At 39.7% G+C, this 288,358-nt stretch overlaps 13 protein-coding genes across 20 annotated transcripts; 10 read left to right on the forward strand and 3 right to left on the reverse strand.

Moving 5' to 3' along the window:
• Window positions 1-2,585: 2,585 nt before the first annotated feature.
• On the forward strand, window positions 2,586-53,914 carry itga1 (integrin, alpha 1). Its single transcript, XM_072371601.1, has 30 exons — window positions 2,586-2,775; window positions 23,796-23,916; window positions 27,058-27,167; window positions 29,843-29,931; window positions 31,846-31,960; window positions 32,979-33,106; window positions 33,737-33,885; window positions 34,120-34,270; window positions 34,978-35,152; window positions 35,620-35,693; window positions 36,870-37,017; window positions 37,810-37,955; window positions 39,284-39,427; window positions 39,551-39,802; window positions 41,167-41,297; window positions 42,131-42,306; window positions 42,396-42,547; window positions 44,704-44,814; window positions 46,899-46,975; window positions 47,365-47,494; window positions 47,577-47,654; window positions 47,757-47,833; window positions 48,342-48,431; window positions 48,892-48,994; window positions 49,153-49,266; window positions 49,906-50,004; window positions 50,081-50,185; window positions 50,330-50,419; window positions 50,728-50,841; window positions 52,952-53,914. Exons 1-30 carry the CDS (start codon window positions 2,739-2,741, stop codon window positions 53,009-53,011), a joined length of 3,546 nt encoding a protein of 1,181 aa, XP_072227702.1. The 5' UTR covers window positions 2,586-2,738; the 3' UTR covers window positions 53,012-53,914.
• Window positions 53,915-56,291: 2,377 nt separating this feature from the next.
• kcmf1 (potassium channel modulatory factor 1) lies at window positions 56,292-64,177 on the forward strand. Of its 2 annotated transcripts, none has more exons than XM_072371925.1 (7): window positions 56,292-56,495; window positions 58,065-58,232; window positions 58,402-58,541; window positions 60,316-60,417; window positions 60,542-60,725; window positions 61,950-62,244; window positions 62,521-64,177. In XM_072371925.1, exons 1-7 carry the CDS (start codon window positions 56,480-56,482, stop codon window positions 62,783-62,785), a joined length of 1,170 nt encoding a protein of 389 aa, XP_072228026.1. In that variant the 5' UTR covers window positions 56,292-56,479; the 3' UTR covers window positions 62,786-64,177. The 2 variants fall into 2 exon arrangements, with proteins under 2 accessions (XP_072228026.1, XP_072228025.1); XM_072371924.1 differs by lacking the exon at window positions 56,292-56,495 and adding an exon at window positions 57,518-57,913.
• A 3,551-nt stretch (window positions 64,178-67,728) lies between these two features.
• Window positions 67,729-84,104, reverse strand: ntrk2b (neurotrophic tyrosine kinase, receptor, type 2b). The gene is made up of 16 exons (XM_072372440.1): window positions 83,314-84,104; window positions 81,617-81,691; window positions 81,464-81,535; window positions 81,305-81,373; window positions 81,078-81,229; window positions 80,760-80,896; window positions 78,474-78,606; window positions 77,692-78,004; window positions 77,279-77,342; window positions 76,933-77,032; window positions 75,050-75,238; window positions 74,412-74,542; window positions 74,098-74,270; window positions 72,543-72,783; window positions 70,170-70,328; window positions 67,729-69,129 (listed from the first exon to the last, which is right to left on the reverse strand). The coding sequence occupies exons 1-16, from the start codon at window positions 83,508-83,510 to the stop codon at window positions 68,944-68,946; spliced, it is 2,391 nt and encodes a 796-aa protein (XP_072228541.1). The 5' UTR covers window positions 83,511-84,104; the 3' UTR covers window positions 67,729-68,943.
• prune2 (prune homolog 2 with BCH domain) lies at window positions 79,175-141,113 on the forward strand. Of its 2 annotated transcripts, XM_072372437.1 has the most exons (13): window positions 79,175-79,186; window positions 127,596-128,208; window positions 128,449-128,825; window positions 131,190-131,256; window positions 131,335-131,535; window positions 131,763-131,939; window positions 133,541-133,643; window positions 137,567-137,698; window positions 137,861-137,947; window positions 139,247-139,345; window positions 139,452-139,490; window positions 139,933-139,983; window positions 140,100-141,113. In XM_072372437.1, the coding sequence occupies exons 4-13, from the start codon at window positions 131,226-131,228 to the stop codon at window positions 140,131-140,133; spliced, it is 954 nt and encodes a 317-aa protein (XP_072228538.1). In that variant the 5' UTR covers window positions 79,175-79,186; window positions 127,596-128,208; window positions 128,449-128,825; window positions 131,190-131,225; the 3' UTR covers window positions 140,134-141,113. The 2 variants fall into 2 exon arrangements, with proteins under 2 accessions (XP_072228538.1, XP_072228537.1); XM_072372436.1 differs by having other exon boundaries at window positions 127,596-128,825.
• Window positions 87,220-102,958, forward strand: hnrpkl (heterogeneous nuclear ribonucleoprotein K, like). 5 transcript variants are annotated; one of them, XM_072372428.1, is made up of 16 exons: window positions 87,220-87,331; window positions 88,750-88,859; window positions 89,467-89,564; window positions 89,664-89,720; window positions 90,611-90,654; window positions 91,906-91,978; window positions 93,735-93,848; window positions 94,148-94,276; window positions 94,470-94,774; window positions 94,892-94,945; window positions 95,110-95,146; window positions 96,463-96,478; window positions 100,096-100,128; window positions 100,252-100,319; window positions 100,417-100,586; window positions 101,212-102,958. In XM_072372428.1, the coding sequence occupies exons 2-16, from the start codon at window positions 88,793-88,795 to the stop codon at window positions 101,240-101,242; spliced, it is 1,296 nt and encodes a 431-aa protein (XP_072228529.1). In that variant the 5' UTR covers window positions 87,220-87,331; window positions 88,750-88,792; the 3' UTR covers window positions 101,243-102,958. The 5 variants fall into 5 exon arrangements, with proteins under 5 accessions (XP_072228529.1, XP_072228531.1, XP_072228528.1 ...); XM_072372430.1 differs by having other exon boundaries at window positions 88,753-88,859; XM_072372427.1 differs by lacking the exon at window positions 87,220-87,331 and adding an exon at window positions 87,339-87,595.
• Window positions 103,137-118,018, forward strand: LOC140277423 (guanine nucleotide-binding protein G(q) subunit alpha-like). The gene is made up of 8 exons (XM_072372432.1): window positions 103,137-103,430; window positions 103,675-103,829; window positions 110,156-110,340; window positions 113,552-113,706; window positions 113,906-114,034; window positions 115,644-115,773; window positions 116,215-116,368; window positions 116,520-118,018. Exons 2-8 carry the CDS (start codon window positions 103,694-103,696, stop codon window positions 116,708-116,710), a joined length of 1,080 nt encoding a protein of 359 aa, XP_072228533.1. The 5' UTR covers window positions 103,137-103,430; window positions 103,675-103,693; the 3' UTR covers window positions 116,711-118,018.
• On the forward strand, window positions 119,853-127,387 carry LOC140277424 (guanine nucleotide-binding protein subunit alpha-14-like). The gene is made up of 7 exons (XM_072372433.1): window positions 119,853-120,140; window positions 122,251-122,435; window positions 124,180-124,334; window positions 124,504-124,632; window positions 124,920-125,049; window positions 125,167-125,320; window positions 127,102-127,387. Exons 1-7 carry the CDS (start codon window positions 120,020-120,022, stop codon window positions 127,290-127,292), a joined length of 1,065 nt encoding a protein of 354 aa, XP_072228534.1. The 5' UTR covers window positions 119,853-120,019; the 3' UTR covers window positions 127,293-127,387.
• On the reverse strand, window positions 140,715-170,306 carry pcsk5a (proprotein convertase subtilisin/kexin type 5a). The gene is made up of 37 exons (XM_072372591.1): window positions 170,157-170,306; window positions 168,933-169,037; window positions 165,002-165,175; window positions 164,742-164,885; window positions 164,371-164,447; window positions 164,040-164,128; window positions 163,751-163,923; window positions 163,376-163,582; window positions 161,265-161,365; window positions 161,065-161,168; window positions 160,679-160,799; window positions 160,218-160,406; window positions 158,129-158,265; window positions 157,872-157,994; window positions 157,602-157,704; window positions 157,130-157,320; window positions 156,841-156,925; window positions 156,302-156,405; window positions 156,047-156,185; window positions 155,682-155,797; window positions 155,199-155,301; window positions 154,243-154,379; window positions 152,998-153,198; window positions 152,775-152,843; window positions 152,566-152,608; window positions 152,256-152,398; window positions 151,674-151,874; window positions 149,788-149,871; window positions 149,473-149,671; window positions 148,600-148,814; window positions 147,619-147,861; window positions 146,741-146,977; window positions 146,449-146,626; window positions 145,722-145,939; window positions 144,933-145,033; window positions 144,329-144,527; window positions 140,715-143,140 (listed from the first exon to the last, which is right to left on the reverse strand). The coding sequence occupies exons 1-37, from the start codon at window positions 170,304-170,306 to the stop codon at window positions 142,656-142,658; spliced, it is 5,688 nt and encodes a 1,895-aa protein (XP_072228692.1). The 3' UTR covers window positions 140,715-142,655.
• Window positions 170,307-183,766: 13,460 nt separating this feature from the next.
• On the reverse strand, window positions 183,767-223,169 carry LOC140277385 (uncharacterized). 2 transcript variants are annotated; one of them, XM_072372385.1, is made up of 4 exons: window positions 222,634-223,169; window positions 212,709-216,443; window positions 210,727-210,798; window positions 183,767-184,716 (listed from the first exon to the last, which is right to left on the reverse strand). In XM_072372385.1, exons 2-4 carry the CDS (start codon window positions 215,654-215,656, stop codon window positions 184,527-184,529), a joined length of 3,210 nt encoding a protein of 1,069 aa, XP_072228486.1. In that variant the 5' UTR covers window positions 215,657-216,443; window positions 222,634-223,169; the 3' UTR covers window positions 183,767-184,526. The 2 variants fall into 2 exon arrangements, with proteins under 2 accessions (XP_072228486.1, XP_072228485.1); XM_072372384.1 differs by having other exon boundaries at window positions 210,727-210,801.
• A 9,902-nt stretch (window positions 223,170-233,071) lies between these two features.
• On the forward strand, window positions 233,072-242,063 carry LOC140277247 (BCL2/adenovirus E1B 19 kDa protein-interacting protein 3). Its single transcript, XM_072372203.1, has 6 exons — window positions 233,072-233,269; window positions 238,154-238,304; window positions 238,543-238,624; window positions 239,498-239,571; window positions 240,141-240,287; window positions 241,339-242,063. Exons 1-6 carry the CDS (start codon window positions 233,227-233,229, stop codon window positions 241,385-241,387), a joined length of 546 nt encoding a protein of 181 aa, XP_072228304.1. The 5' UTR covers window positions 233,072-233,226; the 3' UTR covers window positions 241,388-242,063.
• Window positions 242,064-250,220: 8,157 nt separating this feature from the next.
• thbs4b (thrombospondin 4b) lies at window positions 250,221-268,619 on the forward strand. The gene is made up of 22 exons (XM_072371696.1): window positions 250,221-250,524; window positions 256,079-256,276; window positions 257,825-258,075; window positions 258,188-258,290; window positions 258,457-258,539; window positions 258,654-258,705; window positions 258,816-258,967; window positions 259,745-259,882; window positions 261,527-261,604; window positions 261,701-261,853; window positions 261,959-262,063; window positions 262,150-262,257; window positions 262,508-262,667; window positions 263,542-263,660; window positions 263,953-264,005; window positions 264,111-264,304; window positions 264,961-265,139; window positions 265,680-265,728; window positions 265,830-266,026; window positions 266,148-266,320; window positions 267,762-267,901; window positions 268,206-268,619. The coding sequence occupies exons 1-22, from the start codon at window positions 250,452-250,454 to the stop codon at window positions 268,262-268,264; spliced, it is 2,817 nt and encodes a 938-aa protein (XP_072227797.1). The 5' UTR covers window positions 250,221-250,451; the 3' UTR covers window positions 268,265-268,619.
• A 6,447-nt stretch (window positions 268,620-275,066) lies between these two features.
• LOC140277525 (urea transporter 1-like) lies at window positions 275,067-278,919 on the forward strand. Its single transcript, XM_072372592.1, has 9 exons — window positions 275,067-275,175; window positions 275,252-275,441; window positions 275,644-275,772; window positions 276,006-276,135; window positions 276,215-276,274; window positions 276,374-276,521; window positions 276,686-276,820; window positions 276,908-276,957; window positions 277,052-278,919. The coding sequence occupies exons 1-9, from the start codon at window positions 275,067-275,069 to the stop codon at window positions 277,301-277,303; spliced, it is 1,203 nt and encodes a 400-aa protein (XP_072228693.1). The 3' UTR covers window positions 277,304-278,919.
• Window positions 278,920-283,699: 4,780 nt separating this feature from the next.
• On the forward strand, window positions 283,700-287,340 carry LOC140277394 (dnaJ homolog subfamily B member 5). The gene is made up of 4 exons (XM_072372394.1): window positions 283,700-283,936; window positions 284,507-284,765; window positions 285,075-285,619; window positions 286,465-287,340. Exons 1-4 carry the CDS (start codon window positions 283,829-283,831, stop codon window positions 286,696-286,698), a joined length of 1,146 nt encoding a protein of 381 aa, XP_072228495.1. The 5' UTR covers window positions 283,700-283,828; the 3' UTR covers window positions 286,699-287,340.
• Window positions 287,341-288,358: the final 1,018 nt, after the last annotated feature.

Genomic DNA, 288,358 nt, shown 5'->3' on the forward strand with positions numbered 1-288,358 from the left:
CGATGATGTCATTCCAGTAGACGAGTGTGTAGAAAGCCCTCTATAAGCCCCCCGATAGCCGCAAATAACAACACTGCAGCTATGAACTAACAGTGCAATAGTACGCGTTCATTCATTCATTCATCTTAAAGTATTGGTGAAATAAAGACAGATAATGCCTTATTTAGAGGCTGTATCATCTAAGCCCCGTTGTTTCCCATTATGTAGATATAGTCTTAAGGAATCCAAATATCTTCCGAAGGATGCCGACTTTCACCAAACTGTTCTCGGTGAGTAGATTAACTATTTTGTGCCAGAAATAAGGTCTAGGTTTAAAAATACCGGAGTTCCCCTTTAAACATCTGGCGACCCTAAGAAGTCATCTTGTGACCTCTCTGGGGAGCCCGACCCACAGGATGACAATCCCGTTCTTCAGTGGCATCGTCCATCTTGGAAGGAGGTTGGGGTGGATCAGCAGCTAGTTTTTGTGCCCTTGTTTTTTTCCCCCCACATTGTTTTATTAAGCATAACCATGATCATGCCTGACCTTCTAGCCAAGTGGTGATTAGCGTTACCATGGCAACAAAGAGGCCCTGACCCAAATTAGGTGCTTAATTTAACACAAACTATTTATTTGAATATTTACTGGCAAGCACAGACAAATTATGATGTTCTTCCATTTAAAGTGTCAGATTTAAAGAAAACGTTCGGAGAACCAAACTGAAAAGCTACTGGATAGCAACCAAAGCAGCATTCAGACATATTCAGAAAAGTAGTGGCTAAACTGGTGACGGACGGAACTCAAGACATGATCAAATATTTGAAGCAACCTCACGGAGGAAACAAATAGAGCAAATGAATGAAATTCATAAAAACTGTGTATCCACTACTTTGATGTGTGCACTTTATTCCCTCTGCTTGCTGACAGCAAACTTCATTGGGCATAAATCTTGTGCCTGAAAACTCATCGAATCGAATGATTACCTGTTGATGAGCAGTTAAGTATAAGTAGGCATTTGAAAGGTCAGAACTGGCCACTTACAAGATCTAATGATGAGAATAACATACGAAAACAGAACAAAATTATCCATAATTTGTCAATGCCTCTTCTATGAATTTAGGATAAGGGACCTTCTTTACAGGATTAGGCAGAAAACTGAGAGTTATGTAAGGGAACCGGCTCACTCAATGGGAAAACTGTTTTTTAGATTAAGTGGTAACACTACCCTTGTATGTTTGATTGTAATCAAGGATCTCAGCCCAGGTGCAGTGAATGAATACTATCCACCACCTTCCCTGTAATGATCCAATTATAATCTCCCTGGGGTTTTTGTTAGCGCTCTCCAGCTGTTGACCTCTGGGTCTGACTTTACATTTCATACTGTTTGAAACACTGTGACTGGTCTGAATGCTTTGATGAACTAAATGAGTAACTCTTTTAGTGCATGTTAAGTACTGCACTCCTACAGATGTGCTTTCATCATTATTATAATGTTTATTTAGGTCTCAGGTGAAGATGCCAGGCGCTGACTCAGCAATATTTCAGAATAGGCCAGTCGCACCTGTGTGTAGTCGTTTTAGTACCATTGAACTGAACCAGTCACCCCTGAAATCTAATGTTGCATTTATTGGCTGCAGGATGTCAGAGAGGTCATGAGCAGAAAGAACGAATCAGAGCTTTTTTCTATTTTATTTTATACTGTATTTCTATTAAAAGGACATGAGCAATGACCTTGTTCTTGTCTTTCAAAGTCAAAGCCCAAGTTTGACATTGTAATGATTTCTTTGTTTTATCATCATAGCTGTTTGATTAAGGCAGAAAAAAAATCAGAACTAGTTTTGCATGACAAACTGCTGTTTATACTCCGACTTATATGCATGGTAACAATTTTTCTTTAACTGACAGAGGAGAAACACCACCCAAAGGCTACCAACTCAGATGTTGAGTTTTCAGACCTATTTTTTGATATATTACAGTGCCTGACCCCAACTCTCAACACCAAACCACAGCTGGTGAGTGAACATGGACCCCTGGGACAAACTTCCCGGGGTTGAGTGCCAAAGGGTAATTTTACTAATTTTATCAGGGAGCATGAACAGCACTGTTGATGTTTACACAAAAAACTCAAAATTTATTTCCTCTGTGTTTTACTTTCTGTGTTCACAAGCAATTCACCCACACTGGCGCTCTGAGCCTCAATGTTTTCTCAATTTTGCTATAATTCACTTTGAATTGAAATATTTGTAGCTATAAGCTCAAATTTCTTTCTACCTATAGCTTGTTTTTTTAATAAAAAAAAATTCACATAAATAGATATGTGAGGCAATTCCACCCAGTAGCACTGTTGACTGACTGTTGAAGACAGCTCCAGCGAGCTGTCACAAACTTTCAGTATGTTCAAATGCGTCTGTCCCGTGTGACTGCCCTGTTGTACGCTTGTTTCATCTCTGGATTTCACTGCGCTGCTGTTATTGGACAAAGTTTTTCCCAAGCAGGCCAACCCCAGAAATTCAGCTTAGGTTATAAGGTCCTGTGAATGACTACTACAACTACCCGCCCTCGCCCTCCTCTCTGCATCTGTCTGCCTCTCTGAGCCGGGCGGAAACACAGGGAGCTGCGCTAAAACACGAGAAAAGACTCGTGGACTGTATTTGATCATTTCACCAATTTTGCTTCGCAGCGGATCCCTCTTTAAACAAAGCGGTAAAAAAAAAGACAGTGGAATAACGAAGCGGCAGGACACCCACCGTGCGTCAGGATGCCCGTGTTGAGTTTGACAGCCTTGACAGCCGTTGGTAAGTAACGACTCAGACTCGGATATTTGTGCTGATAAATGGATGAAATAATCTGATAGGCCGAAATCATGCCAAGTGCTCAGTTTGCTTAGATCAAAACCCCTTTTACCCCTGGAACTGGAAGATCCTGTTTATAACTATAAAAGGTGCCTGCTGCTGAAAACGCTGTAACACATGCCCATGAGCGCACACGCAGGAACATTTTTTTTTTATTGGCCTGCCTTTTCCACAGCAATACCATCTTTTCGTTCATAATCAAACTAATGTCTGACTTGAAATTGCATACATCTGGCCAGGGATGAGGTGTCAGGTGTTTGTGACAGCCTGTTACATACATATGTCTGTTACAAGGAGCTGGAGAGTTATGTGGTCCAAAAGGGGGACTAACCAGAAACTACGCGTTTGATCAGACTGGGTGCAAGTCTCTCTCTTGGCAATCTCACGTGCGTCTGTGTGCGTTTTGTTAGAGTAAGTTTTTAAGGCTTGACATGAAGTCCACCATCCAACATCATGCAGTAAAAAGTAGATTCTGTGCCTCGTATCTGCTTGTTGGCCTTATTGTGCAAGGTGTGCCTTTATTAATCGAAAAAGCAACTGTTGCAGCTAAGCTCTTTGAAGAAATATTTTATATTCCGTTAATTATATTAAACGCACAAGCACTTATCCACGCGACAACCAACGGACCTCTTTGTAACAGACTTTTGATTGTCCAGTAAATTGTTTTTGGTTTCTTTACATGCTATCTGCAAATGTAGTTTTGATAACCCCTGCACAGTGAAAAACCTGTGATATTTGTCAGGGACCCAGAGCTGGGAACCACTGGTCTCAACTCTTTATAGCATCTTTTGGCATGTGCTACAGGAGTTGCCAATGAAAAAGTAGTGGCACCACAGTGTGCTTGTAAATCTACCCTAAAGACTTTCCGTCCAAATCGTGCAGTATTTTATTCTGAGGGAGACCGCAACTCTTAATTGTTTCTGAATGCAGCAGCTTGGTCTCACAAGCATTGCCTCATATAACAGCGATTACAGTCAGTCAAATTACTGTATGGAGCTCTAATTAGATGTCCATGTTTACACTGTGAACTGTGAGTCATCATCCTTTTCTTGATGAGAAATTGTGTGACGTCCTGTCTCTAAACACACCATTGTAAGATCACTCAGTAGCAGTAATTTGATGGGATTCTTGAGAATGAAAAATGAAATTCTACTTGTTTTTACAGCAGCCCAGCAGTGGGGCACTACATCAGTAATGGGTATCCGTTTTGGTGTTGGTGAGTCCCTCTGGTGCTGCACCCTTGGGTTGAGCACCAGAGGAGAAGTAGTTATTTAACTTCTAGGTCAGTCATGTCCAAGTAATTCAAACATGACGGAAAGTACCGGCAAAGCTGGCTTAAAAACTCCTCAGTGATTTGAGGTTGGAGGAAGAGAGAGGGAAAAAAAGCAAGAGTGAATGCCTCTTTAATTCTCAGATTCCTTTGCTTACATGTGATACTGGCTTGTGATGGTCATTAGAGAATTGAGTTACGGATAAATAGAGATAGTCGTGTGTCTGTGTGACTGTAAGGGCATCAGTTGAGGATCTCAAAGCAAATCATTACCACCACATCAAGAATGAAGTCAGGTTAATTATGTACCTTCAACCAGACTGGTGCAGGTCATTGAATATTGATCTTAGTTCTATCAGTGCACTTTTAGGTCAAATTCTGGAAACTGCTCATTTAGCAATGACAACAACACTTTGAAGCAGATTAATGGGGAAAAATGGGGCATGATTATGTTTGACAGCATAATGAGAAGGGGTGTAATGATTCTTCAAATCTACAGCTCAATTCAGACCTCAGTTTTGAGCTGTCGAATTTAGTTGAAGGTTGATGGTTTGGTTTTTATTTACCACAGATGTGATCTCTCTATAGCTTTTCCAGCCTTTAGTTTCAACCTTTTTTGCTCAACTATAACTGTCAGTTATTCCTCCATTCCACCACCATGGCTGTCACTTTATCCCTCTATTGTGTCTGTTTGTCGGCTATTTAAAGGTACCTTAACACCTAACCCTATCTACTTAGAAGAAAAGAAACTGCATATTCGGCTATTGCTTCCTTTCTCCCTAAGAGCATTTGCAGCAAAGTTAACACTAATGAGGAGAAAGTTGGAACATCAATGACGACGTAGGACCTGCTGTTGAATGAGTGAATGAAAACTTAAGCTATATTTATAAGGAAAATACTGTGAAAAATGGGGTGATTGTACATTATTGTGTCTTTATTATTACCATGCAGTGCTTTGCACGGGGGATCAATTTATGTATTTCACATTCTGTCATGAAATTTGGCTGTGTGACATACATGGATAGTGGTGGAAGGCATATTGCTTTGAACATAATTCCCTCTGGGCTGGGTCCTTTTTACACTATTACACTTACACTTGGGGGCAGTATCAGAAATATGTGGAGCAATCTGAGCTGGACGCTGCTCTTAGTTGTATTAGTACTGTTGGTTCCTTAGTCTTGCTACACTGGAGAAAAGATTGAATTGAAATTCAATGGTTCAATGAAAAAAAAGAGTTAAATTGTGAAGAGTGTCCAGTGCAGCTGTCATCTGAGGTTTTCCCAAGTGCTTCTTAACTAATTATCATTTTGGTGTTGTGTCCTCATTGTTATGATAGCGGTTGGTTGTGGTACCTCAAGCTAGCTCTCATTCAGTCAGCATACAATAAATCTCTGAAGCCTACACACATTTTTTACTTTCTGGAGGACTGCATGTTTGTCCGTGGACAACTTACCCATCTGCGGGGGACGGATACCTTGGTGCTAGTATCAACATGTGAAATCAAGACAGCAAAGCAAGACTGTAGACGTTTATATCTTGTATATGGTTTCAGTCTCAGCTTCAGATTCTTCCACCCAAATTACCACATTGCCGGTGAACGGCTTATATGATTATCAAACTGAAAAGTCTTCAGAAAAAATTACAGATATATCAAATAAAACTCTGAGCTCATCCTTTGTACGTCCTTTGATGTAATGTCACAAGCCTGCCTTGGCTTTCTCTGTCCCTGCCATATGTCTGAATGAAGCTGTGAGGAACATGACCTACATCGGAAAGACAGTCATGTCTCAGTCTTACCTAGCCACCAATAAAATGATCCTCACTCTCATATGTTCCATCCTACACAGAGCTGCTGGAATATGAACACAGTTGCTCTATATGGAGCTAAAGCAGTCTGGTTTGAGATCATGTTCAAGGAGTTCCTGTGTTGTGCTATTGGAGCGAGCCGGCCTGCCTCAGAGGCCCACATGTGGTTATTGTAGTGACAGCATTTAATCTCTGTAAATTCCTAACGGAGATGGGGCTACAGGTGGTTTGAGTTTGGTGCTGTAGGGAAGACAAGGGCATCTGGATCCAATCAGTATGTGTTGGACTGAAGTGACCAAGCTGAGTACTTAAACAGCAGTGAACACCTGAGACTAATGCTGCAACTAACGATCATTTAACATTGCCACTTTTAACATTTAACATTGTTTTATATTATAAAACATAGGGAAAAGGAGTCTTTTTCACAACTTTTGAACAATAAAAAACTCCAAAGTGTTCATTTAAAAGTGGTATAAAAAAGAGGAAGTCACATATCCTTCAAGTAGTCGGAACCTAGAAAATAACCAAATAACTGTTAGAATATCTGATTTTGGCTCCTACTTACCATCATCTATACTGTTTTCTATTGATTGTTTTCTTAGTGAGATGATTGAATATTGTTTAAAAATGATCATCACGATTTCTAAATAACTCAAAATGACTCGGACTAATGGCAGTTTACCATTCCTGCTCTAAACACAGCTTAAAACAGTCATTTTGATGAGTTGTTTAAAGTACTGTGTGTGTTGCAGTGCAATTTTACAATTTTTTTAATATAAAGTTAAGTATTTTGATTTAATAAGAAATTTATTTGATGCAGTAACGTCAGTTCTTTCTCATGGTTGCTGCCATATTGCTATTATATAATTGCTGACTTAACATGGTGTGTTTATTGGAAAGTTAGACCATTAGAACAGCAGTCGCTTCGTACTTCTTTCACTCCACAGCAGTGTGAAATTTAACAATGTAGTTGCTTAAATAACTGAATAATTTTGTCACTGTTGGAGTCTTTGTGCTTTTCTTCTCTCTTTCTGACCTTGTGACTTATAGAAGCTGTTAGATGTTTTAGTGAGCTAGAGATCACGCATAATGACATGTTTGTTTCGGAGATGTGAGAGGCAGCCGTGGGACATTTTGGAGCTCTTAAAAAATGTGGACTTTTATTATTAGGGTTATTATTTGATAACAAGGTAGTAAATAAAATGAAAGCTCCTTTGGGACCTCAGCTTGACCTGCGCTTTACTGTACTGCAGATGTCACAAGGTGTTTTCTGAAAAGATGTGAATTTCTTTGCTACAGTTAGTCTTCCGCAAAGTTGGAGCAACAGGGTGATGGGGTTAGTAGAACACGGCCTGATTTAGAACAAGCAACATTCCTTGGAGGACTGGGAAGCTTCTTTCCTGCAGTTTCTCACATCTCAGATCATGGAATTGGTCTTTTCTCTGTATTTTTTCTGAGCACATGAACTGCTGCAGAAGATGACTGATTGAGAGAGGATGGATAATTCATTGAAAGCTGTAAGGTCAGGGGATGGACGTCTTCAGACATTAAAGCCCTGAATTTAATTTATAAGCTTGGCAAGACTTTTTACTGAACCAAAACCATCTCCGTCTTTTCATTTGAGTCAGCTCACTTCCTAGTTTTCTAGCTCTTTGGCATTTATCTGACACAATCTGTCTACTGGCGCCTGGAGTGCTGAGTAATCGGGTTATTCCATGCCAACTCACCCAACCCTCCCACTTCATGTCACGGACTTTCTTGGAAAAAAATTATGTGAAAACTTAAGTTGACAAGACATTGCCAAAACCAGCAGCTCAGCTCTACTTTTTTAGTTGCACATTTTTGAAGTGAGATCCCCAGAGACACATGTGATCATTTTTGTGATTATTACTAAGTCCAACCAGTTGCATGAACTACATATTTGTTTCCAAAAATGTTTGGACAAATGAGTAAAATATAATTCAAATCAGAGTAAAGTTTTCAAGTCATTTAAACCATATTTGTAATTAAAAATAATGTGATCCAAACATGAAAACTTTTTTTTAAACCGACCTTTTGTTCATTTTGATGCTGATGCGAGGATCTACATAAAAAACATTCACCAGAAGACGTTATGTATGTGTGTGGGTTCAAGAAAACCATCATCAGTGAGCTCATCTCATCACTTAGCCCACTTAAGTCAAGTTAAAACTTTTTATTCGAAACAAAAAAAACATAGAAACCCAATCCAGACAATTTGACCAAACCTCATTTAAAATGCAGTGGGTGGAAATGTTCTGAAGACTGAAGAATCCAAATTCTCTTTTTTTTTTCAAAGAAAGTGTTACGAGCACTGGGTTTTAGGAATGGAAATGAAACATCCAGCTTGTTATGTGCATACAGTCAGAAGCCAGTTGTGATGGTATAAAATGGGCATTCATTCATTGTAGTTTAGTGAGGACCTGAATGGGAACAAGAGAACTAACACAGCAAGAACAAAAGGCACAAAGAAAACAACAAAAAACAGTCCATGATAACAAAGTTAAAGTATGAACTAAGATACAAAACCACAAACTATGACAATCTTTAATCAAGATAGCATCTATTTCAGGGAAGGATTAGCTTATTCTGTGAATTAAGCAAGTTGTAAGAATCTTTCCAACATTTTGGGAAATTCTCTCTACCAGTCTGATAAATGAAGAAAAATCAGAAGAACACAAGAATCAGAAAGAGGTGGGAAACTTTTAAGACAAAGAGGAGTACAAAGAGGGTCCGGCAGGGAATCCAGCCAGTCACAAACTACAGGATAAACACAACCGGCATTCAGACTTGAGACACTGCCCTTCCAGACAGCCTCAACACAATTCATGTCAGGTTTGACAGGCTGAACACTGACAACCTCTCAAAATCCCTCTAAAACCCCGGAAACACTGTGTTCAAGGTGATACACACAGGTCCCAAAGGCTCGTAACCCCTGCAAGGCTGCAGAACCAGATAGTATATCTCCCAGAGTCCTGAAGACTTGTGCTGGACAGCTGGCACGTGAGTACCTGGACATCTTCTCCCTGTATTTTCAAAACGTTCATCATTACACCAGTCCCTAAAAACACACCCATACACCCTCTCTGAATGGCTTTAGACCAGTGGCGCTTACAGCAGTTTCATGAAGTGTCTTGAAAGGCTGGTCTGAGCATATGTCAGGATGCTCCTCCTGGATTACAGTTCTGCCTTAAACACCATTCAACCGGCCAAGCTGATTGGGAAGCTGACGGACCTCTGCGTCATCACTGCATCCTGACTGTAATTGGATCCTGGACTTCCTGGCTGAATTCTTATCTATGGGGAGGAGAATGACCTCATCCTCAATATAGACAAGGCAAAGAAAATTACAATGGACTTCAGTAAGAAACCTTTGAAGTCCCTTGTCATCAAACGGACTGAGCCGACAGCCACGAGTTTGTGGCGTACAGAGGACCGATAGACAGCTTCCTCACTGCAGACGTCACTGTTTGGTTTGGAAACACCACACTGGCAGAAAAGTGAGGTCTCCAAAGAGTCATAAAGACTGCAAATTGGATTATTAGGGCAGTGCTTCCCTCTGTGGACACGCACAGCGATTCAGGAAAAGAGCCAAGAATTTCACCAGAGACCCGCTTCATCCAGCTCATCTCTGCTCAGACACACTCAACACACAACCTAAGACAGTATCATCACATAGAAAACAGGCTTTCTCAAGCCCATATTCTTTTATAATGTGTAGATGTTTTGTATTTTTTTTGTACACTGTATGAAGTGTAAATATTTCTTATGAACACAACAGAAGCTTCACAGATTTATGACAGGAACTGGGTAGCTTATGGATTCCTTATTACTCTAAACATCTGCAGTTGTTTTCTCAAGGCAAGCCATTGTTTCTGAACATTTCAAAGGCGTGAGAGGAAGTCCCAGTTTAAAATCTGACCTGTCTTTCTCCATAAGTTTTCCTTTTTCTCAGACATACCAAACACTGGCACCATGTTTGATCCATGGCATGCATTATCTCAGGCAATAAGAGAGTATCAAGTCATATTTTGTGGATGACAAACGCACTGCTGCCTTTTGTCAGAGGGAGGACATGTGATCTGTTGCATGACAGCAGCAGCAACACTGACAGAAGTCATTTATGGACATAAAAAAAAGTTTTTTGGAGAGATTTTGCAGACATATGAGCAGGTGAGGGGTGTGCTTTCGTAGCAGTTTGCGGTTAAAGTGTTCTGCTGTATCTGAATCGGTTGAGGTGCAATTTTTCACACCAAGATGGCGGTGTACTAACACTTACCTCATGGTTTACATTTCCAGTCCACTCTGTGACAGTCTGTATCATCTAACTCGACAGTGGTGGGTTCTTATGCATAACATGGTATCTATCAGTTAAATAGTGATTTCTCACAGTCAGCATATTTTTATTTTTACATGTATTGACGCACTTTGATATTTAGTTTGGGGCCAGTGTAACTCCGACTGGAGAACTTTTTACAGTCATCACTGTATGTGCTTCTGTTCATGGGAGGAAAGAAATCACTGGCTGGATAGGTGTTGGATTTTACCTTTTTAGGACCTTTTTCCTTCTTCAAGTATCCTGTTCTCCACATCAGCAATTACTTTCATGTTATTATTTTCAGCTCCAAGAAGTGACTTCTTCATTGTAACTTTTTATGCATTTCTTTTTTTTAAAATTTTTTTTAAAAGAGGAAGTTGCTGACTCGGGACATTTAGATGTCGTCAGACAGGATGCTGAAAGTTGGCACTGTACCAAAAGTTGAAGCGCACAATTGACTTTTAACAAATGTCAGATTGTTAGCCGACAGCTAAATTGATTGATTCAGTCTTCATTTCAAAAGTCAAAAGTTTACGTGTTGATGAAATCTTTGGATTTTAAGTGCCACTGCAATATTGCCAAAGACAATGTTGATTCAATTACATTTTTTCAATATTTATTGTCTAAACAGAGGAAATAAAGGATGGAATGACAAACAAATATTACACAAGAACTATTTGGTGTTTTGTATAATGAAACATTGTGACTGAATATCTCTCACTTATACTGATCTTGAAGGTCGAACATGTGCCACTGTATTGCTTGCACTGCCAGAGACGCGCATGCTTAAACAGCTTTGCATCATAAATCATAACAGAGGAACTGAAAGCGTGAGATTTGCCAAGATCAAATATGTTTGGCTATTTTGGGGTCAGGTTGTGCAAAAATGAAATCTGATTGTATGAACATCAGAAACAGGGAGTGATGCAGCAAATCACTGAAGGATACAGACCTTTGTACCTTTGAATCTCTTTTTAAAGGCATTGTTAGTGTTGATTGTGCTGATGTTCTGATTGTGCTCTTTCTTTCAAATAGACATTTACTGTGTGTTTGACTTTGAGGAGGAAGCTGCAGATACATCAAAGATGGGAAGAATCTGTAATAGTTTAGATCAGTGGCATCACGGCAACCCAGGGGATGTGTGACACTCAACCCACCAAAGGTGTGAAACATCTCCACGGTTTTCTTTTGCAGCTATATGAACGCTGCTGTGTTGATGCACATGTTTGTTCGGAGGTGTGAATTTGAAAAAACACACAGAAAACCCCTAAAGTACCCTTTGACCACAGCAAGGCTGTTGTGGAGTTGTGTGGAGCTTTAGTTTTGAAGCTTCCTTTTGACTGAAGCTGAATATGTTTAGTGTGGATAAGAGAAAATGTAAACGATGGACAATGAACAGTTTATATGTTCTTATCAGGGTGTATCTAATACATTTCTTTCAGATAATCATATGCTTGTGCATCTTGGATGGACTTGGAGTTGACTGATGTCAGAAGATAGCCTACTCAAAGAAAGTTGCTCTCCTTGGATAAACAGAGCGATGATCAGATATTTACTTGATGAACTGTGTTTGTCAGAGGAAGTTTCAAAAGGATGCAACCCAAAGCTTTTGAAACCGCAAAGGCCACCCACATGACTTGGTTTCACGCCTTGACTGCTTGAATCCGCAGATGTGAAACTGCAACGCTGGCGAATCTCTTATCTGGATCTGTGCAGCATGTGGCAACCATGACATTATCACAGCTGATGTACTGTTTGACAGCACCAATAAAAGATGATGGCAATGTTGCTTGATTAAAATAAGCTGTTGCTAGGGAAGTAAAAATATAAAAGCCACCGCAGCACTCTTTAATTTAAAGAGAAAAAAAGAAGAAGAATCTATGATCTGTATGGAAAAAAAAAGATGGTAGAATGGGTGCCACTCTACTTACACCGTAACCATCTGTTGTACCACACCTATCCTCAAACTTCACTCTCATATTGTTGCACACTTAAGTTTTGTGACTGTTTCTTGCGTGGTTGCAGGGTGGTGTCGACAAAATCAAGCTACAGCCAGACAGAGAGAGGCAACACACATAAACACTTGCTTTGATGACACAGAATTTGATGCCATGATGATATGCACAGACAGACTTGAGGTTACCAGCCATGCTGTGGCTGATAACAATACTTTCACTCTCGATATTGCTCACTGGAAATGAGAAGCAACGCATTTTCCAGAACAAAAAACTGTCTACCTTGAAGCTACATCATGTTTCCCAAAAGACAGCGCTGACTGAAAAGTTAGCCGGGTATAGGCTGACAGTTTCAGCTTGGTCAGACTGCAAAATGTCGCGGAACAGAAAACTTTGTATTCTTTGTAATGAACATGAAATCTTTCATGCCACACAGCGTGATGAAGTAACGTAGGAATCTGTGTTTTTTGTGTCCAGCACATTTTGTGTGTTCAGCAGAAGAACTAATCTAGGTAAATTATGTTTTAAAGCAAGCCATGATGGTTTCCACACCTTAACCAGCTTGGTTTTTTTTATACTTAACTAATTATTTTGTGTAAGAAACAGCAAGTGAAAGCAAAAAAAAGACATTTCACTGTAAAGTTGCTTTGAGAGAATAAGTGGTCAGGACGAGACTTGGACTTGGGTCTTCAGCTTGGTTGCTCAGTTGTGTGTGTAGTACCATTGTTTACCTGCTCCTCTCTCAAAATGTGGAATTTATAGCCTGTTAAATGAGATAGATCAATTTGGGACTATTTGATGACATACTGTGACATTATTTCTATTTGGAATTATTTTTGTGTGCAGTATTATCAACGAAAAACACCCACAGTGCAAACCCACACCCACAGACCCTGCAAAAATCAACAGAAAAAGTGTTCAAGTTTTGCTGTGAAACTGGTTGGACTCCTTTCAAACTATCACATCCTTTAAATTATTTCATTTGATTCGTATGTGTGGCCTGTTAGTCGGTTGGTCAGTCCAGTCCACCTCTTCAATCCAGACTGAAATGACAGGATTGTTTCGTTGTTTCGTCACTTGTACAATTTATGTTTAACGCTGTCATCTGGTCAAAAATATTCAGTTTTTAATCTAAAAATGAGCTTCACAGCCTCATGGGTGAGGCTACCTGATGGGTTATCTGATGGGTAACAAACTCAGGTATACCTAACCTGGACCTAGCTCTGCTTCTCTGAAACAGACTTGGGTACTAAATACGTGTACAATACACACATATGCACTTTTGAAATGTGCAGCACTTTGCATTCAGACATGCTTTAGTGTGGAGTTGCCCTGACACGTACCCTGGCAGAAAATAATGTGTTATGTATATCATATAAGTGGTGATTTGAAGTAACACACACTGGGGTTGGGTTCTGCCAGAGTTGAGTCATCACTGTCATTATGTCATGTCTCTGCTGTCTCCGCAGAGGGGAAATAAAAGGAAATTCAGGGTTGCCAGGACAATGATTGTGCCAAACTTATATCTGCTGCGTTACTGAAAATAATCGGCTTTACATCGTCAGCAGCAAGCAGACGTGCTCTCATTCTTAAGAGCCCGTTGCACAAGTTGACCTTGTGTAAGTTAACAGCTCATTTTTGTGTCAGATGTGACTGAGCGAGAGTTGCTGATTGTGTCTGAAATATTGGGATGATCTTCTCTAAATGTTTGAAAACCTCATCTTCCTACGAGCTCAAAGGTAAACGGAGACTTGCATGGTCACGATACAAGAGCAGAATTAGTCCACACATGCTTTGGAGAGACGCTGGTATCTGTGATAAATGGGCAAAGCACCCGTTCAAGTGTGACATGACGTGTCGTGTTAGCATACAAAGGTCTAAACCTCCACAGAAGGTCAAGTCGCACACATGTGACACATACTGAAAACTAAAGGGCGTTCTGCATGTTTTTTCACACTTCATCACTCATCAGCACTTTTCCTTCTGATGTTACAATTTCAGCAGTTTTGGAAACATCCTCTTAAGCCCACTAAGCACTGGTTTAATTGTCTCCATACTGAATAAATTAATAGCAAATGCAAAAAAAAAAAAAAAAAAAAAGAAAGGAAGATTTTATAAAGATTTTTGAAGATTTTATAAACCGCATCACAAGTTTTATCCAAGCTTTATCCAAGCAGCAGTTATTTCCAGGAATTTAGGTCTATCTCCCCGGTCTTGCCCACAGATAGCTTGTGCACGCTGAGGTATTTTTTGGTCATGTGACCTTTGGCACTGCACAGTTGTTGAGAAACATCAGGAGGAAAAGGGGTGGGTGGTGGAAACAGCAGGGCAGACAGTGAGGCAAAGGGGAAAAGAGATTCTTTGGAGAGAAAAGTTGCTTCAGACAAGATGATAAGGGGTCATAGGGGAGGTCTATTAAAGAGAATTAGTGGTGGGAAGAGACAATTATCTTCAGTGTTAACACAAACAAGCATGTGAAGGAAGTTCAGGAGAGAGATGGACAACCCAAAGAGGCGGTTTGCTCATCTTCTGCATCTTTTTATTTGATATCAGTGATGAGTTCTCTTGACTGAAATGTAGTGTATATTGGTCAGTGCCCTCCAAAATGTGCATTTATATGGTTATAAGGAACAGTTTGATTCATCAGAAGAAACGGATGCAGGGAGCTGATAAGACTTGTTGACAGAAGGGGTTTGCCCTCTGGTGAACATTTCTCTTTTCCCAGTATTGAGTGCAATTTAAAAATCTGTTTTGTTTTGGGTGTAGCTTGAGTTAAAATGTTTTTTTTTCTTATACAACAGGATTTATGTCTTTGTGGAGTCACTTACTGTTTGTCAGTCTTTCTAGAAGAAACTCATAAGGAGTGACTGCCCACGTACACATACTTTTAATCCGCAGAGGTTCTCAGTACCTGCTTAGTGCTGATAGCCTTAGATCTTAGATATATGTGTGCAGTGCTGCATCTGTGCACCAGGCCTTCCCAACCCTCCACCCCCTTGTTTCTATCCTAAGCCAGCAGTGGCTCAGAGCCATCCATCAAACTGGCATTGTGCAAGGAGCTGTGGAGCTGCAGAGTACCACGCTCACATTAACCCCTCCAACAAGAGGCCAACACAAGCGGACGCGTTAGTCACAGTGGTCTTCCACAGATGGAAGTTTAACGCGAAAAACAACAGCAATCACCTGAGAGGTTTCAGTCTTATGCTTAGCTTATATTCTAGAAAATGAGTGGTTTGTCTGTTGGTTTGTCATTCTCACTCTGTTGCAGATTTGTTATATAGAATTTGAAAAAACTTACCGAAGCACGCTTTCGTACATACACGCATATATTATCTGTACATATTTACAGCCAATAATCAATTGATAAATTGTTGTGTTTTAGCCCTGAATGGCTTTGGCACCATCATCACAATCCTGCCCCTCCTCTTTCCTATCTTATCTGTGAAAACCCCTCCCCCGTCTGTGCTCGGTCTCCACCAAGTTTATCAGCATCAGAGACACTCCGTAACACAAACAGTTGTTTCGTACTAATCCCATCAGTCAACACAACTTTTAATTACACTAAATTACAAGCACAGTCATTGTTTTGGAAAAACAGACATCGTTCCATCTCAGAGTACTTGAGTCAGCCATGAATGAATAGTAAAATAGTTTCTGTGCTGTATGTTTGATATGTGCTTCCGCATGTTTATAAAATTTTATGATGGGTTTTATTGTCTTGCTTGAAATCAAGTCATCATGAGGCACAGATCTCAAACAGTATGAACTTTGTGTTAAAAATCACACAAATTGTATAGAAGAGCTTCACTTAGACCCCTGACATGATGAGTATCATGTTGGCGTTTTTCACTCCTTTAAACGTCACTTTTTCAAAAGCTTAATTCCTGTGAAAAGATCATGTCTGCTTGCTCACTTCTGTGTGTGCAAACAATGCCTGGTAGCATATACAAGGAAATGTATTTGAAAGCAAGTAGGAGGAGGGTGTTCTCTGAGGGATCTGTTATTGTCATCAAATCCTCACATTCTGTAGTATCTTTGTACTTTTTGGGCTTTACGTTTTGCTTTTGTGGTTTTACATTTTTTTCTATTCTTCTTTAGTTTTGCCTTTACTGTTGAGTACTTATTGAAGCGTGAAGGTCAACCTGCACCCCATATTTTCCATCTTACAGCTAAACTGAGCAAATCCCCTTCTTGCTCCAAACACATTTCCTCTAGTCATTTATAGAAAAAAAAAGGTCGTTTTCTGGAAATGACGTCCAGATCTGCTTAATAAAAACAAATTAAACGGTGTTCAAAGTTATTACTAGAGTCATTCTTTCTTGTTTTTCCTCTGAATGAACTCCATCAGTCCTTTGAGACAGCTGGTAGGGAGGTATAGGCACTTTGCTGTTTCTGCACCACTAATGAAAATTTAAGCAACATAAGTGGTTTGTGATCAATGTGTTGGTCTGGTAAGTGGGGGTCTGGATCATTTCATTATTAAAAACACACTAAAGATAGCATAAATATAAAAGCAATGTAATGTAAAGCCAGATTTTTACAGATAACTGTTCCCTGATTGCACACTCCTTTGTCCGTGCTCATTCATGTCTCTCTTTTCTTTTCAGGCTTTATTTGCTTTGACTGACTTTATAAAATAAACTGCAGTCATGTTTTAAAAATCGTTGATTTGCAGTTTAACCAAAAGCTTGAAGTTCGATTATTTCCTCTCACTGTTTCTCTCATAACATGCTTAATTATTGTTGCATGTTGCTTATTGATTCTGGAAGGAGGTCACCCTTTGGCCTTTAGCATTGTGTATTTTTAGTTTGATGTAACTCAGAAGTGCCTCTCCATCCAGCTGCTCCATCTACATCAGAACTGTTGTATCAGCAGATTTACCAGACAGTATACGATCGCTGAAGGGATATGGTTAGAAGACTGTCAGCCACCCCTGCATTATAGAAAGAGATTTCTGGGGGGATGGAAGCTCTGACGACCGTCTGGGGGCGATGATGTCATGTGTGGGTCTCAGCTTGTAAGTCTGAATGTTTTCTGCACCAGTGAGAAAACAGAGCTCCAGAGGATACATCTGGAAGTTTCACAGAATGGAATCTGACACCGTCAGGCCAAAATGTTCAATCAATGAAGGAAGGGATGCAAGCACAGAGAAGCTGGGATGGACGATGAGAAGGAGAGAGGGATGGAGATGAATGGACAAGAAAAAAATGTAGAGAGATGGATGATGTTGTTGAGGAACAGAAGGCTGGTTGAATTGAATAACAAAAGGATGGAGGAGAGGAAGCTGATTAAATAGAAAGCAAGATTGAAGTAGATGTTTTAATACATGCGACCAGAGTGGCTCTAGGGATGTAAGTTGGTCTATGATTTTTGTTCCACAATGAAACATTTCAGCTATCAATTGGATTGCTATAAAATGCTGCTCAGGCATTCACGGCAAATGATTAACTGATCAAATGTCAAACTGAAGCAAACGTTGACATTTTAACATGCAAAAGTGTGACTTGAACAATTATATAATAATCTCTAATAGTAAAAATTAGCTGGGATAGACAAACTAACAATATATCATGTCCTTATGGGTTCCTTATGCCCTTAGATACAAACCATAGGGGCGTCTTCTAAAATAGATACTCTAAGGCAGCAGTAGGTATTGTACATCTTAAAACTAAACAACCAGATGGGTCATTTATTATTTCCTCCATCCAGAACAACTCATATGAGTTTTTTCCACACTGGAGCTAATGTCATTCTCAAGAGTTTTCTTCAATAAGCAACATAATCCTTTTAAGGATCGACATGGGATAGATGGCACCATATGTGCATTGTTTTCAATTATGTGACTCCAGTTTGAGGCCAAGATCTAACAACTGTTTCTTGAAACATGATTATAGATGTTTATGCCCTTCATGAACAAATGACCCATTGCTCGCTTCTGGGAGGAGGAGGAAGTCTTGGGAGAACCCCACACCTTCCTAGCAAAGTGCAAACTGAGATTGTAGAGCACTTATTTTTAGTTCAGTAACATAAAAAAGACTGACTGGGTCAAATCAATGTAATATAGTATACCTCATAACTGTTGCTCGCCTTTGTTCATTCACACTGACCACACAGAGGTTTTTCAAACATGTAAGAACAACTGTGTTGGCGTCAATCATGGCATGCCTGCCTCTTGCCCTGCCATAGGCTCTACAGTTCACACCAGTTCAGCTCTGGAACTGTTGGACTGTTGGAGGATCAGAGGAGCAACAACAACGTCCTTTCTTGTGTCTCCATACCTTATATAGAGACCCAACAACAGGCGCAACACTCCTGCCTTGTATAGGCTATTTGCAAGGGCCAGGGACTGTGGATTGGGGTCTGGCTGCATTCTAAATGTAGGCAACTGACAGTGCTATTCCTGAATGTCTATTGTGTAAACACACAAGCAGCACCTAGTTTTCACTTCTCCGTGAGAGTTGCTTCTGTGTCGGAACATGTACAGTCTTACAGAGAGCCTGGCATGTAATTCCGCTGTTGTTTCCAATCATGCCGTTGGGTTGGGTTATTTATCCAGTCCTTCTTTGTTTCCAGACATTATCTCTAAAACTCAAAGGAATTCAGCCCCTTGTTTTCCTGCACATAATAAGACACAAACACCCCTACATTCATGACCTGTTGTATCCACTGCACACCCACGCACTGTGCTGTGCATTTGCCAAAAATGAAGCAGCCTCTGAGCAGACAGCCAAATGAGAAAATTAAGTCAAAGTAAGCAGAGCTAAAACCTTTCCGAAGTTCAGCTTGTGATAAACATTCCTAGACCGATTAGAGAGGAAAGTGTGGATAATGTTAAAGAGCAAAGCCAGTAGACATCTTAGACAACAGGCTGAAGTCAGCAGAGGACGACGGATAAAAAAAGAGGGAAAAGATGAGAGAGAAGATCAGCAGAGAAAAAAAGAGGGAGAAATATAAAAGAACAAAGGAGGAAATCTGGAGATATTTCATTTTCATAAGTTTTTCATGGCTCAAAGCTGCCCGCGGCCATGCCAGAGTATGAAGCCTCTCTCTTGCCAGGACTGTCTGCTGTGAAATGCCAGCATATGCTGCAGAAAGGCCACACCCAAAGTCCTTCTGATCAATCCTGTGTGACAGAAATGTATTAATTCAATCAGTCTTAACTCCATCATCAACTCTGTTCAGTTCCTTAGTTAAAATAGAAGTTTGTTTTTCTTTCATTTCAGGAGATCTTTCTGTCTTGTATCAAGTTTACATTTGACAGGTTTCTTACCACAGCTAATTAAAGTTGAGTTTTTGACTTTGTTGCCCACAGGTGCTGAGTTGTGTTTAGTTTTAAAGCTGTTTATAGCTGTCTGGATATGTCACAGATGAGCAGGTGCCAGTTGGGTATGTGTTTTTACTGTTGCTGAACCAGGCTTTGAAGCCTACAGGTGCTGAGTTGGGCAATTTTTATAGCTGGTTTGATGTCTAACAGGCCAACAGGTGCTGATCTCTGCTGCTCGCTGCCCTGGCTGCGTCGACCACTTTTGCTTCATGGCTTGATGTCTTGCAGAATTGTTAAAACTGAAACGGAGCAGTTTTGGTTGTGAAAAAAACTCAGCTGGGTTTTCATGGTGGTTAGTGTGGCTGACAGACTGCCAGGATCAATCAGAACTGCGTGGAGCCTGACTGAAAGCAGAACCCTTGTAGTCTTAGGGCTGTTTTATTTTAACCAATTTAGATTAGAAATTTCTGTTGAGCAGAAATTAGGTTTCTCTCTTTGTGAAACACAAGGATGGGCATGGAATTTTGCATCGCACATTAGCAGAGCAGCAGCCTCAGTCCTGTGTGTATTGACAGGATGCTTTCGGGCACAATACTAAGTGGGGTCCCTGATGTTTATTATGCAGATGAAACAGAAAAAATATTACTTGAAGTTGAAGTATTCTTTAGGACCTATTTATGCCAGTTGAGTATGAGTGATCTGCTAATTATGCACCCTGTGTAGGCTGCTGGGTTGATTACTGTGTGTTTAAGTCTACCTGTGAAGTGCTTGAAATATATAGCAGCTGCAGACCTAACCACCAGAGAATACTGAGGAACAGAGCTGGTTTTTACTAAATGTTAACATCAATACATCATTAGTCTCTGATATTTAGCAGGTTTTCATAGTTTTGGTTGTTAGCATACTAACAGTTAGTGCTAAACCTAAGTTTAGCCATGATGGTAATGTAATTAGTTTGGTGAATTTTGGACAGAAACTAAAGGGAATTTTGGAATTTGTCTGTGAGGAAATGAACTAATATATGAAAATAGATTTTACGTCAAACCAAAAATGTCAGCCTCACTGAAGTGCTGCTATTATTAGTAGTTATCCTCTGAGCATCATCTGCACCTGCTCACACTGTTGAGCTACCTGGCACCACATCACTCATCTTTGCAAGCTTGGATCAACTTCATCACATCGCATATATCACATATAATCCTTGTTTTTCCTAATCAAATTATACCTTGCAGCTGGACGAAGCAGTAAGGAAGTACATATGATTTCAACCCATAATCACACTTAAAGCTTGCAGGCTTTGAAGATGCATTGCTGTGAATTAAGCCTATTCAGAAGAAAACATGGATGATGACACAGCCATGTTCCAGTACTGCTTTATCTCCACTCACAATGTGATCATGTGGCATTCGCTGTTTATCTGTTTATCATCCTTGACAAAAAACCCTTTTATTCCATGTCATTCTTTAAATTAGTTAATTTAATTTAATTTCTGATTTCTTCCCCTCCATCAAATGTATGACTTAATTCACAGTGGAGATATTTCCTAGTGATGATATAACACCTGCTAGAGCATAAGGCCATTAACTGAATAACAGCTGATAAGAATTTGCTGAATAATAATTGCAAAATAAAAAGCACAAAAGTGTTCATTCAGAGGTTTAGTGAATGCGGCATAAATTCAAGTTGAAGTTTCACTGAAACAAAGATGAAGAGGATGGAGTTGGAGCTTGGAGTTTTTTTTCTCTTGTAAATAAACTGCTCACTCGATGAGAAGTTTTCAAACCTAAGGAGGCCCAAACAAAGTGCCAGGATTCTGTTTTTTTCCTTTTGTTTTAGTCATTGAGTTGTCACTTACTTCAGACAGCCAAATATACCCTCAGAAGAAGTGAGTTTGTCATATACATTGACCTGTATGAAGAAAAGCCACTCTTCATACGGGTCAGTCACACACTCAGGTAAGCAGTACTTAGTTGAGTACACTGATTACAAGTCTGTATGACTAAGTACAATATGAATTCTCCAGACAGTGATGGACAGCTGTGTATGTCAATACCTCAGAGTATCTTGATCCTTTCCATCTGCAAAGAGACCTGCCCTCTTACTGGTTTCCCAAGACAGACGTTAGTCCTGCTCATGATAATAGCCAGTTACGTAACTGGCTGGCTTTGATATGAGTGGAGCAGAGTCAGGAGACAACAAGGACAGCAAGATGAGATTGATAGACACACTTTTTGTCTTTCAGTCGACAGAGGACATTTGTGTATAATTTACAGCTCAAGCCAGGATGACTCTGAGCTGCACTTGAGCTCAGCCTGTTATAAATGGAAAAGGCTCAACTGGCCCGAAGCCATCTTAAATTAGCTAAATTAACTGTGTGTGTGTGTTTGTGTCTGTGAGAGTGTGTGTACCTGTGGATTTTAGGGGGGTGTATAATGAAGTTAATAGGAACAGGAAATGGAGCTTCTCTGGGAGAGGGAAAGGGGGTCACAGAGGAAGTACAGAAACGATGAAGGGAGAAAAAGAGGAGATGATATAACTTGGCAGTGGTTCCTTTATATGACTCTGCAAGTCTGATCCTCACTGTTTGGGAATTTAGAAAATGTTCTGTTATATGAAATCTACTGATCAACATCACATGGCAGTAGAATGTTTTTTATAACTTCTCTGTTTATAAGATAGTAGCGAGAAGCACAATAATTGCATATAACTCAAGCCTTTGAGCCTCTTTGAGTTATGGACTACGAACACGCACCCTGTTTGTAATCCTTTTCCTTCTTGTCTGCACAGCAGTTCTGACTGCATGATGCCCGACTGTATGAAGATTTGTTGACATTTAAATGACAATGTAAAAAAAAAAGATGTTTAAAGACCTGCAAACACATGGCAGCTGTCCAATCAGAGCTCCTGTCAAACTGATGGAATTAAGCACCAATGACACTGGGCATTTAGTCATAAATAAGATATAAATTAATATTTTATTTCACTCCATGAAAAGTTAATGAATCAGTTTTACAGTTTCATATGACAGTCTGTATATGAAATATCATTTGTATCCGTCATCCAGAAACAGTGAATATATGTATTCAAATGAATTCAGATCTTTTGCAGATGTTCACCTCAATCAACAAATACACAGCTGCTTGTGCTAGGCTTTTAAAGCCTATGTGCTTAAAAGGAAACTCGGATGAAATGATTAATCAACACATTGAGGAGTTACAAGCGTTAAAGAACATGTGGCATTACTGAAATACATTTATAAATAAGTGTAAGTATGTAACGGAACGAGGCTCCACAAGCATGAGAAGAATTTATGAAAACCTCCCTGGGGAGAATTTAACTGAAATGTCAGACATTTCACTCTGCAGATAGTCTTTTGAATTGATCCTCTGGGGATTGCAGATGTTCTTGTAGACGCTGAGATATTTCACTCTGGAGCAAAGTGGTGGACTCGACTGACCAAACATCATCATCTCTCAGGTTTCCAAACTTTGCTGCTAAAAGGTCTATAAATATTTCAGTCCACACTTCACATAGTAGTTCTCCATAATGTTTGGCCCACACGCATTAACAACAAAGCATCCAAATCAAAGTACAAATAGCTGCTTGTATTCGTGTCTCCATGCATGTGGCCTGTATTCGCACGTTCTTCAGTTAATCTCACTCTTCTCCCACTTCTCCGCTCTCCCTCACAAGTCCAGGAATTTAATCAATTATACTAGAGGAATTCACTGGCACAGTAAACATAAAGAGTCTCATTGTGGTGCAGGCACAATGAGACGCGGATGGATTTATATAGAGCCTCTATGATATATTCAGCACAGTGACAGACGGAGCCAGACTGGTCAGAGAGCAGAGAAGACACCATTGTCTGGCAGGTCAGACTGAACTCTGACCAATGTGCTCCACGCTGATGTTCGAAATTCCTCCAACATCCTCCAGAATGATTGTGTGTGTGTGTGAGAGTGCGAGAGAGTGTGTAATACATATATCTTTTAGAGTTTGTGTCTTATTTTAGTGTACTATTTCTGTATTGCCAAATTTTATTGACATAATTAGACACAGTTTAGGGCCAAATTATCCGAATGTCCACTTTAATTTATTACTTCAGGATATTATTTAACTCAGTCTGTTTATTTTTCATTTGTGGGTTCTATCTTGATTAGTGATAAATATTGCCTGAGAATGTTTATGGGTTTTTGAAATGAAGAAATTCATAAACGCATCCCTCCGGGATCAGTTTATTTAATATAAACTCAATAAAGAACTGATAATGCCATTTAGCTCTCAACAATCTTATTATATGCAACCTTTTCTCTTCCTTTGTCCTTGCAGGGCTGCTGGCTTGTGTGTTGTCCTTCAACGTCGACCAGAAGAATGGTGTGTCATTTAGCGGGCCGCTGGAGGACATGTTCGGCTACACTGTCCAGCAGTTTAAGAACAGCGAGGGAAAATGGTGAGTCTGAGCTTATGCAGGAGCTCCGGCAGCTTAAATTTAACCGAGCAGAGAGAAATAAATCACTTGTCTTTTTCGCCTTATTAAGCACGGTGCAAACATTTTCTCACCACTACAACCACCAAAAAAAATATATTTTTCATGAATCTAAACTAAATGTTTTATCTTCACCTCTGAGTGAGTTCATCCGGTTGTGTTAATTGGTTCGTACACATAAGCAGGATGGGTCCTCTTAATTTGGTATAAGATCTGATTTTCAGGGAAATCCAGCAGGTCGTTGTCATTAGAGAAGAGTAAAACATCCTGCTCCGTGGTTTACGACATTATTTTTGGATGCGGAGGGTTGTTTTTGTTTAAAAAGTTTTGAAAAACATCCTGTTGCTCAGATTGCCACCAAACAATAAGTGAAAGATAGTGAAACGGTGGCGCATTTAGCAGTTAAAAAGAGATAGTTCCCTCCGATGCTGATGGGATGAAAAAACAATCTAAAGGAGAGTCAGTGATCCAGTTATTGGGACACATAACGCCAGATTAACACTAATGTTGCTAAAGTTTAGTTGAATGTGTAAGTATGTCTAACTTTTCTTTACAAGAGTCAACATAGCCTACATCTACAATCACATTTTCTTCCCTTGAATTCCATACTAAAAGGCAACTTAGTGTGCTAAAATAGTTAATAATTTTTTTTCTTACCGTGTCCAAAGTCTTAATCTAATCCCAGCAGTACACCAACCTCATAGTATTTCTGGTATGTTGTAGTATGCAAGCAATGAACGCTAAATCAGCATAAATATTCCTCAGTGCAATCCAGAAATGAAGTGGATTGAAAAATTCTGATGTCACCCAGAAGTAATATAACTTTCAAATATAAATGTGTAACATTTTATGTTGCTTGTATTATATAATATACTGATCTGTAATGTAATTTACATTAGTTAATCTTTTTTTTATTACTTCAATTTATGTAGACACATTGTCAGTGGAATACCATGGTAACCTGTCTCCAGGTGACAGCGATCTTCTCAGGAACCCTAGTGCTGCCCCACATATACATATCACTCTGTACTGATTGAGTCTGCAGTGCCAACCCAGTCTCACAGTCTCAGGTGTGATCTGTATTGAATCAGAGTTACGCAATGTGGCAGCTAATGTGAACATAGCCCAGTGAATTCATGTTGAAATTAGGAGTTCAGGATACAGGACTCATGCCGTGCTCTTTCACTTGCTGTTTTTATCCCTATTTCACAAAACCATTTGGTTAAAGTTGTGTAAATTCTGAAGGTAAAAACCTGTGCGATTCAAAACTGACTTTGTGAGAAAAGCACTTATTGTTTAAGAGAGATCTGTGCAAAAAAGTTCAGACTTCAGAACATTTTATTTCACCATGACAGGCCCTCAGTTGAGTTTAATTCAACTCTAGAATACAAGATAAATTTCCTTATAAAAGTAAGTGAAGGGGAGCACACCAGCTGCTGGGGTAATGAGGATCCTTGTCTTTATTACTAGCTGTTAACTGTAACTGCCCACCAGAGTATCCACATACCCAGCCTGTAAATACACTGAAACCAAGCATCCCCGCTAAAACAACCTGGGAGCACGTTTTAAAACCTTGTTAAATGTCATTAGAATGTTGTAAGTAGCTCTTTGTCTCAAGTTCTTTCTACTTTTCTTCTGTACTTACAGGAGTTTTACTTTTTACTCGTTCGGTTTGCTTCTCTCCAACCTGCTGCACAATAGATTGGTCTCAACGTGTTTGTACCTGGTGGTGTTCTGCAGTAAAGATCTTCTCAAGCTCACATGAGATCGGTTACAGTAATTCAGTCATTGCTAATCAGGGGAGCCAGCTGTGACTGCACCTTCTCAATTTTGTTCCGGTTTAGAGAAAAAAGTCAGCCAAAAAGGTCTGCATGATAACAACTTGAACCTGAGAGAGACGACATGCAGACAGCGTGGGGACGTGAGACGGGCTAATTGTGGGCGAATATTTCACAAAAAGATACAGCAATCACATAGCGATGTCACATTCAGGTTGGCGTGACTGGGAGGTGACTTATTAGTCGCAGATGTCTCCACCAGGCCTCCACCCTCGGCAGTGTTGAGAGGTGAATCAGCTGCTACATGTGGCACTTATTCTTCATAATTTCATAGTTTAAATCGTCGTAGCTGTCGGCGCCATAAGTTTTGCAACAGATGGAAGAATAAATTGTCATTTTCTTGCTGAGTCAACCAACAAGTCTGCAACAAATTTCTTCCTATAAGCAAACAAAATACTGCTTGTTTGTGTTGAGAAACCTAGAGAAACCAAATAAACTGCATCTGCCAATGGAGAATCCAAAAAAAAAAAAAACTGAAACTAGCACAAAACTATCTCTATCTGATCCGAGAAATGCTTTGACACATTGGAGCATACCAGTTATGATTTGATAGCTATTTATTGAATATATATTAAAATCTGAAGAAAAGGAATACCTGCAGTGTGTCATAAAAGATGATAATGTTGTGGGGTTTCTCACAGGCAGCTGACAGCGAACTGAGCTGAGCCTGTTGTTGTTGCACTCTCCATCTCTTTTGAAATGACCAGGCCCCATTAGAGCTGAGGAATGTTAATAGGCCTGAGTGTTCACAGGAAGGCAGATGACTGGCTGTTTTTAGCATCAGTTTACTGATGGAGTGACATAGTGTCATGAAACAAGGACATTGAAATGGATATGTGACCCAGTTGTTTATGCTGACCCTTTGTGGCCAGAACAAACCTACAGACACAGTAACGCTGCACTGCAACATATCCAAAGGAATGTGTTGAGGTGAGAATAAAATGTTAATTGAACACTTTTTAATGTCAGCCATGTTAGGTTAGGGTGATAATAAGGTCATGATAAGCTTAACAGTTTTTTTTCCCCGGACAATCTGCATCTGTGGTTTATGTTTTATTCAGCTACATAAGTATAATTAAGCCAGTTTTGAATTAATGTGGACCTCAGTGGTGGTCCTCACAGTCACTGCTTTCCCCCTGCCAACGCTTCATTTCTCTAATATGTGTATTGCGCTTGTTATTATAGTTGTAAAGTTGTGATGCTGTTCTGTGGTTTTTGGCTGCGTTTCCAATGCATTACCAGCATCAGCTATTCTTTATTTCTTCAGGGTTCTGATTGGATCACCGCTATCAGGCCAGCCAGCTAAGCGCACTGGAGACGTCTACAAATGTCGTGCGGACAAAGGGAACAACACGTGTGTCAAACTGGAGCTGCCCAGTAAGAATACTATACGAGTGTGTGTGTGCTAACTGGATACAGTATACAGTTTAATTAATCACTTGAATTGATACAAAGTTCAAATATTATCATAGTTGTATAACGTAAGGGAACTTTGTGCTTCAATGGTTGGTTGATGCACATAGCTCTAATGGAGCAGCTCCCACAGAACTGAAAATAACTTGAAACTCATCAGTCATCAGGTTTGTGGAGAGCTGTTTCTGGAGACCACAAGCAGACGAACATCAGGATCATCAGTGTAGATGGTGGATGGTGGTTCCATAGTTAACATATTGATGAACAGCATGCTTCGTGTTGATCTCAATTACCCAGAAATAAATAGTATATGTATTAAAATAAGCAGATTACTGAACACAAAATAGAAACCAGTGTGTGTTTCAGGCCTTTTTCCCTTTGCAGTTTGCTGATCTTCTGCCTCTTGCTTTAAAATCTTGTGTGCCAACTTGGGTCTCGACTTAAAGCTGAAAGCTTAACAGAACTATAATGTGTTTATCTTAGCTGATGAAAGATGAAAAGTGCATTCATTTACTCAACGCTCAGTCTTAGAGCTGTTTGGTGCACATTAAGTCTGATACTGTGTGTTTAAGTTAACAGGACAGTTTGACATTTGACTCCATCTGAACAGGAAACTATGTTTTAATGTTTCTTCTTTCCAATTTATCTTAATTAAGAAGATAAACAAAACTCAGCTCCCGGTCAGGGGGCTGCTAAGCCCCTGTTTGTGTTCCTCTATGCGTGTCAACACGGGACAACTGGGTGGTAGCGTGTCCAGCAGATCTGCAGCTTACACCTCTGAGATTAAAACTGAAATATTTCAACTTGGCTCTTCATACCTCAGACATATCAAACAATTGAAGTAAAGGTATCCAGCTGCTAGTAAATGATTGGATAGTGCTGTATTTGTTTTTTCTTGAATCAGTCAAACAAGCAAAGGCTTAGACATTCACAGGCTTGAGTTCAGTCTGGACAATATCCCAGAAAATTGATTTAGAGATGCAGCTGGAGCCAGACTACTCAGTAGTTTACATTACAACAACAGCAACAATGCTGTATTTTGAATTTACAATGAAGCTAAGCATGACTCAGCAGCTGCATGACTTATTTCTTACCTTGAATTCAGAAGGTGGATATTACTTGAGCATGCCTGAAAATGAGGCAGGTAACCCATCTTGATAGGTTCATGTTGATGTTTCAATGAAGGAGAAGTCTTTTTAGACATCTGAGTCCTGTCATGTCTATTCCAGCTGACAACTGTCTCGCATTGCCGGCTCTGTCTCCATACTGTTCTGACACTTTCCCAGCACAGACGAGCAAGTCCAAACCATAATGAGCGTGGTAAAAGTGTGTGGTTGCTGTGTTGTAATCTGTAACCACGCTTCCACCCGAACAGTAAAGCCGAAAGGCAGTTATGCCAAGATCATTACCCATGTTGAAATACAAGCAGGAAAGTCGAACACCCAAGATTATTGGGTTACCTGCTAAATGGAAAATTGATTCCATGTTGCAGACAATAGTGTAATCAGTTGGCTGCACAAATGCAATCTGTGGCTGTAGGCTTACAAACTGTAACCTCCCAGCTTACAGCAGTGAATATACTAATTTGACAAAAAAATGAAAATATCAATCACAAATTATTTATTCTGCAAGTAGTGACAGTTTAATTGCTTATAGGTATGTGTACAGTATATTTCTAATTAGTGTGCTTTGGTTACAAGTACAATAAAAAAGTATCTTCAATTCATGATAATGTTTGTTTGAAAAATTTTTCAAACTGGTATTTTAGTTTCCATCTATTTCACCTTCAATTTTCAAGAGATCATTGCGGACAAAGAGGATTTATGTGTGAGTTGCTCTGATAGTTATGAGGTGTCACTGAGAACAAAGCTTGTTTCTGGTCCCATGTGGACATGTCATGGGCCACAAGATCTCCATCCGTGTCACCCCATTTTATTAGATTAGATTAAGAAAAAAGGAACAGTCATACAAGCCAATTTATTTTTACTTCACCTTTTACTGTAGTATCAAATACAGCTGTAAGCTGGGGTATCTTTTTAATGCTGTGGTCAGCAGGGAGTCTTAAACATCCCCATGTGCTCCGTGCTTTGATATATTTGGAATATTTGATGTGCTAGCAGCCAGTAAATGTACAAAGATAAGGGATCTGTGCAAAAATAGAGATGAATAGTAGAGCAAAGCTGCTAATAGTTGTGTTTCACAGGAAAATGTCCTCATGAGGAGCTTGATTCAATCCTGACATGGCGTGTGAATGTTTATGCAAGAATATGTCGTACCCCTCCAAACGAATATCCAAATCACATCCAAAGCATTCTCATGTTGAGGTATTAGTTGCTAATTTTAGCCACATGTTGTGATTGCTTAATGATTCGATTCCCCCATATTGTCTTCACTTCAATGATTGTTAACAGCCATAAGCTACACACAGAGGGACAGCATGGTAAAGTAATAAAACGCACTATATTTAACCACATGTCAGTGATTATTACATGTTCTGGACAGACGGAAGTATGAAAGAAGGGTGAGCAGCACTCACCCTGTGGGAAAATGAGAGGAAGGAATTTGTTCAGCTGTTTGTCTTCCGTGCTGCTTTCTGTTTGTCTCACTCTGTTTATTCATCCTAATTTTTTCTCTTTCAGCAAACACAACTGTTCCCAACTTGCGTGAAGTCAAGGAGAACATGACCATGGGAACCACACTGGTGACCAATCCCAGTGGAGGATTTCTGGTAAGGAGGAAGTGTTCTATATTTTCTATAACGAAGAGAAAAACAGACTGATCTTTGCTTATTTTCTGCATGAAGCTGGGCTGCCAAGTATATGTTCACTAGACCTTTCAACCCTGTGGAAACATAGAGTTTGACATTCTGAGTTCCCCAATCAGGCTTCATGTCCTGGGAGTGAAATGGGATAATGTGAATCTACTGTACAGATGAAGAAATGTATGAATGTGTATAATGGTGAAGAACTCCTGTAAGCAGTTTTATTTAAGCTTGATGATCACTTTGACAGGGGCTGAAAATCACAGAGCCATTAAATGTGTATTTGTGCAACTTGTTAAGTGGTCCAAGAATATTTGGAAAAAGAAGAAATAAGGTTTAACTGAAGCCCAACAGCATGCCAAGTTATCTACATAACTTTACACATTTTTCATTTAAAAGCCTATGTAAAACCGTCCATTTGTTTTGTGTTCATTGTGAAGGGTGTTGAATTCCAGCAAATGAACACGGAGTGTTGAACAGATCAATTTTATGTGTCCTTACTGGCTATTTGCTATTGTAAATATTATCCATTTGTCATAATTGCTCACCTTGCATAGCCACTTATTTTTGTTCCATTTTCTTCAAGGATACATTTTTGTAATCATTCAGTTGTTCAATTTATTTTTAAGTTGTGAGGTGTGGAGGTGCCCATTAATTCTTTTCAAAACTTGAGAGTTAGGCTACTTGATATAAATCATCTAAATCATCAAGGAGAGCACCTACGAATTATCTTTCATGACATCTGCATCAAGTGCACTTGGAAACAGAGTGATGATCCACTTGAGAGAAAAAAAAAAAACTCCCCTGAGGATCACTTCTGTAACATAACTTCTAGCACCTTGTCTGCAACAGCTTTTGAGCTTGGCAGCTTCCAGTTGAATGATCATGGTCCTTGTTGACCTCACATCTTTGATCTCAGCTGCAACGTAGACGTCTCTCGGTACCTTGCGATGCAGTGAAGCCTGGGTTTTACGTATTCCTACATTCTGTCCCCCTCCCTGCCCCCCACTCCCCCTCTGTGTTTACTGTCAGTCAGTGAATGAACGATTAGGCTCCTAACTCACTGATAGACTATTCATTGGCATCTTGCTAATTCATAATACCAATTAATGAGCTCATAATAGAGCGGAATACTATACAGCTGAGCACTCTAAAAAGATAAAAAGATCCTTAACACACTTTTAAACAATGGCTCATTCAATCATGACAGTAATAAGAAATAGATGTAGCCACCGTGATCTCACAGGCTACTCTATGAACTATTGTTTTAAGCCTTTAGTTTGACATTTGGCCGTCGCACCTTGAATTTTTAAAACTTTTACTATTTTCTGTTTATTGGCAAATATTAGCATGCAAGTTTGGATGCCAGTAATATGGTGAACAAAACAAACGTAGTGAGAAGGGTAAATATTAAACCATTATCATGGTAAATATGTTAACATACTGACATGAGCAGTTAGCTCAGAGCAGCCCTTTACAGCCTCACCGAGTCATGAACAGCTCTCTCCTAAAATTAGAGGACCCCTGAGGTCCAGGAACATTTAGGGAAATGGAGCCAGAAAATTAATAACTGTTATTTAATTTTCCAGCTGTTGTTGGTCCTTTTTAAGCCCTATATCCCCACAGGCTCCGTCTCTCTGCTTCTTTCTCCTCTGTCTCTCTATAGAGACATCACCTCTGGTGACTTTAAATAGTCTCTCTTTAATCCATCGTTTGAGTAGTTCTTTCCTCTTGGGTTCTCTGCTATTCATCTCCAGTAGCCCTGAACCTCCTCTCACCCATGACTTCATGCTAGTGGAAAGCTAACCAGTCTCAGCCTGTGAGTTTCCCTCTCTCACAGTCTCAGTTTGTTTGTATGTGTGTTGTGTCTTGTTTCCACAGGCGTGTGGTCCTCAGTATGGCTACATGTGCGGCCAGCAGCAGTTCATCTCAGGTGTTTGTGCGAACGTCAGCTCCTCCTTCCAGATCCTCAACTCCATAGCACCATCAGTGCAAGGTATGCAGCCCATCGAAGCTAGGACCCACCAGCTCCATAGAGGATGTGACGCCTGTACAAATTATCTGTCCAGGATAAGAGATTATAATCTACTCCTGACAGCAGTCCCACCCAAGACCCCGACATCAAACTCGCCCTCCCTCATAGAAAAGGGAGATTAGAGCATTCTTCTTAATGTAAACTAGTCTGCCACCCCCATTCCCCTCAGGTCCGGCCCAGCTCAGCCCTTCTGCTGCTTTGTATGCCCAAGTTAGGAGACAGTTTACTGGGACTGCACTCAGTTTCCCTGGAAGGAAACAGTCAAGAAAGAAGCAGTGTAAACAGTCTACGATCATTGTCTCTTTCTGTTTGTCTTATTCCTCCAGAATCACTCTCTCTGCTATTCCTTTACCAAAGACAAACACACAGAGTGATCATATTGTGCTGTAAAAACCCATTAAAACTATTTAGAGCAGTGAAATATCCAAAGTTATCATGAACTGATTATATCAATACTGCAAGAGGGTAAATTTTAGAACTGACAGATCAAGAGATAACAATTTTAACACGGCTGAACTTATTCTGCCTTTTTGCCTCAAGTGAAAAAACATCCTGTTGGCCTTTTTATATCTTTGTATGCATTTGGAGGGCTTTAAATCCGATTTAAAACCAATATCCATCAGACCAGATCTCAAGACTGTTAATTCCTAAATGCTCCTCAAGTACACACTGAACTCAGGGAGTGTGTATTTGCACTACTTTTACAGGACATTTAACTTCATTTGTATTTTACAGGACATTTAATTTAATTTGTATCTTATATTACAGATTTTATCCTTGTTTCTTTAGAATATCATCTGTGTGTGTAATGGTCTGCTAAAAACAGCAGCTTTAAACTGACATTAAAAGTCTATGAATTATGCATATATTTAGTTGAATACATTTTTTTTCTTTCCTGGACTGGGCATGTTACTGCATACTCAGAAACTCAACTAGATATCCACTAATGATAATATATCATTTCTGTCTTTTGTTGCAGAGTGTTCAAAGAATCTGGACATTGTGATGGTCTTGGACGGATCTAACAGCATCTACCCCTGGGAAAGCATTGTTAATTTTGTGTTGGGCTTCCTCAATAAAACTGACGTCGGACCTGAGCTCTCACAAGTCAGTGTCAAGACTAAATTCACACTTTTTTTTCTAATGTGCCGATTCCTAGTGGAAATTACTCTCTTGATCTTAAACACATGGATGTTTGTCGTATTAAGGTTGTGAACTCAAACATGGATAAATAAATGAACTGGTTATTCTGTTTAACAACCTGAATGAGAAAAAAATGACAAAGGAATCCATTATTTGCTGCCAACTCACTTTTTAATTCTATATCTGATCACTTCAGCCTCCTCCATTGAGATATTTTCAACATAGTGGCAACTGTAGGACAAGCCTCTGTCTTATTAAGTTACACAAATGGTGTATTTTTGTCCACTTGTCTTGGATCGCACAGAGATGGAGTGATTAGTTTTTGCTATGGTTAAGTCAATCTGGCCTGAAGCTTGCAGAGTTTCCACAGGGAAGCACTGGAAAGTCTTCCACTGTGGTTGAAAGTCACATCTTCCATGGCTGCTAAAGTCTTCTGTTTAAAGAACATTGTGTCATATCAACCTCAGCAGACCTTGCCACATCCTCTCTAGACTGCCTGGGAGGGGCAGGTCAGAAGAAATAAGCCTTGAAAAGTAAATTGTATGTAGGATAACATTTAAAAGACAAATGTGTGTATATGTGTGTGTTTTCCAGGTGGGCATAGTGTCCTATGGCGCAACCGTAAAACACCTTGTTAACCTGAGCCAGTTTGACAACACTCTTGAGCTGCAGAAGTATGTTAGTGGCCTTCCTCAACACACCGGCATGAAGACTCAGACGTTCCTGGCCATTGAAACAGCCAGGTACATCATCAGCCTGCTTAGAAATAACTTGACCAGAATTCCCCAATAATTTACAGTTAAGACTTGGTTTAATGGAACCCTAAACAGCAGAGTGATATTCTAAACTTGCTGCACACATGTCTGTTAATTTGTCCTCCTCATTTACATCAACAAGTGCTAACTGATCGGAAATTAATGACTTTCAACTGACCAGAAGCTGCAATACACTGATTTTTTCCACTCCCTAACAATCAGGAAGGAAGCCTTCATGCCAGAGCGGGGTGCACGACCTGGGGCGAAGAAAGTCATGGTGATTGTGACTGACGGAGAGTCACATGACTATTATGATCGAGACAGGGTCATCAGCGAGTGTGAAAGTCATGGCATCGAGAGGTTTGGCATTGCTGTGCGTACAAACTGTCTTTGAGTTATTAGCAGTGTGTTCACTGTTTTATTATGCATCAAGTTTTGACTAAGCTGTTAGCAAAAGGTCCAAAAACTACACTTACTCTTCTTGATTGGGGTATCTGAAGCATAGCAATACAAATCATAGTGACATGCAGTGATTTAGTGGCTACTGGAGCTGTAGCTGGGTTTCTATTGCTGTTTTAGTTTTGCATGTCGAAAATGTAAATAAGAACGGTAAAGATTGAAGGAAAAAATACCCTTCTTCTCCTAATACTCAAAATGGTTTATATTCTCACTTGAAGCATCTTTTCTAGCAAAGATAAAATTATGTGACTCATCTGTTTCCACTCTGAGCCAGCAAACGATGAACAGCTAAATAAAAAGAGTTACCTACATTTTCCTCTTTTGGATGTCCACTCAATTGTCATTTTGCCTCCTTGAGGTTTCTATCCTGTTGGAATAACTACTTATACTGAGTCACAACCACTAGTAACCAAGATTATACCGCGACCTTCTCGTGACACTACGCAGCCTAGTTTGTATCTTCAAACCAGTGGAAAAGTGTCTGATTTGCATGTTTTCCACTTCAGATTTGCTTTGCTAGTGAATGGAAACCTAGTTAGTGTTATGAATAAAAACATTTCATCAAGAAATAATGCATCATAATTCATCACAATTGTTGTACCGTGATGTTGCTGTTTCCAGGTTTTGGGAGACTACAACCGTCAGAACAAAACTGCTGAGGAAGTACAGAAGTTTATCAAAGAGATCGAGTCAATATCCAGTCCACCACTACGTGACCATTTCTTTAACGTGTCTGATGAGTTTGCTTTGTTGAATATTGTGGATACCCTGGGGAGTAGGATATTTGCTTTGGAAGGTAAACATCGAAGCACGTATTTACTTGTTTCTACACGCTCACCCACTGTAGTCATACACCATACAGCTTTAAAGCTGGAGTTTGGCATTTTGGGAAATGCTCATATTCACTTTTTGTCCCAGAGACAGATGAAGCTACTGCCAGCAAACTGCTTCCTTAGTAGCACAAAGAATGCAAATGGAGTTAACAGCTGACCTGGTTCATGGCTGTTCTCTGTTATTTTTGTACTGACTGATTAAAGATAAAATTGTAAACAATGTAATATGATGATCCAACTGCCTCACAAGAGCTAAGAGGCTTCATTTTTGTCTATGTTTCCCTGCAAGAAAGGGTTGCATATATTCAAAAGTCAAACTATGTCTTTAACATTCTAAACACATATTTTGATTCAACAATTAATCTGTAATGTGACAAAAAGACACTAACACAATTTACTGTGCAACTAAACTGAACTTTTCCCTCTCCAGCTACATCGAGCAACTTCACGTCCTCCTTTGAGATGGAGATGTCCCAAACTGGGTTTAGTGCTCATGCTTCTAAAGTAAGTTCAGATCCAAATATTTATATCTGATAAATAAACCAAAGCCACACTGGCAAAGTACAAATCGGTGACTGATTGATAATTCATAGAGCCAATACAGTAAGTAGATCATATCTTTGGTCAATAAGAAAGGGTTCATGTATGTGAGCAACTTTTGAATTCATACAGAGATAAGGCTGATAAGGCTGTGGTGGATCTTCAGCCCTGTGGCGATTCACCTCTGTCAGTGGAAGAGCGCAGTCAGAGACGCTCTCTGTCCTCTGAGTCACTCTGCTGCAGACTGGTGCTGTTTTGTCTGATTGCATTAGAGACCGAAAGGCAAACACGAGACATGAACAGCACAAGCGACGGTTTAGGAAGTTGAATCAGACGGTTGTTGATTTTACCCCCTTTGCGTGCCTCTTAAATTCATTCAATAGGTATTTCCTGCATCTATTTAAAAACAAACAGGATCCTTTCCTACGCTTCTCTTCCTTCTCCAGACTCGTGTTTATCACCTCCTCTATCATTGTGAGCTCTCTCTCAACGTAACATAATCAAACACAATGAGTGTGTCACTGAGTGCTGAACATGTGATTTAAAGGTCATTGTGGTCAAGATCTCATTTGACACATTTTGTTGTGATTAAATATCCATATCATATCCTGCATGATTAGTTTGGTAAGTGAAACAACTAATCACTTGTAAAAAGTGAGTCATATTAACTCTTGTAGAATTCAGTAGGAATAACACAGTTCCACAAATATCCAACAACTTTTATGATGTCCCAAAATATTTTTGAATATTCACTCAAAATATATTGTGACTGGCAGTGGTTTGTTCTTGATAGATGTCAAAGAGATAGTTTTGGTGTCTTTTTATAACTTCTTTGTCGGTATTAGCATCACATGGACCACGTCTGCCTGTGATGTTCCACTCAGGATACTACAACAACTGCTGCTGTCCATTGGTGTTTAGTGTTATCATTATTTAGATATTATTCACTCTGAGAAAGTGAAATCGTGTACTTCTGATGCTAATTTTTTTGGCCATTTATTCTGTGTAGATTTTTTTTTCACTCCTTAGATTTAACCTCTGCCACATTTTCTTAAGACACAACTGAATCATTGTCCAACAGAAATGGTCCTCGTCTATTGTGTCCAATTGTACTGACGTCCGCTGTGTTTTCTCCTGTAGGAAGGTGTGTTACTGGGAGCGGTGGGAGCGTACGACTGGAACGGAACAGTGGTAATGCAAACTGCCCAAAGACCAATTGTTCCAGGAAAAAGTCAGTTTTATGACCCAAAGACTGAGGCCGGGTATGAAGGACTGGCTAGTTACCATGGTGAGTGGACCCTTGTTCTGAATCAATCCCCATCTTGCGTCACGCACCGAAAATCTGCTCTCTAGGCAAGAATTTTACTCTTCATGGATTAATGATTTATACTGTAATAACTGAGTATGTCTGCAGTTTGAGGTTTCCTGTCAACAGAGATAACAGTAACTTAATATATATATGTTGTCTTTTAGTCATTAGTATTATGTGTCGTCGAGAAACTCTTTAGATGTGAACCTGAGGCTGAGTGAAGTAACACATCAATCTGAACTGATAAAGCTGAGATAGATCTTTTAAGCACTGAGTGAAATTTTTCTGCTTTGTGGAGGAGGAAGATATGTAATTTGTCTAACTCCGACAGCAGATGCCTCTCTGTCTTTCTCTGCGTCCCATCAATAATGTATACAGGCTCTTCTTCCAGTCCTGCTGCCTTTTATGGCTTGTAAAGTGACCACAGCATCTTAATATCGAGTTATTTAATCAACATGTCATTAAATGGAGCACTGGAGGGTCCAGGCTCGCTTACTGTAAACTCAGCTGTTGGCATGTGCTCGAATCTTAAGGGCAGACTGCAGCTTGTCGAGTGGGCTTTTCTGAGAGGGTGTGTGCTCCTGCCAGTTTCCACTGGTGTTTTACAGTTTCCTTCACACAGTCAGACATAAACAGAAGCCTGAAGAAGCTTTGCAAATATCTCACAAAGAGCGCAAGTGTGTTTTTTTTCTTTTTCCAGGTGACATCACAAATATCATTTCTGCCCGTTTTTGCTGACTGTAACAGAGCATGTGAATGCATTTTCTGTAGGTTATGATGTTCAGTCAGCATCCTCTCATAAAGGAGAGCTGTACATCACAGGGGCACCGCGGTTCAACCACACAGGCCGCGTCGTTATCTACCGAATGAACGAGAAGGACGAAATTATCATCTTACAGATACTGAAAGGAGAACAGGTGAGTGTTTTGTCAGTTTGCCATCTCAGCTACCCTCTGCCCTCCCATTATCTTTTTTCTGAAAAGATGGAGTGTCAGTTGTTTCACCCAGTAATACATTTAAGATGATATATCTCCAACGTGCAGAAGGCTTTGTATGTTTTTCTATGTTATGCGCAACTCTCTACATTTATTTAGTCATACATGTGTATATTAGTGTGTAAGCATCTATTCAAATTCATAGCACAATTCTAGCAACCAGACACACATACTCAATGATAAGAACAAAATACATAATGATACATGCTGTTATAATATATATGTTATCTTATTTACAACCCCAAATCTAAAGAAAACGCTGAGATGCTATAAAATAAGTAAATCTCATAAACCAAAATTCTTCTTTCACAAGAAAACATATAAAACATAACAAAAGTTGAAAGTGAGACATTTTACTATTTTATTAAAAACATGAGGTCATCGTGAATTTTGATGGCAGCACCACGTCTAAATAAAACGTTGGGTTGCAGCTACATGTATTTTTACCACTCTGCAGCCTCCCCTCTTCTTAAAACAGTCTGGAAACATCTTTGAATTGAGGAGACCAGTCACTGGACCTCTGGACAGGGAGTGTTGTTCCATTCTGAGTTTAGCAGCTCATCTGTCCTGGGTCTTCTCTGTCATATTTTCCAATTCCCGTTGTGCCAATTTCTTTCAGCTGGAGAAATGTCTGAACGAGCTCTGATCCAGAGAAGAGCCTCCCTGTCTTGCATGGCAGAGCTTTAACCTGCATTTGTTAATCTGTGTTCACAGACAGTGATTTCTGGTAGTGTTCCTCAGCCAATGACAGAATCACGCCTGTTTTGAATGTAGTGCTTTGAAATTGGGTGTGTCATGTGCAATATATGTACTATACATAAACCGTTCAATGTGATATGTGTAATATGTAATCAGGGATAAGGTTCAGGTGTAAAGGCCCCATCAGTTTAATAAAGATGCAGTGTTGAGCATTTAGATACAACTTCTTTGAGTCTGTCTCATGAACTGGTCACTCATAATATAATAATGATTTTTGCTTCTCTATCATATAGAGAAGCAGTAAAATTCAGCAAAATGAAGAAATACCTGCATAGTTACTAGGTGACACAAAGATTATTTATTTGTTGAATGTGTTATTTGTGTTATATGTGTTATTTGCTTAGATCCCAGTTGGATCTTTTTCCCACTTTTTCCTGGTCAACAGAGGATTTGCCCATATTTCTACCTCCTGCCAGAATAACATGCTCGCCATATGAGCAGAGAATTATGTCACCCGATGATGACCGATGATTCTGTGCTCTTCTGTGTAGATTGGTTCATACTTTGGCAGTGTCCTGCAGACAGTCGATGTCAACGGTGATTCCATTACGGACCTACTTTTGGTTGGAGCTCCAATGTACATGGGCTCGGAAAGAAACGAGCAGGGACAAGTCTACGTGTATAAGCTCAGTCAGGTACACCTCACTGAAAATAGCTAACATTTCTGTTTGGTAGATTTTTGCAGAATATCCCAGTTAGAGAGGTAGGATGTTGACACATATAATAATCCTGTTTTTTTTTTTGGGCTTTATTACCAGGAGGGTCTGTTTGAGCACGAGTTTACTTTAAAGCCCATAAATCAGTCCTGTTGTAGTGCCAGCTCAGCCAGCTGTACCAATAAAAATGAACCTTGTGGTGCCCGGTTTGGTACAGCCATAGCAGCAATCTCAGATCTCAACCTTGATGGGCTCAATGATGTGGCGATCGGTGCACCGTTTGAGAATGACCACAGAGGAGCTGTTTACATCTATCATGGAGAGAAGACATCACTGAAAGAGAAGTTTGTTCAGGTGAGAATCCCCAAACTGCCAATACCTGAATATCTCTTATTGTTCATTTCGATTAAAGAGAAGCAAAAATGCCATTGGATGTGACTTTTTCTTTGCTGGTTAGCTTTCTTTTCAATAAATGTGTTAGGTATTGGAAAAAAGGGGCCTGCGCAGGACAAGCTGCTCAGGGGCTCTATGAAATGTCTAAATAGAAAACTGTGCAGCTTGTGTAAATTTTTTTAGGTTTTACTTGAGCTGTTAGGTCCATTTAGACCAAACAGGGATTATCTAAGCGTTATGGATACTGGGGAGATCCCAGTATCCCAGTATCCATGGAGTTTTTCTCTTGTTGCACTTTACAATTAGAAAGTGACTTAACAACCAGAAGGTGCTTGGTAGAATAAAAAAAAAACCACATTATAATGTCTTGCGTATTGGCTCGAAAAACCCTGGGCTTCGCTGTCTGCCCAATCCTTTGTTATGTTATGTTTTTAGAGGTTAATATTAAGGACTGTTTGTTTATATGGGCAACATTTTACCAATGTTTAGAAGTCTTGTTTTTTTTGGGGGGGGGGGGTTTGTTGTTTTGTATTTGGGAAGGTTCCATTTGTTGTTGAGGTCATCTGTACCAATCACTGCACAGTTTAATCACAGATGGTTTCGCTCGTGTTTGGAAATACTCCCTTTCCTTCTCTGAAATAGAGAAGAATAAAAAAACAGACAATCAGCTATAATCAGTTCCTGTTGTGCAGACGCGACAAAGGAGACGGGCTGTCCCCAAGAGTTATGAGATCTTTGAAAAGGTTCCCGTGGTCCAAAAACTCTGTTTTGGGCTTTTGTCACAGAAGTCTGGTGGATTAAAGACGAGCAATAAATGACCAGTGGTCATTTTGCTTTCCAAAAGTTGGAATAAACTATCAGATTAGGCCTTGAAGAGCTAAAGTAAGTGAAGGTTCAGCAGCTCAAATGCTGAATCCTCAACTCAGATTTGATCAGAAACAACACTTTAACGTGCAGCTTAAGGTTAAATAAGTGAACGTTAATAGAGCCTGAGAGATTCACAGACTCACAGAACTAGGAGCCTAACGACACATGTCCACAGCTGGACCACTTCAGCTAACCTCCAAGCAGCATTTCTAAGATGTATTACATGGTAGATAAGTAAAGTAGGAAAGGCCTGCACTACAAACGGGGCATTTCAGGCTGGGGCAGTGGCCTCTGTGAGAGAAGTAACTATCTTTTTTATGGGCTTCGGTCTTTGCAATTGTACAGACGTGGTACATGGACAAAAATGCTCGATAGTACACAGACAGAAGTGGAAAAAAAACTGATGCATAATATGACCTCTTTAATGTACTTTGATTTATTCCCTGGTGTCTCCACAGCGTATCCCTGCGGGCGGCGATGGAGATAAGGTGAAATTCTTCGGTCAGTCGATACATGGAGTCATGGATCTAAATGACGATGGGATCATTGATCTTACCATAGGAGGTCTAGGAGGGGCTTCTCTGTTCTGGTGAGAAATGGCCCATCCTCACATGTAAACAGTCACTCCTTATGCTACACATTCCACTTCAATCATTACCAGCAGCAGCACTCCTATCCTGGAGACATCATCTTACATGTCTGCTTTGCATTGTCTTATTCGGATTTAGACAGCTGTGCATGTCCCACTGGGCTTGTAGGCTGGAGACCAACGACTTCCTCATGATCTCTCTGTCAAAACCCCCGCCTACACACAGCACTTCACTGTTGGACAACACTATACAGAAATCAGCCCACAAAATTCTGAAACATCAGCCCCCACCATAATTTAACTTCCCAGGCAGATCTTCTCCCACAGCTTTTGCTGGCTGGAGCTCAACCAAGCTGTGTGAAAACTCCATCTCCCAGGTGGCTCAGAGTTTAAATAGGAATTGGCTGTGGCTGCTCTTCCTGGACTGCTGGCTGTGTTTTAGAAGGCTTAACAGTAGGATGGAGAGAGTTGAGGCCAAGTATTTTGCTGAGGATACAGAACATCCGCTTCTTGTTCCTTGCTTTGAGAAAATGGAAGCACACACACATGCATGCATGCATACATCAAAAGAAAAGTAGGCAGAAATATTATATCAATTCAGCAGAAATATGGACCTTGATAGATGTGTGTATATGGCATAATGCATCTTACTACTTTACCTGCAGTTTGGTAATACAGCTTAGTGCACTGGCTCCAGACTTAAGTTTTATCCAGCCACCAAAGCATCAAAGGATAAATGTAAGGGGACTGAGAAATATAGGTGGAGTGAAAGTACAACAAATTTGTACTTTATCTATCTTTTCAAGAAATGTTTGCCTTTCTTTCAACAACAGGTCCAGAGATGTTGCAGAGCTGCATGCCAACATGACTTTCAACCCTGCAAAAATCAAACTGCAGCAGTCTTATTATCAGTGTCAACATGGAGAACGCATGTCAACATGTGTGAAAACCAAAGTGTGTTTCCACTACCATGTCAAATCTGAGAAGAACTCCTCAAGCTCTGCCGCAGGTGGGCCCCACCCAACCCCACTGTGATCTTACTGTGACATTAATAACCTTTTTTTTACCACATATATTTCTATATGTTGTGCCCTGCAGAGGTCCGCTATACTATGACTCTGGATGCTTTACGTTCCAGTTCAAGGGCTACTTTTATTGACAAGGAGAAAAATGATCGTAAAGTGATTAGCAAGACCTTCAAAATCCAAGACGGAGAGGCAAAATGCATGGAGGTGACCTTCATGATGTCGGTGAGTACTCTGATCTTTAAATTGTGGGGCCAGTTTTGGTCTCCTACCTGCACAAAACCAACTCCAATTTTAATTTCTAATTCTGTATCCCTTAGAGACTATATTCAAATAAACTGGATGCCTTAAATCTTTGTGCTGTTCATTTAGGGAAGTTTTTGTCTTGACCAGTGGGAGATGCAACTGGGGTGTGAGAGAAGACAGAATCAAGCTGTGAGAGGGCTTAGGCTAAGCAGGAAGACCTTGGTTTTAACATGAAACAGACCAGTCCTGATCAAAGCGTGCAGAGTTCACCCCTTACTCCTCAGAGTGATAAATTATCTGGAGACGTTAGGGGAAAAAAGGAGCAAAGAAAGTGAATGTGGAGGGAAACTAGGTGTTTTATGTAAGTGACCAAATCACATCTCCGGTTGAGACAGTTTCATACATGTGCTCCTACGATAACATCACACATGGTTGGTTGGTTGGTGCTGAAAGATTTCAATGTTACAGTTGCACCGCCTACTGTAATCCTTAGAACACTGGTAGTTTTCTCTTTCCAGGCCTACACTGCAGCCTCTGATTAGCTGTCTTTGGGCAAGAAAAGAGGAACTAATCAGGAACTAAACAGCTGGTGTTGTTGTGTATGCTGAGTATGAATACCTGCTCTGTTCGAGTGTGCCAGTCTGTCCAGAAACTTCCCACATATTCCAAGGCAGAGGTCTTTGAGGGTCAGATGATTGGTCCAGGGCGCAAAGAACCTTGTCTGTCCTTTAGTTCTACTTCCTTCTTTGTGCAGAGTCGCAATGCTCTATCCCAGCTGATATCAGTCTAGTACAGGGGTACATGCTGATAAGATTGTTAGTCCATTACAGGGCTAACACAAAGGTAGATTTTCAACCATGTGTGTGTTAATTAACTTAATATATATGTGTTTGGACTGTGAGAGGAAGCTGGAACACAAGTAGAGACATCCATACAGACAAAACATACAAACGCCACACAGCAAGGCCCCAGCCAGCCAGCAGGTTTGAACGCAGAGCCTAATCTCCTTACTATGAGTCGACAGCATCAACCACTAAATTACCCTGTCTCCCTCAAATGTGTCTCCTCTCCTCTCCTTGACAGCAACTGTAAAGCAAAAAAGAGTAATTCACAAAAAAAACTAATACGTAGTGTCTTTGCTGATCCAATGATTCCAAAGAAATGGGGTTTCAATCTCATATTAACATGAGATAGCTAAATATTCAGACCTTTTGTGTTGGCACCAGCTGATTTTTTTCACTTAAAGGTTCTAATTGTTTTTCTGGCATCCACCTTCAGAAAATCCAATAAGCTAATGCCCAATTCCACAGTTTTTCTTATCAATAATTAGCAATCACAGGGAAAGAAACTAAAAGGAAAGAAGGATCCAAGTTTAATTTTAGTGAAATGAAGGCCAGTACTAGCGCCTTGTGTATTTGCTTTTCCACTAGTTAACCCTCTGCCCCAGTTGTAGCTGTTTGCACCCCACTGTCTCAACCAGTAAATACATCATCTCACATCTGCTAAATGGACTGGCACATAAATTTGTGCAGACATTCATGGCTCCCAGAGGATGAATCCGACTAGCTGTTGATTATCTGACCTTTGCTCTGCCATCAGGTTGATGTTTTTTGTTTGGAGTAAAGTGTTGGGTGATGTGCCAATAAAGTTTTGTATATGCACTAATCTAAAATACCATATCAACATAAACCAGGACCACTGGCTCTCCAAACAACCTCAAATCTTTGTGTCATGGACTTCACAAGGTGCTTAACACGTTCTTCTGAGATTTTTATTAATATTGGCATGATTGCAATATTTCTCTCCCACGATATTCCACTGGGATGCACACGTACAATTGTAAATTTCAGATAAGGGTGTGATCTTTAAACCGTGACTGATTGGTGTTAAGGGCTTAAAGATTTCCGGTTAAACATTCTGCAGGGTGTTACCCTACCACCACCGATCTGGAGTGTCAGGTTGGATCCATGAACTCAAATTGTGCAAAAATTAGATAATCATCAGTCAAATTATCAGTCAGAAAGCTTTCGGTCAGTCATGTGTGAATCAAGTGGGCTGCAAGTTTGTTGCATCCTTTTTCTCTCTTAAAACTTAATTGTCTTCCTTTCTTCCTCTCGCCTTCTTCTCTGTCTCAGTCCCAGCTGGACTTCCGAGGCCCTTTCTTGGTGTCTTTGGAGTTTGGACTAACTGATGAGGACCAAGGGCCCGTCCTGGATGAAAGCCTTCCCAAATCCATTAATAAGACAGTAAGACCACTTTATGTCATTTTTAAAATCTCCCTTTCCTTCAGCTATCTATTAACTAACAGAGAGTAAAAGATTCATGTCCCGGACAGGAAGGATTTTGAATTCATCTTAAATAGATTCTGTCTGTCAGTTTATGGATATCAGGAGTTAGAAGTGGGGTTTTATTTTCTGGCTTTAAACACGCTGCTGTTACAGTACATTAATATCTGCAACAGCTGACTGCTGTCTTTCAGTGTTTCCCCAACCAAGTCCGCATTAGTGTTACAACACCAACAGCCAGGACAAATTTTCCCACACTCCCACATGCATAGTTGCTCTAACAAGAGTGTTTCCAGATAATTATTGCAGTGAGTGATGTTTCCAGATAAAGTGTCTAACTATCACAATGGAAGTCTATGTCATTAGAGTGCAATTAAATCTTGTGCACGTGTGGTAGATACACATTGTAGCACTCACTTCAAAATACTGTGTCTGAAAGCCTCGACACTTTGTGACTCCCCTAAGTGTTAAGACAGGACCTCTTCTCCTGTTATTGTTATTGAAAGGAAGAGACGGACGCGCACAGAAAGGGGAAGTCATCAAACGGAAGCTTTTTCTTTTGACATTGTGATACATATCATAGTCTAGTTTCTCATCCTGTCTTGGGAGAATTGAGAATGTTGATCTTATTATGGTCCGATGGGACACTAATGCAAATGGGAACAACTGTGACTGTGCCCATGAAACCCTCAGGGGTAAAAGGAGAGAAAATTAAGTTAATCTGAATGCACCCTTTTACTCAGGGGACCAAACAGACATACAAGATGCTCGACTTTGAAAAACAACATGGCCGATGTGATTTACATATAAAGTTTGACATTTCACTTAAAAATTAAAATGGTCATCTCATATTAATTACCTAGTGTTAATGAAGATGCATCACTTCAAAAAACTAAAACTGCACTGTCAACTGACTGTCAACCTACCCTCAGTGATAAAAATAAACAGCATTAAACAGATTCAACAAAATCAGAACTTTATAACATCTGTGAAGGCAGGACTCAGTTTGGACCCCAGCATGAAGTGGCCTAGTTGTAGCTCACGGATCCTTATGAGCATTATCCTTATTGATGAATTAAATACTCAATCATTTAGCAGCGGCTGCATGTGACTATAAGTTTACCACCGACAAGCATGTTTACTTTGAAGGTCTTTTGTAAAACTCTTCCTATGTTAATTGAAGTCTGTTTAAATATGTAAATGATCAATTTCATGCAGAAGTTTGTGAGTGCATAATAAATTAAATACAGTTACACTCAACAGCATTTTTTGCAGAGACTTTCAGAAGACACAGCATGCCCCTACTTCAGTGTAAATCTCACGGTCAGTTTATTTGTGCTAATGTCACCTTGCAAGTTGCAGGCTGCACCGCTAAGAATAGTTGTTATGCCACAAAATCATCTTGCATTAGGACTGTTGTGATATACCGGTATTGATGATAATTGTGATACTAAAAGAAGGAAATATCAATACTGTATTGATAATACAGATTGGAGAATGCCCTGATATGATCTCAGCTGAAAAAAATCCGAACATCCTTGAATGCAGATTGGTTTTTAGTTTGCAAAACAAAGGAAACTAATCCATAGATAAAGATAAACGAGTCAGATCTGCTTGCTTTCAAATTATTGGGATAATGCTGCAATTTGTATTTGCTATGTGAGGATATTGTGGTTTATTCACGCTCTCACCAAAAGTGCTAACTCTCTGTGTTATAAATCAAGCTACTATATTCTGTCTTGGGTGTTGTGTTTTCTTTCACTGATAGAACTTGATTTTTGGGGGGTAAAAAAGCCTGCCATAAAGAGGGGGATCAGAGTCCACTTAGCTCTAGTTTTCCTGAGATAGAAAAAGATATACAAGCTGCTCGGAGGACTGAGAATCTGCTGCTTATGTGACAGCCAGTATTTTTCATGGCCAAGCTCAGCAGCTACACTTAACTTGGTTTTGACCACGTTTGACTTGGTTTTTGCACAGTTATGGTAAAACATCTAAACGATAACAAGCTCATTTTGAAGGTCTCACCCGTTTTTCTTGCCTTGTAGATTGCTTTAGTGGACTGTGGAGATGATGAGAAGTGCATCACTGATCTCTCCATTAAAGCAGTGCCCAGTGTCAAAAGGTAAGAAAATTGGCATTAAAAGATACTTTTACATGTTCTCTGTCAGTTCGCTACTAGCATACCAAAACATTGTGTGCATCGAAAGAGGTGCTTGTTGCTGGAGTTCTTCCTCTGAACTAAGACAATAATTTGTTAATTGAGTGTAATTTGGTCAACTCTGATTTTTCACTTAATCTGAGATTGTATCATAACCAGAACAAGAGGAACAATTACATCTATCGATAGCTATTTCATTATATTTATATTAATCCTTACGTTTTAAAAAAACATTATTTTTCAGATGCAATATATGCTGTAGTTTTAAATCCTTGCAGAGCATGACTGCGCCCTTGTGGGGAGACATATTCATCACAAGTAGGCATGCTGACAGTTTTCATTTATTTCTCCAGTACAGTGATTGAAGCTAGCAGAAAAGGCAAGTTTGACATAAACATCAGTGTCATAAACAAAAAAGACAATGCCTACAACACCAGAGTTATCATCAGCTTCACACCGAACATCAATTACGTTAAAGTAGAGGTGAGATTTCGGCTTCTTCTTCTTCTGCTGCTGCATCAGTTTAGTGGAAACGGTGTGATGATGTTTTATTTTACATCTACAGCCAGAGATGGCATGCACTCTGAATCACACAGGAGTGGAGTGCGCTGTTGGATATCCTTTCTTGGGAAACAATGTAGAGGTTAGTTTCAATCTTGTCCTGTGCAGGATCTAGAATACGTATCTCCTGTACCTGGCTTTACGACTGCTAATTGAAATGATTGTGTGATCTTTTTATCCACAGGAACATTTCAAAGTGATATATGAGACAAACCCCAGACATATTCAGGAGGAAATTCGTGTCAATGTGACAGCTACAAGGTGGGTGAATCGGAGCAGTATTTCAGTCTGAAGCTGAGGATTCAGACAAATGGTTTTGTGATGAACTAATTGGAGAAAAATCAGTAAAGGGTTTTATTAGATAACATTTCATTTATGTATGTGGATTATACAACCATATATGGGCCATACGGACTGCAAATAAACCCTGACATGTCCCCCCTCACCCACACACCCACATAGTTTTTTATTTTTCTCCACACTTTTAATGTAAATATGTAAACATAAGTGTGTGTACAGATCTGTATATCGGTGCATATGTATGTATATCTAGGTGTATATATATTTATGTACATATGCATGTTTGCACATAGTAAATGTATATGTGACTGCACATCTGTATAATTTGTATAATTCTTTATACCTTTTTATTCTATTTCGTTTTGGTTTTTCAGTGCACAAGCCTTTGTGGAGCACCCACAATTTTGTTGTACCCTGGTGTGCAATGACAATAAAGTCTATTCTATTTTCTATTTTTCATTTCCCACAGTGACAGTGAGGAGCAACTGTCTACTCTGAATGACAACTATGTGCAAATCTCCATCCCTGTGAAGTATAAACCTGAAGTCACATTAGAAGCGTGAGTATCGTGAAAAAAGCTAACAAACTGACGTTGTTACAAGATAATCATGTTTGATATGTCAAAACATCCAACATGCCTATTTTTACAACTATAGAAATAATAAAAAACCCTCTGTTTTGCCTCTGTTTTGTTAGAATAAAGATAAATAAAACCCACCAAGCACCCTAAAGTTAGGAGCTAATTGTTGTATTTAATGGAGCGATTAGCTGCAAAAAAAAAGTGGTCAATTCCTTAGAAATACCAGGCCATAAGAATTATCTGAAAAGAGAGTAAATCCTGCAATTACCTTTATTAAGTCACCAGACACACGATGTTTCTGTGACACAAACATCTACATGATGTGATGACATGTTAATCTCGTTGGGCTCGTCTCTCGTGGCTAAAAAATATGCTTAGATTGGTTTGAATAGTTATGTGCATATTAACACGTGTCCTCTTAAAAATATGCATCTTCTAGGTATCATAAAAATGTACACATTGAAATAAAAGACGGTGAACAATATGCCTCGGAATTCAATGACACCAAGATGATTGGAGAGGAGGTCAACATTAGCTACGTGGTAAAGTCTGCACACAACGATCATGAATGTCAATTTACCTATATAACCAATGAATATAGCTGCATGCAGATGTGGGATATTTGGTGTTCCAGATGTCAGGAAAGACATCGGGAAAATTGACTGCACTCTATAACCCTCTCCATCTCACGCATCTTCAGGTGGAAAGGTTAGGTGATATAACTCCACTCCTTCAGCTTACAGTGACATACCCTAAGCTGTCTCCTCTGAAGAACAAGTTACTGTACCTGACACATGTCACCACCAGTCCACAGGTGTCTACACACACACAAACACACACGCATACACCTAACCTTACCTAACCTAACCTGTCTTTTTCTACCGCGTTGGAAAACGTAAAGTACGAAAAAGTATAATAAGATATAATCGAAGATATAGATGTATAAAAATGGATAGAAAATGGCACGAAAGGGAAAGACGCTGCAGTCACTTTGAAAGATGTGGTTGCAAGGAACTGTGGGACGGAATTATATCCTTTCTTTCATAAAGGATGCATTTTTTTTATGCCAAATGGGAAAACAAAGGCACTGAAGCCTCTTCCCTTTGCATTTAGAACATAAGCCTAGCTCTTATTATGGCTGCTGCTTAGATATCTCAAGGTCATTTCTTCAAGTGATGTAGTGAAGTAGGACAGTGCAGTGACATACATCGTGTACAGCCTAACCCCTTACAATAACCTAACCTCAATTCACATTTTAGTCCTAATCCTAACCAGGGCCTCACAAAATCGCATTCTGCCTCAAGAAGACTAGGCTTTGGTACCCATACAGGCACCGTGTCCTGACAAAATAAGTCATTATATCAGAAAAATTCAAGAAAAAAAACAAGAACACATAGACAGACTTGCAATGTGTCTAAACAAACAGAACTCATTCTTGTGTCTTCTTCTGCAGGTGAAATGTGAGGCAGCACATTTGATCAACCCCGATAAAATCAACCCAGGTGTTGTAATACCCAAAGTAAAAAAAGAAACTCTTGGTTTCTATGTATTGGTGAGTGATACGATTTACCTTACAAAGACTGACGACTTGTTCCTGCTCCTATCTTACTAATTGGTTTTCTCCTCAGCAATGTGGAGGAACAGAATGTGCATCCTTTAACTGCATCATTCCTGAAGCCAAGACGAGTCAGGTCAACGTGACATTCAGAGTGTGGAAACCTACGTTTATCAAGGTAGGTTTAAGAGACATTTGAACGCATATTTTTGACTTATCGGTGTAGTTAAATTGAAGTATAATACATTATAAAGTACACTGACAGCTGTCTGACTGATAGATAGAAGGGAGATCAAACATTTAAAGGCATTTTATCCGACAGAGTGAGTTTTCCAGTCTGTCCATGATGGTGAATGCTACATTGAAGATAGAAAACACGAACCTGTTTGAACTGGGCAGCGTTGGCAAAAGTGTGAGTTATAAAGTTTTGGTAATATTCTTCATTCATCTTATATTCATTGAACGTATGAGCATGTTGATATGTATGGGTGGCCATGGCTCAGTGGTAAGAGTGGGTCGTCCAATAACCTGAAGGTTGGCGGTTGGTGCTTGGAGATAGAAGAACTGACAGCAGGCGACTGATGACCTCCTTGCCACGGCCGAGGTGCCCTTGAGCAAGGCACCGTATTTTCCGTAATTTCATGTATCTCTACATGATAATAAAACTTAACTTAATGTTTATATTTACTGTATATATGTGCATGTGTGTGTGCTCCGTAGGTGATCATCCAAGTTTCAAAAGAGACAGTCGGTGGAATCCCCATTTGGATCCTCATCCTCAGCATCCTGATAGGACTGTTGATCTTAGCACTTGTCATCTTCATTCTCTGGAGGGTAAGGGTTAGGATTGGGGTTATCTTCAAATATCTACTAGTCTGTGGCACGGCAAACCAGATCTTGGAGAGTTAAGTCATCAGTGTTTATGAGATTTTTTTTCTAGGTGTTCGGTATGGAGCCTTAAGCAGAAGATGGTGAGCTTAGCTCGGCATAGAGTGAAGGCAGAGAAAAAGAAGCATGCTCAGTTGTATCAGTAATTACTTTTTTACATCTTTGCAGCACAAATTGTCTGGAGTCACAACCTATATGTTGATGACAAGATTCCTCCAATCAAATATTTCTGAATGTGTTTGCATGGGGATTTTAATCTGAACTCTTGTGAGACTAAAAGTGCATTCAGATCAACAGCACCTAGGACTTAAATGACTGAGAAATTTATATATATATATATATGTTAGGCAAATTAAGTTTTGCTGAAGTGTGTAGCATCTCCTCAGGAATCCTGGTGCTGCCACTGCCACGCTGATCAGATCAGCCTACAAACTCTGTTCCATTCCTTTAGAATCTGTTTTTGTTAGTATCTTAGACCATAACTTTTGTGAAACTGAGAGTCAGGTTTTATTGCTCTGATTGCACTGCTTTGTTGTCACAATCTGGGCTACAGTATTTCTCCTTATTATTATGGAGTGTACTCGACCGCCACAGCTTCTCTGCTGATTGAAGTTGTACGAGTATCCGAGCTTTAAAGTTGTGTTACCGTAGTAACAAATATTTCAGCTTTCAAGCTTTGCTTTAATTGTGTGCAGCTGATCTAGCTACCTAAAGATTTCACTCTAGGTTACACTAAAATGACTAAACAGCTGTTCCTTCACTTTCTTTTATTGGAACAGATTTAGCAGTTACAATTGCAGGTAGAAAATGTCATTTGTCCATCTTTCAGTAATCATGAAGCCCTTTAGTGCTGGTTAGAAACCTTTAAACAAAGCAAAGAAAGCAAAAAAAGTTCAACATTTTCAAACAAATACAATCATTATGTGTGCATATGTATTCACTGCGACCAAGTATATGTTATTTAAAATGTTTAATATAATTTGATATATTACCATTTAAGTGACTTAAGCAAATCATATTTGAAATTCAACTCTTTTTGCCTGTAGAGTCAATATTCTAGCTATGTCCTCTTCAGGGCTCCAAGCTAATTCATTTTAGCCTCCTGTGGTCTTGCACTTCCCATGATAATCAATGGAAAAAACTGTTCAAACCTACTCCACCCTTTTCTTCGTTTTGTTCCTGCTCTGCATCCTCAACAGCTCCTCCTTAACTCATCTGGACTTGGGGTCCTCGTCCAGACATTACTTTGGCTTTGGAAAGCTCAGTCAGTTGCTCCCACATGTGAACAAATTTCCTGTCGGCATGGTTATACATAATACCAGATGTAAAAATGAAAAAAAAAGAGCCAGAATTACTAGCAGAAATCATTGCAGCAGCATAGCAACCAAACCAACAGGGAATTTTGTTGAAGTAAATATTTGTATCTATATTTTACCTTAAAATATCTGCCACATTTCTACTTCTTAACGACCATCAAATGTACAAATACATTCAACAATTTAACACAGAAGAGCAACAAAGGTTTCTCAACCCACAAGTTTAACTCCTCTGTGCTGTAACTTCTCCGTGGGGGACAGACAAAATTATCCTTTCTGTTTATGACGAGATAGGAACGAGTATAAGCAATAAACATTAATGTCTGATTGTTTCACAATGGTTTTGCTCTCAGGGACTGATAATAACACCCACAGCCCTTAGAAATGTGTAAAATTAACTGTTGTGTGTTAATGAACCTGAAGGGCACTTCCTGGAGTGACCCAGCTTTGCAGCTTTTGACACTCCAGGGAGCATATGGGAGTAGTGACATACTTCACCAGTCTTAATTTCCCTAATCTACCCTGTGCCTTAGATCTCAGTGGAAACGCAACACACCCAGGGCTGAAACAATCTTTTATCTCCTTGAAAAAAAAGGCCAGGGCTGTTTATGTTCCAGGAGCTGCTGGTTGAAATGTGCCTTATGAAAACCTTAAAGAGGCCTCCTGTCCAATGACAGCTGGAATATTTCCCCAAATGTGAAACTATGGTTTTGTAACGATTTTTTTTTCTACTCTTCCAGTTTGGCTTCTTCAAGAGAAAATCCCCAAACTATGCAGAAAAGGAGGATATGATGGACTGAGGCATCCTGAATGCTACCTCCAGGTCACCCTGAATGACAGTTAGCGGAACAGATGGAGGAGACGCCATAAGACCCACAGACACCTCAGTGCTTTGACTGACTACCTGGAACATGCAGTTAGCATCACTGTTTCCTGCACTGGCATGTGTGAAAGAATCTTTGCAAATACTTCCAAACTCATTTTGTGCCGCTTTAGGCAGCAGGTTACAAGACTGGGGTTGCTCCCATGTACAAAGCTAAGAAGTGTTTCCTTATTCTTCAGTTTGTTTTTCTAACCAGATACTGCAGATAAACAACATTCAAAGCTACAATACCTCCATTCCAGCTATAGAGCAAAAAAGGTCTCAGGTTTTTCACTATGAGGATCCAAAGTTGCCTAAACCACCTTACGTACTTAATGTTAGTGTCATTCCAGCGTTAACATCCAAAAGATATGAAAAGACAATATGTGAATTTTACATGCGCTGGAGCACTGAGTCTCATAGCTTTGACTCTTGTATAAAAACAAGTTTGCTTGATAGATTTTATGAAACACTGTATCTTTGAGCATTTTTTAGCGTTTGGTTGTTGTCGCTGAATGTTAAGTATACACCGTGGCACATGTTTTTGTTCAAAGTGTTGGCCAAATATGGAAAAATTGAATGCAAGATTTGCCTTGAGCGAGGGTGCAGTGTGTGTGCTTGCTTCCCCCCCCCCTGTTAGTTCTGATGTTAAACGAGAGTAATAACTGTCCCTTCGGTTATTAAGAGACAGAAAGCAGCGCTTTCACAATCCAAAACTTTGATTGTACTGTAAATACAAGTGCTCACAGTTGTAAAGCTTTAAAATGTACAGAATTTTGTTTGCATTTAATTTAATTTTGTACTCTTTTTGTTTGTCTTTTTTTTTTTTTGCGAGGTTGGGGGGTGGGGGGTGTCGTCGAATGTTATTTTCGTTGATTTTGCTCAGGTGCTAAAAGTATAATGAATGATGACATTCACATTCGACACAGAAATTTCTTCTGGCTTTTGTCACAAATTTAGACTTATGCAAATATGTAAATAGTGTTATATTTTCATGAAAAATTAAAAGTATAACTGTTATGTACTGAAATATACACAAAAAAGAGGGGGTGTGTCCACTATTTTGGTTTTATTGGATTGAAAAAGAGGTCAAACCTGTTGAATGGTGTATTTTGAATGATGCTGATTGAGACGAGATATAATATCTTGACTTCAGTATTTTATAAAATAGAAGAGAGGGGTTGCTCTAATTTAGAAGTAAATGTCTGCTTATTCACCAGTTTTCTCTATTAGTAAAGATTTTGCGTGTTGGCTTCAACATGCACACAAAACATTCACACACTGTTCGCTCACTGTCACCCCATAACCGATACATAGTACCTTATTCATTCAGGTTCTCTGCCTTGTTTTTGTTTCCAGCAGTTGCACAGCTACATAGTGTGTTCAAAGAGATGCTGCGGAGGACATTTTCCTCTTCTTTTTCCCTCATTGGTGGGTTGAAAAGGCAAGAAGAGGAGACAGTTCTTGGAACATTTAATTTCTCCTCAGCTCTCGCCCCTTCACTGTTAACATGAAGCACATGTGATAAATTGTATGTACAGAATTTATAAGCCTTAGCTGTTTTAGGATTGTATTGCCACATTAGATTTATGCTCGAGGAGGAGTGAAAGGCACAAAGTGAGAGTTGTGAGCTCCAGGCCAGCCCTCTACACTGCTGTGAAGTCTTCATTGTAATGCACTGGTTTGTCAGACCTTTTATGTCTTCATCAGCACAGAAATGAACTAAATCCTATGTCCAAAAATAAAGACTTTCTATGAAAAAAGAAATTCTTGATCAATGTTTTTTTGTTTTTTTTACGGTAATGGTGGAGGGTTTTTTTTCTTTAGAGGGGAATAATGTGCTGTTTTCAATTCATAGATTTATATATAATAATATATATATATAATAATACATATATATACAGGATATATACATACATTTTGCTGAAGAAGCAAAGCTAATAAGACTATTGACAATGATGGTATCTATCAATAAATCAAGTAAAAATGCAAGACATTCTCTGGTTTCAGCCTCTGCAATGTGAGAATGTGATATTTCAGACTGTAGGTTGGAAAAAATGGAAAACAAATTGTGGGAGAGGGGAGCAGGCGGGGGGATAAAACACCGACATTTTTTCTTTCTGTTTACATAACATTTTATCTGAGACAGAATGAAAATAAATGAAAAACAGAATATTAAATATATTTTTTACGAGAGAATACACTAGAGTTTACTTACACTTTGTAACTGAAACTTAGAGAGAAACTGAAAAGACAGGGCAAAAAAAAAAGATGGGCTTTTTAATGCTTATTTTGTAGCTTTGTGGATATTTATAGATAAAGCTAGATAAAGTAAAAATAAATTAAGCTATTAGTAGTAGAAACAAACCCAACCGGCTTACATTTGAAAAAAATTATGCAATCAGGACGAAGTTGTGTTGTCAAGGATTACTTGACTATGCTTTCTTTGAAATGAGGAACCAACATTTTAAAGTGAGGAAGCAGTACAGTGCATCTGTAGACTTATTGCTGCTATGTCTTTATAAGGATAATTTGCTCTGACTACTTTGCTCTCAATGGCAAATACATTGAACAGCATAAATAGTGTATAAATAGTGACTTTCTCCTTTTAAGTTGCCAGATTTTGCTAGCTATGGATAAGATTCTGGTTTTTTTTTTTTTGTTTTGTTTTTTTAAATCCAGGAGTAGTGCTTTTTATGATTCCTATCTACATGTATAATGGGAAACTATCACATGAGCAACTGCTCTTCCTGCCTTTTGAGGGCAAAGTTCTCCACATTTCCTTTTAGTGCTGGCCATGCAAAATGCATGCTACTTACACTGAAAATGTTTTAAGAGCATTGAAGAGTAGAGAAGAAAATTTAGTACAAAACTTTATGTCTGCATCCATTATTTTAGTGTAAGGTATAAAAAGTTTGATTTTGATGTAATCTCTGCTTGTAAAGATTTGATCACTTTTTTAGATAATGCAATGGATTGCATAGCTAATTACAAAGTTTATATTGTAATTGTTTTTTTTTACTATATTTCAAAAGTGGCGACCATATAAACACAATGGAGCACATTTATTAAATGATAACAGTGGCGTCAGTGTTTTCCACTATGACTGAGGTAAAGGCGTCAGTAAAGTCCTGCAAGTCAAGTTTCTGGGCCAACAAGCATCTCAAAACCAGCCCGAGTGGTTTCATTTCGGAGAGCGCCGCCTGGTGTACACTCACAACACTCGGACATAAGTGACACTCCGGGAGGGGAAGCAGAACAAACTGTAAGCTGCTGCTAGGGATCCATCTTGCCCGAAAAAGAAACGAGGGAGAAGGATTTTTTCCATTTAGAGTCACAAAAACTGTACTATTCCCCTTTGAGTGCACTGGGGAGCCCGAGGAGGGGCTGTGTCGCTGTTTGTAGGATGTCCCGACATGAGGGTGAGTTGATAAACGGATCCACAGCGCCTGGGAATGTGGCTACTATACCTGATCAGCTAGCTCCCCTGTTAGCTTTGCTAAGTGCTTATTGAAGTCAGGAGGGGTTGTTGCGCTTTTAGTGGCGGGTTTCCTGACTTGTCCCTTGAAGTATATATTTGCTGTCAGCGGCTCAGATGTACATATGTGTCTTATGTTCTGTAATTCAAAGAAAGCGGTCGCAGCCTCACTCAACCTGGTTGCAATAATACGGTAGCAGAGCGGAGCTTAGCAGTTAGCCGTTGCTAGGTGCTACGTTACCTTACGTTAGCCGGGCTAGCAAGAAAGCTAAAGTATGCTAAAATAAGAAGTCGGTTCGAGTAGTTATGAGTTCTTGACGTCCATAATGGCCCCCGTCACCATATTTGTTATACATTGTTTATACTTTAAAAATGTTATCATCTTTCGCTTACACGTATGCCATCTGTTAATTTAAGACTCTGTAGCAGTTAAATTAGCACGATACTGTCCCGTGTAGTCACATACTGTTGTTAGCGACTGCACTGTCATCAAGACAGAAAGTCTGAGGCCTCTGACCATAAATCAGTCACTAAGTTAGCTAGCTCCCAGGTAACTGGCTAATCAAGGTTAAGTTAGTATGTTTGACTGTAATATTTAATTTCAGCCAGCCAAATGTTAGTCTTATTGAATCACCTCAGAAGTTATTAAGTAGGACAAAAATCAAGCATAGCCACAGTAGAATTAGTTGGCCTCTAAACGACCGGGAAGCATACTGAAATAACTTGATTTTCCCTCTTCAAAAGACAACATAGGTACTTGGCAACTTGTTTAACTGTCCTTTAGCAGACAGTCGAGTTCTTAATATGATACTTGGGTTGTCCAGCTAATGTCCTATGTATATGACCAAATAGAGACAGCTTTCTATACCACTAATATCTGTCTTTCTGTGAGCCTCTAAATGTTGCTGTGGAGCTAAAAAAAACAAAAAAAAACAAGTTGATTTGTTTGTTCAGGTCAGTGTTTGGTTGAGATTTTCCTATCTTTCAAGGTTTGTCATAATTTATGCCATCAGAGGAACTTCCCTTAATGTTTGTTTCGGTAGTGTTTGCCAAATAAGGTAATTTTACATTCAAATAAGATGTCTATGTGATGAATCACAAGAATTGGTTAACCAGTGTTTGAATAGGCTTCTCTCTCTCTCTCGTGATGAATTTGGCTTGTGTGTGTGTGTATATAACAATTAGAAGCATGCTACCTGAAAATGTGTCCTGTTGTGTAAATGAGTGGCGAAGGCTGTAATGAAAGCAGCTCAGCTCTCGGATGTTTGTGTCGTGCCTCCGAGTTGTTTGTGAAGGTAACCGGAATGCCAGGCTTCTTCATTGCTGGCACTAGCTCGCTGGTGCCACTCCAAAACACATGCTGTAAGTGAGACTGGCATTGAGATAAAGACTGCTTTCTCGCAGTCTGTGGCGCAGGCACTGTTCTATGGAATTTTTTATTTTTTTGTTACTTCATCGCCAGGTCCACGAGTTTGATTTAACAGCTTTATTTCTATCGTTTTTCTTTTTGCAGGTGTGAGCTGTGACGCATGTTTGAAAGGCAACTTTAGAGGAAGACGGTTTAAGTGTTTAATTTGCTACGACTACGACCTGTGTGCATCGTGCTACGAGAGCGGAGCTACGACGACGCGCCACACCACAGAGCACCCCATGCAGTGTATATTAACCAGGGTAGACTATGGTAAGGACCCGGATGGAAACGCAGACGGAAACTTGTGTGGCTTATTGATCAAACGCAGCCGTCATGCACTTTATTGCATTACTGTATGGCTATCAATCGTCCACCGTGATGCATGTACTAACCTTAAATTATTCACTAATAGAAGCTGTGTTTTATTGTTGTCTCGCAGACTTGTACTATGGAGGAGACACTTTTTCAGTAGAGCAACCCCAGTCGTTCACATGTCCTTACTGTGGCAAGATGGGCTTCACAGAAACATCCCTACAGGAGCATGTCACCTCGGAGCATTCAGAAACTTCCACAGAGGTGGTGAGTACGCTGTGCATATGAAATTCTATAAGCAGCTCCAGCATCCCAATCAACTTCTGCTTTCCACTGCTGTGCTGTTTACTGCTGCTACTTGCAGCAGTAACACCTGGTGAGCTGGCTGGAGGACGTTCTGTCTGACACTTAGCTGTGATGGAGGAAAAGAAAACAAATCCAGCCAAATAGTATCATTTGGTCCACACCTGACCCAGCAGTACTAATCAAAACACAGAGTTAAACTCTGTGTCTGTTTAATTAACATTGGATGCCACATATATGTGTAAGATTTTCAGCAGACAGTGAAACTATCGTTCATCCTTCAGGTTTCAGGATGCTGTTTTCAGACAGTTTTTGGATTTTAAAATGCTTTTTCTAACAAAGTCTTTGGTCCCGATCTAATCTAAATAAAAGCCGAAACTTATCATATTTGATTATATTGAATGAAACTCTTCAGAAGTTTAAAATTTTTCGAGAACCAAAGGTGTTTGTTTTTTCCTTTTTTTTTTAATGTTTATTACATTTTGCCCTGAAAATAACTTTCTTACCCAATAATTGAAACAATTGTGTGTTTATATTGCTGTTTGATATGAATCGTTTCAGATCCCTTAAAAGGACTGAAACAAACTTCCTCATCGACCGCGCTCTTCCTCTGGGAGACATTCTCAAGCTCATTTGTTACTGCGGAGGATGTAAATCTTTCCAGTGGCTCACAGACGTATCATTTCACTTCTCAGTACAGCCAAGTGTTTCTATGAAAAAGGCCTGGTCCTGTAGTTTTGACCAAGTATTACTCCAACAGATTGTACAATTGTTTGGGGCGATATAAAAGCTGTGGATTGATTCATATTCTGTGTTTTGTCTAGATATCCGTTTTAGATATTTTCTGAAAGATAAAGCAAACGAATAACATTTGCCAACATATGTTTGTGTTTGACTGACATAGATTATGATATGGTGACGGATTCTTGCTCAGCAAGTGAATGTTGAGTTTTTAAATGATTAATACTCGCCATTTCTCTGTGGACTTACTAATGACTCCCTGTTACTGGGGTGCCATTTGTTGTTGTTTTAGATCATTCATTCATATGCCCCGTTTCAATAAATTTGTTTTTGCCTGGAAATGTAAAGTTTTTTTTCCCTAAATTGCACACAGCACACTTACATTTTCAGTGATTGTTCCGTAAATGTCCAAAATCCAAACGTCTTCAGCTCAGTTGCACAAAGGAAAGCATCAAAGCAGCAGAAATCTGGGAATATTTTGAGCTGTCAGAACTGCAAATTTGAAGAGATGTTCCCATTTTCTTAGCTACAGTGAAAGGAAGCTGCTCGGTCAAATTCTTCATTCAAAATTGCTTTGTAATTTGCAAATCCACTGATATTCATATGTTACAGCCCTCTGTATCGGGCGAACCCACAGCTTATAATTTGTTTACAGCCGTGTGATTAATTAACTCAGGTGATCTCATTGGTTGTCACTCTGTTTGAGGCATTTAAACTGCATTAGCTGAAACAAACTAATATACCTCAATCTCCAGCTGTTTGCTGTCAGATTGCATTGTGGGTAAACATAATAGCAGTTTTTTTTTCCATGGAAAAAGAATCTCTGTTTCTGCTGCATCTACTTTGATTGTTTTCTTTTAACTGTCCATTGTGAGTTGAACTTTTCTGGGGTTTTTTTTATTAGTTTTGTGAGCAGGTACGTCAGCGTTATGTCTCGCGCAGAATAAGTTTTGCTGATATGTCTCAAACCGAAGCCTCCGTCTCGCTCTCGTTCCAGATCTGTCCAATATGTGCCGCCTTGCCAGGAGGGGACCCCAACCACGTCACAGATGACTTCACAGCTCACCTCACTCTCGAACACAGAGCGCCAAGAGATTTAATATCCTTTCTGTCTCCACTATTGTCTAAAAATAAACGTGTTTTTGCATATACTGGTTTAAATTTCCGAGTTGCATTGATGTCATACGCTGTGACTGCATTTAGCCTTAACAGTGTCTGCTTACGATGAGTCCAGCAGCGTCCGGCATGTACGCAGGATGTTCCACCCTGGACGAGGACTGGGCGGCCCCAGAGCACGGCGGACAAATATGCACTTTACTAGCGGTTCAGCGGGGGGACTTTCATCCTCCTCATCACAGAGCTCCACTTACACCCCAAGTAACAGAGAAGCAATGGACCCAATCGCAGGTGAGAGGCCGGGTTGTGTTTGGAGTAACGCCCCACAAAGTGTTTATCAGAACTAAAGAAGAGTTGGATCTTCCACCAGTACCATCAGCTGCTTTAAAAACCCAAGTACAATCCAAATAAGATTGGAATTAAAGTGTTTTTCTCCCACAGACGGCATGTATATACTTTAGCAGACAGTATTAGAACACTAAGGGGGTAATGATAATGTATATTGTAAAATAGTCGCCACTTTCTTCTTCTCTCCACGTAAGTGTGCGGTGCTTCATGTTTTCATGGTTTCTGTCAGTGTGAGTGGAATAATGTCCGTCTGAAACAGGAAGAGACTAACTTGAACCTAAATTTGTTCACTGATTGACCCTCTACGGCTTGAAAAACGAAACGTCAGCTTTAACCTTTGAAACCCGATTGCCGCAGAAGCGCGTATTAAATTCAAAAGCTTGAAGCACAAACATTAGGAATTATGTGATCCAGAAGCACAAAAGCTAAACATTCTGCCTGCAAAAGTGAAGAAAGAGAACAACCAATGCACTTTTTCACTCGCCATGAAGCAAATCAAATATGTTCACTGATGTTCAATGATTGACATTTTCTTGATTGATTGCACTTTCAAAAGTACCTTCTATTAGAAGGACTGTCTTGCAGTCTTGGATAATAGTTTAATGGGTCACTTTCTTGGGCTTTGTAGTGACCTGTTGACTCGGTCTTATACACTTTTGTTTTCAGTGGGAAAGACCACATTCATTCACGTGTCCGATGACTCTGCTCACTTGTGTTGAACCCTCTGAGATGAATCCCTCTCAGCAGAGCTACCCCTGCACCGGAAAGCCCAGTGAAACACTGAATGTTAATTTGTCTCTCAGCGGGAGAGATTTCTGCTGTGTTCTTTTGTTAATTTGGGTTTTATTCTTTAGTACATCCTCATTAGGTAAAACTCCTTTTGTGTCTTTGGCTGTATTGTTTTATATACAGAGAAACACATTTTATTTTGTCCCCTGGGTTTTTCATTTTTGTCTTGAAAAATAAGAAATGTATGTTCTTGTTTTGTGAACAAAGTGGTGTTAATAGAACAGCATTATTTGAAGCTACTTTTATGACCGTTTCCTAAATATTTCCTCTGTCTTTAGTGAACTAAAGTCAAGAAATGTGCCATTCAAAGCTGCAGTGATCAGTTTATCTCCTCACATTTCCCATCAAACTGGAGCTCATCTTTGTTTTCTCCTGCAGAGTTGTTGTCTCAGCTGTCGGGCGTCCGACGAGCCGCTGGGGGGCAAATAAACTCGTCGGGGCCTTCGGCCTCCCAGCTCCAGCAGCTCCAGATGCAGCTGCAGCTGGAGCGGCAGCAGGCGCAGGCAGCGCGGCAGCAGGTAGAGACGGGCCGCCACGCGACGAGACGCGGCAACAACCCGGGCAACACTGGCACCACCATACCTCCACCCAGCACAGCAACTGCCAACACCGCCTCCGTGGGCGAAAGTAATCCCTCATCCTCGTCTCACAGCTCCCAGTTCCTATTAGCACGGTGAGTGACGCTACTTGGTGCGTTTTTACACTTTGGGTGCAAATCTTTGCATTACATTAATTGTACAGACTAGTTTATTATTTTAATAAATGATAATCATGACGTTAATACATGATGAGCGCTGTTGCAGGCTTTACCTGTAGGGGTTTTTAATGTTGTCTATCTTCTGACACATCAGAATGTTCTCCAGTCTATTTTAAGCAGTTGTTAAGGCTACTGAGCTGGCACATCTGTGCAGATCCCTTGGATTAAACTAACTTTGATGTTGTTTGTCAGGTTGAATGAACCTAAGATGTCAGAAGCAGAGCGGCAGTTTCTTGAAGGGGAGCGCGCCGACCGCAGCCTGTTCGTCCAGGAGCTGCTTTTGTCTACACTGATGCACGAAGAGAGCTCATCCTCCGACGAGGAGGAGCGCCGAGACTTCGCCGACTTCGGAGCCATGGGCTGCGTGGATATCATGCCTTTAGATGTGGCGCTGGAGAACCTCCAGCTTAGAGAGAGCAGCTCTTCGGGGAAAGAGCCTCCGCCGCCTCCTCTTTGATGTCCGAGCATCAAGCAGACTGTGTCCTCTGTGCTGCAACTGTCAGTGAGGGGCAGCAGACAGCAGCAGTCCTCCCTGGCCTCGCCCTCCTTTCTCCCTCCTATTTTCTGAGTTTGTTTTTTGGTGATTGTAATTTCAGGCCTGTCACCATATTTGTTACATTGTAAACAAAACTAAATGAGAGCAAGTGGGATTAAATGTGCGAGTGAGCGAGCAAGAAAGAGAAGAGAAAGATTAAAAAAAAATATATATATAAATATATATTTAAAATATATATGAAGTCGATAATCAATCAACTTAACTTTTCTTTATCAGGTTAATGTTACAGGCAGCTGTTGCTATCCTGTGACATCAAAACGGCTCTCCATATAAATACTCCACATTCAAAAGTCAAGAGGGCACAGGCTCCTCTGGTGAAGCTGCTGTGTGTGTTAATGAATATTAATAAATAAAAAGTGCTTGGATGGGTTACCATAACTACTGCATGCAGTTATTTGCAGCGTGCATGAATTTTAATGACCCTGTCACTGAAACTTTTTTTTTAAGGACATCCCAAAGCTTTCAACTGTTTTTTTTAACGGTTTACGGCAGACAAGGTTAAGTTGCTCAATGCAGAAAATTTCACTAAAAAAAAAAGAAGAAAAAAAAAGGATTTTGTTAGATTTTCCTCGAGTATTTGAAACAAAGAGAAGTTCTTGGAGCCCGCGGCGGCTCCTGAAGATGCGCCGCGATGTCAGTCGGCTCCAGTTCGCCTTTTCCTCTGATGACCGCGCAGCTGCAGATTCACACATCAGATTTGGGGTTGGGGGGGGGGCTAAACGTAAGGAAGGAGCTCGCCTCTCTTGATGTTCTTGTTTAGTTGTAAGTCGTTGAAGCACAGTTTCCTTAATAATTCACAGACAACTTGATCCAGTGCTCGTCCACACTCTGCTCATGTCAGACCACCTGCTTTCAATGGCTTGTTTGAATTTCTTTGCCGGACATCCGGAGCTTGAGACTTTCTTCACTGCAGTTTTTTTTTTTGTTTGTTTGTTTGTTTGTTTGAACAAAAAAAAAAAAAGGCTTTCACTTTTTTTTTCTTTTTTTTTCTGCTAAAGCTAGCACTTTCTATTTATTCATGTTTGTTTTCTGATTATTATTATTTTTTTTTTTTAGCCTTGATATGGATGATTCCACCTTCATGCCTATACTTTTACCCTATATGTACAAAGAAAAAAAAAAAAAACAGAAAAAAAAAAACTTTGAGATGTATCTTGAATTTGTGCGTTAACTTTCATAATGGTTCTAAGACATGGGGAGGATTTTTTTCTCTTTTTTTTTTTTAATAATGTAATTTTAGAATACAATAAATATAAACTGCGCACAGCTTTTGATGAAAGCGAGAGACCACCACACCCTTTGCACCTTGTGTCATTGTTCCATAGTAACCTGTTAAAAGTAAAGATCTTTGGGGTGCAGCTCTGCCACCTTCAGCCACTTTGAAACGTGAGCACTTCCTTATTTAGAGCGTAAAGCTGTAAACTAGTGAATTGTTAACTATTATAAGCATTCAATTTGTAGTTTATAGCACTTAAATGGCTAAAGCCTGCTGTCTGAATCGAATTAGTACAATACAGCTGATGTCCTCATTTCTGCCCACTACTATTCTGTAGGGTAACAAATGTTTATTTATCTTACTTTTAATTTGTGAGCCAAATTGACTAGATTGAATGTCTACAAACCAAAGGGCAGGGCAGAGAGGAAGATCTGGGACTGGGAAAGCCTGCAGATATGAAACCAGAAAGCCTGAAACACAAAGCATCAATCTGCTGAGTATTGTTTACTTTAGCACCTTTTTACGTTCTGGTTATTTGAGTGAAAGTAAAAGATGGGCCCTTTGAGCGTTTCCTGCAGCTCCACTCATGTAAGACGCCGCTGTGTTTGATGCTTGCGTCGACCTAACAGCCCACATTGTGAGTCCCTCGCAGATTAAATAGACCACGGTACGCTCTGCAGCTCAGCATTAATCAGTGTAAACCAACGCGTCGCACCTCGGAAACACGTGTGTAACTGAACAATATGCTGCTGCTGCTTTGCCCTTGTGTGTGTGTGTGTGTGTGTGTGAGGGCCTGTGGGCCAGTTGTCCTTGTCACTCCTCAGTAGTTATTGTTAGAAACAAATGGTGCCCACGGGATACTTTCCATGGCACGTGTATGGCTGCCGGTTGTTCTTTAAAGGGGCCCATCGCAGAAAAGCAACACAGACTGGATTTTGATTCTACACCGAGGAAACAATCTGTCGGTGTGTGTGGTGTTGTACTTCGCCTTAAGCTGCTGGGTCGAAGTTAACCGGAATCACTTACAGCGACTGTGGAATATCAGCCCTCAGTTTAGGTGTTCCACCAAAAGAAGTTGAGTAGAAGTTAAATGAAAATACGATTAATCTCAAATTTACACACAGGTTTGAACCTACCCGCTCACTTAGATGCTAACCACTGGTTCCCTGTGATGTCTGACACCAGAAGCTTGACAATAGATCCTTTGGGTTCTGAGGGTCAGACTTGTTCTGGTGCTCTGACTCACAAATAATTTCCCCTTCACCATCTTTGATCATCTAGTCGCTTTAGAGCACAGTGAGGAGGGAGGAGGCTTCTGGAGGAGCTTTGAGCAATGACACAAAAGTGCAAATGCAGAAATCTCGACTGATGCAACTAAATGCAGCAAATGGCCCTAAAATATGAAGCACCTGTCAACCAACTTGGTCTAGGTTCTACAAAGCACTTCCTTTTTCACCCTTTCACGCAGACACTCAAAAAAAGCACTTCTTATTGAATATATATACACTTTCTGAACAGTATGCTGTGCTTTTTTTCCCTCTATAATTGCACACCAGTGAATGCATCAGGGGCAATATGGGCGGAAGTGTCTTGTCCAATTCGATATGCTGGGGATGGAACCACCAACCTTCCATATACACCTCAGAGTGACAAGAAAATGTTTTGTTACACATAACATACGGCCCATGGCTATATTAGGGGGAAAAAACTTTTTTTGGTTTTAAGTTTGGGATGAAAACTCCACCAGCAATCTGCATGTATTTAGTCAGCAGAGGAGCACTGGCATTAAGCTCTGCAACATAACAAATTTAATCTCAGGCTGTTCCTTCTCTTTCACATTAATTACATAACAAAGCTTCCTGAAATATTACAGTAAATGGCACTCAGGTGAATCTGAATCTTGTTCACGACTGCACCTAAATAATATCGTCCATTTTACTGAATTTAATGTGGCATTTTGCAGAAACGTTTGTGCCTACTTTGCTGCGCGTTCCTTTGCATGTAGAGCAGGGAAGTGACGGCCAAAAACTCCGGACACATGTTAATACCACGTGTAAACTAACTCTTTGTCTTCTGTTGTTGGTGCGGCCGTTTTTGATTCGGTTCGATCGCAGCGTTTCATTCTTTTCGCCGCCACATTTAAGGAAACTTTCACAGTTAAAATGCTTGAATTTTCCATACTTCGCCGACTTTCACGTGGTTCTTTGCCATACGATGGATTAAGAAACTAAAAAAAGCTTGTTTCTTGAGATGTGCATCTTGTAAATGTGCGTATCCACCTTTTCTTGAATTATAATTCATCAAAAATCCTGCGAGAGCACAGAGTATTGTAAGACATACCACCTTTATTAAATGCACAGTATCACAAGAAACATTTCCATTAATTGTGGATAAGCTACTCACATGATGCACAAAGCATTGAATTGATTGATAGAACTGGCTGATTAAAGCAGGATTAAATCTGCCAGGCGAGTACACACACACACACACACACACGCACACACAAACTCTTGCATTCAGATGTATGTGCAAATGCACACACACACACATACACACTCTCTTTGTATTCACATAGTAAGTAAAATTTGTTATCTGCACAGGAATGAAAATCTTTTTTCGTCTTTTACCTCATATTTACAAAAAAAAATATCATTAACACCCCCCTCAAGATAGATTACATTCAAAAAAGGTCCCCACCCTTCTAGATTACATTCAAAATAATATACTATTCATGATGCAAAGTCACAGTTATTCATCTGAAAGAGGATCAAAATAGGCTACAGTCAGTCAGAGTGGTGGGGTTTGGCTTGGAGGAGACCTTTAACATCCTCGCCATCAGCCACGCATCTGCTGGGAGAGATTCTGATGTTTAGAGTCTGCGGTCCTCCCACAGACAGGCAGCGTCTCAGCCTCTGTGTGAGCTCTCCATCACAGTGGAGAGGAAAGAAATGATTTTCTTTTTTTCTTTTTTCTTTTTATGTCTTCAGAGAAAAACACACTTGGTTCAAAGTCCTCTGCAGATCAAAGGTTGCCAAAAGAGGATTGTATTCTCACTGGTATTATGAACGAGCACAAAGAAATCATACAACGTATCACAAATAAAATCGTATTTACATTTCGTATGTATTGCCAGTGGCCCATAACACGTTGTCTTCAATAGATGTCACACAGTTTTGACATGATACCTGCTTTAAACGGATTATACTATTAAACATAGCCTACTATTCATATAGACAAATATCAGAACTGTACAGAATGGACAGCAGTTTATGTACAGCAGACACGTGACTATTATACAGAACACTGTATGAAAACATAGAGGGACACAAAAACAGCTGTTTTCATCGGGGGCGCTGTGTATACGTTCGGACTTGCCAGGATGATGTTATCAGATACAGCTGGGGTCAAGATGGAGGGTGTGCAATACTGAGCACAGCTGCTCAGGTTGTGCATTCGGGGGTTACGAAACGCTACAAAGTGCACTCGACAAACATAACCATTGTCTCACTGCTGTACACCTTCATATAAAAAAAAACATGACGATTCGTATGACAGAGTGATCGCTGCTGCTTTTGCAAAGATTAATACACAAGTTTGTACTGGACACTTGCACCACAGTTGTTTAATACTTTTTACTCTTTTTTTTTTTTATATATATATATACCTCAGAAAAACATTATAAGAGCGCATCTTGAAACCATTTACTGCCCGGGCAAACGCGCTTCACCGCTGCTGTATTTCTCACCACCTGGCCGGCAGGGACAGCAAGCTGAGATAAAAGCACCCCTGCGTCACCTTAAGAGCAGTCAGACTCTTAATGTGTCTTTTTGCTGCAGTCCGACAGCCCACAACTACACTCTTATAATTCAAAATATTCAAAACCCGAAGTGCTGAGATCACTTAAATCCCACGATGTGTTTAACCCACAGGAGTGCACAGTAAAGTGCATCAAAATGTCTTATCAGTCCATACCATGAACTCAGTCTCATCGGCACCCACTAAGTCTGATATTACCTCTGAAGACACATACAAAACCACGTCACTTACAGACATGAGCCACCGAACAATGTAGATTTTCTCAACAAAAAAAAATTGAAAAACAACAGTGATGCAGAGTCCCTTTTTTCTGTGCTTTAGATACATCCACTGAATGAAATGAGTTTTGCAACAACTTTTGAAACATTTGCACATACTGTATTGAGGACTTTTCATAATTATTAAACACGTACTCAATCTAACCAATATCGATGGCATTGTTGAAAGAAATCATGTAAATCGCTGTGTATGTTGGGTTTTAGCACTTCAGCATGATCCCTTTCATTTCTTTTTATGCTCATACATATGTTTAAAAAGTGTTTAAAGATTCAAATGAACTGGTATGAAAAAGCTCTATCTACATAGGTGTGTTCATATACTGCCTTTCAAGGAGTGACACGATTATTTCCCTTTATTTAATCCCAGCAAATATGGAATACAAGACGGTGAGGATTTAATGAGTTGAATGTCATCAGAATGATCCATTCGTTTTCTATGTCCAGTGTTAAAGGTTTGGGTAAAGTTACATAACAATGAATTTTGGTTTCCATTTATGAAACATGCTTCAGAAAATCTGCAAATGAACGAGAAAAAAAAAAAGCAAAACTCCAAAGTTAAGGCTTCTCTCGATGTAATGAGGACACGGACGGTTAGCATTTACAGTCACATTTCAGCCAAGTTCTGTACACAGACGCAGTCACACAGCCGTCGCTTCCTCCACCCCCCCTCTGTCTCAGAATGTACTGTAAAACACACGTCCACATACAAACACACATGCACCCAAACTACATACATGGACACTGCTGCATCAGCCCAGGATGTCCAGGTACACAGGTGAGGCCTTGGCCAGGCTCTGGAGCATGCTGTGAATCTCCTTGATGTTCAGCCTCATGTAGGGCTCCCTCTGCCAGCAGCCCAGCATCAGGTCATACACCTCTTTAGGACATGTGCGAGGCCGCTGCAGCACTCGGCCCTGCGTGATGCACTCGATCACCTGCAGGAGACGGCGGGACAATGCACAGTGTCTGATTTATTCATTCTCTCTCAAAAAAAAAATGTCATAGAAACCACTGCTTTTACGTCATCATCAGTAAAAATCCTTTTTTTCGTCATTGGTGTTATGCAGGTTTTCATTTTCAGGAGGAAAACTGATTTGACTTGTTGTCGTCATTGAGCTTAAGCAAGATATAAAATGTTCACAAAAGGCTGTTGCTTTGTTTGTGTACAGAAGAACAGATACAGGAAAAGTCGTTGAGAGTTGAACATAGAACACAGTACGATATGTGGAAAAATACAGAATTTGTAAACTTGTTCACTTAATTCCCCAAACGTCAGCCTTTTTTAACACTAGAGAAAAATGTAAAAGCTTTTGCCATTTTGTTAGCTGGACTGTTTATATATGCTTATATAGAGAAGCAGAAATGCAAGAAACTACCCTCCTATCTATTTGAATCGTGAGGCTTTTACTTTCAGGCAATGTAGACTAATTTAATGTTTAATCAGATAATGTTGAAACTGTCCGAAATATGGTGACAGAGTTGTTACTTCGCTCATATTGGGAGGGTTTCAGTTTCTTCTAAAAAGTTACCAATTATTCTCATCACGGTTGGACAAAAATGTAGCAACCTCTGTCCATCTGCTCGGTGCTGGATTGTAAAGCGTGAAAGCCGACTTGAAGGCGCTTGAGCTCAGGTCTCCTTTATCAGTAACATTTTCAGAAAGGTGTTCAGGTGTATAAAGTATGGATCTAGTTACACAATTCTACATAACGAACATCGGCATAAATATTACATTGTTACACACTGGTATTTTAAATAAAGTTTTAAATCAAATTTTAGACTTTTAAAAGCATAATGGAAGTAGAAATTGAGGGGACTTTACAAATGTATTTTTAATTTATAACTTATATTTGTCAAATTCCAACAACAATGAAATTCCAACAACTGCATTGCAGTTGTGTTCATCCCATATTAAGTGTCAACATCTAAGTCAAAATCCCAACCAAGACGTGAGCTAAAACCGTGTGCGACTGACCTCATTGTTGGAGAGCTGGTACCAGGGCTGCTTGCCATAGGTAAAAATCTCCCACAGCACCACACCAAGGCTCCACACGTCACTCTCTGTGGTGAACCGCCGGTACATGATGCTCTCCGGGGGCATCCAGCGGATCGGCAGCATCGTGTGGCCACCCACCTGCAGAAACAGAGGGAACAACCTCCATGAGCAACCAACATCAGCTGAGGGGTTTACAGTTGCTGGTTAGACTCTCTCTATTTATTGCCGTTTCAAGTGAGTTGCTCCTAAAATCACTAGATGTGCTGCCATGAAATTTTGTGCTGACACTGATGACCCAGAAAGGACAGTTCCCACTGATGTCACCTGACTGCTCCTTCTCTTCTACGAATGGTGTCTAATAAAGCTGAAACTGTGTTACTCAAGGAAGAAGGAATCTTGTATTTAGGAGGAATGGACACCGATTTCCTTGCAAAAACTGTAACAATTAGTTCAGCCTCAGTTTCCAAATCATCAAAAAGTGTCATCAAAAGAAAAGGTGATGTAAGACAATGGTAAACATTTTTTTTTCTCTAAATTCAAGGAGTAAGTCAGTGAACACACTGAAAATCACTTCCTTTTTACACGTGTCTGTTAAGTTAACGTTTAAATCAAATAAGCAATATACTGATTCAAATCTTCATGGGGTTTGAAATTTTGAATATTTCAAAATATCCATTCGATTCAAATCAGTTCAGTTGTATTTAAAGCCAAAAAAACAGGAAAAAAAAACATCCCGAGGCACCTTACGTAAAGAGTCTCAATCGAAATGATGTTTGATCATCTTAAAGACAGAATGATGGAAGCCTAAAACACACAGTATCAGTTTACTGAATCAACATATTTTTCTGACTTCATTTATACCTCCATCCATGTTGTGCTGCTCAAGGTCAAGCAAAACAAAACTAAGTTTAAGTCACATTCCAAACTTATGTCATCTCTTGTGTGTGTCAAACCAAGAGTCAAAATGACAAAGAATTGCCGAGCCGTGGCGTGATTTATTACGACATTGAATATATATGACAGAACATGTGGACACATTGTTTTGTGCTCTGATGTGATTACCATCGTCACCTATAGACTTTCCACTGTACGATTATGAAACTGGTATCGAATCAGATTTTATTTGTCATTACAAAAGTTCTTTAAATATTTTGTGGTGAGCACATATTCAGGTGTTCAAATGCAGTTTTGCAGTTTTGAATGATGGGTTTTTAATAGTGCAGAGAGATGCTTCTCCTTATTAAGGCTGCTCTCTTTAATGTAAATGCTGTGCACAAAACAACTTACAGCTTTCCCACTTTCCACTGAGGCATTCATAACACGTCATCCCTTAATGGACTTTATCTCTGGCAGATCAATAATACTGAGCAAATTTAGAATTCTGGTGTAATAAACTGTTCCACCACATCTAAGTGTGAGTCTAAAACTCCTTTATTTGTTTTCCCGATTGATCTGATTGAACATAATTTGATTTGCAAAATGAGAGGAGCATGACAGCACACGAGACGAGAGTCTCCTGTTGTCTGCTTTGATCTTGCATTTGCTTTCCATTTGACAAAAATGTATGATATCAGAGGTTGATGAGTTGTTTAAGATGATCTCAGATTAAGACAAAAGCTTCCTAGAAATGTTCTCCATGTACATGTGTGTATGTATGTATGTGTGTGTGTGTGTGTGTGTGTGTGTGTGTGTGTGTGTGTGTGTGTGTGTGTGTGTGTGTGTGTGTGTGTGTGTGTGTGTGTGGGTGGGTGTGTTTAAATTGCTGACTCCAGCAGAGGGCACTGTGGGATTCAAGCTGGGATCTGAGATACAAAGAGAGATGAAGGATGGTGAATCCATCTGCTCCACATAAATGTTATTCTTTTGTTTTGTGATATTAGGTCCTTATGTTACTGTAATCGTGTCATGTCACTGGGTCGTTACATACAATTATGCATTACTCCTTCGTGGGTTTTTATGATGCCATCCGCTATCCGTTAAATGAGGGTAAAAAAATATCTCCTTGCTCAGAACAAAAATGCAAAGCTGCCCATGCATTTTCTTTTTGCACTGTTAGTTCTCATTACCATGGAAACAGTAACTTTACAGAGATTATAGTATTTGCATTTAAATGGTTTTAAAAATAGATGAAATACCCCTGCTTAAAATGGACATTTCTGCTGCTACACACTTATTTGAGAGCAGAAATTGGAGAAGAAAATTCGAATTACAAATGCGTATGGAAAGGGTGCATTTCCATACTGCTGTGTATAAATCAAAATGTTTTTGAGTATGCACGAATGTGGTTTCTGGGAATGAGCGACTGGGGGCAAGAGGAAGATGAGGAAGGGGAAACTAATCGAAAATACTCACTCTGTAGTAGTCGGTGCTGTAAACATCTCTGGACATGCCAAAGTCTCCTATCTTGACCAGCAGGTTTTCTCCTACCAGGCAGTTCCTCGTTGCCAAGTCTCTGTGGACAAAGTGCTGGGAGGCCAGGTAGACCATGCCAGCAGCAATCTGTTGGGCAATGTGCAGCATCTGGGACTGAGTGAGCTCCACCAGGATACTGTGCTGACCGTCTGCCATGAGAACTGCATCAGGACCGTGGGACCTGCGCCCGGAAAACCAATGCTTACGTTAAAGAATAATGCATTACATGACAAGTTTCCAAAGCAGTTATTCATTGATGATTAATCATTTTGATTCAAATAGAATTCATTCAGCTGGTGAGTGAAGTCTGCCAGTTGATACGATCGCATAGGTTGTTTGATCATATCCCGAAATATAACCCAAAATGGCGTTCTGTGAAGTAATGGCCATGCGAGCGACAGAAAAGAGATACGACTGACATGGGAGCAGACATCAGTCTGAAGTCTTTTTGTAAAGACACAAGTCACAAAACAAGTTCAAGGCCAAAATATGACAAGGGCTTTTTTCACGTCTGAGTTATAGGTTAACAACACAACAAGACTTTACCAAAACACCGTCGTCATTACCTGGTTGGGTTTTGGTAATAACCTGGCTTGAGTTGTCTTTGTCTGGGCTAAAACGCCTTCTTTTTACAATACGACCACAACCATCACCCTCATAGATGCCATGAGGGCCATAATTCTATCTTTATAATTCACATGCAGTTACTCTCATGACCACTAGAAGTTACATAATCTACAATCGTAATTATTGGCTGTTTGGGCCTTGTATGAGCAAACACCACACAATACACCGATAGGACATGACCTTCCTCAGAAAAATTAGACCATGCATTTCTACAGTTTCACATCATTTTACAGATCAATTTTCGATTGCCCAAATTACAGATAACAGTTTCGGCTGTACAATAACTGAAATGGTTTGTATTTTACATATTCAGATGTGAATGCTTAAAGCTGCCTAAAAACCTCGTAGTCCGACCATTATTGATATCAACAGGCCTTCTCACTCATTTGCAGTGCTGCTTCGATGTTTAACAGAAGAAAGCTGTCTCAGGAGGAACATCTCTAAAGCAAAGGTGTTAAATATGTGTACAGGCAATTAGTTGTGGCTACATGGTGACTGTTTCTTCTCTGAGAGGAGTGGCCTTCCAGAATCTCTGCTGGTTGCCCAGCAACTTCATAATGATGACATGAGTCGAGCAGGTCATTGCCTTCAGCCAAGACATATTTTAGCACCTAAGCCCTCTTAAACCATAACTTTTCAAAACTAAAATTTCACACTAAACTCAACAAATTAAAACTTAAATTGAGTGATTAATGGTCCTTAAAGATGCTAGCCTCTATGCTTCATTCCAAAGTGACTAATTGCATCTTGTTAAACAAACAAAGTGTAAGAGGTAGCAATTTTCTAATCAAAACTTAGTTTCAAACAGAGTTACTGTGAAACTATTCCTTTAACACATGTCTATATTTTCATGTTAAAATGATCCCACCTGAGAAACTTGTTCAGGTCACCATGTTTCATGTATTCAAACACCATGATGAGCGGGTCACTCTCTACACACACTCCATAGAAGGTAACAATGTGTTCGTGTTGCAGATTGGTGAGAAGCTCGGCCTCTCTGTAGAAGTCCGCTCGGCCGCTCTCACTGGCCTCCTTCAGAGTCTGACAGAAGGCGAAGACACAAAGACAAAGAAGCGCACGGTGAGAAGCCTTATCTACAAGAACGTACATCTAATCAATAGAATTCCCTAACTGTGAGACGGGCGTATTGATTGTTTGAGCGAGCAGCTTCCTGATCTGTACCTTGACTGCCACGTGGATCTTCTCCTGGTCTGGTACCAAGTTATAGCACTCAGCGAGAAACACCTTCCCAAAAGCTCCTTCTCCCAGCTCCCGCTTCAGCACAATGTTGTGCCTCTTGATGTGCTGGACAACTTTAATGCAGGACAAATCAAATCACTCTCAAAGTCAAGTGTGGACATTGATTAATTAGTTGATATTTTGGAGTGAATGTTAATTGTGTCCACAGGAATCAGATCAGAAAAGGTCACTTATACTAATGTGGGTCATTAATTTGCAATTGAATGATACTTTTATCGTTGATTTAAATAAGACATCTCCAAGAATACAAGGTGATATCTTCACAAGAAATCTACACTGATTAAAGTGGATGTAAAAGCAAATATATACATTTAAAAGACTAGAACCAGAAAATATTTGAGATTTAATTTGATTAAGAACTTAAGAACACTTATGAGAGTTGTTAATTGTTGAAAAACATCTTCTATAAGTCAGCTGTCCTTTTGGCCCCTTGGTTGGAGTCAGTATTACAATGCAGCAGGATGCTGACATTAAATATGGCGCCTAGCAGTGATCTCTGCATGGATTTATTAGAAAAGGTGCAGGTTACCCGGCGTTTGTCGAGCAATGCGGTAACTCACACGTGTCAGATTTCAGCATGCTGCCGGAGTTACGGAAGTACTGTGGGTTCTCAATGACAGGAATCTTTGTCATTCCAATGATCACTGCGTCTGGACCCATCTCCGAGGATGACGGGGTGTTGTTGCCATTGGAGACGTGATGAAGAGGGCTGGCAGAGTCATCGTCATTACTGATGACTGAGGAGGAGCCTAGGGAGCCACAGAGGACGAGGAGGATGTGGTCGGGAAAGGGAAGGAGGAGAAATGAGCACAGAAGGAGAAATGTAAGGTGTTGGTCATAAAACTGTAGGAGAAGGAGGAGCAATGAGGAGAGAAACGTGATAATAGAGTGATTCAAGGTTGAATGAGTCTTGATAATACTTAGTAGGTGTGTTTATATGTGTAATTAAACACTGTGGTACACGGTATAAAGCTTTCATGAAACGCATCAGTTATGGATGCCCAAAAAAAGAGAAGTTGAAATTACTGACTAATGTGCCAGTTAACACTTAACGTATAGGAGATACTGTTATCAGCACATATCACATCATACTGTGTTAAAAACCCATTAATAATTGTTCATATACTGCTGATTAAATATTAAGTGAGATAGGCATTGGGGAGCAATCAAAGTATTATGAGGACAAGACATCTGTTTTTTAACAATAGGAACAGTTTCACATTCTTACTTAGAGTCAGATGAGAGAGTTCAATTCCATGTTTGTGATGTTTTAAATATAATGAACAAAAGATTTGTTTGCACATTTTATATCTGAGATTTTTCTGTATTATTCTGAAACAGTTACATTCATCGTTTGATGACAATATTTTTTATAATCCCAGTGAATTTAAAGCTTTCTTTAAGGTAAGGAGCACAGGAATTTTAGTTTACTTTTAAACATTACAGGAAGCCCCCAACTACTTTCTATTGCTTTATCATTTGCAAAAGAAACTGAACAAACACCACTTCATTCCTCCAGACTGAATAGGTAGCCAGTAATCATGGTTACATGCACAGTTGAGCTGATTACACCACAATTACAGCTCAACTTGGCTATTTAACTGGACCACCTTGTCCCAGAATACCTGCACTGGAGCAGAATCGAGTTATTGATTGAGGTATGCCTGACACCATGACGCTGTGGACTGTGTCAAAATACGTGCGAGACATTCTGCTGCCTATAACTTCCTCTGTGGGAGATAATCGGACATGTAGGTATAGCTGAATTCATTGCACAGTGTTGTCTTTAATCGGTAATTTTGTCAGAAGATGGCGCACTTATAAAATCAGGAATTTATTAGAAGCAGATCAATAGTCTGGAAATACTTTGAGCAACTGTGAGTTGACATATAGGATTAATGGACTGATTGTCAATCACAATTTCAGACACGTTTATCCGTCTGACAAAAATAACTGAAAGAAAAACATGTGAATCAGAGTAGCTTTATTTGAAAATGGCTGTATGAATGTACACTTAAACCCTACTTTATTAAAAAAGATGTAACTTTGTAGCATATGCAGAAGGCCTCGGCCTATTTGACTCCAGTTGAGCATCCATAAAGAAGTGATACGTGATCCCTAACCGTATTATTTGAGTTTGTTAGGCTGGTTTTAAGAAGCTAATATCTGTATTATTTGTGTCAGGTTAACATGTTTGAATTCTTTTCAATGTCTGGTTGTGGTAAATGTAAATGTACTTAATGATGCAATATTTCAAATTTGTGTTGGTGCAAACGCCTTTCTTACACCAAAATAGAAATACGCATTTATATTACTACTTGGCATCAACCTTTTTATCTTCTCTGTGCTAGGAGGCACATTTTATAACATTCTTTTCTTTTCCTCTACATCTTTACTACATTACCTAATATGACAATTGAATGATTTAAGAAAAGCATTTCACCTTTGATACCAAACTTTGAGTTTCTTCCATATTTCAAAATGATCACCATCAGAACACAGCCGGTCAAGGCAACACCAGCAATTCCCACAACTACGTACACCTGCGAGGGAAAAAGAAAAGGGAAACAAAATATAGAGACTGTGATCCCAATGAGGAGCCGTAAAAAAAAAAAAAAGATAGATAGATAGATAGATAGATAGATAGATAGATAGATAGATAGATAGATAGATAGATAGATAGATAGATAGATAGATAGATAGATAGATAGATAGATAGATAGATAGATAGATAGATAGATAGATAGATAGATAGATAGATAGATAGATAGATAGATAGGATGACTTACTGCAACACTGTCATCCAGAGGAGGTGGTGCATCTGAAAATAATGCATAATAATACTCGTCAAAACATTTAAAAGTAATAATCTATTGAGTATAAACACTTTGTTATTGCACCTCATGGTTGTCATGGTATGGAGTTTGAAACTCTGAGTCCTGTAAGAGTTTAAACACCTACCGGTGTCTGGATAGACATTGCAGGCACAGGCCAAGGGAGGTAGAGGATAGATGGACAGAATCACAGTTAATTTCAATTCTATGCAATTATTGCAGCACAAACAGAACCAGTGTTGTTGTTTTAAAGCACAAAAATTACTTACAGTAGTCAATGTCATCTATAAAAAAGAAAAGAAAGCAAAGAAAGGTATGATAGTGGTCATTGTCAGAGATAAACTTTGCAGTAAATGAACGCTAATAATGATGTGTACTGACCTGTTTTGGGCGGATCAATGAACTGGGCAGAGACTGTCTTCTCGACTTGGCCATACTCATTTTTTGCCACCAGTTTGTACTTGCCATTATGAATGTGCGTGGGGTTGACCAGCTGCAGGCAACCATGATCCTCATTCTCAGTGGACATGTGGATCATGGTGCGAATGTAGTCTTGTTCCTGAAGCAGCTCATCCTTGTGATACCAATGCAGCTCAGGCTTGGGGTTCCCTGTCACGGTAAATGGGATGCACCAGTGGTGGTCCCGCTCTGGAGCCAGCAGCTGCTGGATGGTGGGGGCAACTGACACGAAGGCAACAGTAGAGGAAGAGTAATCACAGGATGATAGGAAATAAACACAAGGAGTAAAGCGAGTAGGAAAAGCAACAATTACGGGTTTAGAGCATCAAGATGCAGGTGGGAAGGAAAGTATGGAGAGGAGAGGAAAGACTGATAGCACAACATTTAAAGTCTGACAATAGGAAAATGTGTAAGAGGAGAAGTGGAGAAGGGTGGCATTAAACAAGCAGAGATGTATGGTAAGGCATGAGGACCTTTACAGGAGGAAGAGTTATGGACAGGAAACATGGAAAGTCAATAAGATTTGCCAAGAGACACTAATGATAACAAACTGAGGAGCCTTCTGCTTCCACAGGAAAAGCATGGTCTAGAAGAAGGCATTTAAAAGCTCATCACAGAGGAAATTAGACAAATTAGACTTAGCAATGTAAGTGTAATTTCTAGGGATCTATGCCATAATTGAAGTCCTTACAGAGAATGTTGAGCTGAAGGGTGGCCTCAGTCTGACCGACCGTGTTCTCGGCGCTGCAAACAATCACCCTGCCATTATCATCCCGAGACAGGCCTGACAGCGTGAGGCTGCTCTTTGTATCGGAAGGCTCAATCTGCAAACACATGATTCATTGCATTATAATTTATGTACATTTCCATTTGGTGTTATGGCCATGTTCAGTAAGATTCAATGAGATTCGGAGCACATCATAAACCAGCTGAATGTACAGTGCAGCTTAGAGGTCTCATGAAACAGTATGTACAGTGCTACATGCTTCTGCATATTGAAATCTCTCCTGTCAAAACAAATGCTGAGGAGGCTGCCTCTCTTCCCTAAAATGCTCACTCTTTTCTGATTGGTCAACTCAAGTGGCCTGATGAGGGCCCACCCACTGTTCCACACCAGCTCTGCTGGAATAAAAAAAAAAAAAAATTCAAGAAAGCATTTAATCCCAAAGTTAGTGTGTGTAGGAATTTAGAAACTTTCAAACATTGTGACAAATACAAAATTCGTTTTGTGCCATTGTTGAGGCTGACACAGATGTATAGATGACATATAGAGCACGACAGATCATATAAAAACACTTACAATCGAATTCGATTGTAATTGTTCTGTGTGAAGAGCAATAAGCAAAGTGAACAGAAAATGGCAAAAGTTTAATCAACGAAAGGAAACAATAGGTTAAATAAAAGGTCAGATATCTGAAATGTTTAACTAAATGTAATGCTTTAAATCTGAAATATACTTATAATTTATGTAATATATGTTTAATATATAAGCAACAGAGAACTAGAAATAGTTAGCTATGAGATAACTAAGATAAATCATTCAAATACTTTATTCAAAGTGATGCATGAAATTGTTTCATAAAAGTAGTAGATTAACAATTAAAAGATAATGGTAAATAGGTAAGCAGCTGTAAAACATGACCAAAAGTAAAGGACTGAAAATGGTTGAAACAGTTTAAGCTGCAAGTAACACTTCAAATAGCTGGCTAAAATGACTGGATTATTGGTGAAATCATTTTAAGCCGTGAAAAAATTCTCTAAACTCTTCTAATACTACTAAAAGTAACGACAGAATCAGTTAGATAAAAGTATTGTATAAATTCCAAACAGTTTAGCGTGAATTATTGTCAAAATTGTTTGCTAAAAGCACTGGATAAGCAGTTGAAAAAATTAGCCAAAAGCAGCAAAACCGTTTCAATCCATTGCTCAATTTCATGGATTAGCAAAGGACTTGCCAGCTAAACATGATGGATATTGATGGTTGAAACAGAAGCTCCAAGTCATGGATATGAAAGTGATGGAAGCTCGCTGAACACAGACAGTTCAGCAGTGTGACACCATTCTGCAACAATGTTCATTTATGTACCATTAAATATACTAAATGAAACAAATGTATTTTAAAACATATTTAGGTCAAACTCACCTCGATGTCCATGTAAAAATCTATTTGTCACAAGCCTTTGAGTTTATATCGAGTTACAGGCCTACATTAACAAATTCAAAGTAAACAGCGAGCAGGATTTTGAATGCTTAACCATTTAAACGTTTTGAGCCATTTTCTTTCAAGGCCGTATTAATGCCACCATGTCTGATCAATGCAACGGCCTATTAGTGCCTCATAGTGCTTTTTGTGGCTTACCACAAAATCATATTCTTCAGTTTTCTTATTGTCAGCAGATCTCATAAGAACAACATTAAGACAAAGAACAACCACCGTGAGAGCTGCTGTAAACTTTTATATCTCACTGTGGCAACTTCTAAAGAAATGAAATGACCAATCACTACAGCTAGGTGTTTTTTTATAAAACGTTACTCAAATGTAAGATGGACTATGTTCACCTGTGAAATGAATATGCAAACGGATGTTGAAAGATATTTAACATCTCAATATTCTATTCCTGTTGCTGCAGTAATAATTGAACCTAATGTTTTTGGAACCCGTGGAGGCTGGTAGAGTGGTTGTCCTTCATTCAGAAGGTTTTCCGGTTCAATTCCTAAATTCATGTGCTAAAGGGACTTTTAGTAAGATACTGAACCTCAGTAAGCAGCCCCCAATGAGTTCCTCAAATCTAAACCGCTTTGGATAAAAACATCTGCTAAATGAATGCAATATAACTGTATTCGGGATTTGGATAAACAGACTTGTTAGACATATCGGTTTGGTTTCTGCCTTTATATTTAGCTTTACGTAACTTAGTAGCTTTAGCGTTAGAGCCGTTCTGAGATATAAAGAGAGCTGCGAGGTAAACTGCCTCACCTCATAGTGGGTTGAGACCATATCAAGGTTCCACAGGATCACAGGAACAGGGGAGCCAGAGGCGCTGCACACAGCGGTGACATTAGCCCCTTCCATTTCGGTCACACTTTTGGGGGTGACCTCTACTTTGGGAACCACTGCAATTAACACGCAAACAGTAAAACTAAACATTTGATTGTATACAGCATATGACATATATAGATAGTTTCCAAGTTTCTTTCTGTCATTGTTTCAACCTATCTTTATATGTCTCAATGAAACAATCACGTTCAGTATGAGAAACCCAGCTATTCTTATCATAACATGGTTTCAGATTACGGCAGTCTGGTGGAGTGAGTGTGGCAAAGTCCCTTGTCACTCCTCTGTCATCAGTGCATGTCAGCTCTGGACTGTCAATATCTTCTTGGAGCCTCAGTTTGATCCACAAGTTCTCACAAACACAATCCAGGGGGTTTCCAGACAGAAGGAGCCTTGAAATGAAAAACACAGCACGTAAGAAATTGCACAAGAAGTGGAAGGTGTACTGACTTTTATGTGTCACTTACGGATATGTGACGTTAAAGTTCTGAAATGTTCTCCACGACAGCGTTGACAGGTTGTTGTCTCTGAGATTTCTGATAAAGGGGACAGCAAAATGTAAGAGTCCAATCAAGACAAGTCACGCGATGAAACGGCTAAGGTGAGATTCGAAAGAGGCTGCTTACACATATTGAAGTCTTGTATTGTTAAAAAATGTATCTGATGATATGGACGTCAACCTTGTCCTTGTCACCGTTCTGTTGGGGTTTAAAATGCAGAATTACTTTGAATCACTTTAATTCCACGCAAACTGTAAGCAAATTTCGAGTGATACTCACAGGTTTCTGAGGTTTATGTAGTGCCTCAGACTGCTGTCGCTGATGTCAAACAATCTGTTTTGATTGGCAATGTATCTGCGGAAAGAAACGGAATTGGGAAACTTGTCATGATGCTTATTCTTCAGAATGTCATTTGTGTCACTTATAAACCTGCGTGAGTTGTTTGACTTTTTTGACACTGTCAGTTCAATCTAGAACTGACCTCTTATAGTTCTCATAGTTTGATCTGCAGCACACTTAAAGTTTTTAACAAGGACGATATAGAACACCAACATTTTATAATTCAATAACAACATAACTGCCATTATTTCATTCTTGCGATTTAATAATAGGACACGGCTAAAGGTAAATAATGATTTAGTATCTAATCAGTTCTACATCTTGACAGACAACCAGTGGCTTTGTTTTATTTCTGATAACAGTCAAAACTTGAAATCCATTTTTTAAGGCTGTGATTGAGCAAAGTTGCAACTTCATTAATTATCTTAATAGGAATTATTTTGGGATATCAATTCGAATTTCTCATATTCTGCCTAGTTTTGAATGAAAATATAGGGAAGACTCTGAAATCTTCACCCTCTTTAAAAAACTATGAGAGTGGCTGTGGCTTGCTGTTGTTGAATATTTGTGTTTTATGTGGTAATACTTTTGTTTACATGTGGATTGTGCCAAAAGTGCAATAGAGTTATGACTTTCAGCTTTATCAGCAGTTTTGTCTGGCACAAGATTTTGCAAATTCATGGTTTGATTTTCAATGAGGGCAGTTTGGCAATCCTAATATCCTTTAGTGAAATATTCTATAAGGGTTTGAAGACAATGTGGAACCTCTTTGTCAAAACTGCACATTTCATAGACAAACTGTGGACATTTCACAAATTGTTGGCTGCTACATGACTTTCTCAGATTTGCTAAATGAATATGTCAAGTTGCCACATATGTCTGTTAAGTAACACTGAGGATGGCTCCAGCCTGTCTGCCTCAAAAAAAAAAAAAAACTTACCAGTCTCCCCTACATTTTCAACTCGGTGTCATACAGTTGTGCTGTGTGCAAGGTTGTAACAGGCACACTCCAACATAGGCCTACAGACTGACGCAGATAAGGGTACCTAACTGTCAGTAGCCTATTGCTGGCTGTACACAACTGGTGTGATATCGTGTGTAATCAGCCAACACTGTGCTCGTTTTGAAATATTGTGGGTATCTCACACCGCCGCCCAAAAACCGAATTAACACTCCGGAGGCTGCGCTGGGCCTGGGCATTTACTCCACCACTACCTGTTTTGTAAAAGAAAACACACTAATCCAAATAAGCCTGACGCGCACTCTCGCCAACGTTTTGCGCACGTGCGTGCACGCGCTTCCACTATCTCCTCCACACTACACATTCACACGCACGCACACATATACGAGGCTGCATGAGCTGGCAAACCCACTGATTATGAGAATTTAAAAAAAAACATTTTCTTTGACACAATGCGCAGAAGACATATCTGTAGGCTACTGCTGTTCAGTGCACATGTAGATAATTATATCAGGCCAATGGTTATTAACATTGCTCTTTATACTGGTATCATTTTAATTATTACCATGAATATAATCCAAACTGTTTTGTATCAAACGACCCTCACGATCGAATGGAGCTCTTTGCATCCTGATAAGTTAATAAGCTGTCTGCACGATCGTTTCCATACACTTACATCTCGGTGATGTTTTCCATGTCATCTAACGTGAGGACAGGGAAATCCTCGATCCCTGGTTCAGAATCAATACAAACAATCCTTGAGATGCTGCAAGTGCAGGATTCGGGGCAAGCATCGCTAAATCTCCACAGCCCCATAAAAACCAAAAACAATCCAAAACGAGCCATGCCATATTCCCCCGCGCTGGAGTCCATCGCAGGTCCAATGATATCCCACGAATCCCCCGAACAGAATCTGGTCAAACTGAAATATTGTTGAGATTTCCTCACGCGCCGCTTCTATCTTGGCCAACTTAATCCTTTCGACTCCGCCAGAAGAAGAAGAAAAAGAAAAGAAAAGAAAAAAAGACTACGCTGTTGGTGAAGAATGCGCAGAGCCCACGGTTTTAATATCAACATGCCACGGACTGGCCTTCTCGTCTCCGCAGAGCTGGTATCACACTACTGCATATCGATGCCGTGAAGCAAGGTGTCAAGTGGTCCGTCCTGCTGCTGCTGCTGCTGCCGTCTCACTCCCCTATCGCGGCCACTTACCGCTCGCCTCTGCCTTGTAAAACAAATATGAGGCGTTCCAGATGTTTAGAGATCAATAGACAGGGCCCCCACGAGCGATTTCTCATATGTGTGGTGATGGGGACGAAAGCTGCTCAGCAGAGTAAGGATGCGTGGTGATGCTGCGTGTGTAAGGAGGAAGGCTACCTGCATCCGTCTATCGATTATCACCGAGGACGAGCGCATCTCCCAGCCTTCACTGAGGCTACACAAGAAAGATGGTTGCGATGGTGATTTTTATGTCTGACAGGATATTTTCGTAGCAATTTGTTTGGGACATTTGCATTTTGGAATGAAACAAAAAACTTAACACGAGTTGCTGCAGTTTAATTAGTAGGTTGCCCACAAAGTGGCCAACTGTGGGTGAAATACATGCAAACTCTTGTGTTGTGGTTACTCTGAGGCCATGCATTGGATGAAAGCTGAGCTTTTTTTTTTTTCCTCCCCACAACAACGCTGTTGTACGGTTGCCCATTAGGCCTAGCGTGACGTATGGGTGACGCACAAGACGGGGTGCATCTATGAAAAATAATTACCTATACTATGTCTGTAAACTTCAAATAGGTCTCACTCCTTCCACCAAGCAGTGCCAGATATAGGAGCAACAGCTGAGTAAGAACTGTGTTTGCTACGTTGACAACAGTCCGTAGTATTTTTCTTTTGTACTTTTGGAACAGATCAGAAACAGAAAAATAAAGCACTGCAAAGTAAACACACTGAGGAACGTTTAGGTTAAACGTTAATAAATGTCAGGATGAACCTTAACTTGCCAAATACATTCAAATGAGTGGGATACGATTTAAAGAGGCATCAACAACATTTAAGGGCTGGCCAGTATGACCTCATAAATGTGTACATAAATCTCTCATAGCTTTCAATTTAATAGCATTATGCCTTTTTTTTTAAATATATATTTTTAAATACATCTAAATGTCCAGAACTGAGAAAATTAAATGCCACAACTCCTCTGTTTTTATCAGTCCTGAATATCAAGGTGATAGTATGTTCACAATGACCAAATGAATCCTGTTTACAAGTGGATTTCTTACATTTCCCTCATGATGAGGAGGCAGATAGGACACATGATCTATGACACAGTCTGGATAGTTAGTGTCGCTATGGTGACTTGCTTTTTACAAATAGCACGGACAATGTCAAGTGTCGCTATGGCTGCAGATGAAAATATGTACGCAGGCTTTTTTTTTTTATGAGAAACATCAAGAACTGAATTATATCTGTCTCCATGGTAACCTCAGAGTATAGGAGAGGGAAGAGAGAGCTCTTTATTTTGCAATAGATCCCTGACTAAATCTGAGGTAGCATGCATGACATAACACTACAAGAAAAGGGATGTTTAATAGGTCAAATGTGGGCATAATTTGGCCTCCTGACTTGCAATAGATGGGCAGTGAGGTGCTGGTCTGGATTAAGAAGTCTGAGCTCATGGCCTTGACATGTTATCACATTTATACTGCAGAAAAGCTACAGAAAAGGTAACTGCATTTCACATGGGTTGGGCATGTTTTGTTCCAGGGAATAAGATGTGACAGAATATATAATTATCTGAGGAAAAAAAAACTGGAATTCTTTTAAGATTTGCCATAGCTATGATAACTTTCTCATTGCACAGTGTTGTTCATAGGTGGAAGAATCCCTACTTTGAGCACCCCTTCCTTTGGAACGTACAACTAAGCTTGCACCAGCTGAAGGAGGAAATATGAGCTGTGGGAAAATGTAGTTTGGTGGCACTCCTGCAACATCCATCGAAGCTTCTACTTCTGACTGAAGCAGCTGGTGGCAGACTTGTCTTGAACCTCGCATGCAGCTGTGATCCACTTATATCAAATCTGAACTATCATCTTTCAGCTCTGTCCTATGGATTACACAGACAAACTTTCGTGTTGTTTAAGACAACCGTTTGAATTAATTTCAGACCGGTCAAATCAGCCATGTAAATTCAGACAACAATCCCTGCACAAGAGTAAGTGTAAAACCGTGCTTCGTGAATTCATATCATCACTATCACTGTCAAAAATACATCTGTGAATGCTACTGTGCTTGGACATTTTGCACATGAAGATGCTGACTTTGAAACCTTTTACATTATCCAGTCAGTATTTGTTCCAGCATTCTCTGCTCTTTGCAGTCATGCCAATAAATGCACAGAAACAACTTTACTGTACAGTCTGTGTTTTTTTCCCTCTTGTTTTTTGAGATGTAGTAATGATTTAATTATTGATTTGGAAATTCAAATGTGGAGTTTCAGGGGACTTGTATTTAAAATCAAATGTTTTAATGCAATCTGTTAAGTGGGGAGGTTCCATGGTGAAATGTTATAATGTTTACCAGCTGGATCTTTTCAAAAACAACTTCCATACATATACAAGCAATCATTTTATGGTGGAAGTTGGCTATTGCATATTTATGGTTAACCACAAAAAAATTAATATTTTCATTCGCCTATAAAACCAAAAATGTATTTACAATATTCACTGTGGTCTTTAAGAGGATCCATCTGAATCATTTATTTATCATTTCTGTTTGTCCGACATGTGTTTGCTTTATTCTCTAACTCTGGAACAAAGGGTACATTTTTAGACCGGTTTAAGTCATATTTATATGATAAATTTAAACATTTCCATGTAAATAATGTCTCCTCTGCAGTTACCATTGTTTGTTGTGATGTTACACATGACTCAGGATTTAGACCAGTTCTGTAAGACAGACGTTTCCTTTGCTGCCGATAACAGCCAGATCTTTTTGTCAAGAAAACCTGCGGAAATCAATCAGTTGCTGAAGTTGGAAACTTTACTTTGAGACATTAAGGCTTAGATAACCTGTCATTTTCTACTTTTGAATACAGACAAAACTGTTTTTGGACCAAAAATCAAAGATTCCCTATCTACAGTTACTCTGGATGGTATCGCCTTGTCTTCTCATGCTATTGTGAGAGACCTTTGTGAGTAATTTTTCTATTCTATCATAACATATTAACTCACAATAGTTTGTGAATTAAACAATCATCCTCCTAATTGATATATTAAACAGGTTTCTAGTGCAGCCCTCTTTCTTAGTCTTGGTTGACTGATTGCTTCAGCTCTAACTGGATGTTTTGTACTGAACAAGAAAGTGCTAAGACACGTTAGTATCTAATTCAAATTACAGACTACATTTATGAGGGGGCTTCATTAGGTTACTATTCCATTCAATCATGCTGTGCTGATAATTAGGTAACTTGTGTAGGAGTGTCTAAAAAGGAAGTAGACTTAACTGACAGTCTAAATTCAGGACAAAAAAACCCAAATTTGCCCCGCAGTGATTGTTGTAGGTTGGACTGCGCGGAGATAGGAGGCGGGGCTTTTCTGCAGGCTGACATTAAGAATTGCCTGCGAGCCTTGACTGAGGAAAAACTCCCTAAAATAATCAGGGAGAGTGAGATCAATTGCTCTGCATGGGCATTACAGGTATATCAATCCGTTTCGACGAATTTAGCGCGTGTGAGCCCCGCCCGCGCTAACTTGCCAAGCGTGTATTAGAAACGACCGGGAGAAGGTCGACGAATCGAGCTCATCCACAGCGTCCGTTGCCCGCGTGCAAACGTCGAGGGCGAGGCGACCGTTGAAGACCGCAGTGAAAGTGGTTTCGCTGCGGGTCTGTTTTTGTAACCGTCATATTTTGATACATCGGGCTCGTATCGTCACGTCAGTTAGCCTGTTTGCTAGCTGTGGGTGAGTAAACAAGACATCGACGCTGACACGAGTAGCATAGCTTGTTTGCTCCGCCGATATTTGTCGGTGCCGAACGTTATGCGGTCGCAACGTGGACAGTGCAGCTTGTAGACACGCCTCGTAAAACATACTGAAACGAACTGGCTAGCTTAGCAGAGGTTTTAGCATTTTAAAAGTGGTGTCAACACTAACTAACTTCTGTGTCAGCGGGAGACACCTCAGGAGAGAAACACTTCCCCCTTCCACCCACCTGGAACTGCGCTGTTTCTCTACTCAACAGTCACTTTCTTACAGCAAATGCATTGAAATTGTGTACGTGGTGAGCTACACGCTCAAATGGCTTATTATTTGTTCCGGGTGGTGCCAGTGTTGTGCCTCTCTGTAGGACCTCATGTAAACAAGGGCTGCCTCTGGCCGGACTTGTGAAGAAGACGCTGTAGTTAAAATTGGTGCTGTTAATTCCTTAGCTATGAAGGCGTTGACCAGCACCACCCCGTTGAAGTCCAACAAGGCCTTGGTTTTCAGGAGTGATGGTCGCCTAAGTCCAGGCGGCTTGTTGTGTTCAGCTTGCATCAGTGGGCCGTGCATGCAGGAGGGCATCGTGTGTACTGTGAGGAGGTGGTGCAGGCCCCTTGAGGCTTTAGTCCAAGCCTTGAGTCCTAGATCAGGATTGTGGTGGACCTTTTTCACAGGTGACATGTCAGAGCAGAAAATGCACAGGTCTACTAATGATCCCCGCATGAGGGGGGTGCATACTGCTTTTATAAGTCATTAAAATGAACGTAGTTACAGTAAATGTCATTAATTACACATGTGCCATATGTGCCACAGGTTACAATTATGACTGATAATTAAACTTCTTTGATTTCATGCCTCTACAAAAATCCAGATAACAGTTTAATGATATACACTTATTAAGAGGAATAGTGATTATCTGCCTCGAACAAATCACCGATATTTACCTGATAATTTTGTAAAGAATAATTCCCTAGGGCTGGGGAAAAATAACTTTGACTGCAGTAATTGACTGCTTGAGAAAATGTTTATAAGAGAAAAACAATTATTGCCACCCTACTTGTTGTAGTTGTGCTTTTGTGTATTTAGAATTTGGTGTGACTGATTGCTTTTTTTTTTGCCCCCCCCCAACCCTTTAGCAGAGCCAGGGAGAGGAACCGGTTTGTTTTCCACTGCAGGTGCATGACAATGGAGATGAAAGTCGAAGAGCAAGACGAAGATATTACATTCAGCAACTCTGACGCTAATGGTAAGCTCATACGAATCTTTGTTTTTATTTTACAGTTATTACAGTAAAAGCCATTCATGAGCTTAACGCCAGCTGTGCAAATGAACTGAGCATTGAGGTGATAATGAACTTGTCCAGTCTTACGCCTAGCATGAATTACAGGTTTTAGATGCAGCCTAATTAGTGTGCTCAACAGAAAAAGAATTAAAACAAAAAAAGAAAACATTTCTGGCTGGCTTTACATAGCATGTGGACATGTCAGATGGTTAAGGGATTCTCCCATCCGGGATACGGTTCCTCTGTGGGCCCTGAGCAGATTTGCCTATGTTTTAATCCAGGAAGTGTACATGTGGGTGCTGGACATGGACCAGGTTGCAGTTAGCTGCCTAATGAAACCAGTTCTTTTGGTAGAATTTGCTATAGACTTAGCACTTCCTGTGTATTTATTCTCCAGTTAAACTTGTCATCTTGATTTGATTCCCTTTCATATATTTCATGTGATAGCACAGTGATGCAGTTGTAGTTTTTGGCTAGTTTTTAGAGAAATGCGATTTTGCTTTTGTCTTCAAATGCCTCATTTCCAGTTGCTGTCTGGTTCAGATTTGACACGCCTTGTCTCCTCTCCCAGGTAAACGCCCCGCTGAGGACCTGGATGAGGAGCAAGCCTTCAAACGTTCACGCAACACAGATGAGATGGTGGAGCTGCGTGTACTGCTTCAGAGCAAAGTAAGGGGTGGTTGCACAGTGTGTTGGTTGTTGGGCCAAATTGCTCCTTTTCTTTTTTCCTTTTAGCTATTGATCAAAGCTGTCTCCATTTCTTCACAGAATGCCGGTGCTGTTATTGGAAAAGGTGGAAAGAACATAAAAGCTCTGCGCACAGATGTGAGTAAACAGATGAAAATATGGGGAAAGTTTAGCTGGATAATGCCTCCTTTATTGCTGATCCTGCGTAGGTTTTGTTGGATATAGCTGCTGAGCTGTATTTATAGTTTTTTGAGAGGCATTTTAATTGAATGAGATTCACACCTCAATCCCTTCTTAATTTCAACCCCTTTTCCCCGGATTCCCTCAGAAACAGGCCCAGGTTTCCTGCCTGTTGGTTCAAAGTATTTGACATCATGAGCTGCTGTGCTCTGGTACTACAGTGAAACAGAGAGGAAGGCCTTGTTAGACAGTTTTGTTGGATTTTGTTTTGACTTTGAACCTGATTCCAGTTCCCCTCACATTGCTGAAGGCATGTTTGACTGTGAAGCAACTACAGGTTCCTGAAAGCCTAAATGGAAAGTTTTTTTTTTTCTTTCCTTCCTTTTAAGAGATGTAAATCTGTGTAGAGCTCCAGGAAACATATTAACTTATCTTTGTCCAGGTGACGCTTCCTGTTCTTCACTCTCAATAGTTTCTCTCATTTCACTTTTTGGGACAAAGTGTAGCTTGTATTCAATTAAAACTGTATTCCTTCTCCCCCTCTTCCTTTCTCCTTTTACTTTTTTTTTTATTTTTTATTTTAATTTTTTTACTTTTGGCCACCTTCCTCTGTTGCCCATGTACTGGATCGACATGCCCCTCCTGCGTTGCCCACCTTGACGTTGGCCCAACCTCCGCCCGCCCCTGAACGCCCGCCCACCTGACACTCCCGGTTGGCCCTGCCCATAAACTGTGCCCCTCCTTATTCGGGCATCTAACTTGACATGATGTGATTGAATGCCCCTGCCCAATGCCAACCTCCTCCACCACAACCATCACCACCACCACCACCACTTGGGCCCATGCAGTACAATGCCAGTGTATCAGTCCCAGACAGCAGTGGCCCAGAGCGGTATGTCCCACCAGTTATTGCCTCACTGCCTGATTAGAACAGTGAAACACATGTCTTTGATAACCTGCCTTCTGTTTCATTTTAACATGTTATATACATGACAGTATACCCCCCCCCCTTTCCCTCCAAGCACTCCTTCCTCCACTTGTACGAAACATGTATTGTTCCTTTTGATTTTTTTTTTCTGTCCATTTCAGCATCTCCATTAAGTTGGACTTCCTGTCATTACAGTTAACTTATCCATGCAGAGAATCACTGACAGCCCACTAAGTAGCTGGTATTTTATACCTGGTGACACAGCAGTCGGATGTTGTTTTTCCTCGCTGTGATGTTTAATTTTACCATAAAACTTGTGGGAAGCAAACACAACTTTTTCTTGCTCTGTCCTCTGTGACCCCCCCCCGGCTCCCCCTTTACCTCCCATCCCTACTCCTCCTCCACCTCCCACCCACCCTGTCTTCAGCATCCCTGTCCATGATCTCTGAGAGATTGCTGGCTCTTGTCTGGAAGCTCAGTCCCCCCCCCCCACCTCCCTCTGTCACTTCATTAATGTCGTCTTTTGATTTCATTGTGCTGCATCTCCTCTGTTGAATTTCTCTCTGGCCACATCAGATCAGATCTGCCTACCAAACCTTTCATAACCCTCCCAACTTGCTGTTCTGTGCCACAAAGCAGTTGGTAACCACTCACATTTCCTTCCCCACCCCAACCCCTCTGCTCTGTTGCTGTTTTCTACTGCCCACCCCGTCTCCTCTCACCTCAGAGCCCTCGCCCTCCTCTCTCCGCCTCCCTCACCCTCCCCAACTCCCTGGTCACAATAAGAAGGAATGATGGTGGCGCAATTGTCATGGAAAGCTATAGTTTTAGATTGTTACTGTCCTTTTCCCCAACTTGCTGGTGGTGGGATGGATATAGAAGATTTCTCCCTCTCTTACACCCTCCCCCAACTCTGTGTGGCCTCACACGCTGATTTGAGCCGTTCTGAAACCGCCCATCCTCCCAAGGCTTCTCATTTTGAAAATAATATTAGACTCAGTGCATGTCTGCTGCTTATTTAATTAGTGACGTGTTGGGGAAAAGTATTAATTTTGCATAGTCTGCAGCAGTCTTAATTTCTCCTTTTTGTTCCCCCTTTAGTTTGAAACCTTTCATGAGTCTGTCTTTGACTGTTTCTCATTAAATTTTGATCAGGTTTTGTTTTCTCTTCCACTTTATGTCCTTTTTGTAATGCCTTGAATTGGTTCCTGACAGGATCCTCAGTGTGAATGCCAGCATCGACACTATTGGAGAGATTCTGCTAAAAATTATACCAACTCTTGAGGAGGTAAGCTGCCGTATTAATTGTGTGTGTAAGCAGTCAGCAGCTGGGGATAATTTTTACCTTTTGGTGATGCAACCAGTAATAATTTAGTATTTGAACAGAAAACATAATTTGGCCATTAATAAGTAGCATTTAAAATGCCCTTTGTACATGATCTTTAAAGACTGCCTGGTTAAGTTTTTATCTATGTACTGATATTGGTGTTAATCTGCCAACAAACAAGGACACATTGTGTTTTTTGGTGGGAAAAAAAAACAACTGTCTTTATTTACAGGAAAATGCACACACCACTTTTAAGCTGAGACCCAAACAGGGATCATACCTGCTTATTTAAGAAGTGATCAGACTTGAACCAACATGTATATCTGACCTTTTTTTTTTTCTTTAAGACGTATAATGACACATAATGCTGTTGACCAATGCAAAGCAACAACTGATGATTTACGTATGATATGCAAAGGCAAAATAACCAAAAAAAAAAAGTATTTTATTTATTTTTTTATTTTTAGATTTATCACAACAAACCTGTTGAAAGACTTGCTTAGTCAGGGATCATAAATAGTTTTACAAGCTTTTGCTGGTTAACTGTAAGTGTCCCTGAATATCTCTCCGGATTGCTTTTTACAACCCTTTAGGTTAGTCTGTGAGCACAGCTTTATTATTTGATTTGCAAGACCATAATAAAAGTAAGCATGATTACCTGATACTTGGAAAATACTAATTATTTGTGTTAGTTTGACCAAAACAGAACTTTTGAAATACATGTAAGTGTGTTAGGCCAACTGAAATCGTACAAAATTGAGCTTAACACACCCAGATAATACAGTTACTGACTTCTACTTTATTCTTTATTGTTATGGTTGTTCTAAACCACAACAGTTAAAAGACTAATGTAAGAATTCTTGATTTGAGTTCCAGTTATTTTATCTTTATAGATTTGTCATTGAATATATTATTATGTTATTCTATTTTTAGGATGAGCTTTTAATGTGGTTCCAAACTCCAGATTCCAATCCTAGATCCTAGTAATATCTCTCCTTTACAGGCTTTTACAAGTCAGTGTATGGATATTTTAATGATATTTTTAGTCATTGTGCTTTTTCACATTGGCAAAATAAGGCTTTCCAGTCCACCGTGCACAGGAACAATACTCACTACTTCCTGCTCAGGGCTTGTCATTGAAGGGGAACTTTATTTAAAAGTTCCTCTATTCTGAACACTTTGCAACGTCACCAATGCAGCCATTACTCTCTCCACGCATTAAGCTGATAACACAATCGCCTGAGATGTCTGCAGTGATACTGTAGGGATTTTGGCACCAAAAGCTAACGTGAACTGGCGCAGCTAAGTTAGCCAAAGCAACATTACTTTAGCCTACTAAAAGGCTCTTTTTGACATCAATGATATTTAAGAATTTTATAGTAAACATTGTTGTCTTGTGGTAACTCAACCTCTGAAATCACATCAGTAATGAGAACATTGACTTCTATTACTATGCAAATGTAAACTGTTCAGCAAGCGCTCCCTTTTTGTTTTTAGTTTGCAGCTTAATTAAGCAGCAGTGACTGGTTCAGTTCTTCCCTCCGTAGTTCATAGTTCTGCTCCCTGCAGTTTGAAATGGTAACATGGCTGAATACCCTGTGCAGTCCCCTTCACAGTCCGTGCATTCGCAGGGAGAATCGTCATATTGCTAAAAAAGTTTGCTTATCAACCATGGAAAGGCTGTACTGACATGACTGATGTTGCATTGTCGCTATAGTACCAACATTACAGCGGGATTGATTTTGACTGTGAGCTTCGCCTGCTGATCCATCAGAGCTTGGCAGGTGGCATCATTGGGGTGAAAGGTGCCAAGATAAAGGAGCTGAGAGAGGTAGGACAGAGTCCGGATCAGCGCTGATCCTCTGCATTAACAGTTAACATGTTAACGAATTGTTGGTAACAACTCTCTGAACTATTACATTGTTTTCTACCTGGTTTAAGCCTTTTTCCTTCTGCTACTCCGCTCAAGTTCCTCATTGCAGGTTCTTGTTTCTTTTTCACACTGCGGATCTAACAAGCTGTAGCAGCAATGATTATAATGTCTACATTTCCTTTTACTGGTGCTGTTGGCCAGCCCAGAATCAGAGGGATTCAAGTTTTGAGTTCATTATTCATCTTTCTGCTCTCTAGAACACCCAGACCACCATCAAGTTGTTCCAGGAGTGCTGTCCACATTCCACCGACCGAGTCGTCTTGGTGGGAGGAAAGCCAGAGCGTGTCATTGAATGTATAAAAGTTATCCTGGAACTGGTATCGGAGGTGAGTTTACCCCTCTGAGATCTGTTGAAAGCTACTTTTTATGCATGTCTCATGCAGTAATTAAGCTCCGTAACTTGAAGCTGAATGAATGTTCCACAGAAATAACAATAGGTCAGCACGACTGAATGCTGCACGCGTTATTTCAGCAAGTATTTGTTAAAAAATGCCTTTTTTTTCCCTCCCTAATTTGCAGGCTCCTATCAAAGGTCGTGCCCAGCCGTACGACCCCAACTTCTACGATGAGACGTACGACTACGGCGGCTTCACCATGTTGTTCGAGGATAGGGGCAGACGGCCAATGGGTGGTTTCCCCATCCGAGTGCGTGGCAATTTTGAGCGCATGCCCCCTGTGCGAGGCAGCAGACCCCTGCCTCCCTCCCGAAGGGATTACGAAGACATGAGCCCTCGCCGGGGTCCTCCGCCACCACTCAGTAGAGGGGTGAGAGGAGGGAGCCGAGCACGTAACCTCCCTCTTCCCCCACCACCCCCGCCAAGAGGGTAAGAAGGGGCCCGAGGAACTCTGGCTGCTTTCACAGCTAAGCACCCAGTTGTTGACATGTATTTGATTTTAATTTCCTACTTCACAACCTTTTTCCTCCTTGTCTATGTCTGCAGCGGAGACAGGTTCTCACATGGCAGTTATCATGGAAGCATGGACGACAGACCAAGGTGAGAAGTAGTCTCCCTTCTGATTTCTTCTTCTGTGTTGACTTTTTTTGGAACTAAATAAATTCAACACAAAATCTCTGATTTGCAGTTTTTAATCGCAGGTCATCTTTTACTCCAATAGCCCTCTAAAGAGACTGTATTAACGCCTGCACTTTTGTTTGTAGTGACAGAAGAGGCAGAGGAGACCGTTATGACAGCATGGTGAGTGTCATCAGGTGTGATTGTTGCTTCCTGAGTCTGTGTAGTGTTTGTTTGTGAATTATGCTTCAAATGAGATTACAGCTTTCCCTTTTTCTGAGTGTAGTACAAGTGCAGAGCCTTGGACATTGCTGCTGTTTCTACTGTGTATGCACACTCATGTAGGCCTGTTGTTGCCTGGCAACAGTTGTCTCCTTGGTTACTGCAGAGCAACTGAGTACGTAGTCTAGAGATGCACCAGGCTAGCAAATGAACTTGAGCTGAAACCAAAGCAATTCCTGAAGTGGTTCCCTGCAGGTTTTAGCTGCAAGCAACTTGTTTTTGTTCAAGGAATACTAAAGAACACTTTTTGATTTTTTCTTAAGAAAGGAGGGGGGGAAAACATTCTCACTGATATTTAAAAAAAAAACAAAAAAAAAACTTTAAATTTAAACATAATGTCCCTGAAATGAGCTCATAAATCCCATCAGGATCATAGATTTATTTTGAACAAAATGCAGATGGATTTTAGCATTGAGAGCCTTAAGACTCATCTAAATGTTTTAGTACAAACAAAAAAAAATCAGTGTTACTGCTGCATGTTGTCAATCTCGCAAATGGGCCAATGAGTCTGCATAGTTTAATATTTTTGTTTTGGAATTAATTTATTTAATTATATTGTTTTATGCCTCATGTGATGCGTTCAGGGCATCGACTTCAGGTCACTCACAATTTAGCAGTTACAGCTGCTATGCAAAGCGGGAAAAAAATCTGCGTTTTTAAACGTGCATAAAGTAAATAAAGCGAACATTTTTTACACAGTGTGCAGAGGACTTATTCAAAGTAGAAGTGGATGCCTGTTGGCTTGCCCACAACTTTTGAAGCTGTTTTTGCAAAATGGATCATGTACACGATGAGCAGGTGTAGCTTCTGATGCTCACAGGTGTTTCACATGGAGGACTGTGTGTGTACCTGTGAAGATTTAGCACTGAGAGCTTTAAAGGTGTCTTTAAGCTATTTATAAATCAATCTTTCCATTTCTTTACTATGCAAGTATCTTCTCATTTCCTCTAACCTGGTCCATGTAACATACTCATCTTAAAAGGATGCTGCCACAGTTGATAGCTATAAAAATAATTACGTTCTTTTCAGAAAAATATTTCAGTGTCATATTTGAAGCAACAGTGCCTCTAATAAATGTTGGGATCGTACAGGCAGTTTTGGATACAGCCACATTGTTTTTAATGTAATGCAGAATGAGTACTCAATTAATAGTTTGTTATAAAAAAAACTATTTTATCTTCTTTTCTTTCTCCTGTTCAATCGATCCTGAAATGCAGAGTGGAGGGGGATATGGTGAGTACTGATATTCATATAAATCCTGCCCAGATTATTAACATTGTGTCTTTTTTAAAAGTCTTTGTGAAGCTGCTAATACGCTGCTATTTGCCGCTTCATATTTGCATATTTCCAATGAAAACATACGTTATTTAGGCCGCCTCTCTCCCCAAAAAGCCTCGTCTGCTCTGAGCGATCAGTTCCAGTGGTCTGATCAGACTTCCCAACCATTCGGCCTCAGCTCTGCTGAAATTTGAAATTCAAAGGAAGCGTTTCACTGGATGCAAAACTGGTATACGCCGTAAAGTGCCAAACAAGCCTAGGGCATTGTGAAATTGTTTACCAGGGATGAAAAACTCAATTTATTTATGATATATTGAAGTCAATTAAGCATGGGGCAACCACATACAGTGTGCTCAGGATGTAGGAACCTATCCCCAGGACTAGGAACCTTTTCAAGTCCCCAGTTTCAGACCTGACCTGACCAATGACTACTTAATGTCAGGAAATGACTGCTTTTTACATTCCTAACCAGCATCCTACAGGATGTAGTACTTTTGACAGTATCAGGTGCTCTGGTGGGGTTTGCAGAGCTGAACATTGTTAATAGATCATGAATTCCCAGCCTCTTATTTCTATCTTTCTTTCTCTCTCAGCCTTTTCACTGTCAACCTCTGCATCAGCGTTACAGCTCATTTAAGGTTTACTGTAGGAATAGCTGCGACTATTTGTAACTCGACATTCAAATTCAGCTGCAGTCGAATGAACGTGAAACTAAAAATAGCCACGCCACGGCACGACCCTGTAGAAAGGTGCCACATTGGGGATTTGCTACCTTTTATTTAACCAACCTGAACCAGGTGTGCTGGAGGCACACCATGTTATCACAGTAAATTAATAATAAACGGTGATTTCATTGAACAACCACATTGCAGAGATTGTTCATTTTCCACAGAACATAATGTTTGCCATATAGAACACACGTAGTGATAATTAGAGTTATCCCTACTATCCCTTTGATGCAGTTGGCCTTTCATATGGCCTTTTATGCATCTGTGAGACACAAACTCAACTGTTTTCATTATTTTCTTCTCTCCTCTTTCTGTGCCCAGTTATCAGTAAAGCCTTTCTTGTATCTATTCTTTATTTTTTACTGAAGATGATAAGAAATTCATGTTCAGGGCCAGTGTTGTCTGATTAAGATCCAGATGTTGTTGAATTAGAATCACCATCAAATTAAGTTTAAAAACAAAAGTCTGCGCTGTGTATTTATGTTTATGTATTTAGCAGACGCTTTTATCCAAAGCGACTTACAAATGAAGATTTAACAAGCTATATAAAGCTAACAATAAACTACATAGAAGGAACCCACTAGTCTGACTATGTCAGAGGTGACAGAGTAGAGATAGGGTGTAGGCATAGAAAGAAGTGCAGAAAGATAAAGTGCAGAGATAGAGGGGGTAGGGAATATTTGGCCATATATTATGATGTTAAGATAATAACTGTGAGAGAACGTTAGAAGCAGCTGATTGCCTCATGCACGTCTGTGATTGCTCTTCTCGGTCAGTCGCTGAACTCTTCCTCAAAGGGATGAGATCAGCAGAAGCTTCCCTAAAAGTTGGGAGTTGACACACTGAAAACAACCTGTAAAAACAGGACTGAAAAAGTAGGGTATGCTGGGAGAAAAGGCCTGAATAATGGTGCTACATTCGAGCCGTCGCTTAAACACCACATGCCTGGGCTAACGTAAAACTTGCACTCATTTGCTGAAAAGGGGCTTGATGTGGGAAGTCCAAAACATTTAACAGCCTGAAATGAAGATGTACATTAAGCCCTCATGGGCTTAATCTTCTGCTCTGACTTCACATCCATGTTTAAGCTCAGTTTTTAACTTCTGTCCTTATTGAATAGAAAACTAGCTGCTTGGCTGGACTTTTTTACATGGTGGTCTTAAAAGTTTTAGTTGGTCTGATTGGTTCTTTAATTCTGCCCATGACAGAAGCAGCTCCATAGGTTAGAATCTGTTCTGATGTCATCAAAATGCAAAGAGGTTCAGGATCTGGTTCTAACTGTGAATCCACACAGGAATCAGATCAGTAGAAGCTGTTTGTTTTATTTATTTATTCATTTTTCTTTACCATACCTTTTCATTTCTTCAGAACCCTAGAGTTATACTAAATTTGGATGTATGGCTGCGTTACTTTTTAGCTTCCCAGTTCAGTTTTTCCATCGTAGTCTCACTATCCATAAGGACCACATGACGTCATTGTATTTTCGCGCCGCCATATTTGTGTCCGCCCGCAGCACTCGGATCACAGCGTTGTCACGTTAACAGGACAAGTGGAGTAGGAGGAAAATCAGCAACAGACCGAAAGATGCCAGGAATATGTTGGGCTGTGATAGCAGTAGACAAAGAAACCCCTAAATGCAGTTTTTGTCCGTCCCAAAGGACGTAGACCGGTGGAATAAGTGGTTGGCTGCAATAAGAAGAGACCACTGGCAGCCAACAGCTAACTCCAGGTTGTGCAATCAACACTTCGTGTCCCATAAGTCCTCAACTCTATCTAATTTTTATTTTAGTCATTGGAAACCCCTTACAAAACACACCAAAAACATGATTGACTTCAGATGCCATATGATTAACGCTGACACTACGTTACCTAACGGGATGTTAGCCATTTCATTGGAGATTCACATTGTGTCTTATGCTAATGTTAGCCAACTTTATCTGATTACGGTACACTCAAAAGCTGTGGTTTGAGCTGATGTCAGTCACTAATTAACTATTATTCATACCTACTTTTGTCATGTGGGTCCTTAAATACAATTAAATACCGTATTTACTCACCTGCCACTTCATAAGTGGCCACAGTCTAATGTAAAAACTGAGGAGAACTGTCAAATTGGACACAAATATGGCGGCGGTCTGGTCGACATGACGTCAGTGGTACCCATGGATATGATGGACGATGGTAACATGTTGTATCGCATGTTACCATTCTTTTCTAATAGCTGTTTGGGAAATGGGGTTAAAATGAAAATATTAGCCTCGGATTAAAAAAAGAATAGTAACTATGATGCATTATTGCTTGCAACCTGTCTTGCTGCCTGATCCCTCCCTGCTTGCCTCACCAAACTTCAGGTTTAAATGTGGCTAATACTAAATTTGTTGTTTGAACTCAGAGTATGGGGAAGCTGAGGTCTGGAACCAAAGATTACTTCCACATTTGAATCCATTGCTTACTTCTCGAAATTAGTAGAAAAAAAAAAAGAAAAGAAAAGGTCCATCATAATTTTCCTCAGGGCAGAGATTTCATTAAATGTCTAATTTTGTCCAACCAACAGTCCCTAAACTCAAATTTATCCAATTTACAGAGCCATAAAAATCTGGAGCAGTTTTTTTTTTTATTTTTTTTTTTTTAGAATTGATAATTGAGTTTTTTTTTTTTTAATTAAGAAAAAGCAAAAAAAAAAAAAACTTTATACGTGTATCACTAATGTGACAAAATGTCTTACACGAGTAGAGTGTGTGTGTGTATGTATTTATATATATATATATATATCTACACCACACACTCTACATTATCTCTTTTCTGTTCCTCTGGTGTATTTTCATTCTTCATTTTCTTGTTTAGACAACAATTCTTCCTGGGAGCGCTTTCAGTCTGGTGAGTCGGGATGGATCGTTACTGTCCCAGAGTCTTGTTCCTGACCTGAAGGAATTGTTTCTTCTTCTTGCTTGCTTCACTCAAAGACGAATGGCCCTCAAATGTTGTTTACTCACTGTCTAGGTGGTAGAGGGTCATACAGCGATATCGGAGGCCCGGTCATCACTACGCAAGTCACCATCCCAAAAGATGTAAGTAATGCATTGATGTATGTGGCAGTAGATGAGGAAGAGCTGAAAAAACACTCCTAAATCTGTTTTCCTTTGGCCCGTGTGGTCGACCCTGCAGCTGGCAGGTTCCATCATCGGTAAGGGCGGTCAGAGGATCAAGCAGATACGCCACGAGTCTGGAGCATCCATCAAGATCGATGAACCACTAGAGGGCTCTGAGGACCGCATCATCACCATCACAGGGACTCAAGACCAGATCCAGAACGCCCAGTACTTGCTGCAAAACAGGCATGTGCTTTCCCATAAACTACATTATCACCATCATCATCATCACGCTGAAGCAGAGACATCTCCTCTGCCGTGCTCATCCTCCACTGGATGCAGGCAACCTTCTTTCTTTTTATTAGCAGTGGACTTTATCTTTATTCCAACATATTTGAGAAGAAAATACAGAAAACAGTTTGTTCTTACAGTTGCTGAAGTGGCGATTAGTTCAGAAGTGGAAGAAAATCAGAAGCAGCAGTACAGGGCAGCACTTATTTTTTGTAGAGTTGAAATAGTTCATCGAGTGTCCACCTCCTTAAATGTCTGGAAAAGTTTACTTATTTGATACGAATTTAAGTTGAGTATCTTCCGGTTTTTGGCCGTTAGTCTGATAAAACTCAAAACCCCGAAGACATCCTGTTGTGCACCTGGAAAGGATCCACACGTTGCTTACAAAATGTGTCGGTTGAGACGGTAATTGGCAGATTAGGAGATGACGGAAATGGGGAAATCCAACCAAATCCTCGTCATTAAAGGACCGAGCAGCTCTTGGCAGTCATACAGCATTCACCCTGATCACCTGTGTCATGCTCCTGCTCACATTGACAGTCTTAATGCCATCATTACTTTTATCTTTCTCTTATTTCAGTGTGAGGCAGTACTCTGGTCGGTTCTTCTAGGAAGGAGGAAGTGAAGAAGAGCGAAGCCATGCTGCCATACCGTTTGCCCTTTGTATTCAGAGCCAACATTCCTCTGCTTTGGGTAGATTCTCCCCTCGTCTTCTCCGTCACGTACTACACCGCCAATGTATCCATCAGTTTTTATTTAGTGGTCTGAAAAAATCAGCCATTCTGCGCTGGTGTAATTCTATTCTTTATTTTTGGAGGAGACCTTCATTCTATCACAGGAGTTAAACCCATCTGTGTGATGACTTTCGATGTTGTGAGCTGGCCCCGGGCCCTTTCTCCCTCATTTCAGTACAGCATGCAGAATGTAATTGCTTTGTTCAGAAGGTGATGTAGGGATTTTTTTTTTTTTTTCGTTTTGTTCTTCTTCTTCTTTTATTAGAATTTTAAGCACACTCTCCAAATGAAGATGCATGGTTTTCAATGGTTAAACAAGTATTAAATACAACCATTAGGTTGTTTTTGTTTTGTTTTTTCTCTCTCTTTTGGGTAAGATGGGCTTAAAGTTGTTTGTTTGATCGGTGACTTAATTTTGTAGCTGAGAAATTCAAAATGAATCTCACTGGCCAGTTTCACAGTGAATAAAACCGTTTATATTTTATAGTTTTCAGTACTGACTGTTACCATAGAAACATGGCCTTTGTCACGAGTTAGTCTGACTACAAGGGGGCTAACTCTTAAAGTAGGTTGGTCTTTTACCTCCGTAACATACGTTAGATTTGTAGTCGCATTTAAAACCAGAGACCAACCGGAAACATCTTTTGTGAAACTGAACTCGTTTTTGGATGCGAAATATGAAGCTTTAGACAGCAGCTTAGTTTAGAAAAAAGAGCTGTAACGGTGCCTTAAAGGCTCACAAGTTAGCGTCTGATTCGGTTAATATGCTCCCAAAAAATAAGTCAAGTCCTGGATGAATAAAGAAATGCTGTGGGATTTACAGTGCAGAACCAGTGCAGAACCAGCCCACCTGTTTCCAGGGTTTGTGGTAATCTCGGCTAGAAAGCAAATAAATTGTCTACCCATTGCTTTAAGTTGTGAGACGTGTGCCAGACTCTGGGGCAAAAGGCAAAATATAAGATGGTTTTTTTTTTGTTTTTTTTTAATTTTCATAGAAAGAAAAATATGTATAAAGTGTGTATATATTTGCATAAAAACAGTTGTTTGATGTGTGGTTGGATTGTCCCAGGCTGTTTAATACTTCCAAAACACATTTGGTACTCTGCTTGTCTTTTGTACGGTGGCCCTGAGGTGTCAGACAATAACGAAAGCAGAAATATTTTTGTCAACAAAACTGAACAAATCGGGATTGAACAGAATTGAATTAAAAACAAAAGCGGAACAACAAAACCCAAAGTTTGGATCTTTGTTTTGTACATTTTGAACTCATTTAAAAAAAAATATTCAGGATTTCTTTTTAAACACGACAGCTTTTGCAGGTTCTGTTGTGTCCTCGGGGCCACCGTGCACCACTCACAGGGACGGACTTTTCTTTATTGCAGCCTCTGTTGGATCCACTTCTTCTTCTTCTTTTTAACATTTCGACCGTTAAAAAAGGCCTTTTTAAAGTTTTTGAAATGATCTCTCAACATGCAGTTTGATATGAGGAGTGTGCAGCTTTGTGAGTCCATGAGTGGTGATTTGTGTACTCAGTGTCTGATACATGTAGCAGCTGCAGGTGTTTAGTAAATAAAGTCTGTCACAGCTCAGAAAGTGTGTGTTATTATTATTATTTTTTAATATAAACCGAGGAATACGGTGTGCGTTTTGCGTTTGCAGTTGTTACCAGTGAAGGTAAACTGTTGTTGAACCTGTGGCCCTGTCTCACACATCCGTGTTTTGCTTGTTAATACCGGAAATATGTCCCCATAATGTAATAAGGAATGCCCACACGGTTTCCCATCACAGCACAGCCCTCAGTCACATGGTGCACAGTTGCTTTTCATCCAGGACAGAGGAGGTCGGAAACTAGACTCGGGGAGAGGGATAACGTCAGTTTCACGCTCAGAGGAGACAGAAAGTGAAGCAGGAGAAGCCCTTTCTTTGTCCAGGAGACTTCGTATGATCGTTTTTGTGTTTTTTATTTTTTTTTAAAAACGTTTTGAAGCAAAAAAAAAAAAAAAGAAGCAAAAAACAAAAAACTCCGCCATATCCAGCCCACCACGCCCGGAGCTCTGCCATCAGGGTTAGTAAAGACTCGCTACACAAAAGTTGTTGCACAAAGTTGATTTCCTCTTCACGGCTGGGAAGCAATGTCATGCAAACAGCTTTAGGAGTACTGTACTTCCTTATATTGACCAAAATCTCATTTCCAGCTCAGAATGAAAGGTTTTTGGTTTGAGCAGCAGTTCGGTTCAATCATAGCGTTGATATAGGAGGACGCGGGGCTTTCTTGTCTTACTGTGTATTATGTGTGTCTGCCTTGGAAGGTGAAGGTATCGAGGAGTAATGACTCTGAGCGCCGTTGGGGCTTGCTGCCTCAGCCCGGAGGCCAAAGAGGCTCGCAGGATCAACGATGAGATTGAGAGGCAGCTCCGCCGGGACAAAAAGGATTCCCGACAGGAACATAAGCTCCTTCTGCTGGGTGAGGGACGAAACGTCTGTAATGCATCTGTGATAGGCTGTGAACTAAGCTGGAAGAAGTATCCGGCTTTTCTGTTCGCGTAAAGTGCCAGTTTTTTTTGCCCGTTTGTGTCCATTCATCAAGTGAAAGTATTAACCACTTAAAGTTACTTGTAAACCAAAAGTAACAGCAAGGCCGAGCTCGAATCGGCAGCGGCAGCTACCAGTGGCACATCCGGTGGCAGCCTGAGCTGCCACATCTTCGCAGACAACCTTGACAGCATATGGCGTTATGATGATGCCAAATTCCTGAGCAAGGAGTGAGGCCATCTGAGTGCAGACCAATATGTATATATATATATATATATATACATATTTTTTTTACTGTAATATTGGTTTTATTTTGAGCAGAAAATATTCTCGTGCAACAAATTAATTTAATTTCAGTGAACAAAAATAAATGTGTCTTTCCGTGTCTAACTGTGTAGATAGTTTGCACAATGGTAAAACTTTTCCTGCGGTTTAATTAATCTGCTCGCTCACTCTCCCCTGCGCACTGCGCAGTGTACGGTTCGTGCTCCTTTCTGCATGCGCTCGCTCAGCTTGGTACAGCAGTTGGCATCTCAAGAAAACGCAGTTTGGGTCACGGGTCTAAAAATGTTTTCCTTTTTTTTTTTTTTTTTTTTTTTTTTTTTTTAAAAACAACCGACTACAACTCCGTCATTATTTGAAAGCAATGACTGTTCTGAATGAGTAACTTGTTGTAACAGGCTATGGCTATTGGCAGCGGCTGTGGCAGAGGCTGACATGCTTTGACAGCTGCCCTGGCAGCCTGCGGCAGTGGTAACTGCTTCTGCAGAACTGTGACAGCCCAGGCTGTCTTGTGATGTGGAATCCCCTCTCCAAAGGCAGAGATAAACATATTTATATATTTGCAATTTGCATCGCCCAATCACGGCCCATGTTACTGCACTGTTTATCTGGCTGTGTTTGGCCTGTGCAAATGGCTGTATAGCGTGAGGTCGTTGGCTAAAGGTGTCGGTAAAAGCTTTTCTGTATGCAACCACAGCATCCTCTGCCGATCTTTGTGCTTTAATTTCACTGATTAATCGTGGTTTAAAGTACAACCGGACGTTTATGATTTTATATCTTTTCAGGCTTTGCTTCAGGCTTTTTCCTGGCATTGAGATGAGGTACATATATATCAGGAAACCAGATGTTCATCTCCGCAGTCCACTGATTACTCAGCCTGTCTCTAAGAGCTCAATCGATACTTACAGCCGGTAATTCAAGAGGATATTCACTTGTTGAACCAATCCCATTATTAGCAGGAGCAGAATGTTCAATGTTTGAGTGGCAGGTCAGTTACCCAACAGATGTGCAGATTGTCATCAGTTTCTTGCACATTAGGTCAAGTTGCAAAAGCTCAAGATTGTGACAGACAAAGGCTGTCATCCTATCGTCTTCTTTTGTTGCAACTCGTACACAAAATACATATTTATCTTAAAGATTATTGGAAGCTTGATAGATGAAAATATATGTCGGTTACATTCCTAATTAACCCTGTAATATTGCTACTTTTTTGTATGATTGAGTTCTGGTCGGCTCATCAAACCAAGAATAAAGAAATGGAGGAACAAAATCCAAATAATCCTGCAGTACACAGGTGTCACCAGCTAAATGTTCTTAGTGTTGAATGTAAAGACATGTATAGAAATATATTTATACAGTTGCTATTGAATATGCATTTAAATTCAGTACCTATTGCAGGTACATAATGTTTCATTGCAGCATAATTTTGGGAGGCCACAGTTCATTTGTCATGTTAGTCATTCTGCTTTTGAGAAAGACTAACTCATTCAGAATCTGAATCTCTTTTCTTTTAGGTTCAGTGGTCAGCTTACTTTTGAAGAAGCCCTAATTTGACTATACGTCATACATAACTGCAAAAATTCCTAGATTGCACACTAAGGTGTCTTACTTATACTGTCATGCTACCTTTGTGTGTGTGTGTGTGTGTGTGTCAGCTTCTTTTTGAGGCAATACAGGCAGTCACTCATGAGATATCAAAATGCTATTCCTTACGCTTGATGTCAAAAATAAACGCAACGTGAAGAACCAGGCACACCCCAGACTTGGATAATAAAGATAAAGTCAGGATTACATCAGAGCGATTACTGTCAAAGCTTTCGCTTTCATTGCTTTAAACCACAGACAGTGTTGAGAAATAAAAGTTGGTGACGTTCTGTATTTTTCCTATTTCTAAAAAGCATCATAACTAACAAAGAATTGATTCCACTACCAGGTATTGTCTGTGTCATAAACAAGCAATTCTTAGGGTCCTTGTAAAAATGTAGCATGAGCACCATCTGTAAGCATTGAGCTTTGGCAGCTTTATCACTCAGTGTCGCATGTGTCTTCTGCCTATCCATTTATTTTTTTCACCTTAAATGTGAAATAACACATTTTCAAACAGCATTGAGGCGTTTTTCTTTATCCACTAAATGGTTAGTTTCACAGAACCAAACACAGCATTCAGAACTCAGTTTGTTATCTTACTTTAAAAAAGTAATTAGTTACAGTTACAAAAAAGTAATTGAGTTAGTAACAGCATGTTCTATACGTTATTAACCTGTTGCTGACCCAAAAAATGGAGCGTTGCTTGTTTTAATAGAGTGGCTCCATCTCCCTCTGAGTGCATTTGGGCTTAGGGTTGGGATAGCAGCAGCAGCAGCAACAACTGTCATGTTAGCATGTGTTGATGTGAGGTGCTTCATAAGATTAGAGTTGCTTGAGGCAGAGGTGGATAAAGTATTTTTCCTTGGCATAGCGTGCATGTTACATAAGCATTTTTGCTTTTAACAAAACGAGCGAGAAGCATTGCCAGACACTTCCAGTTTGAGGACGCTACCTTTGAATTCCCCTGGCTCGTCGCCATTGTCGCTGTCTTGTTGTTTTTGGCGCTCAGAGCGTGCAGTGAGACAGCGTGAGCAGGGCACGATCCGCCCACCCAGCCAATCATCATCGCATTTGCAACGGCGTCATCATCCCCACCCATGCTCTCTCCAGGCAGGTGATGTGTGGCCAAAACCTGACACTTTGCGCTTCATTCAACCAGTAAATAATGCAGTTAGTAACACCGTTATACTCTAATGCCGTTATTACCAACACTGTCAGAACTAGTAAATTAGTAGGAGCTGCCATAGTTGATTCTTGTCAAACCTAAAATGCAATTACAGCTACTGCTATTGGATGCTTAACCTTCATGTAGTGGCCACTCATAATTATGATTTCTGCCACATAAGGTCACAAAATTTAAGCAAATTCCACAGTAGCAATGCACACTTCACTCAGTGTGGATCGGATGATGAATTAGAAGACAGCTCTATTAATGACAGTTGGTATCGGTGTAGTGATTCTGGAGAAAAAGAGTACTGCAACCATTTGCAATATATTTCAAATCAAAATAAAATTAAGGTCTAAAACTTGAAGCTGATTTGGAATAGCATGTTCCATTCACGGGCAAATCTAGGAGTGATGTCAGAAGAGCCCCCTGCTGAGGTATAATTTGCCCTGAAGTGTACGTGTTCAGTCACTGGTGGCTTGACTTTAAGTAGATGAATGAAACAGTGAATGGTGTTGCTATCGTGGCAGCCTGCTGCAGTAGATTTGGATCTTCCTGAGATGATCTGATGAGCTGTTTTTTCTGTGAAAACACAGATTCGAAAACACTTTTCTGCACTGGTTTGGATGATTTGCTGCCGTAGTTATTTCCGCTGGTAATTCTGGCACTTTTTTTTTTTTCACATCTGTAATGATGTGTAGCCATGGTAACAGAAAGTTGTTTGAATTTCGGAGCAGTTGAGTAAGCTGTAATGCCCAAATAATATCTGGAATAAGCTGAAGATGTGACTTCTGGTATGCAGTTAATCAACTCTTTTTTTATTGTATTTTTTTAGTTATTTTATTTTATAATATTTTTGTTATCTATGAAAATAACATATTTCTAACAATAGTTTACTACAGAAATATAAAAATCTTCTTTTGTCAGTTGAATTAAGATTAACTGAAAAAAAGACAATTAATATCATAGTTCATTAACCCTTTAATAAAATATGCAACTTGTTGCAACAAACAATTATTTAACTGTGTAGCAAACACGCAAAAATAAATACTTAAGGTTTTGGGGTTTTTCTTTCCTTCATTTGTCTCTGGCATCAAACATAGCTGCATTTAAATCAAATGAGGTAGGCACCTGAAATTAAGGAATTATTCACAAAAAGTTTTGGTCTCACTGACTCATAACACCAACATGTTCGGTATGGACTCAGTCAGGACATTTGCTTGCTGAGGTGTGCATGTAGCTTTGTAACAAAGCCGTCCATTGAAGATGAACGTACTTTTTTAGCACTGAAACGTAACGTTAGAAAACATTAGCGTTCCTATTCAAACACATCACTGTTAAAATGTTACAAAAAACACATGAAATATGTGTGCTAAGGCTAATTAATCAAATCGTCATTGCTAATGTTAACGTTTACAGCTATCAATATGAGTAAGTAGCAAGTTAACTCTCTGTTTACGCTAATTTTAGCAGCTAACTAGCCAGTTAGCTTACCAAAATGACGGTCCCTCTTCTCAATCAGCCACAACAACATGCTTCCTTTTCAGGTGCTCGTGCATCGTCGTTGTGCTGCCGGGGAAGGCAAGTTCTGCCTTGCAGATATTGCATTGCACACATTTGTCTTTAGTTTTCTTAAAATGTTCCCACACTTTTGAGCTCCGTTGCCGGGTAGCCATGATACCAGAGCCCGTCTGGTTTAACTTCCTGTGACATCACGGCTGACCCCCGGTTACCACTACTGCGCATGTGTGTCAAGGAATAGAAACGCAGACGCAGCAGTGGAAGGTGCCGCAGCAGCTTTGAGAGAAAAACAAATTTTGAAAAAGGGAAAAAAAAACTAAAAACGACGCATCGACTATTAAATTAGTTGTCGACGATTTTAACGTGACTAGTCGACTAAACGTGGCAGTCCCAGTAGGGATGCTGTTTTATATCTTAGAAATCCAGCTCGGATGTTGATAAATCAGTATATATAAGAGATTGGTAATTGTTTCCCCTTTTTTTTTTCAAATACAAGTACACAAAGGCATTGAACAAAAAAGAATTTGCAAATTATATTCAAATGTAAACGTTTGCCTAAATCTCAATTGAAGCCAACTGGCTGATAAAATGTATGTTCACCTCTGTGAAAACAAAAATGGGCGTAGAAGTTGGACTCTCTTTTTAGTTTGGCCCATATACGGCCCCACGACTTGGTGAAAACCTTGATTTGATACTTGTTCCATTTGAACTGGGAAGTCAGAAATTCCAAGTTCCCCGTGAGAAGTTTCACATGCAACGGCCCTCCAAGTTTGACTTCCCACTTGCAATGGTGGATGATCCACACCAGCCCTGACATTATAATCCAATATGGGTGCATTGTTCAGTAACAGTGGTAGTAGCTACTGTCAGTTTGTTTTCTTAAAATTAGTGGCGCATGCAATACTTTCCAGCCTGTATTTGTAAAGTTTACACCATGGTGCTTATCGGCTCTAAACGCTGCATGAAGTGCAATTACCAACAGGTACGGCAAACTGGGCCAGTGATCAAAACCAGTGGTTTTCTGATTTGTTAACTGGAACGCAGCCATTCATACCTCTGACATCTGACTGACAGAGGGAAATGAAATGCTACAAAAGTGCCTAAAAGCGCAGCACAACTTACAGCCTTCAGAGTAGGGATCCATTGAAACTTCACTTCTTTGGACACCCGTTCACAAATGTCATTTTCTATTTTTGACAATAATTTCAGAATTAAATCAAAAATCCCTCTCCGGCTCCATCCTCTTATCCAAATATGGTCACTTCCAGCTCCAGTTAAACTAATGCTGAACTAAAGGTTTAAGAATAGTAGTCCCCAAACCAGTCTGTGATGTTTTAATGTCATGGTGGGTTCGTCCATCTTTTAGAAACAGTCAGTGGCTGATCTCACATGCTCAATTGTGCACCAAATTAAACTGCTACTGAAAATAGTTCCCAACAAACCTATGGTTTAGTCATTTTTTAGATGAAATCTGTAGTGCCCTGCTGCTTTAGATCATTGCTGAGTTTTCAAGAAGGGTTTGGTTTTGCCAAGATCTACATATTCATAAGGGACCAATGAGACTTGGGACTCAAATGAGGTAGCTAGTTCCAAAGTTTTCAAAATCTGCATAGATTCTGTGTTTATTTAATGCTGGTCTCATTCTTTAAGCCTATGTACTGTACATGTGCGGTGATCGTATATATCTATCTGTTGGTGACCAGGTACTGGTGAAAGCGGAAAGAGCACTTTCATCAAACAGATGAGAATCATCCACGGCTGTGGATACTCTGACGAGGACAAGAGGGGCTTCTCCAAACTGGTCTACCAGAACATCTTTACAGCCATGCAGGCCATGATCCAGGCTATGAACACATTGCAGATCCCCTACAAGTATGAGCACAACAAGGTAGGCCAGACAGTTGTCTCTGTTTCCCTTCTTTGGCTCAGTCAAATTGAGGAAGAGATTTCACCACAAACTGTTCTACAGAGTCCTATGCAAGATTCACCTACACCGCCTGCAGCATGTATGTACTCAGGGCGAAGCATTTCTGGTAATTTACAACAGTGTTTAGTTTTGCAATCCAGCTACCAAGAGAGTTTTGTCTACTTAAGGAGGGGGTTGTCTGTTTGATGGTACACTGCGGACTTTTAAAGACAGAGAATTCCCTACTAATCGAACAGGAATCTGCAACTGTCACACCAAAGGCAAGAGTTCATTAATCACTCAAACTTGCTGGCACGAGTATGTAACAGTTTAACAGTCAAAGCTGTAAGTTAGGAAAAGACCCAGACAAGGGGTGTCTGACTCAGCATGTGAGTTGCATTTTCTTTCCCAGAGACGGTGCTTCGTGAAAGCTTGTAGAAGTGAGGATCAGTTTCCAACTCAGCATACGGATATCGGTGTGGAAGGCGAAGGCCTGTCGGTCACAGAGATCAATAAGCCAATGGCTTTGTTTGAAATGAGCTTGTAAATATATGAGGCGTATAGTCTTGTCAAACATACTGCACTGTGCATTTGCACTGCTCTCTCGTAACAGTCGAACAATACAGCTTTACCAAATATCAAGCACATTTAGCTTTGATTACAGCACGCTTTTTCTGCAGCATCACTTTCATAAGCGTGTGCAATGTTGCAAGACTCGTATCCATCCAAGGTTGCATTAATTATTTACAAAGATCTTATAATGATGATGGGAGAGTAGGACCACTGCATAAAGTCTCCACCAGCACATCTCAAACATTCTCAGTGGGATTACATTGTGGTGGCCAATCCATGTGTATGTTTCTTATGCTCCTCTTTCACAATTTGGCCAGGAAGTGTATTTATCTCATATCCAGGTCTTTAGTCCCCTCTCATTTCTTTATATTTTGCACCTAAATCAAAGGATGAACCAGTGCTGTGTCTACACATAACAGACCACTTACCTTTGAACCCATTTTAAATTGTAATATTGGGATTGTTGTATTCCATTTTTCCCTTTTCAGATTGTTGCATCTCTGAAAAAATTCCAAGATAACACAGATTGGAGAGACATAAAATAATATCCCTGGCCCTTCAGTTAATCCATTTACAAGCCTCATTAGAAGTGGTCTTTTTAGAAGCCATTTTTTAAGGAAGTGAAACAAGGAGAAAAGGCTGAGGTATGCACAATCGCATGAGAACCGAAATAGGCTCTTACCCTATTCCTCATTCACCTACTGTCAATGGGTCCTATGGGATGATTAAGTTTTTGGTTGAAATTGTTTATCAATATGTATTGGAAAGGATCTGAATGGTATCTGTTACAATTTTCAACATGACAGTGATCCCAGACACACTAACAATGCAATAAAAGCATATCTGGATGGAAAAGTGCTAGATGGAGCTCTGTCTGTCATTGATTGACCTCTCAAAAGCCCAGATCTCAATGTTTTCGAAGCAATGTGGGATCGTCTTGACAGAAAACCAAAGAAAAAGCAGCCAACATCCAAAGAAGAGCTTTTGAAATGTCCTTTAAGAAGTTTGAAAAACTATTCCTGAAGACTACTTAAAGACATGACAAGAGAGCTTGTCTAAGAGGGTTCTGGGTGTGTTGAAGAATAAAGGTGCTCATTCCAAATACTGAATTTCAAGCTTGTTAAAATGATACAAATTCAGTTATTGCCTTATTTACTGCATTTCCATTTATATTTGCACATTTCGGTGTATCACTGCACTTGTTTCTCTGCTATACATTAAGAAATAAGGGCTTGGTCAGGTCTTTGCGCTGTACTGTGCATAGATTTTTGAGGCGTAACATCTATGTTTTTGTCCAGTCTGATATTTTAGCTGCGTTACACATTAAAATGCCAAACTCGAGGCTTCAAAACAAAGGACTGACACAGTGGCTACGGCTACTTGTTCATAGTTTATGTTCCCAGTGTGGATGTTTGTTTTTTTTTTGTTTGTTTTGCTTTCGACTCCTAGCTTTAGCTTCTTTTAGCATATTGTGTATATTAGGAAGCCATTACAGGGTTTTCATTATAAAATCTGCATGGAATATTTAAAGTCTGCTTGTGTTTGTCTGTCTGGATCTTAAGGCATATGAAAATGCTTTGCAAATGACTAAACACTTGGAAGGGCAAATGCTACCACTATTATTATAAACACTGCTCACGTGTTTTGTCAAAGAACTTTTTCACAGTGACAACTGGACTGGGAAGAGTCAACTATATAGATTAAATATTTATGTGGAGCTGAAGGTATAGCATCTTTTAAATCATTTTACGACGTCAAGGAATAAAGAGAAAAGAGGTCTGAAAGGGAAAATGTTTGTATGGATCCATTTAAATGTGTCCCATAATTTCTCCAAAGAGAGGAGTGGGGACACGAAAATAATGAAGTGGGAGCTGTGTTTATATACAGACTCTTTTACTAAACAATCATGCAGTAAACAGGAAATAGCTTCTCACTACTTCTACATTTTTGGGCAAATGTATGACTCAACAAACAGCCCTGTTATAGTAATGGCTTCATGGGAGTTAACAGTGGTGTAATCAGCTGGTTCAGCCCGTTTACGGTGTGTAAAGACACATTTCATAACACTGGAATCTCCCACAGTGAAGCACCTTGTGTACACTGGCATAATGACGGGTTCAAATTCGTCTCCACATCGGTGCAAAGGTGGAGGAGAACATATGAGCATCAAAGGCAACTGCCCATCCACAAAAAGTCTGCAGTGCCACGTTGTAGCTTAAGGCTGCTGGAAAACTTCCAGGCAACAGCAACTGAGAGTGAACAGACCGCAATAGTTTACCCATAAATGATCATGACTTTGCTCCAAACTTTCAGGATGTTTGGCTGAGCGATTGCACTGCAGGTAAGCAGATGAAGAACTTCAAGTAGATGTGGACAGTCAGATTGCAAACCCAGAATCACAGATTAGCTTTCCCTTTTGATCTCTCAAGTTCCAAGTCATCGAAGTTTGAAAGTGAGAAACAGACCAAAGTAAATGCTGCATCTGGGTTAGTCGGAAAAAAAAAAAACATCAAACGTCAAAAAAAATGTGTGTAAAAATGTGTGTACCTCTGTCTCGGGGGAATGTGGTTGGAAATAAGCTCTGGTGACATTAATTTCACCGTCTCTTTCTGTTGTTCAGGCCCACGCCAGTCTGGTCAGTAGCGTTGATGTGGAAAGGGTCACAACGTTACCGAACCCGTTTGTGGACGCCTTGACGAGCCTGTGGAGCGACCCGGGGATTCAGGAATGTTACAGTCGGAAGAGGGAATACCAGCTCTCTGACTCAGCCAAATAGTGAGTGTAAACAGACTAATAACTTCTCAGACATTGTCAAATAGTTTACAGTGTTGCATTTGCCAGCCGTCTCTTTAATGCACTTAGAACACTGGAGTTCAATAGCTTTTCCATTTAAGGTTGTTAACAAAAGGCTTAAAAGCACAGACATTAAATCTAGATCTTGAGAAATAATTACATTGTCTTCCTGGGCCATTAGCTATCTGAATGACTTGGACCGAATTGCTGAAACTGCTTATCTGCCAACCCAGCAAGACATCCTGAGGGTCAGGGTGCCCACGACCGGCATTATAGAGTACCCCTTTCACCTGGAAAGTGTGGTGTTCAGGTGAGTGTTTTTGTTGATTTAATGGCTGCATTGCAGCTGCACAGATGCAGAGCACTTGACTCCGGAAAGCTATGGGATCTTAACCTCCCCTGTGGGAGATTATCATACATGTAAATCTAGTCCAGTTCACTGCACAGATGTGGTCTTAAGGGCACCTGAATGGCGGCTTTTCTCAGATGACGCTGCAGTTATGAAATCAGGATTTTATTAGAGCAGAGCGACAATCTGGAAACGCTTTATGCAACTGCATGTTGTCACGTAGTCTTAATGGGAGGATTTTTAATGATTATTGGGAATTTGATTCTCCACCTCGTCATCTGGGTGTGTTAGTCCACTTTCAAGAAATTTAGTTTTGTATGATTTTGCCTAAGACAGTGTTTCCGTGCATTTTAAAAGTCCATTTTTGGTCTGACTAACACAATACAGTTTTCTACTGAGGGGATGTTGTAAGCAGTCTGGAGCTCATGCTGTTACCAAATACAGAGGGGAAGGTGGGGCTGCTCCACCGGTGAGGAGAAATACACACACTGCCATGAGTTTACAGGGGAAATAGATAGCGTCAGATTATATCTGTATAAACAGTGTTGTCTGAATTTATATCTTAATTGACAAAATACGGCTATAATTTCAAAACGATGGTGTACTGTCTGGCTCTCCAGCACAGAGAGTCAGACTGTATTAACACTCTGCTGCGGTGTGGGTCTGCTGTGGTGAATCTACGAAGGTTCAAAACACGGACCGCAGAAACCAGATTAGACACCCCGTACATTCCTGCCACATTCTTTCATACAGGTTTTATAAACGTTAGTGATTTGGTGAAGATATTGCTTCATTACTGAGGCTGAGAATCTAAAAAAAAAAAAAGCCATACAATACACTACTAATGATTGCTCACGCATCTTATTGCCACCATATTTACACGCACCCTAGTTAGTCAGAATGTACGAAACTGGTTGGAAGTGGCTTTGAATATGATGGCCACAAGAATTCTGATAACGTGACGGCCCAAATTCACTTGAACACGGAAGGTTTTCCAATGCTACAGGAGATGAGAAAGAAATCATTGAAGCTCCGTTCCTTAGCGTTTCGGGAATTCGACTGGCTTTTATAATGGCCGTCACTCTGATATTTTTGGGTCACTTCACTCATTTATGAAGCTTCCTAAACAATGAGGACTATTCTGTGCCTGATTAGTCATAATTTCCATATTACTTGTAATCAGTTCTCTAAAATCTCTTGTCACATTGAGTAATGAAATGATTTATGTTGTTGATTTATCACAGCTTTACAGGGGAATGTGGCATTTTGAGTGGGTGTAATCAAGACAGCAAATTCTGACAGTATCAAATATGTAGTTTTGATTATATTGATCTATTTTGTGTTCATTGTTACAGTTGTGCTAATACAGTGTGACACCTGCAAACCTCAGAGTATTATATAAGAATGTATAGTATGATCCCTTTCGATTAACATATTTTTTTTATTTCCTCCATTTATTTCTCAATTTTTATCTATGTATCTACTATTGCACTAACATGCAGTTATAGTCTACGGATGGTGTTATATTGATGGTTTTTCTTTCAATGACGGCTCAAACTTGTGGCTACAGGATGGTAGACGTGGGTGGCCAGCGTTCTGAGAGGAGGAAGTGGATCCACTGCTTTGAGAAAGTGACGTCCATCATGTTCTTAGTGGCGCTTAGCGAGTACGACCAGGTCCTTGCCGAGGATTCCCATGAGGTGAGAACCAGACTGCAGCCTTTGAAATAAACTAATCTTTTCCCATATACGGTGCAATATCTTATTTGGTGCATGGAATGAGAAAGAGGCTCAGTTGAGGGACACAAAGAGACATTGTTTCCTTTGTTTAAAGCCACACGTGTTAGGTGGAAATGATGACCCAGATTTCTACAGTCCAGCACCATGACATCTCTCTCTCTCTTTCTCTCTTGTCACACTTGTAAGCCTCATCTCCACCAGTCTCTCTGGCAGTGCCGATAGTTCACCTGCAGGGGGAGCTCTTTAGTTGCTCTGTTCAGCAAAGGGCACCTCTCAGCAAGGCTTGTTCCCTTGATGAGATTATAGTGAATTGAATTTGCTCGCACAGGCAATCACTGCTGAAGTACTGCTCTTGATGTCTTATTTAATATTTTTGCTCATGGGAACGTTTTTTTTTCAAAGAATCGAATGGAAGAAAGCATGGCCCTGTTCAAGACCATCATAACCTACAAATGGTTCAAAGATTCCTCAATCATGTTGTTCCTCAACAAGATAGATCTCCTGGAGGAAAAAATCATGTACTCTCATTTGGTTGACTACTTTCCCGAATATGAGGGTAAGGGAAACTTACCTGGCATGTCTTAAATTTTTGATCAAATCTGATGTTAGTGCTTGTAAATTCATATTATGCCATTTTAAATTAGATGTAACAACTGAAAATGCTACAGTAACTTCCATGTTCTCGCCCCTTTGTTTCCATTTCCCAGGTCCCCAGCGGGATGTCCAGGCAGGAAAAGAATTCATCTTGGACATGTTTGTCAGTCTCAATCCCAACGAGGACAAAATCATCTACTCCCACTTCACGTGTGCCACAGACACAGACAACATTCGATTTGTCTTTTGTGCGGTGAAACACCACATCTTGCAGAGCAACCTGGAGGACCACAACCTGGTGTAAAGCGCTGGTGTTGCTGTTGTAATTTAATCGGCTCTGTACAGCTGGCAGTCAGGCGGGCTCTGCAGTGGCTTGGTTTGCTGCTGCTCAACACTATAATCCAAAACAGGAAATTGAGAGGATTCAGAGCTTGTCATCAAATGACTGTACTACTGATGCATTTCAAATGTTCTTGTTAGACTCTTTGAAAATGGATGTCTCTGGCTATTATGAAGTGTGACCCGCCAATTAAAGCACTGCCTTGCTGAGGAGTTTAATATAGCGCTCATTCTGAAATTTATGAAGCGCTTTGTGGACTTTCTGAGCAGTACCAGTGTAAATGCACGCAGACTGATTAAGAAAGAAGAAAGTATTTTAGTGGCCTCAAACGCCTCTGAGGAATTGTGATGTACTAGATCTCTCCTTCAGGGAAACTGTGGAAGTGAATGTAGATAACTGCACTGCAGCACCTCACATCACTAACGCAACTTGGTCAGTTCATTCTTTGAAGTTAAAAACAGTTTGAAATGCTTACTTTGTTTTTGACTTAAAGGGAACAAGTCACACTTAACACTAATGACACATTTACATAATTGATGGTATTACTTGCACACTGATTTGTAGCGTTGCTACTTGTGCTTTGCTTAGAGAGAGTCCGATCATTTCTACAGCCTCGTTTCATTGACTGTACGCCGTTGCATTTCTCTGTGGTGGGATTGCTAGGAACTTTACATGACTGTGGTATTAATATATTTTGGCACATTTTTTTTTTTTTTTAAAGGGATAGTCACATTTTGTTTTCTCTTTTTAAGATCTTGTCTCAAAGCTGTACTGTTGGATTGTATGTCCCCTCAGTTCAGGAACCGTTCGATTGGATTTTTAAGTCATTATCTTGCAAAATAGTCATTGCTTAAAAAGACCTCAGAGCTTGCACCATTATTTAACCCGAATGCATATTGTATATATTTTCTGGTACAGTAATCTCCTGCTGTGGTTACTTTTCCTTTTCTTTTCCTAAGGTCAGTGTTGAAAGGTTAACTGCTGAAAAGTGAACTGTTAAACAGGAAACACTGTTGAATATTCTCTGAGGGATTAAACTAGTGCATTCTTGATGCTAAATGATGCTGATCAAACGTATCACAGGCACAAAGAACAAGCTAATGAGAGCACAGCCACAGAGTTATTGTTTACACAACACTTTACTTGTTAAAATTAATTACACTCTAATTTGTACTATTTAATTTATGGGTACTTTTAGTGTCGCCGCAGTCCCTTATTAATGCTGTTTTAATGTTTATGAATGTGATTGGATAAATAAACCGTTTGCTCATTTGCTGCTCAGGTTCTCTTTCTACATTTCTTTTTTTCCTTTTTTTTTTTCTGTTAATCTGTTCAACTGCTCTGGTGCGTTGCCATTTAAGTGTTTGTCTTCCTGACCGTTTCCTTATTTCATGGGGAGCCGTGTTTGTCCTGAAAATCTCCTCTGTGATCTATCCATCAGGATGGAGCCCGCAGCAGTAGGTCCATATTTTTAGTCTGGTACACAAGAATATAAAGTGTGGCAAAGAACCATTATTTTTGGAGGAGACTAAAGGTAATGTGATAGTTACACATGCTACTTGCAAGGATGGATTAAAGGGTGCCCTGAATGATACTGTTATACTTCTTCCCAGCCAAAAAAAAATCACCTTTTAGATTTAATAAAACATCAGCGTCGCAGCTAACTGTTGCTTGCTGAATAAAATGTGACAAAACGTTCCAGAAAAATAGCTTTGAATTGTGTTTTAATTGTCAACCTCTAATTCACTGTTCCATCTGTAATAAACTATGGAAACTTACAGTATCTTAGACGTGAGAGATGCAATGCAGCATTGACCAGGTGCATACCAGAGAGCTGAGAGGTGCATTTCAACAAACGGCAACCAGAACTGAAACAGCTCAGGGCTCTTTTGGTGTTGTTCTAGGAACCTAAAGATCATATCAGCCCTGGGTCCGTCGTGTTTCCACTGAGGTCTGAGATTCAAGGTTGATTACGCAAATTAAGACCGTTTGAAGTGTGCCGGAGTCTTGACACTGTCCCAGTGAGCATAAAAGAACCCTAGAAACCAGGAAGTCCACTTCAGTTTATCTGTCCATGTTACTTTTATGTAGTTTGGGGGTGTTTTTACTTAGAGCACGGCTGCTGTGAAAGAAATTCTGAGATGAACATGTTATTGGTCTCATCATTGTTATTATGACTGTTTCTGCAGGGCATTGTCAGCTGTAAAGGCAACGTTCTGCCCTTAAGCAGTTTCTTGCAAACAAGAAAGTCTGCTTCAGCTACGCTGACTTCAAATTTGTACATAAAATATATGAAAAGATCAGAGATGAACATTTTATTGCTCTGATTAACTGCTTTCTCATCATAATCTGAGCTCTGTCTCCTCGTTCATATTGCAATACAACTTAATGTTAACATCCCAAGGAAACAGCTCAAAGGCATGAGTCTGAGCTCTCTGTCCCCTGATTCCCCATTAAATTGGTAACTCCCTCGATCCCAGTCTGGTAGGATCTGATGACATCTGGGGAAAGAAAACCCAATCCACAAAGAACCTACCCTGCAACCAACAGGGCCCAAAGGATCTGTTGCAAATCTCTGAAGGCAGACACTCCGAGACATCCCGCCATCTCTGATTCATGTGATAAACTTGCTACCAGAGTCATAAATAGAGTTAACCTGTCATAAGTACACAGTCTATGGAAACAGGTGTGTAATGATGGAGTCAGCAGGGTAATCGCAGACCGAGTCTGACTTGAAATTCCTCAAGAAAGTCTGTGAATGTATCACTAGCAGTCATACCTTGGCTTCTGCTGACTGATACTGGGTTGTTCAAAAGTCTTCTGCGGCTTCTCATCTTTATGGATCAGTAGTAAACCCTCTACCCCCTTTAAATGTGACAGTTGTTTTGTTGATACCTGTTGATTTTGTGCTACTCTGAAGTTAATACTGCAGGTAGAAACAGACATTTTGTGCGCTACATTAAATTGCACCTGGCTGGCTTCCAAAGGAAAAAGAAAGAGGTTTCAATTTCAGCTGCCCAAGAGAGTATGGACCTGAAAGCAGATACATGACATTGCCTCTTAGTCAGAGCCCGCCTCCTGCACAGCAGGAATGTGAAATGCACCTGAACTGGATCCCGCACAAGGAAGAATGACTGCAGAAATTCACCAACAATCCACCTGTTCCGGGACGCAAGTTCTCCTGGCAGGCCTGACAAAAATCCCAATCTGTTCATTTCACTTCTCCCCGTCTGCCGTGGCGTAGTTTACAGAAGCTGGTAAACTTGAGCAAGAATGGGCGAGTGCTGCATGTCTGCGGAGGAAGAGGAGAGAATGAGGATACACAGAGAAATAGAGAGACAACTCCGCCGTGATAAAAAAGATTTCCACCGGGAACTCAAGTTGCTGCTTTTAGGTGAGAGTTTACTAGTTGACCTACACATGTTCACCCTCTGGGAATAATAGAAGATCATTAATAGTTTGTAGGCACAGACAGTACAATCTGGAAATCAGACACGTGCAGACACAAACAAATTTTTAAAATTAAATCAAATGTGTGAATTGCCCTTGTTTACAGTATACCGCAGAAAACTATTTATAAAATGTTACAACTCAACAGAAAATGCATTTCAAGTAAGAGGCGACACACAGTCTGTGACTAAAACGTGTTAAAAAATAATCTGATATTACATAAAATTCTGCTTTTAAATTGTGACTTCGGCTACGGATGCCTGCGTGGTACATCTATCGTCAATGCGAAATGCTAACGTTTGCGCAAAGCCTATGCTAATGTTTTCGACTGTTGACATGTCGATAACTGAAATTTCTGCTTGATGAATAGCTATAAAACACTCCTGAACTTGTTTTGACGAGCCAGAGTTTAATTTTTGTTTCCACGAGTATAAATTGCTCAACAGTTTATTTACAGCCAGCCTGATTATTCTTTAATATTTGATCTAGTCAGTCATGGATTAAGAAAAATTATCCCGGATCTGTCATTAATGATCACTACTTAGACGACTGTTGTGTTACAGACTAAACTCATTGTTGCTGTGTTTCAATAGTAATCAAACCTGTTTTGATGTAAATATTCTCTAATTTAGATTCCCAACAAAATCTTTACCTGTGATTATGTGGCCTGCAAGCTGTTGAATACATGGATGCATTTAACCATCACACAAAGTCTCTTGAGTCTCACAAGTTTTGATCATTTCCCCTGAAATATAGTTATTTTTGGAGTTTAATTTTCATAGATCAGATTATATGTTCAATGTTAAACCATTGAAGTTTTAATGAATATTTTTGCTGCTCTGAATCCATGTGTCACTCAGCTCTGATGGATTGGTTAAGTTGACAAGTTTAACAACTAACTAAAGTATGTGGATCAATAGATAAGATAGCTTTGGTATCTGTTCTGGCTCATCTTTCCTTTTTACACACCAACAGGTTACCCATTGCATTCTTCACATAGTTGAAGCTCTGATGAGTCAGCTTGATAATAGTTTTTCCTCATTGAAACGAACCTACAACAGAGTGGGAAAGCCTCATATTTGAAGACTGGATATTATGGATTAACATAATACATTTTCTTCTTATTTTGTTACTTTTGAGCTGTCAACATCCACATGCAGAACAGATGTCCAGAGAGTTCAAAGTCACGTGCAGCCCATATAAAGAGAGCAACATTTTGACAACTGATTATGAGTTAACACCTAATGAATTGAGACAAGGCAAGTTTTTCTTTCTAGACTTATCAAAACAGACCACCTATGACAGTTTGACTGGTGGTTGTGTAGGAAACGATACATTCCACCTGAAGGAATCTGTTTAAAGGTCAGCTCTACCTTAAACTTCAGCTTGAGTTGTTTGGAGAACTACACACTCCTGTAAAGGTCAGAGTAATGGTTAACATTTTTAGGCATTGCAGGTGCTTAGCTGACACTTTTATCAAAAGTCATTTGTAACCAAGGAACAGGAAACAGTAAAATGCTTCAAGGACACATGTTGATAGACACATTGACCTGCATGAATACAACACCAGCTTTCAGTGTGAGGATACACATCTTTTATTGGTATTGTTCAAATGATTTTTTTTTTTAGTTTTCGATTTAGTGTTTTTACTTTTTAGAATTGCATCTGTTTTCGTGCTTTTTGTTGTGCAAGTACGTAGAAGATAAAAGCACACGAATAAGCACAATGTCAGTCTTGTATGCCCTTTGTGCTGCTCTGTGTGCGAGTTATTCCATTCCTCATGAGGTTAAGCAAATGATCCAATTTGTGAACACCTGAAAAAGAAAAAAAAGCTTACATACACACCCACATGCACATATCGGTGGCTTGTGAAAGAAACTATCATAACATTCTTATCTTTTGTCCCCATTTTTGTTGCCAAAATCCACTTTAGCTGCAGCTAATTGATGTGGATGTTTTTTTGTTTTTTTTTTGTCACAGACTTCCTGTTTCTGGCAGTGCTTTGATCTTAATCCAGTTTTCATATTTTGGTCTTATTCATATAATTTGCCTAGGGACTGGTGAAAGTGGGAAGAGCACTTTTATCAAACAGATGAGGATCATCCATGGCAAAGGATACAGTGACGCTGACAAGAAAAGTTTCATTCGGCTGGTGTTTCAGAACATCGTCACAGCCATCCAGGTGCTGATTGAAGCTATGAAGAGTCTACAGATTGACTACGTTGATGACCAGAACATTGTAAGAAATTATACACTCTCCTAAAAGCCTACTCTGATGTCTTTCTGTCTCATGTTGTATTTGACGAAGCTTAGTGTTTTGATGAAGGGAATAAAACTCTACGCAGGAGGCTGCAGCCTTTTTAGCAGCTATGTGAGGCTGCTCAGCACAGATGTGAACAAATGTTATCAACAACGTGCGAGCATCCTCATGGCAATTTTTAAAACATAATGTCTTAATTCGCCAATTTCCTCTAAATAAACCTGCAGTTAGAGTCATAAGAGGGTGCTCATTGGGGAACTATAGAGAGAAACCACATATTTCCCCCTTGAGCAACACTTTGCCACAGTTGGGAGGAAAAACTCAATTTTAACAGGGAAAAAAATCCTCTGATAGAGGAAGGGCTCAAGGTGAGCAGCTTTATGCCTCTACTGGTAGGGGTGAGAGGACAGAGACGAGATCAGCACTGAGGTTCAATAAACAATGAGTAGGTTGGACGGGCAGCAATAGAGGATCCGAAGTATGCTGCTCTGGAGCCAAGGATGCCTGCAGGAGGGAAAAGGGAAAGAGGTCTGTGCATTTATTGGTGATAAAATGCAGTGCTGTCCTGTCCGCAGTCTTTTTAATGCTTACTTGCTAAGTTGCTGCCGCTGGTGTTTTCCAGCATAGCCCATATTTGGATGTTATTTTCACAGTAATGGCAGAGGGGAAAGTGCTCACAACAGGACTGTACTTAGCAGGGAGCTGAGGGTTAGCCTCACCCAGTTAGCATCACAGGTAAAGGGACTTGTGACTGGCGAAGATTTTCTCTCTGGCCAATCAACTTGCCAACCCTGGGACCATCAGGGCAAAGTCTGATGTCAAATCCTGATGAGCACGGTGGTCCATTAAAAGAGCATATTTATACATTTTTATTCTGGCCTACTGAGTCTGTAAATCTTACCATCTCACACCAAGGGGTGTTTAGGAGAGGTGCACCCTACATCTTTGAACTATAGTAGTACAAATATAGAGATGTTAATGGGGAAATCCTACAAAAGGATTGGACAAAGACATCACACTTGTGACCAGATGAAAGGGCTAAATAGATAAGTTCAAATTTCCATGAAACATTTACTTTTCTGTAAAAACAGAAGCAAGAGAGGCTGGTCATTCATACTGCCCAGGCTGCTTTGATTTGTCAGCCCCAGTGGACTGATCAGGCACCGCCGTACATTTCATGTTTCAAATTTGTTGTCCACCTCTGAGTGCTGACTGAGTCATCAACATTTTTCGATTCCTCACAATGAAGCAGGAAATGGCAAACTCTAAAACACCCCTAAGAATGCAAATGGACTTCTCTGTTATTGTTAACGCCAGACACTGGCGTATAGGTGATGTAAAGTGCAATACCTATGATACAGAAATACTTCAACTGGGAATTTGGTTTTATGGGGACATTTAAGGATCATAACCCCTGGGGCATGAGAGTATGTAAACCTACCTCAGCTCTCTACAAAGTTTCGTGAAATTTTGCCTAACAGTGATACAGCAATGAGAAATGCAGCAGAAGGCAGAAAGAAACAGTGAGTGAACTGCCAAACTACACAGTATTGATCGTCTTGGGACAATGATTGTGTGTACAAAATATAGAGTCACCAATACACAGCCGCACTATCCATCTTGTCTAAAAATAAGCATCTGTTAAATGTGGCTACTAACTAATCCTCTCTTCAGAGGGCACATTTCTACTTGGTTGAGTCTCTTGTGGATGCTTTTGTGTCAGAGCCATGCGGAGAGGCTAAGCCAAATGGATTCAGCCCAGGTGTCCTTTTTGGAGTCCTGGCAGGTGGATGCCATTAGCAGAGTGTGGAATGACCACGGCGTTCAAAAGTGCTACGACCGCAGGAGGGAGTTCCAGTTGTCAGACTCTGCCAAATAGTAAGCCTTTTATATGTTTCATACTAGATGTTCACAGTGCTTTATTCTGCATTCGTGAACTCGGTTTTAAAAATGTGATTTATGCGGATAAAAACTTGTGCAATTTCTGTATGATATTCCCCTTTTATTTGGTTCAGTTTGTGTCAGGATGGATTGCTTAATTTTTCAGCTACCTAAGCGACATGGACAGGATCTCTGCCCCAGAGTACATCCCCACCCTGCAAGACATCTTGAGGGTCAGGGTTCCCACCACAGGCATCATAGAGTACCCATTTGACCTGACAAAAGTCATCTTCAGGTACTGTATGATACTAAACTTTATTGCCTGGCCGGCACAAATAGTAAAAAAGAAAAGATTTTCAGACTATGATTGGATTAAAGAAAAGTAGTAAAATTAGATGTGTAAAGTTAATTAGTGGATATTAGATGTGCTGATTGCTATGTTAGGTGTTTTCCCTGATTCTGTAATAGCTAATGTTAAGTTCAGCTTTGGTTGTAAAGACATGACAGTGGTATCAATCATCTTGTCTAACTCCACAATAAAGAAAACGAGTATAGCTAAGTATAATAATCGTGTGTCTGTAGGATGGTGGATGTGGGTGGCCAGCGTTCAGAGAGGAAGAAATGGATCCACTGTTTTGAGAACGTCACTTCCATCATATTCCTGGCAGCCCTCAGCGAGTACGATCAGGTCCTTTACGAGAATGAGATCGATGTATGTTTAAAAATAATGCAGTCACTATGAGTAACCCTTCGTTTTTAATTGTTCTCCATCTGTAAAAAGGATTGATGCTTAGTCTTTTGCTGAGAATGCTCCCATGTGCTTTCTCAGAATCGACTGGTTGAGAGCCTTGCCCTGTTCAAGACCATTCATTCCTACCAGTGGTTTCAGGAGTCCTCCACCATCCTCTTTCTGAACAAAAAAGACCTGCTGGAGGAGAAAATCATAGAGTCACATCTGGCAACTTACTTCTCAGACTACACTGGTAAATCATGCTTTCAGAGCTCTCTATATTTCCCTTTCTTTTGAGAGCTCAATAACAAATTGACTGCTGTTTTCATATTACTTTACTTGTTTGAGATTCATTTAAGGAAAATCAGCAAACATTCACTCATTGCTGCCCTTCCATCGTAAAAAGGACCTTTTCTTTGTTTTCCATCATTGTAAACTGAACTAATCATTTCTGAAAGAAAATATTTAGCATTTGATTTAATGTTGTGTGTTGAAATCTCAAGTCTTTAACATTTGCTATCAAATATCAGGATATGACATATTTAATGCCGGTAAACAGGAGGTTTTGCAAACCTCCACAAAAAGACTAACTCTGTAAATGTCGCATCTTCCTACTGCACAATGCTGGAGACAACTACCATATGTGCTGTAATACCAGGCATCTCCCTTTGCTAATGATACAAATCTGAAGTGATCTTTTGAAAATCAGTAAAAATGAAACGTCAGTCTCACATATTTCCATTGACTGATTTAAAGCGCATAAGCGAGGGTGTGCAGTATCACCAGAGGATAGCCGTATAGGTTAGGTTGACAGTGGTTGCAATTCAGTTGGAAGAAGTAGTTGTCCTGACTGGAAACAAACCTCAAGGAGGCAAAAACAGCTGCGGTGGACTTTCTCGAGAGGAAAATGGAGAGAGCTCTTTTTCAGGAATTACTTCCATCTCTGGAAATAGTTTGAATTTTATATATTATCTGAAAAGATACTGTTAGATCATGTGAGTTTATTCGCAAAGTTGATCTTCAGAAAAGGCATAAATACCCTCAAACAAGCACAGACATTTTTTTATTGCGCATTTGTGGGAGTTCTTTAAAAACGGTTTCCATCGCCATCTTTTCATTCACATTCTAAATGCAATCTAAAACTGCAAAGGAAACTTGGCTTTTTTTCTGTTTTTTTCCCAATTTACCGCTCTTAAAACATAAATTGAAGAACAAAAGAAAAAAACACTTGAAAAACCTACTGGCAGAGCAAAAGTAAATGTGTTGCAGGGCAGGAATAAATATATCCAACAACTCTTCGAACACAACTAAGCAGATTTGAAGTGAAATGGACAGATAATACACAGGAGGTGAGACTATTATTTGGCTGAGAACAAAGAAAACTGGGTAGTATGTACACTTTACAAACGGAGGAAATTGCAAATGAGCAGCAAGTGAGACTGCTCAGTAACTAAAATGTGAGCTAAAACACAAACAGGAAACAAAACTAAGCCAATTGCCCATTGGGGATAAAAGCTTGATAAAATAAAGCAGGATGTAAAGTTAACTACTTCCAAAAGAAGACAGATAAAGCTGACTATTGTACATCACAAGCAAATACTAAAAACAGAATGAGAAACTTACAAAAGCAATTAACACAAGTAAACCAAGACTAACCTAACTAAATCAAAATATCTAAACTAAACATAACTTCAGAACTCATAAATAATGACATATGCGAATTTCCTTTTTCTGATCTCTAAGAGCATAATTTCTTTAAACTAAAAACTGAAGCTTTTAATTTTGCCAACTTAACTATCCTCTTCCTTTCAATTGCTGCGTTTCCTTGTGATAAAAATGTGATGCGGAGTTATGGAGGAGGAACCGACACTGGCAATGAGAAATCGGCCTAAAGTGACATCAAAATATGTATTAAAAGAGAGCCGAGTTGTTTCCTGACTCTGAGTCCAACCAGAAGCCTCCTGTGTTCAGAATGATCCCGTTAACAAGCGTTGCTTGACTCTCACCTAGTTTGATCATTTTTCCCTCCTGCAGGACCTCGAGGTGACGCTGAGTCGGCTAAACGGTTCATCCTGAAAATGTACGTGGATCGGCACAGCGAGCACCCCAAACCCCTCTACTCGCACTACACCTGTGCCACGGACACGGAAAACATCCGCGTCGTCTTCAAAGCAGTCAAAGACACACTCCTCAGAGATAACCTTGAAAAGTTCAACCTCGAATAAGTCAGGACAGAACGACGGTGTCACCCATACACATACAAAAGCTGGTTACAGTTGCATGTTGTAACCCTTTCACAGACATTTTGTCGGTTAAGTGCTGTCTGTTTCCTCTTGTTCAAAAATGTCAGAGGGACAATCAGACAGCTGAGTCAGGTAAGGCACATTTATTTCTACCGTACCAGACAATAAGTGCCATTCTATTGCAACATCTGTTTATCATAATTGGTAAATAAGCACATTTTCATTAGTTGTAGAAGTTAAATAGACGGCTGCATATTTGGTGATCTGTTGGAATGAATGGTTCAGATCACCTTTGGTTTAAACAATTGCTTTAAGTCGCAGATACTATCAGACCTGTTTAACAAAGTCTTATCAAGCAAAAATGCAACTCAGCCTGCCTTACAGCTCTGAGAAGAGGAAGCAACAAGACGCCCTGCGGGCAACTACAGTACCTTGGCTTATTTTTTGCTATTGAAAATGTTTTCCACGCTAACAAATTACTTGCCAATTAAAATATTTCTACCCTCTGGCTTTAAAAAAAAAACCAGATGTGTCTTTTTGAATCTGAATACTTCATTTTGTGTCACTTTACACAAAGCTTGGCATAAGTTGGCATTAAAAATGATGTGTGAATATGTAAGAATGGGATTTCTTTACAACTGTGTATGATCCATCTGATGGTGTGACTGCTGCAGGATAATGATTAGCTCAAGTGTGTGAGGGAGTGATTTTATACACCTCCACTTCACTGATTGGCATACTGTGGTATCGACCTTTGTACTAAACAATGGTAAACAGTGAGGGCCGACTGGCTGGTCTCTGTCTTACTCAGTAACTGTCGGGAAGTGGTATGTGAAAAGAGGCTTTCAGCGAAGTTACACCTGTAGACAGTACACACACGGGAGGACAGACTGTCAAGGTATTATTGATTTTTATCTGCTTTGTGGTTGTAGTTTGTTTTGTAAAGGATTGAAAAGTTAAATGCAGACTATAGAAGATATTAGAAGAAGCTGTATAAACAGTGGAAAGATAAGGCGCAGATGTTTGCTTAGGATCAGTCACTTTTTTCTTGCACCATGTGGTAAAGCATGTGAATATTATCTGCACACGAAGCTGACAGTATTTTCATTTGGGTGTTATTGCTTTTTTCCTCCCTGAGGGATAATAAAATGTTGTAGCTGCACAGCCAGGCGTAAAAGTCAGGCATTAACAGCCCCCTCCCCACACACACATACACTCTTCTCACAGGTAATAACACAACACTCAGAGATTATCCCCTCCAGTCAAAGATAATGACACACAAATGCACCCTCCTATATATACCCTTTCATTAGCACTGCCTGAGAAAGCTGCTGTGTGGCAAGCAGCTATAGCAGGTGATTGCCCTTATTTGGTAGCAGCCCAGATCATGTGACCACAAAATGGTGGAAGCTGTGAGCTGTTTGTAAGCTGAGCATCTCTATCGAGAGGTTGGAAGCAGGAAACGCGCTCTATATCCATGCTCTGAGACTCAGGAGGACAGAGATTCCAGCAGTGGTGAGTAAACAGCTTTCGTACAGTAAAGATAAAAAACTGAGAAGGAGGTATACGTTCTGTTCCGCCCGCCCCCCCCTCATAGCCAGCAGACAGGAAGCAAGAGTGAGGGAGGGGCTGTTGTCATCAGCACTGTGGTCCAGTGCTGTGATGTGGAAATAGATTTTAAGCGGCTCAGCATCCTCCATGAAAGATTCACACTACATGATGCTATTTTTTTATTATCCTGCTGTATAGATCCATATGTCAGTGGTGTCAGATATATTGTGCGCGTGGGTGTGTATGTGCACATACTGTAGGAACACTGACACATCAGAAAAACAGTCATCTCCACTGCACAGGAATCAAATATTCAGCATTTTGCTGTTTCAGTTGCTAATGTAATCACATTTCCACTGTTCCACAGAAATTCTACCGAGGGAGAAGTAGGATGTTTCTTTTTCATGCGAGTGAGCAAACGTCACGTGACTCACTGTGAATTTGCATCTCTGCCCAATCTGCGCTCAGGCAAGCGTGCAGTCATTGGATTTGAATCAGCACTAGGCAGCAAGGAAGGAAGCCTGTCATGATGTAACAAGCCCCCCCCCCGCCACTTTGAATAGAGGGATTATTCACATGGGAAGATGACCTTTCAACCCCAATCTTACTTATTTCCCTCCTCCCACTTCCTCCTCCTAAAACTCTTGTCTTTAGCCCCCCTGCTCTCTTTTCATTATGGAAATCCATTTGCCTTGACTAGTAGAATCATTCCATGAAGACATGACAAAAAACACTTGAAATCAAAAAAATATCTCAATCTTGATCCAATAGATTTGCTGTTCAACCAATAGGAAGGTGCATCTATTCTATACTGAAACTCAAAACATGAAGCATATTAAGCAAAACGTTTTTTCTTTTCTCCCATTCCATATTGTTCATCTATTGTAGATATTCTTTTTTTTAATCTTGCCACCTCTTTTGTCCTCCCCTGGTCCATTTTCCTCAGTTTTGCACACATGCTCAGACGTGCCAACTTTTCAGCTAATATCTTTTCTTAGTATCACCTGGTTGGTACAAAAATACAACTTTGTCTGTCAAACTTATTATAACTTATGGCATTTTAATTGTTTTTTTTTTGTTTGTTTTTTTTTGCAGCATGCTGTTAGCAACAAGTGCCTAAGATACCATTAAAAACTGGTTAAAAAGATTTTTATACAGTAGCTTAATTTTTTTTTTGCCGTACTGCCAAAATGGAGATGTAGTATCACATTTCACCTTGTGTAGGTGCACACAAAATTGTGAGATAATATCAAGTTGGCTGCATCACAAAGCATGCACCTTCTTTACCCAAGCAGATGTAGTAGTTCTGTAATTTAAAACACATTACATTCTACATTACAAGCCAAAGTCATGCATTTGTATTGTAAACCTAAGCAAGTATTATCTGCAAAATGGACCAATTACGTATCAAGAGTTCAAATGTTGCTCCATTTTATTTTTTACAGCATTGCATGTATTTCAGCTCTTGCCAAGGCAGATGTGTGTGATTATCACTGTCAGCAACACTGAATAAAACCTATTGGGCCCAGTTTCTTGTGATTTTTGATGTGCAAATGAGCCAATAAATTCTGGATCACTTTAAAGTTTAATTTCAGAGCCTTGGTCTTACTTGAGGATGCGCTCTCAATACTCTCCTAGTGTTATCTTTAGGAAATTGAACATAATGTTATTAACTATCAAATGTATATTCATACAGTTAATATGTGGTATTTCACTGTGGCTCATTGAAGTTCACCTTATAGTTTCTTTTGAAGATCATCTGCCAGTCCTGCTTTGCAATTTTAAAGAAAGTGGTTTAGGTCTTCCTTTAGCCCTTCATCATTGCTCCAGCTTTCATAAAATTTGACTGCAAAGCTCCATTTTACCTCTTTCCTTTCCCTAGCAGTCAAAGCTGGAGAAACATGTGGTGGAAAAAAAACAACCTGTTTTCCTGTAAACTCTGGTGTCAAGCTATGATGGAGGATGGAATAGAAATATATAAGTTATATATATATATATATATATATATATATATATATATATAAATATAGCACTTGAGTAGTTTCAGTTTGTCCTGCCTGAATCTCCCGTAAATCCCTGATGAATTATTGCATATAGAAGAATTCAGGACATCGTGGTCTGGGCACTGTCAAGTTGTGGTATATTTAGTTAGGTCGAGCCAACTTTATTTTTATTGCATCTTTCAAACACAAGTGTAACTCAAAGTGCTTTCCAGAGCAAAAGCAAAATTTAGACAAAGACAGCAAAGGCCAAAAGATGAGAATTAAAAAAAAATAAGCACTTAAAATCACAATCATCTGTTCAATAAGTGTAATTATCCCTTCATAGGTCCTCCTGTGGCTGGACCTGGCATCAGAAATTAAAATGAGCTCAGACGGGACTGACGGCAGACCAGGTGAGTGTGAATCAAATCTTCTAAAAATCCACAGGCACATCACAGACCAAAATCTAAATGTGTATTTATTTTTGTCAGTCCCTCCTACCTCTCTGCCCCTGCAAGGAGGTCCCACTCAGCGAAAAAAGCTCTCTGCCCCTCGAATCAGCCTGTCACTGGACCAGAGTGAGGATGACTTGGGGGAGACGCCAGATGATCTCGACATAAACGTCGACGACCTTGACACTCCAGATGAGGGAGATTACCTCGACTACACAGACCATGAAATGGACTGGGAAGGTGGGTCAGACCAAAAGCATAATGTTTGGTCGTCAACACCATAAGGATACTTAAAGACACTTAATGTAGATGGGTAGTAATTCCCTGATTGATAAAATGAATTCAGTGTAGATTAAGAGTTCTATCTATGGTGCTTCTATTCATGGTTTTGGTGTTGTGTATGATCACTCACTGTCACGGTGAGACATGTATAGCCTGACGTTATTAGTATTTGGTCTTTTTCTCAGATCCCACTGCAGCCAATAGGAGTGGGACAAGTGAATCCTACAACACAATTCCAACATACAGCGCTGAGGAGGAGCGCCAGGACGGCAAGTTATGGAGAACGGTCGTCATTGGAGAGCAGGAGCATCGCATCAATATGAAGATCATTGAGCCATACATGAGAGTCATCTCCCATGGAGGTGACCTTTCACAAACACAAACAGACTATTCACTATAGCTGTATTCACAAAGACAAATTCCTTTCAAATATACTCTGTACTCCTTAAGAAAAATGTCCATTTTTCTAACAAGCAAGACCGAATTCTCTTTGAGGCAGGTTAAACAGGCTTTTTGAAACACAGACCTGGAGACATTTTCCTGAGCTGTTTTTGGTTTAAAGATGTTCATTTAAGGAAATAATAAAGTATCAAAGTAAATAATACTCCTCTCAGTACAAAGTTATGTTAACATCCCTGTTGTTTGATGTGCACTGAGTCTTCAAATAATCAAAAAATTAAATAGAAAGCTAGAATTGAACAGCATTGAACATAGAAATGCATGCATTTTTTCTGCTGACAACACTGGCTGTGTAAATAAACATAACAAAGAAAATATAATACATGATCCTCAAACTGAAACCTAAGTTTGTCATCGGGTTAAACAAATCTCATGGCCTCTGTTCAACAGTGGAATAACTAAAGGACTATGACTCATGCAATCGAAACAAACGTCCAGATGGCAAGTGTGATTAAAAGAGATAAACATAAACAGACAACTTCAAAGCACATTTTCTGCAGAGGTAATATTAAGCTTCCAACCGGCCTGCTCACGTGATTACAAAAATATGTCAAAAAGTAATCATCTCTCATCGACTTTATCACAGTCACCCATAGTTTTTGGACCAGCAGAAATACGTCTTGTATGTCTCTTCATTTCTTGGCAGCAGACCAACCGAAAACGAGGAAGTGCAGGTCGTAGATGAAGCCAGCTGATGAGAATTTAGAGTTTCCTTGGCACATTAGAACAATAGGATTCAGGATACACACTCGCAAATATGCCCGTGTCAGTAAAAAAACCCGGCATGTTTTAATGAAGGTTGGCTTCTCGAGCCCATGTTTTTTATACAAGGTGAAAGAGGTTCAAGTGACATCAGGTGATTTCAGATGGATTTTCTCTTCTAAATTTTGTCCTAAATCTAAAACCCAGAAGTACACAGTTTATTGTCGTTTAAGAACTCAAAGCCACTAATCTTGAATCTTGAATCTTCAAGTTGTGTGTGACAGTCTATATGCATATAGGGTTAAGACTATTATTTTCACAAGTTTGGCCCCTCTTTTTGGGCCCCTCATGGTCATTGACAGCACCTTGGTCATCTTGTTGGTCATATAGATACTTATCATATACCATTTTGAAGAGAAATCTGAACCATGCTGTGGCATGCTGAGGATTCTTCATTCTGCTCCGTGCTGCAGGCTTAAGTGAAACACAGACATGCCGTATAAACTGAGACGTCTGTCACTGAAAAATCAATATTAGAAGCTCTGCCATCTAGAGAAAAGACCCTCTGTCTGAGTGACGCTAAATCTGCTGTTGAATGGGATGGTGAATAAAAGGAAATTACATTAATCTGAAAAGTAGTGAGAGGAAACGGGGCAAGGTGACGGACAGACAAAAGAAACCGAGACTGGCGGATAAACAGAACAAAAGATGGAAATAAGAGAGCAATCAAGTTTTCACCAACAAAGGAGCACAATCATGTTGGCTCTTACAACTTTCATTTTTGTGTGTTTTTTTTATCAAGGCTACTATAGCAACGGAGCGAATGCCATCATAGTGTTTGCTGCCTGTTTCCTGCCAGATAGTGATCGTGAAGACTATCATGAAATAATGGAGAACCTCTTCCTGTGAGTATTTATTTTTTCAGTGTGCTTCCTAATGGGTTTTTTTGCACCAATAAATCCTTATAAAAGTTCCAAGCACTTAGCAAATGTTAAGTATGCAAACACACTCACAGTGATGATAGTCCCCATCTTAGCTCTGAGTGCTAGCATACTGAAGTTTAGCAATGAGCACTAAACACAAACCTGCTTAGGAGAGTTTAATAATGTAATATTACCAAAGTCAGGTATGCACCATAGCTGTGCTGGAAAAACTGGTCCATGCACTTATCACACCTACAGTATGCTTGACTGTTGTGATTCTATTTTATCTGGGTGTCAAAACAATTTCTCGGAAAGCAAAAAATTGAGAACAGAATTTAAAATCCTCCTCATGATGCACGCAGCCTGAAATGGCCAAGCTCCATCTAACCTGAAATATGTTGTTGTTCCTCATCACCCCTCACGAACTCTTTGCTCTCAGAATGGGAGGCAGAGCTTCTTGTTCCCAGACTCCTCCTCTGTGGAACCACCTGTCAGTTTGGGTCAGGATCACTAACACCTGCTCGCTTTTAAGACTTTAAGCTTAAAATGTATCTCTTTGGAAGAGCCTTTATTTAACACTTTTTTTTTTGTTGCTATTTTTTGCTATTCATATTAAGATTTTACAGCCATTTGTGCTGTTAACCTTTTGAATCTTTTACATTCTCTTTTATAGCCTTTCATGTCTTGCTTTTGCTCGGTAAAGCCCTTTGTGTTGCATTTTTGTTTGAGAAGTGCTTGATAAAGAATCTAAGCTGATTAGTCTTTGTAGTGTCCTTATTCAGGATTGATTCAGGAGGTTTATTGCTCTGGAGTAAAAGTTGTCTGGTTGTGTGGGTGCCGGTGCAGCTGGTGTACAGAGGGCTTTTGGAAAAGACACTGACACTGCGACCCAATATATTTTTTACTAGAGATTCAGTATTATGCAGGACTTAGATTACCATAATGAAAAATATTTTAATGAATATATGCTGAAATAAATTAGGAAATATATCAATGAATTATATATTTTCATGTTTATCAATATATTTCAACTTTTATTTATGTATTTATAAATGTATCAATTAATTTCACTGGGTGAAAAGCTGATTTTCCCTCTAGTAAGGCAATCCATGGCCAACAATTTGGTTGGAAACCTTTCTAGATTATGAAAGGTGAACAAATTCTTGATTTTGGGATTAAAAAGACTTTCGAAATGTCCACAATAAAACCGAAACTATAACAGTAAAGATACATTTAGTGCAGATAAAATTTGGATTCAAATTAAGATCCCAAACAGGAGACTTCTCTCAGTTAAATGTACAGAGCATAAAATGGAAGGATTGTCATGACAGCCAATACAAAACTGTGCTGTTTGCAGCCCACATCAGCCACCCAAGTAGATGATGTCTTATTGGCTTTTGCAAAACACAAAGCTTTACTTTGCTCTTTTCTAATCAGTGGTTGCTGCTGGTATGAACATCAAAAAGTATTTCATCAAAGCAGTTAGAATGAATTCAGTAATTTGAGGATGTTGCATTGTGGTTCAAATCAGCCACGGCGCTCCTGCAAAAGTAAATCTTTCTTAATAGAATTATAGAACTCAAGCTTGGTTGCTCAGACTTGCCGTTTTATAGCTCTACTCTGCTGGCAGACTTGTGTTTCATGCCTGGACAGTGTGGTTGGGATCCCACAGGCTGTTCCATGACAGATATTGAGTAAGCTGGCATGTCTGAGAGTTTTGGATAGAAATGAGAGAAGGTAAACCATAGTGTCTGCAGTGTCTGATGCCAGATGGCTTAAAGACTGATTCCTTGCAAGGAGGAGTAACTATGGCTTTGCAGAGAACGATGCACAGTTTGTCAGTGGGAGATGATCATAGTTATCATGAAACAGACTGGATAAGCAGTGTTGGACTGTAAGATTTGATTAAAAGGACAGGCGAGTAAGACTGAAATCAAAGTCAGTGAAGTTAAAGAAGTTATTGAGGAAACTAGCCGAGGATATTTTCAACTTTATTTTCAAAGGAGGCGAAAAAGTTCCCTGCTGACTGTGAGGACAGAGAAGAGGTAGGTGGGAGAATGAGGAAAGGAATGAGAAAGAGATAACAGTTTCTTGTGGTTTGAATCAGAGAATTGGATTGTAGAAATGCAGTGGTCTGATTGAGTTTCTGAGATTGATGTAAAGAAGGAAGGACGAAGAAATTCAAAACAGCTCGCTCGTGAGGCAACTCTTGTACAAATTTCCTGTAACTGACATCAGAGGAGTAAAATTTCAAACATGCTGCTTGTTGAGTTGTTCAGATCTACATTAAACCTTGCTATCATCGTGCTAGCATTTCCTCATATCTTTTGCATTCAGGCTCAAAACAGATGCTGCTTTTCCGCATCACCATTGTGAAACATACAATTACATGCACGAAAAATAGTTTGTTGTATTCTCTTACTGGAACACATAGTTATGATTTCATCATTTTTTTTACTTATTTGTCTTTGTAAAATAATCACATTCTTCTATATTGATGCACACACAAGATAAAGACGTTGTCATATTGATGTTTGCATTTTCTGTTGCAGTAACCATTGCTAATGCTGAATGCCATATTAACCAATCGCAACCTTTCAAGCCTGTAATGACACAGAAGTTGCCTTAACATTTTCAAGACACTGTTATAGTTTAAGCCAAGCATAATAGGTCAGATATTCATCATAAAAGTAGAATGATTAACCTCTCAAATTGCTCTCTTTTCACATTTCTTGTTACGTCGAAGGGCTGAGAACTAAAAGGATTTAGTGGATAGTTTTATCATTTCTAGAATACTTCTCAGGTTTTCAAAATACTTTTTAAAATGAGGCCTGGGGTCATAGTCGGTTAAAAGCTGTTGACCTGTGTAGTATTTTGATCCAGACCAAAATGTCCCAACAGTTAGATGAATTTTCATTAAATTAGGTTTAGATATTCTGCTTCTAAATGGATGAATCTTATGACTTCAGGGATCTTCATAGTTTCCTCAAGTACCATTAGAAGAATGAACTTTACGTTTTTATTAATAAAAAAAAAGTATAAAAGGGATTACCATGAAATTACTATAATTTCAGAGATTCATCTTCCCCAAAGGACGATTTGTGTAAATTTAATTTGATTCTCATGCAATGCTGTAATTTGCATTTAGTCGAGTGCTAATTAATAAAATCCCTTTCAACCAAAGCAGGGGTTTCAGACCGCTCTGAGAACTGGATTTTAAGCATTTTTTTTTAACTTCTGCCCCTTTATAGGCCTGCAGAAGTTGTCTGATCAGATCAAAATGAGGCTGTCGGAGTCTTTCATAGACTGAAACTAAAACATCTTGTTCCAAACAGATGATGGGCTGAGGAGCGAAAGGGCCCAAAACGATAGAAACAAGGAGTGTTCCCAACTGTGACTAATGCAAAGCTACTCAAGTGAAATGGGAAATAAAGGCCTCACAATTAAATTAATATGTCCTCTTTAAATATTCCTGCTAAATATCAGGATTATGTCTTTGTGCTCATTAGCATGGTAATGTTAGCATTTAGCTAAAAGTACCCCTGTGCATTAGTACCCAACAAGTTTTTAAGTTTTATGTGGAGAGTTTAAAAATGTGTACTTTGACCCATGCTTTGTAAACTGTACTATAATCCCAGGTTGTCATGACTTTAAATCTAAAGGGAAATGGGCTAATTTTGCCCAAGATGGCAGTCCCTCAGCTTACAGGTATTTCATGGTGTATGTTTGCGTGTAAGTTACTCATGTTGCTCAGATACAAATCAAATAAGGAAGACCTCGTAAAGTAAGACACTGAATTTTGGCATGGTGGCTTCGTTTACTGTCAGGATAAGACTCCAGGAACTGAATGTTTGTCAGTGTCCTTAAACTGATTAAATAGTTACTGTGTGTGTGTATGACTTCAGCTATGTGATCAGCACACTGGAGCTGATGGTGGCTGAGGACTACATGATTGTGTATCTGAATGGAGCAACACCCCACAGAAGAATGCCCGGCCTTGGTTGGCTGAAGAAGTGCTATCAGATGATTGACCGAAGGTGTGTCCTTTAATCTACATTCTGCCATGTGATACATTTTTTTTTTAAAGAGATATAAATGGCGTTGCATGAATGTATGCGTTAATGTGTAGCTTTCAAGTGTTACCGTAAAAATGAACACCATTTCATGAACATGCCTAACATACGACAAATTGTGTTCAGGCTCAGGAAGAATTTGAAATCCTTCATAATTCTCCATCCATCATGGTTTATAAGGACCATTCTAGCAATTACCAGGCCGTTCATCAGGTAAAAAAATATCACCTCTCGAAAATTTTATTTTGTTGGTCAATTTTGTTGTTCCAGACTGATTTATTGACAAATATTGTTATGAAATTGTGCAGAGAGAAATTATGAAATGTGTTGAATAAACACTACTGAGCAAATTTTGCTATGATAGAATTTTGAACAGGGTAAAGATTATACATTATACTTTCTAGACAAAGAATATGTGTAATATTAATGGCTTCATCGGTTTAATAAATCAAAGGCATTCAAACATACAGCTGAATTCAATTATTTACGTCAGTGATCTATAGGGAATTTTTACAAGACAAATAGGGTTTTTTTCTGACCGTTTTTTTCTGACAGAAGTTGATTAAACATCACATAGTTAAATTAATACATTTTATTTGCCACATCAGCAAAAAACTAACTTTCTGTATGTCTCCACTGGGATTCCCCAAAAGGAAGCCTTTTGACTCGTTCGACCACAGAATTAATCACCAAAAGCTTTAACTGTCCACATCTGCAGTCTTTTATCTGTCTTTCTTGATGGAGTGAGGTTCTTTTTGATCTGCGTCCATGACGATCACCCTTGTGCTGTGTCGGCTGGAGTGTCTGCCTTGACACGTCGATACCATTATTACTCAGATTCGTCTGGATGGCCTTGGTTGGATGTTCCTTGGACTTGAACAACCCTTGGAGAAGAGGACTACATTAAGATTGTGGAGGGACACTTGGAGAATCTGGTGTTATAATAATAAAATGATCTGAAACATGAGGCCAGAGTGGTGAAGAAATGGTTTACAGTGAACAACAGAAACATTTTGGAGTGACTCAGTCCAGACTTGAACTAGTCCAGAATCTGGTGAGGAAACCTCAAAGACCTGGATATCATTGCAGAAGAAGATTTTGAAGAAGACGAAGACTGAAAATCCAGTGGAGACATGCAAAAAACTCATTAGCAGCTATAAGAAATGTTTGCTTAATGCAATGGTGCCTAAAGTCTTTTGACATGAATCATTTTTAGCAATAAATAAACCAGAAAATGTTCAAATTTACCATTTACACAAACACAAAGTCATACTGCTGTTAGTCATTTGTCATTTTCAGTTAGAAAAACTCACTGAATTAAAATGCACTATGAGTCCAAATTTGGCATGAATAGTAATAATTTAGGGCTGCATATGTGTGTTCATAAGCAAAACTGCCATAATGAGTTGAAAAGCATAATCATATCTGGTATTGGCATCCCTGCAGAGCTATGCCAGCATATGTCATTGCACTTGAACCTTTCTAAATGTGTACATGTTTCTGTTGGTGCAGCGCCAAGTTCAGCAGTAAGATTAAGTATGTGAACAGTTTGGACGAGCTGCATGAACTCATCCCAATGGATTGCATCCAGATCCCAGAATGCATCATTAAGTGAGTGCCACCAAGCCCCCAAACACAATATCCCCCTGACCTCCTCCAAGCCTGACTTGTCTTAATGACTTTATACTCATCTTACTTTTTGAACTCTCACCTCTAGACTCGACAAGGAACTGAAGGAAGCAGCAGAGAACTCAAAGTAAGCATCAACTCTCTTGCCTCTCGTTACCTCCTCTGTGGAGGTACTGGTCCCTGCCTCAGTTTTATCATTGGCTGGAGAGCTCATTTATCAGATGGCTCACTTTAAGATCAGTCTTTTCTGTTGGATGAGGACCAGTTGGATCTGGTTATGGTTCCAATTACACTGGAGAGACACAAGAAATTTGCTTAAGATGCTAAATGCATTACATATATATAATTTATTATCTCAGTAAAATAAATGAGCCCTCTCCCTATTGTATGGTGATCTATTACACTGATAATAAATGTAGGAACGAAGCTGGAGCCTTCACACTAATCGCTGGCTGGCTAATTGTGCTCTGAATCATAAATTGCATGTGCCTTCAAGTTCGCTGCATGAAAGCATATTACAACAGTAAATCCTCCTGTAACAACCTCTCCATTTGTTTCCTCTGTTCAAGAATGAATAGTTTTCTGCAGGGGACTGAACCAGTAGCAGCAAGCAGAACAGAGTAAGTCCTCAGAGGCGTTAAAGTTCACACATGGAAGACAAATGAGCTTGTGTCCACAGTTTGTCGCCAATACATAAACACCCATCCTTAAAGTCTCTCTACTTTAATTTTCACAGCAGACATGGCGAAGCTGGTGCCAGCGGCTCGTAAACCCACACATACCGAATGGATGGGACACCTCTACGTTCAAAAGTCACTATAATGAATTTGAATAAATGGGTAAAGGTGGAGAGTGGAGCTTGTGTGTGTGTGTGTGTCAGTGTTTGTCACTGGAATTTAATATGAACACAACTTGCCGTAGTTCCTGTTAACACTCAGATCTGTTTTTATTGCTGCTGTAGCATCTGCTGTACTGTACACTTGCAGTCCTGAGAACTATATAGTTAAGTGTGATGCTTGCCAGCATCAACAGAGTAGCATCAGTGTTCACTTCAGGGTAGAAAATGCAATTACACACCAGACAGTGCACTGCACAAATCCATTTGTGGAGACTTTAGTGTATTTGTGTGCATGAAAAGCAGTGAAGCAATAATATCACCCCTTTTAGGTTACTCAGTATTTTTGATGAGGAGGCAACTTGTGCGTCAGCAGTTTGCACAAAAAAGGACAAGGTGTTGCCAAAAACCTTGTGCCATAGTTGATGACCGACTTGCATATAAGCGGTCCAATCCTCTATCTTGTCCTGCAACTATAGAATAAACCTACATAGATACTTTAACTTTTTAGCCAAATCTTAAGCCAGAAAGTGGCAAATTAAATTTGAAATCAAGCTGTCAGTGCAGTGTGACAGCATATGATTCTAGCCTTTGTTTGTGTGTGTGTGTGTTTGTGTGTGTGTGTGTGTGTTCACGTGTGTCTTTGGCAAAAAACAAAAATGGGAATCATCCCTTCAGATTTTGTTGGATCATTAAGACGAAACCTCAGATCAACATAATGACGGGATCTCGATAAAGCACAGCATCTTATGTGTGTGTCCACAAGCATGTGTGTATATTTGTACATCAGTGCATGTCCCCTCATTAGATAACTGATGGTCCTCTTAGCCATGAGTCTTTTATGGAGTCCTGAGGATGTGCAAAGAAATTAAGGATTGCTGTCTATTAATTAAATAAAAACACATTTACGCCTAACTGTTGTTGTCAGTTATGTCTGATTTATTTGACATAATTTGAGTGCTTTGCTGCCAAACGATGAGGCAGTTTCTGCCCCGTGAAGCGTGACAACCGGAAAAAAAAAAAACAGAACACTTGTCACTTGTCAAAGCCCTCGGTAACACCCCCATCCACACCCACCTCCACATCGCACTCGCGGTCACGGCTTGTTCTTTGAAAAAGCTTTTTTTAAAATTTTAACAGAATAACACATTAATTAGGATTTCGTGACAAATACACAAAAAGACACAGCAGAAGGCAAAAACAAAATCTACTCCGTTTTAAAATGCTAGTCCAACACTGCAACAGATAAAAGAAAAGAACATTTCCATATAAAGTTAAACAAGGTTTCCCAGATGAAACTTGTTATTTGACTGAATTTTTGCGAAGTCCAAAACATATCCAGAAAGGAATTATTCATCAAGTTACAGACAATATAATGGAGGACAAATCATATTACTTTTTCTTTTACTCTGTAACTGAAAGTATGTTTTGATTTCTCTTTGGGTGGCTGTAAATTACTACAATATAGCAGAAATGGGCCAGATTGACCAGCGTCATGTTGATTAAGTTTGTATTTGCCCCAATGAGCAAAGTTGTTTGAATCAATATTGCTAACTAGCCTTCCTGAACCCCTAAACAAGTGAGATAATTCAAGTGTAATGGAAAATCTGATCCACTATCCCCGTCTCTATAAAAGCTTTTTTAATTTAACTTGAATATATACAAATCTTAGGGTAACCTCCAGCACATAGATTCACTTTTTAACAGAAAAAAAGGACAAAATCAAAAAATTTGAGTAGGATTTTGTCCAAATAAAAAAAACAGAAGAAAGAGCTAAGTTTCTACAGTCCATCTGCTCCTGTTCAGCCTGTACCAGGAGCAGATTATGAGAGTAAAATTGGAGGCATTACCTGCTCAATGTGCAACCTGCTGGTTGATTTAGATTTTAAACACGAATTGAAATAAAAAGTGTGTCTGTGTTAACAGCTGCATGTGTGGTGGAGTCAACCTAACAACTGATGGATTGTATCTGAAGTGAGCAGAATATACCAAAGGTAATGCAGTACCTATATGTTATTCTGCTGATGCTGTTTAGTATCCGCATTCACGGCTGTATGCTGGATATGTCAAATGACTTTAAAACCACTTAAATAGACTTTTAGGAAAATGTGTGTACACACTGCCTCATCATTTGAAACTTTAGGCATGTAGAACACGAACATCTGACTTTGTTACATAACATGTATGACATAAAATCAGGAGAAAGCAATGCTAGGTCCCCTTCAAGCTAAACATGGGTTTATTTCTGCATTACATTTAATTTTGCAAATAGATAACAGCTCATTATAAATAGCTTCTCACATCTCATTTGGTTGAGCTCATTCAGTGAAGGATAAATAGGCCTAACCCTCAGGGCAGGAGGAGATAAACAGCACAGAGGAGGTAATCGGAGAGAGACAGAAGGAGATTGAAGAAAATAGATTTTTTTTTTTTCTGTTTCTTATTACTTTTCATGCCTCATCGAAATGTATAGCTCTCATCATCGTATTCCAGCTCATTGTCGTTGTCCTCCCCCAGTTGGCCATATCGAAACTTCCTGTATACTGTGCCATCGTGGCCCATATAAACAATGTCCTCATCATCCTCGTCATCCTCGTCATCATCATCCTTGTTCCCTGAGCGACGGCCACTGATGTCAACCAACTGAGTCTCCTGAAATTGACCTCCAGCGGAGATGCCTTTGCCACCGTAAGATGCAGAAGAGCTGTAGCCACTGTATCTGCCTCCACCTCCAAATCCACCGCCAGAGCCCAGCTTCTCGTACCCACGGGGAGGGAGGTCTGGGGGGGTGCTTTTGGACCGAGAGTGTCTGATGAGGAAGACGACCGCTATGATTCCCAGCACCAGCAGGATGCAGGTGATTATGAAGATTGCCAGGTTACCTCTAGCCTCCTCCTCCTCATCATTCCTGAATGCCAAGTTAGTGCTAAGGATGCACTCTCCTGGACAGAAATAAAGCACGTTCAGACACATATGCAAATATGTCTAAATGGGAAGATAATGAGGCGCTTACACAATGACAAAATTCAAAGGGCACTTTGCCAATTTTGCAGATGAAGTTCAACTTTTTGAGAATCAAAAGAGGCTTCTGAGGCTGCTGAACAACTTAAAGACGTCTTTAGGCTTTGGAAGGAACTTTTAAAAGTCTAAAAAAAAACAGTTGTGCAGTAGGAGTTATTTCAGATGCTCCTTTGAGAAGTGAAAAACATATTAATTTCAAGCTCTTTTATGGCTTGGATCAACATGAGACTGACTGACTCATCAGTTCAAGAGATTAACAAATGCATTATATAACACTGGGTTCTTTGATAAAAAGTCAAAGAGAAAAGCTTGTGCATATAAATAGTTAATTACATCTCTCAGTGTTTCATTTGGCAGGAAAATTTCAATCACAGACCTTAAAATGATTAAGTTTTTCTGAGAAAAAACTGGCTTCACAACTGAGTTCACTTTTAGTTTTGGGGCAAATCTTGGGGGAAATCAGCAGCTATGGTATTGTGTTTTCTGCATAACCCCAACAATAGAGCTTTTGAAAATTGCTGCTTCGGGCACTTTAATTCAAGCAGGGTTAATCTGCTGATCATTGTATTGGAATTAAATTATGAGTGGCATTTCCTTTGTTTCTGACATTTTACAGACCAAGTGATCAATTACTGTTGTAATTATAGACATGTTGTTTTTATAATTAAAAGATTAATCAATAATGATAAATCCAATTTGTTGTAGCTTTAGCTCTTTTTTCATACCTCTGCTAAACTTTTAAACAAATCTGTACGAGGCTGAAGGGATTGTGTAATATTTTCATGGTGTCTTACTATTTGGGGTGCACAGCCTATGTCATCTTTAATGTCTGTGCAAGACTATATGAACACTGGGAACAATGTGCACATTTTTATCATGATTATCTTTGGCTGTAACTATGAGGGCATTTATGTGTGCAGCTTTTGAGTCCAAGACAAATGTCCCTAAGGGGACAACAGAGTATATCGCCTCGTATCACATCGTATTGTATGGTTTACTTAGGAGATGAGATTGAAAGAAAAGTTTATCATCCCTGCCAACCTCACAAACTTCCCCTTTTCCACCCAACCAAGTCATGACCCAATAAGCATGACATTAGTACAGCCGACCTCGAGTTTCAGTGCAGTTACAACAATCCTGCTGTGGTGTTGCGACATCCTCTCCGTCCTCTTGATGGTGACAACAGAGCAGACAACGCCCACCAGCTTCTAAGATGGCCTGAGCCGGACACACTGTGCAGTTGAACGGACCGAGCCCCCGGCACTCCAGACAGGAGCTGTCACATTCTTCACAAGTGTGGCCTGAACCCTGCTGAGTTAAAGCAAAAACGACTGTTACACAGTTAGAGTTTTTTTTAAAAAACATAACTATTTATTCTTTACCTCCGAAACTTTTTAACAGATTGCAGAAAAGGGATGAACAGTCCCTCAGCAAAGTCAATTAACATTCATATCCACCTGTCAGACAGTCTCAATCAACTGCCTCACAGCAGGAGGAGGAAGATTTATTCATTAAACAAGACGGTGTAATAATTTTCACTCTGTTGTTTGTGACTGCCTCTGGTGCAGTAATAAGACTGTCTGAATTATATTATATGATACCTGAGGCCATAACATTAACAGCTATTAGTTGGTTTGGTGAAGGACTAGCTAAATGGATTTTTAATCAAAAAGTTGATGTTTGTGAAATTAAAACCTTGAAAAGTCTTGTTACCTTCATAACAGGATGCTGGCCTATATCGCACATAGACTCACACCTGCCATTTGAAAGCAGGTATCCAGGGTAGCATGAGTCACAGGACTGGGAAAATTTCCCTGCAAAAACATGCACAACTTAAAGGGTAAGTATGGTAATACTATCTATATTTTTCTAGTGCTTTAAAACATCAGCTCATCAACTAAGGACTGGAGCTACTGATAAGTATTATCAGTATAGCTAAAAAGTGATCTATTCTTATGTGCTGTGCACACAAAGTTAAATGTTCTTCAAAACATTCCTAAACAGTTCTTGCATTATCCTACTGGAGAAGGCAACAGCCATTGGTTTGCAAAGAAAGTTGCATTTGGTAACATCCACATGAATGCGAGGATCAAAAGTTTTCCAAGAGCTTCCACTGGCTCGCATTTTTTCCATATAACATCGTACTGCCACCTCTTCCACAAGTTAGAACAGAAGCTGGAGTAACAACTCAACAGTAGTTTGAGTAAATTTGCGCTAATGATTTTAAGTCACTGCTTACCAGTTTCATTGTATGGGATACACTGAAACTGGTTTAAATTACTGTGGGTTTGGAGGAAACACAGCACATTTATGTAATGTATATAATATTGCTGAAGGGTACAAGAACAGTTCGAGATCTCCACCACTCTCACATCTGCAGTCCGTGAAGAAAAGACCATCATCAATATCTCATAACCCACATGTGATCTCTGCGTGAGTGTGTGTGTGTGTGTGTGTGTGTAGCTACAATACATTAAATTACTGCTGAATGGATATTTGTACCTGAGCACATTCTGCAGCTGGTGTGGCAGGGCTCACAGGTCCTGTGCGCAGGATCGTGGTAGTATCCCTGAGGGCAGGATGGAAGGCAATGGCCCTCTTTCCGCAAGTAGATGAGTCCCGGAGCGCAGCTCAGGCAGCCATCCTCCCCACCCTCCATGCACTCACCGCAACTTGGGTCGCACTTTTCACACATTCTTGAGACAGTGTTTCCATAGTGACTGGCGGACAGATGGTGAAAGTTATGATAGATTAGATTCAATTACATGAAATTAGATCAGAGCTTTGTCCGTGCTCAAAGAAAATTCCTTTTCACAGCCTCACATACAGCCAAACACGTCCAAAAGTACTTAGATATGAGACAGACCAACATAACAGAAAAGATGCAGTTGCAACAAAACCTTCTATTCATTACTGAGGAAGGTTGCACTGTTAAAAACGTCTGAAAGGTACTTATGTAGCCTTTGTATCTTGCTGGTTTATCTTGAGTATTTAACTGCACATCAATTTAACGGCACATTAATTTAACTCTCTCAATTACTGGACCAGGCCACATGAAGGGCTATTTAAATCTCAAGCTAAATTAGCTCACATCTCCAAACCTGTCCTGGTTTAGTGTTCACAATGACATTATGTTGCCAGGCTGATCTTTTATTAATCACAATTCTGTGCCACCGCATTTAATGTGATGGATGAGTAGCATAGTTGGATTGTGAGCAGGTTAAACTACCCATGCTGGCACGTCTCCACACACTCTTTGGCCTCTCGGAATAGGTGGGCTTTGCAGGTGAGACACTGGTGGCTCTGCTTTCCAACACACGAATGACAGGAAGCGTGGCAGGGTTGACATTTCTGCTCTGTCTCTTCTTCATAGTAGCCTGTTGGGCACTCATCCACACAGGTGCCATCTGGACCAGCAAACAAACATAATTACGCAGCTTATCAAACATGTCATAGAAGCACAAGGAGCTTCCCTGGACACACTACCCTCAGAAAATGCACTGAAACTAAATTTGACTCACTGAGCAGGAGATGTCTCTGGTTGCAGCTCAGGCAATGGGTTTTGCCTGGGCCTGAACACCTGTGGCAGTATTTGTGGCAAGGATGGCACTCTCCCTCCTGGTCTGCATACTGATGAGGTGAGCACTGATTGGCTAATGGCACACAGCGGTTGTGGTTGTCTAGCCTCTGATCCTCTCTGCAGCTGGTGCAGGAGCCCGCGTGGGGCCCAAAGCATGTGAGGCACGATGCATCACAATCTGGAAATACAGGAATGTAGTGACTGAAAAAAATGGTGTCATCATGACAACAGTAAATAGTTGTAACTGAGGAACTAGAACTATACTGTACATTTTACCCACTGAGTGCACGAAAATATGGTCTATAAATCATTTTCTGTAGCAGAATAATGCATCATTTTGCAGCACAGCATTGTACGTCCTTTTAAAATATCTTTCTACTGGCAGCTACTTTCAATTGTAACAAAAGCAGGCACTGCCTACAACATTTTCCTGAGAAACACGGCATCCTCTGTTTTTTGGGAAAACAAAACCAGAGCGGTGTGGTTCTCTCTAGGGAACTGTTGTTGGCATCTCTGCGCAGTTCCCAGTGTTTGACAGCTGCCTGTTAACTGTCTGAAAAGCTTTGCTATTTTAGTCTGAGCCGAAGTCAAGAAATACTCTCAGGCATAGTAGAGAATATAATTGAGAAAATGCATGAAGGGCGCTCTGCGGGACAGAAAACACTGCATCTGTTTTAGGAGAGATGGAGCTGACTTAGTCATACTTTTATATATGGCTGTATTTTAATTTAGATGAGTGCATTTTATGGCAAACGAGATGCAATGAAAAGATGGTTAAGCTGCTACTGTACATCTTGCACTGTGTGAACAATGTTATACCTTTACACTCTCCTGTTATAGCATCTCTGTATGTATGGGAGGGGCAGGCAGACAGACAGGCCCCATTGTGCAGGGTGGCCTCGGGGGCCAAGCAGGCATCGCAGTCATTGCTGTTCGGCCCATCACACAAAGCGCAGTCGGGGTGGCAATGCAAACACTCTCCTTGCTCAGTGTCCTCAAAGAACCTCTCAGGGCACTTTTGCACGCAGAGGCCCTCATGAAGGAAATGATACTTCTCACAGCCTGCAGAAGGGACAGCTTTTGAACTACACAGAGTCGAAAAATCATTACAACTCAGTGAAATTAAACTAAGAGCTCTTAGTTCTTGGAGAGGGCTGTAAAAGAAGAATAATGCTTTAAAGAATTTGTTCGAAAAATACAATAAATAAATTAAAAAAAAGCAGGCAAGGTGAGACAAAAACTGTGCAATATGTCAAGCCCACTTATTTCTCTTGTATCCAAAAGAGTGCTGTAACACAGAATGCTCAGAATAAGTGAAAAAAAACACTGAACCTATCACCGTTCGATTTACTCTTCATATCAGCTTATCAGGTCCTTCAGCTGGTGTCAAAGCAATGTCTGCATTGGAAACCACTGTCAACAAACATAGTTTGTTGCTGCATCCAGAATTGCGGTTTATAAAATCTACCCACCTGAAAACAGTTCTAAAATAAAAGATAAAACAAAAGAGGCACTGAACTGTTGGGTACCCGAAATGCTGTGTCAAACTGAAATGGTAAACACTTGACTGTTAAATGGAGAGGTGACATAACATGTTTTTCTAAAAAAGGCAATATCATTTTCTCAGTTTCAACACATGTTGTCTTTGCACCGTCTTAAATGAAACATATGGTTCAAAGCATTTGCAAACTATTACATTCAGTTTTGATTTGCAGCGCCGCAAAAGCACACATTGTGAATGAGTTTAACCAGCTGACTTTGTCCTTGTTTGTGACCTTGGTTTGCATTGTGTTTCGGTACCTGTGCACTGCCCGAGTGGGTTGCACTCTCGGCAGGCCGCAGGGCAGTGATGGCACTCGCCTTCCCGGACAATGTGCGCTGGAGGACACTTCTCCACACACTGGTGCTTGTGTAGGAGGAGAGGCTCTTCACAGGTGAGACAGTGAGATGCGTTCCTCTCACAGGACGCACAGCCGGGCGTGCAGCTGCGACACTGCTGGCCAGCAGGATAACCCCTGTTGGGATCCAGAGATCAGTAGATGCATAGACAAACAAAGCATTAATGTGTCTTATTAATCTGCTGAAAAGGCAGCACATTGCACACAAATAGCATCTCTCTCATATTCCTGCTTAAATTGACATTGTAGTAATAAGTAAGAATTTACTTCTGTAAACAGATTTGCTTGTCTCATATTAAGATGGACAGGTTTCATGTAAAAAATACCAAATAAGCTGTCAGAAATGCTGCTGGGGTAAACAAGCAAACTGACATCTTGTTCTGTTCTCTGCTGCATTATAAACGGGACAAGTAACAATTTATCAAGACAAATGTGTTGAGCATAAGCAATGCTGAAAAGCTTTTTGGTCAATTAAATCAGTAATGAAAATGAGATTATCATCACAGCAAACAGCATATGTCCCAGTTTAACTGCTCATGAACACAGAGAAGGAAATAGTATAACCATGACAATAAATATGTCCTCTGACATTTATTTTTGGCATTTCAGAGCATGTGCTTCAAACATCTGGCCTGATGTTCAAGAGATGTGATTATAACAAGATTTTGCCTGCAAGGTTAAATCTCATCAAACTGAGAATATTCACAGAGCTGAAAAGAAGCATGCACGCACAATTAAAGGAGTCAAACCAGCGGTGATAGCGCTGAACCCTGACCTGACACACTCTTGAACACACTGTCCATCCTGCAGGAACAACTGAGCTTTCCGACTGCTCTGACAGCGGCTGCAGCTCTGAGCGTCCACACACTGCAAGCAGCCCGGAGGGCATGCCTCACACACACCGCTCAGTCGACTGGCAAAGAAGCCCACGGGGCACTTCGACACACATGTCTGCTGCATGGTCAAAAATCGCCCTGGAGGACAAACAGCGAGCAATAAACATCATCGCTATAAAGATAGATGCTGGACAGAATTTAGTCTAACCTTGAAAATATGAAACTGCTTTTGGAGGTATGAGGGACTGACGGACCTTTTGCACATTTTGTGCACTGGTTTTTCTCCTCTCCAGAACAGGACTCACAGGACGGGTGGCAGTCCTCACATGCCCCGTCATCTGAAGGAAAAACAAAACCTTGATTATCACAAAGCCCCAGCTTTGACACAACAAAGGAAAACTGAGCCCTGATCAAGGACCTTTATAATATCAATCAATGGCTTAGAATTGGCTACAGACAAAGATTGTAAACAGACTGGAAAATCAAGTGTTTTGATTCAAAGTTGTGTCCTGTCATAGCCTTCAAACAGCCATCGAGATTTCTGGCTACATTAAGAGCCAGAAAGTCGTTTAAATCTGTCTTGAATTTTATGTAGCCTGTCACCACCTGACGCGAGTTGCTGCCCTACATGAGATGTACATACTTAGATCCAACCCATACATGCATCACAGCAAATTAAACTTCCCCGTTTCATTTACCCTGCATAGAAATAGAAGACAAATATGCTTCTTTGGGTGCTCATTAATTGCTGTGATGCTCTAAACTCTTCACCAAACTTGATAACATTCTGATGTTATAAACATCGTAAATGTGACACACTGCTGATTACTGTTTAGAATTAAATTCAGGGACTGTCTTATCTAAAGTACCTACTACAAACCTGTAGATTCGTGTGAACACGGATATCTATTGAGTTTTCCTTTCTTCTTAGTATTTGAGCGTCTGAGTTTCTACAAATGTTGTATGTGGATTCTGTAGCACTCACTTTTTGTCATAGTGCATCAATAGGCTATTTCAACTTTGGTAAAGAGGGGTACATTGGGTCACTTTGGCTAAAGACCCCAAGGCACATATAAGACCACTTCTGACATTAGCGAACACAACTTTAACGGTTCTTTTGTTTAAGTTCAATAAGTATGATACTTTTCAAGCCAATTTAACCCTTTGAAATGATCTTCTCCTTGCAATGTGACTACAGCGCAACCCGTCTCTCTATTTCCACCTTTTCTTGATGCCCAAGGAAACCTAAACCAAAATCTCTGCCACCTTGTAACTCTGTCCTGTCCTACCCATTCTTCATTTCACTTCTCCACCGAGATGATACATTGGAGTCTAATTACGACCAATGTTTTAAATTCATTCTTTGTAATAAGTTAAATTTTGTTCCATTCTATAATTCGATCTCTCATTTTTAAAGTGTGTTTTTCGCATAGAGAGAATTAGAAACACCTTAGTAACAGAATTTAATACCAATACATAATCAGTATCTAGGATTATAAATCTATGTACCATTACAGTAATTGTGCATGAGCTTCTCACATTTGGCAGCGCATCAAATCAGGTACAAAATATGTATCCTTGAAGCTTAATATTTACTTATATGGAATCATTTCAGAAGTACCCCCAGAAGACTAGTGGGAAATATATTGATCTAGTATTTCCAGAGGAACCCAGAAACTGTCAGTGGTACAACAATTCCATTTTGCTTTTCTTCTAAAACCACATAACAACAACTATCTTTCTGAAAGCTGAAGTTTTGCTGTTGCTGAGATTTAAAGTTTTAAAAAGAACTTTACTTTTGTGTGTTCGTTTTCAACCTCTGTGTTAACCCATGCACTTCTGTTAGAATTATTTTAGCTCCTATAATTAAGATGTCTGGCCTCACACTAATTGCAATGTTGTTTAAAAGTCTGTTCATGGAGGGAACAAAATGTTCAGGATATACAGTCAATTATTTAAAAGTCTGTATCTGTCTGACATTCATTCTGCTTTGAGTGCGTAAGTTGGTACAGGTTCAGAGATGGTGGCACACAGACCAATTACCCTCAAAGATTTCTTCTCTGCCCCTGTGAAAGTGTCCAAATCCCTGCCTCATTAAATGCAGACAGTTGGATTAGTGGAATATAAGTATTAGTCTCACCGTTGAGAAAGGTCTTAATAGGACAGACCTCATGGTCAGACACACACTCCCCGTTTTCAAGCATCTTCCCCTTCTCACACGACAGACAGTCATTGTCCTCCGGGCCACTACATGTCTCACAGTCTGAGTGACACTCCTCACAGTCGTTGGAGTCTTCATCACCGTAGAAACCATCAGGGCATACGTAAACACACTTTCCCTCTGCGGAAAAAGAAGATTCTGTTTTAAGTTCACCATTTTGGGTGGGTGTACTTTACTTAAAGGGGAACTCCATTGATAAAGAGGGTATACAGTAATACTGTGTATGTAAAAAAAATAAAAAATGGATATATATTTACATATACAGCAAATATATAACAATATAGAGAATAATTTTCCAATTAGAATGATGAAAATAAAACATGAACTGCTGCAGACAGAGTGGTGTAACAATGTGCATTATGATTTGCAAGTAAAAGACAACAGACAGTGTCAAAAAATACATATACACATATCAAGACTAACAAAGGTATTAATATGTTATGCATAAAGATGTATAATGAGCACTTTTGGTGCTTGGATAGGGGACCTCTACCACTCTACCTGATAAGAAGAGGTCAGTCTCACACCAATAGCACTCATGTTCGTCACAGCTGACACAGTTGTCATCACATGGAACGCAAGTCATCTCTTCTTCCACGCTGTACGTCTTTGCTGGGCAGTTTTTGTAGCAACCATCCTGAAAGCTGACAATAAAAGCAGAAGTCTACATCCGCAGTCACACATGCACAGAAATCCACTCTGTTCCAACAGCAAAAAGAAGCCTTTTCATTCATGTATAGCGGTGAAATGAAAGGCAGAGCGAGTGCAGAGGTGAGATCACACATGGTGACAGCGAGGCACACAGCCTTACTTGTAAAAGCCCTCGGTGCAGGACAGGCAGTGCCTGGGGTTATCTGTTGAAAGCAGGCAAAAAAACTCAACTCTCCTTTTGAACAGGAACTGCCTGAAAAAAGCTTTGAATGTGTCTCGCGCCACACTGATATGAGAACTCAGTCACCTGGAGGCACCGCTCATTTGGAGAGAACGATATTATAGCAACTATAACAAACACTGACTTACACAAGACACACTTCTTGCAGCCTTCCTCACACGCCATGCAGTCATCGTAATCTGGATCCTCCACCTCCCCTAAGAACACAGAAAGGAGGCAAAGTAGAGGGGAAAGACAACAGTCAGAATAAGAGCGTGAGTATAAGATGAAGGTGGACATGCATCAAACAATACTCCACAAGATCACCAAAGAGCTACACTAAAACCATTACACAAACAACGCTGTGTTTACCTTCTCCACACTCCAGCTTCACACACACTCCATCAGAGACATAGTAGGAGGAGTTACACTTCAGGCAGTGGTTGGGGTTTGTGCAGATCTGACAGTGCTTGGAACAGGGCTCACAGGTCTTCACATTGGTGTGGTAAAAGGCCTCAGGGCAGCTGTCCAGACACAGGCCTTTATGCAGGTAACGCTCCATTCCAAACTTATCTGGAGAATAAAAGGTGGACCTTACTCACTGAACGTCATGGTTGTCAATACTTTTACTAAGTTAAAGCAATGTACAAAGCTTTCCATCTTAATTTACTTATATAGTCAATAAAATGATCGGGCAAAATGTAAGTGACAAAATGATTACATGCACTGGGTCACTTGTAGAGACAAACCGGGAAAAAAAAATCTATCGATTCACTGTCACCACTCTCATGAGCGTCATCTTCACCTGCAGCAGGCAGCTTATTGTAGGAGAAAAGCCATAAAACCAGATTAAATTATCACCAAACAGCTGCTGACAGACACAGCTAGTGACTAATACAGGATGAAATTCATTCTACTCACTCAGTTGTTTGTTGTCCATTGTGTGGTGAAAAAGCGTAACACCAGTCAAATGTTTTGACTGTGACTGAATGTTTTATCTATGCAACTATGAAGATAGAGGATGAAAAATACCCTAACCTGCTTAACACTTTACACCCACATAACACACAAAGAAGGGACCAATTAAAGTAAAACAAATTAAAATGTCTCACTGAGGTTTTGGGCCATCATGCACTGCCAGAACAGTTTCAGCTCACCTTGGCATTGATTCTAAAAGTCACTCTACTGAAGCTTCATTTGGTGTTATGATGATTATGATGAGAGCGCTGTCTAGAGCATCTGTCTAAATTCTCTCACACATGTTCACTTGGGTTGAGATGGGGTGAATGAAAAGGCTATGGCAAATGATTCACATCATTTTCACATTTATAAAACCATTCAGTGATCCATTATGTCCTCCAGGTGGGTGAATTGTCATCCTGGAAAATGCCGCTCCCAGCAGGATGAAAATGTTTTGTCACAGGATAAAGATGATACCGCTCAACTACTGTTTATACATTTTTCAGTGACACTTCCATCTATAGAGACAAGTGGACCGAAACCATGCCAGTAATTTGCCCCAGCATTATAACAGAGCCATGGCATATTTTTCTTTTAATATGTCAGCCATCTGTTCAATATGCTTACCCACACCGCGGCTGACCGTTTGTTCCTTACCAGTATCACAGCTGGTACAGTTGGCAGGCCCTGCATCTACACATGTGGCACATGTGTGGTCACACAGGTGACATTGTCCACCTGACTGGTGCTTGCCCTTGGCACACGCCTCCACACAGCGGCCTTCATCTAGAACTCTGCAGCCAAAATAAAACTCATCAAAACCAGAAAAAAAATCAACATATTCAAATGATGTCTTTGTAAATGAGCCGAGCTGATTTACATTCCAGCATGCACCATATGGCACATTTACACAAGTGCAACTGAGTGAGTTAACAAAGGGAGAGGAGAACGAGGCGTGGGGATGGAAGTTAAAATAGTAGGCAAATCAGAAGATTTTAAATAGTAAACTAAATCTTTCTAAAATCAACCAATATGCTGGTATGAAATACTGTGCAAAAGTCTTAGGAAGGTCCTTATCCATCAGGTCCCAATGACATTTAGCTGTATGACAAACATAGTGTTAGAGCCATAACAGAGTACTTAAACAGGTGGTATGACTAAGGATCACTAATTTCAGAAATCATAAAAAACGCATCAGATTAAATGATGAAATACAAGACAGAAAGACATTTTTCTTTTGAGTGAATTTTCATTGAAGTGCACTGATAGAAACTAATCATCTTCTTTACTTTTGAAAGAATCCTTAAAGCTGGGGGTAGTATATTGCATCAACAAATGTACCGCAGCGTGTAACATGAGAGTTTAATGCTCTCATGTTACACGAGAGCATTAAACATCCTCACACAGGCTTTTGATGATACAGAAAATGTGTAATGTTATCAAACATGGACATCTAATCTTTCATTTATATAGGCTTTGATAGCACTAATACTTATGCATCTGAACTATTATTATTTGGTACAATGAACAATACTGAAATAACATTTAATACTCAGATAAAGTGTGATGCGTTCATTTCCCTTCAGATTTTTACTCGAAAAGGTCTAACTCACTTTGAAGAAACGCAGCTGATGCAGTCTTGGCTTCGCGGCCCTGTGCATTTCAGACACGTTGCATCACACGCGTGGCACACCCCGTCACTGTCATGGTACTCTCCTGATAGACAGCAAGAGAACCGTGCTGACTCAGAGACGAATAACTGTCTGAGGCATGGATGTGGGCTTAATGTAAAATACCAAAGAGTGGAAGGCACATAAAACCAAACAGTTCCACAGGATTTGTTTTTAAAAATCTACACAGCTGACTTAGTGTGGATTCAGGTGATTCTGAGAAAAGAGACAATGATGTCACTATAAACATATATAAGAAGCAGACTATTCGAACCTTTAATATCAGCACACATTGGAAGCTTTTTTGAATATACTATATCAGCTGTTTTTTTGCATTAAATATATTGGTGAGGTGCCAGGTTTGCATTATAATTGTCCAGCAGTAGTGAACAAACATGAAATAGAAGAGGGAGACGGTTGACTGACCGTCTGTGCACACAGTGTTAACAACACACACTCCCTCCTGCAGGCTGTGACCATTGGAACAGCTGCTGCAGTTCCCCTGGCTCGGGCCCACACAGGTGAGACAGCTGGCGTCACACCTGAGGAGAACAGCAGAGAAGCTAAACACAAGCATGCACAAACACACATGATGAAAAATAAGAAATTTGTAAAAAATAAACAAGAGAGAGAAAACAAGTCACCCCCCCCCCCACTACATACAGGCACACAACCACGAACACAAGCGCCAAAATAAGCACAAACACACATTGAAGCCAACCACCAGAATAAGTCCTGCCGTCAGCCGATAAACAAACCACCCACACCTGAACACACACCAGAGAGCTCACCTCCTACATATCCTGTGCCCATCAGCTATCTCTGGGCTTGGCACTGTGGCGTAGAAGCCAGCACTGCAGAAAGACACACACCTCCACTCCTCCGTCAAGTAGCCTTCTGCACAATGGCTGCACGCCTCAACACCTGCACCTGAAGCCGCACAAAGTGCAAACACTTTTTAAACGGAGTCATGTTGTAAGTTTTAAAGAATTTTAAAGAAGTTTCATACAGATTATGCATGAAGACCCTTGACCTCGCTCTCTCACCTGCACAGGTAGCACAGGCCTCGTGACAGGGCTTGCACACGCCCTCCTGCGTGTCATGGTAAAATCCGGCTGCACAGCTCCGCTGGCACCGGTTCCCCTGCAGACTGGAGAGGGCGGAGAGAGCATGTGGCACCGTGACACACTCAGTCAATCATGTGACACTGTAAAGATGAGTCATTGCCTTCAGACTGTGGGCTTGCTTTTCCAGCCCACAGTACACCACCACAAGCACTTGGTGAACTGAGTCAGTCAACACTGTATTCTGGAAACTTCCAACTTAACATCATGGTTAATTTGTCATTTGTTTTGAACTCTGTAAAATGATTCTGCAAAATGCAATTCAAGATACACTTTCCCTCCTGAGTTGAGAGTGAGAAGGGAAGGATGGGAGAGAATTGAAAATATTGTGTTTTTTTCTAATTGCAGCAATGCTGCCAAGGGTGTGTGTACAGGGAGCATCAGTATTCTCAGCGGCTGCAAAAGAGGGAGCAGTGTTTACTGAGCAGTTAATTCAAGCATCATCAGAGAAATTGTCTCACCTTGTGTCTGGTTTGCATTCAGTGCAGATGCTGTAGGAGGTGCACTTTAAGCAGTTTTCACTGCACTTTTTACACATATTCGTATCTGTGGGGAAAACAAACAATACACACATCAGTGCCACAACCGCAGTTACAACAATTGACTGGTTATCAGCAATTTCAAAGGCAGCTTTATTCAGTCTGTGCAAACTATGGATCCCTTAACCCAATGATATTTCTTCTGAATACTTTTTTAAAGAAATGTGATTAAATGTTTAAAAGAAGACAAGTGGAAAGACAAGAGTCCAACCGTGATCAAGGTAGTAGTTATCCCCGCAGGTGGCTGTGCAAGTATTGGTCCCCTCTGTAAGGTGATGACCTGGCAGACAGGAAGTGCACTGATCACTACGACTCCCAGTGCAGCTCTCACAGGAGGAGAAGCACCTCTTACAACGCCGACGGTCTCCCCAGAACCCTCTGGGACACTCTGATACACACAACCTATTGGACAAGCATGACATAAACCATAAAGAGGGCAACAAGGGAAACTATGAAAATGAGTGGGTAGGAAGAAAATTAAATTTTCTGATCTATCTTTGTCACCTTAATGCAACTATTTTTTTAAAACACCCAAGCTTGTGGAATTTAGCATATGAGGTAAAAATGTCTACTTATTTACTGCTGATTATTTTCAAATGTAGAACATATCAATCACAATAACAGAGTCAACATGTGCTTTCTGGATCTACAAATTGTACTCTATGCTATATAATCAGACTGACCTTGAGTTGTTCTTGAACTTGACAAAAAAGTGTAGGCATGTGACACACTGCTGCGGGCCTGGCCCCTCACAGCCATCGCCACTACATTCTGGGTCGCAGGGTCCTGCAAGGGCAAACACTCGCAAAATCACAGCACCATCACAGCAGTGACAGAGAAGATATGCTGTTTTAATTCCATGTCTATGTAGGAATAATCATATACTGTAAATTTGCAACAGAGTGCATTCCCTGAGAGGTCTGAGCTACGAAAGATCAGGGTATTAGTCTCACCATTGTAATCCTCAGTGAGATCTTCATCAGTAGGAATCTCAGCTGATCGGGCTCGCTGATGATGCGCGGGATACGGCCCCTCTGCAGTGCCATAAATCACCAGGGACCACTTTTTTAGCATCCCTATGAAACAACAAAAAGAAGAAAGAAAACAGGTTTGTCCCATGAGGCGCGCACTCTATAACAGCTTTTTCTACTTGAAGTTCGGTGTATTTAGGTCTCATATTGTTGAGACGCTACAAAGAGGAAAAGCAAACCTAGTTGAGTGTTGTCTCTTTTTTGAGAGGGAGTATCTTTGATTTTCAAAGTCCATTCCCCTGCTGCCAGCTCCCCCCAGCAATGAGTCGTCATGAACTCCCAGTTCTGAAATCCCTCAGTGGAGTTGTCAAGAGGCCTAAACCAAAATATTGTACAATCTTTAGCACAGAACAATATCTACTACTACTGCTCACTGTGTGAATACGCTGTTTAATTAATAATGGTCCCTAATTACTAATGAATCATTCTGGATGGAGTATTACAAGAAACTTGAGCCCTGGACATAAAACAAACCTTTTTGTCATGTATTCTAATAGATTCCATTCTTCTGTATGTTTGACAATTTTAATGCAGATGCAGCTAAATACTTACATCCAATGAAAAAAATGTCTCTTTCAACAAATTACATAGCAAACAATGTTCAAACAAGGACAACAGATACAAAAATGTGTTATGCAAAAACAAACTAATTTAAATCAATGAAATCTAAAAAGCATCAAAAAATGAAATCTGATAGATACATGAAAAAAGTAAGTACCCTCAAACCCATGACATTCTAGAGCAGAAGATTAAATAAATCTATGAAATCCTTTGAAGAGGGGTTGTCGATGCCTATGAGTCTGCTTTGGGAATAGAAAGAAAATCTGTAAATCCTCATAGGTTTCAAACGCCAAGGACTTCAACAAATTCAGCCCAAGAGTTGAATGTTCACCAGAAGTCTGCTGTGATATCTGACATGCATGGGGAAGATGTCAGGCAATGTTTAAGTGTGCTTGAAGACAACAGTCTTGCTTCCATCAGCGGTTGTCCCACACATTTTGAAGCCACGTATTACAAGCATTTGATGGAAACTGTGAAAGTATTTTCAGGCACGCTTCATGTGATTTTTTGTATTTAAAAAAAAAAAAAGACTTCCAAAAGAAATTCATTTGTTTGAAAAGATATATTTAAGATATATTTCTTAGGTATAATTTAATGTGAACTGGGTGAGAAGGAAATGCATATATTTTCTAAATAACTTTGGATTCAACAAATATGTCACTCACATGACTGATCACAAATAGCTGTTAATGCCTCTAGATAATAAACATGGCCAACGCCCACTGACTTGAAAGAAAAAACACAAAAGTATTGATATGAAACAAATTCCTAAAGACCTCTCTTGTTTTTTCTCTTGAACATGGCTAAAGTCTCTTTTCTTTGATGACCACCACTTGACAACAACATCAAGAGTAGTGTATTTGCTCCAAACGCATTGATAATGATGTCCAATATGAATTTAATGTGAAGCCACATATCACAACTTTGTGTTCAATTTGCTTTTCAAAAAGTTTGAACTGAACTAGAAATTGTGCTTTCAACAGGGCAATGATCCTTAGCACTCGAGTAAATCCACCAAGAAATTGTTCAGAAATTAGGAACTGACAGTTATGGAATGGCTAAGCCAAAGCCCTGATTTGAATCCCATCACTTGCTTTTTCATAAAGCTTAATATTGCACAGATTTTTTTCTTTGCGCATGTTTGTCCCACTTTTGTTGAAAGAAGGATTTAAAAGAGGCAGCTTGCAACTCAAGAAGCAAGAAAGCTGCAGGTCTGTTGTGCAAACACCTACCAAAGTTCTACTGTTACAGAGGAAGTACGAGCCTCTGATGCTAGGGGTGTACTTACTTACTTTCACAGAAGAGCATTATTACATTATCATATTTTTTTTGTTGAGTTTTATGTTAAGAGTATTTCTTAAATCACACATTGCTGCAGATGTTTTTTGTTGCTTATTTGTGGTGTATTTTTGGAAAGGCATTGTTAATCAAGTAATACACTGCATGCTAAAAACTTGCCAGACATTAATTTTGCCAGGAACTCGCCCAAACGTTAGTTCCCTTGAAGCACCATATGAGCATTAATCCTGTGATTTTTCCAGAAGTGTTTGCCAAAATCTATTCATCTCCCCTAGCTGCTAGACTGAAGACTTTGGCTTCGAGGAGTAGATGTCGAACTCTTAAAGAATATCATGCTCACGGATGATTATGTACAGAAACCACCATAAGTTGAGGATGTGGGTGTGGCATTGCATTCATCTTGGTTACCTGTTATCTAGCAGCTCTGACACAGTGCCTGAAGGTGATGTGAGCTTAATGGAAAGGTTGCCACGACGACTGTGAGTGATGGTTACACGGACGATGACATGCTCCACATAAACAACATGCTGCAAGGCCTTGTTGGAGCAGCCTGTAGTCTCATACGCAGATGTCAGCTCTGAGCCTGGATGAATAATCCTGTCATGAGACACAGAGGGGAGAAGAAAAAAGAATAAAGACACATCAAGCAGTAGAGATAAGAGGAGAGACAGAAAACAAGAGGCACAAGAGAGAGTTACAAGAAGAGCAACACTAAAGAAAACGACACCCATTAAAGTATGTGAGCATCAGTGTGAGAGAAATCCAAGGGAGAACTGAGACAAGAATAGATGACGTGTGATAGAAGAGAAGAAATCAAGGCAAGCCCTGACTCGAGGTGAAGATCTCTTGTAGTTATGTTAGTGTGATACCTGCTCAGCTGGATGTCAGCCTCCTCCACACACTCATGCTGTGGGGGGACTTGTTTCCAGCGCTCAGCCTCCTTCACCATGCTCTCAGCATCCAGCAGGCCAAAGCCAAAAAGATGGCTCACTAACAGACAAACATACACAACACAGACATACACACTGCATTAGTTGGGGCATAGAGGGCACAGACGCTTCTAAAAGGCTTCTCATCCTCCAGAGACTATGCATTTATCACTGTATCTCATTAGTTTATATTAAACTCACTGCTTCATGGTTTCCCTCGAAAAGCTTAGAGAACAAAATAGCTTTTTTTTTCAGAGGATTTCAGCCTGATGATGTGTAAGTTAAACGTCTAACAAATGCTGAAAACATATGAGATCTGATGGCACCTTTATATCCAGCTCCATTAACATGCCAGTCAGGAGCAGTAAGATAATGAGCTTTCGATGATCGGACAATAATGTGCTGCACATCCCTCCACGTTAGATCAGGACTGTAAAAAGGTCAAACAGAGGGAAACAAAATGGTTGCTTCACAGAGTTCAACCTGGCCTGAATGTATGGATTTTGTGTGGAAGTGAGTAGCTCACTTGGCCTCCAAAGTGAGAGCAATGACACCGGCTGCCACGGAGGAGGAGAGGGAAGTCCCCGACTGAGCCCTTCTGCAGCTCCGCTGTGGTCCCAGAGTCACCTGTCGAGGGCACTAGATCTTGTTAGTTTCTCAGTATTAAACACTAGTCATTTTCTGTATCTCTATATAGATTTATAGTCACAAATGTATCCAATTGTTATGGGAAAATGATCAAAACAATGACAGTATTGGACTTAGAGATCACGATTTCAGTTGAAAATATTTAATGTTCCACACATGCCATCAAATGAGTCTGCATGGCTACTTCATGAGTAAGCAGTTTTGCAATGAACCTCTACATTCTGAAAATGGTTCATCCTAATGTCTCATTCCCATATTTCTTTCCCACAGTTACTGTCCATAATCTCATTCACAACCGATTGTATCTTAAGGAATAATATAAGCCAGCATCTTTTGTATATTATATGGTCTTTCAAAATGGCCAAGCTAAAATTGCCAAGCTAAAATTGAAATTTGTTGTAAGATGGCTCAAATGTTCAGATATGTACCCAAAGGACAAAAAACAAATAATGTGTTGTATGTAGCCTGAGGTTTACTGATTATCTTTACAGGTAGGTCTAACTAAAGCCTGTTCAGAGGGGCTTTTGGGTAAAAAATATATACTCTGGTTTTGCTATTTATGTTATTATTTTCTGCTTGTAATTTATATTCACATTTCTTTTAACTCTAACTTTATTCAATCTGCAACTTTCTATTTTTCAAGTGCTTTTAATTTAGCTGTATAAGTCTAAATACTTTTAAAAGGAAGCCAAAGTTTCACATGGCAGATCCTCTCATGCCTTTTACTGTTAGATAAACAAACAACAGGTCCTCAACTGGAAAATACAGAATCATTGTCCACAGAAGGTCCATTGGTTTCAACTATCATTCTTGGTTTTGTTAGGAAAATTATTGTTCTACCAGCAAAGAGGTTTATAGAGGGTATGTCTGGGGCGTATTTGCTTGACTGACAGGTGTCTCAGACTATCACACTCAAGTGCAGAAGTTGTCGTTTGATACACCCCAACACACATATACAAACCTCATTTCCTAAATGTGTATTTTCTGGCTTTGAGCAGCTGGCAAGGAGGAGCAGATGTTAAATCAAGCTACAGGCTCTAAGCCAAAGTTACAAGTCGCATAATAAAAAACGATAGAAAATTGATTTTCAGAATTTGTATTAATATAATTTTATTGTAAGCAGAACATCCCCTTGAATCATGCTGTCAGCCTTAAAGGTAATTATTAAATATAATAACACTACAGACCTCACATAGATTGGATCATTTTTGCTGTGGGACCCATAGTACTCTCATTTTACAATCAAGTTTCATGTAGTTTTGGATTGGATGAGGTCACATGTGGTATCAAAAGGTAGATGTTTGAAGACAAATATCCTATTTTTTTCAAATATTGCCAGCTATTATAAAGTAAACTATTTCATTATTTAACTACTCTCAAGAGTCTTCTTATTAATTTTCTTCTAATCATTCCTCATGATAATCAAAACCAAATCAGATGATTTTTTCCACTGTATGTGCATGAATTACAGTTCTATTACCAGGCACCCATGAATTACATTAAAAGCGCCATTAAATCAATGTTTCTGTGTCCTCAAACGTAATAAAAATTATATAAAGATATCTTCAATTCATCCCTGGGAATATTTAGTTGTTTAGATAAGTTGTTCAGGCATGCTTACTTGACAATAGGAAAAAAAATATATAGTCTGGACATTTGAAATGCAGATAAATATGTCAGTCTGACAGAAATCATATAAAATTGAGCTTTTCAAACTGGACTAACACACCCAGATAAAGCAGTCGGGGGCTGAATCCACCCTGCATGTATACACTTAATGTGGCTAAAATGAGCCGAGGCCCTCTGTACATGCTCTAAAGTTTAATGTTTTCCGTCTTATTTCAAAAACAAGGGCATGTCATATCTATTTGATCGAATACTCTTTGATTTGGAAAGTGACAACAAAGATCTAAATGGTATCTAAAGGCTTATGCATATCTTCCGTCACTTAACAGTCACACAGGAGATAGTCCTAATCTTTCAGCTCACCATCTCCTCTGTCTCCCCACCACTGTAAGCTGCTGCCAGTGTGGAGGAACATCTCTCCACGTAATCTGGCCGGCTTCCATGGCGACTGCTGCTGCTGATAGAGATGGTGTAGATGCTGTTGCTGTAGCCATCACAGGAGCAGTGGTCACCTTCTCGCCCTCCATTCCCCGATGCCCAAACAAAAACAGATCCCCTCTCCCGCCGGCCCTGAAATTAATTTGAAGCAGAAAAAGATGAATAACATATTGATATTTACACACACAAGGATAACAAAAAAAAAAGAAAAGAAATGAAGAAAATGTATGACTGGAGGTAAGACGCAGACAAAAACAAACACGACCAACAAGGCTTCTCATCTCCCTGTCCCAATCTCACTGTCTGAATGCCGCTCTTCAGAGCAAGGCGAGTTAGAGGTCCAGGTCCCTCCAAAGTGGCTCCGTCATCTTCTGGACCCCAGCCGGCTAAATAAATATCAATATACTGATGCCTGAAGCTCAATGATTGGGCTTCTACAATGTCTGTAACATCTCCACCCAGCATGCGAATGCCTAAAGGTAACAGTGAGAGAGGAGCTATGTTTAAAAAAAGTTTAAATCCACCGCAAAACTCCAACCTCCAGAAGTCCTTCAGCATGATACTTCAGCATGCCATCACATGGACTCACCTCCTATCCGTGCATGGAACGAGACTCCAACAGTGCAGTGAGAGTTATTTGCAGCTGCGGCAACCATTCCTGCACACTGAGTCCCATGGCTTCAGAGAAAGGAGGAGAACATCAGAACAAGAGGTGAGATGCATATGCATGAGGAAAAGACTATTTCTGCTACATCAAACCAGTGAGGAGACATAATTCAAACTGGAAAATTTGCATATCCATACGTGCATGAAATTACTGAAAAATGGAGAAGAAAAGCATGCATTAATTACAGTTTGAATTATGATTGGGAAGCTGCAGAGCAGCTGCAAACAGAAATCTAGTGACAAGAAGTACTCACAAGTTAGCAGCATTGTTGGAATAATTTGGAGAGGGATCATGGTCTTGTTCGTTCACATCACAGCTGGCAAGCGGATCCTAAATCAAGTGGATAGTAAGTAGCAGTACATAACTGCTGCCAGCAGCTATCTGTCTCTATTTCATCAGAGAAATCAGACAAAGAGCATTATTCACCAGTCCAGTCCACAGTTAAGTGGATCAGACGTTTAATGTCCATTCCAATACTCTTAGCTGGCCTTTCTAAACCTTTGGCCCAAAAGCTCTACTTGCAATATCTGTCTCAGCTCCACGCTCTTTCACTAAAAGCTCTGCCAAACTGCTTATGATTAATGTCCCCCTCCCAAGAAGAACGTCCCATCCCAGTGCACTTACATAATTTGGCTTCAGATCTGGATGCTCTCTCTCAAGGCCATCGTCTAGGACAGACACCACCACACCCTTCCCAGTATACCCTCTTTTCCAGGCCTCTGCAATGTTCATATTAGAGTGGCAGCCTGTGGAGTCATCACTGCACTGCTGTGGAGCAAATAGTGGGAAATTTAGGCTTTCGGAGAAAAGATTAATCTATTCTAGACTTTGTCTGGGTTTATGTTTCTGTCTTTCAAAATTTAGTCAGGGAAAAATTGACTCACAATGTACCACAGACTGTTCCACACTGGGTCACTGAGGTGTAGGGTCTGGGTGTGGTTAAACTGATGATGGATAACAGGAGGGTGTTTGGTCCTAATGCCAGTGGGATGGATGTGATGGGCTCTGGAGGTCCTCTTCACTCTTCTCTGGACCACCTGCTGCTGAAGCCATACCACCTTAGAGGGAACACACATGGTATCTGTATAGATGTGGATGTGTGATTTTAGGCATGCTAGCAGCAAGGCTTTAGCCTGCTCTGTCAGTTTCTTTGTTTGAAATATTAATACACACGTTGTTTTGGGTCAGAGTGTTCTCTGGTAAGGTCAACAACAGAAGATGTTTGTGGGAAATCCAAGACACAGTGGTGTCAGATAGAGAATGGGTTTTGGCCAAGTACTCAGAAAGTTATCAGAAAATATAAGAGAATACCACAATCTGCCGTCTTTGGGAATTCCCTTTTTGCTGCCGTGAAATATGGTTACGTGCTGTTTAACCAACTCAATGACTTTCTGAATGAAAGTGGAATTCTCTGTAACTTTCAATTAGGCTTCCGACGTCATCACAGCACTGAACCAGCTCTGGTCAAAGTCGTTAAACGACATTAGGTTGAATACTGATTGATTCTGGTTATGTTTCAGTCCTGGTTCTGTTGGATCGCTGCATTTGATACTGTAGATCACAGAATCCGGTTGCACAGGCTGGAAAACTGGGTTGGACTTTCTGGAGCGGTCCTCAACTGGTTCAGGTCCTATTTAGAAGGCCAGAGTTATTTTGTTACAATTGGCAGCTATGAATCCGAGCGAGTGGCCATGATTTGTGGAGTTCCCCAGGGGTCAATTCTTGGACCTCATCTGTTTAACTTGTATAGGCTACCTTTGGGTCAGATATTACAGAACTTTAACATCAATTATCACAGTTATGCAGACGATACGCAACTTTATGTGTCTCTGTCACCAGATGACTGCAGCCCAGCAGGTGTACTGTGTCAGTGTCTGGAGGAAATACATTTCTACAGTTAAATGAAGACAAAACTGAGATCATTCTGTTTGGTAGCAAAGAGAAGAGGGTCAGCATTGGTAAATACCTTGAGACTCGAGCCCTTACAATCACTGACCAAGTTCGTAACCTTGGAGTGTTGATAGACTCAAATCTGACTTTCAGCAGCCACATCAAAGCTGTCACCAAGGCAGCTTTTAAAAACTCAGAAACATCAACAGAATTAAAGGTTTTCTCTCCCAAGAAGAGCAGGAGAAACTCATCCATGCATTCATCTCCAGTAGACTCGATTACTGTAATGGTCTTTTAACTGGACTTCTCAAAAAGAGCATTAAACATCTGCAGCTCATCCAGAACGTTGCTGGTAGAGTTTTAACCAGGACGAAGCGATCTGAACACATCCCACCAGCTCAGGTTTAACTCAGTTTTAAAATCTTTACACTGACTTCCAATCAGTCACAGAATAAATTTTAAAAGCCTACTGATGGTTTAAAAATCCCAGAAAGGTTTAGGCCCAAAATACATCTGTGATATGTTCAGAGAATATAAATATAGCAGAGATCTTAGATCCAAGGACTCAGGTCAGCTGGTCCAGTCCAGTGTCCAGACTAAACATGGAGAAGCAGCATTTAAGGAAGCAACATTTGTTTGCTGCAAACAAGTGGAACAAACTGCCAGTGGAGATTAAACTGTCACCAAATGTAGACATTTTTAAATCCAGGTTAAAAACATTTATTTTCTCATGTCTATGCATTAAAACTGCATAGTAGTCTTTTAACTTATCTAGACTGTTGCTTGTTTTTATTCATTTTAATTATTTTATTTATTTCTATTTCTATTCTTTTACATATTTTAATGCTTTTTCCGCTCCCTGGTGCAATGTAAATGTAAATGTAAATCACTTTGAATTGTTTTGTACATGAAATGTGCTATACAAATATATTTGACTTGACTTTGTTCCTATTAATAAATTCTCCTAAGACTCTGACTAATCTGGCCTTTTCTCCAAAAACTGTTTTTTGGAATTTTGGTGGAATATTCCTGAGCCACAGAAGATGACCCAAATAACTTCGGTAATGCCCTGACTTTTCAAATAACACTATAATCAGTTATCTCGTGAAAACAATCTATGATTCTACATTTAGAATTGGCTGAAATTTTGTTAGAGAAAATCAGAAACCCTCAGGATTCATTTTGATAGTTATGTTAAGATTCATCTCGCACAGTAAAGATATCTGACTGTCCAAAAATTGGTTTAGATTACTGAACACCATTAATTCTAATGACTTTATCACTAAATGCGTTTTCTGATATGTAGTGATAGTAAAGTTAAGTAGTAAAATTTAGTTCACCAGGTACTATTTGATGGCTGCCAGTTTTGAATGTACATTACCATTCAAGTCAAAAGAACACGACACAAAAAACTCCTCACAGACACAAACTGTCAACTTTCAGCTTTCTGAATTCTAACATTTTGCTTGTGTCACATGAATTCCCCCCACTGACATGCCCCTTTAGGATGCTAGTCACAAGTCCTGAGTCAATTCATTGCGATGGGAGAAATGTGCCCATCTTACACAAGCCTCACATCCTCTGAAGGATTTGACACCGAATTGTTTTTGTTTTTTTCACACTGACAGCTCACTTTGTTCAATACCAATCTATGTCTTAGCATTACACTCCTTATGACCTTGCAACACAGATCAGAAATGGTTAAAAAAATGATGGAACAAATGTTTAAACTTTTTTTTTTAGACTGAGTGGAAAGCTATATATAAACGGCAGTTTTAGACAAGCAAAATAACTAGAAAAAAATGTTTTCAGTCACTAGTTATGGTTTGGTTATGCAAAAATCAATGAGTGTACCAACTATGTAGAAGTGATATGTTTTGAAATGTAGAGAGACATTGAGATGTAAAACTAAGGATTAATTAAATCAAATCAGCCTGATTTCTCCAGCTCCGCATCCATTCCTGTATTCTCTGATGTCTTAGGCACATCGTTTTAAATCTGTAGTCCATTATAAATGTATATGTATACCTTTCAAAATGACATCAGGAACTTGACTGCTGTTACAAAACTGTTACAAAAATAACTATCAAGTTCTTATCAAGTTCTTGACCCGTGAACTTTTCTGCCTTTGTTTTCTGTTCAGAGTGAACTTCAGGGCTCATATTATGCTGTTCAGGTTTTATAGCTTTTTGTTCATGTTAAAGCTTTCTTTCCTTATACTTGGATTTGGTGTGTTTGGTCCATAATCGTGTTTGATATACTATAAATGTTTAATTTTAATTTATTTTCCCTTTGACTGGATGAGCTTCACTTCAGCAATTGGGGAGGTTAAAGTTAACGGTTTTCCATCTAGTTTTATGGAATATTAGCATGGAATTACTGCAACATAACAACAATAATATAAGTTAAAGAAGGTTGGTCTGCCTGGTACTTTTTTTTGTGAAAGACACTGTTATAAAACATATGAAGCTCTGTGCATGCACTCCTAATGCAACACAACCTGGAAAAGAACCCACATATGCACAGGTTTAACATGCAAATTTCACACCAAAGGGCCTGGAAAAAGAACCAGGAACCCTGTTACTGTAAGGCGGCAGTGAACCAGCACACCACGGAGCAACTTCATTTTTCAGACTTCTTGGCACATAGAATTGTTTCTTTCCAAAAAAAGTTTGAATCTTTCAATGTACTTGAAGCACATCTCAGAGGAAATAGCTGCAACTATCTTCTAAATGTTGTGTGCTCTTGATGTTGCTCTGTATTGACTCTTGTCATCTTTATGCCTTGTGGGTATGAATAAAGACATTGCAAAGGCAGGCAGCACACATGTGAGTCCTTATGTGTATCTGGAGCGAGGGAGCAGACATGCTGCTCATTAATAATCCAGCAGAGTCCTCCATCTCTCCTCATATCACATTACTATACCTCGGTCTCCTTGGTGATGCGACAAGTCACTTCTTTGTTGCCCACAGTGGAACGATTTGCTGTCTCGTGGTGACGGAAACTATAGTAGCTCCTTAGGCCTCCGATCTGGTGAAACAGACATCAAATCCTCTGAATAACTTTTTTTTTTTTTAGTTGAAGGTGTGGTTCCTCTCGCTCGGTCACTGTTATAAACAGCTGTTAAATTATGAAATAGCTGCTGGTGTCTTTCATTCGGGCAGCTACCTTACACCTGTGATAGTTTTTCAGGTAAGGGCAACCTGAGCCACAAGACTTCAGTCACACTGCTTATGTGTGCGCTTGTGAGAGTGTGCCTTCAACATGCATGTGTGCATTTGGGACTATTATGTCATGCAGATTTGATGAAACTGAGAGATTTATGTTTGATTTAAAAAAAAAAAAGTCATTCTCTTTTACATAAAACAATAAATTAAGGCCTTGATCTATTCGCTGGTGACTCTGCAGATTTCTTACCTTCGCAGCATAGTCTATTTAACTTAAATTGCTCTTTCTAGTTCATTTTACTTGCAGTGGATCCAAGATTTGAAAGTTTCATTACAGCACCTACCCGAGGGAGTATGCGTGAAGTTTTATAGGCCAGGGCTCTATAACTTGGTTTATTTAGTTGCTTTATTAAATTATTTATGTCACCATTCTCTGGGTCCTGCAACCTTGAAATAAACTGTAATAAGGTTCAAAATCTTTGTTCTGTAGGGTTTAACTGTCAGCCAGTAATCTTACAAGGTAAATTATGTGAAATGACAATAAATTAAGAAGCATCAGAACAAATTTTACATGCATAAATATGGTGATTTATGATTTTTTTTTCTTTCTTTCTGGACACCACAAAAGTAAAACTGGAGACAGTTTCGGGAAAACTTGAGTTTACAATTAAATTGTATAGCTCAACTTTGCTATAGTTTACTTTTCCTTAAGTGCTACAAATAACAGCTGGGCTATTTATCTTTTCATCATCCCCTACTGCAGCTTTATCTTTAATCTGTTTTCTTGGAACTTGAACAGAAATTAATCAGTGATCCAGATCACTGATTCATTCAAATAAATGCCAAAGTTAATGATTAATTCTAATATAAAATATTACCATTTTAACTCTTAACTCTTAAATCTTACTGGCCTATTGAAACGAGAAGTGAAAATGCTTGATGAGTTAATTTCTGACTGCTACTTGTATTTGAATACACTCACCTGACCCATATTGGTAAATCCATATTTCTCCGCAATCCTGTTTACAGACTCAAGGTTCCCTCTTACTTTAATCGCCCAGTCGTTGGTGTACATCGTTGCATGACAAAACTGAAGCAAAGCTCCCATCCACAGCGTGAAAAAACACACCATTACTGCTCACATCAATTAACAGGCTTTCTCTGATTAAACTTTGACCAGAAGTTTCATGAGATGATCCTGCTGCCAGTAATGCTTAAGGTGCTTCTCATCGTGCACAGTTTTAGATTAAAGTTCAAATACAAAAATCATTAAAGTCTAGTCTACTGTCGTCAGAAGGGTGTTCTGCAGGAACCAAATGATGTTTGCCAGGTGAAGTTGTTAAGACTTGACTCTGTTTCACTCGAACCAATCACCTATCAAATTACTTCCAACATGGGAGCCGCAGATCAACTTGTCTGTCCCTTTCAAGGATCCAACATGTGTGTTGTAGTCCACACTTTGTCTGCAAGTCCCATTTTAATTAAACAAACCCTCTTTAACTGCATTATTTACACCTAGTTTCTGAAAAAGGGTAAGAGTGTATAAGTTTCAATTCTTTGTAAATAGAATAGAATAAGAAAAAAAACTTTATTCATCCAGATGTATTGACAAGATCAGCAATATGAAAGTTTTAAAAGACGTAGGCGAGATTGTTTGCTCACATGACATATGCTGTCCAGAGTTATGCTATGCACACACATATAAGTAATTCATAAATGCATCTCCCCCATTTGTATAAAATACATGTTAAAAAAACAACTCAACTTTACAGGCATCTTTATGATAACCACTAATGATTGTAAAATGGCAATATTTTCTCACTCGGTTACAATTTCAAAGTCCTTTCAGTATTTCCATATCATAATTTACCCAAATGCAGTTACAGATATTTAACTTTATTATTACTATCGTATGACGTAGGAAGTTTACACAAAGTGAAAAAGAATTGGCAATTGGGAAAGAGCAGGATAATAATGAGTACTGTTACATGCACAGTTGAGTTCTCCAATTACGGGTCAACTTGAACATTTTTTAACCAAAATTCCAATTTACATGAATGGCAGAAGAATAGAGTTATTGACATAAGTGTGTCCGATGCTGCAATTGTTGAAGAGGCGACAAAGATGCTATCAATAGCCCACAAAAATGTTAAGTGACTACGAAGCAAAATGATGTCATGCAGGGCTGGAAACCAAAGCTGTGAACTACTGTATCTCAGCCACTAGGTGCTCCAGCTCAGTTTCAGGTTCAGGAATATGTATAACAAAGATCGGTGTGCTTTAAAATGAGTCAGAAGCACAAAGTTTTAAGGTTCACAAACTGGAAGAGTGATTTTGTCAGATGATACTGTAGGTAAATCAGGATTGTATTACAGCAAGGTGAAAGAATGGAAATGCTTTAAGAGACAGTAAGTTGATACATGATCTTAATGGGCAGATTTTTTTGTTACAATTTCTGACGTTTCTGATGTTTGCCATCTGACAAAAGAACAGAAAAATATGTGAATGAGAGCAGTTTTATCTTTAATTTGGCAGTATCAATATACACTTACACTTTGCTGTGTGGTTGTGTTAGTCTGACTTGGAGAAGCTTGATATCAGTCAGACTAGTTTCGGTCAGACGAACACAATAATTTTTTTGGTGTAAACAAAGTCGATGACAACACATCCACAGGAGCAGAAAGACAACAGTATCTTACAGTCAACAAATTAAACTAATGAAAATAAATAAGGTGAGTAATGAGAATGAAATACGTTTCAATCGACAGAGACCATGAGTGAAAGAAGGCAGAGTGCACACAAACTCCCAAATAAAGTTCAGATCGATGAAAGTAATGAGCAAAAAAAACAAAAAAAAAACAAAAAAAAACACAGGCCATGGCAAAAAGGGGCCTGACAAGGCTTGGAACCACAAACAGAGCAAACTCTAAATACTCTAAGATGTTACCAGATGTTACTAAGATGTTGTCATCAGATGTATATATATACAATAAGAATATGTTAATGTTTTGTATAACATGGAACCAATCAATGAGCAAGTATTTTCTGCAGAATAAGTTCTTTCATCATTTTGAGTCACAAGTTTTAGTTTTGAAGATCATATTTACAAAATGAATAAGAGACTTTCATTGACTTCAAGAAATTATCTGACTTGTTAAAGTCAAAAAGTTAATATTGAATAAGAAAAACTAATAACCAATAAAATATGCATAAAAGTTGTACAGCTAATTCTCAAGATATAACATAAATAATTCAAAAAAGGACTTTATAATACCCTTTTATAATTCCTTTGCTTCTTGATGAACAATTTATTTTCATTTTCATTTTTTTTATTCTCAGAAACTTTGAGAAACAGTCAAACTAATAAAAAACACTCAGAAATAGGAAAAAAATCAATCCAAACAAGACAAGGAAAACACAACATATGCCATATAACTTCTACCTTTCACCTCCTCCTTTCCACACCTGCTGCTCCCTACTCATCCATATTTGTTTCCTTTAATTACTCCAAAACATTTCTTTTCAGACACTCTTTCTATTTTTATTTCAAAATCAATAATCATTATTGTTTACTTACACTGGAATAGTTTAATGTTTGTGCAGCAAAGAATCTTAAACAGTGTAGCGTAAAGTTTTGGACATTTGAACGCAAAGAATTTGATTTCATTCATAAACCACTGCACAGTCATGCTATCCTCCCTTTATTAGTAACATGTAATGGTTATTTCAGACACTTTCCCTTTGTGCTCTCAGACAGAACACCGTCGTTTTGGGATCAAGAACACCAAATAGAGAAAAGCTGCATTAAGTGTATGTGAATGGCTTGTTTAGCCTCTGTGACCACTCTGCCACAATTGGTACTGACATTCTCAATCAAATAGCTGTCACTGCCTACACTGATCTGTGTATAGCCTGTGTGTTAGCTGTAAAAAGCCTGGACCCAAAGGATGTGCGGGGGATATGATATCTGCCTGGAAGCAGTGGATTTTCAAACTACATTTCTTTTAATTTTTTGGCTAAATGCCTCTACTCTTGGCTTCACAGCAGTCTGCATTGTAAAATGATATCCATGCTTTTATAAATGCGCCGCTTAAAGTGGGTCACTCTGAAGCAATCACAGGGAAACCATTCAGGGTGTAAAAGAAGACCACATTTTAATGTTTCAATTCCCCATTGAGTGGAAGACATGAAACTTGAGTGGTGATTAATGACAGTTACTTAAATGTGGAATCCTCCACATTATTACTGCATTAGATCTCAAGTTAAAAAAATTGCAAGTTCAGTTAAAGGTGAATAGTTCTAGACCACGTGTAACACTTTCTTGGTCAGCTATCATGTAGCTGCTTACACCACTTGGTTAGCTTATCCTAGCTCAGTAGTAAAAACAGGAAACAGTAGCCTTAAAATGAAAAGAAAAAGCAATATTATGCCCTGCCTGTCGAAGAATTAACTTCATAACAAATTGGTTGAGAAGTTGTCATGTGTCAGACTTTTTCTTGTGCTGGTTAAATAACTTTCTCTCTTCTGGTTGCCTGGCAACTAATCCGATGTTAAACTTGTTGAAATGACAACTCACAATTTTCATGACAGATAGGAGAACCAGCCTTAATACGTTTGCACATCAGAGTCGACTCATGATCACGGCGCCACCTAATGCCTGCTTCGTGGAAGCAATATCGACATCTTTCGATCGAGGTCCCTGACAAGTCCGGCTTGAATGCCTCAACTCAGCCACGGTCCCTCCATCCCAACAAAGGCTGGAGCTAAAGGGCGAGGGCCATTAATTGCCACTTGCAGCATTAATTGAAATATTTTGATTATATTAAATGACCTTAAAATCCTCAAAACTGATCACATATTTTAAACTGCAGGGACCATCATTACATTGTGTGTGCAGTTCTAAGCTGATGACATTATATGTTTTCACTCGACAGTTTGTGTTTCATTAATGCTTCTTCACAGCTTTTCTTGCAAACGATAGCACAAAGGGATAGTGGGCAAGGACAGCTTACTAAAGGGCGGTGACTTGGTGCTTGCCACTTCACACTTGATGCATTTGGAACATTTAATCAATTAAAGGAGCACATGGTTGCTGCTTCTAATAAAAGATGGCTAAAACCAAATCCTATGCACTGTCTCTACAAGGAGGGATGAAAACTTTGTTCTTTTTTAAAGAATCGCCTTTCTCTAGCAGATTTGTGTTAGGGGGGTGTTAGGGTAACAAAAAGATTAGCCTATATATCTGGTATTTAGAGGACAGTTTTGCAAAGGATGGAAAAAAATGCCATTGTTGTATAGCTTCGTCATGCTAGTGATACAATTTTAGAGGATAGATCCATTATTGAGGGTTTAAAGATATGATATTTAAACAATAGTAATAAGGAAATCCTTCCTGATTTGGCTCCACATTTTCAGTAAGGAAGGCACAATTGTAACAGTACCCTCAACCTACATGAATACAAATATTTGGGCTCCTTGCAGTTTGTCACAGAGGAACCTAGCGGACCATTGCAAACTGGTGAGGATGATATAATTTATGTCACGCAAGACTTGTGGCCAGGCGGTTGCCAAAACATAAAATTTCCTTTAACTCTCTGCTAGGACTGTTCCTTTAATTTGAATATGGTGACAACATGAGCCTGATTTTTCCTCTCTGATCAGGCATGTTTTACCTGCCAATCTACCTTCTTTCTCATGCGCTACAGAAGATGAAAGCACATTACTTCCACTTTGCTTAGTCTTACCCGTCTTTCACTGCTCCTGTGATAAGTTCAACTTGAGGATTAATTTTCCTCCTCAGTAACAGCAAGCTGTCCAGGCCTGGAAGCAGAAAGCAGTAGGCAGGCCCTTGTCCTGCTGTTTCCATTGGCCACTTAACATTTTCACAGTAGAGTTGTAGAGTCTTAATGTGATCCGTACTTTCTGCTTGGACTCATCTTGTGAACACAATGCCCCATGATACCTTGCACCATGATTAACTTATATTGTCTACAAAACTAAAGTACTTGATTCACAAATATAATATAAACAGGCAGTTGATGTTTGACTTAACATTACGACTCTCTTAGGTCACTTTATCTTCTAGCTATTTGATAAGTAAGTCTTCTTGGAAATTTTGTCTTGCTCACTTATTCACATAATACTTGTTTGAATGTTATTACTAACAAAAGTAGTCTCAAAGACTGAACTACAGGTTTCCCCACTTAGCTTTAGTTGATGTCTTTTGCCTTCTTACATACAAGGACAGTACTTTTCATAGATAGTAGAAACAAGTTCAAGCCATATTGTAAGATTATTTGGATATGCCCGATAGCTCTTTTTCATTGTTTTACATTGCAGCATTTACCAAAGAAACAGAAAATCCTTGTCATCCAGAGCCAAAACAAGTTATTGCTAAAATTATACTCTATAATACTTTATTACGTGAAAACTTGCAAACAGTGGCCATTGGTGACAACTGGAAAAAGATCACTAGAATAAGTGATGCAACACATCTCAGTATCTCAGTTCTAATTGTATCTTAATGAAATCTTTTGGGATTATTGCAGAAGATTTCAGATTATTGAAAATGTTTTGCAAGTCTCTGCCTTGCTGTGTAATTGTACCAACATAAAGGAAATCATCCATATTAATTCCTCTTATGTATCTCAAAAAAGAGGGATGCAAAGTACTTAATGACAGACTTAAAATAAATCCAAGACCATAATAGGCTTGGCAGGTTCTGATAGATTGGATTGATCACGGTTTCTATTTTCTCAAATGAAATCAAGCATTATCTGATTCATACTATGCATCGATTGAACACTCTGACTATGTTGCCTGAATGGGCTGCAGGCCAATATCACAGAGATTGTTCTAAAATATACACAGACACTGATCTTTAGAGATAGCAGTTCTAATTATTGCAGCAGCATCACTCCTATAATTAGGTCCCCAGTATATGTGCAGCAGGTAAACGAAGTTCATAATACGATGTATACTGCCTGCTGGTTACTAATTAAGGAGACTTGTAGGCATCAGCCATGTGTTTCTGCTTTGATGCCGAGGGAAATGAAGGCAGCACAACAGCTGATCATTTCTGATGAGGCAGCAGCTGGTCTTTCTATCAGACTGTGTATACCTACGTATTTCCAGATGGCTATTAATATGAAATATTTCATTATACCAGCAGCAGTCACTTAGCATTGGATCAAGACTGCTGGGAAAAAGAGAAACAGCTAACAAGATACAACATCATATATATTGCACAAGCCAAGCTCTTTGTTGTCTGTAAATGAGCAACCTTTAGGACGAAAAGTAATAGGGAGGAATAAATGTACTTGGCATTTAGTCAATTCAAAGACAATTGAAGATTGAAATTCCACAATAATGAAATTTCGTCATGAACACATCTCTGTTCTAGACAATAATGAAACAAGGGGAAATGATTGCTTTGAGGGAAGGGTCTCTTGCTGTGACACCCACCTGTCAGAATACTTTTAATGTCTGAAGACGTGCTCAATGTCCATTGTGTTCTTGAATGGTAAATTACATAGAACAGGTCCATGATGCAACTTGCCCTCATAGTCAGTATCAGCTTCTCCACAATGGAAAGCAAAACAAGCTAGCAGAACAAAACAAAGGAAAAGCACCTCTTGGCAAAGCAGTCACAACACTTTGAAGTTATCTAACGTGTCTTCAGAGAGGCTGACTTTGATGTTCAGAAAACTCTTCTCAAACAGTGACATATTCCCCTGAAAATAATTGTCAAACGTATGCGTGAGCACACCAACTGCCCTGCAGGCAGTAGAGACTTGAACTCCTGTTATTCTTTGCCTAAAATGTTCTGCAGTTATATAAGCGCTGTTGTTTTGCATCATTAGTGTTTTAGCATGACATGCAAGTGAGAAGTTTCCATTTCTTAGACCTGAATAATGTCATTTTGGAACAGTTTTGTTGAGTTATTTATTTTGTTGTCAGACAACACAGAAATAAGCTGTGTTTTGCTTCAAATATCAAGCAAATTTGAAGCAAGCTTCTTAAATGTTGGTGATAAGAATGGTTTCCAGTTGCCGGCAGGTTTGAAACAAATACACTAAACCATGTAGTGTTGTCACAAGGTGGCACTATAGCTAATTCACACATGAAAACTTTAAGAAACAAGACACAAACAATTTAAAAAAAAAAGAGAGATACTGGAAGGAAACATTCTCCCTACAAGAGAGCTGTCAAGCAAAGAAATAATGAACGCCTTCAAGGAGGTTAATTCAACTCAGAATGTGGCAAAAGATGCTATTTGTTCCGACTGAGTTGAGTCTAAAATCAGCTGCTAAAGAGCGAGTGGTGGGGTACACTCTGGACAGGCCACCAGTCTGTCACAGGGCTGCAGAGAGACAAACAACCATACACGTTCACTCTCAATTTATGTCAACTTAGGATCACCAATTAACACACGTTTCTAAAGTAAATCCAATAATACAAACACCATCCCCTCCTGGGACAGTCACTTCACAGGACAGGACTGAGTTACTATTTTGCGGCTTCAAAATATTGGAACTGAGGGCAGCTTAATTTGCTCCATTTTGACACACCTGGGATGTGTCTTGTAAGGAACTCGGAATTTCTGCCTTTGTATTGTGGCACAGAAAGAGGTTATAAATGAATTGTATAGTACATGATTATCATAATGAATAATTCATATTATGAGAGTTAATATACACTAAAAGAAAAAAAAGGCTGTTTTTTTTTTTTTTTTTTAATTAACCAAAGATTGGGTTCAGTCTTTTGGTAGAATGGGTTTGATTAAACATTGGGTCAAAACTTTGGCTGTGAACGGACCTCTCTGGACCTCTGCTTCTGGAAAGAAGTGATAGAAGATGTGATAAAGCCAAATTGCATGATGATACTGGAGTAGTTTGGCTGTGTTATGAAATTTTCATATGATTTCAAACATTTTGCCATTTCATACTTTGTGTACATCTTACCCTGGTGATAGAGCTCTCATTGTCTTTTCATACATTTTGGGGATTCATGCCATATGGCGTGTCAGATACATTTTTTTTCTCAATCTGGGAACGTCTCACAGCAAAAGTTACAGCAGGATGAACAGAAATGATAAAATAATGACAATAGATATAAAAACGTATAAATAAATAACACTATAAATAGCTCACAACAAAATAAAAACCTTGAAAATGGTAATATAGTTCAAAATATTTGTGCAAAAGAGTTATGTCAGAGCTAAGATCATAATTGTAAACAATGTTTTTAACAATGTTAAAGCACACTTGTCATGTCCAAATCTTGGTTAAATCTGAGAACATAGAATAAACATATAAACAAGACGTGTCTTCAGGATTTAAAGGGGACATATGGAAAAAACACTGTTAAGGTCTGCAGCTTCCTCCCTCCCCTTTTGTGTCTCTTCCTATTTTCCCTTGCTTGTCCCTGTCTCTCTGCAGGCGTGGCTATAGGCGGCACAGTAATTGCTGACCATCTCCACCTGTGGCTCCTTCATCAGCTGCTGCTAAAAAAAACAAAACGCTGATCTGCCAGTTCTCAGTTGATTCCTTCTGGTATTGTTCAGGTCACCTTAGAGAAGTCTGGCACTCAGTGAAGAGATTTTTCCAAGTTGTCATGTGGATAATCTTCTGTTTCAGTAAAAGGAATTCACAACTCCCTGGACCAGCGGCCTTGTGTCATACTCACCTGAATGTTGCAGCAACTGCTACTCACCGCCACAGCCCCAAGCCTGGAGAAGACAGAAAATCTCACACTTTAAAAATACCAACTGGTCAGTTACTCACCTCCACTTTTGAAACCTAAGAAAGAAACCCCAATGCTAACAAGCTTTCTTCTTAGAAACCCGAGCCACTGAATTACGGCTTCCAGCAATCATCGGTCAAAGAATAATTTGGGAAACTAACTGTAATAAAACTTGTTGAACCCTTGTGTCAGTCTCTGCTTAAAGGTCCTAACTTGCCTTAAACCATAACATATACTGTATTTGAGTGTCACTACCACCTCAAAACCAAAGTATTTTGTATTAGGTCTCCTATATCTGAAAAGGTCTATCAAAGCCCTTCAGATTTTCATGGAAAACGTTTGTCAAGTTTATGTCCTTCAAGCTTCAGCCTCAGATTATGTCAGATTCACTGTACCTCAGAAGTGGAAACTTGCTCTTGCTTTGATATTGACTCCAATTCTCATTTGTTGTATAGTTTAGTTCACTGAATGTGCTACCAATATTGTACGTTCAAACAAAGAAATCTGACTTCTAATTGGTGTTCATTCTCCCCCCAACTTAAAGTTAGGAATTCACATCTGTCCTTGAATGCATCCTTAGGCCATCCTGGGCCCAAAACATCTATGAGATTTGGCCAATAAAAATTTAAAACGAAGTGGAACAGAGTGACGGCCAGAGCCCAGAGTTTATGGAGTTTATAGTTTCAGTTTATATGAAAGAGTTAATGTGTGAAACTTTTTTTTCCTAATAAATTTGTTGTAAATAAGTTGTGTCAATCGTCAAAGCTTCTACTGTTCCAGAATGTATAGCAAATCACAATGCAGTGAAAGCTTGTAAAATAAAATAAGATAATAATTTCATTAATTCATTCTATTTTTTAATTCTAAGTTTGCTTCTTATATGCATCCTTCGTTTGCTTATTAGATTTTGGGAAAAAGCAGAAAGCACTTTCTAAATTAGCACATTCTTGAGATTGGGATTTCTAAAGTTTATTTGATGTAAAAAGAACCATGGTAATTGAATTTGATCATTTTAAAGCACAGAAGCAAAAGGATTAAACTAAATATTAAATATAATTATCTTGCCCGTGAGATTAAGTGATGAATGACTGATAGAATTTGTGATGTAGCTTGCATATTATTGCAGTTCACAGAACAAAAACTGTATAAATTCATTACAAGTTACACAATGAGAACAATGTAAAAAAACTCCCCACAACCCAGCAACATTGTAGAAGTTCCTCCGAAGCCCCAATCATGTACATTTTGGAAGTTTGCCTGATTGTCCTGAACTTCAACCAACATGAATTTAAGCAGGCCCCTTGTCATAAACCACCCTGTTTTTGTAAATGTGTGATGTGTGTCCCTGCTTTGAGGTTTTCTGTGAAAGGAAAGTGTTTTTAATACATTCAGATCATTGTCTTCGTCTTCTTATCATCACATATTACACGAATATCTGATTGTATTCCTTTGCACTGTTTGTGTCGCAGTTCTAATTTTTCTGTGTCCTCCTCAGCCCAGCCATGGCGTATTTACATTCCATTGCCCTTTTTTGCATCAGTGACAGCAGTGGCAGGGGAGAATTTAGCTCATATTTTATTAAACCAATCTGCAACTATTGGAGTTGACTCAGAAACTTGGCAGGTTGTCTTGAAATGGGTACTTTTTAATTCATTATTTACCATTTCCCACTGATGCTTGTGTTTGATGCCTCTGAAAACTAAAAAGCTAAGTCTAAGGATGTACCCAGGCGTTTTATCACCCTGTGTGAGTATGTTTTTTTTTGGATACCCTGGTCCACATGTAGCCCATTTTTTTTTTCTTTTTTTAATTATTTGGTCACTAGTGAAGCTCCTATCTGCATCAAAGAAACTAAAATATTTTAAAGTACTGCTGCACCTTTAGGGATTGTTCGTCCAAATCATTATTAGGTCATTGAGAAAAAAACAGTTTGTATTTCATCATTTATTGTGTTAGCCTTCAAATGATATTGTTTTGCTGGTGGACTGGAGTACTGACTGCAGCACTTCTGACTTCAGAGTCTGATTGACTGTAAAATGACCTCTTTGGTTGTAATGTGGTGAAGTGAAACATAATACCTCTACAGCAGCCTAAGATCAATGACTCATGCAATATTAGCTTTGCGGCTTCCTCTCAGCATGCAGTGGCAGTTAGTTGTTTTCACATTGCTATTATGCATGCTTGTTGATGCCGCAAGACATGGTTATTTTATTTCTGTTTCATATTCAGCTGAGCCTTTGACTGGTGTTGCACTGTATTGCGTGAGCCAACTTTGACCCTCTGTTTCTTTGAAGAGCCCTCGAAATGAGCTTGTTCTTTATCTTTCTCTGCAGACTTCTGTGTCTTTCCAGAGCGCCGTAATGACCAGCGTGGACCAGAGCTGGTTGATCTGATGTGCCAGTGTCCCACCCCTGCAGCCTACTTTCCATGTAAAGCTTTTCTCCCCTTTGTGTGTGCCAGCATTCTGAAACAGCATTGCAGCAATGCTGACAAAATAGTTACCTGCCTCACCCCAGAATCCCCACCCGCACACAAACACACACACATACTTCCTTTCTCTTTGTAGATTCAAAGCCAGTCTTCTCTGGCTCCTTTGTTCCCTACTCCAAGCTGGGCTCAGATCCTCTCTGCTCTCTGTAAGCCCGCTCTGCTCTGTCATCAGGATTACAGACTGTGCTGTTGCAGATTAATGACTGACAACTCTACACTCCTCTCAGCATTGCACGGCACACACAGAGGTACCAGGACAGAGCGTGCGCCTGGTTGTGATTGAGAGAAAGAACTGCGGGGGAGATAATGCATTGTGCATTGTGTCGGTCTGAGAACAATATGTTAGCAGTGAGATTGTGTGTGCAGCTGTGTGTGAAAGGGTTTGTGTGTGAACGCGTTGCTTATTTTGAAGTTGTTGTTCGTGCAGTCAAAGCTTTTCAAATTGCACACCTCAGTGCAGCACAGCGGGTCAGAGTTAAGTCAGTAAACATGGGGCCTGTGTTGAGAAAGCTTATGCCGATGCAGTTGTGTGCACTTATGTCTTGAGAACCCCCCCCCCCAACAAAAAAAAAAGAAGAGAAAGAAAGCCCCAAGATCAGCACACGAGGGACTGTGGACTGCTGCCTGACACCTATGCCTGCAACATCTTTTCTCTTCAATAGCTATTCTCAACAAAAGCAAAACAATCTGTTTCTAACTGCTTTCTTTGATGCAAAGAGGAAACTGGCAGTAGTTGAACAAATCCGAACAAGCAGGCAAACAAACTGAGAGCTAACACTTTTGCAAACTTTGGAATTAAATTAGGCCAGGATCTCATACCACCTCAGAGCCTCCTAGAAGCAGCTTATGTGTGTCATGAATTACTAAGTAGTAATATTTGGGGCTTCTCACAGCCATCCAACAGCTGAGGCTTAATTTCCTGAGACTTGCCCTGGAGTGTCCACGAAAGTGGGCTGTTTGAGCTGCCATCAGATAACTGAAAAGCCTCTATTACTTGCATTCAGTTGCAAAATCCCCCCCAAAAACTTTCTGAAATTAACAATCAGTTTTCAGGTGATTACAGGTTAAAGATGATTAACTTTGATGTTATATATCTAAATAGCTTTACACAGTGACTGACTTATTGAACGATAGAATAGATGGAGTACAAATATTCCCGAATAAACCCAGGTGCAGAAAAAAACACATATTAGCATTTGCAAATATGAATTCGTTAGTTGTAAGAATACAGACTGTATAAGCTGTAATGGAAAATGCCAATCCGATTGGCTAAGGTGCTGCAGCATTGGCAAATCAAACATAAAACTGCTTAATACAATATGAAAAATTAAGATATAATGTTAAAAATGCACATACTTCCGTAGTAACAGCAACTAGATTTTAACACCAACATACTGGGATAATATTTTTTCACAAAAAAGAACTAAATGAAGTGAATTATCAAATATTTGACATGGAGAGAGTTTCCAAAGTCTGTAAGTTTCCTTTAACTTAAAAATGCACAAAACTTGGTATTTTTTCAATGAGCTAGTTTCCTCCTGCGTGGCAAAGTTACATGTAGCTTATTGGAGAGACGACCTTGACTTTTGAACATCTTGACTTTAGTCCAGATTTAGTGAATGAAGTTAAAATAGATACTTCCCTAACATGTTAGATTGAAAACTTCTATCATATGTGAAATGCTTCTCTTTATACTGACTTACCATGGTAACAAAGTCCACCAACAGCACTGGCACAGTCTTTCTGTCTGCAACCAGTGTTTGCCTTAACCTACGTAAACAATTGACTAGTATTACTGTTGTTCTTGTTAGACAGTGGAGTATGTCTCAGGTTCATTTGTGATGGTTTCCTTTGACTGCAGAGAAGAATATGACAGACAATGTGATGTCACATTTGGTTTGGCAACTGCTGTTATGAAGCCTCAAGTTAAACACTCGGCCATCTTAGTCTTTATAGAGCAAAAATGTGGGGGCGTTTGAGAGCGATGCTTGAAAAATACCTTCACAACAGAAGTTGATGTATTTTTAATGAAAGTCTGTTGGAGTGAAATATTCTGGAGCCAGCCACGCCTTGTGGCTTTGTCTGTCTTACTTTGAGTTGGTTCCAGTTCTACAGAGAGGTCACGTATCCTCCAACATATATTTATTGGACTATTTTTCAAAGCCTAAAAAAAGTGAGCATGATTCATTTAAAAAAAAGATTTAGCTGATAACAATAATAACAATGATGATGATGAGCTTTTAATGAAGTTGATTTTTTGAAAAATGTTGCTTTCCATTGCTAGTATCTCAAAACATGTTGAGACATAATGACAACACACACCCGGCAGCTGTGGTAAAATACTTTTATAGAGCAGTAATTCATATCTGAAATAAAGCATCCAAGCAGAACAGCTCTGACATGTACAGAACTCAATTCACCATCTTCCCTTACGCTTCCTATGTAAATGTCAGTTTATTTGTTTGTGTGTGTGCTGTGTGTGCGTGTGAACACATGTAGTGTTTTTTTTTTCCAATTATAATATATTAAAAGTTTTAAGTACGGGTCATGATCATTTTTTTTCTTTTAAATGTCTCTTAATATAAAAGCTGGTGTTCTGACCCTCATTAGTCCATTAATGGAGATTTATCCTTCTGTTCTGTGTCTTTGTCTTTTCACCCATAAATGCAGTTGATCTAATCCTTTATAAATACGCTGCATCCTATCTGCCGTATTGCCTTTTGTTCGGTGCCCCTTGACAGTACATATTCTCTTTGTTTCTCTTAATTGCCTCCTCACAGTGAGTCATATTATGGACTGAACTTTTACTTTCATTTGACTTCAGCACTTTTACAACCCCGCACAAGTATCAAATCTGTAAGTGCTGAAGAGGCAACTTAAAAACAACAGAAACAACATGCGCAGTCCAGCCCAGCCATTCTCATCAACTCCAACAGAAACAACAGAGATAAACTCATAACCTTTGCCGCTTTTTCTCCTCCCATTGCCAAGTTTTCATTTTAATCCTCCAGTTCATTTCACTTTTTTCAAACAAATCCCCACCGTCAAGTGATGTCTTTTTGAAGAAGTGTGCAGTGCAATACAGTATCAAAATGTCTCTTGCGCTTTCCTCTGGCACTCAAAGGAACCAGAAGCATTTTTTACGATTCTTCTTGGTGGTGGCAGGAGGTCGCACTGGTTGCGGGGAGTCCTGTTGGTGAGGTGTTGTGGACTGGGGAGAGCTCGTCTGTGGTGAGCCCTCTGGGGGGTCTCCAACCTTCCATGTGCGTACCACCTGCCCTTCCTGCAGACGAAAATCGTGTTCTACACTAAAAAAGAGAAAGAGACAATTCAGAAAAGCGTTAGTGACGTGCATTTTAACTCACCTGAAGGCAGCAGAAACAAACCAGTTAAAGCTGCTCTATTGGTATGAACAAAATTACCCAAAAGTCATTTCTGTTCTTCAAAATTACATTTAAAACTTTTTTCATGATAATAATCACCTCATTTCTTAAAATGGCTTATTTAGAGTGCACAATACTTTGGTGTAATACACAACAGCAAGTTGTTATGATAGATAAGGGCAGCCATGCTTGGCCTGGAAACTAAATCTATGGCTCAGGAAGAGCAAATTGTGCTGGATTGCCTTCAAGTCAATGCATGGGTGACAGTTTATCTAAGGTATTGCTTTCCACACCATTAGAAATGTGACCACAATGGGTAACATGTTTGTGACACTGTCATAATGTTTTCTGATTTGTGTTCTAAGACAGAAATGTCTCTTTTTGGGTGCACACGAACAAAGAATAACTGCATATAAGTTAAACTTTCTCTGAAAGAGGGACATTTTTCCAGGGTGGACAGATCATCAGCGCATCATAGGGGCCCCCATCTGACCAAGTACATTTCATTATATTTTTGTTGTCAGTTGCCTTGTACTTCCCCTTTCAGTCACAGCTTGGTTAGGTTTAGGAGCTCCATTCTCTGCAGTGGTAAGGACACCTTAGCCATTGTGCTCTTTCTGGCACATTCTGTTTGTCATTTATAGCATTTTTTTTTGTACATCCTTTTATGTTGTTAAAATGAAATTCCTACATCAAATTGTTTGGGTTTAGAATAAAAAAAAAACAGGGCAGGTCATCCCTTCACAAAATGTCTGCACATACTCACAATAAAACTTAACCATAACAATACATGGTCAGAAGTTGTAAGATGCAGATGAATGTGCAGATAAGGTCGTGGCAACAGTCCAGGAATAGAAATACATTTTAGCCCTGATCATGTAAAGTAAAGTTGAAAGTGAAACAATCATGGAAACATTGTATAGAATTGGTGTGTTTTTCTTGGAGTTGGTGGAGTAATCATATCCTTCAGCCCTCTTATTCTGATTAAATTCCAGTATCAAAAGTGTACATTGTCACCTGGAAAGACTTGTATGAATGGAAATGTTGCTCATGAAGGTCATATAGGTCTTATGACATGATAACACGCGATAACCCTTGTAACAGCAGTCACGTTACATGAAAAACATAACTTCTTCTTTACAAAGTGAGAAAAAAGCAGAAATATTTATCCATTTATGTTTTTCCAAAATCAATTTTGAGTCTTTGTTGTGAAACTGCTGCATTTTCTGCTGTGGACTAATGCAGTTATTAAACATTGTGTCTTGCGAGTGGGTTGAGTAGATGGCCTGAAATGATGTGACATGACTTTGCATGATATTAATACACTATTTCACAAGGCCAGCCTGTACCTAAAAGAGCAACAAAAGAGCAACTAAAATAAAAGTATCGAAAACCTAACAAGCACTTAAGAAAAGAGAAACAAAGCTCATGACCAGATTTTCCAAGCTAAATGTCTCACACAAGTTCTCTTCTGTCAAAGTCCGCCATTTGTTCTTTTTCATAAAATGCATTCCTCTTGGGTCTTTATACTTTCTCAATTGACTGAAAAGCCAAAACAAGACCCCCGAAAAACCCTCAGCTGATATTTATTAAAGATGAAGGAAGCTGCAAATTTTGGTTATAATTCTCAGTATGGAAAGGGTCCCTTTCACATTGTCATTTGAGAAATTAAAGTATCAGTAATAACACCCTGCATTAAATATTGTTGAAATACAAAGAAATCAAAAGGGTTTGTGCAGTGTGTTATATCAGACAGAACTAGTGTGAATGGCATCAGTGAGAAGCAATGATGAATCCCACATCCGACACCTTCTAGTGGACCGTAATGAAGCCTTTCAAAAAGAAAATCAAATTCTGAAATGCTGAGTATCACAGAAATGTCGCAGCACCAGCATGGATTCTAGGGCTGCAGTTGACACACACACCAAAAGAAAAGTCAGCAAGGTGCGTTGTCAGTCACATGACAGCATAGCTCGAAGGCTTCACTGCCAAAATGAGAAGTGAACTCTGATGCACCTCTGCGGGAGCTATAAGTAAAGGTAAGCCATAATAAATGAATGCATCCGCAATAGAAGAATAAGGAAAAAAGGAAATTTAAAAAAAATATTTGCTTGCTGATTTACTTTTGTCAGCAGTTACGTGTTGGGTAAGCATTCCTCCCATGAACTGATTCTTCTCCTTTTTTTATTCCCTTTACTTGCTCCTATTCTTGCTTATTATGCAGTGGCCTAGTTAGCTGGCGTTTCTCATCACAGCACAGATGCTGGAAATAAAGAGGACTTCCTCAGTTGAGGATACAAGGAGAGAAATATTGCAGGGGAGGCAACGAGGACTGAGCTCAGCAGCACCAGGACCTGGAGTTTTCAGGCAAGAACAATGAGGACTCTCACATTCATATACATCTGGCTTCACGACTCCCCCAATCACTCCACCACTTAATTCTAACCCACTAGTATTCTAATGCACAAAAAAAAATCTAAAATAAAACATCAAACTCAAGCGTAATGCAGGTAGTGGATGTGGACAGAGTGAACAGCAAAAAAGTGAGTGGTTCCAAAGAGCAGTGGTGAGAATTTCTTCCCTCTGCAATATTTACAGCAAAAAGGTACTTCAACTAAACCTCTTTGAGGGACCTGGGACTGCATCAGTTTGAAAAAAAATCTCTAGCTGTGTAAAATGAGGCACCAGTCAGATGACATGGAGGTTGTCTTGTATGTTCTACTACAATGAAATGAATAGAGCAAATAAAACTTGCCATTCCCTAGTCTTCTCGGCCTTATTTGTGCCACCATATAGCTCAGCTCCCTGAGGAGCTCCTCCTGACTCTTGCCTTGCCTCTGCTGTGTTCACTCCTTGTGAAAATGAATAGCCCCGGCCCACAGTTCTGCGTGATCAAGGCACAGTGGCACTATAGGGAGCTGCCCACCCTCAGCCTTAATTATCTGCACACTGAGTCCACAAACTGTGGCAGGCAGGAAGCTGTGAACCTAACACAGTTCTTCCCGCTGCTCCTCTTCAGTTCTCTACTCACATCACTGTGAGTGTGTTTGGCTTCGGGCTGACTAACTCAGGTCCTGCCGGTGGGCAAATCACCGGTAGGTGTGTTTCGCTTATAATGCTGCACATTTTTCAAAGGAAGAGGCAAAATTACCTTGCTGTGTTTACCTGAAACTGAATAAAGCGGCAGCTGGAAACCAGTAAACTAGCTTTATCTTTTTCAGAGAACAGCTATTTGAGCATGTTCTGAGCAAGCTTCAAATATGGGAATGATAATGAGACTTTATGTCATAGAATGTTGTTCATAATTCCCAGTGACTGAAAGAAAGTCTTAAATTGAGGGCTGGGAAAAAAATTGACAGTAATACTACCATCTTTTGGGTTTTTCCCAAAGTGTCTACATTAGCTTTAAGATGATTTGAGATGTCTGTAAAGTCAAAAAAGCTTTAGAAATACTGTCACAAAAACATGCCATTTCAAACAGAAGGTAGCATGAGGTGCTTTGACAATATAGCGTATAGAAACAATAAAATAGTTTTGTTTTAGATTGTGTTTTAGATATTAAAGCACTTAAACCTGTTCTCAAATAAAATCAAATTCTGAACCTATAAAAAACACAATAGGGGCTCTTTAAGAAACTTGTATTGTTACAAGCACTCACTGAATGACTGGTGGATGTTCCATATGATGTACATGTAAATATAATAAAATGTGCATGAAAATAAAATATGAATTAGACAAGCTTGTGAGACTATTTCTATACACAAAGAACAGACATAGACTACTTGGACAATTAAAAATGTTTTGCTCTTTAGGCTCCAACTAATTTAATTTGTAATAGAATAACAAATACAACATTTATAGTACACAGTTTCAGCATTAATACAAGTATGTTTTTGTTACTCTTGACTAAACTACGTAGGAAATAAAGTAATACTATGTTCCATAACTCTTTTTGCATCTTATAGTGAATTCTTTGAAGTTCTGCTCCGGAAGTCATTTCTTGACTGTTAACAAGGAAACACGTTCACCCACATCCTGGATCACTCACGATGAGCTGTACAATCACTAAGGGGGGTTTTCTTCAACCAGCCAAAGATTTTCTGATCCTCCTGAAGGCTTGTGCTCCTACGTCTACCAGCTCATTTGCCATTTTTTTTCAGGATGTGCACACCCCCAGTCAAGCTGTTGAATTTAGCAGACCGACTGCATCTCAACATTTGTTTGTACCACTTTGAATTAAAGCTGTAATTTAGCACCGAAATGTTGTACATATTGGTTTAATTTAAAATAAAATGCAATTGAACAGAGAGATTGAACACAAAAAATGTGTAGCTGACCAGACACTCACAGTCTCGACTGTATGCGATGAAGAGAGGTGTCTCCTAACTCAGCTCAAACTAGCTGATGATGTCACAGACTGTGTAATACCACCTGGTTATGTGTATATACATACTGTTTTATGTATAAAGCACAACACATAATACACAAATACTAGTCACATAAACATTTAAAACCACAAGCCAAGCAGGTTTAGACAGCATTTTTAACCATCCCACACACACAAATCTAACCGCACGACGAGTCCTGGTCACTGTGACAACTATGGAAACAGATTGAGTGGGAGGATAAAAGACACTCTAAAGTCATTTCACATTAGCGGTAAAAGTTGAGCTCTCCCACTGTTAGAATGGGTGTGTATTATCTGTTCCTACTGAGTGACCTCACCCCATGCACATTATTCCATCATAAGAGATTCACAGTGCAAATCTCCAGTTACAGTCATTCAGTTTGAGAGACACCGACCTTGCCCAGCATCACGTCACCAGCACATCTCTAGAGGGGACTGAATCAGCAAATTTGTTTTGACCACATAATAGATTTCAAGGATGTTCTCTTACTGTGGGCTCAAATAATTAATAGTGAAATATTAAGAAAGTTAATGTAAATATTTTAAATGAGCAACTATACAAAATCACTATCAACTCCTATATCTGTGTCTTAAAGGGCTTTTATTTTCACCAGAGTAAGATGTTACATAATGAAGTGAGCTGTTAAAAAGTAAGATAATTGCACTGTATTGCACTTCTGTAACTGAAGATGCTAGGTACAGTCAGGCAGGATATGTGCTTAAATTTGAGAAGCTGAAAACAATTTTTTAAAACTTTATTATATAACAGAGACCAGGCGGGGCCTCATTTCTTTTTCATCCTTCCATCTATAAAACATTCATTCAGCTGCACCGGCAAGAGATCATCATTTCTCCTCTGTAGAGAGACTTTCAGCAGAAATATAGTATGGCAAAGGCAATCAACTCAAAATATCTTTGCAATTTTCTCTCCTGGTATAACGGTTGAATATCTTCAGGGGAAAAAAACAGCTTTTCATCGGGATAAGAGCAACATGAGCCTTCAATCTCTGTCAAGATTGAAGATCTGTCAAGCCACCACACCTACAAATGTTTGGATACGCTAATATACAACATAGTGGCACTGTACAGACTGTAATCCCAGATCCCTTGACAGTGACATACACAAACACGCAGTAACTTTTCTGTTGCTATTCAGAGGAACAGGCCATCATCTGCTCCTACATTTGCTCTGAAATAGTCCCACCAGCTGCTTAGTTGTCACAAAATGTCCACAGTTCTGGTCCTTTGCCTTGTATAAATACGATAAGAGTCACAGTGTCCAAACCTGCCATGTTTATATCTAAGTTTTGATGCTTTCGTGAGGTGGTTAAACTATCCAGTCAGATGGGATTTGTTGAGCTTGTTGTCATTGTCACGTGTTTAATTAAAAAACCCACAAAGTCCTCATTAATAGCAAGGAGGGGGCAAGGATGGTGGCTTTACTAAAAGAGCTTTTCTCACTTACTGGTTGGTTTAATCAATACCATTACTTGGTTCAGACTATAATCTGAATGTACTTATTTGTGTTAGAAAATAATTATAGTTAGAGCTAAAATATATTCTTTTTACAATGTGACTGACACCATCATAGATACCAGTTGTGTCAATAGAGAACACATATCCTTTGATGGTTATTTTAGACTGTATCTGCATCCATGAAAATATGCCACATTTTGGCACGTTTTGGCACGTTCTGAAGTTCTAATCACTGTGTAAGCTGTTTTCTTTTCCTTTTTCAGTAGAAGGTAAAATGCTTTGCTACACTGCCCAAAAAACAGGATACTTAGAAGTGTATGAAGGATAGAATGTGAAGCATTAATCAATAGAAGTCATTTAAGAAAAATGAGTAACAAGTACAAGCTCTCTGAGCAACACTTAGAAATCCTGCACTGTCTGGGCAGCTGAATTTTTCAAGCTAAAAATGTGGCCAAGCAATTAAACCACCACATTCACTAAGAACAACAAATGTCTCTCATATAATAAATCACAAAAATGCAAACATAAAATGTGCCACAAGTATTGGCCGCCAGTGGCATTTATTTGCCAAGCAACAAGTTACAACTGCCTGTAAAGTCTTGTTGCAGTCATCTAGACACCTCTTTCATGTCTACTGCCACTCTTACAATGGGTTCAAGCTCTTGAAACCTTGTAGGATCCATCCATTTTCTATACCGACAGTCCGTTAATCGGGTAGCGGGTGGGCTGGAGCCTATCCCAGCAGTCATCGGGCGAAATTTGAAAAATTTGCTTTAAAGGTTTTCAGAGAAAATTAAGTCAAGACAAATTTCTGGCCAGTTTAAAACAACCCATCAAACAATCCTTTTCAGGCATTTTTTCATCGTGTTGGATGTGTGTTTCTGATTAGTGTCCTCATTTTTTTTTCTGATTTAATTATTCCTTTAATACCTTCAGTGCCTCCAGTAACAGAAGCAACAAAGTAAAACCTCAACATGATAGGTCTATACTTTGGGATCCCCTTCCATTTTGAGACTGTCCCTTTCCTCAGAATGTGCTCAGTGGTCTTGTGTTCGTGCAGGCAGATATAACCTATAATCACATTTAAAGCCAACCAACATGCAAACTCTGTTGGTTGAGAGAGAAATTGCAACTAAAGTGGAAAGTGACATCCATGAGACTGACAGTTATGTTATACTATATTAAGAGTGTATTTTAGCTCCAACACTTATTGTTTTCAGACCCTACCCAAGTAGTTTGGATTTGGAATACTAACCAAGTGATGTCATTGCCCAAAGTCAACAACGAAGTGACAAATGTATGATTACAATTAAAAAAGGCTACTTTAATGGTATGAACAAAAAACCGATATGCTCAATATGTTTGGAGGAGTTGTTAACGTTAACATATTCAGATGTACGTTATCTCAGGGAGATTGTGGCCAGCAAGCTTTTTTATAAACATTGGTCTTGCCCTTTTGTTAAGTCTTCCTTTAAATCAGGGTGTCTTCATGTATGCATATGAAGACAAACTGAAAATCTCAGGGAAACGTTACTCAGGAGCTCGAAAGGATAACACATGAAGTGAACCAACAATGGCCAACTGAAAACCAGGAGTATATACGCACAGAACTAATAATAATAAGGCAGGTGTGGAAACCAGCAAAGCAACTCAGGTGTAACAAGGAGAGGAAGTAAAACTGAACAGAGTAGACATGGAGGAGACTACAGCATAGAACAGGAAGCACTAAAGACCCATAGGAAACGAAAAAAACACGAAAGCCCAGAACACACAAAACACATGGATCATGACAACATCCTTAAAGGTTGTCTGACAGTGTTACTTAATGTGTCTCATCACAAGTCAGTTACAATAAGATTTTTCTTTTATCTGGAACCAGTAGATCTATATCTCGGGACGACAACCTTATCAATTGAAAATGAGTTTTAGATAGGTTGTGATCACAAGGAATAACATTACATCTAAAGATCAGGAGATAATTAGGGTGTGATCTCAAGCATGCTACTCAGCCAGGGTACAATCAAGTTTTGCTGAACTGGCATCAGTCCCAGTGTAGCCACATAGATATCAGAGGAGTTTTGATACTGGAAAGGAACTCAGAAACCAGTAATTGCCAAACCTTAATTCATCAAACTCGAAGAGATCTGAAAGAAATCTAATTAAACCTCTGAAGATACGGGAGGTTTCACTAACAAGATAATGGCCTCAGGCAAAAAGTAACAGAGATAAATGTCAACAATATATTGAGAACAGCTGGCTCAAAAGACACTGTGTGACTGAGCAAGAAAGGAAAACACTTAAACCTCAGGGACATATCATTGTATGATTTATGCCATCCTCAAATAGGGTTTGACACAAGAATATAATTTATGCTAATTGTTGGATGCTAAAAGTCTAAATGCAGATCATCAGCAGACAGATCACATTACAGCACAACAGCTCTTAGCATAAGACAGAAAAATATAATGTATGGAAACAATCTGTGCTTAGATACAATGCGACTTTTCAAGGTCAGTACATTTGGCTTCATAACAGAGAGTTGAAGTTCCTGGCAGCAATTCAGAATAAACAAAAGAAAACCTGTTGTGGATGAATATAACCTTGTGTGGCCTCAATCTTATCGTCTCTCCCTATTAATCTGCCCTCTCTCACATTTATTTTCAAACTGTTCTTTTATAATGAATGCCTAATCTTTAAATTTTTATAACTATTACCCACATAGACTTTACCAGTGCAACCTTATTAGCGACCTCTGGCAATTTGTGCAGTGTTTTGTTTTCCAAAAACCAATAAACAGGCATTGCCCATGAGATAAAGAGCTGAGTCTAATTTTGTATTTTCTCTCAACACAGAGAAATAAATAATGCAAACTGTTGTTTGTAAAAGAGACCAAATTAGGGAACCTGAAGACTTTAGGATCAAAGAAAATCCTCTGCATCAAATACTTTTGTAAATAAAGAGCAATCAAGGTTGAGATTGATTACTGAGGTGGTATAAACCAGGGATGAGGAAATGAAAGCAAATGTAGGCCAGGAGCTTACAGTCCCATCAGAGATAGCCTGTAACAGCTTAGAACTTGACCTGCTCCTGAATTCTAACTCTCAGTGCTTTGAATGCTCTGGAGAGCACATTGCACCATGGGAAGATGCTGTACAAAGTGTATAAATGAGACAAGATTACGTACACTGAACCTGCAGCCAGAAGGGAGCCTGCCAGTCTCGAGCATTCTGGGTTTGTTTTGTGAGGGGAAAAAAAAAGTTGTTTGCTGTGAATTCACACTCATTACTTGTTTACTTTGGAAGGAGGCTGTGCACGCATGCTGATATAATCTTCAGGAGCTGTTGCAAGAAACTTAATTATCAAATACACCATAACAGAGGAACAGGTAGGTGAAATGAAGACATAAGATGGCACAACTACCTCTTTTATGGCTGTTTTCAGGTACATGGTACAGTTGTACTTGACTTTATTAACAAGTACAAAATGGCGTAGAGACACCCCCATCACAGGATTTGGTGAAACCATTTAAAAGGGATCACTTTTAATAATCCAAAACATTCATACTAGGATGCTGGAGGGTGTGGTGGTTACGTTACATAGGATTCTTTTTTAGATTAATTTAAACTGTAAATAAATCCATGTCAAGGCATTTTCACAAAAGAACTCTGAAGGATGTGAAGGTAGTTTTGTCTAAACTCAATTCAACTTTGTATTCACAGATGTGTTTGACAGCAGAAGACCTTCTGCTAGAGGTGCGTGCTCATGGAAATGCAAGGGAGGAAATGTGGGGCAATGAGAATATATGCTGCTATGTTCCTACATGGTCTCACCTGCTGATAACCTAGACTTTATTTGGAGACGTTGTGGAAAATCTCATCAACACATCTGCAGCAAACTTTGAGGACATCTTTGTTCACTCACTCTACTGCTCAAGAACATCTCTACAATATTGCAGACCCCCAGTGCATGTGTGAAAATGGCTTTAGACATCTTTTTTTTAATAAACATAAGAATTCTGCGATGCATAGGTCACCTTGGGTCAGTCGGAGAGACAAAAAAAATCTTTAAATCTGCAATTGCAATTAAAAAAAAATGCATCCCATCTTGGTGGGCTGCAGCACTTTCATGTGATTGTTTAGTCTAAAATCAACCTGCTTGACCCAGACTAAATAAAGTCAGATCTTCTTAATGTAAAGGAAATGATAATGATAATAATGATAATTCATTCTTCATAGAAATGAGACCTAGGTTAACCTCTCCAGGTAATTTGACACCTAATGAAACTACAGTGAGCAGCATAAACTCAGAGCAAAGTCACTTTGGTGTCTGTCTGCCGTTTGATCACATGGAAGTGGTGCAGAGTTGTTTTTTATATGTTGCCTCATGCATATTCAGATCAGGTGACTGAATTGAAGAAAGCCTGGCAACCTTTTTTTATTGGCATTGTATGAACTGAACTAATTTGCATTTTATTTAATTTTATTTGAATGGATTATGATTGGATTACAGTGATTTGGATTAAAATTGGCTTGAATTGGACTTTATCTTTGAAGTCCCTTGACATTACATTTGTTGTGATTTGAACTGAATTGAAATGAACTGAATTCAATATGTCTTGGAGCAACATTAATGAGAGCAGCGTTAGATAATGGCTCAGGCTAGGTTCAACATAACACAAATAGTTATTCAAGTCTAAATTTATTGATTCTCCACAGCTAGATGAACCGCAAAACCTTGAAAATCCATCATTTACTCATCAGAGGATACTGGAGGAAGGAGGGTTTGAATAGTAAATCTTTCACAACCTCAGTTTGCCTACACAGCTCTGTTTCTAGACCGCTGAGCAGGAAACTTTGTGCAAGGGTGGTTAACTGTCCCTGTTACTGTGGGCCATGAACTGCTGAACATGTCATTTCAGTTCAGTCCAACTGTAAGCGTGTGTATTAGCACAGCTTTAGTGTCTAAGTGTAGCTGAACACAAATGAGTGTTGATTTGTGTTGAGCCGAGTGCTTTTAATAGGAGACTTGGATCAAAATGTACTGTTCGGCCTCCCTGGGCTGTTGCAGGCCAAATTTAGTGCAGCATATGTGATGAGGTGTGCTTAACCAGTCTGTCCCAACACCCAAGCCAGGATTCTCCCTCAGCACACGCCCACAATCGATATTCATCCAGAGCTCAGCAATGATGCTCACAAATGCACCCCAGAGTCTTCTTGTAACTGCAACTTTATCCACTCTTCGCCTGAATATTACAATAACAAAGCAACTGTACAATAAGTCAGCTGAGGTGAAATAAAAGGCAAAAGGGGATGGCTGGTTGCACACCTTACCAGTTTGTCCTCAGCACCACTGAGGTATTGAGTGATAGCTGCTGGAGCGGAAGGCTCTGATGGATGAGAGGCTTTAAAGATGTGAGAGAAACAGATGTGTGACGGCATGATGGCAGTTTGCCAACTAAAAAAAAAAATACAAGTAGGGATCAATTTTTGTCTATTTCTGTCACACTCATTCATAAGCACAGAGTGACGTCTTGAGGCTTTCCTCATAGTTTTCTCCATATGAAGGGTTTTGCTTCATCTCTTTAGTATTTTGTTAAAAAAAACAGTCTGTATGTAGGTTCCCTGTTTGTCACACTGTACGCAGGTTATTAAAGTCTTGGTTTGCAGATCACATAATATACAGTATTGATTTGAGTTATGTCACGCAGCATAATTAAAACATGAGGAAATGCAGTTATTGCATAAAAACAGCTAACATAATTCATCATTCCTTCTTTGGGATACAGATGCTGCAAAACATGCAAGCTTCACAATTGAGCTGACCATTCTATGTTTCAAGGTGCTACAATAGAAGAGATGGTTTGTATTAGTTAGCTGTGTGTGAATATGTTTTTTCTTTCTTAATTAAACTTAGTTTAAGAATGCAGTCTGCCTGTAGGTTCTCTCCAGGTTCTTCAGCTTCCTCCCACAATCCAAAAACATGCATGTTAGGTTAACTGGTCACTCTAAATTGGCCCTCAGAGTTAGTACGAGCATGCATCAATGTCTCTCTTGTTTCTTTCTGAATTGGCTCTGAAAAGGACTGGTGACCGATGAACATGATAAATAAATGAATAATTGGATGAATGTACCATACCAACCACAGACGGTGTAATAGATGGATGTCGTCACTAGGTCTGAAAACCGAGACCAATGCAAAAGTGCTTTAACCCGCTTTGGGCTAGCTTTAATAGACTCCTTCCTGCTCTTTTATGACACACCAAAGCCCCTTTAAGACATGCATTGCTTTTCATTATTCGGATGGCAACTGAACATGTCGATGTTATGCTTGAATGAGCACCCAATTGCTTTTCTGTAAAATTTTGCCACAGCAGTGTCATTAAGCCAGACCTCGTAACATACATATCACACTCAATGTAGCACAAGTCTTAACTGCTGCAGTTACGTTGACAGACAGGCTCCTACACAGCAGTGGGTTAAATGGGCTTAAGATCAGCTGCTCCAAGGAATCTGACAAATCATGTTAAAAGATAGCTAATGAAAACCACTGTCCAAGCTTTTGAGATGTTTAAAGAAGACAAGCCAGGATAGATTTGAGGTACATGAACATTGTTTTGATTCAGAATTACACAAAACGATGAGTGATGTCTTGGTACCCTTTGTTAACCTCTTATATACTGTGTATGTTAGTTCCATATGATGATAACAATAGTAATAGTTACATTTCACAGTAAACTGCGGTTATTATGACAGGTGTAAAATAGCAAATAGCTGGTTGGCATGGATGGATGGGTCAGCATACTCAGGGTTTTATCCTCTCTGTCACATTGCAGAAACATCACTCACTCAAAGTTCTCTGCTCATATAAAGCCTAATTGTTAGCCTCATTTTAATTTAACACATCAGGGGGCAATGTGGGGTTCAGTATCTTTACACTTTAGGCAGGAAATTCTGGGCACAAACCACTACCATTTTCACTTTTCAAGCCACAGCCACCCCATGATTGTTTTCAGAATCTCAATGCGTATCATTGTAACAATGCCTTAGCTCTTCTTCAAGGTCAAGAAAATACCTGCTCTCAAGTACATGCTCGTGTGTTGTTGATGGCTACCTCACAGTATGTATCTTGCCTTCTTTTGTAGCACTGCTTGTGCACATTCTCTGACGTTAATACTATGCGTACGTCAGGTGCAATATGCAGGTAGTGTAAGGGCAAATGTAACCAGTAAGCCAATGTCCTTAATTCAGGGGCCTTAAATACCATATATAATTCCAATCATTTTTGGGTTCATTTCTGATTCAAAAAGCAGTGCTTACAAAAATGGATGTATTCTGCATCAGTAAAAGTAGCAGTCACACCGGCACATTTTACACAGAGACTGATGCTATAATGCTACACAAAGTTTGCCTTTGTTTTGCCACCCATGAAGCATTCAAGGGGTTGAAAAGTTTAATTTTGTCACATACCATTAAGTTAATGTTGAAGGTGAAAGCCAAAGGGAATTCCCACTCTCTGGTAACTTCAAACAGTTTAATAACTGACCCACAAACTATTAGTGACTGATGTATTTATCCTTCATAGAGATGGACCTCTTTTATAGATTGATACCCATGATAAGTGGAGAATAAAATCTCAGGTTAGCATTTAATATCTCATCTATTGATCATCTGTGATAATGACGGAGGCGCACTGCCAAGCAGGGAGATGATTGAGAGTGGGTGCTAGTGGATGAGTTTTGGGGATCAAATTTAGCTGTGGGTGGGATTGCTCTGTGATTAGTATTTATATGACACATCATCCACATTAGGCTGAACTTCCCTGTTCCACATGCCACTCTTGATATGTCCCTCTCCTCCCTGTTGAAAAGACAAGGCACAATGGGTGATGGGCACCATCTGGCTCTCACTGCTGGCACGAGTTCGGCTCGGTGGTTATTGCCAAACAGTATGAACAAGGGTTTTCACTTTCCTTCATTCCTTAGTGTGTCTCCCTCTCCCTCCATTTTCACACTAGGCATTCCTTGCATAAACAAACTCATGAGTGGATGGATACACATTTGTCAGAACATAACAATTTTATGGTTTCACGTCTCCAGTGAATGGCCTGAGACAAACATGTTTTTTCAAATGTATGCACAGCTAACATGTTACAAACCCCTCAGTCTGTTTTTTTTTTTTTTTTTTTTGTCAATGTTTCCAATGCAACAAAAAGTGTGTATGGAATAAATAATCCTCTTCATTTCTTTTTTTCTTGTTTTCTCGCTGAGAAAATCTGATGGTCCTGCTAGCTGAGCATAGCATCTGTGTAGTTTCATATGAATAAGAGTGATGTCGACAGTGTATTTCCTCCCTTTCCCCTGTGAGATGCCTGTTGCTCCACTGCTTAGCCTTGAAGTAAAGATGGATTACTGCAGAAGAACTATGTGCCCTGCCCTTTACACATTTCACACACACCACTTCTCCATTATCAGCTTCATCCACGGGGGAGGCTGTGAGCGTGCACACACACACACACACAAATACTCAAACACTTAAATCCATACAGGTCTGAAAGCTCGGACAGGGTTGTTAGCAAAAGGTCAGAGTCACAAATCTGACAAATCTTTCTTTTGAGAGATGAAAATCTTTCATATCCAGATAAACTGAGAACAGAACAGCAATTAATCTTTCTTTTTGTCTTTCCATCAGTTTCTATTCATCTCTGTCTCTCTCGGTTTCTCTGTCTGTGACGATGAACAATAAAAAAGAGAGCTGGTTATGGTCAGATCAATTTCCTGTCAGTTATGGACAACCTGGCAATTTAAACATCAGGCTAAAAGCAAACCAGGCTCTATAGTGAGAGCATCATGTCTTACCAGTGACTAACTGAAGGGATTTAAGGACTGACCGGTACCTTGATTGTTTTTGAAAGCTTGAGGTCTAAGATTTGTGCCGCTTATCTTCTTTCTTTTAAGCGTAGATAAACCATATGTCATTCTTTTCCCGAGACTCTGAATTAATTTTATTTTTTTGTTGTTGTTTGTTTCCAGCAGAAGCTGTCTCTTGAACATCTTATGGCTCTGTTTTTGTCCCCACCAGCTTGCAAAGGAAATATTTGGGGGCGGCAGCGTCAGAGTCAGTGACTCAAAGAAACAGAGTTAAAGCAAGCTGGCTCTTTGCTGGGGACTGCTGTGGAGACCCTGGAGTTGATCATGCAAAGAATAATGCTGCACAAGTTGATGAACACAATGGGCAATACTGCCCAGCAGCAGTAACATACGCAATGACAATTTAAGATAATTAATGGGGAAAATTAATTTTTTTCAAATACGTTTTGCAGATTACGATGCATTCAGTTTGCATACAATAGAAACTTTTGAAAAAACTGCAGACATGGCACTGTGGGAGTGGGATGAACTCCCTCACTCCTGTTTATAACTCAGTCTTATGTTTTGGAGAATAATAAACATCCTCTCCAACAGCATCCTGGCAGGACAGAGGAGCAGCTGCAGTGAGAGGCTCATCTCTCTGCGCTGCAGGACTGAGAGGTTCAGGAGGTCCTTTGTCCCCACAGCCATAAGGCTTTTTAACAGTGACTGCTGACATGTTCTTCTCAAATGTATGAATTAATTGATTAAATTATTATTATTATTATTATTATTATTATTATTATTATTATTATTATTATTATTATTATTATTATTGTTGTTGTTGTTGTTGTTGTTGCTGTTGTAGTTGTTGTCTAATATACAATCATTGTAAATTTCTAAAAAAAATTGAACTACTTGACTAATTTGAATTCATTTGAATAAGTGTTTGACTAATTATATAGTTAAACACGTAATAGTCAAGTAGGGGGATGACTAAAGTATTTTTCTGTTCTATTCTATTCTGGAAAGACATGAAAAACATTTCAGATCAAAATAATTGTACTGCATTTTAGCAAAAGCACACTAAGTAGGTAAAATCATAAATTCTCAAACTACACTGAACTGAATGATCCTTCTCACTGACAGTTCCTGAACATGTTGAATTGGTGTGTTACACCCCAAAAAAGACAAGAGAATCTGACGGGCAGTTGTCATATTGGTGTGTCATGGCCTTAAGGGGACACACTAGAAGGTGGTACACACCACAGACATGACATGACATTGACCTTTTGCAACATAGTTGGGGTCTGTCCAGTCACAAGGAAGAACTGTTGTCCCTACCTTTTCAGTAAAGAGAAAATTTAGTAGCATTTTCAACTTTTGTTGTTGTGTTTTTCATTTCAGCGCTGACATAGTTATTATGAAGTGACATACAAAGCATAGACCTGACTGAGAACTCAAGAACACATCCTTCAGTTAACAGTCACAGCACTCTCTTACCACTCAAAGTGACCACATCTTTAATAACTTTGAGCCTTAATACACTCTGAACAAGTTGGTTAAACTGAGCGTCCACGGTTTTTACAACTTCGACAAACAAAAACCTCTGTACTGAGACTGAACTTAAACAGTGCATGTACATCTATAAATGCAGAAAAGTCTAATTAGGGAATATCTCACCAAGATCCGGGGCTCTCAGAATTTTTCTAAAGCTTTTTTTCTTTCGTCATCTCTTGCCTTCTCTCCCTGTTTTACACAAACACACACATACAGGTTCTTTTGTCACTGTAATAAATCACCTTGCGTTTCATTGCTCTGTCTGCTTTACTTCACTACCTCTTCACACACAAATGTACCTCTCTCCCTTCCTTTCACGTAACCCCTGTATATTCTCGAGAATTCATTTTGTATTCTCTTCACTCATGTCTTTTTTCTCACTGTTATGATAATGGCAGAGAAGTGTCAATGTTTAATGAAAGACTGGAGGCAAGATACAGGTTCAGAAATATCCTGACTGTGAACATGAGGAGTTCATCTATAATTTGCTCACACATCACTGTGTTTCAGAGGAGCTCAGCTGAATGTGTGCACACAAAGGCACTGATTTATTTTGGACATATTTCTGCTCATTTCCTTACTGTAGTGCAGATTTTGGTTGCCCAGAGTAAACTGCTCACAGAAAACTTCAGGTTCTTGCTCATTAAACTGTGGAAAGGAAACCAAAGCTGTAAGTAGCTGCCTTGGCAATCTTTTCTACTCACCTCCTCTTTCACGATGCTCCTCTCACCCTTTTTTTCCTCCTGCTCCTGTACCCAGCCCAGAGCTGCCAGTTTGCACCACTTCTTCTCATCCCCATTTAGGTGTGAAATGTATTTCTATTCACAGCAGTGAAAAAACGTCAAAGAAGGGGGAGGGGCTGTGGAAGTGACTCAAGAAATCTAATGGAAAAGCTGCCTCTTTCTGATGTCTGAAAAATGGCATATTCCTCAGGATAAAGCCAGGACAATGAGAAGCTGTCAGTGGCTAAGGGATCGTGTTAGGACCATGTGGAGAGAACTTGAATTGGACTGCTACACCCTTCTGGACCACATGAGAGATTTGATTCAAAGCTGGTGAAAGGAAACGTGACCCCAAGCTGAGAGGTAGTGCTCTGGAGATGAGGAGACAGAGGCATATTATAAAGGGCAGGAATAGTATGAATTAGGGCTCCACGTACCACTGCCCAAATACCTCTTAACACTGACTTGAGTGACGGGCAAAGACACTTTACATTATTCTTACAAGGTTTTCCACTTAAGAATATTCCCCCTTTTCCACAGTTTCTTGTTTAGCCATTCACAGTTTGACAGATGTACAGAAGGTCACACACAAAATGTTTAACTGCTCAAGAATACAGATTAATGCTTTACACATATGCTATTGACTAAATTAAATGGAATAAGTAGAAAAAGTTACACCATTGTCTGCATAATGCCATCCACATTTGTTGGAAAAAAATAACTTAAATGAGTTCCTAAAAGTATGAAATGTAAGAAGCAGGAAAATAATAAATTCTTAATATAAAATATAAAAAATAGGAATATAAATATGTATGAATATGTAGTATCCACTTTGACTGAATTAAACTGTAATGATGCTTCCAAACATAATACAATCCTTGATTTTCATGATGATGATATAATCAAAGAAAGGACAGAAAGCGGGATTTAATTAAGCAAATTGCGTGCTCTCACGGACGAGAAGGATTTGTTTTTATCAGATTCAAGGTTGTATAGGTTATAAGTGGCTGGGTTTGAAAAAATATTTCAACCTGATGGAAAATAGACTGAATGGAGGACACAAAGATGAGGTTATGTTCACCGTTTGATTTATATAAAAACTTGTTTCACACAAGCAACACAATAAATATGTTTCTTATTCACTCCTGAAGGTTTGGATCATGATACACCAACCGTAATCAATGTTATATGTTTATCTCTCAGTATGGCACAATCTCGCTGTATGTATTGGTAAAACATCTATATTCACATCTTATAAATTGCTTTTAGAGAGGAGGGTAAAAGTTGATTTTGCAGATGAAGTTGATTTTTGCTATGACATTCAACTTTTTTATCTAATCAAGTATGATGACCATTTGTTGCTAACAGCAAAGCAATAAACCAGGACGCAAATGTGTTATTTTCCCCACTTTGAACATTAAAAATAACCTAATGTTTATTTCCAGCATCCCACTTCCACAGTAAATCGAATGCAGCATCATAACCTGTCAGGCAGTTCAAACCAAATCATTGGCACAAATACTTTCACTGCATATTATTTAAAATCATGTTGTTAAATATTTTACAATGAAAGGTTTAGGGTGAAAAGTGTCTTTGTCCTGAAGAAGAGTTTCAGGACCTCCTTTATTTCCCTTTATTTGATTTTTTATACATGTCTTCTGGCATTAGTGCTCTGACAGACATCCTGCAGCAAAATTGACACCGACAGCAAACTCACAGATGTAATTCTGCCATGTTTTCCTATGAACAGATGAAAAAGCCATCATAAGAAGCACAAGAAAAGGAAAAGAAGAAAAACATATTTCTGAGGGTTGCGCTATCATCGGTTTGAACCTGGAGACGTGTCAGCGAGGAACACGAGGTCATTCAACGAACTGCTCTCCATCATAGACAATCCCTCCCACCTCCTCCATGACACACTACAGAGACAATGGAGCTCATTTTCCATCAGACTCATAAAGAACGCTTTAGAAAATAATGCTTCACTGCAACACCGTACACCAGCTCAAAGAGCTGCCACAGCACTGCATTTCTGTGCATACTATTTTCCTTATCATTAAGATCATTATATATCTTTCTACCACAATAGAATAGAACAGAATAGAATAAAATAAAATAAAATAGAACAGAATAATACTTTATTCATCCCCCAGTGGGGGAAATTCAAAAATATGTCCCATAAAGCCCACCAAAATCTTGAAATGATATAGATGAAAAAAAAATTGTATATCTTAATATAATAATATAATATAATATCTTGGGATGTAAATTTCCTTTGCAGCTTTGAGACCTTACGACACACTTGGTTTAGTAGATATTTTGTCAGACTGAGAGCTCGTGTACACACACACACTTCAGAATAAAACCTATGGACAATATAAGTTGAAAGTGTAAAAAAGTGCAGAACTTGGACATTTTTTTGTGAAAACATCCTGAATGGATCGAAAGGTTCATTTCCTGTTAATATGGATTGATTTATTACAAATATTTATTTATTTATTCAAACACTGGAAAGGGATTTAAATGGTCACGATAAAATGACTGTTCAGACAGGTTCAGTCACATGAGTTCATGTTTGATAAACTTAAATGACAACATGAAAATATGCGCTGCCTCCTAGTTTTTCATTTTCTGTTTATTTTTTTGGCTCTATTTTGGACTTGTGCAATGACAAAAGACTGAAGGGGAACCTGTCTGGATTCGGGGGATCTCTGGGAGTCATTTATGTTTGTGGCACAATTGCTTTAGTTGCAAACTGAATTTTCCTCTTTTTTGTGTCAGTTGTCTTTGTTTGTCTGTTTAACTTTTAGTCCGCTTTAGTTTTTAAGGGTTTTTATGCTTCACATTTTCAAACACAAACAATTAACACCAAAGGCATCTTGTATTACACTGTATGTTTAATCATCCAAGCAGTGCTGCTCAATATATCTACTATACTTTTGAGAGCCATCCTTCACCAATGCTGAACCAACGAGGAGATGTCTCCAGGTCTCCTTTAACACTATTATTACTTTTTGAAATCTTTTTCAGTGGGATTAATTTTTCATGCGAATAAATATTTCACTGCACAGTGGAGTTACAAAAGAAGGGGGCATGAGACTCAGCGGACAAAATGAGAAATAGATGGTGGGGGAAAAAAAGATACTGGAGATGAAGGAAAAGTCAGTCCAGTTTCTTTTCCTAGTCCCAGTCTCCAGAGTCTCTTATGCGCCACCAACTCACTCTGAGGTCTGTCATGCAATGTTGTGTCAGTAGGGATGTGCATCAGGAAGCGCTGATTCATGATTGGTGTGTAAAGAATGGGGAGTGATGAGCTGTTACTGTAGGCGCTGTCACAAAATGTTTGTCTCAAGCCCTTCCCAATGGATCCATCTATAGACTTCATCCTACCAGTCTTGGAGACTCAGAGAAAGAATCCTCCACCCTACATTGCCACCACTGCGCTTGGCATACATATGCATATCACTGATGGGAAGAGGCAAAATGACTGTAAATGAAAGAAATAGAAGAAAAACAATAGACATGTAGAATGAGGCAACAGATAGCAGTCAGCTAACCGTAAAGAGAGCTAGAGCAAGAATGCTTTCTCAGCAGTCTTCTTTTTCTCAATTATCTGCTGTTCAGTGAAGGCGATGACGGATCGTGTTTAAAGGAAAAGAAAAAAACCTTAGTGGACTTAAGTTGAGCTGCAAACGTATGGTCAAGAGAGTCATTAATCCATCGTAGAGTGGCGGTCCATTGAACTCCTCCAGCGAAATGCGTGATCGAGCAATAGACAGAGCAGTTGCCGAGATAAAGCAGCCGAATACAGATCTGATTAGGCTGCTGTCTCTGCACACTCCGCAGGGATTAAGCACAACAGCTCCTTGTTAGACCGCCCTTTGTTGTTACATACAGCACGCTTGTTATTAGTGAAAAGAATAACAAAAATCACAATTCCACTCACTAATTAACACTCCTGCCCATCCACACAGTCAGATTCACATATTAATATGTAGTTAATGAATGAAAATCAGATACATTGTGCATTGTTCATCCTGTAATATCAGAACTTAAGAAGCAGAACAAATGAAGCACTTATTTAGGAGTCTTGGATGGGTACTAAATGTTCAAAATGTTCGACTCTGTAGTCACAAGTATCTGCATTTGCATGCTCAAAGTGTCATTTGCATTTTTATACAAGCTTTGCCCTGAAAGATTTTCTGAGTAGCTGGAGAACAAAGCGATGTGTGCAAACACACAGTGACATGCTGAATGCATATGTATTATCATTTCTCTGTATTTCATGTCATGTTATTGTCATTATCATGTTTGGGTGTGTTCCTGTTTCTTTTAATGAATAAACATTATAAACATTTCTTGCCACGTACGTACTCAAAAGTAAATGTCTAGTTCTCTATTCAAATTTCTTCTGATGTTTTTCAATAAAACATACTATTCATCATTTAATTCCACAAACATTTGGGTCACATGCACTCAAACTGAAAGTGGCATGTTATTTTGTCATTTTTGGATTTATTATTGTCTTCATTACAGGTGTGCAGAGCATGCGGTATTCATATTTGCTGTGTTTGTGTTAAAACAAATTTAAAAATTACTATAAATTTACTACATTTCAGATTTAGGGTATGTAACAGTAATTTTGAACACTTGATTGTAAAATCAGTTGATATTTTCCATCAACTCAGCTATGAAGGTGTTCAAATAGGATTCAAACTGCTTATATAATTTCACTCATATGTACAGCTGTTAACAGACAGTAGTGAGCTCAGTGATTGAATCTACATGAAGACCACAGGCGAAGTGAGGGAAAACAAATTGCCCCAGAATTTGTTCCTGGACAGCCCACTCGTTATTAAAAGGTCTTTGTTGGGGGCTGCAACCGAGTCTAACAGCAAAACTTGAAATAGCCATGTAAAATTAATCTAAATTTTGGAGTTTACAGAAGCAATTTTTTCTGTTTTTCAGGCAACGTAAAAAAAAACTACAATAACTAGATGCTAGAGTAGCACAGTGCCAGAGCATTTTGTGAAATTGTTTGAGTTGCATCGTACTAAATAGGCTCAAAACTCTCTGTACAGAGGTTGAATGTGGTGGAAGATGGCACCAACTGCCAAGTGGTTTACCTCACATGCCCAAGGTGGTGTTAAAAGCGTTATCAACAGAGTGATGGTATGATAGCCAAGGGTTTAATCAAAAATTTTGAAAGGGGCTTGCTTGGGTCCTAATGTAGTGTGAATGCTCTTGGCCAAGATAAGAGCCACATTTGAAGTTGTAAATACAAATGACTTGAGCCATTAGACCAACAGAAATGTAAACTCAGGGCTTGTAATGCCTCTCTGGCTAGAGTCGAGTGCCATCTGGTAATCTTTGCTATTCAGTATTCCCCTAGCCCTATAGATAGGAAAATGGAGAGGAAAAAGGAGGTAAAGAAGAGCAAATAATTTGACAGTGCAAATTATGAGAGTGCTTGTTTGGAGACTTGGAAAGTAAATGCCAGCAAGTAGCCTAAGTGCCTGCTGTTTTATTTGAAGACAGTTCATTTTTCTACAGAGGATCTGGTTCGGTTCACAGAAACAAATGAGGGATAGATGTGATATTATGATCGCAGCTTTGCACTAAAAGATTGCCTCCGCTCTCCTGAAATAGAGCAGACAAGGACTCAATCTTGCCTTCAAGTAACTTCACTTTGAAATGTCATTTTTGCATTTAGTCACTCTTTCAGGTTTCAAGTTTAGGTATTAAAAACAGATGGGTAAGGTTCAGAAAATATCAGGGTTTGCATTCAAACTGACCCTAAAATAAACTGTAGCATCAAAATATCCTCTTTCCACCCCATTGGTGTGTGAAAACATAATTTCTGTTACATGACTATGCCATGTTTTTCATTGAATCTAGGCTAGCGAGTTTGGGTTGTAAAGCTATCCATTAAGACACATTTGCAAAATTCAAATCACTTGTTTAACTTGTTTTCACCTCACTAGGGCCCTTGTGTAGAGTCACTTGCAGAACAAACAGAAGCCAGAGCATAGATGCTGTAAGGATAATGCATCTATGATTTAGATTTAATGGAACATTGATTTCACAAACTATGTCACTGCTGTCAAGGCAGATGTAGCAGCACCTTTACCTTTTCTCCACCTTTCTCACCATTTTGGCATTTTCCTAACGCTTTCCATGGCTGTTTATCTCTATTATTTTTTCAGTGCTGCAGCTGCTGATATAATGATTTTATATATATATATATATATATATAGAGAGAGAGAGAGAGAGAGAGAAAGAGGTGGAGACAGAGCAACACTTCCTAGTACATTGTGATATGAAGAAATTAGAACTAAATTCTTTTCAAAAATGAAAGATGAACAACCAGATTTTGATACCCTTTCTGATCAGGAGAAAATTAAACATCTGCATCAGCAAAATATGTCAGTACATGTCACAGCCTGAGAGAGACACAACAACAAAACATCTCCTAAATAGTCTGCCTGTTTGGCGTAGAACGTGCATGGTATAAAATAGTTCACTAAATGTATCTAATGTAAATAATATGTAATTGTATTAATATATAATGTAAAATTGTATCATAATTTAATTGTATGTCTTAGTATATGTTTCAGCTTTAGGCAACAATGGTTACCATTCATGCCAGTAAAGCAAATTTGAATTTGAATTTGAATTTGAGAGAGAGAGAGAGAGAGAGAGAGAGACAGAGAGAGACAGAGAGACAGAGAGAGAAAGAGACAGATAAATTCATTTATTTGTAGGCGGTGTGCAGAAGAATAAAAGTGCAGAAGAATAAAAGATCTCTTCTTGGGGATTATTTTGGTTTTGAAGCGGTGGAAGCAGACAAGCCAAAGAACTGAAAGGAAGCAGTTTTTCATCCTTGCTAAGACACAATGACCGCAAACAAGTCTGATTGGGTGATGCTGCATGTTGCTGCTTACAGCCTCTTTGAACAGTCTGGTTGGGACAACATATGCTATGAGTGTGCCAGCTTTCACACGCTGAACCCAACCCCACTGGAAAACCAGAACAAAAAGCTAGAAGATAGCTGAAGGAAACTGTCTTTTTATAAAAAGTTTCAGTTGAGACTTGTTTCTGTCTTTTAGCTGTTATCCACAGTGTTTACTGCACTATAGCTAATTTGACCTCAGTAAATATCTGGGGCATTAGTTTGGCTCAGGTCAAATCTCTTTGAAGCCTACTGGTCAAAGATGAGTATGTTTGCAAAGAAATATGAAATTATATTTTCTGGATATATTCCTCACTGGGCTTCCCAAGTAGATTGACAGTGTGTGGTATGCTGAGCTGTGCTTTTTCTTTGAGGACTAAGATTTCAAGCAGCATTTTAATTGATGGAATCTGCTTTGTCAGATAGCCTCAGAATCTGTTACTCATTCATTTTCAGACTCCACTTTCTCTTCACATGTTTTTCTATTGCTGCCAGATTCTCTTATAAAATAAAAGAGAATCTCCTCCCCTCTCGAAGCAGGAAAATCCTCCTGTCACACATTAAAGAGACCCGTCGACTTGACAGATGATTGAGTGATAAGTCCCCTTTTGACCATAAATCTGTGACTTGTGATGTCAACTGTGCACTGTAATGTTCAGTGAAATGTGTTAGACCTGCCTCCTGGGAGAAAAACATGATGATATAGTAAAACGTACGAGAATAACATCTCCTATTCTCTTACCTCAAGATGAGGAACTATTGCTGCTTCACAGTGACATTCCTGAGCAGTAATATTCTAATCTCTCAAGATGAAGCAGTATTTAGTTTCTGAATGAATCATCTTCTTTGTGGGCTTCTTCTCCCCCTGCTTTCTCTTTCTCTTGTTCCATTTCTGAATCTCAAATATTTTCTCTCAGATCCCTTTAATCTATTTTTGAAAAAAATTTATTTCCTCTTTTTTCCCCCTCTCTTATCCTCAACTGCTTTTCTTCTTGTCCTCACCCACTGTCTTTCTGCTTTTCCTTGTGTCTTGACTCAGGAGGTTTGCATATACAGCATAAATAAATGAATTAATGAAATAAATAAACAGATTAATATGGTACTTTGACGGAATCATTTATGTGGTTTAGAGTGACTGAACTTCAGCTATAATATTGTTTGTTTGTAATGGGGTTGAGGATATGTTGCAGCGGCAAGAAACACCTTATTAGCGATCCAATATAATGAATAATAAATGACTGAGTAGGTTAGCAATGAGTCTGAAGTGTGGACATGCCACATTTCTCAGCTCCAGTCCATATTTAAAAGATGGATGATGGATCTTGGCTTGTTAATTGAGTCATGGTTTCTTAGATTTATGACACAATAGGAGTAATATAATGCCTCCAAGGTGTTTACATAAAAGTTTTAATCACCAGAGTAGTGCTTTAATGGTAAGCACTCATCGTATCCCTCCTATTCCTATACTGTTTTGTATCTCTTCATCATTTGCCAGAATATCTTTTAAGTTTAAACATTTACAACTAAGAGAATGGAGTTTCAGAGCAATACACACTTTTCTTATGTTTAATGACAGATCTCAATTTGAATCTTAGAGCAGAATGACTTATGCAGTTGTGTGTGTATGTGTGTGGAATCTGTGCTGTTGTTCACCTCATTAAATTTGAGAGCAAGAGGATGTGCGTGATAAGTCTTAATACATCTTTAATAACTGTGTTCAGCAATCAAACATGGAGTGGTATTTAGGCAGTGAGTTGCCATACTAAAAGTGCTGCATCCGGCTGTGCTGTCATACAGAGCAGAATGACAGTCCTACCAAGCCATAAAACTGAACCTCCAAAACTGATGTGATGCAAAATGACAGCACGATGCACACAACTGCACACCGAGAAAAGCTCTGTGCTCCTAGCGCTCACATGGGAAAACCAGGCGATAAGTATGCAGGAATCCACACATGCATGCATCTACATACCTGTAGATGATGCAGGCACAGTCCCTGCAGGTCCCACAGTTCTCAATGTCCTGTCCGGTTCTGTAGGAATGTCTTCTGTTGAAAAGTACAGAGATGACATATCAGGCGTATAAGGGGCATGTTTGGTATGTTTGTGTTTTGCGTGAGTCCATAAAGACATATTTAGATTCCTTTGTAGGACAGAATTTCTGGGTAACACATCCCTGCAATCTCTCCCCTGAAATCCCCCTTGATCATTTCTGAATGAACGATACTCCCTCCAACAGGCTCAGTCTGTTACATAAACCATGAGTCACTGTGTCACTCCAGGCATAAAATAATGCTTATGAGGTGAAAGTCAAGTCTCCAAGCATGAGACCAATGGTTGAATTCTAATACAGAACACGCAAGATGTGTCACTTTATGAGGCAGAAGGCCGTTCAGTTACATGTTCACATGTCTGCAAAGTGTAGTGCTGGCACTGGTGTTACCTCCGTGATTTGGATAATGCTGCACAGATATCCGTCAAGCTTCCTTGGATTCATAGACATACATCCATCCGTGCGGATCGTTTCCTAGCCAAGAATTTTCTAATCCCCTCATCATGTATGTGCTATTTTGGTGCGATAAGACGAGAGAAATCACTAAGTAGCTTACAACGTAGGAAGCAGATTAATTAAAGAACGATGGGTTCAGTAAAGGGTTTACACTAAGATGCATGGAGCATTTGAAACCACCAACATGGCCACAGCCAAATGTTGATTTCCATCAATCCCCTGCATGTTACACACGTGCATGAGGAAAGATCAGCTGCAAAGTGGGTGAAACCAAGTCCCAAAAGGCTCCCTGTGGTCTGACTTGACATAAATTCTTTAGCATACTGCAAGTTGAGACTTGCACGACTGATATGAGAAATAACTACAGCATTAAATATAGTATTTCTTTCTGTCTTTCCATCACCCAACCAACTGTTTTAGCCAATTCATTTCACTTGCCTTCATTCTAACACAATTTACATTTTGTTCTGTCTACATAGCTTTGTATTTACAATGCTTACAATACCGGGATTGGCTATAAATAGAGGAGCTGCATCACAGCAAAGCTTAGGCACAACAACCATCTATCTGTAATATTCAAAGCACACGATGCAGGGAAGGTTATTACCACTGGGCTGTGGGTATTCCCTTTTTGGTGAAGAATAATCTGCCTACAACTTCCCACTTGTCTATTCTAGTCCAGGAGAGAGGAGACAATCTTTTAGTGCAAAGCTGCAATCGTGATATCATGTCTATCTCTCATTTGTTTCAGTGAAGTGAAACCAGATCCTCGGTAGAAAATTAACTTCAAATAAAACAGCAGGCACTTAGGCTACATGCTGACATTTGCTTTCCAAGTCTCCAAAAAGGCAGATTCTCATAATTTACACTGTTCCACAATTTGTTCTTCTTTACCTCCCTTTTTCTTTTCGATCTTGCAATCTATAGGGCTAGCGGAATACTGAATGGTAAAGATTACCAAATGGCACTTGGCCCTTGGCATGGAGGCATTGAGTTTACATCTCTGTTGGTCTGAGGGTTCCAGTCATTTTACATTTACAACTTCAAATGTGTGATAGCTCCAATCTTGGCCAAGGGCTTTGGACCCAAACAAGCCCCTTTCAAAACTCTTGATTTAACCCTTGGCTGTCATACTTTCACTCTACTGGTAACACCACCTTTGGACACCACCGTGGGCATGTAACGCAAAGAACAGCACTGTAGTCCTGGATCATATTCCCTTATGTGGAAAATCCCCTAAAATTGAAGTCATGGGCTTGATTTATAACCTTCCACTTATGTAATGTTGAATAAGCTGACCCAGAAGTAAGTTTAACTCTATTCAAGAGCTTTTCCATAAGAGCCACTGTTCCATACATATCAGGACATATAGTTGAAATCAATAAGTTTGCTCTGGGGTTAGAACAGTCCTCACACCAATTATGTGAAAATGGCTTTCCTACTCACCCATCTCTCTCTGCTTCCTTCTTCTCAAGGTCTTGAATGACATCCAATAGGACCTTAATGGTGTTCTGGCTCGTCTCCAGGACCCCCTCCAGGCTTTGGAGCTGGTGCTGCAGGCTACGTATATCATGCAGGGGTCCGTTGGGACTCAAGAGCTTTTCAGTCACCCTCGATGGGTCCAGTTTACACCTGGCCCCTGACATCAACCCTCCCAGAATTTCCTGGACCTGTCTTAAAGTGTCAGCTTGGGTGGGAGTCAGGGGTCCAGCTACAGGTCGCTCCCCAGACACAGAGCAGCCCCTGGCTCCAGAGCAACCCTGCTGGTTTTGAGGAAGAGTGTGTTGGCTGTTTGGCGTGTTGGGCCTAGAATTGGCTCCTGAGCACAGCATTTTGTGTAGCACCCCAAGCTGAGCCTGGGCTGAGCTAAGACAGCTGGGCTTAAAACAGGCCTTGGCAGGGGAGGAAGCAGAAGAGTGCCTCTCTCCTTTCATCACAGCGACTGGCGGGGTTTGAGCTCTGTGCTTCAGAGAGCTGGCTCTTTCACAGAGCTTGGGCGAGTTTGTACATTTCGTATCCTCTTTTTTCTCCTTCTCCCTTTCTTTATCTTTCTCGCTGGCCTTGCTCTCTGCCCTGAGCATGGGTGTTCGGACCGCAGGACCTGGAGGCTCACTTCCCTTTTTCCGTGGTGTGTAGGGTGGAGGTGGTGGGGGAGGAGGTGGGAGTCGAATGCCCCTCTTATCCTGAATATTGTAGGGGGCCTGAGAGGGGGGTGTATATGGTGGTGCAGCACGAAATGTGGAAGAGTATAGAGGAACAGCTTTAGTTGGTGTTGGACAAGTTTGAGCTTTCTGAAGAGTTGACACAAGGGTTTTCACAAGTGGAGGTGGGGAAGTGCAAGATTTTAGTTTTGGGACTGGCGAAGAGTAAGGGGACATGCCTGTGTTGACAGAGGAGTTACTTTGCAGAGCTTGACATGGGATGTTACAGTGAGATACAGTTTGTATGACTGTGGCATATGAGGGTGAGGTTGAATTTAAGTGAGGCACATGGGGACCAGCTGGATGTGTGGTTGTGTAGTATGATATAGCGGTGCAAGACAGGGCTGTTTGAGTCACAAATGTACAGGGTGTTAGAGTTGTGGGAGGTGTGGCATTGGATGCACCTGATGTTTGCTGATGTGTAATATTTGGGGAAGTGATAAGGTGTTTGGGCGGATCGCAAGGAGTTAAAATAGTTGGTGTAGGGTTTGAGCAGGTTAAGGAAGAGGATGATATTGCATTTGGTACAGGGCAGGAGCGGTTTTGTGTGGGACATGTTGGTGCAGTTGAAGTAAGAGTAGAGCAGAGAGCAGCTGTGCTGGGGGTTGTTGGTGGCGACACAACAGTATAATAAGGGATTGGGTTTTGAGTAGCAGTAGTTGCAGTGGTGGAGGAAGAAAAAGAATGGGTGTGGGATGGAGAAACGGTTTTGCTCGGTGGCTCGGAAGGAGAGGAGCAAGGTGGCTTAGTGCAGTCTTCAGGGGTTTGCACAGGTGCACTTGTAGGAGGGGGAGAAGTACAGTAAGGCACAGTCTTAATTTCAGTAGTGGGAGGATTTTGAGTTGAAGGTGGACTGTTAGACTGAATTTGCACTGAGCTGGGTGATACAGTCAGTGGTGGGGAAGCAAAGGAGCTGCTAGTTTGTGTCTGCGTAGTGCACGGTTCATGATTTGGAGGAGAGTGACAGAGGGAGTCTGTTTGTATTTTAGTGGTGCACTGATCAGCGTCAGGAGGTAGGGTTGGATAAGAGCTGTTGGTTTGAACTTGGGTTGTGCATTGTTCGTCACTCAAAGGTGGAGACTGATGTTGATTCTCAGTTTGAATGAGGGTGGTGCAGAACTTTGAATTTGGAGGTGCGGAGGGGCTTTCAGTTTGAACTTGAGTAGTACAGTGTTTGGTATTTGAAGGTGGAGGGGATGGACATGGACTTTCAGTCTGTGTGGGAGTGGTGCAGTAATGCACTTCCTTTCCAGGATCACTTGTTGTCCTGTTTAGTCGCTTTCTCCTCCTGACCACTGAGGGAGTGCTGCTTCCCTGACGCTTGGGGCCATCTCGGCAGGATATGGATGAACAGTAACGTGGCTCAGTGGTTGGAAGGACAGAAGGTGGACAGCTGTGTCTTGAAGTTTTTACAGTAACAGCTGACTTATTATCTGTCCTTGATGCTTTAGACCTTCGTTCTACCACAGTTCTATCCCCGGGGACCGAAGGTCTTTTCTGATCTTTGGATCCAGGCAACAACACATGGTTGTTTGTAAGATATTCATCTTGAGAGTCATGTTCATCATCCCCATCCACACCAACTGAGTCTCCAATGCTGTGGCTACGTGTGTGGGTGGAAGAAAGAGACTGATGTTTTCTGAGGCATGGGGACGTCTGGATGCCTGTGCTGGTGCTCGTACTGGATCTGCGTGTCATTGGCAAAGTTAGGGAGTTAGTTTGTGGTGGTGCCCAGCATCGACGTGTGGGACCAGGTGTCAATGGATGAGGTGGAGCCCGGGCTAAAAAAGCTGCAACCTTTTCTATGGTACTGGCCATATCCCCACGTACAGCCCCAACAACAGAAGTTTGGCCAGGTAGACCCTCAGTAAGTGGCCTGTCAGTCCATGGCTGGGGGAGCTTGCTATTGTGTTTGCGAAGAGGATGAGGGCTGTCGCAGTCTGTGGCAGGCCTTTGATGACCATTATTTTCACCTGTTCCACTGTTGCCACTGCTGCTGCTGCCATCCTCCAAGTCTTTAAAGCGAACCTGGTGGGTGCGGCTGCGGCGCCGCTTGAGGCGACTCTCAATATCTGGAGAGTCTCGATTGAGCAGCACAGAGCGTACAGTCATTGTACCAGGCAGCTTGTCTGCCAAGGTGCTCTTGCCGTTGTTTTGGCCTGTGAGCAAGTGGTTGGGCTCTTTGCTCACCATTTCTCTGGCTTCTCTCCTTCCCCCAACATCCACAAGCTCTGCAGGTAGTTTGTAGTTGCGAAAGGCTTGTTTTGTTAGTGCGTCAACAAGGAAAGTGATCTCTCCATTACAATCTGTTCATTACAACAATGAGAGATCTATACAATTGATCGAATAGGTTTCAGTATCATCCCAGAATGGACTGGTTTATAGTTGTCCCTTTATAGGATTGCGTATAGCTGTTATAGGTTATCTGTACATCCTCATTTGCAATTAAGAATGTCCTCAACTACTTTATCCACAGGTCAAGGTTAAGCAATATCAAGCACAGAAAGAAATAAATGATAACCTCTGCAGAAACAATGGATCTCTACCTTTGCTTGTACAAAAATAAAAATATGCGGCTTCAAATATTCTTAAAATGTCCATGTTCGTACTGTTTCATGTCTTCTAAAGTTGTGCAATATTACCCTCTATTCCCATTTCTATTTAACATTCCAGGAAGATGAACTCTTAACAAGGCCAGAGACAATAAATGCAAATAAGCAGACAGGCATTCTGTCCATCCTTTGGCTCGTCTACTTGGCAGCTTCTTTTTCTCCACCTGCTTTGTCCCCTGAGCCCTCAGGAGATCGAATGGCCAAGGCATGGGATGGGCTCGAGTGCTTCCCCATAATGACCTGTCTTTTGGAACTTTTCATTTAGCCTCCACTCTTTCTGTTTGGATTTTTGTCACTTTCTCTCCCGTTCTTTTGTCTGCTCTTCTCTCAGTGGCTCATTCTCTCATGGCTGAAGATGGCGGAAGCTCCTAAAGAGTGAAGAAAACAAAAGAGAAATTTAAGGAGTAAGAGACAATAACTGTCTCCATATTATTGCATTTCGAATATAACACCATGTCTTGTTCCTTGGGTTAAAGAGGAAGATATAATATAGGCAGCTATTTTGAATTGCATGAGAGCAGGGATAACACAGTGGGGGAGAAGAATACATCAGTTAAGAAAAAGTAGTGAAGAGCTGAAGGTAGCAAAAGAAAAGCAGCGGAGAAAAATACACTTAAAACAAGTGAAAACGGATTGTAATTAAGGCCTATTCACATTGGCTGAGGGGGATACTTATATTTTATGTCTGTTTGATTTTCCTCTGTTTCATTAGCTATTGTTAAAAGGAGCTGTACTGAAGCAGCAGCAACAGAGTTCAGTGTTATTTCAGCTCCTGGGAACACAGTGTGACTGTTATCATATTCTCTGTGTGTGTGTATGTGTCTTGCAGATTTTTCTTTTCCTCCATGTTTTAACAGTCTGTGGCCCTGTTATCAGTCCTTGATGATCTGCCATGGTGACATCCTCTCTGATTCATCTGGTCACTTTGCGACAGTCTGTCCGCCATGCTGTGGTTGGTAGTATGCTCTCGTCACTCTGATTCTGTGGCTTGTTTTTGATATGCATATATCACTTCCACTTCCTGACGGTGGTTCTGGCAATCAGGCATGACGCTGTCATTTGCCTTACAGGATCTATGGATCTGTTCCTTGTTTTCGCCCCATGATAGCCCCTGACACTGACAGGCCTACATGCACTAATTCTGGGTGAGAGTGTGACTGGTCTTACTCTTATCTCCTGTGGGAGGGGTAATTAGTGACTTCTTCACAACTCCCAGGTTATTTAGGGAGAGAGATACTTGAGGGGCTGCCACTTTTATTTACATCCACTGTTTTTCTATGCTTTCTCTCCTTTCTGCAGCTCTGAAGAGGAGGATCTTTGTCACAAGCGTGCCTTTACATCAACCTCTTTAAAAACAGCGTTATTAGGATTAATTATAATTACAGCCACAGCAGACAGAGCCTTGAGGGAAAATATCAACCATAATGGATTAAGAAACAAGCCACAGAATTCCTTCTCATTTCACTTTCTTATCACTGCAGTGTGTACAGATGAGCTGAACTATGAATCACATAAGAGGCCAAATCACTCTGGGTAATGGTACATATTTTCTCAGAGGACTGAAATCTTGCACAACACAGGCACATAACAAAAGCTAAGGTTTATCTTCATCTTAAATTTCACCTGCTTTGATCTACACTGTCCACTTGATAGTGATTCTCTTTTCAGTTCTTCCTTGATAAAATCGTGCTTCCACTCCTGTTTTTTTCCATTAATATCCCATTTCATTCCGGTCGTCAGTCTTCCTAACCATTTCTTGGAAAAGGCGCTCTTCTTTCAACCTTCACCCAGACAGATTTTCCTGAGTTTCATCTACACGCTGCAGGACCATTACCTTCACTCATTCTGTGGGGTGTCACCCTGATCGTGCCTTCTTTCTATCTTTCTTCTCTCCAAACCTATTTTTCCTGTTTCACCCCCGTCATTCACATTTTCCTTTCCCCCTCCACCACCACCACTAACTCTGCTGCAATCTCTCTTGCTGCTTCCTCTCCACAGTTTCTCCCTCTTGTTCCGCAAACTACCCTCAGATCAAAATTTACGCCGACAGTTTAATGAATCCAGACCTTCTTAATGCTGCATGGGCTCACTCCTGGGTCTGAGGCCAGCCCTTTCCCACATGTGACATTTCCATGTTGAGCTTTATTGGCAGACAAGAGATAAATCACCAGGCAAGAGGACGAAGGTGTGCAACGGCATAATGCCAGCAAGGGTCATAATTCTTTGCCGTTATTATTTAAGATTTACTTTAGTCTCCTTGCTTCCTGCCTACATCTGTTAGAAGATTTTCACTATGAATACAGGATTCTATCTTCTCTCCCGTATGTGGGGCTTTATGGCTGTGTGTGTTTGACAGTAATGCTAAGGTCACATCTGATCTTCCTGTTCTAAGCCATGCTGACTCTGAGAAACCTTATGAAATCTTATGCATTCAAAATACAAGAAGTGAAGTCTCTTGTTGTGCAGATGTAATAATATTCTAATATTCAAAACCTGTCCTACAGGGATGTTGAGAATTGCATCCATGGCAATAACACACCTTTGGGTCTCAGTGTGCTGAGGAGGTGGAAGGTGTAGTGGATTGAATTGTTATGTAAAGTCACGTCAGACTGGATTGTCTAGGCATGCCTAAATTTGTCAGACAGGACTGAGATGAGGAGGAGGCAGAAAGAGGAAGAGGAAGGAGCGGAGGTATAGATGCTTGGTTATATTTAAAGATGCTATGAGACAGCAAGCTGAGAAGGGTGGGAATCTGAATAAGTAAGAGGGAGAGGGCGCAGAGGGAGATGGACTCACAGAGATAGGGGGGCAAGTCGCAAAGCAGGAGGGAACAACCACTGGAAGCAGAGGAAATGTCATGGTTAGGGTTCAGTGAAGTGGTAAATCAGGAGCATCAGTGTGTCAGGGCATTTAAGGGGGAACTGGAGAGGAACTAAGAAAAGCTATATGATCAGTTATTGGCCCTGTGAGCACAAAGGGGGTAAGAGTTATACTTGTGCTCTGTCAGAGAAATTTACAACACAGTCAGCTCTCACAGCTTTTGCAACGGGCATCAGTTGCTGTGGTGTTTGTGCGCTTTTGTCAAAAGAGATCTCCAATTCACAAATAGCTCCTTGGGAGTTGCCTGTAGATGCCTACTTTGTTAGGTAAGCATTGTGTAGAGCACAGCACAGCAAATGTCTCACACAGGGGGGTGTTTAATTTTGTCTGATACAATAAAACCAGCAAGGACATTAAAAATGCACATGTAAGCGCTTAAAAGACTGTGTGCACAAACATTTCTCTGTAAAACAGATACAGATAAACATCATGAAGTGAGCAATGTTTAATTAAAGCAACTACATACATTATCTTTACTTGTTTTAGAAAGTAAGCTCTTCTCATACCACACACAAGCAGGAAACACGATGGTTGATGTAGCAGCATTTCCATGATGACATTTTAATTCTGTTGATGCTTAACAGCAAATCAAATTAAACAAATCACATTTCTTCACTTGTTAATCTGAGTTAATACAGTGCACACAACAACTGTCATTTCTGCCGTATTTCAAGACGTGAGGATTTGCTCAAATCGTAACCACCAAAGGCTGAACGATGAAGCGTCTGACCTCTTGATTCCACCCGGTTTTCAAAGGTCTGCACTTAAAAACGGTTACATACAGCTGCTTTCATCTCTTGTTTCAGGAATCATTCTTAGTTGTTATCGCAGATATGTAGTTTCTTCACAGCTGCACCAACTCATTATTCTGGGACAAGGGAACACTTATTTTGCTTTTCTACACACAGGGTGGCGATCTATGTTTTCATGGTATAGGCTGAGGACTTTTAACAACTAACGAAAGTCCACAATTAGAAGTTGTAGAGGGAGAGTGCGTGTGTTGGTGTTGGCAGCTGTTAAGCATTTGTTTAGAATTTTTTCGTTTATAGTCACTGTTTGTTCACGGTTAGCCAGCAAAGCTTTGTGGTTACGTTTCAGAAATAATCATGAGGGCATATTGCCTTTTTCTCCTGCACACTTCTTCTCCATTTTGTGGAATACCATGGTGACCTATGCCCTGACAATGACATCATTAGCCGAGATGTTTATGGTGATATAGAAGTTGGGACCGGAATATAATGCTACTGGGCCCTTGACCCTATCTTGCATTCTTCTTTATAATATATTTTATTTATTGTGCTTAGTGCTTGTGCATGCTCAAGTGCAACTGACACCTCAAAAAATAAAAATAAAACTTAATCAAATCCCACTGAAAGGCATTGCCATTTTCAGCACGTAGGTTGTGGGTTTTTGGTTTGGTTAGCTATAACTTAAAAAATATGTCTGTGTTCTATTTACAAACTTGCCTCTGCTTACCCCTTGTGGCATACAACAGATATCGCTCTCACGAGTGCATGCTGGTTAGTTTGATCACTTCTATCGTGATACTCGTGTTAATTCCTTTCCACCTCTATTTTTTTTTTAAATTTAAATAAACAGATAATGAAAATAGCTGGAATTTAGAGGTCTGGAAAGGTTGATATATCTAGACCTGGACAGGCTGTTGCACTTGCAAAGTCATAAAAACCTTGAGATAAAAATAACTTATTCTTGTGCTATCATAAAAATCAAAGTCTGATAACTTTTTATGGAACACTATTTTTTAGCTCTTACTTGATTTATATTGTACAATATGTTGGTTCAACTCTTGTTGTTTCAAAAGTGTTTAAAACATGAATTAGCTGTCTTGTTAGTGAAAAGGACATTGTGGCCACCACATTTGTTCCAGTGTCCTTCAAGGATGGAGTGTGAGTGCCAAAAATAATTTGTTCCATCTGTCCTTTTTTTGACCAAAATCCTCCCAATATGAAATCCTTAAATGTAGGCCAGTGGATTGTGATAAGCATACTAAAGAAACTGTGAGCAAATCTGAGGATGTTTGGTTGCTACATAAAGCCATAAGCAAACATAAAGTGTTTTCTTTCTAACATCTATCATTTTCATCCTAACCTGTCTTGTTTCACTAACTGGTTAACTTATTTATGCTCTTCCTTTGGCATTGATCTGTTCCATACATTGCCACAGGTTTCAGACAAGTAAGAAATTCCGAAGCTCTCTCTGTGTGAATTCTCAGCAGCAGAATAGAACAGGTGGTTGAACTGACATGTCCACTGCACAGCAGGATGCTTCATGAACAGTGCAGTCCACTCCCCAGGGGTTATTCTTTCAACAGTGCAGCAGCGTCCCTGTCCTTATCAATGTCCCAAGAGTACATCATAGTGTGTTACTTATAAAGCCAAGTTGCTGTCAGCTCAGCACCTGACCGGCAGACAGATGGGCTCTTAGAGTGTGGAAAAAAAAAGAAAAAAAGAATGAAAGTAATAGAATGAGAGATGGGTACTTTAACTGCTGTTAGTTAAAGGGAGAAAATTAAGTGGAGATAGACAGCAGATTTATAAGCAATGTGTGCTGACTATAGAGATAGCTGACAATTTAAAATATACGCTGATGAGATAAGATGAAAAGAAAGATACAGCAATATAGAGTGGGAGTGAGAGAAAAAGAGGAAAGACTTGTGTGGCGACAGATATTGTTCCTTCACAAAGCAAAGGCGTGTGTGTGCAAATGTGTACCTGGCCGTGGGGAATCCATATATGTGTATGTGTGCATGCAGCGTGTTTGTTGTGCAACTATATTTAAGTCAAGTGTGTGACTAACAGAGAAACATGAATTGAAGCACAAATTGTAATAAGCTATATTGCGTTATCATAATCTTAAAGAACGTTAAGTTTATGGAAATACGTTGATGATTTCACACATGACTCGGGCATAATCTGCAAAATGATACGCTTATGTAGCCTGAACAGCATGCATTGGACTTTTCTTAAACACACACAGATGCATACAAATGGAATTCCCTCCATCAGTACCTCCTCCTTCAACTTTCTGTGTACACCCACCACCCAACATGCACACACATACACACACACACACACACACAGTCAGAATCATGAAAATTATGCATTGAAAGCACGCTGCTGGAATCTGCAAAGCTATATCACTAACAGAGCAATCTAAGCTCCTCACTCTTTAAACCTTCCCATAAAGCTGCACATACTCAGAAAATAACTCCCACACCTGCAGTAAAGCAAATCCCAGCATCCAAACACATGCACGCACAATCCATTTCCACAACATTTCACACACACACAACCCAGTAAAGGTGCACTGTGTGAGCTCTTGAACACACCCCCATTGTCAGTACAGATAAGTGCATACACACTTACCTGCCATACACATGAACAAAATGAAAGCATGCACGTGTGCACACACATGCAAGGACGCACTCTCTGCTGCCTTTGTTTTCTTTGTGGAATTTAGAGGAATGCAAAGAGACAAAACAATACAGTAAGTATGGTACTGAACAAAAATGAAAAAAGATACTTCTGTGTTGTTTTTAAATCTGTCCTTATCTGTGTTGTTTCTCACTTCACTATCTCTATGGTGATGCTGAGAGAAGGCTGCTGGGGAGATTGCTGTACTATCTTTCATCAGGACACAGAACTGAGTCACACATACCACATCTCTTTCTTCCTGTTGCCCTCTGTGCCGTCTCCTTCTCCCACAAGCGCTCGCTCCGCTTCTCTGCTATTCCTTCACGTTGTTTCCTCCCAGTTTTCCATCCCTAATGTTTGCCTTTATCCCCACCTTTCTGTCACTGCTGCTCGGAGAGCTTCACACCGTTTCCTTTTCCTGAGTCCATCTGCTCCTCTCCTCTCCAACTCTTTTCTCCTCCGGTTGTGTCTTCTTCTATCTCACCCTCCTCTTCTCCCATAGATTCATGCCTTTCACGTGGGAACCTTTTTCTTCATCCCTCACAGCTCGGCGCTTTGCTGTGCCTACCTAGTTGTCTGTGCGTTTGTGCTGTGAGTGGATGTGAAAGGACAGGAGGGGGAGCAAGAAGACAAGAGTGAGCAAACAAGCAGTTATCCTCTCAGATGCTCCTCTCAGTTCTCCCTGCCTTGTTCCTTTCTCCTCTCTCCCGCTTTCTCTCTGCATCTCTCCATCATGACCTCCTCTCCCCGTCGCCATGCAAGCCCCTGTATCCTTGTAAGCAAAAGGGAGGGAGTGAGGGGGGAAGGACTGTTGGACAGAGAGTATAGGAGGCAGAGGGAGGTGGAGCTATGTGAGTCGGTCTAATTAAAAAGCAGAGTATGTACAGCTGCAGAGAGTGAAGAAGGAGCAAGGGAGAGGAGGAGAGAGGGGAGCTAAGTGATCCAGGGAGCATAACCAAGGGACATGAAGGGAAGGGTGATGGAAGTGAGGTACATTGAGGTGGTTAGAGGATATTGTGGGAGAGAGCAGCTAGTAGTGTGAGGTGGTGAGAAGGGAAGAGCTGACAGGACACCAAGGTCAGCTGGAAAGAAGTACAGAAAGGTCAGGCTTGGAGAGGGGGAGGAGGACAGATAGAGAAGGAAGGAGGAGGAGATAGAAACAGACAGGTAGAATCACTCTACAGATATGTCCCATATGAGCTCGGGCAGAGCTGGGCAACCGTGACCAGCAGGATAATAGAGACGCATGGACAATGGCCCTCTGAAGCAGAGGCAGATCCTTAGTCATCGAAGGTTAAGCCGCTCCACAGTTTTCAGGCCTCTCTGGATTAACATGCGTAAGTGTTGTGCATACAAATTAATGGACAAAACACCAACATGTATTAAATTAATCACATGTCACTGCTTGGTTTCTCTCCTGTTTGGGGTTTATCATCTTTCTTTTTTTTTGTAATATTGTACATCGACTCCATTAACACTATACTGCCTGTTGTCACCCGAGGCTATAAGTAGGGAGCAAGAATGACTCTACACAGCAGATATCAAGAGATAAAACTACACCTGCAAGGCTTGAAGGCTGAGACATCTCATGCCATTTTATCAGCTCTGATCAGTTGTTTTACCGTATCTCATCACTCTCTATCAGATTTACATTAACATTAAAATGAATTGAGGTTTTTTTTCATTTCATCTCTCTTGTGATTCTACTTTTACACTCTCAGAGCCAATTTCTAGGAAATGAAAAAGAGTTCAAACACAATTTCATGGAAGTAGCACAATTACTCACAATGAATTTAGAGCAGGAGCTTAATCGACAGGCTATCCAGTGCGGCACTGATGCATAATGGGATATAATGATCTGTAGTGCAGGATGACAGATCTGAAGATGAAGTTAAGATTTTTTGTATCCTGCTCTGTAGTTTTTTTCCCTTACTTTGTATTTACATGCAACACTCAAAAATATGCAAATCTCCGTACAGACTGGTTAGGTTTAGTTACACCTCTTCTGAAAGTTTGTTACCTTAGAAATAGTTACAGAAATAGTACAGCTTGTGAGACCACACTGAGGAATTAGTTTGCGCTCTATCAGCATGCTAATATGCTCAAATAGACCATGCAAACAGGATATAACGTTTTGAGAAATGCCATTTTAGGCAATTACAATTTAAATGGAAAAAAAACATTCATTCACCTATATAACTCTGTCAACTTGTCTATTTATTTTAGCATACTTTATTAATTTGAGGATTTATTTCATAACATTTTTTAGTATTGATGATGATTCATTTTATTATGGTCACGTTTCAATTGCTTATCATGAGTTGGTGTCAATGTGACACTTTGTATTGGGAAATCTGACTCTATATATGGCTTGGTGTTATAATTCACTTTCATGCTGTCCATTTTGCACAAAAGCCAAATATCACTCACATACTGGGGCTCTCTCCATCACTGAAATAGGCAGGGAGGTATTAAAGTGACCACCTGTCTGAATTACACGACGTCACTATTTTACCAGACTGACAAAGCCATTCGTGTTTTTTCTTTGCTAACATTAGCATATGATCTTTTTTTACTACTTGTGTTTATATGCATGATGATACACGATGAACGGGATAAGCCATCGGCGCAATGACTTAGCATTGAGACAGCAAAGATTTCGTACTCAGACCTTTGAGACAGATACTTTGCCTACAAAATCTTAATCTGCAGAGTAGCTAATATGGGTAATAATTTTTGTGGACCTAAAAAAGGTTTTACATGAAACAGTGCAGTAGAAAACCTGGACCCCCTTGTAGGTTTGTAACAGATATTAATATAAAACCATTTTATGTAATGGATTTATTCTTTACTTTGTCCAAATACTGACACTGAGGATTCGACCCCAGGATCTGCACCTTCAGCTGGGCTGAAGCAGGGTGACATATGGGCTGAAGGGGGTGTTCAGGGTCATTTGCTGCGGAGAGAGCTTTGCTTTGCATGACTGCAGCAACTTTGATGTCATTGAGAGTTGAAAGACCAGTGATGTTTGACTTAGCACGTCTGTGGCTGTTGGAGACTGTCAGCTCGGTGAAAAGGCAGATGGAGCAGTGGAGGATAATTAGAGGAGGACAGACTCCATGAGCCGTCTTTACAGGCGGAGTAGCCTGCTGGGTAACAGAGAGGACCTTGAGTTTACAGACAACAAAGAGTGTCTACTGGTGGTGTTTTCGGTGATTTTTAGTAGATTGCCCATTACATTGTGACGATGTCTGAAGGTCTCTGTCATCTCCACTGTGGATTATAGTGGAGTGGTGTAAGGCTCACGCCAATTTGAGTGATGTAAAAATAACTTCCAGCCACAGATACAGTGACTGTGCAGTGAAATGAAACTGGAACAACAATGTTGGTTGCTCACAGCAGACTTGTGCAGTTAACGTTAGCAGTCTTCACCTCTGTGGAGTTATAGGATAAGAAAACAAAAGTGGATATTCTTTAATATTTTTACTTTTAAAGCCAGTTGACTGACAGCAAGGCCCAAGCAATATGGTGAAAAATCAAGATAATTTTGATAAGAAATATAAGGATATAAATAATATTATATACAATTACTGATGAATGTAAATAAACCAAAAATAGAATCACTGTAAATGTGGACTACCATGAAAATGACCCCAGCTGTTCGTGGTCCAGAGAGTTTGATGAACTCTGACTTTAATGATCTCCTGTTTTAATAAGAAAATCTCAGGATCAAGGTCCCCTCAGAACTATTTGTAATAATTTGTGTGACCTTCTCACTTTTTCATCTAAAGCCACGATAATGTCAGCATTTTAATTTGTTCATTAACCAAAGTATTAAACTACAACCTCATATCGCAGATATCCTTGTTATGGATTGTCAGTTTTGTCTTTGCATGTCAGTAAGGTGTGTATTACTACTTTGTTTCTCCATGACCCTGTGCCTTTTTCTTCCCATGCTTTCATGTTTTGTGCAGAGACAATGAGCTATAATTAATGTTTCAAACTATTCCAAAGCCTCCCTGCAAACGTTCACTCACATCGTGTTCTCCCAGTGACTCCACAATCACCAAAAGAACACTGAAACTTTCCCTTGACTCTCATTAGTCAGCTTTTTGTGTCTGCCTGGCAACAAAAAAAAGGGGGAATTTTAAGCAGATCCTATAATATACACTCAGATCAAGTCATCAATCACAACCTAATACAAGGTTCCAGGCTTGGAAGACATGTCTAATGTTTAGATCTAACTGTGGCCATTACCTGAAAAGGTTTTATTATTTTACAATCTCAGTTTTAGGCATGATGGATGAACATGGCAAAGAAGTCATTTGCCAGACTTGAGTACAGCTGACATCTCCCTCTTTGATCCAAGCCTGCCCTGGACATTGTCAAAGATCTTAAGATCCTTTGATGGATGAGGGAACTTTTCCTGCTTTGTTTCCAGGACGAATAATGACTTTCTGTGTCTGTCCTTTCGTCTCGAAACAAGGCTGGAGGTCAGAAGAGAAAAGCTGCTTGGCAACATAATAAATGGGTGAGAAGATGTACGACGAAAGTAGAAAGGTTTCTGCCTGCTGCTATGTATCAGAGGGCACTAACAATACATTGCAAAAGTCTTAATGCTTTCCCCTCTTGTCTGCTCCCAATCAGTCTTTTGAAAGAGATCTACAAAACAGTCTAGCTGTAAACCAGCCATACTTCAATCAGTTTGGATATGCACAGCATGAGGACGTTCTAGGTTTTTAATGCTGGAGAATAAAATTTCCCCCAGGACATGATGCTTTTTTAGTACTTTTTTCCACCAGGTGGTGATGTTGTTCTTAAAGTCTGAGGCAATGTTGCATTACATTTCATTTTCCAAAGGATTCAGGACAAAATAATTAAAAAAAAATTCCCCTCAAATGCTGTATACTTGTATGACCCTGAAGGGTTGTGTGTTTACTGAGCTGTTCATTATGAGCAAGTTTCAAAGCAAAAGGGTAAACACATTGATTTTAATGAGCACTGTTTTTGCAGGAGAATGGTGTGTGTTTTGAGCATCCTTCTGTTTTATGTCTCTCTTTGTTCTTGGGTACGTGAGTGAAATCCAGCATCGAGTCTGTGCCCTGCCGATGTTACCAACGCCAAGCTTCTTCAAGAAATGTGATAAAAATAGATAAATCAGTGGCCACAGGGCCTACTGGATACAGACAACACATTCTTGAACGAATTCATTAAAGTTAGCTTGAATAAAAAACAGAATTCTTTCAAGCTTCAGGTACATGATGCTGATAAAGTGTTGACGAAGCAACCATGAACAGTCTGATCTGCTTTGGTTCATTTTATTTGATGTTATTAAAGCACACATCAAACAGTATTCTACAGCCTGAACAGCCTGAACTGCTTGCCAAAAATTAAAGGCAGGACTTTTTTTTTTTTTAACGAATTAACCAAAATCTAATTCTGAACCTATGAAGCCATAATTGTGGCGTTATGGCTCTGCTGTCATTTGCATAAAAATTTAAAGAATTTGGTATCAGAATGGGAAATTGTTAAAGTAATATTCAGGCCCCCTTTTTTTCTGGAACAGGGAAATCTTTTATTGGCTAAGTCATTCATTAAAGATTTCTTTTATTTTTATTACTTTTAAGTTATATCATGGATACATACAGACAAGTGACAAATTAAAAGAAAAAAACATTTTGTTGTTTAGCCACCATGTGCAGCTAAGTCAGTACCATCTGCTATTCTATTGGACTTATACGGACTCATCTTTAAAAAGGCTGTTCCCATCAGTACTTATGTAAATAAGGAGAGATCAAATGAAATGTTGACACAAATGTATTAACGTACAATAACTAGAAAATATTTTGTGTACAGCTAATCAGAAAAAGGTGGCAAGGCAGAACATGATATGATGGATGAAAGGAAAGGCCCAGAGTCTAGATGCTGGTGGTGGGCTTCTGTTGAGGCTCTATCTTATGCAAGTGGAGAAGGTGGTGTTGGGAAGGAGGTGGGATGTGCAACACAAGGTCTACAAGGAAAATTACAGCAGATGTGAGATCTCAAAAGGACTGAAAAGAGACTGATTGGGTGGATGAGAAAGGAAGCAGGAAGACCACTGAACCAAAGCAGTGACATCATAATTAATGTAGAAGGTTTGACAGCGTGGGAAAGAAGGGAGTGGCAGGAGTGGCAAGAAAGAGTGAACATAATGGATCAGATCACCGTTATTGAAGTTATACCAAAGCTTAATTTACAATGACTCTTTCCACTCATAGAAAAATGTGCCCAGACTTCGTTAGTAGAATGACTCAAACATCATAATAGAGCCCCCAGATCTTTATAAAAGTCCAATATTTGGATTTTATCTTCATTCTGTGATAGTATGTTTTGGGAGACGCCAGACCTGATTGATGCTGCATGACCTTTGAAGGGTCGGTCTTGAGACACATGGTACTAGGAGGTTTAGAGAAAAACTTATGACATGTCAAGGTGGCACCAGGATGTCTGGACATCTCCTTATAGAAATCATATGAGGAAGATAACATCGAAAGACAGACATGTTGTTTTGCACGTACCTGAGGGTATAAATAGGACACGGTTTCTGAGTTTGTGGTCTTACCTCTGATGCATGCAAGCTGTATGACCCAGTGTACACAGTGTTAAAGAAAATTCTCCACTAAAGACTCTTGCCTCCAGTCTCATTGATTCCAGCCTCAAAGTCTGCAGGTTCAACTGCAGGCTTTTAGTATCACAAAGTGAGTTCACTTTTTTATAGGGGTGTATCACCATAGGAACTTTTGCTGGAAGCCTAACGTGCTCCTGGGTGGAGATCGATACATCTATACACCAAAACTATGTTGCTGCAAGGAAATATTCCAGGGGGATATGGAGGCTGCCCAACAGCATGATGGATAGAGATAGTTTCTTTTATGGTAACAAACAACAACAAAGGAAACACAGAAAATGTATCTTATTTTTATGCGATTTTACAGTAAAGAGAATGACACTCTGGACCTTTTGGAGGTCAGCAAGATGTCTGGAAGAACACGAAAACCTTCTGAAAGGACAGCTCCTGCCATTGTTAGCAAGGCAGATCAAAAGATTTTTTGTTTCCTTTTTACTCTAAGAAAACTTGAGGAGGATTTAACAGACTCTGGAGTGGTGGTGCACCGTGTAGTGTGCATCGGCTAAAACGTCACTGAAAATCTGTGGCCAGGCTTCATGCAGATAAGCCACCAGTCTCTCTTTGTGATGTGACCTTACTGTCCATCCACTGCTCTCATGTCAGGAAAGACATTTGAAGCAGCTCATTGTTATTGTGATGCAATGAGCTGCTGCAGATGACAGTCTGTGCCCAAGAATGGGTGAGATTTAGCCATCTGTATTAACACTTTACTCCAGATTGCCAGATTAGCCTATATTTGACTGAATACTTGGATAATATTTTAGATATGCATGGCTTTGACAGGATAATTTGAACTTTTTTAGTTTAGTTTAAACATTTCAAAGTAAAAATTTCGGCACCTGAAATTTGACTAATAAGAATGTCTTAAATACATAGTTATCTGCAACATTAATTATGCATACCCAAATAATTGAGAGGGTAACATAATGAATTTGGTAATCCTATTTAAACACGTCTGTAGTGACAAAGTATCAAACCAAGATTTCTTGCACTCAAGCAGCAGTAAATTAATAACGTTTGTTAACTGACCTTTAAAGAGCAATCATTTCCCTGTAAACATGCGATATTCAGTACTGTGACTTCGTATCCAAATGTTTGGGAAGCTGTGTAAAATTAAGCAAATCATTTAGAAGCCATAACTGAAAACAAAACAAAACAACAGCCAGGAATCCATCCATTTTCTATACCCACTTAATCTAACTCAGGGTCGCTGGCTATCCCAGCTGTCATTAGGTGAGGGGCAGGGTACATCCTGGACAGGTCGACCGTCCATCACAGGGCCACACAGAGACAAATGAGACACACAACCATCCATGATCACACTCACTCCTAGGGTCAATTTAGAGTCACCCATCAAGCTAACATGCATGTTTTGGGATGGTAGCAGGAAGCAGGAGTAATCGGAGAGAACCCACACTTACACTGGGAGAATATTCGCATTCTGGAAAACTATGCTGTGATCTGAAACATCTAAATTTGAAATTCTGTTTGCAAATCACAGGCCTCCGGACCAAAGTGGAGATTAACCATCCTGGTTATTATCAGTGCAAGTTTTAACAGACAGCATCCGTGACTGTGGTTGCATTACTGCACACAGCACTGGTAAGTTGCACATGTGTGATGGCACCATTAAAAATATTTAGTGGTTTTGGAGCAACTTGCTGCCATCCTGATTGTCTTTTTCAGGGAAGGTCTTTCAGTAAAACAATACCAGACCACATCCTGCATGTATTGCATCAGTATGGCTCTGCCGTAAAACATTTAAAAGGTTAAACAGGTCTGCCTCCAGTCCAGTCTTGACGAGATTAAGTGCATCATCAAATAAAAAAGATGAGAAAAGAACTGTAGGCCAATAGAAAGGGGAATCTGATACATGCAGGAGACAAGGCATGACAACAATCGAACTGCCAATGGCTCCTATAACTGCAGCAGACTTTGTGCATTTCTCATCTAGATATGGAAACAAAACCCACAGCAAATGTGTTTTAGACTCAAGGAGGTCAAAGTAGAAATCTAAATATACAGGAAACAAGCAGTCAAGAACAACAATCAGTTTGAGGAGAAGAAGGGTGACTCTGACAAGTATCTGAATCGTGAAAAACAAAAACCAGAGAGTGTAAATATACAGAGGGAGGTGATGTCAAACACAATACCAGTGTATGACAATCACTAAACTAAAACCAGGTGAGCAACACTGACAGAAGGCAAATCCAAACAAAATGCACAAGGGAATAAAGTAAAGCTATTTTTTTTCAGGTTAACACTGAAATAAAGAAACAATGAACCTAAAACAAATAAATCAAGACAGTTGAACAGCTGTAATATTACTGAAAGCCAAAAAGTGCAAACATTTTCTTTAGAAAACTACAGCAATTACTCCCCTCAGTTCCCTTGATTTCTTATAGAGTGCTGCTAAAAGAAACAGTGCCAAAACACAGAGGTAAACAATCCCCTGCCTCAACTCTTTATAAATGTGTTGCTCGCGTCACATTTATTATGAACATAGGGAGGCTAACGTAAGTTATGAAATTAAATTTTGTTAATCATTCACTCCTTATGTGCCTGCCCCAGTGAAACTCAAGCCCATTTGTCATATATACTGGATCAAGTTCAGATTAACAAAAACTGGAAATCGACCCTATATGTGACATATGTAAATAGACCCATGCCTCTTAAATCAGACATTTTGACTTTGTGCCTTTTTTAAGTGAGTCTTTGACTCTCTGAAGTCCAACAGGCTTACAGTTACAGCAATCCATGGCTTCTAACCTGAAAATTCTCTAACTCTTTCTCTAAATATGCTTTGGCCTTCTTCATCATAACTGCAAAACCAACTAATTCTCCAAGGCTGGAAATGTCCTAGACTCATTCTCCTTTAACAAGTTAATGCGTTGCACCTCAAAAAATAACGCACTTGTGACAAAACAAAGAAGAGAGATTTTAATCATTCTGGGGCCCGTTCATCTCACTATTCTCTTCCCTTAATACCAACAAGTTCAACCCTCTAATTCCACGATATCATTGAGTGTCACTTGTGAATTTGAATCAACCCTAGCTGATGTCTCACTCTCCTAATTTCTCTGTCTGTTTACTTAATTTCAGATGTATGTCGTTTTGCTGATCATGCAAATTTTAGTTGTTGCCATCAGGGGAGCAGGGTGGGCAGATTTTTCTATTTTTGTTGAATCAGCCCACCCAGCAAAGGATAAATGCCCTGTGTTATAAACAGTGACATTTAGAGAGCACTTTGCCATATATATAGTTAACCTAAAAGCGGGCTTGTAGAATTTGCACATTGCACATTATCTTTAGTTGCTGGACATCATGGAGTAAGCATCAGTATGACATTAGTGCCCTAAATCTAATGCATGAACCAATTCATATGATGAATGCAAAAACGACAAGCCAGCGAGAGGTAAAAGGTTTCTGCCTTGCAAGGAAAATAAAAACTAACAGCAGCACCTGATTGAATGTGATGCACATAGCAAGGTTTGCAAATTTGTCAACTCTTTGTATCATTGAATTGTCCTTGTCTATAAAGGTAATAAAACAATTGCTCACTCAATAGTTAAATAAAAGGCACAGGATCATTTGCTCCTGTGTCACAGGAATCTGTGCTCCTGTTCTTTAAAAACAGAATTACAATGAGTAAAGGTTAAGTACAAACTTAAGAAAACTTTTCTCTTGACAAACATTTAAATGTAACTATAAATCAAAAACTTCGCATCCATTTCACCCATAAAAGGAGCGTTTGCACATATAAACATACACATACAGTGTTTTCCTAAATAAAATAAATAAGCCTCTAATTGGTAACCAGACATAAAACGAGTGTGTTACATTTTGAGTCCACTAGTTATTTGTAATGGCGGTTAAATGACATATTTTAGGGCTGCGTCATGCACCTTGTTGTGGCTTTTTACCTGCTAAGCTCTCAGCCTGTTTTGTTTACCTCTTCACTCCTGACACGTGGGAACAGCACGGGAGGGAGGAGAGGAGAGAGCTGGGAGGGGAGCGGATTAGTGCACCGTCAGTGCCCGATTGTCCAAACACAACAGTGACTGAGGGAGACTGGTGCAGGGCAGAAACCTCCTTCACCTCCTTGTCCTCTCCGGTCAGTGTCAGCATCTCTTTGAGCTCATTCTCTAGCCTCTCCACCCGCGCTCAAACATGTCTCTGTCCGACTCGAAGACACCAGAGGACGGTCTCTACGGTGAGTGATGCTGGGACGCGGACCAGGCCGTCGTTTTGCTGCTATCATGACTGATTGATATTTGTCTTCTATAGCCTTGTCATAGACCAAAGAGCTAGACAAAAGAAAACGATATATCTTTATGTGCACATTTCACTGTGCATTTTAATTTCAAGATGCAAATAATAACAGTCTGGGTTGGAAATGTGAGCGATGACATAATTAATTCGTGTTTTCAGGTCTGTTGTGCACATATACAAACTCTGCTGTTATAGGCATGATACTAATAGCCGGTCAGACTGAGAGCAGATGCCTCAGACACAAGAAGGCACTGCCACTTTTACAGTTGTCATTGTTGTTGCCACTGACACCGTCATTGTGTAAACGGATTCCCTGACTCACCTGTTTGTATCTCTGTAAGCCAATTAAGCGGTGGAGATTTTCTGATACTTATAGCTCCGTGCAGGTGCAATGTGCAGGCTGCACATTGCTTGACACAGAGGATGATGGGTAAACATGTGGATCAATGTTGTTGGGAGGCAGACACGAGGGACTGATTGGAAAAATACTGAATGAGCAGGGGGGATTGGGAAGGTATACTCAAAATTTGACTTATAAACCATAAACATATAGATTACAAAAACACAAGGAGCCCTGATAATGTATCCTCTTGAGTAGATTTATTTTTTTATAATTTGACCAAGATAGGACTGTATGGTAAAATAAAATCCCCATTGCTCTCAGGAACAGAGCCTAACCTTGTTTGGCATTTCTATACTGCAGGTTCTTCAGCTGGCATACAGAGATACAATATACATTGGTGTTGACTACTACTCTTCACTTATAATTATTTGTCTCCCTCACATGAATAATAATTTAAAAAAGAACAATGTTAAATTGGCACATTTTATGCCAAACCTTGAGCAGTGATTTCCAAACTCAAACATAGCGCTTTTCTTGCCTAAACCAAACAAATGTTGGTGCCTAAACTTAACCACTCTATCACAGAGTGACACTGAAAAAGCAGTCATCTTTCTCATGACTCACAAGGGATCAGATCCACAGTGTCCAGAGCAAAACAAAGTAAATGAAAAAAAATCTGTGAAACCCCCCTCCTACTTCCTGATGTGGACTTGCATTTGCTTCTGGTGTAAAACATTGTGGCTGGTGCATCGCAGCACCATCACTCAAGGATACCTTGTTTATATCTGAGAGAGGCTGCTGGTTTAGACTCTATGGTAGTGTTTGATGCCTTGTGAATAAGACAGAGTTGACTTGTAATACCCTCTGACCTAATGATTCAGGCTTCATGCTATGCAAATATGTTCAAATATGTACATTTTCAAATTTCCAGTAAAACCATCAGCAGGTCTTACTAAACAATTAAAGCATAGTAGTTGGCAGTGAGATGCTCTATCTCTTTAGTTTTTGCATGATCTTGCAGACAAACAGCACTAAAAACAGAGCTTCCCAGAAAAGAAAAAACGTCAATAAGACTTGATGTTAATAGATGTAAACAACATGGAATATATGACAGGATTTATGTGTGTTTTATTAAGATATATTCAAATTTTCTACTACTCAGTAAAAAGTATTTTGTTATCTTAAATTGACGGAGCATAAATTGACGGATTCAAACTCACACTAAGATAGTTGTCCCTTACCATTTGATGGCACCAACAAAACATATTGTTGTAAACCTCAAAATATGGGAGAGAGGGAAAATGTCTCCATTCTAAACAGGCATTCATAGACAAGGGAAAGCAAAAATGAATTTGTTGTGCTGCAGTTCATTAAGTCTTTCAGCATCCAGCTCGTGTCCACATTACATAAAGTTGATTTGGCAGCGGCACAGATAAATGTGTCCAGGATTGTACCATAGAAACTGATTTAGTGCTGCAGAATGGCGACAGATAAGTCAGGCAGCAACGCAGTTGTTATGTCATAACTAAAAAAACTAGGGCAATGGCACAGTTCGCTCTGCCCTCCCACCCCACTCCAGCACGGTGCCCGCTCATGCTTCTACATCCCCTGCTGCTGTTTTTTTGTGATTACACATTGTCATAAAACCTGAGTAAAGTGAAGATTAGTAAGATCAGATGGGGCTACTGGGGGATACTTTTGTAGGTTGACGATTTGTGATATTTTGAAAATGCTGCCAATGTCAAAGGGATAAACAAATAGCATAACAAGAGAAACAAGGGGAGGAAGGGAGAGGGTGAATGGCTAATCTGAAACAGAAATAATATCTTACGCAAGCGAGCATGTTGTCAGCCTGAGTTAGCCCAGCCCTTCTGTTTAGCTGTGAGCCTGTGCACGCCATACACACCAGCGTGCACGTGTAAATCTCTTCCTGTATCCAGTGAGCCTCTGTGTCCACTCATTCATACAGTATGCCATGGATGTTTTCAGAAGTCATTGACAGAATGAGACGGGCACTCTATTTCTAACTGGCTCTTAATGTGTGCATGAAGGTCACACAGCTGGAGGCCCATCCTGCTGTGTCTTACGGGTCATCTAGTGTCACATCAGGACATCTGTGAGTTGTTTATGAGTCACCATATGTCAGTGCGCAACAACGCACACTTGTTCATTCAATGTCCACTACACACGAAAGCATTTCAGAAAAAAAGAAAAATCCACACGTTTCTTCTCTCAGTAATATGACATCTGACATCAGTAATCTAATATTAAATTATCTGACAAAACCATTTATCAGTTTATCAACTCTTAGATGTGTTGATTGGTCTATTTAAAGAAATGTGAAGAGTTTTTATGGCCAATGATAATTAAACTGATCATTTTTTTGCCCGTTATTGCGAAAAGTTCATTGAAAAAGAACTATTCACACACAGAGAAAACACCACAGCATTGCATGATTCTCCATAGCATTCCCTACATTTGGGGGTTTTCAGAGTCTGAAACAGTGAGCCTCCCCTCAGGTAAAGTTTGGTAAGAAAAAAAACTGAATCAAAACTAACGCCATCATTTTGCTCAATCCTGCTAATTTACAGAATCGTGATTATGTTGGTAAATCCCATATAAATGAGCCAAAACATATTACATAAACGGTTTGTCCAATGGATTTTATAGATTTTTTTCCCTTTTGAAAAACACTAAAATTTACCCAGAAGTAAGTTATCAGAGCTTTCTAACCACATGACAACAATTAAGTTTATTCTTTTCAGAACAACTGTAATATGTTGGTTTTTTTTTTGAATATCTAAAACAAATATGTAGCACACAATACGATTTTAGAACAAGGCTGACTCATTTGAATTGTATTAATTTATTGTGGCCATGTCAAACAAACATGCTGACACAAAGTCTGAAACATTTTGCATATTTTTTTTACATAGCTGGAATAAACTGTTTAAACTTTGGATATTCAAAGTTGGAATCCTCTGAATTTGATTCAGCACCACAAGCAAATACACTGCTCAAAACTTTCATCCTGGGGTGCCATATAGCTCAACTGGTTAAGTTGGAGAAGAGATTGTGCATGTGCAGAGGCAGAAGTCCTGGATGCAGTCGGTACAGATTTAAGTGCCGGCCTGAGGCCCTTTACTGCATGTCTCCTCCCACTCTCTCTCTCTCTGACCCCTTCCTGTCCAACTACTATCAAATAAAGGCCATTAGTGCCCAAAATCCTCTCATGTAACATTCACTGATTTGGATAAATGTCCTAGAGACAAAGTGCAGTAAGAGTAACACCCAAATTTGTTTTCAGACGTGTGAAAATCCAAATGGTTTTAAATTTGACAGTATTTGGCAGTTATGCTCAGTGCAGTTTTTGGTGCAGAAAGATAGAAAGATAGATAGATAGAATAACCCACAATACATAAGGCTGCAATACTTATATATATATATAGGATGCCAAATTAAAACAAGCCCTGTGAACCAGTTGTGGTTTTATTTTAGCTTGCTGATTTTTACCCATTTCAGTTTAATTAATGACAGTATTTCAATTTCATGCTGTTGATGAAATACTGGTTTGAAAATACTCCGTAAATCCATGTAAGAATCACCAGACAAGACCATTGAATGACTGTATTTGTCATTGATTCCATGATTTTGGGGAGAATGATACAAGTCTTGAATTGGGGCTTCATTTGAACTCGCCGTACCTACTCAACACACACTTCCCATCTTCAGTTCATGTTTCTCAACTGCAGGAAATGGCAAAATAATAAAAAAATGTAAAAATTAATTACTTAATTCATAATTACTTTTTTGTCTTTGTAGGAAAAAGAGTTGATGTACATGTACATCAAAGAAGGAATCATTCTGACTGAGTGATCATAGTACTGCTCATGAATGAACCTATCTGTGGTTTCTGCCTTGTGAGAATAAATATGGCCAATAGTAACTGACATGAAAGAATAATCATAAGAAACCTAAATGTAATCCTCGTGCATGGCTTAGGTGATTAGTTTTATTTGCGTCTTCTTTGTCAAAGTATTGTTTCTACTTCCATTGTTGTTTATTACAGCCATGTGAAACAAAGCCTTCGCTAGCTACTGATAAAGCTATGCAATTTAGCATATCTGCTTCACACCTGTTAATGGAAGAATGCCTCACGCATTCCTTTTAGGAAGCTGTGCAGCATTCGCTTGACAATTAGATGAAAACACAGCAATGATTTTATCACGTGCACAACATAATTGACTAACACCTTGTCATTACAGGAAAGAAATTTCAATAAAGACTAAATGAAAGTTCATAGCTTAATGAATATGATTCAATGCAAATGATCAGTTTTTGTGTACAGATTTCTTTACTTTGCTCATAGCGACTTCTTTATGGCTCATTAAAGTCTAAAACATCAAAGAATGAAACTTGCCTTCCTGCTTTATTGCTGAGGATCACTATGAACTTGTGCAGCTTGTGTTGTCCCCTCTTCAGGCTCCTGGGTCGAACTGGAGGAGCTAATTGCAGCCGTGAGCCGCAGGGAAAGTCTGACAGGGCCGCAGGACAGCATCTCCTCCACCCTGCAAGGAGAGCTGGAGAGGATCCTTCTGGAGGCACAACTCGAGTGTGAGAGGAGTAGAGACAGGTGATGATGCTGTGGGGCTTTCTTGTTTTGTTTGGGGCTTTGGAGATGAGGGCTGCACAACGTGGTGCAGAAAATATTTGCACAAATATGATGTTTATTCTGCGCTCAGAGGAACTAAGTTTGTTTTCCACAATACGTCTTCACTTTCTCCGTTGTTGTTTGTCGTGGATGAAATGTAGTCTTTACACTGCTGTTGGTCCATTTCTTGACATTGTAAAGGTGTGTTTGTTGTCCACAGTCCTCCACAGGTGCTGACTCCACAGTCCACTGGTTCCCCTAAACCCAGCAGTGAGCATGACAGTGACTGCGTCCCCATACAAGTAATCATTTTCTTAACCTCTTCCAGCCCGGAGAGTCCTGACCTCAGTCACTCTTTTTCCTCTTCTTATTTTTACTGTAATAAATTTGTAGCTCAAGTTCATTATGTACCTATGAGTCTGTTACTTACTTGTCTGTTGTTTCAGGTTAGGTCAACTACTTCTTTAACTGAACTACAACCACTAGCAAGGCAGCCTATTCTGTCACCCTTTAGCAACACTGATTCAAATTTCTATTTTTCAGCTTTTCGAACGATTGCCTCAGACTTGATTCACCATTAAACAGAAACCTGGCTATTGACATATTGTTGAAGATTGACCAGATAACTTTATTGGCCATAATCTAATCTGAAAAAAAAAAGGTTCTTTATTTTGTTGAGAACAGAACATGAACTCCCAGAGACAGCTTGAGATTTTATTATTTCCATAACCTTAATTGAAACTTTGAATACAGTATGAGCAAAGTAAACTGTTGGCTAATTCAGGAGGAGGCTGTGGAGATAAATAGCAGAAACAAGGAAGCCAAAGAGCAAGTGAGCAAAGCAGGTCAGAATGTATGAACACTACCTCAGTTATAAAGCCTGTTAATTGGGTTGGAGAGGCTGACCTCAAGGACAATTGGCCTGTTCAAGGAAAACTTGTGACCAGCTTTTACTGCAACATGCATCTGCCTGAACTAAGAGACGGCTCCATTTCATGTTTAAACTATTAACGACCATCTACCAAAACACAAAATGATCATTTCCATTTTATATATATATATATATATATTACAGTTTTAAAATACATTTACAGAGTTTGACTTTTTTGTTGATCTTAATGTAACTTATTGAATAGAATTACTCGATGTAAGCTGATCCTTTTTGTATGTTTCAGGAGGAAGCTGAGCGGCGAGGGGACACTGACTGGGTGTGGGATTGGTCCAGTAGACCTGAAAACATGCCGCCAAAGTAAGACCAATTTCCTATATGTTTTTTGTTGATATTCCTTTGTGTGCCAAAGTCATCAGACAACTTATCCAGGAGGCAAGCAATTTAGCTCTATTAATAGGTGGAAAAGTGTATTGTTGAGCAGCAGCCAGGCATGTGAACTTTGACCTTAAAGTTTCCCTCTAAAAGTGTGTTAATTCAAATATAACAATAAAAAAGATACAGTAGACTAAAATATACCAAAATAAAATCCTTTTTTTGTTTTGTTTTCTTCAAATTCAGCTTGTTTGGTCTGTTTAACATTAACAGCATGTTGTGCTTTTAGTTTTCTTTATGGATTTTACCTTTGAAGAGCATGAATCACACCTCGTTTTTATTTACACTGCCACACTTGACATTTAATCGCCGGCGCTGAAATAAGTCTATTTGACAGGCGACGTTCCTCACTGGTCTCAGACTGTCAGTATCTTTCCTCCACTATAAGTCCTCTCTCTGGTGTTCTCATTATCTCCGTCTATTTTTTTTCCCCTTTTCAGTCTCCCATCCCCGTGCATCTTTTATCTCTGACTCCTTGCTTTTGTTCTCTGCAGAGAGTTTGTGTTTCAGCACCCAAAGCAGCAGAGCTCCCTCAGCGTTAGGAAGACAGAGGTGATGAAGAGAGGAATCTTCTCCTCAGATGTTCTTCTCATTCTTGTTCCTTCACTGCTGGCTTCACACCTGCTCACACTTGGAGTCGGGTGAGACACATGCACATCACTTCACCTTTCCAATCTTGTGTTTATCAACTGCTGGCAGATATGCTGTTCAACATCATTACTGTTACTGACAGATTAAAAATGAACTGAGATTAGCTCATGAGTTGACTACCAAGCTGATCGGTTCTAAAATAAGAATGTGATATTATGCAAATAAAATAAAAGTTGTTATTCTAATGACATAATGATCCATGTTAAGAATATGGAAAAACAGTTTATACTGTTAAAAGAAAGGGCTTTCGGGGTGGTCTACTGTGTTTGGCAAATCCTGCACAATTTAAGGGCTTTCACATGTCTTTGTTTAGCACTACCTCTGGTAAGAGTTTAAAGTTTCTTCAGTTTAAGCTTCCCTAAAGCTATTAGAGAGCAAAAGATGTAAGATTACATCCAAACCAATCCAAACTTCTGTCCTTCAGCACAGACTCATTTTTTGTTCATTAACCTCCCATCAAATAAAAAAAAAAGCATTGTCCTGAGATTTCTTTTCCATATTTAAAGACAAACTAGCTTCTAGTATTCAGTGTTTTCACTGATTTTTTTGTGCCTTGTATGGAAGTAAGTGTTGTAAGTTTCAAGGTTAAGTCATTGTGATACAACCAGGACACACCAGGTATATATTGACCACTACCACTAACTATTGTTTTTCTTCTTGCTGATAGATTGATTGCAGTCAACAAATTGAACATTGGCTAATATCAGTATTAAATCCATATATCTGTACATCTCTAGAAAACAGCCAAGCAGCAGGTTCAAACCCAGAGGCTTCTCGTTGTGAGGTGCTAACCACTGCACCAGCATATCATCTCCAAGAATTTAAAGCTCAAGAAATGATAAAACAGCTACATTCAGAAAAACATTATTGGTATCTTCCTGAGGGAAGGTTAGGAACTTTAGCACTTTAGCAGAAACTTTTCATCATAACTGAGATATTGCTGGAAGTTTGCTGCTTATGGCCAACACTGAAAAACTTTCAGGGAGGCATTCAGTGTAGGTTAATTCCTGAATTCCTGCCTTTTCTTAACATTTTTTTCAGGATCTACATAGGAAAGCGATTGGCCGCTTCCACAACTAGTACTCTGTGACGTTGGTTGTAGACCAGTGCTCCTGTTCGCTAACCATCTGGCCATCTGAAGTCTGCCCTATCTCCACCACTACTTTACCTCCTTCATTCGTCACGGGGCAAACATAGGACCCTGCCTGTCTGTACCTCTGTCTGTCCAGCAGTACTCTGTCTTTTCTGTCAGCCTTTTTGTCAGTACGTACATGTCGTAGGGCCCAGGGAGCGTATGGATACCAACCATTGAGTCACACTGAGGTCATTATTACTCTCCTGCAGAGTAACACTGATCTCAACCAGCTAGAGCATAATCAGAGGGAAGAGATTGCCTAGATACAAGAGAAAGGAGAGAAAGAGAAGAATAAATCATTTTGATAAAGGGAGATGAGAGATGTTCGTTGGGAACGGAATGTTCTGATGAAATGCGATAGATAATATGTGGTAGACATTTTCCCAACCTTTGAAAATGCGAGATGTCTGTCATTTGTCAAAAGTAATAATCCTTTCTAAGACTGAGCTGCTAAAAGTGGTTCTCTGGTTTTTGTCTGCCCTGATGGTGAATCTTATATAGAGACTTTTAGTTGGTTGAGTGATTGTAGGAAGGGTTCTGGTTGTGCTTTTTGTCCCATAAACCAATTAAATATTTGACCTCTGACAAAGACAATCGTGATCCCATTAAACTTAATTTCTCAAAAGTTTAATCTGCGTCTCTGGTCTTTTATTCTTTTCCTCCACACTCATCCTGGCAGTATTTGTTACACACATGCACACATCTATTTTAATAAATGCAGGGAAAGTTAAGGATTTTCAGCCAGCAAAGCACAAGAATTTGCTGAAGTAAGCTTTGGTGCCTATATAAAATGTATTTTTAATTTGTGGTTTCGATAGTCCAGAATTATTTGTAGGCAATTATAGACAACAAAACTGAGAGACTTTTACAACCCTTTGTGTTAACAACCTGTAAATGGACCACAGCATCTGCTTAAACTTTATGTTTCCATGTAAGGTAAATCTCAGCGCATGACACTGCTGGTTTGTCCTAAAAAATTCTTTGGTGTTTGTGTCACTGATGTTTTAGTACACCCTGCACCCTGCATTGTCCTCTTGCTTAACCGAGCACAAGCAGAAATGCCATGACGTCACACCAGTTTGGCTCCCTCCATCTGCCTTTGTCATTCCTTACCTCACATAAGACCTCCTTTTCTTTTTTAAGAGGCTGCTGCTTTAACCCGTCATGGATTTGACATTTTATTGCTTTCCCATAAACCAGAAGACCGTTTCCTCTTAACATCTCATGAAAATACTTGGCTTGGATTTTGAATGGAAGGTCTGAGAAACACACTAAGGTTTTCGTGTGCTGCCTTGGATGTAGACGCGCCCATTTGTTGTCCGGCCTGACCAAGCCCAATGAGTTTATCAGCCATTAGCAGAACGTTTGATGTGAGAGGTCCTGCTGAGCTCGTTAAGGTACTTCTAGGCAAACGAAGCTGACGATGCAACACCAGGCCTGCACAAAAACAAGCACAAGGCACCTGGTTTCCATTCACACAGAACCACACGTAATGCTCACATGCACACAGCCATCTATGGCAAGTTACATTTTGGCATCACTTTGTCATAACAAGGAATGAGAGGAAACATTTTGTGAGCAGATAAAGTGATGCCCCAGGTAGTGTTCATTCATAAGTCCATTCATGTGATGTAATGTTGAATATCAATTTCTAGTTACTTTTTCTTATTCAAGTGCTATTTATCGGTCTGTTAGCAGAACTACAACATACTTTATTATATTCTCATTAGTGTAGAGTTGCGTAAGTATGAATTATTGTGATTTCATAACTGAAGAACACACAGATTGTGTCCAAAGGCACCTCAACACCCCTCCATGTTGCACCATTTTCTTACTACAGTTTCCCAGAGGACAATCAGACAATGGCTCTAAAGCAGGCCATTCATGATTTTCATGCCACTATACTTTGGGGGTATGTATTTGGTTAGTTGCAACTTGTAACTTCTGCCAGATATCACTCCATCTAACACACTGGAAGATAAGAAAATAGACAAACAACACCAGTTTATGTTTCAAATTTCACCAACATCTGGATTTACTCTAGCTTGATGGACATTTTTCCTGAAATTTTCCTTACATTTTGTCTGTTTATAGTCTCAGAAACAGGATGATGAAAAGTATTCAGAATATCATTTCAAATGGAAAGGATAAAACTTTAGCATCTCTGAAAAGACTGCAAAAGTCATGAAAGGGTGTTGTATAAATCACACAGTGACGCTAGATTAAAAGTCCATACTTTTCTACCACTGAGTAATGTGTGAGGCCCAATCTGTCTAACTTTTCACACACTGTAGTCTTAAGAAAAAGTTTAGTCATTTTTAGGATAGGTGATAAACTGCACTGAAAATATATCTCCAAACAGTTCCTTAGGCCATCAGTTTTATCCTGTTGATTGTTCCTGCTTTGGTACGTCCTGAACCATTTATCCGCAGCTTAGGACAAACAGGCAGCCACAGGTGCTACCGACAGGCTGTTGTAAATCGTCATGTTCTCACACTGTTGCATCACCTGTTGCCGTGAACCTTTTTGACTTCTTCATAGCAGGGGACGGTGTTAAGATCTGTGGACCCTGTAAAATCCTCCCTGAATGAGGGGACAATTTCTATTAAAGAGAAACCCTAAACATCATCTGTGATTATCCAAAAGCATAAGAGTAGACTTTTAGATAGGTTACACATAGAAGTCTTTGTTTAGTGTTACGAAAGAAAACCTAAATCCTGTTCTCGAAAGTTACCGAGGCTGAAGCCGTGACAGAATGTGAAAGAAATCTGCTCATTTCCTGGACTGCACTTTGGAGATTGCACATCTGTCTCTCTGGGAAATGCATTATCTTCCTGCTTCTATACTGCTAGACAGGAAACGGCGAGTTCAGTTTCAAAGTATTTGGATGCAACAAAGAGTTTGGTTGAATTGGCACGGTGTCTGAGCCTTAACATTAATACATGGACACTAACTTGATCCTCCATCTCAACAAAGTCCATTTTACCACATGTGGCAATGCCCCACTTCCCCATCATGAACCATTTATTATGAGGGATAGTAGGTTATAATTCCACATAACAGAGTAACAAACTCCCACTCGAAAATCAGACATATAACCGCAAACAGATTACCAAACCAGCACACTCCCATGCAAGCATGAAAAACTTTTTTGACTGTTTTGTGTGGGTGTAAGTACTCAGACTCATGCACAATAAACACATTCATTTAGAATATTTGATATTTGCTTCAATAAACAAAGTAATAATGTTTGTGGAGAGAGATCACTATGACACTTAAGATTTTATTCAACATTTTAGTGGATACATCAAATGCCCTGTTGCATTTTTCATGCATTCTGCCACAATCAAGAACACAGGAAGAGTCTAATTCACCAGTCTCATGTTGTATCTGACAAACATGGAGACTGAACAAGGAAAATGAAAAAAACTTCTTGTGTATACAAGAATGACTTGGTGGGTTTTCTTTTTCCTTCCTACCATCGAACATGTGGTTATCATCTTGTATCTGCTGCGGCCGATTACACACCAGGAAGGGGCAAAAATTGTTGCCACGTGCTGTTTCATGTACACTGGTTTTTCTTCCTCGCAATATTCAGTCATGCAGGGGAAGCGTAGCACAGACATGAACTGCACTGTGTCTGAACAAATGACCCAGTGTTCTGTCCCACTCTGGGATGTTTCCTGCGGCATGGCAGACCTCTCTGGCCCAGACGCGCTTGGTCTCACTGTGCCAGAGGTATGAAGGTTTAATGACAGCACCTGGAATAAGACTCAATGGAGCACAATGCACTGCTGTTTGCACTGTGTAAACAAGTTGCTCAGTATTGTGGAGTATTTTGTTCTTCTGAAAATTGTTCTACACGTACTTAATGGAAGAAGTTTCATGACATTTGAGTATGTCCCACATTTTAGATGTTTGTTCAGAAATCAAGGAATGTGTGCCTCAGCAGAGCAGCTAGTTGGATGGCCAAATATCTTCAGAAACCCTGGAGCCCCTCATTAGATTTAGAGGCTGTGTCGATTGCTTGGACCTTTACTGAACCTGAAATTTATGCTCACTTCACCTGTGGCTGACCAGCTGTGCGCAAATAAAAAAGAAACCTGAATTTCTTTTAGCTCTCTTTTTGGCACATCAGACATCAACTATTAGTCACTTTTCCTGTGAATGCTTTCAAGGGCAAACTTTTTCCCTTACAAACTATATCCCTAACTATCCCCAAATTTAAAGAGTTACATTTTTGTATTTTCCTATTCAATGTCAAAATCAAAGGGCAGAAATCCCTGCTCCTAAACATCCTGAGACATCGTGTTAGAATCTTGCTTTTCCTCTATGACTACATCATTATGTAATGAAGCTGTGGGATTTAAGCCTAGCTGCTGCTTTGGCATGCATTTAAACAAATAGGACTCAATGGAACATTTTAATAACTTACTCCCTGGCACGATGAAGAGAAAACAATTTAAAAAATCAAGCCAATGGACATAATGTATGTTGCTTTTTTGTACAAGAATGTTTACCTTTAATGAGAAACAAGAAACTTTTAGCTGGTTAAATGTCTATCCAAGTGCACCCAGAGGCTGTTGATAACACCTACTTTAAATCAAAGCCAAAACTAAGAGGTTCTAAGCTAATTAACGTTTGTGTATCTGTCTGCTTTAAGTGTTCCCACAATAATAAGATCCTTACATTTGTGAAGGAAAGCACAAGTGACAAGTGATTTCACAATGTGTTTCTCATTCACCTATTTAAACAAATACAGCACTCCTTACATACAGTATGAGCTCCATGCAGTTCTTTTTTTTAATAATTACACATTGATTAATCTATCTGGGACAATGTGTATATGGGTGTAGAGTGCCTTGCCCAAGGACACTTCTACGCATGCAGGGGCTGCAGGTCTAAAATTCAATCTTCCCACTGGAAGACAACCACTCCACTACCTGAGCCATTGCTGCTTCATGCTAGCAGATCTTATTACTAAGCAAAATAAATCCCACAGAACAGTGAAGGCACCAAAATACACCCACAAGCAATTAAAGTACCTTTGTCTGACTATGTAAAAATAAGAATCAGTGACTTGCCAGATGGCTTTGGAACAGAGCTTTAGTGACATGTATCCTTGTGTGTTGCTGTGCCTTAGGCACAGAAAGTTTGAAAACTGTTTCAGAACATTTGTTAATTAGCATTTTACACAAAGTATGCTAAAACATTTTATAATGCCATAGGTGGAGATTTATCAGTTGTTGTGCAGATGTTTCAAACTCTGTCCTGAGGATATTTTGGACACTTTTGTACCATTTTTTGCCTCCATCCCTTGAATAGATGTCAATAACTTTCACACAAAGCCTAATGGAGGCACATGAAAGAAAAGTAAGTAGGATTCAGGGCAAGCCACCCGTTAGTTGTTGAGGCCACAGAGATGGTGACTACAACAATGCTACCAGCATGGCTGAAAAGACAAAATAAGAGACAGCGATACAAGAAAAGTGGATAGTTGGATGGAGGTGTTCCTGTGAGAAACAGAGATGCTTACAGAGGTATATTACTGATTTTGTGTCAAATATTTACATTGTTGATTTACAGCAGTGTCTGCAGTATGAGGTGTGTAGGTGTAGGTGAGACATTCACTGAGGTGCAATGAATGAGTGATCTCATGCAGCTGGTGTGAGTAACTGAAAAAGCAGCTGTATAGTCTGAAATGGTCTGAAATTGAACTCATATCATACACATGGCAAAGCCATCAACCAGACAGTGGCTTTGTCGGAGCTTTCATTAAGTACCCTTGCATAATACTAAGTAATTTACTGAGAAGCTGAAACCGCGTTTGTTGTTTTAGGAACGATATATTCTCTGACTGCCCTAAGGTTATTCTGAGAATAGATTTGTTCACCTATCATCAATCCTCCAGTATAATAGTTGTGTTTTTCCAAGAAGTGCAGGTTTATGTTACAGTGTCCATGACTGAGGCTCTTTTGAGCGATTTTACAGAGAATTATTAGGTTAGATGATTCGGTAAGGTGAATGGAATTGAAAAAATACAGCAATGATTTCAACATGTTTTTCCAGTTATTTTCCAAGGATAGTCTCTAAGTTTTTGACAAAAAATCATTGAGCTGATAAAATCTTATTCAGCTCAAGCAAATATGTTTGAAATAACTTCTGTCTGAACACGTAAAGGCCAAAAGGGAAATTTATCAAGAACTGTAATGAGCCATTCCTCATTTTTTAAAACAATAAATAGATACATCTGTTGTACATATGCTCAGAATGTATGTTCTTAATAATCACATCATTTTTATTCAGGCCCTTTTCTCTGTGTTAGATGATTACAGGAATCTCAACTTATTCATCCACCATGACATATCAATTTTGGTTCAAGAGTTTGCAGACTGAATATGCCACAGCATGTGAGTCCATTTATGAAGTCTCTGCTTTGGGTTCAGAGTTACACTCTAATACTCAAAAAATTCAGGCTATTTAATGGTGTAATTTTGGGTTTGGAGCGAGTCTCCTGTACCAGAGTGGAGTGGGATTTTGATAGATGCAGTAGATTTAATGAGGTGTTGGATCAGACCCCACGGCCGTGCTGAATGTCTGCTGTTACATAACTTTAGCAGGTAAGACAGCACAGAGCTTGTAAGGCACTGCATCCCACAGTGTAATGAGCACTTAAGCACTCAGAGCAGGACCAAGGAGACTTATGGTCACATCCAGCTGTGGCTGTAAAAGCTTGTGTCCATTCCTCAAACATAAGAGTATTGATGTAGGTTGTTCTATGAAAGAACTTCTTGTGAAGAGGAGCTTTTATGTGGTGAATGTAATTATTATTTTCTTAAATGACTATAATTTCGTTAATACAGTCTACACCACAAAATCTTTTTCAGCTATGCAAGAGAATGTTGGGTGTTGTCATTAATGAGTAAAATACATATTTATGGGAACCCTTTGTGGAGTGTATTATATATGATGTCTGTTCTGACTTTCCACTTTGTAGATTTGGCTGCTTGGTCAAGGCCCATTAGCTTTAGAGAGAACAATTTTTCAATGTGTAGGGTTAAAGCTGTGAAAATGTGTATTTTAACTATAATCTGAATAATGTCTTGCCGTGCATTGAATGCAACACAATAAGATGTATTGAAGTCTGACTGGCGGGGCGGCAGTATTAGGACTGCAACACATTTGTAGCAGAATTGCAAATCAGACACCTCCAAATGTGGTTGGCACTAGTTAAGATCCTGTGAAAGAAAAGGCAGACAGCACACATATATGGATGGATGTAATAGAATATATAGTTTAAGGGTAAATATTAAATGAATTAACTCAATGAGCGTGATGATCTCAACATATCACAGCAAAGAAGAATAGAAAGAATAGCATTTGGCTTGAAAACCAAATGAAAAATCTGCTTAAGTAAATTTTTTGTTTAAATGAAAACACTTCTGCGACACATGCTTCCTATTAAACATCTATAATCATTTGTTTCTGACCAGTGTGTCTTTTGTTTTTCTGTTTTGAGAAATGCTAATATCATACCTCCCCAGAACACAGAAACAGGTCCCATTGTCGTTAATTTACGAAAAAACAAACAAAAAAAAATCAAAATCCACAATATCAAGTCAGATGTGTTTCACTCATTAGTAACACATCTTATGCATCTTAATGTCACTGGTTTACAGCAATGTTGTAATCCTTAGTGTTGTTACGACTGAACCGTTTAGTTGAAAGTGCGTATGAGAGTCTCAGGATTCGGTCATATCAGTAGCACGAATAAAAATACTCAGGAGATGGTGTCAGACACATTTGGGGTTTGGTTTTATCTCATCGCCAGCTGCAGCACTCACTGTCTGACCTCATCAACCACATCATGATGTGACTCAGCCCAGGTCCTCCAGCAAACTGATGTAGTCTGTTGGCCGCAGCTGCTGACCGTGCATGGATGTCTGTGGGGGCTTTCTGTAATCTAGAACTCTTCGCTTATGATGGATCATTCTGAAAACCAGTTGAAGGGTTGATAAACTCCTGAGTGTCCTGGATGAAATCCACATCAGTACTCAGCAAAATATCAGAGTAGAGTTTTAAGCAGACTAACCTGTGGTAGACATATGGAAACTGTGACTCATTTGCTGCTGTTTGTTGCTATAGATACCTGTGTTTATCCGTATTTGTGGGAACATCATCTTGTGGCCAATGAGACTTACAAGGGTGAAGGATTCCAGTATTTTTAAAAGGGATTCTTTGTTCCTTGTGCTTACACGTAGGTGGCTTAAAAGAGAATGCAACAGGCAAGACAAACATCATTAAGGTCTGAAACTCCTCATATCTGCCAAATGCGGCAAGTTGTGTGGTGCCAGACATGCTGACGACCTGCTTTCCGTTTGGCCAGCCGCCTGTCTGAAGCCACTTAACATGGCTTGTTAAGGCATAAGCTCATGAGCACCCATTTCCTACCTTTACCTAAATATTGAAAGGGAACATTCAGGCATTTGGGAAGGGTGTTACTTCTAATTCCTGGAAGGAAAGTTAAAAGATGTCTATTTTTCAGAGACATCTTGAGGTAACATGAAAATTCACCCCAAGCATGACCCGAAGACTCTAAAAGTATTCTTGGCTCAAATTAGTAGAAAACATCATTTTGGTAGCCAAGCATTGGATCTGTGACTGAATTCAAAGCTGATCAAGCCTGTGGGAATAAGTAGTCACCAGTAGGAGCCAATGTAAAGAGTTTTCCCTGATCACTCCTTCTCTGCATGGGGCCGTCTGAGGAAGGTTTTAAAAGCAGGTTCTGGCCCTAATGCTCCTCCCTCAATAGCACTCCTACAATCCCTTCTTCACATTCACAATTCAGACATACTCACAAAAACAGTCAACAGTTTATATTAGGCTGGACATGACAGCCTTGGCTCACTTTTAACTCACTGCACTCAGCCGGGCGCAGAAGTATAGGAAAGTGGTACAGGGTCAGACACAGACATCTCTACGGAAATACTGCAGATCTGAGACCAGTTGGAAGGACAACATGGGTGTGTGGACAGCCCTTATTCTGGCCTCGCAGCTGCTATTAAATCTGCACGTGGAAGCCCAGGCTCTGAGTGAGTTTTATTTGAAGTGTTTTCATTTGCTTTTCACATCAAAACAGTTTTACAAAATGTGTAATATTGATTGGCAATTACCAATTTTAGTAGTTGCGGTTGGTGCTTGTGATGGGAAAATATTGTAAGATGGAAAACATCTTTTTATGTTTTTGTTTAAATTTCAACACTCACCATTTTTTTTTGGTGTATTTTTTTGACATCCTGATGATATATAGTGCTTTACTTTTATTATCAGTCAAAAAAGATTGAATAGCTCCACCATTCTGTATTTTAACACACTATGTAAGAGTTTCATGCATAATGGATGAAGCAGACACTGTGAAAGAGAATATCATTTGCAGACCCAGAGAACACAAAGGATTAGACACGATGAGTGACACTCACTGGGGTACAAATAAAATGCTAAATATCCCTGTCAGTTGATGAGGAAATGAGCCAGTCGAATAATTTTTTTTTGTGTTTTTGACAGGGAGCAGAAGAAGTATGAAATCTGACCAAAACATAGAATTATAAAAATTACAAAGCTTTTCATAGCCAGATCTGCTTGATTAGTTCAGCTCAGGGGTTTCTGTTTTCTGGCTTGCATAAATTTGAACAAAGTTCCAGCTAGGTCACACGCATGGGAATAATCAAGAGGATCTGGGTGCAGCACTGAACTTTAAATCACACTCTCCACTCTCTCTGTCTTCAACACACACTTGCACACACATGCAGACACACACAGACTTTTGCCCAAGGTCACACACAAACACAGAGCTGCAGACGGCATGTGGAAATGTTAGAATTTATGGTTTATCAGCTTCGTACAAAGCACTCGAGGTGACCGATGGTGTACATTTCTAGGACCTATTAATCTTTATAATCTTTTGGTAATAAGTGCCTGATGTTATGTATAAAACAAGTCCTGACCAACAAGATTCATCATCTATCATTTCCCTTGCAAATGGCTGTCTGCATGACATAAACTCACTGTGTTGGAAAAAAGGGGAGACCATTTTAAAGCAGCACTTCAAGTCTGATTTTAGAAGCCATTATATTCTTTAAGAATTATTGGAGCTATTGATCAATATTAACAAGGATGACTATTGATGGCTGAGATTACTGGAACTTGAAATCGACTCTAGTCTGAGCTCAAAGACTTCCTGCTCAGGGCCAAAGTAAATGCATAAACTTTCTTAAAATGTATCATTTTTCAGTAACAAAGTCTGGAAAGATGAGAAAATAATGTAAAAGATATAAAAGAGATCATTTTTGCAGGGAATTGTCACATGAAGCAGCTTTACAGATTTTCAGCTTGTGGTTCACTCTGATTCATTTCACCAACAAAGCAGTTCTATCAAATATAATTCTTCAGTTTTTTGTCACAAGAGAGTGGTCATATTTTCTGTGTTGGTAATGTCATTGTTGTGCGATGAGTCAACAGGGTAACCAAAGGTAAGTTGGAGAGGCTTATGGCAGAATGCTAAGAGTAAGAAAGAGTATCTTTTGAAGTTTTCCTAAACCAAATTGAGTGGTTTTACTGCCAAACCAAACAGCATTGAAATAAAATAACTGTAATAAAAAGTATATAATTAAGAGTCCAAGACCAGTTTGATTTGACACGTTGGCAGACTGTTTGGTTTTTTTTTACTCCACCACTTCTCCAATATCCAAATGTTGCCTTTTCTTGACTGTTAAAAGTCCTCGACCAGCTAGAAATAGATTATAACCCCACAGTTTGAAAATGCCTAAACACGTATCAAGAATACAGAGCATTCTTCTTTTAACAAGCAGCTCCAGAGGCTCCAGAGCAGTACCCAGCACAGAACCAGCCTTCTTTATCAGTTTGTTAAGTTTTTTGAGTCTGGGTCTGATGTTGCTGCCCCAACAAATGATTGTAAAGAGCAGATTGCACTCTCCACCACAGGCTTGTAGAGGATATGCAACATTTGGTGCAGACATTGAAGGATATTAGCTTCCTCCAGAAGCACAGTCTGTTATGTCCTTTCTTAAAGACAACCTCAATGTTGCATTTCCAGTCCAGTCTGCTGTCCAGGTACACCCCCAGGTATCTGTTTTCCCGTTCTACCTCCACCTCTTCACCTTGGATGGAGACAGTGTTTGGCTTACTCCTGGTCCTCCTAAATCATCTCTTTTGTTTTGTTTGTGTTTAAGATGAGGTGGTTGTTCTCACACCATGCCACAAATTGATCAACCAGTTCCCTGTACTCAGCTGCTATTCCATCATTGATACAGCCATTACTGTAGATGACAGAAATCTGAGTTGTACTGGAGACTTGAGGTGTACAGAGTGAAGAGAAATTATGAGAGTACAGTCCCCTGTGGTGCTCCTGTGCTGTTTACCATCTTCTCAGACACACAACCAGTCAGCCTCACAAACTGGTCTGTTTATCAGGGATTAATCCAGTTGATTGTGTAGGCAGCAACCTGTATTTGCTGGAGCTTCTAATACGACAGTGTGGGCTGAATTGTATTAAAGCACTGGAGAAATCAAAGAACATGATCCACACCCTGGTTCCAGCTTTGGCCAGATGAGAGTGGACTTGCTGAAGCACGGAGATTAACACCAGATCCAGGACGATAAGCAAACTGTAGTGGTTCTGAAAGTTTTCATTTGTTTATGTAGATGAACCAATAACAGCCTCTCCACGACTTTCACAATGTGGGATGTTAGAGCAACTGGTCTGTAGTCACTGAGGGCAGATGTATGTATTTTTAGGTATGGGAACAAGGTAGAATGTCTTCTACAGCACTGAAACAGCCTAGTTCTGATTCAGTTTTTCTAGGTGCTTCTTAACCTGACTGCTGGAGACACATAGTCTGAAGGGGGAGGTAGAGCAGGTTTCAGTGTGTCCTGATTGGGGGGAGATGTTGGTGAGGATGCCTTAGGAGCCACAGCTGAGATGGAGGGTGAGATTATTGAGGTACAACATGGAGGATGTGGGTACAGGTAGGGTGTGACCACGCTGAGTGCTGTTCTGAGTTGAACATGTTGAAATCACATGTTAGGGTAAGGGTTAGCCCTGTCCAGGCTTCCATCAGTCTGAGTCGCTTTCACCTTAAAGCCTGCGATCTTTTTCATCCCTGACCCCACGTCTCTCACATTATTTTTGCTGGAGTTTTCCTTACAGCTTTTTCTGTGCACCTCCCTGCACTCTGTTGTCTTCTTTTTTTAACTGTTTTTGAACAGTCCTCAATAACTTCTTGTCTCCCTCCCTGAGGGCTTTTTTTTTTATGTTAAGCGGCTTTTTCAGATCGCTGGTGATCCAGTCTGTTATTAACCTTATCATCCTTGGGGATATAATGCCCTCCACAGAGAAGTTGATGTAAACTGTCACATACTCAGTCATGGTATTGATTTCATCTCCATGTGGTTCACAGAGTGCATTCCAGTCTATGATTGAAAGAATCCCTGCAGTTTATCTTTGGCCTCCTCAGAAAATCTTTTCAAAGTTCAACAGTGACAAGTTGCTGCTTAACAATGGGCGTATAGTTGGAGGTGAGGAGAACCAGATTGTGGTCTGAGTTTCCTCAGCTGTGTGCATCTTTAATAATAACATAGAATAAATCCAACCTTTTATTTTCTTTGGTGCAGCAGTTGAGAAACTGCTGAAAGGTAGGAAGTGTAGCGAAGAGGGTGACTTGGGAATTCTTGGGAATTAATGTCTGCAATAGTTGCATGTATTTCTCAGTTATCCACTCCAGCCACAATTGGAACACAACACATGGTTGCACACATTCATTTGCAATGAAAGTGCTTACTTTGGGGCTTCAAGAGGCACAACTAAATTTTTCTTAACAGAAACACACAGTTCTTCCAGCGTCTAACATGGGGTCCCTGAAACTGATGGCAACAACTTATAGACAAAAATACGAGGCTGATAGATTTTAACTGACTGCACTCTCAGACCTTCTGAAATGGTTCAAGTGTGCCATCCAGTCAAAAGCAATAAACTATCCTAACTATCCCAGAAAATCTTGATTCTATCTTGTCCAACACAGATAGAAACATAGATTGTTTTAGTGAGTGCACCCTTACTAAAAAAAAACATCTAAACACAATACATTTCCTGCTGAAATGGCATTTATTGTTATGACACCTCATAACACTGTATGCTGAAAAATGATGGTGCACAGTACATCAAAGTGTGACTGACCAACATGAGCCAAATTGGGGGTGAGAATGTATTTCACACAATATCCAAAAAGCTATTTTCATTCAAATAAAAAGTGACAATGAGATCATAAAATTATTTACGTATGTGTTTTACATCCTGAAACATGGTGGAAGTCTGCCCTTATTAGTTAGCCGTAACGAGACTTCACTGTTTATGTTAGCTACATTCTGATGTTGATGAAACAATTCCCTCATCGTCTGTAAAGTTTGACATGATATTTTCAATCCTGCAACTATAAATCAGAGCTTTCTTTAAACAAACTCAAGTGTGGATTATTTGTAAAGCACTAAAATGAAGAATGACAACCATTTGTTTACTTAATAGTAAACTAGCTGTGGCAGATTTATATGTAGACGGAAAAGAAAGAACAAGATGCTGGATTACTTCATGGCTTTCAGCTGAAGAAGTTTTATGAAGCTTGAAATCTGAGGTTAATCAGGGGGTGAAATGAGGTGTTTTGTCAGGCTGTCTTGTGTAAGATGCCAGTGACCCCTCCAAAGCCCTCTGTCCAGAAGACTTATGAACAATGAAACTGTGTGCTTTATGTGCATGAATGTCTTTGTAATGTACTGTAGCTCTAAAGCATTAAGCATATGCTGAGCTTCTTCTGTGACCCTTGATTTTCAATGGTTCAATCATAGAATAAGGTATATAAAAAGAGATAAAACATTTATGCTGGCATTTTTGGTTGAAGCCTCCAACTTGTACTTATAGACTGTATATAAGCCTAAACAAAAAACAGAAGTGACCATGAGCTGAGTAAAGATTGAAAAGAAAAGAGAAAACTCGTCAGGGGCAATCTTGGCTCATAACGACAAGTCTCTGGGAGCATTTGGGAGCAATTTTGCTCCCTCACAACAGTGGGCCTTACAGACTGCTTTTATGGCACTTGTGTATTCATGATGTGTGCAGATGGTGGACTAAAGATTCCACGCACATCCTCCTGTGGTCTGCCCAGCTCACTTTATTAAAGGGAGACTAACGTGAGCATTTTGTTCCTCTTTGGCATTTTTTCTCTTCTTGTCAGTTGATGCTGTATGTCTAAATTCTGCCATTCTTGTGCCTGTGAATAAAAGTTCAAATACATTTTAGAGATCTAACATGATAGACAAGAACAGCTGTAGTTCAAAGCTCTGGATTGATAAAAAAACATCTTGTGATTATCTCCTCTGAGTCTGCCAAGTATAGGTTTGCTAATTGACAGAGCCTCTCACAAAAGTAACAAACACTGGGTCAAAATCATAATTTTCATGTCGACTCAGGATGTGTTTACTCTAAGTCCAATTGAGTGAATCTGCAAGTTATAAATATTCACATCTCATCATCCATTGCTCAAATGCATTAACGCATCTTTCTTGTATCCCTGTCAACAGTCTATGATCTGCTCACCTCTCCTGACTGCCTGCCAGACCTGCTTCAGGGGGGTCTGGTTGAGCAAGGGGTGAATGAGGCTTTCATCCTCACCTCCTTCAAGTTGCAGCCCAAAACTGGAACCACTGTGTTTGGTTTGCACAACCCCAGGGACAACAGCAAGTATTTTGAGTTCACAGTGATGGGGAAGCTCAACCGAGGTAAGAAGACTGTTATTTCAAAGCCTCACCATATAATAATCATACATTTGCAAGTAGAAGCATTGTGAAGCATCCTAACACTATTCCTCACACTTCTACAGTGGATTTTAGCATATTTGCGGCTCAATTATTTATTTCTGTGGCTTGCAACATTAATGCTTCGTTTAATTTTTCATCTCACCCACCAATTATGTTTCTGCTGCACATGTTTTTACCCCCCAAAAAAGAAAGAAATAAAGAAAACAATAAAATCTCAAACTGATTGAAATCCTTTTTTATGTTCTAAGTATCTACGGTTTAATAATGACTGGCTTATGAAACAAAAAGGATACATTCCTCTGGTAACAGTCAGGTAAAAGTACTGAATAAGTCAGTGTCTGAAGAAATAAGTTAAAAATATTTCATAAATGATGGAAACCTCTTGGGACTACACGGTCATTAGCATCATCGCCTCACAGCAAGAGGATGGGTTCTTTCCATGTTTACATGTTCTCCCCCTGTATGGGTTCTCTCCGGGTACTACGGATTCCTCCCACCGCCCAAAAAATATGCATGTTGGGTTAATTGGTGACTCTAAATTGTTCGCAGGAGTGAGTGTGAGAGGAGATGGTTGTTTGTCTTGCTTGTCTCTATGTGACCCTGTGATGGACTGGATGGAAAACTCTTGCCAGACCACTTTAAAAGATTTCAAGAAAGTCAGGCTCCTTGGAAGCAAAATATAACTCAATGAGATTTGGATTTGAGCACGTTTGCAAAGTACTGTATCAAAACGATGGTGTGATATCATGCATCCCTCCACTGAAACCCTTTCTACGCCGCAGTTGTTTTATGTCAAAGAAATATGCAATATTCCACAAAGGCAGGACAGTCTAGAAATTGTTCCAGATTACGCACCTGCACCATGTCAGTGTAAAAGAGGCCACACTCATGCAGGGTTGAGAGAAGAGAAGGCACTTAATGAAAATGTTCTCCTGGTTTGAGTTGAAATATTTATCAACAGAATTTCTTCCATCTGGGTTTCAGATAAACACAAAAATGTTTTTGTCTGGTGGAGGAGAAAGAATTCACTCACAAAAAAAAAGATCGTTCACTTTTGTTTTTAAATTATTTATGGTATAGTGGTTTGGAAAAAAAAGATTTGGATGGAAGAAAAGTTGAAAGGAATCACACAGTATTTGTTGAATATCCAGGTTAACATGACAATATAGGAACTCCTAAAAACTTTGTCAATTCATCTCTGTGAAAAATGAGTAGAAATCACAGGAACATAAATGTTCAAATTAAATATGGTGGACGTTTATTTCCCTCTTTGTTCTCAAGTTGGACATCAAACTAATGATGTTCTCAGCTATACCCTATGTTTAGTGCTATTACATGATGTTTACCACATTAAGCAAAGGTGATAAAGATGTCAAATATTATCGCTGTAAAACACCTCCTATATGCTGGCATCTTACTGCAGCTGTAAAGTGGATGAATAAGTCCTCTTCATTAAATTATCTCTGTAAAGCTCTCACTATTTTGTTTCACTGTCACGTTCTCTCGAAGCTGTGTTACGCTACCAGCGGAGCGACAAGAGGATGAGCTCTGTTACCTTCAACAACTTGGTTTTGGCAGATGGCCAACAACACAGACTGTTGTTCCACCTGAAGGGGCTGCGGCACCAGGGGCCAGGTGGGGTGGAGCTGCATCTGGACTGCAGACTGGTAGAGACAGTCAGGGATCTCCCCGCTGCCTTCCAGGGTTTGCCAGCAGGGTATGGTACGGTAGAGCTAAAAACCATGCAAGCCAGAGACCAGGTGATCTGTCACTGACAATATTTCCATACAATAATGACTAGGTCTTTGTCTCAGTAATGGTTCTGTAAGGTTACAAATGGCTCAGTTGTCCACTTTTGTTTCATTCTAACAGGACAGCTTAGATGAGCTAAAGCTGGTGGTTGGGGATTCATTTGAGAATGTTGCATCATTGCAAAACTGCCATTTCCAGCAAAGAGACTCTGTTCAAACTCTGGGTAAGATTTTCTCTGTGGAAATAAATGTGCACAAAGAGGGTCAAACATTTCCCACGATTCCTACTGAGCCATATGAAAACAATACGCAGTGTTGAGTGGACGAAGCATACTCTGAGAATATCCATCTCTGTTTCAGTTAAACAAAATAACAGTCCCTCTCTCTTAGGGGTCAACACCAAGCAGCTGTCCAATCAAATGCTGGATTTAACAAAGGTGATAAATGAGCTGAAAGACGTCCTCATTCAGCAGGTAACTACATCGAACAGTTCCTCTGAGACTACTTAATCCCTCCCTCTCCTGCCCTGACCTCACTGTCTGACAGCCTGACTGCATATAAACTTGTTTATATTTGACTCATTCCAGGTTAAAGAGACCTCCTTTCTCAGAAACACAATCTCAGAGTGTCAAGCTTGCGGTAAGATCCCCTCCAGTACCTTTCAGTCAATAACTCATAAGTAGATATTAAGATTTCATGACCATGATGAAGATTTTTCAAAAGATATCTGCTCTCTTTATCATGAAAAGGTCTGGGTGGTACTGAAGTGGTGAAGCCAAAATGTGGCCCAGGCGTCTGTTTCCGTAATGATATGTGTATGGAGACAGCAGATGGTGTTGAGTGTGCACCCTGTCCTGATGGATACACCGGCGACGGTTTCAACTGTGATGACGTAGATGAGGTAAAGTCAAACGTGTGTGTGTGTGTGTTTATGTGTCTCTTCCCTTGTGACAATGAATGTTAATTTTGACTTTCAGACTAATAACACTTTTACAAACTGTTGTGATCTCCAGTTATCATATTTTGGGGGTTAGTACATTGGTTTTTGGCATATAAGATTATATATTTGGCTACAGTATGGATATGTCTATATGCATATATGTAGCATCAGGTTCATATTCTGGTCTTGGATGCACATGAAAACCTCTGTGAATTACCCGCTGTGTGCATAACTAATCCTCTTCGAGGGGTGTCCTAAATAAATGTGGTGCCAGCATGTTTCACGCATATATTTGGCACTTAAATATCTGTGTGTGACTGTCTGTGTATAAAGGAGGTGTATATTTACTCTCTTTCTATTTTTTGTGTTTGTTCTTGGTTGGTTTTGTTATGTAACATTCCAAAGATAAAATTCCCTGACATATTTCAGGTAGTTACAAAGAGAATCAGGCAGCAGGACCATCAAACTGACACTAGGTCTAAGGGCTCTCTGTGGTACCAAATGCAGCGTAGGTGCATACGTGTCAAATAAAGGACTATAACTAGTGACCATCAGGACAGAAGTACTGCCTTTTCTTGTCTGCACTGAACTCTTTTCTGACAGCTGGCCCCTTCGGCATCCTCTTTCTTACATGAGCAAAAATGTCATCAGACCTAAAAGTTTTTGGGGAAAAGCCCTCAGAGAAACATACATTCCTGCTGCTTCAGCAGAGCTCATGTCCTCCTTTTTGTTGCGCAGTGCCAGTTTAACCCCTGCTTCCCCGGAGTGAAATGTGTGAACACTGCCCCGGGCTTCCGCTGTGACGCCTGTCCTCTGGGCTACATCGGCCTGCCAGTGGAGGGTGTGGGCATTTTGTTCGCTCAGACCAATAAACAGGTAAAACACTGGGTAAAACATCGGGGGAGAAATGAAAATGAGAATAGAATAAATAATAGAAGTGTAGTCAAAATCATGACAAACTTTATTTCAAAATGTGTTTTATTTGTGATTGTGCAACAGGAAACTTTGGCACTAAAGTTCATATAGAATCAGTGTACCAATACACATACTTTATATAAGGGGAAAAGATAAAAGATTAAAGAATAATAACATGTTTCCAAAAGACTGTAAATTGTTTAAACTCTACTAATATATCGCCGGCAACCATGTGGGTTCATTTTCACGATTTTCACAAAGTCTAAGAACAAAGTGTATTGGAAAAAGGGCTAAAAGTAAATAATGACTCACAAATGTTACTTAAATGCAGTTGTGCAGCTTGTGAGCAGGGAAGGCAGGCAAGTGCTTAGAGCCCCAGGCATCTGGGGGACCAATGAAGGGTGACAAAATGTACTTTAAAGGAAGGGTTTCAAAACATTGGCAACCACAGTGACCACAACCCCACCTCTGAAACAACCAGAGAGTGCTTGGGAAAGATATCACAAAAGAAAACCTCACTGAAAGAAGCACTTTCATATACAAAGAGTTGATGACTCTTACATTTAATACATGAAAAAAAAGCAATTTTTTTTAGCATTAATGACATTTTTTTTCATTTTACCCTAAATGCGACAAGACTTTACTAAAACAAGCAACAATGTTTTTGAGATGATAAAAGTAACAACTAAGGCAATCAAATAAGGATGAAGTTGTTTAAAATCAAGAATAAACCAAGTGATAAAGTTGGCTCATGCTCCCTGTCTGATGGAGCACTACACAGGATTGCTTTCTTAATCTTACTCCTGCCTGCTCCTGCTGGATTTTCAACCATTAACGCCTGCTCCCGTGAGATTTGCTTTAGGTCCCACAGGACCTGATGTAAACGGAGGATCAAATCTCACTGTATACAAAACAAATGATGGTTGGTCAGTTGGTTGCAATCTGCAACTTTGCAGCTAGATATATTCTCCTTTAAATCCATGGCATATTCACATATAAACTTGCAAGACTTTAAATATGGAATGCTTTTTACTCTGAATGTACAAAAGTGTGCATCACTAATGAGGATTATCTAAAAAAGGAACACAAAGCCTGTGAAGAAGGAGCAACCAGCTATATCAATGTTTAAAAAATGTTGATAAATCCAAAGCTATATTTGGCAATGAACTCTGATTTCAAAGAAAATCCCAGAACAACTTGGGGTTCTATCATGAGATAACTTTCAATTTATACAAACCTCATTGAAGATAGCTGAGGCACATTTTATAACAATATAGAAAAAAAAGCTCAGTTCATAAAAAGTTCAAAGTCTAAAGTAGTCATTTTTCACCACATCAAATCGTAGTCCTCAGTGATGTATAAAGATGTATTATGCATCAGTAGTTAAACATTTATAATTTCCCATATGCTCAAAATACTAATTCTGTAACTAAAATAAATTTTACTCCAGATACGGTATGGGACGATCAAACTCCATCATCAGGGCTGTTGGTATCCTCTGCCTTCTTTGTCTTTTTCTTTTTTTAATGCAATATATAAAGAAACAACTAATTTAAAAAAATAAACTTATTTGCTGCATTTGCTTGATTTTTTTTCCTAATGCAGGTCTGTGATGACGTTGATGAATGCAAAGGGCCAGACAATGGAGGCTGTGCTGCAAACTCAATCTGTCACAACTCCGTGGTAAGAATACTGCACATCGCTCATAGGACTATTTGTGTGATTTTTCAATCGTTGTTCAAAGTCGTTCATATAGAGCTGTCCTAATCCCCCCCACAGGGCTCTTATCACTGCGGCAGCTGTAAGTCGGGCTTCACAGGTGATCAGGTGAAGGGCTGTAAGCCGGAGATCAGCTGTGGAAACAGCCTGACCAACCCCTGTGATATCAATGCTCAGTGTATTCCAGAAAGAGATGGCTCCATCACTTGTCAGGTAGGATTTTAACAGCCCTCACAGACTCATACTATATATGTTACCTTTTCACACATTTTGCGGTCCATGTGCATTTTCTGTAAGGTGTTTCATTTGTCTTGTCAGTGTGGAATTGGTTGGGCCGGAAATGGTTACCTGTGTGGGAAGGACACAGACATTGATGGATATCCAGATGAGAAACTCAAATGCAAGGATTCACACTGTAAAAAGGCAAGCAATATGGAAATCATCAGCAATTACAACTTTGCTGTGATGGAAGGGACATTTCTGAATGTTTACCTGACATGTCTTTGCAGGATAACTGCATCTACGTTCCTAACTCTGGCCAAGAGGATGCTGACAGGGATGGCATGGGAGACGCGTGTGATGAAGATGCAGATGGTGACGGTATTCTAAATGAGCAGGTTTGTAGAAATAGTTCTACAAATGTAAATGCACAACGTCCAACTAATTATTCTTATCCGCATCAGTTCATCTGTTTCGTCTGTAAAAAGTGAGAAATTCACAGATGCAGTATAAGACAAATGCAAGAAGCACACATTTACATAGTTCGATACAACTGAAGCTCTTTTCTTTTACCTTGAGCACACATTTGCATTTGTAAACATACAGCGACAGGATGCAAATGAGACCTCTGTGTTCTCTCTGTTTAAGGACAACTGTCGTTATAAGCCCAATGTCGACCAGAGGAACACTGATGAAGACAGCCACGGCGACGCGTGTGACAACTGTCTTAAAGTGAAGAATCCTGACCAGAGAGACACTGATAGTGACGGCAAAGGCGACGCCTGCGACGACGACATGGATGGAGATGGTACGGAGGGAATTTACGTCACTAACACTGATGCTCATGTTATATAACCATCACCACTAAAGGTTCTCAGTGTTATGACTTGTAATTCTGCACTCTCCTTCATGTTTCCACACATTATCCCATCAGACAGAATGTGTCTAGAGTTAGCTGCTCATTTCTCTAAATCAAATGTATCACTATGTAGTAGTAATAATGTTTTAATAAGCCAGATGAGGCAGAACTGCACTGCAAAGAAGAAGAAAAAAGTCAAAGCCAGTTGCATTCTGACCCCAGAGCAAATACAAGCTTTGATCATTCGCCGGTGTGATTACACCTCTAAAACCCCCACAGGACAGAAGATAGTTTCTCCTCCACCGCTGATGTTTGTGCTGCTTGACCTTTGTGCATTCATGGTGCAGCTGCTGCCTCCTTGTGATGAATAAAAAATACCTTCAGAACACCAACTGCTCTCTCCTGCACAGCAAATACAACAGTGCCGCCTAGTGGTGAAACTGAAAAGAGCAGGCTGAAACTGTTAACTCCGTCACAAATTTCAGTTGTTGTTGCCAAGCCTCGATCATACATAAATGGATGTGCATGCTTGCATCACTCTAATCAGCCTTATGAATCAGCGTGACCATATCTGATGATAATTCAAAAGGTGCTACACCTAACCAAAGCCTCGTCTGCTAATATATTCATGACAATCTAATAATTGGTTGGCCTAAAAATACAAATCTTCCATACAAACTAAAATGACATCTTTTAAATATTCAGTTTATTGTCATGAAAAAGAAAGAAGAGCAACAAAAAATTTTAACTGTCATGCAGGAAGTGTTTGAAATTTTTAGTAGTAAGATTACATTAATTATCTCCTGGGGCTAACTGTGGACAGGTCTGAAGAACTTCCTTGACAACTGCCAACGTGTCCAGAACAGAGACCAGCTGGACCGGGATGGAGACGGAGTGGGAGACGCATGCGACAGTTGCCCCGACATCCCCAACCCAAACCAGGTCTCTCCGAGTCAGATGAATGCCTAACAGTATTGTGAATTAGCTCAGTACATTTACTCAGAGCAAGTTCTTCTCTGATCAAAAGTTCACGCTGAACAATTGATAAACTTGTGAATCACAAATATTCTAGTCTAAGCATTATTATGTATTATCAGTTTCCTCCTTTCAAACCACTCCAACCAATCCATTTAAAGCATTAGTCCTAACAATCTTTTAAGCAATCTTGTTTCTCTTTTTTTCACAACTAATTGTTACAACTAATTTCACTGTTGCATTGATACTGTCCTTTCAGTCTGATATTGATAATGATCTGGTTGGAGACTCCTGTGACACAAACCAAGACAGGTAATAACAATAGTCAGACTCTGTTGTTTATCTGTAGTTCTAGTACCACTTTATTATTTTTTTATTATTATTATTGTCATGTCACCGTGTCACTTCCCCCTGTAGTGACGGCGATGGTCACCAGGATACCAAGGACAATTGCCCACTCGTGATCAACAGCTCCCAGCTGGACACAGACAAAGACGGAATGGGAGACGAGTGTGACGATGACGATGACAATGACGGCGTCCCAGACTTTTTACCACCGGGGCCAGACAATTGCAGGCTCGTGCCAAATCCAGACCAGATTGATGACAACAGTGAGTTTCGATATCTGACACCTAATCCACCGCACAATGAAAGCAGCGTATGTTCACAAGATCTGTGCTGAGGAGGAATTGATTTAAGTATCCTCATTCTGCATGAACTGACATTTGTGTGTTTTTTGTACAACAAATTTGTAGTACAATTTTAGCCCCACACAGATCATGGACTGGCAACCTTGAGCAGATCAAGTAGACTGTTTCGGTGCATGGATTTGCCCATTTTATGAGTTGCTGTAACATTATGTGTATTAAATGGTCTGTGAAGCAAATAAGAGCAGAGTATCAAGCCAAATCTAGCCAGACAGCAATGCTTTTAGCAGCGTTCAGTAATCTAGAGCAGAAGGAGCCCATAAGATTTTTGATATGATCGGAACTTATGTGGCGCTGGGCACAGTGAACTTCAATACCTGCCCATGTCCTGACATCATGGATGTTTTATTTTTAGCCCACTTAACAAAGACCTTTTTAATTTTTAAGTAAGCCTTTATTGTGTGAAGTCAGTCTAAACTCTAGGTGAAAAAAGCTCTGAAAACACATTCATTTACAGAAGATTGTAACAGGCAGATTACTGAAGAAGTATCTCATTCTCATGCTCATGTTACAACAATCCAATTGTCTTATTTACTTTAAACTTTGCTGCTTCTCATCAGACGATGGTGTTGGAGATGTGTGCGAGTCCGATTTTGACCAGGACAAAGTCATTGACAGGATCGATAACTGTCCTGAGAATGCAGAGGTGACCCTGACTGACTTCAGGGCCTATCAGACAGTGGTGCTGGACCCCGAAGGTGATGCTCAGATCGACCCCAACTGGGTTGTTTTGAACCAGGTGAGATTATTGGCTGCTAAGACTCTTTATTTTGGGTTTTGAGATTACTGTGCTTGCAGAGATATATCTATATGTATCAAATTATGACAAGAAATGTGAAAGGAGTCGCCTGTATTGAATCACAACAGCCTGAATCACCAGCTCGCCTACTCTTCATCATGTTTCTAGTTTTGCTGTTTATGCAGCATTTGTTCATTCTTACAGCTCTCCTTGCAGTTTCTGGTCTCAGTGGGTAGCTGTTTTGTGCAAAAAATCTCTGAAAACTCTCTACACGGTATCTGCTCAGGCCGTAGCTGGTGAACAAAGAGGAGGATTTAGCAGCTGAAGAGTCAGCTATTTTACATCAGGAATCTAAAAATAGAGATAAAAGCAGAGTTGTACGAATCTGTAAATTTGCCACTTTTTTGTTGAGATGATGAAATGGTTGATGACAATATAGTTGAATGCACAGCCAAAAATTTACATTCAGTTGATGCAAAGCTCTTGTTTGTATTAGAGCACAAAGATGACCATTATCATTTCTCTCCTGTTTCCAAACAGGGAATGGAAATTGTTCAGACCATGAACAGTGACCCAGGACTTGCTGTTGGTAGGATCCACATCCTGTCTGAGTTAAAAAAAAAAGCCGAGTTTTTCACAAAAAAAACATTTTGATATACAATATGTACTAATTTCACTTTCTTGTGTCAGGTTACACTGCTTTCAGTGGAGTGGACTTTGAGGGGACATTTCACGTGAACACAGTTACTGATGACGACTACGCAGGCTTCATTTTTGGCTATCAGGACTCGTCCTCCTTCTATGTGGTCATGTGGAAGCAGACTGAACAAACCTACTGGCAGGCAACACCCTTCAGAGCTGTGGCTGAGCCCGGCATCCAGCTCAAGGTGAAAGCCATGTTGTAAATCCAAAACAGGGGATTCACATTTATCACACTCTTACATTTCTGCTTTTCCATTGTGTCTCTGTTTCTACATCACACCTCACTTTGCTGTGTTTGTTTGTCAGGCTGTGAAGTCTAAATCAGGCCCAGGGGAGCACCTGAGAAACTCACTGTGGCACACGGGAGACACCAACGATCAGGTGCGTCTGCTGTGGAAAGACCCGAGAAATGTGGGCTGGAAGGACAAGGTGTCCTACCGCTGGTACCTGCAGCACCGTCCACAGGTTGGATACATCAGGTATGAGGAACATTTTCTGGATACTTTAACAAGAGCTTATTGTCTTTTATTGTATTAACTTTTTCGAACTACATAGGAAAAAATATCAACAATACTCTCTTATATATGCAAGACTAAATTTATTGTATTTAGAAAATTTCAACATATCTAAAATTTGATGTCAGCAACACAGTTGAAAACCACTGTTGGATGTGCAGCTCTAATGCAATACTGATTAACTGGTGATACGTGAGGGTGTCAGGACTGGGTAAAAAAGGAGCCTCTACTCAAAGCTTTGCTTTTCAACCAAGAATGGGTCATGGATAACCACAATGCACTAAACTTGGTCAAAGAATCATTGATCAGTTAAAAAAACTAATTTTTTCAATGCAAATTTGCAAGAAACTTTGGTCATTCAGCGTCTACACTGCATGATATTGAGAAAAGATTCAGGGAATCTGGGGAAATCTCAGTGCGTTAAAGCCAGGTCAGGTTACACACATCAAAGTTGGCAGCACATGACCTTCGAGCTCTCAGAAGAAACTGTCATGCCTCCACGATCAGTACAGCCATATAGGCTCTGGGGAACCTTGAAAAACCCTTCCCAGTCAAAATAGCTTGGTAATGTTTCCAGAAACTCAGCCTGAAACTGTGTAACACAATGAGGAATCCTATTTTCATATCTGCACAGAAACACTGCCCAGTACTCTGACCTCACCTCGGGTAAAAGAAAGGAGACAAAGAAAATTACACCTAGTGCTATATGCCAATGATGAGAAAGACCATCCAGAGTTTTACCAGCAAAAAGTGCAAAAGCAAGTATCTCTGACGGTTTAAGGGTACATCAGTGTCCATAGCATGAAACCCTTTCAGATATGTGAAAGCACCATGGCTGCAGAGGTGAATATTGGAATTTGGAGAGTACATGCATGAAAATAACATATTTTCCTGGGAGGCCTGTGGTTATTACAGCAGCACAATACCAGACCTCATTCTTCACAGCTTACAACAGCATGGTTTATACACACATGGTATGTTGGAATGTGTGTTCATGCTTTACTGGCCTGCCTGGAGTCCAGATTTCTACTGAAAATGGATCATCATGAAGAGGAGAATCAGACGGCGATGACCACAAACTGACAAGCAGCTGAAATCTTATATTCTACAAGAATGGATACAGATTTCTCAGCAAAGCTGCAACAATTAGTCAGATAATTAGTTTGCAACCCATTTAAAAAATGTAATTAAAAGGAAGAGAGATGTAACACTTTTGTTTTGTTTTGTGTGTTGCTGCCATCAGATTCTTGATTTGTTTGTATTTCCTGAACACACTGAAGTTAGTCAGCGAACATAGAGAAAATCATTTGCAGCTGTCCAGAATCCATTATCTCTTCTATTAGCCAGAAAACCAAAACAGAGGTTAAGAAAAAGATAAATAAATGTCTTCTTCTGCTTTGCTCAGAGCACGGTTTTATGAGGGGACTGAGCTGGTTGCAGACTCTGGTGTGACTATTGACACGACCATGCGAGGAGGACGACTTGGCGTGTTCTGTTTCTCGCAAGAAAACATCATCTGGTCCAATCTGAAGTATCGCTGCAACGGTATGGAAACACACATCATTACACTGTTATTTTTGTCTATTTATTAATATGATAAAATGCCAGAAACATCAAGTAGTTTCAGTGCAGTTTAGTTTATTCCCCAAAGTCCTCAAAACTTTATGGACAATACTCAACTCAGGAGTCCTACTGTATCTTCCTTCTTGACCTATTTCCTTTGTGTCTGGGACAGTGTTATGATTCATTTTGTTGCAGAAAGACTTCAGCTGTGAAGGGAATTAGTTTGACCTCAACAAGTTTTAGATTTTCAGTTTCCCGCATATTACCTTCCTTGTCACTTCCGCAGACACCATCCCAGAGGATTTCCAGGAGTTCAGCACTCAGCATGCTGTCGACCCAATCTAAAGCCGAGACAGATATACGACACCAGATCAACAGAGAATGCATCTGTGTGTGGGTGTATAAATGTGTGTGAGAGCATGGGAGTGTTTTTTTTGTGTGAAGATGTATTGATGTATACAATTTCTAAACAATCATGACCACAATCTTTGTACTGTATGTCATTTTACCCAAAAGTGTTGTCTAAGTTTAATCATCACTAAAAGTCTCCAGCTCAGCCTATTATGCTAAATATTGTAAGTTAGAATGAATTACACCAAACACAATGTAACACAATGTGGCACAGTAACTAAAGAAATATGAAAAAATAAATAGTACAGCTCATGATTTACACCATATAAATCCGATTTTGAAAAGAAAAGAGTTATACTGAGACTTGCCATCATGAACAGTAACAAAGATCTAATAAACATGATAGATGAGCCAGGTTTGAGCCATCTACGATATATGAGTATATATCAGAATATACTTTGCATCCTGCAGATGAAAGCAGAAGTCATTGATGAAACGCTTGTTTTTCCTCAAACTTTTAGTTTTTTAATCAGATGACTTGAATTGTGTGCAGGACGTTAAAGTTTACTTTATTTCTGCTTTCATCTAAAATGCTCAGTTGTCGCTTCGTGTTCCAGAGTGTTGTTTTCTTCTGCTGCACTTTAGATATAACTCGGGGAAGGAACTCACTATTTTCTTAGTTTCACAATAATACAATAAAGTCAAGTCTGTACCATGAAACCCCAAAAAGTTACATGTATACGTGACTATAAGCACTGTCACTGCATGTAGTTGTAGCTCTGGTTTCCTAGTTCATTTGTTATATTTCAAAAATGAAAGAATGAAGCAGAACATATCTAAACATATTCTAAATGTGTTAAAAATTAAGGAAATCCTAATTATGTTTCTGATATTCTAGCTCATATCTGGTGTTATAATTATGCAATACCAACACAGCTGCTTTGGATCCACCTCTGAGATGTTTCCAGCACCATCATATATGGGTAACATTGTATTTTACTCCTTTTATGGAGAGGATGGACAAGTTATTCTGCCCTGTCTTGCTCAGTAGAGATGACTGAGGTGCTGTTTTCCATCATTTGAGCCCTAAGATATTGTTCTTTTCATATCTCTGTAATTGTGAATCTGGTCAAAATAAATACATCCAAATATACCTTTGATGCTGATTTAAAAGTTTGCTTTTTTTTGTTACTTAAAAACATTTAACATGTTTAAATGTTCATACTACCAATGAACCCACTGAGAACATTGCAGAGACCATTCAAAACAGTTCCCTACTTCCTCCTAAGTCTCCTTTTCCCAGTGGTACCCCAGGAACAAAGGCCACTGTTCTGCTTCATCAGGAAATCCTTTCCTAATGAGAACACTCTTATCCCTGATTAGCTGCTGCATGGAGAGACTTTGGTCTCAGCTCCAGGCAGGAAAAGAGACAGGGATGAGGGATTTTTTTTCCCTTTCGTTATAAAGGTAAGAATCGTGCCGATCTCAAACTTAGCCGTTAGTTGAAAGATCTGCAATTTATCTTCAACACAGTGAGGTAAGGAAAAAACTACCTTGTTCTGTTTTTTTCATGAAGTGAACAGATGGATGTTCTATGTATTTGTTCAAAATGTAATCATAAAACTTGATTTCACCTGAATGTGTTTGATACTTATAAACTAACAAATCCTTTGCTTTCAGTCTGCTGTGTTGGCAGAACCTTTTGAGATTTGATAAGGATAAACTCAGAAATATGCTGCCTCAACCAGCTACAAACCTCACCATAAGAAAAGCAGGGAAGGTTTCTAAACTGCCAAACAAACTAAAAATATTTCTACAGACACAGCTACAAAGAAAATTATCTTCAGTATCCTCACAAACCAACTTCATTGTGTTTAGAAAATCTCTGGAATTTTATGGCCAACAACACAAAAAAAAAACATTGGGAGAGATGCAAAGATACACAGAAAAGTTTTAAAGCATACAAGTAACACCGTTCTGGAAGATTCTACAATCAGCAAATTAACTGGAGACAGAATGGCATGCCTACAGTCTAAATCCGTCTTTTATTGGAAAAAAATGATGGTGCATCAAGAGGAATAGAATCAGACAACTAACACCACAGACTGCTCGTGGTGTTTGTGTTTCTAATTCTAGATTTGTTTCTATTTTCTAAAAGCGAAGAAGTTGGTCTGTGGAAAAAAAAGGAAATTCACTTCAAATGTTGTGGTATCTATCAAATTAAAGTATGAACAAATTAACAAACTGTAGATTTATAGTTCTATTGCATGTTATGATTTGCAGTGCTGTGCAAAAGGAACATGGCAGTCTGAAGTTTATTTTCATTTTGTCAAACCTTTATTTAACCAGCAATTCGCAACCTCTGAGATTTAAATTTCTTTTCCAGCATAGTGTGCAGGGGTGTGAAAGGGTTTTAAGGTTTGAGATGAACCTCAGTGCTCCATGGTGGACTGTATCTAATGCATGTGAGCGTTGCAAGAAGGCATGCATGTCAATAAAATCCCTGCAATCCAGCATAGACATAAAAGCTGTGACAACAAGTCTATTTTCAGTTTCAAAGAGACTTGATTTCAAAGAGAAAAAAACATTACTTTTTTTCACCAAATTCTGATAGCAAGGGTTTAAAGATAACGAAACATCAAGTAAGATTCCTGACTATTTGTATTGGAACTGTGACTCATCCTCATAGCTCTGAACAGTGAAGATAGGCAGGACATTCAGGAGCTTTGATCTTGCGTTTGAGAACATAATGACTTTTGTCTTGTTGGCATTAAATCATAAAAGGTTTGCTGAACGATGTTAAAAGTTTGTTGCAGCTGACAGAGAGCTTGATTTAGGCGCAGATCCACAGTGTTGCTTGCTGTCTTCAGATTCAATAATAGTGAACAGTGCTGTGAGCAGAGTCACGTTAGGACACATTTTTTTAGAAAACAGTTCATAGGAGAGGTTACTGATCATTTTGTATGTGAACACTTTATAGCTTTTGTTTGCAGAGTTGTGCTGGGCGGCTGTCATGTTTGTTGACTCTTTGAAGTTTTGTCACACAGAAGAAAAACGGCAACCAGCAGAGCTGAAAGATCAAGAGACTCGTTGCTTTCTACATCACATAAACACGCCGATGCTCTTGTGAATAGCTCTGTGACTGGGGATGTGAAAGTGGGAAACTCCTTGTTAAATCTGCTTTGATCACTCTTTCAAAATACATATTAAATAGATTAAAAAAATAAACGAAAAATAGCAACAGAAAATGGAGTGCAGTAGACGGTGGATAGGTTTAGATTTCAGACCATACTTCTCTGCTGGAGTCATTTCCACCTCAGGGAGCAAAAGGGAATCATGTTCACACTGATTGAGTTTGTGTGCAGGGAGGCATCAACATGTCTGATTTGTGAGAAGCAGAGGGAGGTTGACGAAGTCTGATAACATCAGGGTGTAGGTTTGAGCACATAAGCAGTAATACAAGAGTACGTCTGAATACTATCCCACGGGTAAAGTTATGAGGGGCTTTGTAACTTCATTTTGTAGAGCCGCAAACAAAGACCTGAAAAAAAAAAAGACCAGAAGTATATAAATGTGCAGGTCGAAGATTGTTGCTTGAAATTACACAGAAAATCAGGAAACACTTAAGTTGCCAGGATTTAAGTCTGATATAGACAAAATTTAAATGTATAGATGTATCTCATATCCTGCTGATGATCTTCCTAAGACAAAAATAATCAGCAATTCAAAACTGTAAGTAACAAGTATCTGTAGGTGCTCAGCACTTTATGAGCAATCAATCTTCAAAATGGAAAGAAATTGTTCAATCACTGTCATTACTGAGCGATTCGATGACTTTTAACAGTGGAGCGCCTCTCGGTGGAGCATTGTTGAAACTCAGCAGTGACTCACAGGAACCTCTTTTCTCCTTAAAAGCTTATGATTATCTCAACAACTATTGGCTGCAGAGTTGTTGACCTTATAAAGAGTACTAATTGGGTAAAAATTGTTGTGTCACTGCTGTATGAGAGGACATTTGATCAGAGATGTCATCACTTTGCCATAGAGGAAGTTGAAAAGGCTACAGAGGTGATTACGAGTTTATTTCCCCTCATAAATGTGATGTAGCACATTATAAGATTTTCAAAATTCCATACTCCATGCAAAATTATCACACGTTATTGACTTAAGTATGGGAATCTTTCAGCTTAGTGGCTTGAATGTGTTATCAATCAGTGGAGTCCAAAGTCTAAACTCTTAACTCGAGTTTCCTTTGACTTTCAAAGGAGTCCACAATCAGGAAAACACTGTGCAAGTACGGCAGGGCTGCAAGAAGAAAGACAATCACCCAGTTAGTTAAACATGGAGGTGGTAGTATCATGGTTTGGACTTGTTTTGCTGTATATGGACCAGGATGATTTTCTATGATTAATTGAGCAATGAATTCTGTATTGTGCCTGTCATTTTTTAGAGGAAAATATCAATATGTATATTTGTGACACGAATGTCAACAGGAAGTGAGTCATGCAGCAATACAACATCTCAGAGCACACAAGCAGTTTCAGTGTTGAGCAAGTTGAGCAAGCAATGTTGAGGAAATGTTTTGGAAATGCCAAGTCAAAGTCTTCACCTCAAGCAAGCCAACAGAAATGTTGTATAGAAGGCCTAAAGCTACTATTTCATATCAGGAAAACCATAAACATCCCAGAGTTGAAGATGTTCTTTAAGGCATGGCCGGAAATTCATCCAAGCAGATAGCAGGACGGATCTCCATTTTATCACAAGCATTAAAAGCTGCAGTTCAACCTTCTTTGGCTGCTCGTTGAAATGTAATACTGGATCATTTCAATTTCAAAATTTTTTTGACACATACTTGAAAGTTCACATTCTTGCAAGCACCTTTGTATAAGGGATGCACAGATATATCTGTCTGACATTAATATTGGCAGCTTGTTGAGTGCAATCAGCAATCAGCTTATCAGCAAATAGAATAGCATCGAACCGATGGTTTGCCCTGGTTGTGTTTTATTAACTCTGGCAAATAATTGATTGCATTTTTATTTATTTGCATTTTTGCAAGCTTTTTTGGGTACAAAAAGAATGTGTTGGTCCATGACAGTGCTAAAAAGTTTGAGTTGATGGTGGTTTAACAGGCCAAGAGAGCCACTCAATATATGTCTGAAACTTCAGATTTCATAAGGGCTGCAGTGTTGGTAGATGGTTGGACAGGCTAAAACTTGAGCATTGGAAGAATTCAGTTGAGCCATGGAGATGAATTTTCAGTTGACCTTAAAGTTCTGGCAAACCCTTTAGTGACTCAGAGAGGGAAAGTAGGGTGTATTCAAAGTTGTAGTTGGTATGGGTGGAAAACTGTTGACCGAACTGGGGATAATGCCAAGCACTGGAAGGAGCACTTTGAGGACCTCCGTGGTCTGGTCACCACATTTTCCATTAAAGATACAGAGTCTGAGGATTCAGAAGAAATGTGCCACGAGATGATGAAGACTATGGGCATTGTGGGATTTTCCTGAATGACTCTTCAATGTTACACTGAGGTGCAAGATAAGGCCATTTTTAAAAATGGGATTAGGAGTTTGTCAGCAGGGCATTGCATTGGTCTGTTGTTGTAAGGCGGGAGATGAGCTAAAGGCAAAGCTTTTGATTGACTGATTCATTTCCTTCATTACAGTCCTCATCTATGGACACAAGATCTAATAAGTGACGAAAATAATAAGAGCTGTTTAGGGGGGTGGCTGGGTTCAGCCTTTGAGATCCCTTCAAAGGTTTTTCAGGCAAGACCAAGAGGGAGGAGTCCCCGGGGCAGACCCAGAACTTATTGGAGGCATTATATATCATTTTCAGCCGAGGCAGTTCCCCAGCTGGGGAGATGGATGTCTGTGTTTCCCTGTTGTCTCTGTAGCCAAGCCCCAGAAATCACAAGAAAATAGATGGGAGGATGGATATGTAATGTTTCCCAGTAATTAAAAGGGGAACAAATTACAAAAACAATCACTATCAGACATTAGCCAAATTATCATCTTTAAAATCTGTATCGGCCCTGAAGTTTTCAATCGGTGCATAACTTCTCTGTATGTATGCTAAGTGTAACAAATATTTTCTTTATTTTGCTATCTATATCCATTTTTTCCATTTATGTTACCTAACCATCCTCCTTTCCTTCATCTCACATTTTTATCTCTTCTTCTTCATTACTAATTGACTCTTGCATTGTGCCCATGTCATACTCTCATTTACCCCAATAAGTTCATGAATGGCAACTATCAAGGACTGCACTCTTTTTCACTTACTCTGTTTACCTTCATTTGGGGAGCAGTTTTTTAAACAGTTTAGTCTTTATTTAGCTTCATCTTCAAGTTATACATGTAGATTTAATGTAAATTATTAATTTGAAATTGTATGTCTTGCACTGTGTCAGATTTGCAGCTCATTTGTGTTTGTATTTACTTTTACTTGGGATTCACATGAACAATTTTATGCACATGCCTTTGAGAAATAAATATTGCCAAAAGAGCACAACAGCAGTATTCCTGTTCCATTTCAAGACAAAACAACAAAAAGTCGACCTTGTGGTGGCATTAGAACAGAGGTAAGGGGATCATATGGTCATTAGGCATCAGTATTTTTTATGCTAATTTTAATAGCAGTCCATTCAGAAGTAGTAGTTGGTAGCAATATTTGTCTGGAATCTAAATGAATGAGTGACATCAACAATGTTGATAGCCAAGAATTTACTAGAAACCCACTTTTGAATAATTTGCCATGTCATATATTATATATACAGTATATGACAGCAAATATGGGGACCAGCAACCGGCCTTCACAGGAAGCTCCAGCTTGTTCCAGTCTCCTTAGAGTCGTTGGCTTTTTCACAGGAGACATGCAACACTTTGGAGAGTGGGTTAAAAGTAAGTGTTTTGTCCAAATGACATGTCAGTTAAACTAAAGTTTTAGGCCTTAAACATCATGACTCATCTCTGACAGGACAGTCTGTGGCAATCCAGCTGCCGGACAGCATTTTACGAGGCGTGGCCCAGGTCATGTTCGTCAACAACCCTCTTAGTGGCCTCCTCATTCTGATCGGCCTCTTCCTGCAGAACCCTTGGTGGGGTCTCAATAGCCTGCTGGGTACTGCGGTCTCCACTGTGTCGGCCATCTTGCTTAGATTAAACAGGTCAGATGGCATTTCTTCAACTCAACTTGAATACATTGTAAAGAAAAGAAAACACTTTTCATGACACTAAACCATCTTTTTCCTCTGTTTCAAATGTATTTCCTGGAGCTACACTGTCTTTAGCTTTCATACTCAGCTATTATCTGTTTGTTTTCCATGAAATATTTCACACTTGTGTGTACATATGTCCTGTTTACCTCAGGGAGGCTGTTTTAGCAGGATTATATGGCTACAACGGAACCTTGGTCGGCATGCTCATGGCTATATTCTCTACAAAAGGAAACTGGTATTGGTGGCTCTTGGTGCCAAATGTGTTCATGTCCATGATGTGGTGAGTGTCTCCTGAAAAAAAAATGTCACAAAGCTCGTCTTTGAGACAAAGTAGAGAATAGATCTCACCGAAGTTGTACTGTTATGTTTGTCAAGTATAAACAACATGTGCTGTAGTTGTCATTAAGATCCTTGCATAGAATTCCACCAAAAGGTATACAATCAAGGGAGGATAATATTACGCTGCTGTTATTTCCGTCTAATCAGTACTTTATTTCCTGCTTCTGTTCACAGCCCAGTAGTCTCAAGTGCTTTGTCCTCAATAGCCATCAAATGGGACCTCCCCATATTCACCCTGCCCTTTAATATCTTGGTATGTTTGCATGTTGCAGCTACAGGAGCCACTCACCCATACTTTCCACAGGTATATTGCAGACCCACTACACAACAAGACGCTCCGACACAGTACATACAAAAGTATAACTTAAACCTTAAACTTTCAGGTGGATATCCAGCCAAAAATCCATCTAAATGACTCGAGAGAAACCTTTGATATTCCTCAGGTGAATAAATACGAGTACATAATCCATTATACTGGATACATTTTAATAAATTGTACCACTTGTTTAAATAGTCATTAAATTAAGGCTTTCTGTTTGCAGCTATTCTTGTCGGTGCCAATTGGCGTTGGCCAGGTGTTCGGATGCGACAGTCCTTGGACAGCTGGTGTCATCCTTCTGGCCCTGCTGCTCTGCTCACCAACGATCTGTTGCCATGCCATGTTGGGCTCTGCTGCTGGCATGTGTGTTGGTAAAAGACTCATTTGCAGAGAAATATGCAAAACGTGCGCTGTGAGCTTTATCGCTTCAAAAGGCACCGTGGAATGTTTTCTCTATTAGACTGTATGTATGTAATTTTTTTGCTTTACTTCACATAGGTCTGAAAATGATTGTGTTCTCTGATGTGTGATGCAGGAATTGCTCTGGCTGCTCCTCAGAGGGATATTTACTCAGGGTTGTGGGGATATAACAGTGTGCTATCCTGCATTGCCATTGGAGGGGTCTTCTATGGTTTAACATGGCAATCTCACACACTGGCTTTAACATGTGGTAAGCCTGAGCAATATGATTACAAACCATCATTAGATGCATTGGAAAGTCTGTACTTAAAAATGTTTGTAATGTGTTTCTTTCCAGCATTTTTCTGTGCATACATGACTTCAGCAATATCAAAACTAATGTCTGTGGTAAGTTTGAAAGTTTCTTCCGCAGACTAAATGTAATCACCTGCAGTGTCTTTTGGTGTGTCATGCTCTCCTCTCCTTTGACATCCCCTCACAGCTCGGATTACCAGCCTGCACGTGGCCTTTCTGCCTGTCAACTCTCATTTTCCTCCTCCTTTCCTCGGAGAACCCAGCCATCTGCAGGCTGCCACTGTCTGCAGTCTCCTACCCTGAGGAAAATCGGTGCTACCTGAAACGATTAAAAGTCTCTGAAAAAGCTCAGAACAGCAGCCAAGAAGGCGCCTCAGTGGAGATTGAAAGACCAAATGTCCAGCTGGAAGTGGGGAATGATCACAATGATTCTGTGTGATTATAAGAGAAACTATTGTGTCCTGATGTTTACCTCTATAAAAGTGGAACTGTAAATATATAATAGCGATGTCCTGCTTTTCTCTTATCTAACCAGGTTAGTTACGTAAAAATGCCAAGCTTTCCACATAGCAAGTGTATTTTCTGCAGTAGTTATTCTTCTCTGCAGAGGGCAGCATGTCTCAAGAAAAAATGCTGCATTGCCACAATGCATCTAAATCTTACAGTGAGAGGTAATGCTGGAAAGATCGATATATGTATGTAGGCTTTGACCATAACATGTTTTATTAAAGGTCTTCTTTTAGAAATAAACCATTTTTGTTATCTACAACTGCTACACAGTAAAACTCTCAAGGGGAAGAGCCCTTACCATACAGAGTGTCTCATCACTGCAGACAGTGAGCTCTAAAGGAGATTTTACAAAATGCTCCCCCAGCAAAAATGCCTTTGTTACTGCCAGAAATAATCCATCACTGCCTTCTGAACACCAGTCTATTGTTTTCTCTTATTGTGCTCCTCTCAATATAAGACGTTTTATTAACGTTTTATTGCTTATCTGTGTTTTCTACTTTTCTTTAATTCCAACAAAATATCCTCTTCAGGCATCTATAGATCTATCTATCAATCTTCTGTCTTCAGCTCATCCTCCGAACACAACCTCTTTCTTCCACAAGCAAGAAGATATCGATCTCTGTGAAAAGAAGATGTCAACCGACGACACGTCCACAGCTCTGTCTGGGTCTGTGTCTGCATTTATATTTAAGACTCCATCTTTATGGGTCTCTCTCTGTTGCCATCTGCCTCCTTGTCTGTGTATCTAGCGTTCAAAGCACATGGCTTAAGTCTAGACAGTGTGAAACATTAGAGTCAGTCACACTCATAGACATGTGTGGGAGTTGCAGTACATCGGGGGAGAAGGTGTGAGACGAGGGAAGGGGACCAAGTTGAGATTGAGAACATTTCATATCTTTGCCTGGTGGTAAAGTATGACTTGTTATTGGATGTACTAATATACAGCATGTTGCTTCTTTCAGCCCATCTGTGAGCACAATACCCATTTATATTAAATACTCTTTTTCATAAACTTGAAAGAGATTACAGGGGGAACTTTTCCCACCAAAAAAGATCGTTTGGCCGTAATTATTTGTTTAATCTTCTGCAGCCTGTAGGTAAAAGCGACCTCAGAAGTTTCTGTGGCATTTTACACAGTGTCGATTCATCTGCTGCCCTTTGAAGGGCAGAGTAAGTGTTGGCTGTGGGATGGTACAAGATTAGGTTGGTGTCACCTCCCTTGTGCCAATGCTGTGAGCTCACAGCAGTGTGATTCACTTTCCTGAGTCCCCTGCAGGCAACATTTGCTGCTCCCACAAAACATAACCAGGAAGGTTGAGAGAGGGCTCCACCTGTGAGGGGTGATACCTCACCACACTGTCACCTACATACAAGCAGCTAAAAACACGGGTGTCTCTGTACGGGGGGGGCTATTGGGCTGAAGATTGAACTATTTGCCGAGTTTCCTCATCTGCTCAAGTTACTGTTTTGCTGGTGTAAAAATAAAAGTCATTACCAACTGTTCCTGATTTCCAGAGTGCTGCTTTTGGGTCCTAAATACACCCGTTACAAGGGAACTTAGAAGATGTTTAATTGATTTCTTCACCAAAACATCTTCAAGTTACAGTTGTCACCAAATAACAGTATTTTTCTCCTGTGCCTCCATCTGCCTTTTTTTAGAGTTCTGGAAGTGAAATGCAGCTCATTTGGGTTGAGATGAGCTGACTTATTGTTTTACAGAAAAGACTTCAGCTGCTTTACGCTTGCACACTGTTTTAAGTCACGCTGCCGTCCAACCAGCTTTGCTGAATCGAGGCAGACACAATGTAAATTTTAAAATGAATCTTATTCAGTCTCATCAATTAACAGTGACCAGCTGCTACATGTGCTTGTGCATGTTCTCACACTGCTATGTGTTTTTACAGATTACGTTGAGCACAAAGCTAAGATTATTCAGATCATGAGCCCTGACATATCTTGAACCTCATGAATGTTTTGCACCTTGTGGTGAAACCTTTGCATTTGCTGTCCTCAAGTCCTCACTTTATGACAGACTTTAATAATTTCAATGTTTTTAACAATGGAAAGAATCAGACTTCTTTTTCCTCAGAATCTGGCAAAATTTTTGATTTAGAAACTCCCAATGTTCCTAATGTCAACTAAACCGTTCTGCTGAGAGTATGCACTTAATGCCAATATCCATTTTATATATATGTATTAAACATGTCACTGATCAAATATGATCAATTATGATCAAACAGAGTTGTGACATTCTCCTCGTCTTTACCTCTAAAAGATTCATCCTCTTGGACACTCTTTATACCCATTCAAATATATTTCTGACATGTTTCTAGTTATTCTAATGAATTGATAATGAATCCTCAATATATTTTTCAAATGACTTGCTGTATGTCCATTTCAAACATTTGATATGTCATCATTTTACTCTTAAATATACAGTTTAGAGATTTATAAATCAAAGGGATGTAAAGAAATGCTAAAGCCAGACTACTTATATCTCACTGCTGCCTTTTTATTTTAAAATGTAGTCTTAAAAAACAATGTCAATTTCAAGTGTATGTCATTTTACCATTGCTGTCCATAAATACTAATATATTAGTTGAATCAGTAGAAATATGTAGAAATATATTTTCCACAAAGGAAAACAAAGCTCACTCTTCCTGTGCTGAACATAAATATTTCAGGTTAGTTAACATCTTGGCTTGACTAGTTAACCTTGTATCTAAATTACCTGATATTTATATAATGGACAAAATATATATTGGTTACGACTGTCTGTATTGACCTTTGTTCAAATGTATCCGATATCAAGTTTAAAGAATCATATTTGATTTGAATGAATGAAAGCAATTATCTACTTTGCTGTGAAAACTGAAGCAACAAACCAACAAAGATTATGGCTGTTCAGTGTAGTTACTACTGAATGTGCGAGAGCAGCAAACATCACAAGAACACCAGGCTTCATGTCAGCCTTCTTGTCACCTAACAATAACAGTCTCACTGCTGCTTGATGCTTTAATTAGCAGTATTTTCTCTGAGGCTGACAGGCCGCTTTGTAAGAAAGAACGAGACTGTGTGAAAAACAAGCCAAACACACAGCTAAAGTGTTCCCGTGGGCAGCAGGGAGAATGAATGTCGGCTGTTCTGATTCACTCCATCCTGCTCGATCTGTGAATAGTATCTATGAGCTGCTATTTGATGCATGACGCTTCTGGCACAAAATGTTCTAACCAAATTTGTCATCCATTTCCTGTAAGACGGAAGGAGAATCCCCAGGAAACTCCATCCCCATTGGAGGAAGCTTCACGAAGGAGGAAGCACTGCCATGTATGTACACTCCCTGTGACACTGCTTTCCAGAGCAATGGCTGCAGAGGAGTCTGTGTCGTAATTTTTGTAGTATTTGTAGTAGTGCCTTGAAATAGTAATACAAACTCTACAATGGGAGTAAAAGTGTCACTCAAGCAGATTAAATGCTGCATTTCACTGAAATGTGACTATCACGTGGTAAAAATTTTGTACATAAGCTGGAAGCTCTGTGGGGTACTTTTCTCAAATATTTTAATTATTTTTACTATTATCTACTTTACTTACTAACCCTTTTTAAAAGATGCAACTTCTTATATCTTCACATGGTATTTTCTTGTGGTCTGATGTTTCATTTTGCTGAACTAAAGGTAATGTGATAGTTTGAGGAGAACAGAGAAGAGACAGCTTTCCAATCCCCAAAATTTAGATTTGATTTCCTCTTTTCATGCTGAGCTCCTGTAAAAAGGCAATAAAATGATTATAAAAACCATAATTACATTCTGAGAAGATGATGTGTTCTCAGAGGGCATAATAATCCATTTTGCCATACACTGAGAACTAGAGGTAGAAAAACAATATAAGAAACAGCAGACACAGATCTTCTGATTTCTTCCTTACATTATCTCTATATAAAGCAGACTCTTTCTTTACCTGCAAGTCTTTACTTACTAAATGATAACGCTGTGGTACAGTTAATGATTCAGCTGTGGGTATCTCATAATATACCACAGCCCACCATGTTTGTCTGAATGACTGAAGTGATGGTATTATGGTGCTGACACCTCTGCCCTCCTCACTAATTTACTGACAGCAGTAATATCAGTTCATTTAACACGCTACCCACAGGAGGCAAGTTAATGTTTCCTTTTTGGCCAACTGTTTTTCTATTAACACAATGTTACGTTAACAGATTTTATTTCCCTGCAGTTCACAACATTATTGGTTTTGGAAAGCAACAATAACTGTAAACTCAATCTCCATCAAAACCCGCTCTGGTTATCTACTCAATCTCCATCCATCCCTCATCTTGTGAGGTGATAGCTGGAGGTTTCGCGCGATACAAGATATAACAACACTTATCAAACACCACAAGGCTTTTTTTCTTTTCTAACACATCCAGTTACATAACTGGAAGCTGCCTTTTCCTCCCACAGCTGTTTGCTATCAAGTGGTGTATTGGTTCATATTTACTGCTCCCAAAACCACGATTGCTATGCAGACCTACGGGGGTGGATGTATTTATATGAACACCAGCAGAATTGAATGTTTACTACCTGGACTTTCAAACATTAAAAGCTGATTTCAGTGTCAGAAAATGTACTCACAATGTTGGCCACTAGAACATTGTAAAATTGCTGGTTTTGATGATTTCAACGGTGAGGTAAAAGGTGCAAGCTCCTTCTGTTAGTTACAAGGCAATGGGGATATGATCCCACACAATAACGCTAAGATATCTCTGACATGTGCTTAAAATTTACAATTGCATATTCATGTAATCTAAAATAAACTCGTTTAGAGGTAATGGCAATGCAATATATTGTACTCTTCCAATGCATTTCAAAGGCATGTGGTTTATGCTACTCTTAGCTGCTTGCTGCTCTTCAGACTAAAATTGTGCATCAGAAATATTTTTGGCAGCCCTGAGTGTTTAAGAAGACAAATTATCTACAGCATATGAGCAGTATCTGAATGGGATGTCCTCAAGAAATAGAAGAAATCCAGCAAAGGTCTGACCCAGGATCTGTGAGATGCATCTGGATTTTTAGACAATCCTTCTACTATTCCATGAAGCTTCATCAGAAATGGTCTCAATTGACAGGTGGTTGTCAAGAAGTCGTTTTTAAGGAAGGGAAACAGGTAGAAAAGGCTGAGGTATGCCAAATGATACAGGATCTGGACTGAAAATCAGTGGCAACAGATCTTATGGACGGATGAATCCTCCCCAGAGCCCGGACCTCAACATTATTGACATGGTGTGGGATCATCTCGACAGAGAACGGAACAAAAGGCAGCCAACATCCAAAGAAGAGCTTTGAAATGTCCTTCAAGAAGCCTGGATAACTATTCCTGAAGACTAGTTCAAGAAATTACAAGAAAGATTATCTAAGAAGGTTCAAATTGTGTTGAAGAACAAAGGTGCAAAAGTACATATCAAATATTGACTTCCAAGCTAATTAGAATTTTATTTAAACTGTTTTTTACTTTTTTTGAGCCCCTATACATATTGTATTTCCATTTCCATTTGCACATTTTCATAAACTGCAACATTTATTTTCCGTTTTCCTGACAACATACAGTATTTAGAAAAGAGAAAATGCTCAAGGTTATTCCACAGAACTCCAACATTGATAAGACACCTATTACATTATATGAACACATGTTCAGATGTGAATGAATTATCACCTTTAAAAGGAGTCATGTTTATTGCTTTGTTATCCAAGTGGGTTAGACTGTGCATACATACAGTGCATACGTGTGCATACAGTGCATTAGACTGCAAAGAGGTGTATGTTATGCAGACTCTTATTGAGGAGGTTATAGCTTAATTTGGGGTATCACGACAGAATTTTTTATTTGCAAATACGAAATGGACACCTAACACTTTTCTTAATCTTTTCATCCAAATCAAAGATTTAAAAGTCTGGATCTTTGAAATGTACGACCTTATATATGAAATGTACAGAAAAATAATTTGACGACAGACAGTTTATCTCTGAGCAGAGGTTTGTCTGGGCATGTGTTGGTTTTTTTTAGATGTTCTTAGCCTGTCTGAGAAAAAGGACTCGGTGTACTGTGTCGTGACTGTCTGCTCGGATCTGCCTTCAAGATCTCCGGAAAAAGTCTCAAGATGGAGAAAGAGGCTGCAACATCCGCGTGATCATCACCTGAGCACCAATGGCTTTTCAGCGAGCATACAGGATACCGGCATTCCCTGCCGCGCGTTAGGAAATAGGCGGTCCAGGGAAAGCTCGATCACGCAGCGTGGGCGGGTGAGTGGATTGTAAAGGAGCTGCGCCGGCGGTATTTAACAGAGAGCCGGAGAGAGCTCAGACAGGACGAAGCCTAGAAAGCCCGACTACAACCGGAGCATTTCAGCACCACTACAAGCGGACAGCGACACGTAGCAACACTACAAAACTTTCATCATGGTTCTGATCTGGACTCAGTTCGGTGTGAAGCAAAAAAACGGCAATGTCAAGTGCAAAGTGCGGGTTATGCACAGGGGTGACAGCTCCGGATCTTCTTCATCAGCGGTAAGTACATTTTTCAGAAAGTTTGCTGTTGTCAGTTAAGTCATATTCGGAATGTTTGTAAATGATTTTATTTGTAAATATTTTACTATAACATTAAGTTATCCGTAAAACAACAAGCTTTAATGTATCGGAATATCTGTGGTTCTGTTGCATTGGATTCATTCACATGCGAGAAATGCCAACGCGCGTTCAGCCAATCGCTGCTGAGAATCTCAGTCGTTGGGGGGGAAATCTTTTCCTCATCACCAGATATCCCCCCGTCTCTAGCGTTGCGATGAGCATCAGCCTATAAGATTCACGTAGTTCCTCAGCAGCACAGAGATAAGAGTGTTTTCCCACAGAAAATATTTGCTGAGGGGGATCTTCTGTATATCTATAGCTAATGCACGACATTTGGAGTAGAAGCTTTCTGATGGATACGTTTTCAGATCTAGAAGGGGGATACTTTCAAGTCTTTTGTGACAAAACAATTGAGATGTTCATGCATTTTCCCAATACACAATAAAGTCATCTGTAGACTAAGTTGTTTGTATGATGAAATGGACTAAATTAATGTTTGTCTTCTTTCAGGAAAGCACCAAGTCTGAGCCAGACACGCCCTGCCTGACCATGAAACCCACAGGCAAGGATTTCTACAAAGTCCTGGGTGTCTCTCCTGAATCCAACGAAGATGAGATGAAGAAGGCCTACAGGAAGATGGCTCTCAAGTTCCATCCAGACAAGAACAGTGATGCAGATGCAGAGGAAAAGTTCAAGGAGATTGCAGAGGCCTATGAGATCCTGACCGACCCCAAAAAGAGAAGCATATATGATCAATTTGGAGAGGAAGGTGAGCAGAAGGGAGATCTGACACTCTGTAATTTCATTTGCTTTAATTAAATGGCTTCAATAACAACTGCCATCTGGCTAATTACTGTAGTGTAGGCGGGTAAATTAAGTATCCTTGTCATCTTGAAGGCTAAATATTGATATGCACTGGGAAGTTCATGACTAAAACTCTCTTAATTGTTCAGGAAGCAATAAAAAAGTTTTGCAGATAACTTTTTCACTACGACAGGCAATATATCATTTTAAACAAAGATTTTCCTGATTAATTCATTTCTGATTAATTAATCTTTCTGATTTCTTTCTATTTTAGGCCTTAAAAATGGAATGTCAGCGGGCCAAGGCAACATTTTCCGCAATAATTTCCACAGCGACCCCCATGCCACCTTCTCCTCCTTCTTTCATGGCTCCGACCACTTCGACATCTTCTTTGGCAGCGACGGCGACGGCGAGGATGACCTCTTCAACCCCTTCAAGCGGTCCACCTTCAGTCACATGGGTGGGTTCGCTGGCTGCGAAGCCGGCCAGCGAAAAGGCCAGCGGCAGGGCGAGGCTGTGGTGCACGACCTGCTGGTGACTCTGGAAGAGGTGATGCAGGGCTGCACGAAGCACGTGAAGATCACCCGCAGTCGCCTCAATCCCGACGGCTGCACCCTGCGAACTGAGGACAAGGTGCTGAACGTGGTGGTGAAGAAAGGCTGGAAAGCAGGAACAAGGATCACCTTCCCCAGGGAGGGAGATGAGACATCTGACAACACCCCTGCAGACATAACCTTCATTCTCAGGGATCAGGAACACTCAAGTTACAAGAGAGATGGCTCCAACATTGTCTACACTGCCCAGATCACCCTCAAAGAGGTAAGTTTGGTGCATTTCTATCAGGCTTTATAGTAACAGATTAGGTTATGAAACATATAATGTGACTGGTCAACATACAGATAGATAGATAGATAGATCCACCTTAGAAGACTAAATTCCATCCACCTCACATCCTGTTCTTTTATATTAGTTTTTACTTTAATGCCAAAGAAAAACAGTTGTTCAAAATCATGAATTACACAAATGAGCAAGATATTAAAATCTCTGGCAAAACCTTTGAATGTAGTCTGAGAATAGAACACAATGTTCTGTTGTGGACATCTGAGGCTGCAGCTCACAAAGGGCTGACAGTCCCCCACAAACCGAACAGCAGCAGTCTGCCAACACCTCCGTTACCTCACCAGCCCCTGCAGAGTGCGAGAAAGCAGGAGCTAAATTTAGCCTCAGTGCTGACTGCGCCCACAAACTGCACTTCACCCTCGCTCACAATCACTACACTTGCTGCAGACTCCTCTGCCGAAACAAGCCAGGCAGAGAGGCAGCTTTTTCAGCTTGCTCTGTCTCAGCCTCTCACTTCCACCAGCCCACGCACAGATTAGCAGGGTAGCAGTCACAAGGACTGACATTTCAAAGCCCTCCTCCATCGTCCTTTGGCTCCCTTCAGTCACTGAAACACTTAACTCCCACACACAGTCAGAAAATAGAGCAGCGATTCTAACATCTGTAACACTGTTGCATAACAGAAAGCTTTCAGAAGAACACATACTTCATATTTGTCAGTTACACAACTGTATATTTGTAAAGATTCTATTCTAGTCAGAATGAGGCCACATAACAGGATTACAGGACTAACTTTATCTTGCTTTTTTTTTGCTTGTTTCCAGGCTCTTTGTGGCTGCACAGTAAATGTCCCCACACTTGACAACCGAATGATGCCTCTACCATGCAGCGATGTTATCAAACCTGGTGCTGTTCGACGGCTGAGGGGTGAAGGCCTGCCACTGCCCAAGAGCCCGTCCAAGCGAGGCGACTTGGTGGTGGAGTTCCAGGTGCTCTTCCCTGACAGGATCCCACCACAGTCCCGCGAGATCATCAAGCACAGCCTGGGCCAGTGCTAGCCTGATATATTTCTAGTTGACACAGTCTCACTGTGTCTTTGTTATCAATTCACTACCACAGCCTTGCCAAAGGTGCTAAAATCACAACCAATCACAACCTCTTCTTGTGCTTGGAGCATGGCTGAGTTGTAGTTCAGAAAGGACTTTGTGAGAAGTTGACTTTTGTGCAGGTGTTTGGCACAATGCAACGGTGATGGCACTCGCACAATGAGTGCAGATGAGTGAAGTCTTTGGTATCTGAGGGCAAACGTTGATCCAACAGCCTTCTCTTGAATGAAAAGGTTATCTGTACTGTTATACTTGCAAACCTATGGCAAGATATCAGTGTGCTATTCGAGTCTGTATAGACTTCCTTAAACCTGAAAGGTAGAAATATGTGAAGAAAAAAAACAACTTTCTTCTTATTATTCCTAATATTATTATTACAAGTTATATGGTGCTCATATGACTGATTTTTTGCATTGATTTATTACAATAGCAAAATGTTCTTGTGTACAAAGATCTACTTTGTGTACAAAATTAAAAAATATTGTCTCTAAAAGAGATTCACTTGTCAAATGTTCTATTGAATTATTAGAAGTGTTTTGTATATATTCTGCAATGAGACAACTAATGATGTATTATTACCTGATTTTAAAGCATGAAAAATAAAAACGTAAAAAAAAAGATCGTTTGACTTCTGTTTTCCACTTTGTTTAGTAGTAAACTTGTTTCCTGAACAGACCCCCCCACCCCCACACACACACACCCACACCCTGAACTGAAAATGGACTTAATCTATTAAGTGCTTTTCTAATGTTGTTGACCACCCAAAGCACTTTACACTTTACAGACCAGTCTCCCAGCATTTCTTAGTCCATATGGTCTTACAGCCTCTGCCCACACTCACATGTCAATCAACACCATCGGAGGCAAAGTGGGGCTCAGCGTCTCGTCCCAAGGACACTTCGACATGTGGGCTGCTGAAGCTGGAGCTCAAACGATCAACCCTCTGATTGGCAGACAGCGGCCCTTTATCCTGATCCGCAACTGCCTCCCTCTGGATATGTGGACAGTGATACATTTTCTTATTTAATGTGTTAAACTAATTAACTAACTAACCTAAACTAATTCAGTTTGCATTGATTCAGTGAATGTGGGTTAAAGTACAGATCCCCAAATTTAATTAGAGGATAACAGTATACACACATTGTAGAAAAATGTAGGGATTACATTCTGCAATTTGACATGCAGAAATAGGTTAGAAATAATGTTGTCATTCTTAAGACTTTACTCCTTTGCCAGGCATAACAAAATGATGATGCTTTGCTTCGGTTTGTTTTTTTTGCTGAGTTCAGGTGATTATCATCAACACTGAAGAATATTCCACTTCCTGATCAGTAGACACCTCATCTGGTTTTTCTATTCTTAAGGCTTGTGAATAGTTTGTACCTTGACCTGTATTTCCTCCTCTGAAGTCTTCTCATTACAGTCAAACTGGATAAGATGTTTGTCTCCTGTCTCCTTTACCTGGATCTAGTGAATTCATTTTTAATGACCTTGTTAAGTTTCCTGTGATCATTCACCACTGCTGTCTTCTGTTGATGTTCAGGCTACTTAAAAAAAAAATATATATATATATATATATATAACTATTGATTTGGCCACTTCTAATTGTCCT

Source organism: Leuresthes tenuis, unplaced genomic scaffold (genome assembly GCF_036924035.1).
Source record: "Leuresthes tenuis unplaced genomic scaffold, fLeuTen1.0.hap1 SCAF_19, whole genome shotgun sequence".
Taxonomy (NCBI): Eukaryota; Metazoa; Chordata; class Actinopteri; order Atheriniformes; family Atherinopsidae; genus Leuresthes; species Leuresthes tenuis.

Excerpts from the sequence above, each read along its gene's own strand:
- itga1 (XM_072371601.1), top strand. The coding sequence starts at position 2,739 with ATGCCCGTGTTGAGTTTGACAGCCTTGACAGCCGTTG. Across the intron at positions 31,961-32,978 it reads CATAGCACCATCAGTGCAAG|AGTGTTCAAAGAATCTGGAC; the intron begins GTATGCAGCCCA and ends CTTTTGTTGCAG. Across the intron at positions 34,271-34,977 it reads TCGAGAGGTTTGGCATTGCT|GTTTTGGGAGACTACAACCG; the intron begins GTGCGTACAAAC and ends TGCTGTTTCCAG.
- kcmf1 (XM_072371924.1), top strand. The coding sequence starts at position 57,772 with ATGAGTGGCGAAGGCTGTAATGAAAGCAGCTCAGCTCTCGGATGTTTG. Across the intron at positions 58,233-58,401 it reads ATTAACCAGGGTAGACTATG|ACTTGTACTATGGAGGAGAC; the intron begins GTAAGGACCCGG and ends GTTGTCTCGCAG. Across the intron at positions 60,726-61,949 it reads AGCAATGGACCCAATCGCAG|AGTTGTTGTCTCAGCTGTCG; the intron begins GTGAGAGGCCGG and ends TTTCTCCTGCAG.
- ntrk2b (XM_072372440.1), bottom strand. The coding sequence starts at position 83,510 with ATGGACTCCAGCGCGGGGGAATATGGCATGGCTCGTTTTGGATTGTTT. Across the intron at positions 81,536-81,616 it reads TACATAAACCTCAGAAACCT|AACGGTGACAAGGACAAGGT; the intron begins GTGAGTATCACT and ends AAACCCCAACAG. Across the intron at positions 80,897-81,077 it reads ACTCACTCCACCAGACTGCC|TGGTTCCCAAAGTAGAGGTC; the intron begins GTAATCTGAAAC and ends TGTTAATTGCAG.
- hnrpkl (XM_072372428.1), top strand. The coding sequence starts at position 88,793 with ATGACAATGGAGATGAAAGTCGAAGAGCAAGACGAAGATATTACATTC. Across the intron at positions 94,775-94,891 it reads CCACCACCCCCGCCAAGAGG|CGGAGACAGGTTCTCACATG; the intron begins GTAAGAAGGGGC and ends CTATGTCTGCAG. Across the intron at positions 94,946-95,109 it reads AGCATGGACGACAGACCAAG|TGACAGAAGAGGCAGAGGAG; the intron begins GTGAGAAGTAGT and ends TTTTGTTTGTAG.
- LOC140277423 (XM_072372432.1), top strand. The coding sequence starts at position 103,694 with ATGACTCTGAGCGCCGTTGGGGCTTGCTGCCTCAGCCCGGAGGCCAAA. Across the intron at positions 110,341-113,551 it reads ACAAGTATGAGCACAACAAG|GCCCACGCCAGTCTGGTCAG; the intron begins GTAGGCCAGACA and ends TCTGTTGTTCAG. Across the intron at positions 113,707-113,905 it reads CTCTCTGACTCAGCCAAATA|CTATCTGAATGACTTGGACC; the intron begins GTGAGTGTAAAC and ends CTGGGCCATTAG.
- LOC140277424 (XM_072372433.1), top strand. The coding sequence starts at position 120,020 with ATGGGCGAGTGCTGCATGTCTGCGGAGGAAGAGGAGAGAATGAGGATA. Across the intron at positions 124,335-124,503 it reads TTGTCAGACTCTGCCAAATA|CTACCTAAGCGACATGGACA; the intron begins GTAAGCCTTTTA and ends TTAATTTTTCAG. Across the intron at positions 125,050-125,166 it reads TTTACGAGAATGAGATCGAT|AATCGACTGGTTGAGAGCCT; the intron begins GTATGTTTAAAA and ends GTGCTTTCTCAG.
- prune2 (XM_072372436.1), top strand. The coding sequence starts at position 131,226 with ATGAGCTCAGACGGGACTGACGGCAGACCAG. Across the intron at positions 131,257-131,334 it reads CGGGACTGACGGCAGACCAG|TCCCTCCTACCTCTCTGCCC; the intron begins GTGAGTGTGAAT and ends TATTTTTGTCAG. Across the intron at positions 133,644-137,566 it reads ATAATGGAGAACCTCTTCCT|CTATGTGATCAGCACACTGG; the intron begins GTGAGTATTTAT and ends GTATGACTTCAG.
- pcsk5a (XM_072372591.1), bottom strand. The coding sequence starts at position 170,306 with ATGGTGTGTTTTTTCACGCTGTGGATGGGAGCTTTGCTTCAGTTTTGT. Across the intron at positions 157,321-157,601 it reads AAGTTCAAGAACAACTCAAG|GTTGTGTGTATCAGAGTGTC; the intron begins GTCAGTCTGATT and ends CTTGTCCAATAG. Across the intron at positions 149,672-149,787 it reads GTGCACAAAATGTGCAAAAG|GGCGATTTTTGACCATGCAG; the intron begins GTCCGTCAGTCC and ends TTTGTCCTCCAG.
- LOC140277385 (XM_072372384.1), bottom strand. The coding sequence starts at position 215,656 with ATGGTGAGCAAAGAGCCCAACCACTTGCTCACAGGCCAAAACAACGGC. Across the intron at positions 210,802-212,708 it reads AAGGAAGCAGAGAGAGATGG|AAGACATTCCTACAGAACCG; the intron begins GTGAGTAGGAAA and ends ACTTTTCAACAG. Across the intron at positions 184,717-210,726 it reads TGTGCCTGCATCATCTACAG|TGTAGAACACGATTTTCGTC; the intron begins GTATGTAGATGC and ends TCTCTTTTTTAG.
- LOC140277247 (XM_072372203.1), top strand. The coding sequence starts at position 233,227 with ATGTCTCTGTCCGACTCGAAGACACCAGAGGACGGTCTCTACG. Across the intron at positions 238,625-239,497 it reads GTGACTGCGTCCCCATACAA|GAGGAAGCTGAGCGGCGAGG; the intron begins GTAATCATTTTC and ends TGTATGTTTCAG. Across the intron at positions 240,288-241,338 it reads CTGCTCACACTTGGAGTCGG|GATCTACATAGGAAAGCGAT; the intron begins GTGAGACACATG and ends CATTTTTTTCAG.
- thbs4b (XM_072371696.1), top strand. The coding sequence starts at position 250,452 with ATGGGTGTGTGGACAGCCCTTATTCTGGCCTCGCAGCTGCTATTAAAT. Across the intron at positions 256,277-257,824 it reads GATGGGGAAGCTCAACCGAG|CTGTGTTACGCTACCAGCGG; the intron begins GTAAGAAGACTG and ends GTTCTCTCGAAG. Across the intron at positions 267,902-268,205 it reads TCTGAAGTATCGCTGCAACG|ACACCATCCCAGAGGATTTC; the intron begins GTATGGAAACAC and ends TCACTTCCGCAG.
- LOC140277525 (XM_072372592.1), top strand. The coding sequence starts at position 275,067 with ATGGGGACCAGCAACCGGCCTTCACAGGAAGCTCCAGCTTGTTCCAGT. Across the intron at positions 275,176-275,251 it reads CTTTGGAGAGTGGGTTAAAA|GACAGTCTGTGGCAATCCAG; the intron begins GTAAGTGTTTTG and ends CATCTCTGACAG. Across the intron at positions 276,522-276,685 it reads TGCTGCTGGCATGTGTGTTG|GAATTGCTCTGGCTGCTCCT; the intron begins GTAAAAGACTCA and ends TGTGTGATGCAG.
- LOC140277394 (XM_072372394.1), top strand. The coding sequence starts at position 283,829 with ATGGTTCTGATCTGGACTCAGTTCGGTGTGAAGCAAAAAAACGGCAAT. Across the intron at positions 283,937-284,506 it reads CCGGATCTTCTTCATCAGCG|GAAAGCACCAAGTCTGAGCC; the intron begins GTAAGTACATTT and ends GTCTTCTTTCAG. Across the intron at positions 284,766-285,074 it reads TGATCAATTTGGAGAGGAAG|GCCTTAAAAATGGAATGTCA; the intron begins GTGAGCAGAAGG and ends TTTCTATTTTAG.